The 288,358-nt window shown below is 41.8% G+C and overlaps 2 protein-coding genes and 1 long non-coding RNA gene across 3 annotated transcripts; 1 reads left to right on the top strand and 2 right to left on the bottom strand.

Moving 5' to 3' along the window:
* Nucleotides 1-42,942: 42,942 nt before the first annotated feature.
* Nucleotides 42,943-46,128, bottom strand: LOC309380804. Its single transcript, XR_014173153.1, has 2 exons — nt 43,298-46,128; nt 42,943-43,058 (listed from the first exon to the last, which is right to left on the bottom strand). It is a non-coding gene; the product is annotated as an uncharacterized lncRNA (long non-coding RNA).
* Nucleotides 46,129-52,189: 6,061 nt separating this feature from the next.
* SLC12A2 (solute carrier family 12 member 2) lies at nt 52,190-100,782 on the top strand. The gene is made up of 27 exons (XM_081930429.1): nt 52,190-53,484; nt 64,184-64,303; nt 67,568-67,643; nt 68,258-68,353; nt 70,446-70,585; nt 71,430-71,540; nt 73,290-73,398; nt 75,548-75,675; nt 75,761-75,845; nt 77,384-77,535; nt 80,069-80,176; nt 80,928-81,051; nt 81,662-81,763; nt 83,339-83,494; nt 85,591-85,690; nt 86,624-86,735; nt 87,862-88,002; nt 89,131-89,237; nt 89,941-90,020; nt 90,513-90,638; nt 91,577-91,624; nt 92,988-93,104; nt 93,221-93,332; nt 93,796-93,882; nt 96,348-96,483; nt 96,658-96,725; nt 98,097-100,782. The coding sequence occupies exons 1-27, from the start codon at nt 52,849-52,851 to the stop codon at nt 98,230-98,232; spliced, it is 3,513 nt and encodes a 1,170-aa protein (XP_081786555.1). The 5' UTR covers nt 52,190-52,848; the 3' UTR covers nt 98,233-100,782.
* An 11,255-nt stretch (nt 100,783-112,037) lies between these two features.
* Nucleotides 112,038-252,568, bottom strand: FBN2 (fibrillin 2). The gene is made up of 65 exons (XM_081930845.1): nt 251,699-252,568; nt 248,065-248,147; nt 244,683-244,781; nt 242,938-243,033; nt 238,042-238,137; nt 223,651-223,848; nt 212,439-212,564; nt 199,467-199,592; nt 197,813-197,965; nt 196,042-196,275; nt 194,724-194,861; nt 190,674-190,793; nt 188,705-188,830; nt 187,381-187,503; nt 186,928-187,050; nt 184,740-184,892; nt 183,544-183,597; nt 182,675-182,800; nt 181,720-181,845; nt 176,426-176,545; nt 174,692-174,829; nt 172,598-172,648; nt 171,798-171,923; nt 168,411-168,638; nt 166,423-166,548; nt 162,124-162,252; nt 161,297-161,422; nt 159,949-160,074; nt 159,451-159,573; nt 157,295-157,420; nt 156,025-156,150; nt 154,599-154,721; nt 151,417-151,539; nt 150,933-151,058; nt 150,353-150,475; nt 149,717-149,839; nt 148,552-148,713; nt 146,928-146,996; nt 145,630-145,755; nt 144,471-144,596; nt 143,160-143,312; nt 142,259-142,327; nt 141,775-141,900; nt 139,656-139,781; nt 139,183-139,308; nt 138,783-138,899; nt 137,295-137,423; nt 136,404-136,523; nt 134,090-134,215; nt 132,802-132,954; nt 130,498-130,563; nt 129,188-129,313; nt 128,946-129,065; nt 128,639-128,761; nt 126,822-126,953; nt 125,977-126,102; nt 124,556-124,762; nt 123,223-123,348; nt 122,592-122,714; nt 121,906-122,022; nt 121,151-121,279; nt 117,113-117,232; nt 116,375-116,606; nt 115,143-115,308; nt 112,038-113,704 (listed from the first exon to the last, which is right to left on the bottom strand). The coding sequence occupies exons 1-65, from the start codon at nt 251,926-251,928 to the stop codon at nt 113,339-113,341; spliced, it is 8,700 nt and encodes a 2,899-aa protein (XP_081786971.1). The 5' UTR covers nt 251,929-252,568; the 3' UTR covers nt 112,038-113,338.
* Between the last annotated feature and the right edge of the window lie 35,790 nt (nt 252,569-288,358).

The raw sequence follows: 288,358 nt of genomic DNA, 5'->3' as shown, positions 1-288,358 counted from the left end.
GCTGAGTGAAATTCACCCAGGCAGCTGTTCACTCAGATTAAATACACACCGGGGGGTGGGGTGGGGGCTTTTCATCTCAGGTCTGGTGGATATAACAAGGAAGTAGGCACATACACACCAAGTCCCACACTTTTAACCAAGCCCGTGTCCGAAAATGACTAATGGTAAACTTGGAAATACAGTGGTACCTCAGGTTACTACGCTTCAGGTTACATACACTTCAGGTTACAGACTCCGCTAACCCAGAAACAGTGCTTCAGGTTAAGAACTTTGCTTCAGGATGAGAACAGAAATTGTGCTCTGGCGGCGCAGCGGCAGCAGGAGGCCCCATTAGCTAAAGTGGTGCTTCAGGTTAAGAACAGTTTCAGGTTAAGTACGGACCTCCAGAACAAATTAAGTACTTAACCTGAGGTACCACTGTAGATTAAATGAAGAATGACAGTAAAAGAAGTAAGAACGTAAATAAGTACCGTATTTTTTGCTCTATAAGACTCACTTTTCCCCCCCCTAAAAAGTAAGGGGAAATGTGTGTACCTCTTATGGAGCGAACGCAGGCTGCACAGCTATCCCAGAAGCCAGAATAGCAAGAGGGATTGCTGCTTTCACTGCGCAGCAATCCCTCTTGCTGTTCTGGCTTCTGAGATTCAGAATGTTTTTTTCTTGTTTTCCTCCTCCAAAAACTAGGTGCGTCTTGTGGTCTGGTGCGTCTTATAGAGCGAAAAATACGGTAACTAAGAATGAAGGCAAGTGTTAACAGAATACAAGGACAGTAAGCATGGCACCATATGACTATTCCTCCAACTTTTTCTTGTCACTTTATCCACTCCAAGATGTACATCTATCTTAGGGCTGCCAAACATCTGGATTTTCCTGGACATTACTGGGATTTCAAAGGTGGAATTGACAGCCGGGGGGAATTTCCGAAAGTTGGCGATTTGTCCTGGATCTTAGGTGAGTCAAGCTCAACATTTTGGGGGGTTTCCTAAAAGAAGCTCAACAACTTTCAGAGTGTCCTGGTTTTTACTTTTTGAAATATGGCAAGCCTATCTATCTAATGAAACCCGAAGCTTTCCAACAAAGCCCCCATACACATCTTGCATGAAAACTGAGTGTACCTGACAACTTTCTAAGCTATAAATAGTCCTTGTCAAAATTTTGTGGATTGTGGGTGTAATAAAAATAGAGCTCAACCAAGTGAACAAAGGAGCATTTTTCCTTTAGGGACTGGCTTGACTTGCAGGTGCCCAGTAAAGGAAAATGCTTCACCTGACATCATGTTTGTGTCAGGTGATTGGCAGGTGAGTGACACTACTCACCTAATGAGGCCTGTGGAGGACATCCAGCTCCCCACATCTGCCCTATTGCAATGACTGAGAAAACCGGAAAGTCATGTACATAAGGTGATCCACGACTTGATCGTGGATGGAGGACTTGACTTGGTATGTGTAACAGAGACTTAGTTGGATGAAGCAGATGGGCCTGTTCTTGCTGTTGCTTGTCCACCAGGTTTCTCTTACGCACAGCAACCCAGGTGAGTGGGGGTTGCAGTGGTTTTTAGGAAGTCATTAGCTTACACCAGGCGTCCTATTGAGAAGACCCAGTTCTCTGAGTGCATGTTCTGGAAGTTGGGCAATAGAGGCAGTTCAGGAATTCCTTTTGGTGTACCGACCTCCCTGCTGCACCAAGGATTCCCTGCCCGAGCTGCTTCAGGTCATGGCAGATTTTCTCCTGGAGACACCTAGTTTGGTTGTCCTAGGGGATTTTAATATCCATGCTGACACGACCTTACAAGGGACCGCTCGGGACTTCGTGGAAAGCATGGCCTCCATGGGGCTGTCCCTGAATAAGTTTGGCCCAACTCATAGTTGCAGACATGCCTTAGACCTGGTGTTCACCTCTATGGATGTGGGTAATCTGACACTAAGTAAAAGTTAAAGAGTAGTAGTAGTTGTTGTTGTTAGGTTCAAAGTGACCCCACAAAATGCTATTTGAAGTTTGTAGCTACTCATCATGTCAACATATACTTAGCCCCAAACCCTTTCTCTCCACTTCATGTGAGTAAGGATTGTAGAGAGTATATTTTTATAGAAAAATCTGTTTTCATAATAGACACTCTTAACATAATCACAAACAGTATCAGGGATCAACAGGTTTACAACCCACTTTTACAAACCTGAAGTTTAAAAACACTTTCCCTGAATTGGAACTTTCCTTGTGATCCCTCCCCCACCCAAAAAACCTGTTTTCTTTCATTACAGCTATCAGTTTGTGCAAAACTTTCAAACCTGTTTTTTGGAGTCACTGGGATGCCAACTGCATGTGCAAATGTTTGCAGGTAAACTTCACCCTTATTTTATCAGGTGACCAGACCTAATGGGAACTCTCAATCAAGGAACTTTAGATGAGCATCTTTGCCTGTTCATGGAAACATCCTTTCAAAATGTCTTGTTGATGGTTGTCCTCAGCACTTCTGAGACACGGTGCTAGTGGCCTCTTTCAAAATAATCAATGAAAAGCTCTGGTTCTTGCAGTGAACTTGCAGTGTAAGAGTCAAGCTTGCCCTGTACACAGCCTACAGGATAGATTTCCCCTTAGCATTTGTGCCATCTGGAACCATTGCAGATCTGATAAACAATTGTGGTGTTGTTGTTTAGTCGTTTAGTTGTGTCCGACTCTTCGTGACCCCATGGACCACAGCATGCCAGGCACTCCTGTCTTCCACTGCCTCCCGCAGTTTGGTCAAACTCATGATGGTAGCTTCCAGAACAGTATCCAACCATCTCGTCCTCTGTCGTCCCCTTCTCCTTGTGCCCTCCATCTTTCCCAACATCAGGGTCTTTTCCAGATAAACAATTAGGGCCATTCAAAGGGAGATGCTTAATTAGGGTTGCCATATGTCCTTTTTCCAGGACAAGTCCTCTTTTTCATGGGTGAAGTCGACATAGCGGTTCATAGTTAAGACTCAGCAAATGTGTCCTCTTTTTTGCTCTTCAAAATATGGCAACCCTAGAAGCCAGAGACCACCTGGCTGTGAGTCCTGGAAGACTTGTTCTCTTCTCTGTGGGCTTTTTCCACCTGGCTGGGAGAGTGGGGCCCTGATTGACTCAAGCTACACAAGTCCTCTTTTTCATGGGTGAAGTCGACATAGCGGTTCATAGTTAAGACTCAGCAAATGTGTCCTCTTTTTTGCTCTTCAAAATATGGCAACCCTAGAAGCCAGAGACCACCTGGCTGTGAGTCCTGGAAGACTTGTTCTCTTCTCTGTGGGCTTTTTCCACCTGGCTGGGAGAGTGGGGCCCTGATTGACTCAAGCTACACAAACTGAGACTGCTGAACAGACTCTTGTTGTTTGGGGGTGATTATTGGGGGCTGTTCTATCTTTAGGTTTTTTTGAATTTTTCGTTTTAGATTTTTCTGTGAATTATGATTTTGTTTGTTTTTCTATCTTTTAAATGTTTTATTGTTTGTTTATGACTACTTTTGTTATGTTGTAGTTATGTATTTTTCACACCTTGAGCATGGGTTGAACAGTGGAAAGTCAACATAAAATCCTATGTCATAAAATTTTATGAACATATGTCATAAAATCCTGACTGCAGTTCCAGTGTTTATGTGCAGTTCTGGCACCACACAGGGGGGTGCATTGCCATTATAAGAGACCAAGGGTAAGTTCTGGCTCCTCTTTTTCTAGAAAAATAGCACTGAGAAGGAAGGTGCCCCAGCTGCTTAAAACTTAAGTCAATAGTTGTTACTTTAAAGGTAAAGGGTAAAGGGACCCCTGACCATTAGGTCCAGTCGTGACCAACTCTGGGGTTGTGGCACTCATCTCGCTTTATTGGCCGAGGGAGCCGACGTACAACTTCTGGGTCATGTGGCCAGCATGACTAAGCCGCTTCTGGCAAACCAAAGCAGTGCACGGAAACGCCGTTTACCTTCCCGCTGGAGCGGTACCTATTTATCTACTTGCACTTTGATATGCTTTCAAACTGCTAGGTTGGCAGGAGCAGGGACAGAGCAATGGGAGCTCACTCCATCACAGGGATTCAAACTGCCAACCTTCCAATTGGCAAGCCCAAGAGGCTCAGTGGTTTAGACCAAAGCGCAACCCACGCCCCTGACATCACATAGATCTTGCTTCCCTTCTTAGCCACACAGAGGCTCTATCATTGCCAATGGGACTACTCTGGAGCTGGCTGCTAGTTCAGTGCTATTGCATCTCTGGTAAGGCATAGATGGATGAAGTGTGACTTTGCCCTCAATGCAACATTAAGGAAAGTCATCTCCTTAAACTGTTTCAGCTCAGTCCAGCAGCTAAAGGCCCAGATCAGGTGATTCATTCTACCTCTGTAGCATAGCACGTGAGAAAACTCCAGTTCATGTTTGCTATTAGCTCACAGAACTTCGAATTCCGAAAACAAATATTTGATTCCACATACAGTGGTACCTCTCGTTACGAACTTAATTCTTTCCGGAGGTCGGTTCTTAACCTGAAACCATTCTTAACCTGAGGTACCACTTTTGCTAATGGGGCCTCCCAGTGCCGCCGCTGCACGATTTCTGTTCTCATCCTGAGGTAAAGTTCTTAACCCCAAGGTACTACTCCTGGGTTAGCGGAGTTTGTAACCCGAAGTGTTTGTAACCCGAGGCACCACTGTAATGATTACGGCAAATATTAAAATACAAGAAAAGCTCATTAGCAGTACATTTTTCATTGTTAAAAATCTAAACAAGATGAAGACAAAATTTAAACCAGTACTCGTAACAATTCTGAGAAAATGTTAATTTATAGCAAGGAAACACACAATGCTGGGGAGGTTTGGGAGAAATTGTGGAAATAGAACGAGATAGATTTGCTTACATAGGACCTACATCTCTAATTATTCAGTGCAAAAGACCACATTTAACAGAGTCATTCTACTAGGTTATGTAAACCTGAGTCGGTGGGGAGATCTCTGCAAATTGTTTATACGGCTTTTATTTGCAGTAGCTGAGAGGAGCACTGGATGAGTGAAGAACTGTTTTGTTTGTCCCAATTATCATTCACATTTATGTCACTTGAGTTGTCGCTAGCTTGCTGAAGCCAGACGAAGGCTGAATCATCCTGGCTATTATCCAGATTCTCCCATGCACAGTGCGAAAAATTAACCCGTTTCGAATGATGCACATCTGCACTGACCTTCCAGCACCTTTCATGTATTGTCCCAAGAGTTACTGTTTCTGACTTTGCATTAGCTGTATAATCTGAAATTGTTCTGGTGTTTGCAATGCCATATTTTTAGGTTATAATACAGAGCCATCATTTTTGCTTGGTTTACTAGAGTATTTTTTAAAAATAAAACTACCTTTCTTACAGTGTGGTCATTATCTGTATAAAAGAGAGAGGAAAAAAAGAGATAAAGAACCCATGTAGAAGGGGAAATAAAAGGGGGGGGGGACCCAACACTGTTTATTTTACAAGGTTATTCTTGTACTTCACCACATCTTAACCTATTACAGTATTTGTAAGAATGGATTCCAACTATCCTTGAATTTGTCCATGGCAAGTCTGTGTTTACATGCAAGTTGTTCATTTGTTGTGAGTTTGTATAAGTCTTCAATCCAATTGTAGAAGGAGCTGCATTTTTAATTATTCCAATTCATCAGTATCAGTCTTTTTGCTGTGGTCGGGGCACAGAGAGTCCACTCATATTGTCCTTTTGTAAGGTTCCATGTGCTGGGTATATAGTTCAAGAGGATATTTTGCTCTGTAACTGTAAGGTTGTTCTGTACAGTTCTGTTGATAGCTTCAGTTACCTTCTGCCAAAAATCTTTCAATATAGGACAATGAAAAAATATGTTGTGATTCAAGGATCCGCCCTGCCCCCCGCCCCCGCTTGGGGATAAGAAAGACATATGGACACCGTATATTGGGTTAATGGGCTAGAAAAGGCCACAACTTTATTGATTACAGCATGTGAGAGGTATTGGCTTAGGCATTGGAATAACAGCAAAGTTGACTCCACCCACTCCGTGAGGGGTGAGTCTAGCGGGGATTAATCACCAGTAGGGGGAGCCTGTTGATGCAAATACAATTGTAAGCTCTCCCCTGATGTCACAGGGGGTCGTGCCATGGCCCCCAGCCACACAGGATCCACGACCGCCGGATTCCTTTAACGGAATACCCATAAAGGGATGGCCACACCCTGCCCTTCCATACACCAACAACATATTCCAATGCCTAACCGCCAATACCAGAAAGTTGTGATGATTTGCTACGGGGTAGGCGAAAAACCAAGTGGCCGGTGCCAGTTTGCCAATTGGGTAAAAATTCCTACCAGGCCCCTTAGGCAACCAAGGCGACCAACCAGAGGTCTATAGCAAGGTCAAGCACGAAGCGCTGAACTAATGGGAAGGGTGGGTGGGTGATACGATGAAAACCCGGCAGCGCAATGAGGGGAAAGAGCTGCCGCGGCCGCATTTGAGCGGCTAAACCCACCAATTGGAAGACAGACCAGGGAGCGTGGCGCGGCAGCAATGACACAGGCAGGGGCCGGAACGCCCTCTGTAAAGCGCAGGAATGGCCCCTGATCACAACCCCTCCCCTCCGGGAGGAAGAGAGGCTTTTTAGAGAAGCATTATCCCTATTGCATCTCCAACAGTTAGATACCTTGGATAGCCCTTTCTTTAAACAAACATAATGGGGTCCAAATGGGACTGAACTGACTCAGCTGGTGGAATCTTAAGTCCCCCAAAAGGGTGTGGCAGTGGTGGGACAAGCTGAGACTTATACCTATTCCAAATCTGTTTCGGCTCAGTCATGTCACGTGACCTGGCAACCCAGTGGAAAATACACCAGCAAAAAAGGATGGTGTAAATCAAACTCTATTTGAAAAGCTTATTTTCTCTCTGTCAAGCTTAGGCAGTCTTAGCTGACAGCAGCCCTGCTCATGGGGGGAAAAAAGCAGGGGAAATGTAACTTACACCAACTTAAGTTGTATTTAAGTCAATGTAAGTTCAGCTGGCTTCCTATACAGTCGAACCTTGGTAGTCAAATGCCTTAGTTGTCGAACAAATTGGTTCCCAAACGTCACAAACCCAGAAGTGGGTGTTCTGGCTTAAGAACATTTTTGTTTTTGTTTTTTAAAATAATATTACTTTTATAGATTACAAAAAGGGAAAAGAAAAAAAAGAAAAGAAGACAAAGGAGAAAAAGCAAAAGAGAAAAAAACAATACAATACAGTATACAGACAATGCATAACACAACCTAAACCCAAAACTAAACACATTAAACTAAACTAAACAAAACCCACTCCCTAACCTTAACCCTAAATAAAACAAAGCAGCTACTTCATGGAGGCAAGACTGACCAGAGATGAGTTGCTGAGCTCATTAGGCCTGACACTCCTGTGCAGATCCTGCTTTTGCTAATAAAGAATTAACTCCAGCTTACTGTATATAAGCACAGGTTACAGTGATATAACTGAAGAAACCTAAAAAGTCCCATTATCTTTGCAATGCACAGCTACAAAACTGTTGCAATGCTGGTTGATTTATAGAAGATGTTCTATGTACGGTAATTGTACCGGCTTTTGTTAGTGAAATATTACCCTTTCCAAATACTTCATGTCTCTCTTACATTGAATACTGTATTTGTTCTCTTGACAAGTAAAAGGAAACACCTATAGGTTGAACAAGGCACTGTTGTGTTTGCCAGAAGGGCAGTGTCGGAGTTTTGACTTAGCATGAAACTGGGAGCCAGCCAAAGGCATGGGATCTAAAGCAAATTCTACCACTTCCTTCTTGAATACCCTTGAAGAAGTCACCAGCTTTCCCCTACTGGACACAGTTGTATAACCTGCCTATGACTCAACTTCTTCTTGTGAAAATATGCAACAACAAAAACAACAGGCACTTGCAAGAATATTTTGGAAGCTGGCTGCTTTGTAGAGACAGAAAAGCCTTTAACAAAACATCCCTTCTTGTTAGCAGGCAAAAGGGAAATGAGCCAAACGATGTCAATTTTGACACATGACCTTGTGCTTAAAGTGATGAGTTCTTTAAAAAATATTTTTATTGACAATTTTCGAGATAAAATGCAATAAGAAGAGATGAATTCTTTTTGAAAGTACTGGTAATTACAGGGAGCACATCATTTTAAAATCCAGCTTAGTAGGATTTAAAAGATGTTTGTCTCTTGAGCTTAACATCCATTTCCTTATTTTACCACCACTGGTATGGTGTTCTGCATTCTGTATTTCTAGCCTAAAGTTCAGATCCAGCTAGATATTACTAGGTCTAACCAATATGGAAGCATTGCAATCAGGAACTGCATTCTTACACTGATTATACTGGCAGATGCCTTAGGTGTGGGAAGCGTGGCTTTTCATTTACAGCTTGGCAAGCAAGTTTCTAAAATACCATAATCTCCTTTTTAATTACTGTATATTTACCAGATTTCCTCCTAGAATTGCAAAAGCCTCCAGCCCTTGTACCTCTTTTTGGCAGTCAAATTAAGGTGAGAAAATGGTGACGGTGATTTCACCTTTTACACTGGAGAATTAAATTTTCCATAGTGCCTTCTTTGCATATGTCACTGCTGGGACAAGCTTGTGCACATTTTACTGTGTAAGACGACACTGTGCTTCTTTCTAAGCAAACTTAATAGTCACACAATAGATTAAAGTGTGTTTAATAGTCTTTCCATGGGACGTGGGTGGCGCTGTGGGTTAAACCACAGAGCCTAGGACTTGCTGATCAGAAGGTTGGTGGTTCGAATCCCCGCAACGGGGTGAGCTCCCGTTGCTTGGTCCCTGCTCCCGCCAACCTAGCAGTTCGAAAGCACGTCAAAGTACAAGTAGATAAATAGGTACCACTCCGGCGGGAAGGTAAAAGGCATTTCCGTGTGCTGCTCTGGTTCACCAGAAGCGGCTTGGTCATGCTGGCCACATGACCTGGAAGCTGTACACCGGCTCCCTCAGCCAATAAAGCGAGATGAGCACCACAACCCCAGAGTCGGCCACGACTGGACCTAATGGTCAGGGGTCTCTTTACCTTTAATAGTCTTTCCATCTTCGCAGGAAGATCTGGGAATGATTGTGATAGGTGGGATTGCCTGCTAGGAGCAAGTAACAGAGAAATCCCTCAGCATTTCTCCAAATTACAGTTCCCAGCATTCTTTGGGGGAGCCTGATGTTTAAAGTGGAATAAAACTAATATTCACTGGTAGGGTAGACAAAGCATTAGAATGGCACATCTTTGGAACAATAAAGTTTGGTATTCCATATGTAGTATATTTTCAGTTGTGTGAATCTGATTCAAAGCGATTTAGGCTGTGCACACATTCCTATTTACTCTGGCTTCAGTGTACTCCCACTGCTGGTGTTTGAAGCCATGGACACATGACGGTAGCCACAAGCCATACCAATGCTGTAGTTTCTTGAGAACTACTTCTGTTTGATGTGTGTTCTCTGAAATCAGCTTCAATACAAATTGAAAACATAAGCCACATTTGCTTCAGAGTTGAGCAGAGGTGTGAACCTTTGAGCTATTGTGAGTACACAGATGACAGTGCTGTGCAGACTACAACTTCATGAGTAGGGGCTCAGGGGGGAGTTGCAAGTGCAGAGAAATCAAAGAGGAATATGCATCAGGTTAAGAAACCTCCACCCTTTCTTTGGTGTTTACAACAACGTGCAAATACACCTTGAAATGCAAAGTGAAAATCTGGACACAAAAGTTGTTGAGCTTTTTTTGGCAAAGAGCTTTCTTGTTGGTTGCCCAAAGTTATAAGGCTTGCTTTCCCCCCTTCTTTTTGCTACATCTAAAAAAGGGGAAGTTTTTGAGCTACCAAAATCTTCCGACATGGGTTGCTACATCGGAGCGTTTTCTGCCAGGGACACTGTTTTCAGCGGCCGAATCCCAGTTATTTCTGGCAGTCTTATGTCAGCCCTAATGTAGCCATAGATTTGCACTGTTAGAATACATGGCATTTTGGGTAACGGTAATTAGAGAAGTCAAAAAAGCCTTCTGCTCCTTTAACTAATAGACAACATACAATGAACTCCCACCAATTATTTTAACATTTAATATAATTATAAGCAGTCTACTGAGCAAAGTAAGAATGTTAATACAAAAGTCCAGTAGAAATCTACTGACAGAAAAGTATAGCTCACATAGTTTATTTATTAGCAGCTAGAAACTGTTAAATGTGCCTCACACCGTGATCTTAAATATAATTACCTGGAAGCAGCCCTGAACCTACTTCTAGAATCTAGATAAATGCATTTAGGACTTCAGCAGTACTATCCTATAATATCTACCCAGAAATACCACTGAGTTCAGTTGGCCAACAATTCTTGGCAAGAGACGGCAATTTACTACAGGAATATAGGGCTGCAGCCTAAACCACATAATTAGGAATAATTCAGAGTAAATGGTGTCAAAAAGATTGTTTACAAATGAATTCTTCCCTGCCCATTGGCATGACAGCTAAAGTTGGACTGAAAGGGTTTTAAATGTTCCCAGGGAATTCTTTTATTTATATATATAATAATTTTTATCAGTTTTCAATTACAATCCAATAATAGGCTCATTATAACAATACCAATTTATAATACAGTTATTAATACCAATCGTTCAAATACCAAATTATATAATTTAGATAAAGTTGCCCTGCATGCAAGATTGGATATTTTCTTTATTTCTGCATTCCAAAATCTTATTAATTTCCATTACAATCCAGTTATAATAATAATCCCTTATACAACAACTGCAATATTAATAATTTTTATTCGTGTTGACACATGAAATGATTTCTAAAGCTACAAGTGAGGAACTCAAACTATATCCTTGTTCTTCCTGTGTGTGGCAATTATTCTGTCTGTGGTGTTTCTTCCTGTCCTTGTAAGATGTTATGTCTTTCTTTCCCCCGGTTGTTGCTGTTATCTGTCATGCCTTGGGCGGAGCTGATGTCCCATCGCTAAAAATGTTCCTGTTAAGTTGTGGGTGAACATATCAGACGACACAGCGATTCTTCAAACAGCTCTTGTTTATTCACAGGCCAGAACAGAACTGAACTGAAGGGTTCAGCCAGCCTGCTTATATAGAGCTCCAGAACCACACAACTGTAACAACTTTCTGTAACTATCCAATCACTGAATGTCACTTTCAATCCCTTATTTGCATATGTGGACCTGAGTGAAAACTATCTATAGTATCCCCCTGCTGGCCCAGGGTGAGAACTTCAGTACATAACAGTTCCCATGGATTTCTGTCCCATGTGCTGGTTTCAGGGAGAATAAGCAGACTACCCCATGGCAAAACACTCCTAAACTGGCCACTCACTGAACATCATTACAAGAAAAATATCAGCGTTGGGCAAGGAAGGAACAGAAAAATTATAAAGGCATTCCCTCCCCCGTCACTGCCATTCAGTGAATGAGAGGTTCAAATTTTCTTTCACATTTCAAGCATCTAAAAAAAAATCTGCAATTATGGATTTACCAGTTTGCTTAAATGCTTGTTTACAATAACTCTCTGCAAAAGCTTTTTTGCTGACCTTTAAAGCCCTAAACGGCCTCGGTCCAGTATACCTGAAGGAACGTCTCCACCCCCATTATTCTGCCCGGACGCTGAGGTCCAGCGCCGAGGGCCTTCTGGCGGTTCCCTCATTGCGAGACGCAAAGCTACAGGGAACCAGGCAGAGGGCCTTCTTGGTAGTGGCGCCCGCCCTGTGGAACGCCCTTCCAGCAGATGTCAAAGCGACATACAACTACCTGACATTCAGAAGACATCTTAAGGCAGCCCTGTTCAGGGAAGTTTTTAACGTGTGATATTTTACTGTATTTTTGGTTTCTATGGAAACCGCCCAGAGTGGCTGGGGAGGCCCAGCCAGATGGGCGGGGTATAAATTATTATTATTATTATTATTATTATTATTATTATTATTATTATTATTATTATTCTTTTAGGTATGCATTATATAGAGAGTGCCTACAGATGATGCATTTATTTTGATGATCCACATACTACATAATAACATTCCAATACGGTGGAGCAGGCAAGTTATTGCAATTTTCCCAAAGGATACAGCCCAGGTTCCAGTTTACTAAAGTTAAGTACCAGCTTGGTTGGGTGTTTTAAAATTGCATTTGTTTCCAGTACAGGACGATGGCTTTACTTGTTTTTTGTTATGTACTGAAGTTTTTGTTTTAGTGCCTGAATGCTTTCGGTTGGAATAGCTAAAAATTATAAAACCATAGTATCTCTGTAGGGGAGGCGAGGTTTGTGAGAACAGAATGTATGTCAGCCCTTTCATATGTTAATACCTAAACAGAACGCTGGGAAATCTTTTCTTAACAGCTGTATGCAGATGAAGATAAAAGTGATGCATAGCAGAAGGGAGTGAAATATAGAGATCTGCCAATTACCGGTAGGTTTTCTACAGCCTTAGGATTGGCACTTAAATGGCATTGTGCAGTCATCTTATCCGGTGTGTGTTCCGTAAGGGTCAATACAACCTTGAATGTGAAGTGTGTATTGTTTTTCTTCTGCTCAAGCACCAAAGTAGAAATATCTTTCCAGGTCCAGGAACAGTGGAAAACCAGATGGGAAGGAAGACTTAACAATAATTGAGCTTATGAAGGGCAAGAGTCTATTTCACCCAGGTTAGCCTTTTCTCGTGACACTGTAGTACACCTCCTCGTTTCTGTAAAAATCGGGACTTTGCCTGTGCAAATAAGTTCCATTTCCTGAGAAGTAAATACAAGTGGTTCTGGAAAGCTATTTCAGTGCAAGAAGGGGGTCATGTTAGTTTACCACAGCAAAAGAAAACAGAATCTTATGGCATCTTTAATGTATTCATTCTGGCATACACTCTTGAGGACTAGAGACTACTTCATCAATGTTGACCTTAGTTGGAGTATACAGACACTCACACATGCATGTGTGTGTGTGTGTGTGTGTGTATAGACAGTAGGAACTAAGATATCTGAGGGACCCTGACTGCAGAAGGTGGACATCAGAGGAGGGTGTCCTACTCAGTTTTCTCCTGTCTTGTAAGATTCAGAGGATTAGGACATAGGACAAGGTCTTCTCTGTGATGGTAACCAGTTCTGGAACTCTCGTTCTGGAAGACAAGGCCCTTTAGATGCAATTAGGTGGCAGCTCAAAAATAAAATAGAAGGAAACACTCCAACATGAAACTTTAATACTCACTTTCTTCCTTTCTAAATAGTGAGGAAGAAGTAAACACCAGAGCACTGTGTGCTGTATACATTCGAAACAAACTACAAAAAGGGCTATTTCTTCTTTTCCACAGAAGTCCACACCGTTTCAGGGACACAGGTGGCGCTGTGGGTTAAAGCCTCAGAGCCTAGGACTTGCCGATCGAAAGGTCGGCGGTTCGAATCCCTGCGGCGGGGTGCGCTCCCGCTGCTCGGTCCCAGCGCCTGCCAACCTAGCAGTTCGAAAGCACCTCCGGGTGCAAGTAGATAAATAGGGACCGCTTTCTAGCGGGAAGGTAAACGGCGTTTCCGTGTGCAGCTCTGGCTCGCCAGAGCAGCGATGTCACGCTGGCCATGTGACCCGGAAGTGTCTCTGGACAGCGCTGGCCCCTGGCCTCTTGAGTGAGATGGGCGCACAACCCCAGAGTCTGTCAAGACTGGCCCGTACGGGCAGGGGTACCTTTACCTTTTTACCTTTACCACACCGTTTCCAAGTTCTACAAAACATCCTGGCAAATGAAAGTCCTGTTATAAAACAGGTTTTCCCAAACTTACTCAGATGTCTCCATCTCAGTAAACAAAACATAAAGTCCCAAGTCCAGCCCGGACTAATATCCTTTCTGGAAGGCCAACTCTTGGTGGCAAGAAACTGGGCTTGTGGGGGAAAGGCTACAAGATCACAACAAAATATTGGCAAGGTAATATGGAGGGGAAGAGGGGCAATCGCTCATTCAAACAGACACCCACCTTGCATTCCAATGGTAGCACCTGATTTACCGAAAAAAATAATTTTCTTATCATTCCTCAACCTATGCACATTCTCTAAAACCTGATTCATTAGTAGGCATTAATTGATTGATTGATTGATTGATTGGTTGGTTGGTTGGTTGGTTGATGTTTGTTGAGATATGAATACATATATCAATACACACACACACAGGACCTGATTTGACACTGATGTTATTGTGCTAAAACCACGCTCTCTGCTCAAGTCATTCCTCTGCGTTTCCTGGGCCTTGACAAATCTTATGTCTCTCTAGGAGCAATGAGCAATAAGCATGGTGGTCTCCATGCTTCTGGTGCTGGGCAGCATCTTGGCAAACCTGATTCGTTTCAGCTTTGGGGACTACAGCTGTGCAGAAATGACTTCTTGAAATTCTTCACCCTATTCTTTAACAGTGAAACTAAGGAGGCCATTTCACTGAATTTCTCCAGAGACAGGAGAAATTCTCCTGCAGTTTCTTGAGATGAGCTTACTGTTAATAGTGAGAGTAGCACAGCTTTCTTTCTTTCTTTCTTTCTTTCTTTCTTTCTTTCTTTCTTTCTTTCTTTCTTTCTTTCTTTCTTCCCTCCCTCCCTTCCTTCCTTCCTTCCTTCCTTCCTTCCTTCCTTCCACTGCAACCATAGCAACTGCAGTTGTGTTGACAGCCTGGCCACCATTTCTTCCTCAGTGCTATAGAACTAGCATCATTCCCAGTAGAGAATATTCTGAGACATTTCTGCAAACATTCATATTTCTCTTTTTTGTGTTATATAACACACACACACACACACATGGTGGAGACCATTTTGTACATATCCAATTGACACGCAACTGACACGTGCGTGACGTTCAGTCCCAGAAGAGGTTGGAACGGGGTAGGGTGGAAATGGAAAGGGCTGACACGTGAAATGACCCTGAATGCAAACCAAGAGTAAAAACTTTTAAAATTAGCATTTACTTAGTATCAAATAATCCCCCCCAAACAAAGGATATATCATAATACAGAACAGAAATAAAGTATCATCTCAAAAAAAAAAAAAATGATAGGAATGATTTTGGCTCTTTCTTGCAGCACAGATTATATTTTAATATATATACCCCCCCCCACTCACACATTTTTTCAATAGCATCTCTATGTCCTGGAAATGGAAGGTGTCTGTACCTTTCAGCGATGGTACCTTATTATATTAAATTCACACTACGGTAATTTGAAATTGCACTATGCTTTGACTATTACTCCACAACTATTTTTTTTTTCTATACAAGGCTATAAGTGGGTGAAATGTAACATATTTGTAGGGATTAACTACATTCTTGTTACTGCTTCTGAAAATGTACAAAATACATGGACTTTTAAAAAATGGGTGCATGGTATTTCACATAAAAATATAATGAATGAACTGGTCCAGTAGTACCATCTATAAAATGCTAAATCTGTGAAGGTTTTCAGTTACATTGTTATTTTTAATTAATGCAGCATATTAATTTCAGATTGTTGTGACCCAGACATGGATTTAATGGACCATCTTAGTTAGCTTTGATCTCTGAGCCATATAAACATATGGACAAAGAAGATGATGAAATCCAACCTCCCAAATCCATATTTATGCAGCTGAACAAATAAACAGAGATTAAAAGAAATGAACCTTCAACAATACCACCATGAAAAGCCTGTCATCTGTTGTTTCTATTATACATAACATTAGCCACAAAACATTTGATACGGTATTTAGCACATACACAAACTAATCCTATCAGAAAACCAGCCCTGGATCCAGTCTACTATATTTGTGCTTGGTGAGGACACAAGATGGAGCCTTTTCCGTTGTGGTTAGTAGACTCTAGAGCATGGGTAGGCAAACTAAGGCCCGGGGGCCAGATCCGGCCCAATAGCCTTCTCAATCCCACGGACGTTCTGGGAATCAGCATGTTTTTACATGAGTAGAATGTGTCCTTTTATTTAAAATGCATCTCTGGGTTATTTGTGGGGCATAGGAATTCATTCATTATCATTTTTTCAAAATATAGTCCGGCCCCCCACAAGGTCTGAGGGACAGTGGACTGGCCCCCTGCTGAAAAAGTTTGCTGAGCCCTGCTCTGGAGTCTCTTACCTGAGAGACCAGTCTGACCACCCCCCTTTTATTGACTTGGGGGTTGGACTCGATGGCCCTTGTGGTCTCTTCCAACTCTATGATTCTATGACTTTCTGACTATCAGTTAAAATCATGTTGTTTTATTGCGTCTTTGGTTTGGATTAGTTCTGTTTTCTTATGTTCTCCTGGTTTGCAGTTTTAATTATTCCTTCGATTTCATGTGGGTTTTTGTTTTTTAGTGTGGATCCCCCCCCCCCCCCGCTTTAGTATCTCTGTTTTAATACGCATATTCCTATGTATATTGTTTATTTTATTATGTCATAATCTGGTTTGGAGATTTTTCAGCAGAAAACTGCCTCAAAAATAAATATATAAATGCGAACACAACGCTTATTCAGAAGTAAATCTCACCAACTTCAGTTGGGCATAGTCGGAAGTATTACAAAACTGTATCATTGCCTTAATGAAAAGGTTCAGCTGGAAAATGTGGGGCTTAGTAGCAGCAGCTCAGACGTTTGATTGAACATTTTTTATTATATGATCCACCCTCCCCTGGAAACAGAATCACCAGGAAACTTATGGGCTGTACATGGCTATGAGCTGAGTGCCACATCTAGGATTCCTTCACACCAGAAACACAAAAGTAGTTTGAAAGACATTTAAAATGAAGTATTCTTCCCTGCTTTCCAATTAAAGAATACTTGCGTGTCAAGACCCCAGCGCACCCCCAAGGATAAATAAATACACACTGACACAGAAATTTAGTTTAAAGGGCAAACATTTAGGCCACAACTTTATTGATTACAGCAATGTGAGTGGTATTGGCTTAGGCATTGGCAATAACTATATCTGACTCCTGCCCGCCTTGCAGGAGGGGTAAACAACCAAATGAGGGAACTCCATCGATGGCAACCAACTGAAGCTCACCCTGGGGTTCCCGCTGGATCCTGGCATGGCCCTAGGCACTCAAGCGGACTTCAGACAAGATCCAGACCCGTGGATTCCCTTACCGAAATACCCTTGTACCTGGAGGGCCAGGTGATGGCCGCACCTCACTTCCCCCACACCACAATAAGCCAATGCCTAACCGCCTAACCTTACAAAAGTTGTGACGATTGCTAAGAGGTAGGCGAAAACCAAATGGCCAGTGCCAATTTGCCAAATGGAAAAAAATCCTACTTGGCCCCTGTTCCAAAACAGGCAACCAACCAAAGTCCAGAGCAAGGCCAAAGCAAGCACATAAAATACAGGGCGGGAGGGTGGGTAATCGGCAGCGCGAAACTAGGTGAGGCCCCAGTCAAGCGCCACCGCCTTTTATATGCCCCCACGATCACACCACCAATCTGATTGGCCAATAGGCTGTGGTGTGATCGTGGGGCCATCGCATGGGCCGGGCTCAATCCACCACCCCCTTAAGGTTAGTGGGGGGGTGCCTTGGGCCCATACGCAACGTGGACCCTCAGTTAGGAGGATCTGATTTGCATACATTTGCAAACTCATCCTGCTCGGTCAACAGTTTGAGGCTGACGTTGAAATGATAACCCAACTGGGAGAAGCTGAGCAAATCAGTTTGTTACACTGGCCTGTTGATCACTCTGCTGGATCTCACTGGTGCATAAAAAGGAAGGAAGGAAAGAAGGAAGGAAGGAAGGAAGGAAGGAAGGAAGGAAGGAAGGAAGGAAGGAAGGAAGGAAGGAAGGAAGGAATATACCAATAGAGGCTTGGGTTAACAACATGTTGAGCATAGCTCTATCAAAACACCTCACATACCATTGGCGAATAATCAAAGGAATCAGACACACACACACTTGTCGCAATTTCGTCTCTTTTTCTGTTTTATTGAAGAGCAGGATATTTTAATGTGATCATCGCAGATGTGTCTGTGGATGGGATATATTGACTGAAAACCAAAACCAAATAGGTAGTTAGGTGTCTATTGAGGGTATTTTGCAAGCTAACATGAGAGTGATGGGAGATTGAGGATTTTTGGTGATTGTTTAGTATGGTGTTATGGCAGTGGACAAAGCTGTAATGTAACTCTTAATTTTGTGGGGAATGTATTACAATTTGTTTTAATATTATTTTTTACATTTAAAAAACTGATGCATAATAAGGTCTGCAGATAAGATTTACTCAATGAGTTACTTATGTGAAGACATAAGTATGTTATGCAATAAATGTGATAATTTATCATCCTGATCCTTATTATTATTGCCTAAGTATCTGCCTGATGCAACAAAATATTGTTTAAACATGACATTGCATTGGCACTCCAATAGACACATCCCATCCAAGCAAACATTTTATTTGCTGGCATGTTAAATCATGGGATTGGCTCACAGGATAAGTTTCCGGAGTGTAAACCATAAACATTCCCAGAACTGGCAATGCAGTACTGTTGTAATTTATTTTCTTAAATTTTAGGAACATAGTAACCATAGAGCGGTTGAGGATTTATGTAATTATGCCCTTTCAATTAGGATGTACAACGTTGTGTCTTCAAATCTGGAAGCCATTCTAAAAGGTGATTTAATGCTGGCCGTGTAGAGATGAGGAATAGGAAGCCACTTAAAAAGTTGGCCTGGCTTGTCAGAATCTGCCCACTCGTTTCACAATCTGATTTGACTTTGCAAAAGGTGGGTGACGACATTGCTTTGGGGCTCCCCTAGGCAGAAATGGACTGAAGCAATTTGCTGCGACGGTGTTCCGAACGAAGCTCCTGTTTCTTACGGAACCCAGCTTCATTTGTGAAATATTTAAGGTTCTTTCGTGAATAGCCTATTTGTGTTCTCCAAGCTTACCTTCCACAAAAGGAATCCAGAGGTTAGACTACGTTCCCTAAGTCAGTAACAGGCATTTCTGAACTATAATTAACTTAAGTAGGCAGTGAGTGCCATTTACTTTAAATGTTAATGCAACTGAAAGAATACTCCTCTGGCAATGAAGTATTTTTCTTTTTTAGCATTTTAGGCACAATGAGGAACATTTTACAACAGGGCTTCGTTGTTAAAATATTCCACCGACATCCAGATTCTAGACTGAAAGCAGTGTATTCAAAATTGGGTGTTTTCACCTCATTTTATCCAAGAGGCAGGAAAGCAATCCTGAGAAATCTTTTCAGGAGGAGTCCTTTACACTTCACTTCGACTTCATTTGCTCCAGTCTCTCTGTTTCCACACTTAACTGGAAGACAGCAACATCTAGTTCAGCAGATGCTCTGATTCTGAGCTTGTTTTCTTGGAAGCAAACCCACTGGAACATATTTAAAAGTGTGTTCAGCACCACAACTTAAATGATGGACTCAGAAACCACATCAAGGTTAACGGACGGGCCATTTATCAATATTTGCTATATTGAGCTTCTCGGGCACACTACCTGGAACATCTGTGGAAACAGCTGCGTTCAGTACAAAGCTGGGTGGATTTATGAAGTACATCTTGTGATTCCTCTACTGGCTTCTTAGTTGTTGTTGTTGTAATAATAATAATGATAATAATAATAATAATATTTATACCCCACCCATCTGGCTGGGTGGTGCCCAACAGAATATTCAAAACACAATAAAACACCAGACATTAAAAACTTCCCTAAACAGGGCTGCCTTCAGAGGTCTTCTAGAAGTCAGATAATTGTTTATTTCCTTGATATCTAATGGGAGGGCGTTCCACAGGGCGGGCGCCTCTACCAAGAAGGCCCTCTGCCTGGTTCCCTGTAACCTCACTTCTCGCCGTGAGGGAACCGCCAGAAGTCCCTCGGAGCTGGACCTCAGTGTCCAGGCTGAATGATGGGGGTGGAGATGCTTCTTCAGGTATACAGTGGTACCTCAGGTTAAGAACTTAATTCGTTCTGGAGGTCCATTCTTAACATGAAACTGTTCTTAACCTGAGGTACCACTAATGGGGCCCCTCGCTGCTGCCGCGTGATTTCTGTTCTCATCCTGAAGCAAAGTTCTTAACCCGAGGTACTATTTCTGGCTTAGCGGAGTCTATAACTTGAAGCGTCTGTATCCTGAAGGCCCTCAGAGCTGGACCTCAGTGTCCAGGCTGAACAATGTCTGGGATATGTCTTATTTGACTCAGGATGGGTGTCACTTCCATAAATGAATGTTTTTCCCCCTCTCTCTTTGTTGCATCAGAGACTGCCACAACTAAGTAGCATGGAATTGGTCTGTTTCTCCCTCTGTTTTTGAAGGCTAACACTGATTCACATAGCGTGCAAAGTGATGCCACACATTGCTCAACTGACCCTGCTGAGCAATGACGAAGAGCTGAGGAGCACATGCAACTTGGTTTAGGGCAGCATAGTAGTACAGGCAGTAGAATGTCAACAGTCCTAAATAGGCGCAGTGTTACAACCAGCATGGACACAGTTAGGGATGGAAGAGAAATTGGATTCAGTCTGCATCTAAAAGCAAATATAATTCACTTTTCCAAACTGTGTGGGAACCAAAACACACCCTTTCTTCAAAATTCACACTTCTTTAGATTTTGCAACTCAGTTTTCCAGCTATGTATACAAAAGCGCATAAACTGGGATAAAGTGTGCATTAAAATGCAAATACTAGTGAAAATAAAATACAAAGACGCAGTATTAAGGGAAATTGCTTAGGAAAATATGCCTATTAGGAGAAATCTGCTCTAAAACACTGATGAATTTTCATAAGGACTTAAAATAAATATGCAAACCGATGCAAATTCAGAGGCTGGGTGGGCCTTGTTATGGCTGCAGGCTGGACTTTCTATGTGAAGTAGTAGTCCTTTTTGGACTTTATTAATTTTCCTGAACTGATTACCATAGTGGGCAAAAGGAAGACATGCTCCTCAAATCTGTCAAATAATCTAGAGCTTGGGTGATATTTTTTGGTAGTAATTTTTATTGCATTGTTTATTGCAACAGTACAACAAAGTGTTACTGGGTGACATTTTGTGTATGAATTATATTTATTTTGCCTCTTCCTAAAATAGGTGGCTCAGTTGCCTTACTGCATTATCTGAACATAGTTCCTTTGTAAGGACCTTCCATCAACTTCAGGCAAACTCAAAAACAGCTTTTTTTGGTCAACAGTCCCATATCGATCCAAGAATATATCTATAGGGCAAGCTCCTTGTCATGCAAGCATCTGCAAACTGCTGCAATACAACAAATTTAGTCATGTGTGATGCTGGCTGGCCAACCTCACGTATTACAAAATGCAACTTTTTCTGCATTGAGATGTAATTTGTATAATTTACAGTCACATTTCCTCCAGCTAAATTATTTAGTTCCTATTCAGGTATGTCAAAACGGACTCAGGGCACAGATTCAACAAAGCGCTTAAAAGAATGTGATATACGAAACCACACTTAACATCTGGTTTCGCTCCATTTTAAAAACTCGGCGAAGGTAGGAAGATTCCATGCTCTTGCAAACAGAAGGCTGTCCAAGACCAACAGACTATCACCACTTTGTCTCATTTTGCCGTGCTGCCAGAACAGCTACAATCTAATGAAATCATGCACGTAGTAAATATTCTCCTCCGAAACAAAACCTAAGTGTTGAAATATTTAAACCAACCAACATACATGTCTCTTTATGCAGGGACCTAATTCTTTCTTTTTCCTTTTTGCAAAAGGCCGCTTACAAATACTTCTGTCAGCCTCTGATCCACAGGCCCTTTATTTATGATAAACTTGCTCTGCTGGTTTCTGAACGAGTGAGCTATGAGTCAGTTTCCCACATGGCCGTGACCCAAATATGAACATTTTGGCACATCAAGCTTCAATTTCATTTATTTAGTTATATGGACAATTCCTGTACTGTTCTTCAGCCTGGGGCTCTCGGAGCATTCAACAATGATCTCATTCATATGTGAGCATATAAATTTTTTAAAAATAAATAAAAATCATAGGCTGATCCTCAGTCCCACCATGCTAACAGCTGCTATGCCATAGATAGCAGGCGCATAATGCAATCACAGTCCTGTGAACTCACACCAACAAAGCAAAACAATATTGGGAAAAACTAAGGTAGCTGTCGAACCAACTGGCATTCCTTCATTGCCCCTGTAAACACTGCCACTGTCCATCGGTTGAGATGCTCTGTCTGCAATACCTATGAACTGAAGGCGCACCAATCAATGCACAGAGGAGAAGGAAACACCATGAGGTCATCACAGTCAACCCATAGGGCTCCACGTGCAGTGCTAACAATAAGCTATAAAGAAGCCTTGGCAGTGGTTGTCCTGTTAGAGGCTCCCCATAGCGCCATGGCAGAGGGCAGAAATTGGCGACATTGGCCGCAAAGTTTGACCAGGTTGAAGGCCTCCTCAGTAGTGGCAACCTCCCTGTGGAATGCCCCGACATCAGATGCCAAGGAAAGAAACAACTATCTGACTTTTAGAAGACATCTGAAGGCAACCCTGTATTGGAATTTTTTTGACGTCTCATGTTTTACAGTTTACAAAAGTAAATTGTCAGGAGCCTGAATCCCTAGGCAGTTCAGAAAAACCACCACCAGCTGATAAACAGCTATTTGATGGGGAAATGCCTAGAACAGAGTTTCCCAAACAGGGGTCGCCAGCTGTTTTTGGACTACAGTTCCCACCATCCCTGACCACTAGTCCTGCTAGCTAGGAATGATGGGAGTTGTAGTCCAAAAACCCTGGCCTAGAACGACACAGGGAAGGAAAGACTGCCATTACAAGTACTATATACTAGCCATTTTCATAGTGTTCTCTTCGTTGTGGAAGTAACAATTTGTACTCACCTGACCCGATAGTCAGTGAATTAAAGATAAAGAGACCCCTGACCATTAGGTCCCGTCGTGACCGACTCTGGGGTTGCGGTGCTCATCTCGCTTTACTGGCCGAGGGAGCTGGTGTTTGTCTGCAGACAGCTTCTGGGTCATGTGGCCAGCATGACTAAGCCGCTTCTGGCAAACCAGAGCAGCACACAGAAATGCCATTTACCTTCCCGCTGGAGCAGTACCTATTTATCTACTTGCACTTTGTGCTTTCAAACTGCTAGGTTGGCAGGAGCAGGGACCGAACAACGGGAGCTCACCCCGTTGCGGGGATTCAAACTGCCGACCTTCGGATCGGCAAGCCCTAGGCTCTGTGGTTTAACCCACAGCACCACCCGCATCCCTTAGTCGGTGAATTAGTGGGGCACAAATTTCCTTTAATGGAAAATGTGGCGTATAGATTTTATGTTAAAGGTTTGTATAGCCAACTTCATTCATTTATTCATTCATTCGAGTATCAATCATATAGAAGGCACATCAATTGAGCACTGGGGAACAGGGCTGCACCTCTAGCCACCTACAAGTCGGCCTTGGCATTTGAAGTCTGTGTGTAAGCAGCTGCTCCTCTGCAGGCTTCCACATGACTGGTATTTTCCAAGAATCCTTTTGGGTGGCAACGAAAAGCCTCACTTCCCCACTCCGAGGATTATTAAGGCTTGTCAAGCATCTCCCGCCATCCTCCATTCTGGCTTGTCCTGTTTTGAGAATGCTTTTGAAGGCCACTGGCAAATCTCTCCTCCCACAATGAAAGGCTGGTTCTTCCAATGTGTGAAGAAAGAGCATGTGGGAGTTGTGTTTTGCTGTGTGTGTGGTTTGGCTTGGCCTCTGCAAGAATGCTGGCAGCTCTGATGAGGCAAGCTTCATATCTTGTGCTTGAACTAGATGAGAGGCCTAACAATGTCCTGTTTACACCCTCTTCTAGTATTCGGGGAGTGCTGATCTACATTGGACTACTGGAATGCGCTCTACGTGGGGCTACCTTTGAAGGTGAACTGGAAATTACATCTAATCCAGAATGCGGCACCTAGACTGGTGACGGGGAGTGGCTGCCGATACCACATAACACCTATATTGGCTCCCAGTATGTTTCCGAGCACAATTCAAAGTGCTTGGCCTTGACCGTTAAAGCCCTAAATGGCCTTGGCCCAACATACCTGAAGGAGCATCTCCACCCCCATCGTTCAGCCCGAACACTGAAAAGTAAAGTTACAGGGAACCAGGCAGAGGGCCTTCTTGGTAGTGGTGCCCGCCCTGTGGAACGCCCTCCCATCAGATATCAAGGAAATAAACAACTATCGGACTTTTAGAAGACATCTGAAGGCAACCCTGTTTAGGGACGTTTTTAATGTCTGAGGTTTCATTGTGTTTTGAATATTCTGTTGGGAACCACCCAGCCAGATGGGCGGGGTATAAATAAATAATAAATAATTATGTTTCTTCTTTCTGTCTGTTTCTCCTTTGTGGTCTAGCATCCTCTTCTCACGGTGGCCAACTAGATGCCCACGGGAAGACTGCAAGCAAGAACTGTACTCTCCTGTTGTGAATTCCAGCATCCGACATTCAGAGACATACAGTGGTACCTCGGGTTAAGTACTTAATTCGTTCCGGAGGTCCGTTCTCAACCTGAAACAGTTCTTAACCTGAAGCACCACTTTAGCTAATGGGGCCTCCTGCTGCCGCCGCACCGCCGGAGCCCGATTTCTGTTCTTATCCTGAAGCACTATATCTGGCTTAGTGGAGTGTGTAACCTGAAGCGTATGTAACCTGCAGCGTATGTAACCCAAGGTACCACTGTAATGCCTCCAATTATCTATTATGGATGTAGATTAAGAAATTGCACATTGCTCTCACTGAGACCCAAATGTCTTTATATTTGCCAAAGTCTTTTGAAGCTGGAGATACAATATCAGAAATGACACTGAACAAACGGAACAGCATGCCTTGGCACTACCATTCTGTAATATTAATACTGATACTCACTATACATGTCATGAATATTCCTTTATTATTTATATATTTTTCCTAGGGAACTCACTCCCCAATGAAATGTTTGGTACTCTTGAAAGATCCCCAGTGATTTTCTAATTTGCTGAAACAAGGGAATGGACACCTGAGCAAAACAAATGGGTTTAAACTGGCCTTATTTTATCAACCTGAGTCATCCATACTGAGGTTGAACTAAAATAGCTGGTAAACAGTAAGTAGCAATAATATACCACCGGCTCTTCAGTCAAGTCCACAAGTAACAGACATTTTTGAGAATCCTGCAACAGAAAACAAAGTATTACTCACCCATGACTGATGAATTCTTGCTACTATTTTCTAATAGCAGACTGCTTTGTCATCTCAAGCTTAAACTGCCTTCTATTAATCCTAGGCCTCCACTCAGTATTTCATATCTAAATCAGTCACTATTGCAGCTGCTTTAGGTGGCTGATGGCTAAATTTGTTCCTCAACATAACCAACAAGTGAATGTCAATGCCTTGGAAGGAGCTCAAGGGAAACTGAACAGCAACAGTCAATGGAATAGTCTCCGCGGTTTTTGAACTGATCTGGCATCCCCAAATTTTTGAAGGTTACCCACCAATACCCAGATATTTGGCAATGGAGAACAGAGGCAGGATGTATCTATAACTGCCTGGGTGTAAAGATTATGTCAATGACGCTCAAATGGTGGGTTGTGTGAGCCAAAGTATTCCAGCACGTAGATTGCAAGTGGAGAAGACATTCGCAACACATTTTATTTCTAGTTAAAAAATTGGAATCAACAGAAGAATCCAGCACAATTGCTGAAAGGACATACTCCCCACCTTAGACTCAGGAAAGTGGAAGAGGGGATTTCCACAAGTGCTATGCTTCTTGTTTTATTCAGACCTCACTTTTTCACATCTGGCTGATTCCACTTCAAATATGCTTTGTCTTCGTCCAATACCAAGCCTTGTTTCAGAAAATCCAAGACTTTCTATGGCTGCCTTCTATGAGGAAATCGTAAATCAGCAACAACTTTCTTTCTGACAGAACTGGATGAAATTTGCAGACATAGCAGACCTTTCTGAGAGGATGGTGCCTGCCAAATTTCAGACAGATAGGTACAGGTGATTTTATGCAAAAGGAGTCTTAAAAGTCTGAGAGAAATTGATTCACTAATCTCCCATGGGTTTGGAGGGGATTTGTATTAAAATGGCATGAGGTGTACCTATGTTAAGTATCCTTTCAGAAGGCTAAATGCAAGGGGAGTTGGTCTTAAACATTTTGCAGGAAAGGGATTCACCCCATTTTTGTGGGAGCGGATGGAAATAGAAGAGGTGTCCTTTTGTAAGTACCGGTAACCTTCTGAAAACTTCACCACCCACAACCCACTCCCCTCAAGCAAATGGGAGGGTAGGATTGCTCCTTCAGACTGCCTGACTCTATTGGCATCCTCTGAATCTTCAAGGCAGACCTGAAGACAGGGCCGGGCCAACCAGGAGGCAAGGTGAGGCAACCGCCTCAGGCTGCAGATTCCATGGGGACAGCAGATCAGGCCTTCAAGGAATGAATCACCTGCCGTTGCTGCCTTTGTAGCTGCAGTGTGCTCCTTGGAGGCCAGATCCGCACCTTCCTCGGCAGCTCCCCCACCCCAAATTTTTCCTCGACAGCAGCCTCTTGGTGAGTAAGAGCCCACCCTTGTTCCCAATTTAGATATTTATTTTCCCCCTTGTTTCTGAAGTACATCGTCACTTGCCCCTCTTCCCTGGCTGCGGGAGGTGCACTATTTTGTGGTTTGCCTCAGTTGCCAAAAGTTCTTTGGCCAGCCTTGCCTGAGGCTCTGGGAGAAGCCCAATGCATCTCACCTCATACAGAGCCTGAAGCAGCTTGCTTGGCTTCTGGAATCAGGACTTCATCTGAAGCAGACACACAACCCTAATTTCTACTAGCAGCAATCAGGAATGCAAATGAACATGCTACAAGCCTCACATGCTTTAACAATATTTGTGGTGTTGTTGTTCTTTTTAGTTTTTTCATATTTTTTTAACATTACAAATATCCATTCAAACAAAATAACACTGATATAAACTTGGGGTTCTCTGAACCCCCGGATTCCCCCCTCAGTTTTCAAAATGTACATTTTTTATCCTTACCACATTTAATTAGATTTATCTAACTTTAATGTAATCCTTTTTAAAAATCTTTTGGTTTTTGCAAATTAAAGTGTTATAAAAATCCTGCTAACATCTTTAAGTGTTTATAATGTTCTTTAATAACATATTTTTTCCATTCTGTGTTAAACTTGTTGTCCTCTTGGCATCTGATTCTTCCACCATTTTTGCCATTCCAGTGTATTCCATCGTTTTCATAATCCTCTCTTCTTTAGTTGGTTTTTTCTCTTCCTTCCATCCCTGGGCATAAAGCATTCTCTCAGCTGTCGTCATATACATAAACAGTCTTTTCATATCCTTTGGTAATGCTATTATACCTATTAAAAAGGCTTCTGGTTTTTTTAACAAAAGTTATCTTAAGCATTTTTTTCAATTTGTTATATATCATTTCCCACAATGCCTTTGCCTTTTTGCATGTCCACATGTGGTAGAATGCTTAACAATCTTTGAATGGAAGACGTACATTTTAGAGGCAAAAGGAAATGTATAGCTGCATGTGATTGACAGCAAGTCTCCTGGCTAATATCCTTCCCAGCCTTATATTACCTGAACTTGACACACTAAGGGGAGATTGTGGGGCCTATCATACAAAGTAGCCCCTCTGCTACTAAGTTACGGTGCATCTAATAGAATAAAGCGAGAGAGAAGTTGGGAATGTACAAGGAGGAAGGGTGGTTATTATTCAAAAAACACCCAAAAGGCTCCTTGTGGTGTACTTCCTTGCAAACTTCTGTCACACAGCAGAGCCTGAGAAGGTTGGCAAATAAATAAAAAAATCGAACACCCTTCAAGGAAGTGTGAGAAGATTAATTTTTGCATGTGCCAACCTTAAAAAACATCTTGGTAATTTGTGGAGAGTTCAGTAGCATAACTAAGAAGCAGGATCAGGATTTAATTGAGGAAATTGTGATTTAGAACGAAAGGAGGCTGGATTTATAAATAACAATCCCATATAATCTGATACATGCTTATCTTAACTACCTACACTTCCTAAGATTAAAAGATTAGGCTGCAAATAACGTAAGAATGGGATTTCTTACAAGACGTTTGCTAGGGTGCTACCTAGCCAACTTTCGGCATGTTTACGGTCCATTGATGTAGGAGAATGGGAGAAGCAAGTGCATAGGTTAAATGGGTCTTTCACCTCCTTGTAGCCATTGTGTGACTGAACAGAAGTATTCTAGTTTCATCTTGTCTGAGACTCTAAAACTCTCTTTTACTGGGAGAAATAACACTTGGTCAGGGAAGTAGCTCAGGGGGAAGGGCAAGCAAACTCTTTTGATGAGAGTGAGCAATCATTGTTTCTGTTTATAATCTCCACGCTTCATTCCAAAGTAGCTGGCAAGCTTGGGTCTCGATTTCAGTCCCACATGCAAAACTTTCCCCTTTATGCTCCACGTTAATTATTCTACCTTTGTTTGTTAATGATCTCATAAAGTCCCTAATGGAAACTGGAACTCCCACTTCAGCTGTAATAAAACATTAGAAGGTGGGGACAAAAATAAAATCCCCTTTTTTTGTCTCGAGTGTCAATATAAAAAGGGTGGTTAAAAAGTTTTATAAGTAACTAATCTGTTTGAAGTTAATCTTAAATGTGGACCCAGAGATGACAGCTTTTTCCAGTTGTTGGAGGAAGCTGAGGAAGAGGTACTTCCTAATATGTAGCAGGAGCCAAGCCCTTTTGGCCACCCCATATTTTTGGGTAGGGGCTTGGGCCACCTGATGTCCCCAAAGCATAGATCCAAATTTGGCGTGCTCCCAGAGACTAGTTCCTCCTCCTCCACTGACATCTAACATTCACAGATTCAGGCTTGATGAACACGATGGGCTCAATTTTTAAAAACAAAATTAAAACTGGCATCCTGAAATTCATGAGATGAAAAGTCCACATGAGCAGCAAATGTTAAAGAAAACTTGGAATGAAATATCTGAAATGCCTCTGAAGCACCATTTGCATGCATAACTGCATGGTGAACCCCAATAAAAGAAAAACACTAATCAATGTAAGATATATATTTTAATAACCTTGGTGAACAAGGTCTATGTACTACTCTGTTTAGAACAGTGTGTCAGATAGGTCTAGGAGCTCATAGGCAGAATATGGAGGCAATCAACATTCCCCTTTCTTATAGTGTGAATGCTTTTTGAATATTAATAGTATATTTCACATAAATCATTTTTTAAATGCTGGATTTTTTATTTTTAAAAAACTGGAACATTTGGTACTGAGGACTTTTTATACACATAAGTATTGGCCAATTTACATCTTTAAGAAAAATAAGGCAGCCCAGTGCCAACATGTAAAACTGGTCAGAAGTGCTGCACATTCTACAACTCTCACTGCGAACACTAAAGGTAGAAAAACCTGGAGGCTGGAACTATTTTCTCAGTACTGTGCTGTTCCTAATATTTAGAGCATGGCTGGGTTAATAAACACAGCCCAGAAGAGTGACTCATTGACAAGCCAAGAAAAGAGGTGATGAAATCAAGACACGTTTAATGAAAAACTTGACATGTGGCAGACTAAAAACACACACTATCTTGTTCATCTGAATATTGCATAAACCAAGGTCCCAACCAAAGAGTGACAACTTAAGTTGACAGAATATGTGCAGCTTGCAGACTTAACATATAGAATAAGAGAACAAGAAAAACATACGTTTAGAGAAGAATGGAAAATGTTTATTGAATATATGGGAAATAGCTTGCAGCATTAAGATAAATTCAACAATGTAAATAAGTTAGGGTGGATGTAATAATGGAACACTGAATGGTATAGTTTTGGTAAAATATGCTGGGATTTATAATATGTAAAATGAACCATGAAAAAGAGAAGGGAAGTCACTGATATCTTAAGGATGTAAAAAATGAGTACTGTTATACCTCGGGTTGAATGTGCTTCGGGATGAGCGCGTTCGAGTTGCGCTCCGCGGCAACCCGGAAGTAATGGAGTGCGTTACTTCTGGGTTTCGCCGCTTGCGCATGCACAGATGCTCAAAACACGACGCATGTGTATGCAGACATGCCGTCACTGTTACGTTCGCTTCTAGATGTGAACGGGGCTCCGGAACACACCCTGTTCGCATCTAGAGGTACCACTGTACTTTAAATTGTAAAACAGAAAATTCAAGAAAACTTTTCGATATAAATGAATATTGCATAAACATAGATGTTACTTGCAGCAAAGTTTCAAAACTTTTTTAAAAAATCACCAACATTTTCTTTGTCATTTGAACCTCTACAGTGGTACCTTGGGTTATGTACTTAATTTGTTCCGGAGGTCCGTTCTTAATCTGAAACTGTTCTTAACCTGAAGCACCACTTTAGCTAATGGGGCCTCCTGCTGCCGCTGCACCGCTGGAGCACAATTTCTGTTCTCATCCTGAAGCAAAGTTCTTAACCCGAGGTATTATTTCTGGGTTAGCAGAGTCTATAACCTGAAGCATATGTAACCTGAAGCATATATAACCCGAGGTACCACTATACATGTCATACAAAATATGAGTATCATGCACACTTTGGAAAAAAATTCAGGACATCATAGTTGAATGAATATCTTGGTGCAAAAGGCCACACTGTGCACCAACGTATTATATTACAGTATTCCTTATACCTAAAATGAGTCTCTAGCTTCTCAGTGGAGGCCATCATCCGGTGCAATGATATCTCTAGGTTCAGTGTTTTACCAGACTCAGGGAGGTGAATGCTATGTTTGCCTCCAGCTCCTGATGACCTCATCTTCGGGGGGGGGCAGGTTTTCACCTCTCTCCCAGTAGTCTTGCTGATTGAAACCTGTTTACGTCGCCCCATAAAACATAATGGGAACCTTTGTGAATCGGGTCTACTCCAGCATGTGCAGCTCTGCCCTGGATTCCGATTCTGGGTGATGCTACGGGTAAGGATGCTAGAGAACACAAAGCAAAGATGGGACGAAAAGGTGTCTGGTGTGTGGACAGTCTGTTTACAAGTGTGAAAACAAAGGTAAGAAGTGGGCCTTCTCAAAGCAAGTCACCAGCAACCAACTAAATAAAAGGTAGCGCCTGGACACTCAAGAGAAATTTGATTTTGGATTTGATTTTGATTTTTGGGCAAACCAGAATCTTATACATGAATTATGTTAACTTCTCTTAAACTGGTTCTGCACTATGGGCTTATCCACATACACAGGTCCATACTTTAAAGCCCCGTGTCCTGAGCTTTCTGAGCAAAAACCTACTCTTCAGCACTCAACTGGAGCAAATGGCAATTTGGGGATTTCTGTGGACTGCCATTTGCTCTGATGCAGCTTTAAAGAGCAGGTTTTCATGGGGAAAGCTCCAGAGCAAATAGAAACAAAAGCAGGGGTCCTCAGACATGGATAAGAATAATAAGAATAAATTTATTTATACCCCCACCCATCTAACTGGGTCTCCCCAGCCATTGTAGACGGCTCCCAACAGAATATTAAAAATGTGATACATCAAACAATAAAAACTTTCCTAAACAAGGTTGCCTTCAGATGTCTTCTAAAAGGCAGACAGTTGTTTATTTCCTTGACATCTGATGGGAGGGTATTCCACAGGGTGGGTGCCACTACTGAGAAGGCCCTCTGCCTGGTTCCCTGTAACTTTGCTTCTTGCAGTGAGGGAACCGCCAGAAGGCCCTTGGAGCTGGACCTCAGTGTACGGGCTGAACGATGGGGGTGGAGACGCTCCTTCAGGTATACTGGGTCGAGGCAGTTTCGGGCTGGAAAATGCAAAGGAAAGGTAAATGTGGATAAGCCCTACGTGGGCCCATCCACACTATTATTTTATTATGGGTGTATTCTGAAATGCACTTTTTATACAATAACAGTCCATTAAAGCCTGGATAGCTCAATTGGTTAGAGTGTGGTGCTGATAATGTGAAGGTTGCAGGTTTGATCCCTGTATGGGACAACTGTATATCCCTGCATTGCAGGGGGTAGGACTAAATAATTCTCATGGTCCCTTCCAACTCTACAATTTTATGGTCAGCGCTAGCTTTATTCTGCTTTAGTTCATTCTGCAACGCTTCCTCAGAGCTATCACACTGTTGCTGTCGGGAGGGGCTACAGCACAACAAAAGTGGGACAAAAACCAACCAGAACATTACTGGTGCAAAAAGTTATAGGATTTTGGCAGGGATATTCACCGATTGGAAATGTAACAGTGCAAGCACCTCAAAATCTTTGAAGGAACAAGCATTATCGAAAGTGGGATCGCACGTGGGTGGCCCAATAGCACTATGAGCACAAATCATCACAAACCCTGCTGCCTATAAAGCTTATGAGACTGGTCACTGCAGATTGCTGGATACGAAGCAAGATATCTGACCTGTAATGGCAGCTATGATGTTCTCATTTTCAAGAAACAGCTGGTGTTCCTTAGATCTCATTATGCGTTAAGGGTTTTCAAAAGCTGGCTACGGTGGCAGCCAAATATTTCAAAAGCAACAGGAGCATTTATAATAGGTACCTAATAAGTGCACAGTTGCTGGCTTAATTTAATTTAAGAAGGTACGATTTGTGTAATGAATACAATAGCTATGTGTAGCAGCAAACCAAAAGGCCTGAAGGTTGTAATTGCCCCCGTTCTTTAGAGATGTAAAATGGACCAAATACAAAAATAAAGCAGTCTGTTATTAGGAGAAGGCCTCTACTGATGAAAAACAAATTCTAGTCTTATTTTCTATCATCCAATTGTATAACAAACTGGGTCTCTTTAAGAATAAAATAATGGGTCATGCTACAAACCCTTGTGTCAATGGGATTGCTGCTGAAGGAACGATTTGAGGAGCACAGACTTTGTCCCTCTGGCAGAGGCAAGTACAATTTATTTTACAAAAAAAATATTCCACAATGCTGCAAAAGAAATCTTTTATTAGCTGATGGTTATGAAAAAGCCCCATTTACCAAACAAATAAACCTCATTTCAACTCCAGATAGATTCTCTGTGTTGTACCTGGATGTGAAAAACCTTTTGACTGTTGTGCTGAAATGAAGAGAGATCCACAGCCTTGGTGACCCAAAACTGAGAACACTCTGTTCCCACTTCCTAGTCAAGCAATTTTAGGGAATGTTGGAGCGTTCCAGCTGAGTCAGCTAAGAAGCTGGCTTTAGTAAATACCTGTTTCTTAAAACAAACAAACATTAGATTTCAAGGAAAACACTGAAAATATACTGCAGTGGTGCTGAAATGTTTTCCTCTCAAATGATAATAACTTGGTGTTGTTGACATTTTTCTTATTTGCACAGAAACTCCCAAGCATGCAGGAAGAAAAATCCCTATGTAGCCCTAAATGTCATTTCTGTAACATCAAGACTTGGACATTGAGACAATAGTATTATGACTTCTCCGAATCTCCCAAGGTGCTGTGTCTCTCCAATAAACAGATGGTGATACAGTACATAGCATCTCATCTCGCACTTAATGCCACAACCGAAGCAGTTTGGAGGACAGAAAACTGACCCTGATAGCAACAGGAAAAGGGTTTTCCTGAGCCACTGGTTCAAATCCCACAGCATCCCAAGCAGAAATAGATTTCAGGCTGAGGGAGTTGGTGTTAGTCCACAGACAGCTTTCCGGGTCATGTGGCCAGAATAACTAAACCAATTCTTGCGCAACGGAACACCATGACAGAAACCAGAGTGCACGGAAACACCGTTTACCTTCCCGCCACAGTGGTACCTATTTATCTACTTGCACTTTTGGCATGCTTTCGAACTGCTAGGTTGGCAGGAGCTGGGACCGAGCAACGGGAGCTCACTCTGTCACGGGGATTCGAACCACTGACCTTCTGATTGGCAAACCCAAGAGGCTCAGTGGTTTAGACCAGAGCGCCACCCGTGCCCCATAGTCGCCTTTGACTGGACTTAACCATCCAGGGGTCCTTTACCTTTTTTTCTTTTTACCAGTGGATGGGGAGATGTTTGCAAGTAGAACCCACAAGTGAAAGAAGGCTTTCTTTACCCAGAAAGGCTCAACAGCTTTTAGGGAGCCAATGATTCCTTATATGCAGTGCTAGTATCATTGCACTCAACAAATGGGGGAGGGAGCTTTTGCACACAACAGCTTCAAGCACATATGAGGCAGCCGTGAGACTGCCTGGTAACTCATTAGGAAAGAACGCATAGGACTTACAACACAATATTGCAGTGTGATGTGCCTGGGCAAAGTTCCATCGTCAGCCAGGACACTACATTCTCCCTTTATTTACTAATATTATGTTTTACACAACAGGCACTCAATATTATGTGGCCACTGAGGAGGCTCAGTCCTTTTTTAGCGGGGAGGTTGCCCCCTTAGAAAGTGTGCACAGGTGTTCCTGCGAACCCTGGGTTTCCTCTGAGCATGCCAATCCCTTCCTCCCTATTTTCCAGTTTCTGTTGTTTTGGCTAGAGTCCTGCTGGAACTCATCGTCTGAGTTCACCATTAGTGGGAGTGATGCTGGAAAAGGTAACAAATGAAGGCGAGATCAAACTAGCAACAAGAACCTTAAAAAAGAAAGAAAAGCTTGTGCAATGGGTAAGCGTTCTCACTCTGCAGAGCAACATCATAGCCTCGTTGCTGTAGAGCTGAAGCTTAACCCCTGGCCCTGGACTTCCGAAAAGATCTGGGAAGAACCAGACACTTAACCAGAGCATTGCTGAAACCAACAAGCTGGGGAGGTAATCATCTGTATTTTTAATTAAGATTTTATATTGTTCTGTGCAAACCACTTAGAAGTTTTTGTTGATTAAATGGGACAAAAGGCTTGCTAAATAAATAAAATCTGAGAAAAATGCCACAGATTCCCTTAAGACAGTAGACTGAGAGTGTGAAAAGTGAAAGCATGAGACACTTTTTATCGGAGGATATTCTGAAAGTTAGCTGTCAGTCAGGATCCAATACCTGATTGAAGACCGGGAGAAAACTCCTCAAAGCAACTTGTAGGAGGGCCGAAAAACACGAAGACCAAATACCTCGTTTTCAAAAGGCTTATAAAGCACCAGCCATGTGCTATGGTTTGTAAAATGCTTTAGATTTTTCCACTTTTGCAGAGTTAGGCAGACAGCAAACTCCACACACACCCTCCCCCCACCCGCTGGCAGATTTATTAAGCCTTTCATGAGCTGACATTTGGGGCTGTCGCGCTGCAGCTGGATTAGTGGGTCACAAGATAAGTATGCTTCCTCTCCACAGTCTATATTGCAACTGAAGGAAGAGCACACAAATCACCCCTCTTTAAGCAGGGCAAATCCACGAATCCTGCAACTGAGTTCAACGCACCAAGCCTGAAACATTTACATCTGTCCGAATCTACTGCGGACGTGAGCAATATTTCAGTGCACATGCGCTCAGCAGAGCAACCCTACATTATACGGAAGACGAGGAAGGCTGCTGTATCCTATACTTGCTCTGTCTGGCAGAGGAGAAGGAAACATGCACAACCAGAAAATCCCAAAATGGCAGAATGACATAGACACATCAACGCTATACCCGTTGGGCAGAGCCAGTGATTATATAACACAGAAGCACAGGGAGCCGATCCATGCAGAATATATGCCAAGGACATGTCCGTCACAATGCTACACACTACAGACATGGAAGACACACAAAGAGCCCAAAAGAAACTGTGGCCACAGCCAAGCAAACTCTTAGTGTGTTATAACAAAGCACAAGCAAGCATTCACCCCTAGGGTGGCTGGTTTGATCCCCCCCCTCCCCCAGACAAGAAAGAAGTTTACCTCCTACTCTAATGCAAGAAAGCATAAACACACACGTTCGCAAAATCCCATCTTTCAAATCTACACAGGTAGAACACCCTCCAGGTCCACATCAGCTGTTGTTCACTCAAAAGCCTGCAAGGGCGTAAGCAAGACTGGAGAATGGCTAGCATAGGCGGAGGGACACACAAATGAATGCTCACACTGTTGCAATTGGCACAAATGCCATCAAGAAGAAAATGCCTGATATTGCCATGAAAGAATCATGTGTGCAAGAGAAATGGATTAAGAGCACAGCCATCAAACGGAAGCATCTTCACTAAGTGCCTAGTGGACTGGGAATTCTACGGAATGAATTATCCCATAACCAATGGGGGGAGGAGACCAGAAGCCAGAATTGGGAAGGGTATATATAAGTCTTAAGGACAGCTCGTGTCGGCCAGAGCTGTGAAGGCGATGCATGCTCCATCTCCCAACTGGCCAAGAGAGACCTGAAGCCAGAGAGGAACAAAAAATGGTAAAAGGACAACTCAAGCCTGGCCCACCCCACCAGTGCAATGCAATCCAGTCACCAACCTGAGCTACAATTCACACAGGAGCGTATCGATGGCTGGGGATGAGAATGATGCACAGCAGGGGGGACAGGGAGGCTGCATGAAGTGGCACATAAGGCAGGTGACAACAGCACACCTGCCACTGGGGAATGACACAGTATAGCCTCCCCACTCTGTGTTTGGCTGGACAAGCCCTATAGATCTCACAGGGGACAATTACTCTTCTGAAAACAATGGGGGATATATGGAGAAAATTGCTGTTTTAGGTATCCATGGCCTAAGAATTTTAGAGCTTTAAGGGTCAATATAAAGACATCAGATCGGGCTTATAAAACACTCACTTCCTTCAAGACACGTGTTGTGTAATAGTTACGATTCGCTCCTGATAGGAGTCTTACTGCTAAATGTAAGGCCAGGGGTAGTCAACCCTTTTATACCTACCGCCCACTAATGCATCTTTCTTGATGGTAAAATTTCCTTACTGCCCAGCAGCGCTCAATGGAAGGATTTTGTTGTGCTGTAGAACCCCCTATCGCCCACCTAGAATCCTGAAACGCCCACTAGTGGGCCATAAGGACTAGGTTGACAACCCTTGTGTTAGGCGAACATGCTCATTTCTCATTGGGATATCACAAGCACGTTTAGTCTTATATCACATATAAAATGCTTAACATATTTCCTGGGAAGCATGTAACACCAGATGTCAACAGCATCTGGCGAAATGAAGGCTGTTGTTGTTTAGTTGTTTAGTCGTGTCCGACTCTTCATGATCCCATGGACCAGAGCACGCTAGGCACTTCTGTCTTCCACTGCCTCCCACACATTGGTCAAACTCATGCTGGTAGCTTCAAGAACACTATCCAACCATCTCGTCCTCTGTCGTCCCCTTCTCCTTGTGCCCTCCATCTTGTCCAACATCAGGGGCTTTTCCAGGGAGTCTTCTCTTCTCATGAGGTGGCCAAAGTATTGGAGCCTCAGCTTCACAATCTGTCCTTCCAGTGAGCACTCAGGCCTGATTTCCTTCAGAATGGATCGGTTTGATCTTCTTGCAGTCCATGGAACTCTCAAGATGAAGGCTAATGTACGACAAATAAAAAGATTTGTGGCCAGCAAAGCAAACTCGATTAAGATGGAACCTTTTGCTCAGTCAAAAATCCTGGCATAGCATTTGGTGCTATGACTAAAACCAAATCAAATTTTGGCATTAATTCCAGCAATTTTGGTCAATATATTTATTTTTTTTAATTACAGATTTATTTTGAAGGAATGTGCAGAAGTTATTGTGTGGCTTAGCTGTTCTTGGCTGACTCATTTGTATCTATAACCAGTGCTATTTTTCTAGAAAAAGAGGTGCCAGAATGCACCATGAACAACTCCCTTCTTCTCTTATAATGGCAATGGTGCCCACCTGAGAGGTTCTGGAACTGAGTTTCAGATGAAAAAAAAAGCCCTACCTATAAGCTGCCTCCTTGCCATCTGAAGATAAGGTAGGAAAACCAGCACAAAGAACTGAAAGAATCCATGGGGTTCAAAGCATGCAATGAAGAAGCCACACTGTTCATCAGGGATGCCATGGTTCTCATACCAATGATGGCTGCAGAAAGATTCCACACATTCACTGAATCAATGGCTAAGTACTTGAGGCAGGACATAAATGGACTTGACAAGACTAATTCTGTAACTGGAGCTTAAGACAACAGTAGCATTTGCAGAGGGAGAGCATATCCCTTCTGATATAAATATTGACATGGGGAATGTTGGTATGCCCTTCTTCAGACAAAGCAGGAGTAATAACCATGTGGCATCAACCGGGACTGTTAGCAGCAGCTGTTCCACCCACAATCTGGACTGTATTTTACCCTCGGCAGAGCAACGCAGCCTAAGATAGGTATGTTACGCTTCCTCCTTGTTCGGAGAACACTTGGGAGGCTATCACTAGTATTTTGTGCCATCCTCACATAGATTTAGTCAAGCTGATCCTATTGTCTCGGGGGCTTTTGGCGTCTCGTTTATACCCTTTTCTTAAGCTCAGCCAACACACTTATGAATCTTGTTTTGTTGGGTGATCTGGCCAAGGACTGACAACTAGTTTGGGGGATACAGCGCAGAGGTGACCTTTCTAGGCAACAAGTTGCCCACAAGGAGAGTGAATTTTGCATCCATCAGCAGCTTAGAATCCTTGCTTGCTGAAAGTTACCTGATACCCCAGGACAGGATTCTAGACTGCAGTGGGAGAAATCTAACTTGATATGCCCGTCGCTCCCTTCTCTAGCCAAGACCAGAACAGGGAGAAGAAAGTCAGTATCTACTATTTAGGTTTTCTGATTCAAGACAAATGGTACTTTGTGGATCCATCTAAGCATGTTTAACTAAGCATTCAAAAGATACAATGAGGATTGTGAAAATGTCAGCTGCAAACATCAAGTTCTAAAAACGTAGCCCTTTTTGAAGATTAACTTTTTCTTACTGTTAATGGTGGTCTTGATTTTAGACTGCTGCATGCAAGGAAAAACCAACAGTAACCCGAGCTGGAAGGCAGAATACCTAGTAGCAAGTATAAAAATCATACTAACTTGCTGAAACGAGCTTTCTCATCCCTGCATTCGGCCAGCAATGAAAATCGCTTAGAATTGTTTCAGCCAGAAGAGCTTAATTATGGAATGTGCCTGGCAAACTTTCAGAAATATGGTACCATTAAACAAGAAAAAGAAAAGCAAGTGTTGGTCTGTTTTAATACACAAATATACATAAGATGCCTCATGGTTATACAATATTTGTTTAGGAATTTGTCCAATATCCAGGGGGAAAGGTAACACCAGTAACAGGTTATAAGATAAGCCTTTCCCTCACACCATCACAATACAGTGCCTATGTATATTTATGGCGCACAAAAATGAAAAATAAGACATCAAAAGAGAGCAAACATTTTGAATGGAAATGAGTCTGTGAATTATTCTTTATAAAATAATTATAGAAGGGTAGGCCTGAAACAAGATGCTCCTGTTCATCATTCCATTCCCTGAGCCATACCCTTTGCCAAAATATTCCATTCCATTTCCCATCAAACTTGACTTTCTCTTCCCCATATCCCTAATAAGTCACTCTGTATTCATTTGCTTGTTTGGAGATTGGTGGTTTTTTTTTTTTTTAAAAAAAAAAAACCTCCCTTAGGGTCTCCCCCCCAAGAAACATTGTTTCTTCCATCTGCAAACCTTTAGATTCTTCCTGAACCTGCCGATATCTCCTTCTTGCATGTGGCCAGTGGCAGTTTGGTTACATAAAAAATGGCGCTCACACTCTGACCATTGGAAATAGAGGGAATAATTGTGCTCAATAGCAACCTTCCTGGAGTTAATACAAAAAATCCATGCAGGGAAATCTGAATTTCAAATGAGCCCTCAAAAAAGATCAGTGTTATCTGGAGTAGCGATGTATGCATAAAGCAAAAAATAAAGAAATAAAATGGCACAATACAGTGGTACCTCAGGTTAAGTACTTAATTCGTTCCGGAGGTCCGTACTTAACCTGAAACTGTTCTTAACCTGAAGCACCACTTTAGCTAATGGGGCCTCCTGCTGCTGCTGCGCCGCCGGAGCACGATTTCTGTTCTCATCCTAAAGCAAAGTTCTTAACCTGAAACACTATTTCTGGGTTAGCGGAGTCTGTAACCTGAAGCGTATGTAACCTGAAGCGTATGTAACCTGAGGTACCACTGTACAAGGGGGAGTCACATGAAACTTAGCTCAAAGTAATCATACACAGTTTGACTGTCAGTGCAACTTATTTAAATGAGAGGGATTTAAGTACTGTACATGCTTAACTGCTCCACTGACATAAATCAGACCGAAAAGTGCTCACTGATTTCAAGATATAAAGATCACAATCTGGCAGAGTCATTGATTTCAATTAGAACTAAGTGCTCATAAGTGAACTGGATTATGACTACAATCCTGTGAATGAAAAATGTTTTATCCTATGGCCCAGTTCAGATGTCACATTGCAATCTTAGCTTGGGATACCTTTCATTGTCTGCCTTATTCTTCATCTCCAGGTTTCTTTTACCCATGTTACCATGATGTCTGCAAATTATGCTTAACATAAACTTAAAAACCTTTATTTGAAAGCATGCAAGTCATGCTTCAGAGAAGAGCGCTAACAAAAACCGCCAGGTTCATGGCCATGCTGATTTCAATCCTACAGTTTGCCCTTGAGCACAGATTTTTTCTTTCACAAATTGCCAGTTGGCGGGGCAAATCGGATCAGGAGCGTGGCACAGGGGTAGGAGTTCTTAAACTCTCACTGTGGTCCCAATCCAGATCAGGGAGTCCAATTCTGCCCAATAAAAAGGGGCCTGTCCCCTCCCCCAATGCAAGCTGCAGAATGCAGGTCCTGAGTCATATGGGACCACAGCAGAGAGCAAAGGCTTAAAACCTTCTACAACCCCAACCACCTCACTCAACCTGGAGTTATGATCCACATCAGGGCCCACCGACATGCTGTGAATTTGTAAAAAGCTGGAAATGGAAGTGAGATTGGCAAAAGAGGAAGAGGGGAAGTAGGGTAAGAAGCTTAAGTCTGCAATACATTCCCAATCCTCCAAACTATGATTCGGATCATCATCTGACTTAAACCTATAACTTATACAATTGTGTATTACACACACACACACACACACACACACACACACACATTGTTTTATGTATGTGTGTGTGTGTGTGTGTGTGTGTATTGGATATTCAGCGCTTCAATTATTTTTAAGCTGTACATAAGCAATAATTAATACAACCAAGATATAGACACACCTAGCTTTATAATAATTGTATACAGTTACCCACCCACCTACCCTGTGACAAGCACACAAGTCCTATATCGTCAGTATGACATAAGATAATCAAATAAATCAGAAAACACCAGTCATTTCCTTAAACCATTCATTAGACACCACACCTACAGTTCTAAAGCGGTTATTCAAAATTATAGTGTACAGGTCTTCCAGTTCTTTGCCATTTCCTCTCTACAAAATATTAACTGCATAAATTTAGGCTAAATCATGTCTTGCTTCCACCGTTCTCATGGCCATTATACAGGTGTTGTAAATTTTATAATTCATTGTTTTACTGTCTCATGCTGCAGCAGAGGTAAGACTTTTATGCCGCTTAATGACAGCAGCAGGAATTCTGCATTTCTTTGCTTTCCTGATATTTACCTTCTCCTAATTGCATCACTTATGTGGCGTTAATAGCATTCCTGCTACTAAATTTTATGGTTTTACAAAGGACTGGTATAAATGACACCATTCTGAGACATTATCTCATTAATCCATTATCTGTATTAAGTATTATTCCGCATAGAAACAGGCTACCAGTTGAGACATTCTTTACACCTCAGTCTCTCATTCTTATCACAAATACTCTCTAGCTAGGTTGTCTAGTGATGCTGAATTTCTCCTCAATCAGCAGGCAAGCAATTACTAAAGCACAAGGTTATAAGGAAAACCTTCCTGATTGCAGGTCCAGCCAAGATTACTGCTTTCCTACATAAAACACTTGAGGGTTTAGAAATTAATTCTTCTTTACTTGTCCCTTATTTAATCAACTTTAGTTTGGGGTGGTGGGAGATGTTGAATTTCCGGTTTCTTCCAAAAGAGCATATTAAAGGAAATAAGGAGGTGGGGGATAACAGAAAGGCCATTGAATCTTGCTGTGAGCATACCCTTGTTGTGAGTGCTTTTTGGCATCTTTTTACCCAAACCTGAAGTGGCACCCATAAAAACTGCCATGTGAAACTCTGGCTATATGTGCAGTTCACGCACATGTCCATTTTTGGATCGAGGCCAAACGCTCTGGGAGCTATCCAACTAAGTCCTACTTAAAAGGATACCCTATGAAATCACTAGATCAAATCTGAGCTTGACTAATGTTGGATATCACCCTCTGGCTTTACTGCAAAGCAGTTCCTAACTCTGAATAGAATTATTTAGTGTATCTCTTGGGCAGGAGAAGATAAGACTGCTTTATATTTCAGACCCTATAAAATAATATGTTCCACCTTCTACAATTCTCAATTGTTCCATTCCCATTTATATTTATATTACATGTCATTACTTGTGTTATTCTTTATTTACACGATGAAATCCATAATCTATTACCATAAAATATCAGCTATGCTCTATTAGGAAAAGTATTTAATAAACAGTTTCAGTTAGATACATTAGGCATCAAAATATTATGACTAATTGTTACGGACTATTTTTTATGTACAGCTAAATGAATGCTCCATTTCACTTTCAGGGATACTTTTCCCAACACAATGTGCCTGATTACACATAGCATGAAGATAGTAATTTGATCACCCTGCAGTGTTAAGAGCTAAATCTTACTAAAACTAAAACAACAGCATAACGGTTTGGGCTATTGTGCTGAAAGATAATGGGAGTGGTTGGGAGGCCATGATGGCAGAAAGGATTTGGGGCATGTTCTCAGTTTCTATAGGGAGCATAGCTGTGCAAGAATCAGCCAAACAACTCCAATGTTGGAAACAGGGATTGAAAAGCTATCTGCCACATGGCTCCTGGAACCGAGGTTATGAGCACTAAAAGAGAATGGCTAGTCATCTCCCCCTCAGTTTAGCGGCACTTTCTATTATTATTATTATTAATTATTTTAACACATGAACTAATACACAATTCACACCAGTGACACAGTGTTAACGCCACATTTTTAATAGCAGTTCTTAATTAGACACCGCAAACATAAATGAGGCACAGCCCCTGCAATAGTGGCCCAAACCGCAAGTCATTTGAATAAGTAATACAGTGGTACCTCAGGTTACATATGGATCAGGTTACAGATGCTTCAGGTTACAGACTCTGCTAACCCAGAAATAGTGCTTCAGGTTAAGAACGTTGCTTCAGGATGAAAACAGAAATTACACAGTGGCAGCGCGGCGGCAGCAGGAGGCCCCATTAGCTAAGGTGGTGCTTCAGGTTAAGAACAGTTTCAGGTTAAGAACGGACCTCCAAACGAATTACGTACTTAACCCGAGGTACTACTGTATTTACAAATACGTGTGTGTTATGTAAAATATTGTGCTAGATTTGAACTTACATGTTTGGGGTGGGGAGGGGAGGCAAAGTAGCACTTAGGAGTTGGAAGGCAGCAGCCAGCGACCTTACTTTAGAGTTGGTTCTCCTCCTGTGCCCTCTGTGGAAATTTTAATCTTGAATCTCAAGTCAAAGTGATGGCACCAAGATTTCTCAAATCAGACAATTCCTAGTCACAAAGTGCGCCTGGCTGATTTTGAGCGCTGGCTGAGTCTTGCTGCTTTTGGAGTGGCAGTAATTATTTCAATTATGATACCCCAGGCAGCAGCCTAGTCCTTATGTATGATTGAACCTTACTGTCTACATTAAAACCTAAACCAGGAAGGGGAGACCTCAGGCATAGGGGCCAAATGCAGCCCTCCATAACTCTCTGTCTGGTCCCTGGGATTCTCCCTAGGCGTCACACATCCCTAGGCTTTACACCTTCCTTGAAGAAATCACAGAATCTTAGAGTTGTAAGGAACCCAAGGTTCATCTAGTCCAACCCCCTGCAATGCAGGAATCTCAGCTAAAGCATCCAACCTCTGTTTAAAAACCTCCAAGGAAGGAGAGTCCACCACCTCTCATGGGAGTCTGTTCCACTCCCAAACAGCTCTTACTGTCAGAAGGTTTCTCCAAACGTTTAGTCAGAATCTCCTTTCTTGTAAATTGAAATCATTGCTCATAGAATTGTAGAGTTGGAAGGGACCATAAGGGTCATCTAGTCCAACTGCCTGCAACGCAGGAATCTTTTTCCCCAACATGGAACTCGAACCCAGAACCCAGAGATTAAGAGTCTCACATTAAATGCTATTGCGTGTGTCGTCAAACTGTGACAATGCCTCTCGCTTGCCTGGATGAAGGGAAGAAAAGTGTGGAGTGCATTTGGGCAGAAACATCTGGCATTGCGCAGCTGGAATGCAATCTACTGTACAGAGGTAAGAGTCCTATCCACTGTTCTGCTCATTCTGCATGACCACATCCGCTTTCGCCTCTGGCCCTGCCCGTCCCTGGCCTGCGGGCCACAGCAGATTGCTCACCAGAGACTAGGGCTGCCAGGCTGAAAAAAGATCCCCATGCATTACCAAGCTTTATTTGGTAATGGAGTTGGAGAAAGCTACTGAAAAGCTTTGACACGAGAATAACTACTAATAGAATAATATATGTGATTGTTATTTATATTACCTGGCTGAATAATTACCAGATGAATAATTAACTCAAGCCAGTTTGTCCACAACATAAAAAAATAAAAGTGCAGCAACCCATGAAGCCAGAACAATATACGCAAACACCCACAGCAGCACGGCACGTGCAAACAAATGCAGAGGCATGTCACACAAAACTGCGCTAATAATAATAATAATTTATTATTTGTACCCCGCCCATCTGGCTGGGTTTCCCCAGCCACTCTGGGCAGCTTCCACAAAGACCAAAAATACACTAAGATGTCACACATTAAAAACTTCCCTGAACAGGGCTGCCTTCAGATGTCTTCTGAATGTCAGGTAGTTGTTTATCTCTTTGACATCTGGTGGGAGGGCGTTCCACAGGGCGGGCGCCACTACCGAGAAGGCCCTCTGCCTGGTTCCTTATAGCTTTGCTTCTCGCAATGAGGGAACCGCCAGAAGGCCCTCGGCGCTGGACCTCAGCGTCCGGGCAGAACGATGGGGGTAGAGATATGCAACACCACATCACATGCAAACACAAAGGAAACCCCAGGAGCATGCAAAGGGCAAAGAAATGATATGAAAGCATGCAGCAAGACATCTCCTCGCTCTGGGGATGGCCATTTTAATTTGGGGAAACAAGCTCCACATCAGAAGCCGCAGCCTGCCAAACTAGACACGGTTTCCACAACTTCAATCAAATGGCTTGTTTTAAATGGGAAGTCTGAAATGCCGCAAAAAATAACAGGTCTTCATAAAACAAGCTGAAAGGACACCCTTGTAAACTCCTTTAAACGCTGACCGAATCTGAACCACCAACAGGACCAAAGCATAAGATATGCTAGGGTGGGTAGGAGAGACGCAAAAATGGTTGCTGGCGTCGGGCACATGTACCTCTGTTCAACTTTTTACCTATTTCCTCAAACTTTTTTAGATTTAAGTGGACCCTGTTCTTCTTTCAATAACTCTTTATAGGTTGCCCATTTCCCCTCCATGTTCTTTTTCTTTACCAAGATGGCCTCTAATGGTGAGAACCACCACGGTGTTTTGGGTTCCAAGAGGCTTTTATATCTTTCCCATACCTTGTATAAGGGTTTTCAGATTATATGATTTAAGAATCTTCTGTGGACGTTTACCTTATTATAACATAGATACAAGTGCCAACTGTAACAGTTGTCCCATCCTTCAAGATCAAGTATATCTGTATAATTTAGTACCATCCATTCTTTAATCCAGCACAGACATGCTGCTTCAAAGTACAACTTGAGGTTCGGCATGGCAAAACCACCCCTCTGCTTTACCCCCGTTAGTAATTTATACATGTACCTCTGTTCAACTTTTTAACTATTAATCATCTTTCCTGAGAACTTATTTTGAAAAACGATCGTCAGATCATGCCCTTTACAAGACAGATTCTTCCCATGCTGAATTTCCTGTCTTTAATGGCTCGCTTTGCAGGTGCTACTAAGCCAAACAACAGTTTAGTCCAAACATGTGCGCTCCTGGAGGGGAGACTGCAGCTTTGCTCCCACCCCCACCAGTCCTGTTGCTGCAAGCTAAGTCATGGTTTGGCTTAGCAAGTCCCCATCTGTTCCAGGGCTTCTTGTTGTTGTCTGTCTCCCCCAGACAAACCAACAATCCTTGGCTACAACAATCCGTGGTGTCAAAGCACAAGTTCAGACAACAAACCATGGCTTGCAGCAGCAGGACCAAAGAAAGGAACATGCACACTCTTACATTTGCACCGGGTAATAGTACAATAAATAGGATTTTAATGCTTTATCGTATACAGTCTTATCTTGGTTTTCGAACAGCTTAGTTCTCGAACGGTTTGGCTCCCTAACATCGCAAACCCGGAAGTGACTGTTCCAGGTTGCGAACTATTTTTGGAAGCTGAATGTCCAATGGGGCTTCCGATTGGCTGCAGGAGGTTCCTGCAGCCAACCAGAAACCGCTCTTTGGTTTCTGAACGCTTCGGAAGTTGAATGGACTTCTGGAGCGGATTCCATTCGGTTTCCAAGGTACGACTGTATACCAATGGTGAATTCAGGTGATGACACCACCCCAAAATAAGGGAGTGTTTGCACATGCTTGTGACTCTGTACGGTAGGTAGATATGATTGGCAGAAATATAAATTGAATGTTTTAGGCAGTCAGTATCTTTTTTCCCCTTCTGGCTATAAAATGTTTCTTGATTTTTGAACTTCTCAACTTCCTCTGGCTGTTCAAATTCTGTTTTGACATGTTAATTTGTTTTAGTTATTTTACCTGTTTCGACTGTTATTGTAAACTGCTGCAAGGGCCGGAAGGCAGTCTAGAAATGTGCTTGTGAATCAATATTTAAATCTGTGAATGAAAATGTTTTAAAAAAGAGAAACATACAGAGCATTGACTTGCCAGCTAAGAAAAATAAAACTGGGGGGCTGGAAGTTGGGGGATTAGCTACTCAAGGTCCTAAGAAATAGGTGGGGAACTCCCAGTTCTGATCAGCCCCAGCCACATGGCCAATGGTCAGGGACCATGAACATCGTAGTTCTCAGCATTTATTTGGACAGACATGCTTGGCATCTCTGTCCTAGCAACTTATGGTAAGAACCTTAGAGGGAGGGAACCTTAGAGGGTATTATTACCAGTGTGGAGATACATGCTGCAGGTATAAATAATTCTCTTCCGTGCAATATGCAGGGATATTTCAGTTGAAAGGAAAGGGGGAAATGCACATTTCTCTTTTCCCATTCTGCAGGCCACTATGTATAGCTTTACAACACATAGGCTGGCAGCCATAGCACTATAGGAAAGCTGGGAAACGCTGGGTAGAGGAAAGAAAAAGGCATGGTTTTTTCCCTTTCCCTCTTGAACACCGTCCCCTGCCCTAAATAAGGCCACAAGACTCCAATTCTAGTCTAACTTGAACCCAGAACAGAGATACTCCTATTACAGGCTAGAACTACTCTGCAACATGTTGCTGTAGCTCCCGGTTGTAATAAGAAAATACTGAAATAGCCATCAACTTTAACTGCAGAACTGCTTCCATTAGTCTATAATTTAACCCATTAGTGCAGCATATGCTTTTTCTGAAAGAACAAGCTCCAAAATTTTAGGATGGAATAGGCTGTTCAGTTCCCTTGAACATAGTAGAGGCTGCTAAGCTTAAAAATAGAATTGTCATTCATTTTTAACCACTTTTATATTTTCAGTGGCCTAGCCTCATGGCTTAATCCCCATTGATTTCAAAGGGAACTCAGTGCAATTTAGTCCGGATTCAGCCCAATATTTAAAAATGCACACTGGGAAATGGCAACAGCAAGGGTAGTCACATCAAATAAGGCAGGCAGGCAGTGTAAAAAGAGAATATCAAGTTCATATTATGAATTCACTTTTTCAATGACTTTAGTAAGCTGAACCAGACTTGCGTATGACCTAAAGTTGGCAACTCACCAAGCTGCAAATAATTTTAAAATAGGATGAAACAAGACAAGGTGACTCACAATCTAGATAAATTTCAGATCACACATAATGAGAGTTCTGAGTGCCAAAATCAATGGAAGAAATCAACTCATGAAAACAGAAATGAAGGTAATATGAACTGGGGGGAAATGTGAAATTTTGTATGGTTTTCTGGATTTCACATGCTACTCTTTTTCAACAATTAAGCACATGTTTATTAGGTTTGTGGATTTGTAAACAACATCCTGGCATGGAAGATTCCCGTGCCACCATTAAACCTTAGGATGTACATACTTTTGAACTCACAATGGTACTGCCAGCATCCAGATCATATATATTAGAGAAGAAGGGAATGGGCATGAGGTCATAAAGCTTGAAGACAATGCACTTTAAATAAGCACACTGGAGCCTTAGTTAAATAAATAAGAATCCCTGCATAGACATGCACTAAAATTGAAAGGGTGGAGTGGGACAGGAAGCAGAATTGAGCCGAGAGCCAGTGTGGTGTGGTTAAGAGCGGTAGTCTCGTAATCTGGGAAACTGGGTTCGTGTCTCCGCTCCTCCACATGCAGCTGCTGGGTGACCTTGGGCCAGTCACACTTCTCTGAAATCTCTCAGCCCCACTCACCTCACAGAGTGTTTGTTGTCGGGGAGGAAGGGAAAGGAGAATGTTAGCCGCTTTGGGACTCCTTAAAGGGAGTGAAAGGCGGGATATCAAATCCAAACTCCTCTTCTTCTTCTAAGGAAATGGTTGGACAAATGAAAACCAACATGAGAAACGGACCTAAATATAGACATTATATATAAAGTGGCGAAGTCTACTGGTAAACTCATCCAGCCAAGAAAATACCTCTTGCCTTTTCCTGAAGGAGCAAATCTTGCTGTAGGCCAAATTTTGTGCCTTCAGGGAGCATTTTCCACATCCTCTTGTCTGCCAAGCAATCCCTGCACATTGTAGGGATTCTAGGTCATGTTCTATGATGCACTTTCAGTACAAAGGCGGCACTGCCCAGGCCTGTTTGACTACACCGCTGCCCTGTCAGGGAATTCACCCTAAAAACAGATCCAACTATCCAGTGGCTGCTTTATTGCTGGGTGATGATCAGAAGCCAAAGACAAGCTATTTGGCTGATGAGAATTAGAAGTGCTGGTGCTCTTTCATTTGTTTTGGCGAAAAAGAGTATCTGCCTTGTTCAGTGTCTGGGCAACCCAGCCAGATAAGGGGGTGCAAATAAAATTATTATTATTATTGAACTTCCGGGTTAGCGCGTCTGGCTAATGGCGGATTCCCTCCGAGCTCCGGAGGGAATCGGCTCAGCAGGGGATCGGGTCTTACCGTGCCGGCGACACGGGGACCCTCATAAACCACGCACACGGAGTGCGTGGACATGGTGACTCGGCGGGCACCGTAAGCGCCCCCCCGACTCGTGAAAGAGCCTTTTTAAAGGCTAAGGATCGGGTGCCAGGGAGCGGCGTGGTGCTGTGAGTCTTCTGCTACCCCTGCCGGGCGAAGCCGCATGCCATTCTTCAGTCAGCGCTGACTTCTTCCTGTTAAATTTGGACTTAAAAGCAAGAGCAACAACCCGTGAGTAACTTGAAAATTGGATTACAAATTTTTTGGTTTGGATTTGGCACGAACGGGGGAGACGAAAAAAAAGGAAGTCCGCCTCCTCCATATTGTTAACAGTGCAAGCAAGGATTTGTCAACTAAAATTGCGGGAAAAATTTGTGTGATTGGATAAAAGATATAAACCTCACGGATTTAAAAGAACTAAGTTAAGGTGCTGGAGGACAAGAGAGTATTTTGTTTGAAGTAAAATACCACCCTACTCAAGCCCGGGAGCAATCTGAGTTAAGAGCCTGCCGAGATATAGATATTTTTGACAGCTGTCAAATTTGCTGTCAAAGTTGAAAGGACTGAAATTGAAACTCTAATTGATTAAATCGCTACAAAATATCACAAATAAGGAAAGACTGATACAAACAAATCTGACTTTGGGATCGGAGAAGGAAAGATTACTAAGTAACCAGAACCCCTCTAGAGGGGACTTTCGGACATTGCAAGAATGGAACTAAAACAAGGAATACAGGAAATACGTGCTGACTTGAAAGAGCTGATCCTTTTTGTGGGAAAATTGTTACAGAAGAATGAGAAAGGCCATGTTTTGTCTACGAGCCCATCAGACCCGAAACTATCTGAAAATACACTAACTGACTTGGAAAGGGACTCGTTGCGCAAAACACAGGCAGCTGGACAAGGAAAAGAACTCAAGACTGAGGAGGAAAAAACACCTGCCAAACAAAAGGATTCAAAAGAAGTGAAGGCTGAGACACTGCATAAGAGAGAAAGACCTGTTAAAAAGAAATTTAAACTGACCAAGGTGAAAACAGGACTATTTGGGGCATATAGATTCAGGAAACAGCGTTGGAATACTGGGTATAAGCGAACAGGTCCAACTGAAAGAATCACTGCCAGCACTGAGAAAATAAGTCACCGATCCTGGGAGTTAAGCATGAGAGATTTTCAAAGAAATCAGCTGAAAGGAACTGTGAGAGACTTGCGCGCCTCGGACGTGAGATCGCCAGGCTAAAAAGATGGACTAAATGTACTTTGGTTAAGGATTGAAACCGGGGGGAGAAGGGTGGGAATTAACAGTCCGAAGGGGATCTTTTCTCTTCTTTTTTTTTTTTTTCCTTGTTTTTTCTTTTTAATTTTTATAGAACAAAGACTAGTATTATAAGAATGGGGAATCCGGGGGAGGGAAATGGTGGCAAATTTAGGAAAGGTATTTTCTTTCTTTTTTTAGATCCATGTTTATATTTCTGTCTATTCTTTCATTTTTATATAGAGGATTAAGGGATATATGTTAATGAAACGTCAAAAGCATAATAAAGTATAATTTTACAACTAAAATGTCAAAGCACAAACAAAGTATAGATTTTATAACTAAAATGAATTTAATTAAATTAGGGATAAGTAACTTTAACAAAATAAGGTACAGGATGTTCAGGGGAAAAACTTGCTAGAATAAATAAATTGGAGCTGGGAAACAATAGGAGGAGACGTGGGGAAGTCCTGAAAAGAAGCTATTGAAAATAAGTGTGAAGAGGAGAATATTTTTTCTTTTTTATTTTTTCTTTCTGCTGGTGTACTGCATGTTTATTTGATATATTTGATGTAACCTTTTTGGAAAACCAATAAAGATTATTTAAAAAAAAAATAAAATTATTATTATTATTATTATTATTAATCCAACTCACATTTACTTTGAGGTTTTCTACATTCAACTGGTATATACATTCTATGGAATAAGTAAATCTCAAAGTGGTCAATGGGCCTTAAGATGAGGATAGCAGCCTTGTATAATAATAATAATAATAATAATAATAATAATAATAATAATAATTCCAACCCATGTTTACTTAAGAGGTTTTTCTACAATCAATTGGTATATAAATTCTATGGAATATGTCAATCTCAATGCGGTCAATAGGCCTTAAATTGAGGATAGCAGCCTCGTAGAATAATTATTATTATTAACTTGACTTGTGTAACTAAGCGGAATATAAATAATACCTTAAATAAACTTTTGTGTGTGAGAGAATTTCAGAAAGCAGATATAATTTTAAATAGATCCAAAGCGTAAACCTTCTAAACCAGCTATTCTCTGCAACCACGTCGGCAGCCCTTTGGGCTCGCTGCAACGTGAGAACCCCTTGCAGGGCAGCGCAGCACTTGCAAGACTCCACTGCAGCCGGATGCTACGCGCGCTTCCTCGACACACGAACCCGCCCTGCTCCGCGACTGCAGCCGCCGCCGCCTTCACATCTCCTCGCGAGATTTTGGCCGGCCTTTCCCCGCGCGCTAAAGGGAAACCCTCCCGGGTCCGAAAAACTGTCATAGGCTCTCATTGCGCGGCAAGAGTACCCAGACGCCGCTCCAGTCAGCCTCCGGCGCGGCGGGCCTCGCGTTGTAAACCCTAGAGCTCGAAGGGGACCCGAGGGTCATCTAGTCCAACCCCCCTGCAATGCAGTGAGGCGGCGGCCGCTGCAGTGCGAAAGGCGGGCGGCGCCTCCCCTCGTCCTCCGAGCGGCGGCGGCGCCTGTCAGTGACAGCCGGGGAGAAGAGCGCGCGGCCCCGGCAGCCCCGAGGCGGCCGCCGGCGGCTCCTTTAAAAGCCGAGTTCCCCCACCACCGCCCTCAGAGCCGCGAGGCGATTGGCTGAGCGCGGCCCGCTCTTTCCTCTCGCGCGGCGGCCGAGGGGCCCGTTGGTGTCGCCTGGCGGCTGGGCTGCGCCTCGGAGCACCTCTGAGGAGGAGGAGGAGGAGGAGGCGACACCCGCCCGCCTCCACACGGAGCGCCCCCGCGCTCGCCCCTTCAGACGCCGCGCGAACCTGCGTGTGGGAAACGAGGGCGGCGGCGGCGGCGCCCCCTCCCGCCTTTCCCCCTCAGCGGCCGCCCGTTTTCGAGGCTTGTGACGTCGGCGGCTCCCTCAGGCAGCGGCTGGCGGGAGGGAGGGAGGGAGGAGTCGTGAGGGGACGGCGGCGGCGCTGGCGCTTCTTCTTCTTCCCGGAAGGCTGCGGCGAGGCTGTGTGGAAGCCTCGGCTCGAGGGGCCGCATCTTGTCGGGGGGAAGCGTGAGGCAGGCGGGAGCCGCTGCCGGCCAAGAGCATCACCGGCCTCATCATCACCTGGCGCGGAGGGCGGCGCGCGGGCGGGGAGGGGCCGCGGGGCGGTTGCCTCGCCGAGGAGGCGCGGCGTGTGGCGTTGCCTCCGGAGTGCGGCATATAGTGTCGCCCAGCAGCGGCGCGGCGCCGCTCGGTAGTTTAAAGCGCCCTCAGGAGTAGTAGCAGCAGCAGCAGAACCAGCCGCCTTCCCGCCCGGCTCCGCGTGAGGAGGAGCAGCAGCAGCAGCAGCCATGAAAGGGAAGCAGCAGCCGCCTCACACGCCGCCTCCGCCGAAAGACGACGCCGACGAAGCGCCTCGCTTCCCGGCCAGCGACGGCGATGCCGGCGGAACGGGCGCCCCTGCGGAGCCCGGCACCGCGCCGGCTCCCGCCTCGGCTGCCGGCGACGGGCTGGCTCTCCGACCGCTGGGTCCGACGCCGAGCCAGAGCCGCTTCCAGGTGGACCTGGTGGCCGAGAATGCGGGGCGAGCGGCCGCCGTGGGGGAAGAAGAGGCGGCGGCGGCCCCCAAGCCCCCCGGGGACGGGAAAGGCGGCGAGGAAGCCAAAGGCCGGTTCCGGGTGAACTTCGTGGACCCTTCGGCCGGCGACGACAGCTCGGGGGAGCCCGGCGGCGAAGGCGGCAACGTGAGCTTCCAGAACGGGGGCGACACGGTGCTGAGCGAGGGGAGCCTGCATTCCGGCGGCGGCTCCGGGGGCCACCATCACTACTACTACGACACCCACACCAACACCTACTACCTGCGCACCTTCGGACACAACACCATCGACGCCGTGCCCAGGATAGACTATTACCGCCACACGGCCTCCGGACTCGGGGAGAAGCTCATCCGGCCCAGCCTGGCGGAGCTGCACGACGAGCTGGACAAGGTGAGAGGGATGCGCAGCCAGCGGGCGAGCTCCGTGCGCGGCTGCGTTTGGCGGAGGATCGCGGGGCAGGCGCAAGAGGGGTGGGAGCAGGAGGGTGCCTTTTGCAGAAACGCCGAAAGCAGCTCTCGCAAGCCTGGGTTGCGGCGCCGTGCAGAACTGCAGAGGCATCATCATCATCTTCTTTGGCGATCCTTCGTAGCCGAGTAAGATTGTCTTCCATAAACACGGTTTTGACAGTGAGCAGAGGCATCATCACTTTCAGGAGTCGTAGATGCGACAGCAACCCGCGGGCTAACTTAATCCCCGTGTCGAAAAGATCTTTGACAGGCGGGTTTCGGTCTATGCCAGCCTTCGGTTCCCGAGATGTTGTTGGACTACAGTTCCCATCATCCCCAGCCAGCATAGTCGGTGGTCGGGGAGGATGGGAACTGTAGTTAAAGAGCATGTGGGAGGAAGAAACTGCCTTGCGCTTTACCAGTTTGCTATTTTGCTATGCTACACGCTCTGGAGTTGCAGCCTGCTGCGATTAGGCACACGTGCTTTATTTTTATATTTCTTTAAAGCAAGAGACGTCTGGTAGACCTTGCTATGCATGGGTAAAGGGGCTACATACAGGCTGATGCAATGCTCTGGTGCTGGTATAGACTAAACACCCCTATGGGCTGCCAAAACTAGCTGAGCTTAAGTAAGGAGTGCTAACCTTATGTCACTGTCCTTTGTACATGAACTTGGCCTTCTCAGGTACACGTGGAAAATACTGTACTTTATCTAATTCTTCCATCTGCTTTGTGTATGTGTTGTCTGCTGTCCCAAGTGCACATGGGAGCATGAAACATGTGCTTATATATTTACAAAAGTAACTGGAGCATTTGCAGCTGAATATCTGCAAATGAAAAAACATGGCAAACTACTTGCTGTTAATTTCCTAAGCGGTGATAACACCAACAAAGATGAGTATTTACCTCTTAAGAACGCCATCCCTCTTTCCTTCCTGTTTATTTTCAGCAGAAGTTTCTTGCACGGGGTCAGCTGGGGAGAACGTGAAGCAAGCCCCAACTAGGGATCAGTCAAAGGTCACCTTGAGATAGGCCAAAGGAAATTAATTTGTCTCTGCTTTTATAAACATAGCATCTGGGTACCACCATCACCCCTTATCTAAGTACTGGAATTATTCAGTGACACAAACTGTTTGCCATATTGCATAGATTAGGCTTAAAATAATTCAACTTTATTTTTTGTTCTCTTGTAAAGGCACTTGTTTACATCATGCTTCTCTTTATGGGCTGCTGCATTGTGCATACACTTGCATGTGTGATTGCCTCCTCGGTATCCTCAGGAATGATTTCAGCTTCTTTTTAACTGTCTTCATCCGTTGAGTATTAGTGCTTTATTAACTGTTCCTAGAATCCTAATGCTTCCTGTGGTGTTCACAACCTGGTTTTTAAAAGTAGGGACTAGGCTTTGTTTTAAAGGGTGTTTGTTACTGATTCTCACACAGGACAACTAAAGGTTCTATGTTAATTTTCTGACTTTTAACAGTAGATCAGAATTAAATACCCTCTTCAATTTTTTGTCACCGTGGGAAAAGGTAATCTAACATGAGAAACTTTGTTTTTAAGTTTTCTTAAGTGTGAAATACATTAGGAAATCTAGCAATAAGGTTTTTGTTTGTTTTTGTTTTGATTTCTTCAGACCTATGTCCTTTAGATAGAAAACAACCCCATTTTCTCACATGGTAGAAATGGTTAGTACATTTTAAAGAAGCATCTTAAACAAACAAACAAACATTTGAATATAATTAACTAAATCCCTACCACATGTTTCAATTTAAATGGCACATCTGTTATTTACTGCATATACCTATACCTACCTGCAGGTACATGGTGACATCACTCTTTAAAATGGGACTTCTGTTTCTTAAAGAGGCATACATACCTTCATCTGTCACTTATCTGTAAGAAATTTCCTATATTATGTTGAAAATCCCACAAAGAGAAGATTGTGATATTTTAACCCTGGTAATGTGTTCACTTTTCCCAGTAGAGTAAGTTGCATATTCAGTTGTTCTGTTGGAAACCTTCACTGACTAATAGGATGAATTGTAAACATATGAAAGCATGCTAAAGTATGGGCTTCAACCATTCACTACCTGACTTGACCACTTATTGCAAATTTTAAACAACAATAATTTAAAGAGGGGAAGATGCTTCTGATACATCCAGTTCGCTCCTTTAAATTTCAGTGAATAAACAGTGCAGTACCTTAGCAATATATTGCAAATATTTACTCCTGACTGTTTACAATATGTTGTAAGTTTAGTGTATGTAGATTTTTTAAAAAAAATAGAATTGAAATATTTTTTTTAAAATTGGATGGCTTGTTAAAGTAACCAGTTTAAAATGCTGCATGCTGCAAGACCTAGCAGCTGACTCAGTTGTGTTTTCAGTAGTGATTGTAGTGCCTGAACCCATATTCAACCTGGCATATGGCCCCATGGTTAGTAGGTAACCATTGATAAGGTTGTGAAAAATGAAAAGAATTAGTGTTGTGTGTAAGTAGAAGAGTCTTTGCAAAGGACAACCAGGCAGGACCCTTAGCAAATACAGTGGTACCTCAGGTTACATACACTTCAGGTTACAGACTCTGCTAACCCAGAAATAGTACCTCGGGTTAAGAACTTTGCTTCAGGAGGAGAACAGAAATCGTGCTCCGGCGACGCGGCGGCAGCAGGAGGCCCCATTATCTAAAGTGGTGCTTCAGGTTAAGAACAGTTTCAGGTTAAGAACGGATCTCTGGAACGAATTAAGTACTTAACCCGAGGTACCACTGTACATCCTTTCACAACTTTGAAGAAGTTCAGAAATGTAGCTTCATCTTTATTTTTTTTTAAAAAAATACTTGTGCATCTTGTGTACTGCTGAAAGATTATACTCGCATTGGCAGGTTACCTTTTCAAGCTGCTAAAATTATAGCACAGGGGTAGTCAACCTTTTTATACCTACCACACACTAATGCATCTTTCTGGATGGTAAAATTTGCTTACCACCCACCAGTGCTCGATGGAAGGAGGATTCAGCTTGTGCCGTAGAACCCCCTACCACCCACCTAGAATCGTGAAACCCCCCCTAGTGAGCAGTAGGGACCAGGTTGACAACCCCTGTATTGGTGGTCAGTTTGTATCTAACCCACAAACACCCTGTGATGACTCTGAAAACTGGCAAATGAGGTAGCTGCAAAAGGAAGCTGTATGGCACATGTTGGAGACCTCTTGAGGCAGTAGCCATTGTAACCTTTCCCATTGTGGCCTGGTTCACCTGTAACAGTAAATCAGGGTCAAAACAAATGATGGCTTACTGGGAGCTGGTGCACCAACCCCCTCCCAGCTTTTGCCACACCCAGAGGAAACCAGGGATAGGTGTAAACTAGGTCTTGTGGATTATTTCTCTCCAAGCCATGAAAACAAGCCAAGAACTCCGGGAGGAAGGGGATGGGTTTTAGTTGAGTAGTGTGCACCAGCGCACTTGCTTGTTCTGTGACTTACTCTTATATGTGAACCAGGGTAGTCTTTGCTTCCTTTTCCTTCTTTTCAAGGGATGGAAGGTGAGCAAGAAGTTATAGCAATCCTGAGGAGCCACTAACTGTATGTGCCAGTGTAATTTTGGTAGTTTGGAATAACTTGGGGTCTTTCATGAAAACAAAGAAATACTAGTAACTTTGGCCTGTACCTATGCATTCCTTCCATACGGGCATGGTTCATTTTTATCTCAATTTTCTAATATGGGAATAAAGTGCCTTACCATCATTAAAATGGAGCAGTAGTAAGACACCAGAAAGTAAAACATTAACTCACAGTGCTGATGAAAGAGGCTGGCTTGACTCATCACAGTGATAGTGTCATCCATGATATGCGTGGGAAAATTTCTATTTTACAAAAAAAAAAAAAAAAAATCAATTGCTTTTTACTGTGGAAAATTTTCTGTTTTATAAGTTCATGAATAAGAGTGAATGAATGTCAACTGCAAATAAATATTAGATATGTTTGACAGTTCAAGTATTTTTTCCCTTTGTTGACCAACAAAGAAACATGCTAAATTAGATGACTCTCTAGGGAGTCAGAAAATTTTCATACACACACACACACAAAATTCCCTGCAAATTATTGGAACTTGCCTTGGAAGTGCAATGTTATGACTGCTGTTCACTGCTATGTTGAACACTTCACCATCTAGGACAGGAAGGAGTTTTTGCCTCCCCCCACTCTTGTCCCATATTGCACCCTATTTAATTGCTTTAATGGAATTCGGTGGGAAGCACTGAGAACTGATCCCACTTCTAATGTGTTTAACCCTGCTAGAATCTTGTGCGTACCTTTTAAAGCAGTGAAAAGTAGTGTAGGGAATGTGCCTGCCCAATCTAGATAGGACCAACAGCACATTCCTACCATGGTTAGAAGAGATGCTGCAGCTCTACAGTGAATGATTGCTGTGCCTTCAGTTGTCAAGAGGGGAGGGACTAAGCTCAGTGGCAGAATGGCAAGCTTTGCTTGTAGAAGTTCCTAAGTTCAATCAGTTGTGTAGGACTGGGTAAGATCCCTGGTGCCAGTCAATGTGTAGATAATACTGAGGGTATATGGACCAATGGTCTGATTGTGAATGGGGCAGCTTTCAATGCTCTTATTCTGGTAATGCTTTGCCTACCGTTCCCAGCTCTTGCAGGCGAGGACAAAGATGCTGGATGACTTCAAATTAAGAGGCACAATTTGACACTTTGGCTGCTCGCCTGGGGGTAACTGCTTCTTAGTGAATATATCTCAAACTGCATGGCTGCCATAATGGTGCAAATGGGGCTTTATGCGGTTCCATAGTTAATTCCAATCAACTTGTGCAATCATAGTTGGGCTGAATGTTGATAGTAACATTCAGTACATATAATATAGCTTGTAATACATTTGCATTGATCTCCTAATAAACACTTTATGATCATATCTTTTCATATTGTTGAGTTTGGGATAGTAAGTAAAACACCTATTATCACAGTCTTTTGGACACAGAAGTTCCACACTTAATCCTAAAGTTGATAGATAAAACAAAGAGTAACAAAATGTGCATACAGTATTTTGCTAACGTTCCTATTGGCTCCATTATAATGGTAGAAGTAATTTCTCTGTTCAGCTAGAGACATAAAAGGCAATTATGTCATCTTGTGGTATGAGACCTATATTTCAGTAGTACTGTCTGCTGTCTCTGAGTCTCTTGAGGCTGCAGCCCAGTATGCACTGACATGGAAGTAAGTCCCATTGAACTCGGGTAGCCTTACCACTGGGTAGACATTTGTAGGATTGAGCTGGGCATGTAAATGCCTTCAAAAGCATTTTCAATAAATCGCTTGAGAGAGAGGCATATTTAACTGCATGATAAACAGCCAAACTATATAATTCTGTGGATCTAATCTAATGATGGCCTTTTCAGGGGACTCTTAATCTCCCTCCCACCCACCCTTTACAAACAGCCAGATTAGGAGCAATGTTTACTTTACTTTCCCCCACTATTTATTCATTTTACCTTTTAATGTTTATGAATGTGAGATCTCCTTGACCTTAAGATTCAAATCTTGGAGTAAGAATCTTTGGGCCATGGGGGTCATTTTCAAATAAACTTCTCTACTGGTTTTAAGGCGCTGTGTTCTTATGGCAAGGGAGATGGTGGAAGAGGATGGATCTTTTATTGATATAAAAATGAATTGCTGGGTGAAGTTGGCTGATATTTTTGAAATTTATTCATAACCTATGTGATGAGACAGAGGAGGTGGTCAATAGTGCTACCAAAAAAAATCCAACTTGGGAATGGAGATTTATTCCCCAGGCACAGTTTGGAATTAAGCTCTGGATGAATAGAATTGGTTTTATGAGTAGCTATTCCCATGTCTGAAAATTATTTATTTGTATGGAGGATATGTACCATATTGTAGGTTTTCTGTATTGGTGTGTTTGAAGTAATGCTTTTGAATGAAAAGTTTGGAAAACACCATAAGACATCAAACCTTAACTGTTATGGCTAAAAGTAGTTGCCATTAGGATCCTTTAAACTTTCATTCTGTTGAGACATTCACAGGCTGTCTCCTACTATATTCTTGAGTGGTGTTTGTAGAGCAGATGTATGGCAACAATCCTTGTGTAAAGAAGATCCTAGATGTATCTTCAAATTTGTACAATGTGAGTGTCTAAGCACAACAGACTTTTCAAAAGTACTGCAATAGATGCTCCTAAAGCAGCTAGGTCATAAAACAAATGGAGTAAAACAATCACAAAGGTGGCAAATTCCAACCACACTCATAGGAATTTATGTGTGTTCTCTTTAGTTATATGATTCTCTTCTCTTCCCACCCTGCACCTCTTATCATATTAAATGACTTTGAATGTTGTGTTGTGTGTAAGTGTAACTGGCTGTTTAACCCATTCCTTCATTGCTGTTTTGTCTGCACAGAGTAACCCCTCCTTCCAGATACTTTTCATCACATGCTCCTTTTTCTTCCTCAGCTGCTTTACATGATAAAAGAGAAGATTAGGGTGGAGGTGGAAAGTGGAATAATAGGAACAACATGAAATCTGTCCTTCTGTCTGGGAATGCAGAGAAAAACTTTCAGTTTGAGGATGGGAGAAAAATGTTTGATCTGCACTTAGGGCGAATGTTGTCATGATAACCTGGTTGAGAAGAGGAAGATTGGCCTGCAGAACTATGTGCAAATGAGGAGATGTTGAGGATTAATGCAAGGCCAAGAACTGAAATATTAACTTGATGGCTCATAAAGTCTTACAACTGACTACAAAGTTTTCCAGTAACTAATGTCTGAGAATTAACAAGTGGGAAATCTGTTTAAGGGGCTGTATTACTAAGCAAATTATAGCTAATGAAGCCCTGAGTACAGTAAACCAGTATCGGCACAGTTTGATTTGTCAAGCTGCTTGCTCAGGGAGGAAAGTCTGTAAAAGTACTATTCTTGGGTGAGATAGAGTTCAAGTTTGAACTAGAACTTTGGGGGGGCATGTAGTGCCATAGGAGGGACACTGGTGGCGCTGTGGGTAAAACCTCAGCACCTAGGACTTGCCGATCACATGGTCGGCGGTTCGAATCCCCGCGGCGGGGTGAGCTCCCGTCGTTCGGTCCCAGCTTCTGCCCACCTAGCAGTTCGACAGCACCCTTAAGTGCAAGTAGATAAATAGGTACTGCTTTATAGCGGGAAGGTAAACGGTGTTTCCATGTGCTGCGCTGGTCTGGCTTGCCAGAGCAGCTTCGTCACGCTGGCCACGTGACCTGAAAGTGTCTCCGGACAGCGCTGGCCCTCAGCCTCTTAAGTGAGATGGGCGCACAACCCTAGAGTCGGACACAACTGGCCCGTACAGGCAGGAGTACATTTACCTTTACCTTTGTAGTGCCATAAATTAGAACAAGAGCCCTTTCTACACCTATGGCCAAAAGTGTGAACAGAACTTAACAACTCTTTCAGAAATAAATATATTCCAGTGTGATTGACCATGATCCTTGGAAACTGACTTATGCCCAGGATACTTCTTAAGGAGCTTTTTCAAAGGTCCTGAGTGCTGGATAGCTCAGTTGGTGGATAAACTTATCTGCAGCTTTTTCTCTCACAGTACTATACTTAGCAGCCTTTTGTTCCTGGCGGCAGGAGATCCATCAGTAGACTTGAATTTTTTGTTTTCCTGTATTGAATGGGGCTCTAACCATTGTGTGGTAGCAGAGAAGATTCTATTGTGGTGCTTACTTGACGTTATATTAGAAATACTCGTGCATAGAAGAGCTGCATTTAGAGGAACAGAACTTGGATGTGACTATTCATCCTCTTATCTCTTTGCTTTAAATAATGAGCAACCAAATAGCATTTTTATGTTCAATGCATGCATTCTTAAAAGTAAAGGGACCCCTGACCATTAGGTCCAGTCGTGGCCGACTCTGGGGTTGCGGCGCTCATCTTGCTTTATTGGCCGAGGGAGCTGGCGTACAGCTTCCGGGTTCATGTGGCCAGAATGACTAAGCTGCTTCTGGCGAACCAGAGCAGTGTCCAGAAACACAGTTTACTTTCCTGCCAGAGTGGTACCTATTTATCTACTTGCACTTTGACGTGCTTTCGAACTGCTAGATTGGCAGGAGCTGGGACTGAACAACAGGAGCTCACCCCATTGCAGGGATTTGAACCTCCGACCTTCTGATTGGCAAGTCCTAGGCTCTGTGGTTTAACCCACAGCGCCACCTTGCATGCATTCTTACAATACTCTAAATTAGTCAAAAATAATTACTATTATAGGACAGGTATGGAGGAGGCTAAGTGATAAGAGCTTTTGCAACTTAACTCACTTAGCCACTATTTTGGGCCCCCTCTTACACGTCACCAGCACAGCAATATGTTTTGATTCACTGTGTTTGTATTATACATAAATAGGACAGAAAAGTAAGTGGTTGCATTTAGTAATTTTAACACTTAAGGTGTTGTTTTTTTAAATGTCACTTGATCTGTGGGAGGCAACCCTCTCCTCCATCTCCCCCCAAAAAGAGCACTCTGGCCGTAAATAACATGAAGAACCTGCTAAAAAAGTTCTGAACATATAATAACCAAGAAAAATATCCCATTTACAAGATAATAATGCAGAAACTAGGGGTGGTATTAAATTAAATTTTACTCAGAGTAGGCCGATTAAAAATAATGGCTCTAACCTTAAGTAAAACATAGTTGAATGCCAACCATTGTCGGTAATACATCATACAAGGTAATGTATGTTGTGAAATCTTGACATTTGTCACACCGCCACATACGTGCATAATGCCTCAGTGTTTTCATTCTGAGTACTGTTCTATTAAAAGGTATCCACTTACTTCAATATTCTATGCATTTATATTTACATAGGTAACACATACATAATGCAATGTTGTCTTTTATACATGTAACAATAATACTATGCTGATTTTATAGTTGATAATTCTTTTACTATGTCTATATAATTGTTCCATGAAAGTCTAAAACTTGGGTCAGGGTACTGTGCATAATTGTACATCAGTTACAACAAGAATTTTTTTAAATGTTAACATATCAAGAGTTGACTAAATCACAGCACAATCCTATGCATATCTAGTTTCACAAAATGGTAAGCCATGGGTTTCCCCCCCCTCAAACCATGAGTTAACCATGAGTTGCCCTGTAGATGATCAACAAACTGATTTGTTTTGTTTTCTAGTTGCTCTTGCACCATGCCTTTGTAGTTTGGTAAGCATCTGTGGTGGAGGGGTAAAAAAATCATGGTTAAGGAAAGATGTTGGACTCACAAAGAAGAGCAAGCCACAGGTGTTTTTCCTTTTTTTGAAACCCAAGCGTTGTAAGCCAACAACAAACCATGGTTAATCCTGGTAGAATCTACTTAGAGCACTAAGTCATGGTTTACTAAACAATGGTTTAGTGTTATGTGCTAACCAGGTCTGATACTAGAATGATTAGAACACATGTTGCCAAACATTAGCAGTTTTATTTTTGGGGGTTTTTTTTTTGCTAAAAGCCTGAATATTTTCTAGTTCTATAAAATTAAAATGTTCTGGCATTTTATTTTTCCATAATTTCATTTCACCAAGTAGTCCAAATCTTCCCATCGCTCCTAAATTTTAATTTGTTCTATCTAGATTCCATTTTGCTCTGTTAGAAGCTAGTAAGTATTATATCATCTGTGCTGTGGCACTAGTGAGTGACCTATGACATCCTGATTTTGTGTATTGTCATAAATAGTTCTTTTTAAATGTCATGCCATCAATTTTAACTGACTGCACAACTAGTTAAAATTTGGGGAGGAGGAATTTTCTATCCCAGGCCAGTTCTTTCAAGACTTACAAAGATTTTTCCTGGACTTACAAGCCCTTGCAATGAGGGTATAAAGATCATTTTCTGCCTTTTTGAATGATAGCATCAATTGGAATTTTTTTCTTTGGTATCTTGCTGAAGTATCTGAGGCCAGAACAGATGCCTTTTTCTACACTTATGGAACGTAGCCTAATGAGGGGGAATTCAGCCATTTTAACATTATGGTATGCTGTTGTATTAATGCAGTAACTTTCCATACTGGATAGAAATTACGTTTGGCTGATCAGTTGCTTTCATTTTTTCCCATTAATACATATTAATTAGCTTTATGCCATGTTTGGTATTACTTTTTGCTGGCCAAGCTTTAAATTTAACCTTGTGTGGAGGAAAATTACACAGTATTCCCTGAGCAACTCTCCCGTGGGATCCAATGATCCTCAAAAGCAGACATTGCTTCTGGTTCATTTCACTTTTACCCTCTTGGTGAAGTGTTACTCCTCCAAATCTAGAATCTGATAAAGTCCACAAAATACACAAGCACAGCTAAGTTTTTATATGCCAGTGCTTTTGAAAAATGTGATGATGTGAAGGCATCTTAATTCATCTTGTATGTGCTTCAAACCTTTACGTTTAATTAACCAACTTGACAGTTACCAAGATTGTGGATAAAAATAGCCTTTTTCATTAACTTGTTCCTTCAGCTTGCATGCAAATGCAATTCTGAAACATAGGTAATATTTAGATCAGTAGGATCTAAATGTACTTAGGATTGCAACTTTAAACAGAGGCTCAATAGGTTTCCGTTTCATCCAACCCACTCCTTCTGATTGTTGCTTAACTACAGGAACCATTTGAGGATGGATATGCAAATGGAGATGAAGGAACTCCTACAGGAGATGCCACTGCTACTTATACTGCTGAAAGTAAAGGGATTGTCAAGTTTGGTTGGATTAAAGGTGTATTGGTAAGTATAACTTTGGTAATGATAAACCCATCTGTTCTATTTTCTCAGCAACTGATGAAGCAACAATTGAATATGTCTACTTTCAAGATTATTATATTGCAGATTTTTTAAAAAAGAAAGAACAAAATAATAGATTAACGTGTAGTAGTTTCTGTTTTCTGTACAGTGGTGCCCCGCAAGACGAACGCCTCGCAAGACGGAAAACCCGGTAGACGAAAGGGTTTTCCGTTTTGGAGGCGCTTCGCAAAACGAATTTCCCTATGGGGTTGCTTCGCAAGACGAAAAAGTCTTGCGTCCCCCCCGCGGGTTTTTTCACTTTTTTCGCCCTTTTCCTAAACCGCTAAGCCGCTTATCAGCTGTTCCGCTGATAAGCCGTTTAACAGCTGATTGCTAGAAGCCTCTAGACAGCTGTAGCGCTAATCCGCTAAGCTGTCAATGGGCTTGCTTTGCAAGACGAAAAAACCGCTAGACGAAGAGAATCGCGGAACGGATTCTTTTCGTCTAGCGAGGCACCACTGTATCTGCTACTCTTGTTGTTTTTAAAAAAGAAATCTGTATCAAGATATATTTGCATTTGTCTCCCCCAGCTTTTTATTACTGTGCTGTAAAATGATTTAGGACATTCATGAATGGCCAAACACTTTCTCTCTTCCTGCTGTTCCTTAACTCAAAGATAAACTCTGGTTCATCTTTGAGTGTCTACCAAATTAAATTTCATTCCTTCAGACACTTTACTAAGAGGCAAATCCCATTTAACTTGGTGGACCTTGCTTCTGAGAAAATCTTATTAGGACTGGCTGTAAGGTGAAGAATAATGAAAAGGCATTCATGTTACTTAAGGCAGCCTTGCATTGCATGCAGGTCCCACTTACCGAACACTATGCATTCCCAGGAAATCGTTTGTTAAACGGGCGTTTGCATAAGGAACCGAAGATTTCTATTATTTCCTATGGGAACCTTTCTAATCCGTGACTTGTCTTATATCTCTCCTCTGCCCCCTCCATGGTTTCTGCCTGAAAATGGCTGGCGCTGTCCAGCAAACCACAAACATGAACGGAAGTGGGCAAACTCTGGCTTATCTGAATTAGCTGTGTGCGTAGTGAGGTTTGGGCTTATTTCTTTGTGTTTGGATAAGTGAATTTTTGCATAATAAGTGGGCGGATAGCAGGACCTGCGTGTATACAGTTTGCCTGGTAACTTTATTGCAAATGGACTAGCAGGGGAGGGGTGACTCTCCTCCATCTGTAGCCAGCATGGAAATGCAGACACAAGTCACTTTGCACAGTTAACTCAGGAAACACAAGGGAGGGAACATGGTGGCTCAAATTTCATCCTCCGTCCGATAACTATTGGACCAATGCCATGATGTCATACGGATACAGTAACTTGCACAGCTTATAACATTAACTTAGATTTTGTTTCTTCTGGTGGAGTGCCTGGGGAGAGCAGTCCTTTGGCCCAAATATGGGTGAGGAGAGAGCAGTATCCTGGCTCAAATAAGTAAACAAAAGGATTTCATCTATAAATTGGCTTCCCTGCAGTGTTCACTTAACGGGACATTCATCTCAGCTAGTAATTTTTCTTTGACTTATTGGAAGTCTAGGGAGGAATTCAGTGTCGTACCAAGGTGATTTGGGCAGGTTGAGCATTTTGGCTCACCCAACCTAGGGATTCCTGCTCCTTTCTCCCCATGCAACTCTGATCTTCCTCCTGCTCCCTGCTCCCCCAGCCTATTGTTACTGTTATTTATTAAATTTGTATACCACCCTATACCTGCAGGTGTATATTGCAAGGTGTACAAGCCCAATTTCCCTTGAAAGCCGAAGCCCTTCTTTAGGACTTCCACTGACAGAACTCATTAGTTGACTCCCGTCCCTAGAATATTGTGTTTTTGTTTTTTGTAAGAAGTCAGTGAATTAACTGAACCCAACCTTTTCCAAAAAAAAAAAAATATCATTCACAGGTTTATCAGACTTTATAGTTGTTTGAAAATAACTCAATGGAGAAACAATAAGATTTGTAAGATCACGATTTCTCTTACTATGGTGGTTCAAGCAAATTGCAAATTTTAACTTTAATTTAGTTGTTTCAAAGTTCTGCTAGTCTGCTAAGGACACAGTGAATACTAGAAGAATTTCTATCCTTCTTAACTTAGTGTTGTAAAACTGCAAATGACATGATTCCAGCTCTCCTGTTATAACTGACTGGATGGTGGAAATTAACACAGTTCAGTTTGTACAAACAAAGCAACCTTACATGGACAAAATCCCCTGTCTTCTGGAGGAATCTTGGCATGTCTGTAGTATATTTTATCTTGACATGGCAAAAAAGTATTTACTTTAAAGAATTGGAGTTTTTGTATTGTTTTCCAGTTTACAATTATACAGAGTATTAACTACCTATTTATTATTGTTGGTTATTATAATTGTTAGTCACTTTTCTCACTGAGTAACCCAAAACCACTTACTTTAAAAACTTTTTAAAAACAACCAAGTAAAATTCCTCAAAACACAGTATACAAGTAGAAGGGATCTCACTCCACAAAAAGATGCCACAACACTGCCTTTCAAATTAAGGGCCAGGAGAGAAAAGTATTTGCTTGGTGCCTAAATATAGATAAAGATGATACCAATTGTGCCTTCCTGGGGAGAGGACCCACCATCGCTATCAAAAAGTCCAATTCTTGTGTTTCCACCCTCCAAACCTCCTGTGGAAGGGATCACTTGAAGAAGGGCCTCAGATTTAGCTGCTGCTGCTGCTGCTGCTGCAGCAGCAGCAGCAGCAGCAGCGTTTGGGTCTTAAACACTTCTGCTTAAACATTAATAATTGTTTTATGTTAAGGAGAAGTATAATTTTCATAATGTAGTGACTTCAGTCACTGCGCTTTTAAAAATGGTCTGTTAAAGCAGGCCTGCACAACTTGCAAGACATCAAGTCAAATGGGCCCACCATATGGTGGCCCAGAGAAGAGATTGATAAACCCCTACCACTGCTATTGATCCAGAACTGGAAGAATTGAAGATAATAAATTGCCACAAAGCATGTCTGGTGTGCTGTTTGGCTTGAATCACAAGTTGTGCATGCCTCCCGGAAAGAATTCTTGAAAAGTTGAGGTGCTTGGTTGACTGCATAACAGCAGACTTTTGAAGTTGACCTTGTGAACTCGATTCTTAAAACTCTGTTGTAGCTTATTCAAAATGATACCTCTATAATAAATATTGGGACAGCATAACATGAACATTCTTTGCTCTTACGGTGTTCTAGGTACGATGCATGTTGAATATCTGGGGTGTGATGCTGTTCATTCGACTGTCCTGGATTGTAGGACAGGCTGGCATAGGTAAGTGTGCCCACCAAATAAAACATCTCTGTGTACTGTGTTAATCTTGATCAACTGTTAAAGATCGGTGACTTGTAGTGTTGGGTGAGAATATGATTGATGGAATGCTGCTGATTACCACTATGATATTCTTAACATGGAATATATGCTTCTTATCAGTTTCACTAAGAGGCTCAGTGTGTCTCCAGAGCAATGTTCTTTTCTTTGTTATTACAGTACAATACACTGATTAGGAGGAAATACATATTTGAAGGATTAGTCCTGCTCAGAGCATTACGTAGGCAACAAATAGTTTTTCATATTCCTCGATAGTAGTTGCTAGTTTCTGTGTGTCTTCAAAAGGTGAGGCATACTCTACCTGAAAAGGTACTCCTGAGGGCAGGAGAGGTGGTAGACATGCTTGTTCTTGATGTGAACAGGTGATGTCTTGCATATTGTAGGCACATGTTAAAACAAGCTTGTTTAAAACCAGCTCATGCATGCCTTAGGTTTAAGACATTTTTTGTTGTATTGATTTATTGAAACCAACAGCCAGTGTTTGTTAAACAATATTGTACATTTGTTTTGGGGGAAATGATAATTTCCGGTAAATAATCTTAGGAATCTTCTTACAGGACTTGCAGTCTTGGTCATTGCAATGGCAACTGTGGTAACTACAATCACAGGCTTGTCTACATCAGCAATAGCTACCAATGGCTTTGTGAGAGGAGGTAAAACAATGTTATACATGTACTTTCCTGTTTAGTTTTCTTCAAAGGGAGCCAAATCATGTGATATTTACTTTGCATATATGCATCAAATATTTTATATAATTGTGGAAGTACATCATAAGTGGCAAAAAACAATGTGATTGTGCTACTGTCTTTTTAAACTGTCAGCTCGCAATAGTGAACTTTGAAAAAGTGACTTGGGGTCATGAAGGTGAGGAGAGATAGGTAGGTCTCAAGTAGGGATGGAGAGTACAGCTGTTAAGACTTAGATAAAATAATTTGAAATAAGACAAATGGTGAGTAATGCATTAGAAATGGAGAGTAACTAGATCAGTAATGTGGAACCTGTGGCCCTCCAAACATCTTTGTACTCCCATTGCCCCACCCAACATGGTCTGGAGATAATGACAATTATAATCCAACATTTGGTGGGCTACAGGTTCCTCTTCCCTGACCTAGAACCACCTACACATTCACAAGTTAAGAGGCAAACAATGCAATCCAAGCTTTTGTTTTGAGAAAGAGGTACCATTTATTGTAGTGAGATTTACTTCCAGCTAATTACATTAAGGGTTGTAGTCCAAGTAATTAAAAGATGTTAAGAAAACCTAAACACTGAGCTTGCCTTTCTTAAGAGGCTAATTGCAGATTTGTATCTTGAAAATCAGCTTGGCCTTCTTCCCGGATGCTGAGCAATCTCAGTGATGCTATGGAAATGTGATTGTCTTAGGTACAGCAAGTCTGGTTTATATGTTTGTTACTGTCTGCAGTCGGATGCTCTGTTGATGCAACATGTTAATCATGACTTACACAATTGGACAATTTTCACCTGGGCGTGCTTTTCCACACAATTGGGCATATGAACAGTGCAGTCTTAAGGCAGTAGTGGAGCTTTCTATAGATATACTGAGGGACTTCTAATGGGGTTTGAGTGCTTTCATGTCAGTGGGCCTTTTCCCCTGGCAAAGTGGTGCTTTTAACAACTCCTTGGCTAGCCTTTGACAGCTTTAGCATTGCTCTTTATTATCTCCTGCGACAGGAGAGGTTAACTTGTGGCCCTCCAGATCTTGTTGGACTCTCAAGTGACTCCCATTAGTTGCAACCAGCATGACCCAGTGGTAGGGATGATGGGAATTAGAGTTCCACCATATCTGGAGGGCCATAGGTCATATGAGGACCTACACCAGTCATATGAGAATAATTTATGCAGCATAAAGGTAGAAATATAATGGCTTTATTTGAGAAGCTTGCTTCTTGAATAGAGTGTGCATTGGAACAGAAAATACAATTCATGAATAATTCTGAAGTGAATTTTCTTCACTGGTCTTATTTTTTGGGGGGTTGCTATTTGTGTTTCTTTTCTTCTCTTTTCTCTACTTCAAAGTGAATGTTAGCAATCTTCAGCTGCATAATCTGATTTTTTAAAAACAGGTTTTCTATATTTTTAATGACTCTGCAAGAAATAAATAATACACTTTGATAGACTTACAAGCTTGGTAGATAAGAGGAATGCTGTGGATGTAGTGTATCTTGATTTCAGTAATGTTTTTGATAATAACAAATAGTCAAGTACCATTCTATTCTGACTTAGTCAGACGCCACCTGGAGTACTGGGTTCTGGGCACCACAATATAAGAAGGATATTGACAAGCTAGAACATGTGCAGAGGAGGGTCTGGAAACCAAGTCTTATGAGGAATGGTTTAGCGAAATGGGTATGTTAAGCCTGGTAAAGAGGAGACAGATACGATAGCCATCTTCAAATATCTAAAGGGCTGTGTCATGGATGGAGCAATTTTCTGGAGTGTAGGACCCAAACCAATTGATTCAAATTACAAGAAAGGAGATTCTGACTAAACATCAGGAAGAATTTTCTGACAGTTGGATAACTTTAATTCTGTTATCTTACTGAAAGCTGTTACACATGTAGCTGAGGGCAACCTGATTACCAGCTGAAGTAGCAGCTAGGGGCATATCTACATTCTACAAACGTAGAGCTTTTAGCTGTACGTGTATAAAAACATAGTACATACCAGAGCTTGGTTACACATAGCCTTGAATCTTGCTCTAATTCTTCTTTATTCTCTCTGCAGGGGGAGCATATTATCTAATTTCCAGAAGCCTGGGTCCAGAATTTGGTGGTGCAATAGGCTTGATATTTGCATTTGCTAATGCTGTTGCTGTAGCCATGTATGTTGTTGGTTTCGCAGAGACCGTTGTAGAACTGCTTAAGGTAAACAACTTTTTTCCAGTTTTGTTTTTCACAATGATAGAAATTTTACCATCCCTTTCCTACAATATAACTATGGATTGGATTGATCTGTAATCGTTGTCAAATCCACTACACATGTGACGTAAAATCTATAATATTGAATGACTCATTTTTACACAGACATGTAAACAACCTTGGATTTGGTGCCCCCAGAGTTCTGGATGACAGGCAAAATACTTGTTGGGATCAGCCTTAGACCAAATGATTGTGACTTAGTTGCAGTAAAAATATATGCAGGATCCAACACTTGAAAATACTTCTGTAAGCCTATGGAGGGTTTAGTCCTATCGCTAAGCTTAATAGCGTTCTTTCCCCCCCTCTAATGCACAGCAAAGTATAAAACTTAGAGGAAACATGCTCAGTTGTTTGAAAGGAATTGGAGTTTATGGGGGGGGGTGTCTATTATGCCTGCAAGAGCCTATGAACGTGTTTAGATCCTGGTCTGCACCTTCATCTAAGGTGTTTGATTTTTAAAATAAATTGACTTAAGTTAGTAAGGTAAAACATAGGGCCATTAACAGAGTTGAACCATTAAAACGTGGTGTTTAGTTCTGGTTCATGTTTATTAGTATTTCTGTTTTTAAAAATCTGTATTTTTTTTGAAGTCGTGAATGTTTGACTTGATTTGTATGAAAAACAAACCCTACGAAAAGAATATAATAAATTCTTAAGAAGAACTTAATACTTAATATTTGCTAGGACTCAAAATCATATTTGATCACTGTTAGGGCAGAATTATTTCATAACAGGAAAGCGAACATATGGTGTCAACCTTGTCATAATTGTCTCTCTTTTCTTTCTGTAGGAACATAATTTAATTATGTTGGATCAAATGAATGACATCAGAATAATAGGAGCCATCACAATTGTTATTTTATTGGGCATCTCTGTGGCAGGAATGGAGTGGGAAGCTAAAGTAAGTAACAGTGATTTGAAACATCTACTGCCCTGAAAAGCTGAACACCTTTTGAAATCTGCAAAGCAAGTGAAGTAAACATCGACTTGAACTTACATTGGAATTAGAATTTGGAATCAGATTTCTGGCTGCAGAATATTGTTGCAGGAAATGAACTTATTTATGTTCATTATATTGTTGATTAACAAACTAGGAAAATAAACCAGTTCATAAATTTTGCACTTGGGCATGAATGAAAGCAGGCTGGTGCTGCTGAATGCATAGTTGAGCCAGTTGTGTGAGACTTTAGTGCTACATGCACAGTAACTATTTAGAAACTGAAATCTTATATTAGTAGAATTTTGCAGATTAAGTATATTGTTCAAGGAGGTGGACTTATCCTTGGTCAGTCTGGTTCATGATGTGCAGTAGTCCCATTATGTGGGTTTCCCTCATGCAGTCAAGTGTTCCCTTTGCGGCATCAAAAGGGGAAAGCAAAAAGTATACTGCAAAATAGAGAGACCACCCAAAAACTTAGTACAATACTGAAAGGTTACTCTGCTCGTATAGGTGATGCATTCAAACAGATCCAAGTACTCATGCAGAGACAGTTTTTAAGTGGCCCCAATGTGGTGTCTGCATTGTTAAAAGCATCCCTAACCTGCGTTTTAGGACTTTAGATGATACATAAATTGGGAATATGAAAAGCAAGCTTCAAGTGAAGCTTAATGAAAAGTTTTAATGTATTATCATTCTAGTTGCATAAGAAAAATATAATTGGGATTGTGAAGTGAGGGAGAGGTGTTTAAAAACAACAACAGAGGTCCTATATGCATATTCATGAACCTCACTTAAGTTGAAGAATCTTACAAGTAAATGAGTATTTCATTGTGGACTGAGGAGTCGGTCAAATGACAAGTAAAATATTGATCAAACAATGGTCACGTATTTTTAAAGCATTGACATGAAACAAGCTAATCACCAATCAGTTTGATACTTCATCTAATTACAAAAACAAGTTAGATATCTTTACAACTGTTATCACATTATCTTAAATAAATTCATTACCATTTTAGAAAAAAATACTTAATACACATATTGAAACATAACATTTAATACTCAGACTCCACATAAAAGTCACATTTCTGTAAATATTTCAATGGTTACATTAGGCATAGGCAAACTCGGCCCTCCAGATCTTTTGAGACTACAATTCCCATCATCCCTGACCACTGGTCCTATTAGGTAGGGATAATGGGAGTTGTAGTCCCAAAAGATCTGGAGGGCCAAGTTTGCCTATGCCTGGGTTACATTCTGTAAAGAGGTAAGTATTGCGTATGTTGTAGATGTACTGAAAGTTACATTTTGATTCTCTCCTTTCCCCAAAAAACCTGGGAAGGCATTCTCATTCTCTACCTTAACAACTCTGTGGGGCATGTTAGACTGAGTATGTATGACTGGCTCAGCTTCATGGCTGGCTGAGGATTTGAATCAGAGCATTCCCAGTCCTAACCTGAGAAGGTTTGCTGTGCTGCCCAGTCTGCGCCAGGCTATACACTACAGGGCTAGGAGGCAGGGTGATTTCACTGCTGCCCTTGCTTAACAAATGGTGCTGTAATGTAAGCTGCCATCTACTCCATGGTCTTCTTGGAACATGTGATCTTAGTTGACCAGTTAATTGCCCAAGCCTACTGTTTACGTCCAGTTGCGCATGGATTTAGCTTGGATAAAAATGTATTTTAATTATGTTGATGACTTCTAAAATTACAGGCACAAATTGTTCTGCTTGTGATCCTGCTAGTTGCTATTGTTGACTTCATCATAGGAACATTTATTTCATTTGAAAGCAAGAAGCCTAAAGGATTTTTTGGCTACCAAGGTAAGGGAGAATGACCAAATATTAATTTGCTGGAAATGTAGCTGCAATGGATATCTGAAACACATTGATATTTCAATTATGTTGCTAGTGGAAATATTTGCTTTAGCCAAAGCTATAAGACTATACTATATGTCTGAAGAATGAATGCCTTGGTTCGTACGTCTATTGCAGGCATAGGCAACCTCGGCCCTCCAGATGTTTTGGGACTACAACTCCCATGATCCCTAGCTGACCAGGACCAGGGGTCAGGGATCATGAGAACTGTAGTCTCAAAACATCTGGAGGGCCGAGGTTGCCTAAGCCTGGTCTATTGAGAGAGCAGGGATTTGGGTTCCATGTGATATTTCATCATGCAACTCAATATGCTCATAACAGTTAATGCGCAATTTCCTCTTGTTGGATTGTGTTGGAATCAATGAAGGCTGCACATCAATAGTGCTTAGGCAAGCAAGCGGCAATTGGCTGATTCTCCAAGGGCCACTTGCAGCGTTGGATGTGGCCAATGCACACTCCCTCGCATGAGCACACTTACCACCACAGAAAATGCACACATGTTACAGAGCCAGACACATGTTCAAATTCATTCAGACAGCTGCCTACCCCCAAAACTCAGTTGAGTAGCTGAAGACAGGTGGACCTTCTCCCCCATGGCAGTGCTGAGCTTAGGAGAAGAGGATCTGCAATGAGGAAGAAAGCTACCCACTTACCTTGCAAAGGAGACTCCTCTCCCTCTGGTTAACACCATTGCAAGAAGGTCTTAAGGCTTATGAAACAGGAAGGAACATTCCTTCCTGTTTCCTAAGACATTCATGCAGTGATGTTGCGCCACAGAGACAAGGGCTTCCTTTGTAAGGTAAGTAGAGGCAGAGGTGCCTGGTTTTTGGATGGCTGGCAAGCCCTCTGCAGCAAGGGATACATCAGCAGAATTTTTTTAAAAAAACTGAATTTTGGGGGGTCTGGGGGGGATGTGTACTAGGATAATATTTGGTAAGAAAAAACCTTTTGTGGTAACTGGATCTGAGCTGTGGGTTAGCCACCCCTGGCTAAAGGAAGCGCACCCAAAAGCATTAACTTCTATTTTATATTTTCCAAGAAGACTGAGCTATTTAAGTCAACACAACACACCTACCTATGTACTTTCTCTATGTACTTTTTCTGTATTCTAGAATCAAACTCACTTGGTCCACTCACTGCCTCTCGGTCTAATTTACCTCAAATATTTATTTGTGAGGAATAACATGAAAGAAAACGTTCTTTGTCGCTCTGACCTTCTAGGAGGAAAAATGGAACAGAAATGTGGTTAATAAAACAAAATGTTTTGGCTAACAAGAAGAGCTAAAGGGTTTTTTTAACAGATTTTCTCCTTTGGGGATTTAAGAGGAAGTTAAGACCTCTGCCTTAACTAGTACATGCTACTTAAGCAGTAAACACATCATAGAGACTATGAGTTCATGCACGGAGATCTTTCTTTGCTTGTCCCTAGCGTTTTCACCAAATCTTCCATGCCCCTGACAGGCAGCCAATTTTAGTAAGAGCTGGGGAGAGCAGCCTGCTGCACTGTGTGTTTAAAGTTGAGCCTGACTTTTCCGTAAGCTGAAAAACAGGTGAAGCCAAACAGCACAACATGCAAGGGCTGGCAGTAGCTAGCTGCTGGAAGCTGGACATTTATTAATTTAAAAGCTATTTTAAAATATAAATTGTGAGATGCTGGAGTATTGGAAAGAGGTTTCAGGATTTGTGGAGTTAGCCTAAGGAAGTTAAGAGTGGCACCTGCTAAGCCCCCTAGTGGTAGCTACTGTATAAAATAAGTACCATTTGCTTCCATCGTTTAGACTAGAAAGTCAGTCATCTCTCTTAGGCCTTCTCTAAACATTTGAGAGATTGTGCCCTGAGTCTTAAGATTTCATACCAGATTTTTTTAGTGATTGTGTAAATATCTACCTTTTATAAGAATATAATGATGTGATTATTTTTGGATAATGTTGCTTGCTATATAATTATCAGTGTTCAGTTTAAATGTGACACCTCTAATCTGAGGTGACTCCCTGTCATTTTACTTGCAGCTGATTAGGTGGAAGACTAAATATTATGGACATTATACAAACACAGGTTACTATAATAAACTTTTTGTAACGTTCCTCCCTAACAGCTGAAATCTTTTATGAGAATTTTGGACCAGATTTCCGCGAAGAAGAAACTTTCTTTTCAGTATTTGCTATATTTTTCCCAGCTGCAACAGGCATTCTAGCGGGTGCAAATATCTCAGGTGATCTTGCGGTGAGTGGTTTTTAGTTTTGTTGCTTGTTCAGCTAATTTGAACTGTTCCATAGATTCATAATATTAATGTTTTCCCCCCTCCCAGGATCCTCAATTAGCCATACCTAAAGGGACCTTGTTGGCCATCTTAATTACTACAGTGGTATACATGGGAATTGCAGTATCTGTAGGTAAATAACTAATTTTTACTTATTCATTCTTTGTAGACAACTTGATGTTTTTTATATTGCTGTGGTTCTATGTTGAAATTGATGTTTAGAGCTGAATTTTTATAGCACCTTCCATTATTTGGCTTTTATTCTTGTTACAAGGGGCTGGATTAATGATTTTATAGCATTTTGATGTTAAAGCAACATCAAAACATGCCAAAATCAGAATGGTTTGAGCTCTTCTCTTCTATCATGTTACAGAAACAACCACTTAACAATACAGTTAATTTACAGTGCCCGTATGTTCAGGTCAATCAATCATCAATTACTGTTTCTTATCCAGAGTGCAGTTGGGATCACAGATTGATGAGCATAAGTGTTTGTGTATATATATATATAGATGGGGAAGGGGAAAGAGGGCTTGGCAAGATATGTTGCCTGTGCATTCACTCACACCTGTAAAGGGGAACAACAACTAACCAGAACTCCAGTGACTGGGAAGGTAAACCAGCAACCAGGCATTTAGTGACAGCATTATAAAAATGGATTTTAGATTTTCAAAATGAAATATTGAAAGTATAAGAAAGCCAGTCCAAAGGTGAGGCAGTGAGGAAAATGTGGAATGTCATTTTATCCAGTAGTGTTGTTCTTTTGTTACTTGAAGTGATCAACAATAACTGCAAATTGAGCATAGACAGGCGTTCAGAGTTCAGAGATTACTTTTCCCAAAGACTGGTTGAATTCCAGCATTTTCACTTTTAACTTCTTTTGCTGTCATCTTGTTGGTGCAGGCTACCTAAAGCTTTTTCGAAAAGTGGTATATCAATGGACTTAAAACATTGTAAAAGTCCAATTAATTCTTTCTACTCATGGCATCATGGCAAATGTATATATTGTCTGCCTTCAAATGTAAAGAGGACTTGTGTTCCAGGGTTTCTTAGTATGGGAGAATCTATTTTGAGAATATAACTTCTAGCACTTTACGAAGTGTGGGAAGTCTTCAGCAAGCAAAGATGACAATCTTAAGATCTGAAAGAAAAAGAGAGAATCAGCTTAAATTCCTGAGACTGGCTTTGAATTTGTTACATTTCAAGCAATAGGAGCTATCTTGTGTACATATTTCTGCCGTGTCTTTTGGTATAAACTTATGGGGACTCAAATTATGATGAAAGTTGTTATTCTCAAGAGTTTGTGGGCTGAGTAAGATATTTATTACCCCCGTGCTTTTCGGCTCTTCTCTAACAACACAACACTATAGGTGAATGCATGGCAAAAAGTCCCCTTGTAGGCTTACTTTGAGGGAAAGTAGATACAGGACTGCAGCACCAACATTTATAATCCAAAAAGAATGAATGCCTTTATTGTTCACCTCTTTGTCAACAGTGCTATAGCTCTAAAATTCATTTTGTGACTAGCCGTACTTATTTTTACAATAACTTTGGAGGGCAGAAGTAACTTGATTGAAATTTCAATTTCCATTGGAATATACCAAGGAGAAATATAATGCAGCTTGCTTTAATTGCTTGGAAGGTCACTGCTTCTGTTTCCGTCTGCTCTAGGTGCTTGTGTTGTTCGAGATGCCACTGGGAGCCTTAATGACACATTTGTCGGTGAGCTGACAAACTGTACCACTGCAGCTTGTAAGCTTAACTTTGATTTCTCCTCATGTGAAAAAGAAGCGTGTCCTTATGGGCTAATGAACAACTTCCAGGTGAGCAGTGATTTCTAACCCTGAGATGTTCAACTGCAATTGGTTAAAATGTTTTATGCACTTTGTGCATGGCTTACAAAATACATGTAGATAAACCTTAATATACTGTAAATTAGGGAGGGATGAATCAGTCTTATTTCTCGTTGGTGTCAACCATGTTCATAATACCCGTTTCTATCCTGTTCACATTAAACAGTGAGGGTTTTTCTAAAGCACCTGTATAAAGATTGGTATTTAAGTACATATTTTATTGGAGTACATTTAATCTTAAAATAGGTATTTTCATGCATTTTGAGCTGATAACGGCATCACAACAATTGGAGAAGTGCAATATCAAGATAATTACATTCCAGTCTGTGAATTAGTTCAAGGTGTGCAAACTAAATCATTTGCAGAGCACATGAAATAGATTAAAAATAGTGTATCTCCCTCACTCCACTTTGTGTTTATGTGCATATGAGAAAGAGAATGTGTGACTAGTGGTCAAAAGTTTGAAATAGCGCATTCCCCCCCTCTAAATAGAGGTCTGAAGTTGCAATCTGTCTACAAGAATATGAATTTCACACATGTAAAGTTCATAATCTCTAGATAAAACTGCTAAGTAGGGTCTAGTATGGTTTCAAAATGGAGTGGGTTGAGATTCCTCCATTGCTGGGGTTGGACTAGATGATCCTTGCTCTACAACTCTAGGATTCCTCCTTCTTTTTTCAAAGTGTAAACTACCGTATTTTTCGCCCTATAGGATGCACTTTTCCCCCTCCAAAAATGAAGCCTGGAGAGCGAGAGAGGTCGGTGCGCACCAACCCCTCTCGCTCTCCAGGCTTCGCGGACCTCTCCGCAAGCAGCGGGAGCGCTCCCGTTGCTTGCGGAGAGTCGCCTGCATGCAGAAGCCTGCGCGCACTGAGCTCAGTGCGTCCAGGCTTCGCGTACCTCTCAGCAAGCAGCGGGAGCCAGCGCTGGGCTCCCACAGCTTGCAGAGAGCTTCCTGTTTGGGGGCTGGGGTCGGGGGAAGCTCGGGCCTCCCCCGCCCCAGCCCCGCGCCTGGGGGGGAAATAATTCCCCCCCCTTTAATTCCACCCCAAAAAATTAGGTGCGCCTTATGGGACGGTGCGTCCTATAGGGCGAAAAATGTGGTATTTTGTATATTTAGAAGCATTGTGGCTGGACGACAGGATTTTGGAATATTTTAGAATGCTTAGTGTAAACACTTAGTGTAAACACGTGTTCCCACTGTCATTTCTGGTCAAACAGAGACCAGAGATGCAGGCTTTTGAAACATATTAAAAATTGCAAAAAAAAGTTTGACAAAGGCAAAAGTAGGAGAGATAATCACTCTTTTAAATTCCCTTTAATTTACTTTGTTGTCAGATTGCATCTGGTCATATTGACTACTTCACCTCTGTTCTAGATAGTCTGAATTTGACTTCTCCTAAGATCAGTGAAAGTCATAGCCATGATAGTCTTTCATATACTTAAGTATAATAGCTCAGTTAAGATAAAGTACTTAGGCCTTAAAGGGCTTTCATCTACTTACTTGGCTGAATTAGGTAACGAGTTTACCTTCTGTGATTATGTCACTTTAAATCAAAAGCAGCTGAAGCAGTTATCAGTGACTACTCTAAAACATTAGTGGGTGCTTTGACAGAAAGATACTGCAAAGAAAGAGGCACTTTATTCAGGAGTAGTAGTGCCAGACTTTATTTAAAAACTGGTATTTGTTTAAAAGTCAAAAATCTGGGTTAGCTGCATAGCTGGAGCGTGCCAATCAGATTCTCAGTATTTTTAAAACAGAAGTTGGCTTTCTTCAAAGTTGTCAGTTGTGTGCAGAACAGCAGTACTGGTATTATCAGTATCTTGAAAATACACAGTTTCTTAGGAAAATAACCCCCAAACTTGCAGCATGTTAGTTCTGTAAAAGCACTCCAGTTCAGAGCAATGTACATAATCTACAAAGCATGGCTGCTATGCAGTTCCTAACCCTTTAATGTGAGGCTTGTGCAGAAACTTCATTGAAAGGGAGGAAGTTATGCAGTTGCTCTGATTATTGATCATATTTCCCCCCCCCCCCCCAAATAACTCATTGGCAGAAGAGATTTCTTCTTCAAAGCCAGTATTTAGCCTGTTGTACTACATTCACTATTTACGAAAAGTAGTAAACAATGACAGAGCTGCCAAAGTTAAGAAATAACTCGCAGATCATTGTTGCTTGCTTTTATTTTAAAGCATCTATGGTTTCTGGTTGCTGTCCAAAGATTTAAAAGCAACATGGTCCCTGCCTTAAGGATTAGAATACAGAACAATAAAAGATGAGGAAGGAACAAGAAATGAGCAAATTCAGACACTTAACTATCCGTAAAGCAATATTAGTTCTTTCTCTGAATGCTCTAATAGTTGTCATAGCGTTTGAAAATTGTGCATGCTGTTTCATATTAACACAACGTTGCAACAAATGTGTTAGTTTGAACTGCCCTTGTTTTTGGTTTTTGGTTTGTTTTTTTAAACTGCCCTTGTTAAAGTTACATTCTTATTCCAGGTAATGAGCATGGTATCAGGATTTGCCCCTCTGATATCAGCTGGTATATTTTCTGCCACCCTTTCTTCAGCATTAGCATCTCTCGTCAGCGCACCTAAAATCTTCCAGGTAAGAATCTTGAGTTGTTTGTAGCAAGCCTGATCAAACTTGAATTTTGGATATATTTTCGAACATTACTTTTCTAAATCCTAAGGACGTGATGTTTATTCACTGTTTCTCAATATACTGTTGGATTGGTCCCATAGCTAAGAAAAAAAATCAAGGCTTTCAAATATATTCTATTAACACACGTTTTTCAGTTATTTCCCCCAAATCACTGACTGTTTTTCGGATCTTAAGATGTGTAGGCACTCAGTTTCCATATTGAAACCAATTTGATTTAGGCTTGCATAAAGGTAACTAAATTGTAGCAAAGCTGACTTCCACTGTTCACCATCTAACTTTTCCCATGGTACCCAAGACCTCATTGAGTTAGTGATGTCTGCAGTTACTACAGGTAACTACAGTGTGGTGTAGTGGTTAAGAGCGGTAGACTCATAATCTGCGGAACCGGGTTCACGTCTCTGCTCCTCCACATGCAGCTGCTGGGTGACCTTGGGCTAGTCACACTTCAAAGAAAGTCTCTCAGCCCCACTCATCTCACAGAGTGTTTGTTGTGGGAGAGGAAGGGAAAGGAGATTGTTAGCCGCTTTGAGACTCCTTCGGGTAGTGATAAAGTGGGATATCAAATCCAAACTCTTCTTCTTCTTATGTTAATTACATTCTTCACATGCCATTGCGTTATTCAGATTTGATGCCTCAATTTATATCTATGTGACCATAGTTTGTTAACATCATCTTCTTTTTCTTCTTCTTCTAGGCTTTGTGTAAAGATAATATTTATCCTGGTTTCCTGATGTTTGCTAAAGGCTATGGGAAGAATAACGAGCCTTTACGAGGATATCTGCTGACCTTCTTGATCGCTCTTGGATTCATATTAATTGGTTGGTTAATACACCATTTTAAAAAGAGGGATATTTCTCTGTGGTATATGTTTATCTGGAGCACCTAATACACTCTATGTTGTCTAATCCCATGTAATAATTATCTGGTTCAGTATGAATAGAGGATACATAGCCTGTTTCATGGAGAGGGAATGTACCCCAAACCACTAATGTTGGTGGCTTCTGTTTGGGAAAACTAAGAACATAGGAGCCCTGCTGAATTACCCCTATTGTCCACCATTGTTTCCTAGAGTGGCCAACAAGCTACTATGAAAGGCTACAAGTAAAGCATGAAGGCAGTTAGCCCTGTCCTGCTGTTCTTCCCCATCAACTGGTGATCAGAGGCATAGTGCCTCTGATTCTGCAAGTAATATATAGGCATCATTAATAGTAGCCATTAGTAGCCTTATCTTAAATGAATATTTCCTAATCCCTCCCAATGGCGGCCATTGCCATATTTTCTGGAAATGAATTTCCATCGTTTAAGTCATCGCATAATCTTGGAGAGGGACTGCAGAGAGCCCACACTCCAAGCAGCAATTCTGTTCTTATCACAGCTATTTATTGTAAAATTTAATATAATTCTCCATTTCTTTTCTTTTTTTTACAGCTGAATTGAATGTAATCGCTCCCATTATTTCCAATTTCTTCTTGGCTTCCTATGCCTTAATTAATTTCTCTGTATTCCATGCTTCTCTTGCAAAGTCTCCAGGTATGAATTTTATATTGCTTCTCTTGATCATTTGAAATCAGTGACGGCAAAAGCATCTTTTTAAAATGCCTTTGATTTATAATTTAAGTAATTGCACAACATGTTGAACTTGATTTTTTTAAAAAGTGTAACTGTTTGGCTAACTAGATTGTGGATAGCAATCTGCATGAAAGCAACTTGAAATTTTACGATATGCACTATGGGTTGGTTTACCTGCAATGCTAAACCAAACTATTCCTTAGTGCAAAGACATGAGAACGAAGGTTCCTGGAGAGGAGATTGTGGCTGCTGTGCTCCTCCTCTGATCCTCCTTCCACTGCTGTGATCTTGGGTCTGTGGTTTGTCTGATTCAAAGTGGGTGTCTGAACTGAAATTCACTGATCTTTGAAAGTGATTGCATGTTCCAGGTAAATAATAGGAGAATAAGGATAGCAGTGCGCCACTGAAGAAGACTAAATATTGAATCATATCTGACCATTACATTTTTAATTCAGTTTTAATTCAGTTAGTTGAATGCAATTAGTGTACATTTTTAGTTTTAATTCAACTGAATTTAGTTCAGTTTTAATTGGCAGTGGCCTACACCTGATAAAGAAGTGCTTTCCTTACATTCCTTTGAACTGTTCATTTTATCTTACGGAATATTATCTGTATTTATACCATCTATAATTGAGTGTTTTCCCTTAACTTTGTTCCTTTCAACTTGCGTTTTTGCTAAGGGTAGTGAAACTTTTCCTTTGGTTGCTCCCTCCAGACAAACCACAAGCGGTAAGCCCCAGGGCAAATTTTGGTAGCTGCTCATGGTTTGTCTGGAGCAAGACAAACTATGAGACCAGTTTCAGACAACATGCTAAGTCAGGCTATCACTTAGCTCATGAAACAGTGCTAGAAACTGAGATATGAAAGCTAGGAGCTAAATGGCACCTTCAAGCTAGGTTATGGTCGCAGCAATGGAATGTCTAGGCACGCTTTTTTTATAACAATATAAAGCTGAAAGTGAACTTCAGCAAAAATCTTAGGTTCATTTTTCACATGGTCTAGTCCTCATCTGAAGACTGCAAAAAAACAAAAACCTAAGCCATGCTTCCCCTGCTTCCCCCCTAATATTTTTAAGAGGGTCTTAAGAGAGTGGCTGGAAGTGGGGAGGCAGAAAAAGGTCCTCCCTTCTTTAATCTGAAATCTTAGGCGCAGTACTGTGCCCAGAGCTCAGAAACTGCTTGCTCTAATGAAATTCCCTGTCGCAAAACCCACCTGGAACAAAGGGAGTTTCGAATGCTGTCATGAAAGCGTAGCAGTGGGAGGACCCGGAGGTGGCGCTCAGCAGCTGCGAGCTCTTCAAAGACACAGATTTAAGCCATGGTTTAGCTTAGTGTAATGTGCAGACCAAGGCTGTGTACCCCTTTTCATATGTTGCTCTATCTTGTTGGTATTTAATCATGTGCATATCATACACATAACCAGAATGTTGGGAACTTACATGTGTTTTTGCTATTAAAATGCTGGGGGTTGTGGACCCACACTGAAGGGGAAGCTTTCTGTTTGTACTCTTAATTTCTGTGTTTGCTTTTTGAATAGGCTGGCGTCCTGCTTTTAAGTACTACAACATGTGGGTGTCTCTAGTTGGAGCAATACTTTGCTGTATAGTGATGTTTGTCATTAACTGGTGGGCAGCACTCCTCACATATGTCATCGTTCTAGGACTCTACATTTATGTAACTTACAAGAAGCCAGGTGGGTGCATGTCTAGGAGACACTAGGCCAATGACTGGATTTATGGTTTGATTCAATGCTGTTTTTAAACATATTTAGTCTACTTCATATACAGTACATGATTCCCCTCTGTTTCCCTTTAGTGCTATTTAACAAAAGAAAATCGGCTAGTTAACCTTAGGTTCTGTAAATTGTATTAACTTTGTTTAAAAGGTGACAGGGAAAGTGGTACATATTCAGAAAGTGTTTGAGCTTGGTGGCCATTTTCCATAGGAAACCCCAAATATTTGTGTGGCAAAAGTGGGAAAGTACAGTGTCCTTGAAAGAAACACTTTGGCAAACTAGAAAAGGAATAGCATTCAGAAACCTGTTTTGATAGCTTAGTCTTTGTTCTGTGGATTCTAACATGAAAGACAGTATTGGTGGTTAGGATTGAGCTGGTGAGAAGGCCTTCTCTGAAGTGAGCAGTCAAGACTCTACCGACTCACCTACTTTTTCATTGCCATTGAATGTCAGCAAGGGAGGTGTGGGACAAAAGAGGGAAAAAACCCACCCTCATATGAATCCCACTATATTCATTTAACAGTTATTTAGGGTTGTTTTGAAGTTACAGTGCACAGAATGCACTTTCCAAGTTCAGCTTACGATGAATTTAGCCCTTAAAGTGCACCGCTCTGTCCAAGGAGTGTGTGGTGTTCTTCGCTGTGTGTCTGTCTCTGTGTGTAAGGGGAGGTTTGCATGTGTAATGGGAGCAAGGGAGGGGCAGAGAAATCCACAGTGCTATTGCATGTGTCCACCAATGATGGCTATCTCTAGAACAAGAGATACATTGAGTGCTTTACAAAAAGAAAAGAAAAAAGTTTTATTTCCCCAATTGGCTTGCATCTTTAAAATTAAAAAAGGAATAAGATCTTTCCAAAGGTTATTCTCGTCATTAAAATAAGGGAAGAAGCTAACGTAAAGCACTAGACAATATTGGAGGTTTCTGAAATTGCAAGTCTGTACTTCTTATCCAACCCCCATAGGCAACTCTGCATGTCTAGGAGGTTTTAGATGAATTAGTGTTGCTCTCAGAATTTGACCACAAAAAAGGTGGTTAGCCCATTCTGAGATAAACATTTTACATGGTTGAAGCTATAGGGTCACTTCAAAAAGTTGTCATGTGAATGCTGAATATTACATCTGAATTGGCCCCAGGCAAGTACAGTAATAAAAAATAGAGAACTTGAGTAAGTTGAAGGCTTATTGCAAATTCAGAATACAAACAGTTCCTTTAAAGTAGCCCCTATTTCCCAAGGCTAACAAATTTCCTCAATAGGGTTTATTTTCAAATATTGCTTGATGTCTTTGTGTGACTTCATAAACTTAATTTCAGTTTTTTAAAACTTTTATAATTGGATGGTGACCTGTCATTGCTTCTATGGGGGGAGGGGCACAAAAATTATTGTACATGCCAAGATCTCAAACATATATAGGAACAGAGAACTTCAGTATTAAAAGTTAATTATGTATGGGTTTTATGAAAGCTCTTATATGATGAACCTCAGGGCTTTGCTATAACTGTACAACGTTTTGACTTTACCCTTGAAGGTGCACTGCTCCATTGTCTCCCAAAACAGACGGATGCCAACAAGTGCTTCAGTAATAATTAACATTAATCAGATCCCTTTTCTAAGGCAAGAGGCACAGCTGTGACCAGAAGTAGTGTGAGAGAGTGTACAAAATTGATTGATAATTTTCTTGATCTCAAAAGGCTCTATTTTAAGATCTTGGGTCTTAACTTTGGTGCCTTCAAGGAAGCCTAATGAAGTTTGCCAAATGTCCATAATACATTATATTTGACTCTAAAGACACATTGTCACTAATTGCTAACAAAATACTTTAGGGGGCTTTATCTACCCTCTCCCATTTTAGGGAATAATATTTCCTCCTAAACACTGAAGCACTGAAACAACTAGTCTTAATCTAGATATCTTGGATGCTCCCTTCCAAACTGCTTGTGATTTTAGCTTAATTGCCAAGGTAGCAGTACAAATAGTGTCACTAAAATGTCACACTTCGCGTTCATTCTGAAATAAGACCTCTTCTGTCTTAACGAAAAACCATTCTTTTTACAGATGTAAATTGGGGGTCTTCAACTCAAGCCTTGACTTACCTAAATGCATTGCAGCATGCTGTTCGCCTTACTGGTGTGGAAGACCACGTGAAAAACTTCAGGTAAAATCAATAGATGTTTGACAATATGGCTGAGCTTTTGAGATACAAGTATAACTGTCAGTGAAACAGTGCAGACTGTTGAAATAACTTCTGAAAGTTATTTCAGAAGTTCTGAAAGTGAGAACCAATTTATAGCTCTTGTCTAGTAAGCATGGAAAGTGGTTTCACACAGCATTTAGTGTATTCTAATCTGCTTGCAAAGGGACGTGGGTGGCGCTGTGGGTTAAACCACAGAGCCTAGGACTTGCCGATCAGAAGGTCGGCAGTTTGAATCCCCACAACGGGGTGAGCTCCTGTTGCTCAGTCCCTGCTCCTGCCAACCTAGCAGTTCGAAAGCACCTCAAAGTGCAAGTAGTTAAATAGGTACTGCTCCGGCGGGAAGGTAAACAGTGTTCCCGTGTGCTGCTCTGGTTTGCCAGAAGCAGCTTAGTCATGCTGGCCACATGACTCGGAAGCTGTAAGCTGGCTCCCTCAGCCAATAAAGCAAGATGAGCGCTGCAACCCCAGAGTCGGCCACGACTGGACCTAATGGTCAGTGGTCTCTTTACCTTTACCTTTAATGTGCTTGCACTGTTGCAACAACTTTTCTGGAGGCATTCTTTGGAGTACTAACAGGGCAGAAAGAAGCTTGTCTGTAATGTTTGTTCCTTTGAGCTAATGTTATTCAGCATCAATATCATGGCACCATGAGCTAATTCCCCGATATTTTATGCAGCCAACATTTATTTTTTTCCCCATTTCATTTGTCTACCGCCCTTCATCCAAGGATCACAAGGCAATTTACGGCAAAAAAGGCAAAAAACCCACATAAGATAGAAACAGAAACAAAAGAAACAACATTGGTATTTAAGTATCTAGCTTATTAACATTTGTGATTGGGTTCCTGTGAAAAATGAATGTTCGCACCAATTTTTCTCTTTCATCTAAAACTAGGCCACAATGCCTTGTAATGAGTGGTGCTCCAAGCTCACGTCCGGCTTTGCTTCATCTAGTACATGCCTTCACCAAGAATGTAGGATTGATGATCTGCGGTCATATACATATGGTAAGTCTGTGAATAATTTTTTTCCTCTTACACCGTAGCACTTGGAAAACAATCTATATTTGTGTAATAAGTAGTATGCAAGCATACAGATAAAATGATGTGTCAAGAGGAAAAGCTGAGATTTGCTAGGTTATTGGGGTATGCTTTGGGGAAAGCTGTGCCTATAGAAGAGCGCTGGATTCATAAAAATACCAGTGAGAGCCAGTGTGGTTTTGTGGGTAAGAGTGGTTGTCTCGTAATCTGGGGAACCAGGTTCGATTCCCCGCTCCTCCACATGCAGCTGCTGGGTGACCTAGGGCTAGTCACACTTCTCTGAAGTCTCTCAACCCCACTCACCTCACAGAGTGTTTGTTGTGGGGGAAGAAGGGAAAGGAGAATGTTAGCCGCTTTGAGACTCCTTCGGGTAGTGATAAAGCGGGGACATCAAATCCAAACTCCTCTTCTTCTTCTACCATAATACAAGAAAATACTTGAAACATAGAAGTATTACGTTGGGATATTGTTGATAATGTATTGCCTGCATAATGTATTGGCCGAATATAAGCCACACTCCCCCTCCCAAAAAAAATTCTGACTGAAAAGTTCAAATGCGGCTTATATTTGGAGCCAAGCACCAGTACCAGCTTAGGGAGTGGGGTGCTGAGCATTGGTGCCCCTTTTTCAGCGTGGTAGTGCCAGGAGGCGGACCACACCTGCAAATTGAATTTTAAAGGTGCAGCTTATAGTCGGGCCAATACGGTATGTAAATGTATATATGTATCTGTGGAAGGTGGTGGGTGAATTGCACAAGTAATTGATAAGACGTAAATTGGTAGTGCCCTACAAATACCAAAACTTTAAAGTACTAAATAGGGTCTTTTCTACAGCAAGCAGCATGAAGATTTAAAATAAAGTGTATCCTCTAATTTGAAAGTAGCAGAATTGAATATTTTTAAAGTTCTGGTTCATTGTCAGGGTACTGATTCTGATACGTTATCTGGCAACTGGTCTAAGCGATAACATGTCATTTGAATTGGCCGCACTAAAAGAGCCCATCTATTAAGAAATCCTCACTTAAAGATGTCATCCAAAACTTGCTTCCGTGTCTTTGTAATTGTGTGCTCCCCTCCCCACACCTTTTTCGTAGGGCCCTCGCAGGCAGGCCATGAAGGAATTGTCAACAGACCTGGCCAGGTACCAACGGTGGCTTATTAAAAATAAAATGAAAGCCTTTTATGCTCCAGTACATGCAGAAGATCTGAGAGATGGTGCGCAATACCTAATGCAGGTAAATGGTAATATAAAGTGAGCAGTTCTGTGCTGCTTCGTGATCTGCTCTGAGCATTGTACACACCACAATTTTATAAATATATATTTCAATTTTGCAAAGTAACAAACTTGTCCAGTGGAGAAAGGTTGTCAGAAAGTGATCCAGTCCTGGGATTCTAAGTTTGAAAGCAACAAGGCTAAAACATTCCAGGCATTGGGAAGTTGTTTTAAAAAAGTGGAGACCCTGCCCTCTCTAATCCCCGTAGAAGAGCAGGGCTCTTGCATCCCAGTTCTCTGTTAACCTTTTCCCTGTTTCGTTGGAGATAATTCTAATGGTTTCTGACCCTCACAGTTCATGGGGTAGAGGTCTTTCATCCTCCCACTGCCATGGGGACCAAGGAGACATATTAATTGTTGGCATTCGTTTCTTCCCGTTGGGAAAGAATGAGAGGGAAACTTCTTTTTAAAAGAAATTGATTGGGGGAGCATGCTGCTCTAACTTTACTTCCTCCTCGCTAATGAGTTCATCAGGGCTTTGGGGAAAGCAGTTAAACCAGCTTCAGTTCCCCACCCCTTGCAGATGGTTTGCAACATGAATGCAGTTCTCTACTGGAAAGCAACATAATGGCTTTCACATCAGTAGCAGGCACATGCCCTGTCCAAGGAGATGGGAATACTGGGTTGGTAGCCAGAGAGTTTGATGGCCCAGATCCTAATAGTGTGGGTGCTGTAAGTCAGGAAAAATCACCAACAGTGAGGGTTTGTAATATTCACAAAGGCACGCAGGTTTTGAGTTAGTGCCCTATAGGGAAGAAGGGAACTGTCACCCAAAGAAAAGAATAGGACTATATTTGCTTGCAAAGCCAGTTTTCTTATCTAACCCATCCTGAGCCATTTATCTAATGGTAAAGACTACATTCAGATGTTGCCACAGCTGTCATAGGATCTCCAACAGGTCTAGATTATTACTATATTATTATATTACTAGATAGGGCAGGAAAATGATGAGCTCTCCTACTCATCTCCCCCTGCTACTTTCATCACTAGAATAGAAAGGAAATTCCCATTTTTCATGTAGCCTACTTTCTTTTTTTACAGACATAGATATAACCTCCCTAAGATTTAAGTAGAGTTTTTTTGTTGTTAGGCTGCAGGTTTGGGACGAATGAAACCAAACACGCTTGTTCTTGGATTTAAGAAAGATTGGCAATCGGCTGACATGAACGATGTCGACACCTACATCAATTTATTACAGTGAGTAGAAGGTTAACCATAAACCCGACTGTGAAGATACAGCTCTCGTAGTCCAGTACATGTACTGGTTGCCCTGATTCATGTATCATCCTTTTCAGACCCAGAATCCATTTTTAACCCAAACATGCATTTGGGGACTCATTTCTTTAATCTTTTAATATATATTTGCCTGGTAGTAGTGCTCTTATTGCGACCCAGGTTGAATCAGGCCACAACTCACTAATGAGTCCTAACCCACCACTTGATAGTGCCTAGTTTAGCACTATTTTCAGGAAAAATTGTAAGCAGCTATTCCATTTCAGCAAGGACAGAAGCATGCACCCATTTTCATGACCACCTTTTACAGCCCAAATCTGGATATGTTACAATCCCATAACATTCTTATTCCAGCTGGGATCACATTGCCATCAAAGCAAAATGGTGCCAAAAGAGATGTTGGTTTTGGCAATGGGCAGCCCATGAACAAAGGAAGAGACGGAAGATGGGGAGTTACTCTAAAAGGGATGCATGCCTGCCAGAATTATTCACATGCAGGCATCCACTGCCATCTTATCTTAAATTGGTTCATTAATCATTTTGTAGGAACAGTGTGGTCATTTCAGGAGCTTTTGAGACTCTTTCTGCCTGGTTTTGCTGATCGAAGTTAATCACTTGATATTTCGAAGCTTATATATTTTCCCAAAATGTGTTTATTCTATTACAGCGATGCCTTTGACATTCAGTATGGAGTAGTAGTTATCCGTCTGAGGGAAGGTCTGGATATTTCTCACCTTCAGGGGCAAGGTAACCCTTACTTAGCGCTGTCCATCATGAATTAATCTCTGGTCTTTGGGAGAAATTAGCAAATTATACCTGGGACAAAAGTATATTGAGTGTCCCATTCCTTCTGATTCTAGCCTCGCTTTGTGTTAAGTGCCTGATGAAGTAACAACTGATTACTTCAGTAAGTGCTCCATTAAAGTGTCGGGGGGGTGTTATTAAATAATTTCTAGTCGCCAGGTTAACATCATTCTTTTTCCCATTTATATGCAAGAACAAAATATACTTAAATCCAGTTACATGAACTTGGCTGAGCCCAAAGCACAGCTTTAGGTTTGTCAACATAGTGGTGGTGGTCTTGTGACGTATGGTGTTTAAAGTTTTGCAGAACTATAGTATATTTTCCCTTGTCCTTGCTTGAACTTCTTCCCGACCATTTCTCCTCATGAGTTGTCTCCCAGCTTGTAAACTAATTTGCAAAAATACTGAATAGTATATTTTTCATATTATTCACAGAAGACTTATTGTCGTCCCAAGAGAAATCACCAGTAACCAAAGACATTATAGTAAATGTGGACTATAGCAAGAAGACTGAGACAGTAACGTCCAAGCCTGTGAGTGAAAAAGCTCCTATTCATAAAGGTAACATTTTACTTAATGAATTTTTGTTGGCATCAGTTCAAAAATAGTAATAGTCCTCCTTTATAAACTTCAAAGTCAGATTTGCAGATTTGTCTTACATGGGTAGTTCATCATGTGTCACCACCAGATATTTTAAGCTTGTGGGAGCCTCACTTTAGCGGCTTGCTAGCAAGAGCTAGTGTTTTGGTCGCTAGCAAGAATATTGCCACACAACCAGGATGGCCCATTGAAAGACTATCTTACAACTTCATCTCCTTGGCAAGCCATTTTTTGAACCCCAGTATGTTTGTAAGAAGTGTGCAAGACAGCATATTGGAGCATTGAGGCACAACAGCATACACATCTTTACTAAGCTGATAGCCACGGGATCAGAGATTAGCCCTTTAGTAGTAAACATGTACAGAAATTTTGGTCATGGTATTTGAAAAATGTTATGTGTTTGACTTTTATTTTTCTAAACTTCCTAGAACTTCTTTTTACCATCAAGTGTTGCAAAGCTTTTGTTAAATAATTGCTCTTATAGATGCTTTAAGCACTTCACAGGTCATGTATCTTGTCTTGAGGAGAAGCTATGGGACTAACTATTGATATCATTCCCATCTCTTCCCCCACCCCAAATATTTGCTAGGGAAATAATGTTTCAGTTGCAGCAAGCATCTCTATTTTCTAACCCAAACCCTTTTGAGAGTGAAAAGGGATCTTAAATGGAAAAAAATGCTAATAGTGTAGCTACTTTTAATATGTGGTAGAACTTTGTGTGTGTCTTAAATAAAGTGGTATGTTAACATGCTAATCACTTACATTCATGAACACAGTTGCTTTGAATTCATTCATCGTTTGGCTTTTCATGCTGCATCCTAAAAAGAACGAAGAGTCCACATTTTTATTAATACTGCAAAATAACCTTTTAATCCTCCCCCCCTTTAAACCTTATCCAGAAGACGACGACGATGGCAAGACTCCAACGCAGCCACTTTTGAAAAAAGGCAGGCCATTTTTCCATATTTTGTTTTCAATCAATTTTTTTTCATGCTGTAAACATCAGTTTATAATTTCTCACGCTTTATTTCATGTATCATAACATTTTACATGTCTTCAGTAGAAGATAATAGTTTGTACTTGCTGGGCTCATGGGAACCTTGGTGGTTGGGTGGGTGGGTTTCTTGGACAAGATAAGTTTTTGGGATGGGGAAAGAATTGGAACGCAATGCTGTCTTAAATATTAGAGTTGTCATCAGCTACAGCCAGGTGAGAGAGTGCCCATAGATGACTTCTGGTGCATATATATAAAGTGATATCTTTAGTTAAATATTGCAAGGTATCCTCACTCTCTTAATGGAGAGCTCCTTTTCAAGGTTCCTGCCAGACAATAGTGTCTTCCTCCTGGGATACCAATACTTCGGAGGGGCTGAAAAAGGCCAAACTACTCTCCAACACCACCTTAATCTTCATTCCCTATTTTCCCAACCGACACATAATATTGTGTGATTCTTGGAGGCTACTGAGCATGTTCATTGGGCTATTTTAATTTTTGGTAGGGAGGTACCTCTTAATTTTTTTATTTAAAAAAACAAGTTTGTACTTCTTTATCCCTCCGGTATAACGAGCATGGTGACACCTCCTTCTTGTTTCTCAGTGGCTCCAGCCCCCTTGGCAATGAACCACTATTGAGACAAATGATTATATTCACTGCTGAATATAGCGGTTTGGGAGTTAAGCTGGTGCGGATGGAAAATCTGTCACTCTAGACTTTTTCTAAAAAGAGACAAATCAATGTACAGGAGCAAAGCTGTGATAACTTTTATTTGGGTGTTTAGGCAGGGATGCCATGTGTTTTCTGCCTTTCCTAGGACAGCTCCTGCGTCAGGTTTCATGAGGTTTGATTTAAGGCAGGCGTGGCTAACCTGTGGCCTTCCAGGTGTTGCTGGACTTTTCTAATCTTCCCTGCCTGTTGGCCATGCTGGCTGGGACTGGTAGGAGTTGATGTACTAACATCTGAAATGCCCTAGCTTAGCCACCCCTGGTTAAAGGTAGGGAGTGTCCTATCCCATCTCCAGTTGTATTACTTGATGGTTCTACAAATTCATAATTGTTTTCTCATACGCTAGCATTGCTTGCATAGCGGATCTTCCCCTCCTCTCTTCTCCTTTGCAGCCTCACATGCATCTTCAAAACCTACTCCAAAGGGTTGCGGGGGCCGGAGGGGAGAAGAAAGGGATGTCTTGTTGCACAAACAGAATGCCGCTCCCACAACATTGGAAGCAGAAGTAACCCATATTCTGCATTTGAGACAGGAATAAAGTTTTGCCTTTCTTGCTTCCTTTTAAATGCCACTTCTCTATTCTACAGATCCCAAAGGTCCGGCCTTGAACATGGCTGATCAAAAATTGCTTGATGCAAGTTCTCAGTTTCAGAAGAAACAAGGGAAAAATAATATTGACGTATGGTGGCTTTTTGATGATGGGGGTAAGATGGAAGTTCTTTTTAAAAATAATAATAATACTGCAACTAAGTAGTGTATAATTTCTGATACCGCCAAACCATAACACGGTACCAAAAGTGAGAATTCTTTATTCATGTAGGCTTGACACTGTTGATTCCGTATCTTCTGACAACCAAAAAAAAGTGGAAAGACTGCAGGATTAGAGTGTTCATTGGTGGAAAAATAAACAGAATAGATCACGACAGAAGAGCGTAAGTTTCATTAAGTACAATTATTTTATCATTTGGCAAGTATGAATTTGTTGATCATTAGTTAGGAGAAATCAGTACTCTTACTTACCAGACCTAATAATTAGCAATGATTTAAAAACTCAGTCTTATATTTAGCTATACAGCTTATTTTATTATTCCACTTTAAAATATTAGGGGTTTTTTTCCTCCTGTGTTTCTGTTGTGAAACTTATTAAATACTGAAGGTTCTTCAGGCAAATATTTTTAACTTGCTTATGAAAGCTTACAGTACAGTCATATGCCTCTCTACTGACAGAGTGGTATTTACTCCCAAGTGTAGGATTGCATCCGAACTTTTTAAATAATCTGGTGATCAGAATTAAAAATCAGCTGATAACCTTTGTAAGCATGCAAACCATTTTAGCTATCTTGACTGTACAGTTTTAATATATATATTTAACTATGTTTTAAAAATTGCTTTTAGAATGGCTACACTGCTCAGCAAATTTCGGATAGATTTCTCGGATATCATGGTTCTTGGTGATATAAATACAAAGCCAAAGAAAGAAAAGTAAGTTTTGGGGGGGGGTTGTCTCTGTGTGTGTGTGTGTGTGAGAGAGAGAGAGAGAGAGAAAGAGAGAGAGAATATTAATTTCCTATATTTTTCACAAAATATTATTGACAATTTACACTGGCATTTAGCTGCCACTAGCAGCTTGTGTGAGAAACATAATTAAGTTTATAAAAGTAAAAGCCACAACACTTTGTTAACTCATTTATTGTATTTTTAGGTATTTCCATCCTACCCTTCTATTGTTTATGCACTAGGATAGCTTATCAAGAAATACGTTAACTTTTTGATGATTTAAGTGGCATTTTCCCTTTGAGCTTAGAATTCTACCCTTGTCCTTTGTCTCCAGTTTTTTTTTCCTCCGCCCCCCCTTTTTTGTCTGTGCATCTTTTTTGATCTCTGATGGTATGTGATTTTATGTGTTGCCGTGAAAGGTTTTATAATATGTAAGATACGTTTGGTTTAAAGAGTTGCATTTCTCTTATGCTGTAATTTGAAGAAGAAACATAAATAGTAAAGAAAGTAAAAATGTAGGTGATGAAATAGAAATGAAGAAGCCTTTATAAATAATGAGCATACTAAAGGTTGTACAGCATTCGTGCTCACCAGAATTTTAAAGATTCAGATGGAACTCTTGCCTACCGTATTTTTCGCTCTATAAGACGCACTTTTTCCCCTCCAAAAACTAAGGGGAAATGTGTGTGCGTCTTATGGGGCGAATGCAGGCTCCTTGGCTTCAGCGATACTCTGGAGGCGTCACGTTGCTTTCGCTGAAGCCTGGAGAGCGAGAGGGGTCAGTGCACACCGATCCCTCTTGCTCTCCTGGCTTCGCATTGCTGGAGAGTTGCTGTGCAGCTTTCCCTCTCTGTGCAGCACCCCTTCAGCGAAGCGGGAGGAGAAATGGAAGGGGCTCCGTTTCTCCTGCCACTTCGCTGAAGGGGCGCTGCGCAGAGGGGGAGAGAATTATTTTTTTCTTGTTCTCCCCCTCTAAAACTAGGTGCATCCTATGGTCAGGTGTGTCCTATAGAGCGAAAAATACGATATTCTCCTTTCCTCAAAGCCACAGCAATATAAATACTAAGATTTTTCTTTTGCAAATTAAATGGCTTGAGCAATAGTAAAATGTTTCTGCACAAGCAGAGCATTTATTCATTCCGTTCATTAGTGTGAAGTGATTACTTTAGGGCACAATTCTCTGGACCCAGGGGCCACAGAATTTTGTGGATTTTCCCCTCGACAGGAGCAGGCCTCCTTGTTGCAGTTCCCTCTCCACCATTATTGGTACAGTGGAGAAGCAAAGCAGCATGTCTGGGTTCCCTGTACATGCCCCTAGAACAGCAGAAGAGGGATGCCAACCTTGGGGCTGACGTATTGATATTCCTACCTTCTTTGTAAGAGTTGATAAAGCAGCCTTTCAACACTTTGCAATTCAGCATCCATTCTCTTCAGTTTTCTTGAGCATCAGACTCTTAATCTTTGGCTTGTGGGTTCAAGTCCCAGGCTGGGCAAAAGATTCCCGCATGGGATTGGCAAGGCTCCCTTCTAACTCTAGAATTTTATGGCTCTATGAAAGCCCCAATAAAGTACCCATTTTATAAATCTGAAGAAAATGTTCCTTTTCCTCTTTTCAAATAGCGCCTCAACACACGGCAACTCAGACTGCTTTTATTCAGCTAGAAACTCAAGAATTTAAAAAGCAGCTTGCATGGAGTGAAAAAGTGAATGAAAGTTTTGCAATATGCTGATCTGTCTATCCTTATATGAATTGAGTTGTGGTGGTAAAAATGCAGCTTCGTAGGAACTCATTGTATTGGCTTTTTAAAAATTCACATAGGAAACTTGCACTACTTAAGAGATTGCTTTGCTAACATAAAGACATAACATGGCTGTTGCATAAGTGAGATGGCTTTGGATTCAGTGGCAGCACCTAGTAATGGAAGAGGAGGGAGGGCATTTTTTTGCCCCTTGTTGTGTCCTCCTTCCCAAATAACCAGAGGATTTTGGCCGCTTTCTCATTAAAAGCAAAAAAGCTATTATCCTTGTTAGTTGTGTATATGGCAATTTTGTCATCTTACACAGGCTCTAGACTTTTGCTTTTTAAACAGTAGCCCCCTGTTCTGCACGGGAAAATTCATTCTCTTGAAACTGAGCGGAGTTGTCACAGCATTTTATGATACTAGAAGGGGACCTGCTGTCCAAAGGTGGGGAGAATTTATCAAAAATTTAAAATCCAGTAGGAATGCCCAAGCAGCCTTGGTGTTTGCATAAAGCAAACATGGATCCCAGTCGGTGATTCTGTTGTGCAGCCTTTAAGTCTGTATTGTACAGTTTAGCTTGGAATAGAGAAGTCACATTTATCTTGTTCAATTAATGTAGCATCTTAGTTGCAGGTCTCATTGTACAAATATTTCAGTTAGGAGTCTGAGGACTGATTAACTCCAGCTGTATGTTAAAATAATCTTTAGCATTGCAGCTTTTGAAGAAATGATTGAGCCATTCCGACTTCATGAAGATGATAAAGAGCAAGATGTTGCAGATAAAATGAAAGAAGATGAACCTTGGAGAATCACGGATAATGAAATTGAGCTATACAAAACAAAGGTATTTTTTGTAACTCTCTTTCCACATAGGAATATTTAAACTTCCTATAGTACTCATTTTGAGCATTCATTCCTATAGTATTGATTTTGAGTTGCTACATTGGTAAATCTACTACTTGCTGATCTTTAAGAATTGCTGTTTGGGCTGTTTAAAATGTTCTCATTTTAATTGCAGAGCCAACGCCAGATTAGGTTAAACGAATTACTGAAAGAACATTCAAGCACAGCTAATCTAATTGTTATGTAAGTACTGCTTTCTGTGGTTCTTGGCATCAACACCACTATTTGGGAAAGGTTGTTAATAATTTTGGTGGCTACGGAAAGATTGGCTTGAGGATTGCGCAGAATGGAATTTCACAAACGGGACAGTTCTCCAAGTTATGATGCAGTGGTTGCGCTGCCTGATTACAACATAGCAACAGACTTTCTGTGAGGCAAATACCTAGCTAGGTTTTCACAAAAATGTCCCCGTGACAGTAATTCTGCTGTAATCATGATAAGTTAGACACCACAAAGTTCTCTTAATAAATGTACATATGAAGACCCTGAATTTCTAGGTTTCCCCCTAAAAAGTAGTTACATGGTAGATAAACAAGAGATGCTTGAAAACATTTATGAATGCCTCTGACTTTGGAGTTAAAGGGTCGTTGGTGCAGCAGAAATAAATGGCAGCCATGCTGATGTAGCCAGTGATAACCATTGTTAATCTTAGAGCAGACCCATTGAAACTGATGGACTCATCAGTAGTGGATTGAGTATGACTTAGTTGGATGTCACCCATTGTGTTTGAGAGCATAATGTTGGATTGAGCAGAAACTCCTCTTCTGCAAACCTAGATGTTTTTATTTCCTTTCCCCCTGCAGTTTACAGTATCACCACCTACACCAGGCATGGCCAAACCTGGCCCTCCAGATGTTTTGGGACTACAACTCCCATCATCCCTAGCTAACAGGACCAGTGGCCAGGGATAATGGGAATTGTAGTCCCAAAACATCTGGAGGGCCAAGTTTGGCCATGCCTGACCTACACTGTTCCAGAAGGTGCCCAAACCTCTGGAATATATTTTTGGAGGCAGAGTAGGCTGGAAAGAGGGAGAGGGAAACAAGCATTGGAAAGAGATAGCATATTGCTTCAGCTACAGCAGCAGATAATAGAATAATGGTAGTTTTTGAGGGTTATGGTATTTAGGATTTTGACATGCATGTAACCTACCTTGGGATTAGTAGCACTGAATGGTGGGATAGAATTCTTCAAATAATGAAACAATCTAATACTGTGCATGTTTGTCAGTATGGGTGTGTCTCACTCTCAGATAACTCCATCCAGGATTACAGCCTTGCCTTCAATGGTAGCAAAGTAGCATATCTGACAAATTTGGAAGATAATTCTCCAAACAACGAGTATTGTCCGTTAATGCTACTTCTGCTTCTAATAAGCATCATTTAGCAGCAAAAATCTTTTGGGTAACAACGGATCGTTTAAAAATTATCTTCTGTAATAAAATACAAACGCTGGCTGTCAATCTCAGTAATTTTGAGACATTTTGCATTAACTGATCCGGTTGTGCTGTTTACCTGACAAAATGCCCCGTTTTAATTCCTCTTTTGGTTATAGGAGCTTGCCAGTAGCACGAAAAAGTGCAGTATCAAGTGCACTATACATGGCGTGGATCGAAGCTCTTTCAAAGGACCTGCCACCAATTCTCCTTGTCCGTGGGAATCATCAGAGTGTTCTCACCTTCTATTCCTAAGCACTACTGCGCAGCATGTAGCTGTGAATAAATGGTACTTCAGTGCCTAAAGTGGGAGAGACTGAGATGTTTGATTAAAATATTAACATCACACACAGGCAAAAAGTGACTACTCTTTTTCACTGTTCCACTGACTTGAAAGCACACAAGGAAAGTCACTATACTCCTAAAGTTGTGAAAGCTTCAGTTTTCTTCTAATTCTTCTGTAATTTAATCTTGCTTAATGGGGGAAGATTTCTTGCTGGACTGAAGAATGAATAAACAGGTTTTTCTTTGCTACTTGAGCGGCAGCAATAAAAGTGTTTATTTTTGATCAGTGAAAGGATTATAGATTTATAAAAGCCTTTTAGCCTTGAGGTGCCTTCTGAAGTTAACCAAATTTCATCCATATACTCTATTTTGTAAATTTATAAAGAATGTCAGTCTGCCATTGGCTAAAACTTTAGATCAAACTTCTTTTAGTTTAGACTTCCATTTTAATAAAAATGCTGGTCTTCCATAAAGGTATTAGTTTTATTGTTGTATGTTTCCTATTGTTTGGAATGGTGTGTTTTGTTTTTAAAGATCTCTGTTGGATCTGAGACAAAGCTAAAAAGTGGAGCAAGTTGGCTGTAATTAAAAACAAAAAACCAAATTTGTTACGTTGATATCTAGGACTTTGTACTTTTCAATTTGTACCACTGAATAAAGCTAAAGTGTATTGACAGAGGGTCCTCTTAGATTTCATCATATATATATATTTCCTATTGGGCTACTTTGGCTGAAGGTTAGTGGACCAGTCCTCACTCTGTAGCTCCACTGTGAAGCTGCAGTTATGTTACATGATGATGTAAATGTCAGGCACGTTTATGATATGCCATCTAACAGGATACTTCAATCTTTCAAGGACCATCTAAATAAAGTTAACAGTTTGTTCACCTGATTAAGTGGACCACATTTTATTAGAGGTGTCCCAAGGGCAATTTATTCAGTTGTCAGAATCTATGTTTAGTCTTGTTAAATACTCAGGTTTGATCCTCTTGACCTTATGTTTTAATTTGTACGTGATGACCTTGTGTATTCAAGAACTGCCAATTTGTGTGCCCTCGGTTTGTGTGCGTGTGTGGTTTGACTGCTTTATATTTTTTTACTCGATGAATTGCTTACTGAAGAATCACTTGAGGTTTTATTCACTAGTTTGTAATAGTGCTTATGCCTATTATCTGTTAAGAGTTGCCTCAAACCCTTTCCCAGTCTCTTGGCATTAATACGGGGTAATATGGGCTAGAATGAACACCTGTAATTTGGATATTGAAGATAGAGAATATGAATACACAATATTTTTTACTGTGTAAGATCAGAATAAACGAACAAATTTATTTTGGTAGTCCCAGTTACTGAGACAAGGTGATTCTTGCAGATAGTGATTAGCATTCTAGTAAATTACGACTCTCATTGTCTTACCAATGTTGTTTGTGTTCACCCCTTTTCAGAAGTGCAATACAAGTTGGCAGCCAGGTAGAGTAAATCAATGCCAGTACCTAGTTTTCAAAGAAAATTTAAAGTCTTATAATAAGAACAGGATTTTTTTCTTCCTAAAAAGCATTCCCAATGTGTAATAGCATTGATAATTACAAGTTTGCAGTGCTTATTGGTGTGATGAGGGGCATAAAATTATTCATTTAATCTGAACTTTTATTTCCATTGTTTATGTATAGACAGTAGGGCATGAACTTAGTGCTGCTATCGTGAAAAAGTGCACTGGTACACTTATTCAAAATTTTGCTATTCAGGAAAACCATTGCTTGTTATCTGTAAAAGGAACCAAATGAAAAGTCTCTTTGTGTGCTGTGTAAAAAAAATCAAATTTATCTAAATATGCATATATGGATGGGAGCAAAATGTAGTCTGTAAATTAATAAAGGTTACTTCATACATGAGAATTCTCAGTACTTCACACACACATACCACACTAGACACCAAGACAACAATTGTACAATTTATTCTAACACTCCAGTAAACATAATTGCAGCTTGTTAGCAAGAGGCAATTTTATGATACATAGCCATTCCAATTTCTAGATAGTATGAATTGATCTTTTCTTTTTGGCGCCATGTTTCCTTAAGTTCCAATCAGTAATGACTTGAAATAATTGTTTTCCATTGACACTCAGCAATACCATTTCTGTAGCAGAAACTTTATTTTATGAAATTAGGAAGTGTTTAGAAAGTAGCTGGAAAAAAATCAATTATTTATTTGTTACGTTTGTATTAGGCTTTCCTTTTTACATCATTTGTTTTATATGCTTTTCTGTTTATTTAAAAATGAACTATGGTCTTAATTTAAGGATTGAGCTTGGTTGGTACTATTCCACAGTTTGAAAATGTCATGTCATATTTTGATAATATTGTACTGTAACTATCACACACAATGGGTTTTCTAATGTTTTAACAACTTGAGTATTGCAGTTACTACTCTGTATTGGGGAGGGATCACTGCAATAAATGGGAGTGAATTAACTGTGGTTGCCTAAATCAGCCTATTTTTATTAATAAATTCCTTTCCTCTGGTTTTCAATACTCTTTATTTGAGCCCCACCTAACATGTAACACTACAAGTTTTTGATATTTCATGCACAGTTTTAAAAAGTGTTTCTTTAACCTGTAGATGAAAAGAAGGTTAAGTAGCATGGCAAAACCACTATTAAAACGAATGTCCAGTTGTTGCATTCGACTGTCCAATAACGGTGGGGTGGAGCTATAGAAATAATCTCATCTTGCATGTTTATAAATATGAATTTAAAAAATAGATTGTCTTCATCCAGAGTTTCAAGGTAAAATATAGCTCCAGAGCTTAGGGTGAGGAAACATGTTGAGAGACAGCTCAAATACGCGAGTGGAGAAAAACTCCAGTTGGATACAATCGGACACTGGTGAGGGCTCATCATTGAACCTATTTAGTGACAATGAAGGCAGCAATGAAAGCATACTTTGCTTCCTCCATTGCATCCTCATTGTGCCACCCTGCAGAGCTTTTCCAGGTAGCGTGGGGTTTCTTACAGTCTAGACCAATGGGATGTGGGTAGAGCTGTGGTCTAAACCACTGAGCCTCGGGTTTGCGAATCGGAAAAGCAGCAGTTCGAATTCCTGCAATGGTGTGAGCTCCCATTGCTCTGTCCCAGCTCCTGCCGACCTAGCAGTTTGAAAGCACACCAGCGCAAGTAGATAAATAGGTACTGCTGCAGCAGGAATGTAAACAGCATTTCCATGCGCTCTGGCTTCCATCACGGTGTCCCGTTGCACCAGAAGCAGTTTAGGCATGCTGGCCACATGACCTGGAAAGCTGTCTGTGCACAAATGTTGGCTCCCTCTGATTGAAAAGCAAGATGAGCATCACAACTCCATAGTCGCCTTTGACTGGACTTAACCGTCCAGAGGTCTTTTACCTTACCTACAGTCTGGACCAAAGGAGTTGGTAGAACTGACAGCAGCTCACTATGACTTGTTTGCAAAGCAATTTGAGGACAAAATCACTTGCATCCACTGGGATCTTGACTTGGCTATTGCAGCAGATTAATCTCAAGGGGTGCCCAAAGCACTGTCTACAGTAATACCTCCACAAACGTCTGCCTTGTCTAGCATCCATTCCGGTGAACGTCTGCGGCAAACCTGGAAGTACCGGAACAGGTTACTTCCGGGTTTGCTGCTCACGCATGCGCTAAATTGTGCTTCACACATGCGCAAACGTGGCACTTTGCCCTGCGTCCTTTTCAGTTAGCAGCCAGGGCTCCGGAACGTATCCCGGCCGCAAAATGAGGTACGACTGTAGTCCTGCTGTATTGGATGAGTTTGTTAGTAAGGCTTGAGGATGTAGACAAAGGGCTTGGATCAGTCAGGGTGACCACTTTGCCTTGGACGCTTGCTCCTCTTGGCTGATTAAAAAACCAGCAGCGAGGAGGCAGCTGGCTGGGTCATGCAGGTGATTACTGCCTCCTTGTGAGAGCGGGTGGTTGGACCCTGCCTGCTTGAAGAAGGCAGTGGTAAAACACCTCAAGAAATTCTCCATGGATTCAGAATGCCTACGAATTACCAGCCAGCTCCTCCTTGGGCAAAGTTCTTGAGTGGGTGGTCGCAGACCTGAACAGGCACTCTTGGAAGAAACTGATTTTGTAGTTCCATTTCAATCAGAGTTTAGGCCTGGTTCACTACATTGGATGGATGGGAAGTTGCCCGATCTTGATGGGGTTATACTCCCTCTGAAGGAACAGGAGAACTTCTGGATCCTTTGCTGTGGCTTGAGACTCGGGTGGCCTCAGTGGCGCAGAGTTCCCAGCTGCACCCCTATCTGGGCAGGGATAGTTAATTTCTGTTGCCTATGCTCTGGTAACCTCTAGGTTAAATTACTGCAACATGTTATACATGGGGCTGCCTCTGAAGTTGGTTCAGAAACTTCAGCTGGGGCAGAATTTGGTGGCTAGGTTGCTCGCTGGAGCAAGATGGTTTGAGAATATCACACCAATCTTGCCAGACCGCAGTGGTTGCAAATCAGTTTCTGGGCCTGATTCAAAGTGCTGTTTTTGACCTATAAAGTCCAAAATGGCCCAGGATACCTTAAGGACCACCTCTCCCCATATGAACTGACCCAGACCCTGTGATCATCATCTGAGTCCTTTTTGTGCAGCTTCTGCGAGAGGAGGGTGGCAACACGAGAATGGGTCTTTTCTGTGTTGGCGCCCCGTTTGTCAAATGCTCTTCACGGGAACTCCACATTGAAGCTTCCACTGGGTTTAGGTATTTGAGGCTCACCTGGTGCCTTTATTACATATCTTTACACGCCAGGCAAAAACATTTCAACCAGGTGTTCAGCTGATTAACATTCTATGGCTTTTTAAATGTGTTTATGGGAGACTGGGTTTTTGGTTTGTTTTATTGTGTATTTTGTACTCCCATTTTGTATTTTTGTTGTTGTTGTTGTTGTGAACCGCCCTGGGATCTTTGGTTGAAGGATATACAAGTTTAATACAGAATAATAATAATAATAATTAGTAGTAGTATTCTGGATAAGCCAAGGGCATTTATAAGCCTAGTCCATGTCTTGGGTTGTGTAAAGTTAATCAGAAATTAGCCCCATTCAGGAACACACTCCCCGATTCCAAAACTTGGACACCTCAAGTCACTATCAGATGACCCTGGAGGAATATCACAGGTAGGACAAAAAGCAAATAGGCATCACTTCTTTGTTCCTAGGATTTACTAGCTGAAGGGGTACTTCCTAATGCAGGTGTCATTTCTACATATGGATTCTTACTGGTATTTCCCCAAATAAATTGTTTTAACATTCTGTTATGCCAATAACCATATTTTCAGGTAGCAATAAACCTTATAAGCTGTGAATGAAATGGGTGGTGGAGTTTTGCTTAAAATCCCCAAAGCTTTTTGCATTGGGTAAAACAGATTCTCTCAAGTGCTTATCTAGGCAAATTCTCTATGCTGTTAATAACTGATAAAGAGATTTAATCCGCTGTCTAATCTTTCATGTTACTAAACGGCTTAATTGCACTTTAAAGATTCAGCACCTATAGCCAATTTTGTATATATTTGTGTGTATATAAAGTTAGGATTTTTCCTCTTGTCCAGTGAGCACTTCTGGATACTGGCACTGGACCTCTTTCTCTACTTTAGATAACTGTATCTAATCTGTCTATTTATTTGCTTCTAGAAATACCAATCCAAATACATATCATGGGTAAGCGCGGTATTGTTCTCCAAATAATTTCCCAACCCCCTGTTTCCCATCCCCTTCTAACTATTTGCCAGGACATGAGAGGACCTGCCCTTTTAACCGCATGACAACTAAGGCTTCATGGGAATCTTTGCCAAGGGACTTAAATAACATTTTTAAGCCTCTCCACACTTTGTTTTGTTTACAACTGAAGACCACAAAACAAAGCCCCATTTAGAACTCGGTAATGGAGCATGCATTAAAATGCAAGCCAAATGAATATAGCCATTCATTTCACTACAGTTAGCAAAAAGGACAATATTTCAGATGAAACAGGAAGTTTGTTGAGCATCTATCAAATGGTCTCCACACCAATTAAGTAGATAAGATCGGTCTTATCTGTAGCTACAATAAAGAAAGCTGCTTTTAAAGATGACACCACCCGTAAGCCATGCTGGCTTAGCAAAAAGCTACAAGATGCTATTTGCAAACTGTAATTCTTGCTTTAATGTAATGCACCTATTCCCTTTGGAGGCAGAACAGCTGCATGGGAGAAAGATGGCTGGTCCCTTCCTCTTAGGAAATGACCTAATAGCAATTCTGAGGCCCAGTAGGTTTGGTAAAGAAAGTATAAATGGTTCTCTTGGCAAGTTGAAGGTTGATACTTGGTGGTGGGAACCTCTGGCACCTAGTGCAGTGTGAAAAGAAAGCAGCTGTTTGAAATAATTGGCTTTACTCCTAAGAAGCTGGTGTCTCTCAGGTGGTTAAAGGACACAGCTGAAACCTGACTGCATTATTGGAGAGAGAGAAAGGCAGCTGTGGCTCCCTTTTCCACACAAAAAGCAATTTCCTCTTCTCCTCACAAGGTGTGCCGGTTGAATGGGACAGAATGACTGTACTTAGGCCCTGTTTTTTTCCCCAGAGAAAAAGAAAATGGAAGAAAAAGGCAGTTCTTCTGTGTCCCTCTCTCCTGAGCAAGCAACTCTCCCTGCTTCTGAAGTGCAGGATAGGAGAGATTAATGGCCGCCCTGAGGCTGGTTTTTACCCCCTCAGGTAAAAGCAAAATGGAAGAGAGGTGTGGCAGTGTTGTTTTTCGTGAGCAAGCCACACCACTGATGAGGGGCAGGATTGGAGTGCGGCAAGGACTGGATGGCATCCTTGAGGTAAGAACAAAATGGAGATTGGTGGCAACTTCCAGGTTCCCTCGTCTCTTGAGGCCGCTCCTCCCTCTCTCAAAATAAAAAGTGGCGCTGCTACTCTCTGTTTGACAATGGGAAAAGAAAAGGGAATTATTTGGAAAGCGGCCGTCTTTTGTTGCAGTTAGCCTGCTTCCTGCAGCTACAACTTGTATGCAGGGTTTTTTTTGCAGCCGGAACCTTCCGGAACTCAGTTCCGGTACCACAACGGTGGGCACCATTGCCCTTCTAAGAGAACAAGGGAGGCAGGCATTCATTAGTGAGGTGTTTAATTTTGGGCAAGTTTCCTAAAAGATAGGTAAAAATCTTCACTTTTCGAGATTTTGCAAGCTCAACAACTTTGCCAGAAGAAGCTCGGTTGTCTCTGAAATTTGAAATGTGGCATAACCCTAACCCTATACTTTCCAAAATAACTGAAAAGGCACAAGGCTGGTGATAATTTTATTCCTTTTAGCCTCTGCCTTCCTCCTTATGTAGTTCTCCCTGTACCTACCATTATGAATGGCACAGGTGCAAAGAAACTGTATTGCCAGTACACTGCCCTCAGCATTAGAAAATAGAACCAGAGACGGGAGTAGTATGGAGTTAGGAGTGTGACAGAATAGCAGTAAAACATTATTAATTTGCAGGTCATGAGTGCCACCTTGTGGCCGGACAGAATATTCTAGAAGGGAATGGCTATTAAAGAAATCTAGTGGTGGTGGTGGTAGTAGTAGTAGTAGTAGTAGTAGTAGTAATAATAATTTATTTATACCCTGCCCATCTGGCTGAGTTTCCCAAGCCACTCTGGGCAGCCCCAACCGAGCGTTAAATATTAAAAACTTCCCTTCAGATGTCTTTTAAAAATAGGATAGCTGCTTATTTCCTTGGCATCTGATGGGAGCGCGTTCCACAGGGCGGGCGCCACCACTGAGAAGGCCCTAATCCGTTCTGGAGGTCCGGTTGTAAACCAAAACAGGTTGTAACCCAAGGTGCGCTTTTGCCAATGGGGCCTCAAAAAAATAATGATAATGGGTTGTAATCCAAAAAAAAAGGGGGTTGTAATCCAAAAAAAGGGATATACACTTCCGGGTTTGACGTGGTTGTGATCCAAAAAGGTTGCAAACCAAGGTACCACTCTATTTGGGGAGGGCAAATACAAATTATTGGGGGGGGGGCCTTGGTGCTCCTATTTGCTTTGCTGGGACTCTGAAGGAGGCAGAGGTGGGGTGGGGTGTCATGAACTGTTTTATTTGGAGGGGTGGGCACTGAGAAAGGGAGGCACTGCAAACTCCAAAGCCCCAGTCTCTGTTCATAAGCGCGCGCGCACACACACTTTCCTGTCTCCTTCCCTCATTTCACTTTCTGCTTCCTCACGCAAAACTCAAAATAACTGGGAAGAGCTTGAAAGGTACCGTGTTATTCCTATGTATGCAACTCGCTTGCCATCCCCGAAAAATATCCTATCCGAAAAATGAGCACCTCTTCCCCACCCCCCAAAGATGATCAACTCACAACTCTTCATAGCACCTGTTGAGTGTTTCTCTTGAAGTTGTGTCAACTCATTGTGCTTTGCAAGATGGGAGCAGCAAGAGAATTGAAAGTAGTTTTGCTGGCCACGTTTGGGGGGGGGTTAGAGTTGACACACGCACACAGTGTGGCTTGTTTATTTACTTATTTTGAAACAAAATGGACGGATATGTTTTCTAGAAGCAACGGTGCAATGAGTTTGCTTAAATTGACTGCCAAGGAAATAATTGAATGATATATTGCTGTATTGACTCTCTTAATATTAATTTGTTCAGTAGCTGTTATACCTCCCAACAACCTCGTGAATAAATGTAGGTATCAGGGATATAAAAAATATTAGTTTCATTTGTTTCAGTTTCCTGGGGTTTTTTTCCAGTTAATTGAAAGTGCATGTGATAAACAGTTACCTGTATATTTCTTAAAAGAAAACACTGGAAGAAAGATACAGGCAACTGTTTATCACATAGGATAAAACTTACAAAAACCCAGTAACTGAGATATATTCTTCTATCTCTTCGATAACAATAGGGCATAAAGGAAAACAAAGCCGTGCAGTATTCCTTTGATCAGTATGGAAAGAGGAAATGAGAACTGAAAAGAACATTTTTCCTTTCCCAAAAATGTTCTAAGCCAATGTCCTTCCTGTCACTGTAGCCTTATGAGGCTTTTCCCTCGGGTGGGAAAAATATTGCGCCTGGGAAAGGGAAGTGGGAGTCAACAGACGCTCAAGGAATAGTTTTGGAGAAAAGGCTTTTTATTTCTACCATCCATGAACTGGTAGAAGGAGCAAGTGTGATAAGTCACAAAAAGCATGCACAATCATGTGCACAAGCATATATACCCCTTCCAGTTCCCTCCTCCTTTCTCCTCCTTCTTCCAGAGTCCTGCCCCATGTTGAGGTTCCTGAGCATGTACAGAAAGCTGTCTTGGGACTATTGGACTCTTCCCAGGAAAGGGGAAATGAGAAGCCGAGGTGGTGGGTCGAGGAGTCCTGGTGGTTCAGCATGTCCAAGATGTTGCAACCAAATGAGATATGATTCGTTTCTCAGGCCTGAGTATTCTTGGCAATGACAGAGCCTATACATTAGCCTTTAAAAGTAACATTTTGCCTTTTGCCAGAGCATCTTGTGAGAAAAGCAGAGAAGAGCAGAGAAAAGCTGTTTTGGATTTTTAGAAGACAAAAGGAGTTTTGGACAGTTTTGAGGCCTGGGGTGATTATTGAAGCCTGGGGTGATTTCAGACAGGATTTGGGTATCCTGTCCCTTCATCACTAATCAAGATGGGAAGGAAGAAGAGCTGAAAGCCTATTATTTGTACATCAAAATCACTAATCCTATATAATTCCACATTGGGGTTTTCTTCGTCAGTAGCTGGGGTGTGTTTGGGATAATTATTGTCTGTTGCCAGGTTAATGGGTGTCTTACTGAAAGGCGAATGGCTATGCAGATGTGGCACATTCCTCAAGGTTAGGGGTGTCTGTCCACAAAAACAATTGGAATTGGCATGCCTTGTGTCTGCGTTGAAGTGAACAGACATTTAAATTGTGAAACTTAGATACACACAAATGTCTTCAAGTGCAACTACTACTACTTACTTTTATTAATATTTATACCCCGCCCATTTGACTGGGTTTCCCCAGCCACTCTAGGTGGCTCCCAACAGAATATTAAAAACACAATAAAACATCAAACATGAAAAACTTCCTGATACAGGGCTACCTTCAGATGTCTTATAAAAGTCAGATAGTTGTTTATTTCCTTGACATCTGATGGGAGGGCATTTCACAGGGCGGGTGCCACTACCGAGAAGGCCCTCTGCCTGGTTCCCTGTAACCTCACTTCTCGCCATGAGAGAACCACCAGAAGGCCCTTGGAGCTGGACCTTAGCTGAGCAATGGAGGTGGAGATGCTCCTTCAGATATACTGAGACGAGGCCATTTAGGGCATTAAAGGTCAGCACCAACACTTTGAATTGTGCTCGGAAATGTACTGGGAGCCAGTGTAGGTCTTTCAGGACCGGTGTTATGTGGTCTCGGTGGTCACTCCCAGTCACCAGTCTAGCTGCCGCATTCTGGATTCTAAATCCCAATTTGATCCCCACCATTCTCTCATATTATTCTGGGGAGGGAAATATGCCTGTTTTATACAGGGTGGTGATAGTAATCCGTTCGTTGCTATATTTTCTTCTACTATTTTTTCCCCATATGACGTTAATTGTCTCGTGGCTTCAGTTTTAATCTTAAGAGTTTATTAGAAATCCCCTTAGTGGGTATCCTAATAGTCACAGTATTTGAGGATTTCCCAATTGGGTTTGTATGTCATTAATGGTAAGCGGTGTTCCGTTTTTTGTAAAAATATTTCAGGTCCTATTATTGTTTTTCTTTCCACCCTTTTATGTTAAAGATTTTATATTTATTTGTAGGTTTTATATTTATTTGTAAAGATTGGGTAAAACTCTATTGGCATTATGAGTGATGTGCCTGGGACAAAGAGATTTGCCCATATTGTCCAAATTTTAAAAGTTGTGTAAGTAAATGGGTTTTTGAATCTGTGTAGGAAATTTAGTTTATCTTTTAAAAGAGGTATTACTTACATAAGAATACTGTCTACTTCCACATTCTGCAGCTTATTCCATTGGATTCCCTCATTACCAGACATTAGCTCTATCATATGGCTTAGCTGACACGCATTATAATAGCTATTTAAGTTTGGAAGTTCCCATCCGACAAAAGATGGGCGTTGATACAGCAGGGATTTTTTAACTGTGTGTTCTATCTGATTGAAACACAAATGTATTAATTTTTCTTTGCCAATTGGACATGTGGTCGGGTGGGATCCACACTGGCAGGGTTTGGAATAAAAATAATAACTTCGGAAAAATATCATTTTGGTTGTGGCCAGTTGGTCCATAATAGAAAGTTTCATTTCCGCCCAGCGCCGCCTATCTATGTTTATTGTTTTCCATACTTTGCCATAATTTGCCTGATATAACAAAGAGACTGCTCAGACAGTTTCCATATTCTATGACAGGTCTAGGTGTTTTTTTTATTATTTTATTACTTCTAGGCTGAGCCCCAGTTAAGTCATAAAGGAGATGGCAGAATAAGGAAGCGGAACTTGCTTAAAACATGAAAGGGGTATTTATTTTACCAACTGTTTTTGTGACAATTTCCAAGAGATTAGCTGTTTTCATTTGTCTTTAAGATGCCACAAGACTCTTTGCTGGTTTTTTTTGTGAAGATTTATTGGATAAGTGGATTTTGTGTGTGGAAGGAAAACTGCTTTTCTGTTGTAATTCGTTTGCAATGAAGGTGGAGTCAGTGCTTATAGAGGTGCTGGTGCATTCATCTGTTTGGGAGATATGCCCTCAATCTGTAAACCCTTCTGAATTCTCAGGGCCAAACTACACATTATGTTAGATAATCTGATGGGATGTGAGCTTGTTTTCAACAGCTGCAGTATGGCAGGCTCCAATCAGGACTGGGACTGCAGCACTGAGTAATGGTGGATTAAATCGTCCCTGCCTCTCCACACTGGGGACCTAGCTAAAATTGTGCCTCTAACCCAGGGGTCAGCAAACGTTTTCAGCAGGGGGCTGGTCCACGGTCCCTCAGACTTTGTGGGGGGCCAGACTATATTGGGGGAGGGAGGAAGTGAACGGATTCCTATGAACATTGGGAAGAATGGGGTGGGGGAAGGCAGGCATAATAAAATAAAATAGTGTGCATTAAAGCAGGGTGGGGAAGGACCAACAGACAAGCTCAGCCAACACCACTTCTCATCCTCCCGCCACCCCCCAACACACACACACAGACCCACAATCGCCCCACGGAGAAAAGGGCAGCAAGTTCAATATGCAGAGAATGGCGAAGGCAAAGGCAGGACGGTGGCTCCAGAGATGGGGGGGGGGGGGAGCTGGAAGAAGAGGCGAGGGGGGCACATAGTCCTCCCCACCCCACCCCCAGCTGCCTTCTTGGTTTGCCGTGTGCCTCATTCGCTGAAGGGCTGGCGGCGGTGGCGCAAAACAGGCTTCCTCCCTGCCTTAAGAGGGCACTGTGCTTACCTTCCCAGGGGCTGCCACTGCCACCAGCACCGCTCTTTCTTCTCGTGAAGTGGGTAGGCAAAGCAAGCTTGTCTGCTCCGCTCTCTGGTCCACAGGAGCGCCAGAGCGACAACGGTGGCGGGAGGAAGAGGCCAAGCGGCAGCGGCTCTGCTAATCAAATGCCGCTGAGGTAAACCAGGTGCGTTTGATTGGCAGAGCCGCTGCTGCTCGGCCTCTTCCTCCCATCGCCATCGCTGGGAGTCTTGGCTTCTTGGCGGGTTCTTAAATGGCCAGGCGGGCCACCTACAGGACCCAGGCAGGCCTGATCCGGCCCAGGGGCCATAGTTTGCCGACCCCTGCTCTAAGCTATTCAGCACAGGAGAGAAGGTCTTGCTGAATCATTGACTGACTACCTAATGATGACCAGGAAAGGGCAGGAGAATTGGCTGAAACAGGGAATTAAACTAACAAAACGGGACTGTAGCCAAGTGAGTTGTACTGAAGGGTATTCTCATTGAATTTGATGGAACTTGGCTGATTGTGTCCATTAATTTCAGTGGGTGTACTCTATGATGTTTAATTCATGATAAGAAAAGAAGCCTAGGTAGGAACGGCTTTGTAAAAGAATAGAAGGATCTCTTTTCCTCTGGAAAGAGCAGAACTGATGATGACGAAATACATTGACTCAAATGTTCTCAAGCGCAGCCTTCTGTCTTTTGTGGTCCTCCTCCTGCTGGCTTGTGGGCTTCCCAATGGTGTTTGGCTGATCACTGTGAGAATAGGATGTTGGAATCAATGGGCCTGTGGTGTGATGCAGCAGCGGTATACAGATACACAAGGGAGAAATGTAATTCTTCAAATGCAATATTCAAAACTATTGAACATTGGCTTTTTAAATAACATAGCACCAGGGACATTTCCTGCACAGCCCCACTAAAGGTGGGAATTGCGGGAAAAGCTGTTTTTTTGTGTGTTTTTTAGTAGGTCAAAAATACTTTGGGTGATGAGGAAAGAGATCTGGGTACTTTCATTATTTCCCTTCAGTTAGTAGGCATTTTTCTCCAAATGCCTGGACAAAGCAAGGCAGTTACCAGAAAATAGGTTTTATTGCAGGAAAGGTGGTGTTGTATTAGTACAAAGGCTTACAAAACAATACCCCCTTTTCTCAAAACAAAATTGTAATTTACAATGTTTTCTTACTTCCATAAAGAAAATACAAAGTGAATGCAAACAGTGTGTGTAACGTGTTGCTAATCTTTGGTCAGCACAGGTAGATGCCTGGAAAAAAAACCCAGATTTGGCATGTGCTTTGGGTTGTTTCAGATGTGAGGTCCTTTTACATTGCATATTACAGGTACCAGCACCATGGTGACATACACTTATTAAAACATAATGGCACAACATTTTTTTAAAAATACTAAAAGTAAACTAAATGCCAACTTGTTGTACAAAAGTAATTCTTATAAAATAGGCTATGATAAAATGAGGCATATTGTGTATAACTACAGTATTAATGAAAATTCTTAATTGGTTTCAAATATGCATTTTTTCTTTCTTTTTTCTGTGCAGCATGAATAGTGTACACATATGGCAGCCCTGAAGCAGCTCAGTCATATTTATTTCAGCATTAATCCAAGCCAGCACCATACAGAATGAGGCATCAGGTGTTCCCTTCTAAGAATATAAGGTTTGTTTTCAGCTGCCCACGGTAATGCAAGTATGTAGAGCACCTTGAGTTTGTGGTGAATGAGGTGTTGTGTGACATTGAGGTTATCAGGAGAAAATACAGTACGGTTTGGCCTGCAATTGGTACCACAAGCAGTCCAGGTATTTTGCTACAGTGGTTGAGTGCCACCTTCCATTATTAGTAATTTCTGAAATGGAATCTAGTCCTCAGGGCAGTAACATAAGCATTAGTATTGAGGCTTATGGTTTCTGAAATTCTGATCACAGTCACTGATGATAAGGCATGGCTTAAATACCCTACTTGGAGGGCGGAGGATGTTTTGACCCTCCGGAAATGTAATACAGTGCTCATTCGCCTTCATGATATTTTAAAGAACTGCCTTTATGCTTTGTGGGATGACTGACACAATAGTGAAAGGACACTATTTTTTTTGGGGGGGGGGAATCTTGGTTTCTCTTTTTTGAAAAGAAGAACCTCTTACCTGTAATAGTTCAAATTCATAAAATCTCAAGGAAAAACAGGTGTGTTTTCCTTTTTTTTGTGTTAACGTAGTTTGCTAAATTCTCATATATTACTGCATTAAAAATAAATAAAATCTCTATTTTTTTAATTTAGGAACTATAGCAAAATACCCAACGTGCTAGACTGCTAATAGGAAAAAAAGTAGCTCACATTTTGTGCCATATGCTGACCTCTTGAGCACCAGTATACTTTAAACTGAGGTTATATGGAAGTTACAGTAACCATGATTGGCATTGTAGTCAAAAGCTTTGGCCACGGTAAAGTCAAAGGGCCATTCTGCAGTCTTGGACAGGATGGAAGGACTCAGAGGTTTCTGTCCTCGGTAGTTTTTGGTACTTTTGAAAAAGTCATTGTCTCTCTTTAAAGCTCTCAGAAAGCGAAGTATGTTCAGATGTATAAGTGCATGAATGGAAGTGAATCATTCATGAAGTGGAGCTAAGGAGTGGAGGTTTTAGTAGAGTTCAATCCAGAGCCTCATTTTAAGAGCTTCTCCAAGCTCTCCTAGGAGGTAGTTGTCCTCGTTGCTTTCTTCCAGTTTCTTTAGCTCATTCTTTTTGTAGAGAGGAACGCTAGCAATTTCCAGTGCGTAAGTGCCAGCGATTGCCTTTTTCTTGGCAATCTGAAGGTAACTCAGCCCATCCTTCTGGTGTATCCGGAAGATGTTATTATGATTACCAAAGGAAATGAGATAGCGGATGTGGTTTGTCAGGGGCTGAATTGCAGGAATGAGCTCTAGGAGGTGTTCTTTATTGCTGAGCCCGGACACGTTGAATCTCATCTTCAACGGGTGGTCAATGTCCAAACTTTCCAAACTGATCTATAAACGAGAAGTGAAAATGAAAGTATAGGCAAACCCCATGATCTGTCTTGTTTATACCGTTCTTACAGCTGTTAATTGGTCCAATTTGCCAAGCTTGCTGATCACACTCAATTGTTCAGGGTTGTTAAAACGAAGGAGATTGCAAAGAGACCTCTCTGAACTGAGTGATTGAACTGCATTTGCCATTTTGCTGCCTAATGAAAACAAAACTGATATTGTAATGCCATTACACAAATCTCTGGTGCATTTGGGATTCTGTGTACAGTTCTGGTTGCCTTTACCGCAAAAAAGGATGGTGTGGAATTGGAAAAGGTTCAGAACAGGGTGACCAAAATAATCAAGGGGGAGAGCAGCTCCTCCATGAGGGTATGTTATAACATTTGGGACTTTTGTTAAGAGAGAAGGCAAGTAAGAGGTGCCATGACAGAGGTTTATAAAATTATGCATGGCATGGAGAAAGTGGCTAGGAAAGGGTTTTCATGAAGGACAAGGCTTTCAATGGCCCAGTTGCTGGAAACCGCATAAGGGGAGAGTGCCCTTGTGCTCAGCTCCTGTTTGCAGGTTTCCCACGGGTGTTTGGTTGACTACTGTGAGAACAGGACGCTGGTGTAGGTGGGCATTGGCCAGATCCACCAGGCTCTTCTTATGTTTTTACCACCTCTCTGGTTATTGCAAGTGAAATAGGCAGGCGCTGGCTTTATACCAGGAAGCTGCATTTCAAGAGACTGGCTATACAATTGGGACTTTTGCCACAGTTACAGCTTTGTATTTGACCTTTACAGACAAATACAAATAGGAGCATCTGTGCAATACAGAGATTAGTTTGAGTAAAGCTATACAATGTGGTAGAGCCTAAGAAATGTTCATGAACATTCTTGATCACAGCAGTTGACGGAATAGGGGAGGGTGGTCCCGTATGGAGCCCAAGGGCTGCATGCTGGCCTCAGAAACATTTGACACCCCCTGCCCAGCCCTTGTGCTGCCTTCCCAAAGCCAGGCTAAGTGTGGTGCTGGGATTTGGGAAGGAGGCATGAGGGCTCTGACAGGGTCTTAGATTGCTCCCCATTTCCTTCCATAGGCCTACTTAGTGCTGGCCCAGCTTTGGGAAGGAGGCAGGATGGCTCTAGGCCGCGGTCAGATTCTCACACCTCCTTCCCAAAGCCTGGTGCTTTTCTTAGCCACCTGTGAGAAGACAGCATTGGGGTTCACCCTGTGCACGCCAAACCAGTGTACAGCTCATGGATTCTGTGTCAAAGTACTCTTGTGGCTCACTTGGTGTGAAAAGTGGGGCCGCCCTCGGATAGGGTAATCAACAAATTCCAACCCTTCCCCCACTTTGACAGGAAAAAGCTAGCTACCTCAATTGGCCAAATCTATTCAACTTAGTTTAGGAACAGGAAGTGCGAACTAGTTTAACTCTACAGTTCTTGCTTACCTCATTCAGCTCAGTTTGATTGAGACTTCTTTTCTTCCTGCTGTCTTTTTTGGAGTAGCCATTAATCTTACACTCGTAACATGCTTCAGGAGACAAAGCATTCTCCTCATCCCCATCTAAGGGCAGATACTGGCCTTTATTAAACCCCATACCTGAGACACAGTGCCTGTTGGAAGAATATAGCAATTTTAATACTTGAAAATCTAAACCATCATGTCACATTTCCACTTCCTCAGTATGGAATCGTGGCAAACCATATGCTACTGAAAACATTCTTAAAAATTAAACATGCAGTCTTTGAAGAAAGGTGAAAATGGGTTACTCTGAGCTAAGACGCAGGGCATCTTTGCAGTATTATACCTGGCTATTTCTGTAGCAATCTTCTGGCAGTGGGAGAAGAGAAAATATTATCTCTAGGTTTGGGCACAATGCATTTAATCCTTGGTTAGTCCACGTTAGTTCACTGAGGAAGAAAACAGACTCTATCCAGGATATCAAAAGTACTACAAAACTGTTCTGTTGTATAAAGTGAAGAGAGTAGCCACACTTTTAATACTGTCTAATATGGGGCTTGGTGGTGGACAGGCCTTGGTGGGTGCTAAGAAAAGTTTGATAAGAAAAGCAGAATGGAGCCAGTTGACTTTATAACTGGTTGGCAGAATTGCTAGAAGGTCCCTGGCAGGAATCAGTATTAAGATTTAAGCAAAAACTGCTTGCTGGTGGGATGGACCAGGTGGACCATTGCTGCTTACCAGAGAAGTAGGGGTTGTGGAACCAATCCAACACTCCTACCAGTGCATTTGCACTCTGCTGACCTCTGCTGCGTTGCCTTCTTCATCCCAGTGAGAATCACTAAACAACCTGCTGGGAAGCTAGTGTTGTAGCTTTGCCCCGACTGGCAAGAAGTATCTGGATTTTAAGACTTGTTGGGAGTGATGTAGCTGGACACCTAGGCCTGTGTCTTTGTAAAGGAGCAGAAGACCTCAGTTGCCCTGTAGTGTCTCTTATGCTGACTGTATAAAGGCTGTCCTAATCTCCCAGTCACTTCAGAAAGGAAAGTGTGAAAGTTATGCTGCTGCTTCTCATATAATCAAACAGAAATAGTGCGTTGATAAAATACTAGATAACTAGAACACATTTGCTAACAATTTGGGCTACCTGGGCCTTCTAGAAGATTAGCATTATAATAAAACATAGGTGCTGGCTTGTGGGAATCACCAGCAAATACTCACCCTTGCCCAACTCTGTAATATCCAGGTGGGCAACCACAAAGATAACCGCCTTCTGTGTTGGAGCAACCGTAATTGCAGGGGTTCTTAGTGGATGAACATTCGTTTACATCATGGCATGCAGCTGAGAACTGATCAAAGGAAAATCCAGAGGGGCAGGCACATTTGTAGCTTCCAAGAGTGTTGTAGCATGAAGCTGAACCACAAATACTAGGATTTGAGCATTCATTTTCATCTGTGGGACAAATGACAACATTTTATTTTTTTAAAGGTATACAGAATTTATTAACAGGACAATAGTAGTAAAACAGTAATATAAACAGGTTCTGAATTTAAGATTTTAAAGATTGGAACAGGAAAGTGCTCTTGCCGTTTTAAATAACTACAAGATAAAACATACTTCAGTATAGTAGTCGGGTAAATATCTTACCAGCAGTGTGAGAGGGCAAACCCCATCTATTGTGCTTTCTTTGACTCTTCCCACCAGAATTATTGTTTTGCTCTCCCTCAGATGCATAGCCCCCTGAATGCAGACTGTAGCTAAAGGTGTCCTTTAGCAACACAGAGCAGTTTCCATTAGCCAGCTAGGCTTGACGCTGCAATCCTATAATCTATGCCTCATTAGTGCCACCTACTGATTTCTGCTGCCCTGCTGATTAGTTTCTTTGTCAGAGTTTTGAAAACTTAAATGTTGAATTTGAAATTTTGGAATGATCTGCTTGTGAAGTTTTGTTTTCTTACCCACACATTGATTCCACTGATAATGCTGAACATATCCTTGTGGGCAGCCACATCTGTAGCCACCAAGGATGTTTTGGCAGCCATGTTGACACCTGTGGTTTCCTTCACACTCGTCCACATCTGTAAAGAAAGAATGCAGTAGATATAAGAAGAAAAGGGAGAGTTACAATTCTATACACACTTACTTTACAATTTTCATCAACTCAGTGGGACTTATTTTTAAGCAACTATGCAATAGGATTGCGCCTTAACAAAATTTCTTCATAGAAAATTGGAGTTGGTAGTAACCCTTTTGACCAACCCTTTTACACCCTCCCTGGGAAGATTCCCAATCTTCTCCAAGAAATAGAGCCCCCTGGATTTTAAAGGATACCTGTTCCAATATCTCAATCAATCATTTATTATACAGTCACATAGCTGCTAAAGTTCCATTGTCTTATTGACTTATTCTTGCAGCTAGGAGGTGTTTACTGATACAACTAAAACTGATTGCTCCTCATTAAGTTGCCTTGGTAAACAGTCTATGACATTTTAATGGATATTTGAACATTTCATTCTTTTCTTACATTAGATATGCTCACTGCCTTCATAATTTCCTTAAGTGTTTAAAGTATGTACCACATTAATTGTCCTTTCTTATCTTTCTTAAAATGTTGTGACCAGAACAGGGCACAGTAATCCAGCTGCATTCTAAGTAGCACAGGGTAAAATAATATCTCCTGTGTTCCACTTAGCTGCAAAAGGCCCTTCAAATTCTAAATTGCATTTAGAGGCTTGGACCTGAAAGTGCCCTTCCATGAATAAGAAACCTCTTCTGCTTCAAGAAGGGCTGTTAGCAACTTAGTGGAAGAGCTTTGTGTGAGAAAAGTGCACTGAAATCCAGATACAGTGGTGCCTCGCAAGACGAAATTAATTCGTTCCGCAAGTCTCTTCGTCTTGCGAGTTTTTCGTCTTGCGATGCACGGTTTTCCATAGGAATGCATTGAAAATCAATTAATGCGTTCCTATGGAAACCGCCTTCCCCCGACCTCTTCTGGCGGGCAGCATTTTGAAATCGCCCGGGACAGCGGAGGACTTCTCCGCTGTCCGGGGCGATTTAAAAGCCCCTGGGAAGGCAGGCAGGGGGGACAAAGACTTTTGCCCCGCCGCCTGCCTTCAGAAGAGGTCCAGGACAGGCTTCGCGGACCTCTCCGCAAGGAGCGGGAGCGCTCCTTGTGGAGAGTTGCCAGCGCGCCCAGGCTTCGCGGCCCCGCCGCCGGGCTTCGGGACATCGTTCCAAAGCCGGGCGGCGGGGGGAGGCTTTCCCGCCCCGCCGCCCAGCTTCGGGACATCGTTCCGATGCCGGGCGGCGGGGGGAGGCTTTCCCGCCCCGCCGCCCGGCATCGGGACGATGCCCCGAAGCCGGGCGGCGGGGGAAGGCTTTCCCGCCCCGCCGCCCGGCTTCGGGGGGAGGCTTTCCCGCCCCGCCGCCCGGCCTCGGGGGAGGCTTTCCCGCCCCGCCGCTCGGCTTCGGGACATCGTTCCGATGCCGGGCGGCGGGGGAAGGCTTTCCCGCCCCGCCGCCCGGCATCGGGACGATGCCCCGATGCCGGGCGGCAGGGGAAGGCTTTCCCGCCCCGCCGCCCGGCTTCAGGACATCGTTCCGAAGCCGGGCGGCGGGGGAAGGCTTTCCCGCCCCGCCGCCCGGCTTCGGGGGGAGGCTTTCCCGCCCCGCCGCCCGGCCTCGGGGGAGGCTTTCCCGCCCCGCCGCTCGGCTTCGGGACATCGTTCCGATGCCGGGCGGCGGGGGAAGGCTTTCCCGCCCCGCCGCCCGGCATCGGGACGATGCCCCGATGCCGGGCGGCAGGGGAAGGCTTTCCCGCCCCGCCGCCCGGCTTCAGGACATCGTTCCGAAGCCGGGCGGCGGGGGGAGGCTTTCCCGCCCCGCCGCCCGGCATCGGGACGATGCCCCGAAGCCGGGCGGCGGGGGGAGGCGTTCCTGCCCCGATGCCGGGCGGCGGGGGGAGGCTTCAAAAGCCGTCCGGGGGCTTTTAAATCACCCCGGACAGTCCCGGGGCGATTTAAAAGCCCCCGGTTAGGCAGGCAGGGGGGGCAAAGACTTTTGCCCCCCGGCTGCCTTGGGAAGAGGTCCAGGACCTCTTCCCAAGGCGGCCGGGGGGCAAAAGTCTTTGCCCCCCCTGCCTGCCTTCAAAAGCCGTCCGGGATAGCGGGAAGCGCTTCCCTGCTATCCCGGACCGCTTTTAAAATGCTGGCGGTGGGGAGCAAAGCCTTTCGCCCCCGCCGGCCTTCCTGGACCTCTTCTGAAGTCCGGAGGGGGGGAAAAGGCTTTGCTCCCCACCGCCAGCATTTAAAAAAAGGTCCCCGAGATTTCCCTATGGGCTTTCGTCTTGCGATGCAAGCCCATAGGGAAAATCGTCTAGCGAAGCGTCGCAAAAACCGAAAAACCCTTTCGTCTTGCGGGTTTTTCGTCTTGCGAGGCATTCGTCTTGCGGGGCACCACTGTATGTTCTTCTGTTTATGCAAGTCTGTTTCCTATCTGCTGCTCCCACTTCCAAATTTTTAACTAGGTATGATTTAAATCTCTTACATGTGTGCATAGCAAGCACTAATGGCTGGAATGGGAACAGTTCCCCACTGGAAAACCACTTTAAATCCTCAAGCCTTGATTAACAAATCAAATCTTGCTTTCCAATGGGAAACTTTTTGTGGTACTGTCAGGGGTTCAGGGAGAGAGGCGCAGATGAGGGAGGAGACTGAGAGCGAGGGGGAAGGATCCCAGGGCGACGAGGAAGAGGATGACAATGACCCGAGGTTGTCCATGAGTCCCTCCAGTGAATCGGAGGATTCCCAAAAGGGAGCCCCCCTGGTCAGGCCAAGGGGAGCCAAAGGGGGAAGTAGTCAGGAGCAGGGAAGCGGCGGGGGAACCCCCAGTGGGAGTTGGAGATTGGGACCGGCTTCTCCGCCGGAACGGAGTGAAGGGGGTGGAGCTACCAGTGTGTCAGACGGAGCAGAGCAGGAAGCAGAGAGGGGAAGGAGATCGGGGAAAGACGTCCTGCCGGAAGGGGCGGAGAGTAGTACCGGGAGCAGTGTAACTGTCGAAAGGAAGGTCAGAAGCAGCGTACGCGCGCCAAGTTCAAATGTGGAGGCGCGCGGAAGTGAGGAGAGCCCGGGGGAGGAGCCTGGTCCCAAAGCACGAAGGAGGGGGGAACAGGCGTCAGAGGATTCAGCCTCTGGGGAATCCCGGAGGGAGGGAACCCAGGGGGGCAGAAAGACCCTGCGGAAAAGGAAGGAGAGGAAGAGGTGGTCCAGCACAAGCCTCTTAAACTGGTGTAGAGGCGGGAGTGATTCAGAGGGGACTTCAGCAGTCTAAGCCTAACAGACGTAGGGCCACGCGCCTCGGATGTGAAGCTAACAATGTTCTTCAATAAAAGCTTCTGTATATAAGCTGGACTGGACTTTGGTCTCTTGTGAGCTGGGACCTTGGGTGGCCCTGACAGGTACACACACTGCAATGCAGTCCCAGATACCTGATTATACAAAGCCTTCAGCTAGTGTCTGTACAGAAGTTAACTGGAAAGAGCCAATAACTGAAAGCATTTAACTCAGGTTCTTTGGACCCAACCCAGAATCTGAGATCTGGTGCATACATCTAATAGTGAGATTTAATCATTACTGAAAACACGGCAGTGGCAAACATATGAATAGATATCACAGTGATTGCTTTAAAATACTTGCTTTAAAATACTTGCTTAAAAATGTTTGCTTAGAAATATTCACCCAGCTACTTAGAACTAATAGAGCAAAAGGTATAACTAATGGAATACTTATGCTGCTGTCTCATTAGACTCAACTAGCTGCCTAAGCTAAGGCATTCAGATTTTGAATGTTGTGTTGCAATAAAGTCCCATAATAAACCTGTCTATGCTCTTATGAATTTATAGTATAAGCTCAGTATGTAATATTATGTAAATAGGGCTATGATCTTACACCTTCTGCAAATATACCATCTACAAATAACTTTTGATGTTCAGATTTTACCATCACAGTTTAATCCAGTTGAGTCTAGAGAGAAACCTCTTTGGCATTCACAGGAGAAACTTCCAGGAGTATTCTGACAGATTCCTTTTGATCCACAAAGTGAAGGCTGTGATCCACATTCATTGTTATCTAAAAAGTTATTCATTTTTATGAATCAGATTGAAAAAAGAGATCTAATACAAATATAGAAGTATATGGCAATGGATATATACATGCTTGAAACTTGCACATTTCTATAGCTATCAACATAGCACATGATGTTGACTAGGGGTTCAGAATATGATTAAGATTGTGGGAATTATTTGCACCCACAGTGCTACTTCCAGATGCAAACTAAATAGGGGGTTCTCTTTTGAAAATATTTCATTCTACATCATTAACTTAAATCCACAAGGTGTGTGCTAAAGGTCAAAGAAGATTATGGACATTTGATATGCCAATAAAAAATACTTTTGAATGTAGTTTTAAGCAACTGTAACTTCAAGTCAGCTTTTAATAATGCTTTACTCCTTTGTCTCTGTGTGGTTACATTTACGATGTAATATTCAGCAACTGCATAAAAATCCTCAGTGAGTGCTTTCATTTCTTCCGACATTTTTATCTACACCCCCCCCTTGAACTTCTAAGTAGTGCAGTGATGACAAATATCTTTATACAGTTGGGTTGTTGTTGTTGTTTAAAAAAATAAAAAAAAATCAGGCAATTAATGTGACTTGTTTTTATGAACGAAAATTCAATTTTTCCATTGAACTTACCAATACAAGCCGTATGATGTTGCGTGAAACCCGGTGGACATTTACATGTGAACCCTCCCAAGGTATTGACACAAAGGAACTGGCAGTTGTGCTGCTTAGTTTGACATTCATCAAGATCTAAAAGTGAAAAAGAGGTAAAATGTATTATGTTTAAAATGAAAGGTTATTTACTAACAAATTATCTATATCACAGTCAGAAAAATTATGATTTCCCCTTATTTCAATAGATCAGTTACAAGGCTCTTTTACATGCTTACCCCATGCTTGGCTTGAACAGTTGAAGTATAATTCTATAATTAAGAAGCAAAGCCAAGCTGGCTGCCTTTACCCAACTTGTCAAGACCCTACCTCTGTTTTAGTCAGTCTCAGATACAGCTGGACAGTTTTGTGCCTCTGTTCCATTTAGGGAACACTGCCCAAGCCTTTACTGCCTGCAGCAGAAGCATGTAAAGGCTCTTGCAATATACAATTGAACATACTAGGCCAAACTACACCTTTTTAATACAAAAAACAAGCAAAAGCCTTGGTCTAGCAGGCAACTTTTATTCAAAAGGAAAAGGAGCAGTGGGGAACGTACTCCCAGTCCAGACTGGGACCCCACACCCAATTCGCTGCCAAAAATTCAAGTATTACACAAGAAGGAATTAACGAATAAAAGCAACCCATCAAAGCACTCAGCCACTAACCTCTACAGGTTTTTCCATCTTCTTGCAGGATATAGCCACGCGGGCAAGAACACTGGTAACTTCCTTCACTGTTCTTGCAGATAAAGTTGCATGGTTTGGGAGACTGGGAGCATTCATCAAGATCTAAGTAGGATAATGAACCATTAGTAATTCGGTTTCTTGCTGGAAATAATATCTAAAGATACAAAGAAATGACTATTCCCCCTCATATAGGAAATATTGAAAAGAAAAACAGGTGTGTGCTAAGAACCACCTTGAACGCTATTTGGTGTGAAGATGGGATACACATTCAGTCAATAAATGCACACATCCGTAATATTACTGTATTTCAGCATAGCGCCAATATGACCTCTGCTTCCTTTCCTAACTCCCAGATATGGGTCTGATATGGAGTGGGATTGGTCTGCTTAGATGGCGATAGCAACCCTTGCGTCACACACTCACAGCTCATTTGTAAACCAGTTGTTACTGTTCCACAGCTTAAAGGGGGAAATTGCTACTTAGGGCTGTGTGGCCAGAAGTTTCCCCATTTTGTACTGCAAAGTGTTCATTCACTTATGTAATGGAGGAAGGCTATAAGGCTGTTTTAAAGTCAACCAAAAAGAATGAATTTGGTCGTGGTAAAACTTACCCACACAAGAAGTACCACTAATATCAGTGGTGTAGCCAACTTTACAAAAGCATCTGAAAGAGCCCATGGTGTTGATACATTGGCCATGCCTACATAGACTTGGCATGACTTTACACTCATCGATATCTGTGGAATAACAGGAAATATTTCAAAAATAACATTTCTTACTGTAGCATAAGAGACTAAGGATGCAATCCTGATGTGGAGCATGGTCTAATTTCCTCATTCTGCACACTACTGGCAGGGGTAAAGGAGGCTGGACAAACAGTATTTCATGCTAAGAAACAGAGGACTATTTAAAAAAAAAATCTCCCCCAATCCCATTTTACCTCCCATTTCCACCCCTCCCCCATTGTCTCCCTTAGAAGGATACATCCAATCCACTCTATTATGGTTGGAATGTCCCCTCAGGAACCATAAAACTGCACCTTTATTTGATTAAGAATATATTACACAATTTTTCAAACAAATTATTTATCTTTTGACGATACCTTATTGTCAAATTCTGAGTTCAGTGGTACCTTGGCTTAAGAACTTAATTCGTTCCGGAGGTCCATTCTTAACCTGAAACTGTTCTTAACCTGAGGTACCACTTTAGCTAATGGGGCCTCCCACTGCTGCTGCTGCGCTGCTGCTGTGCGATTTCTGTTCTCATCCTGAAGCAAAGTTCTTAACCTGAGGTACTATTTCTGGGTTAGTGGAGTCTGTAACCTGAGGTACCACTGTATTTACTTTCATTGCATTAAGTAGAATTTGTAGGCTTGTCACACAAATACCAAACCATTTGCCTAGCTACTTACCAATTTAACTTAACAGAATTCATATCTGCCCAGCATCAGTGAGCATAAATTGGCTGGAATGAATAAAATTTGAAAACTACAATAGTATATGGTAGGTGGCCCATTTTGCATGTCACATGGTTTATAGTTAAAATAAACTATGAGTAGCATGCCAGCAGGGCACATTGCAGATACCGCAGGCACTCCACTCCTCCCTTGTTCCTACTGCTCCTGCTCTGCTAGGAAAGGAGCCACAGTATGCTTTGCGATATTGTCCGAAAGTGGGATTGCCGTTTGTGTCCCTTGCACAAAAGAAACTAGATATCCATTCAGAGTGTTCCGCTAAGAGAAACTGCTGCGCAGTTGTGTTTAATTTACAACACTGTCAACATACGCCACAAAATCATTGAATTTTTGGTTTGCAGAAAGCTTTCTGTCTGTTATTTTTAACTTTACAGTTAGCCATCTGCTCCTGTTTCAGCATAAAATACTGTTCAGCAAATTAGGAAAAACCAAATAAGACCCATTTATCCCGCTTATCTATCAAACAGTACCTCTTCCATCGGTGGTGTACCCGGGACCATGTGGGCAAAGTTTCTTGTACTGGGTTGTTCCTGGGAGTGGGCAAACCTCGCACTGATTGCCCCAGCCTCTGCCTCCATCACAACAGCACTCTGATTTTGTGACAAGATTTCGGCTGCTAGAAGCCATCTGGCACATTGTCTGCAAGACTTCAGCAAAGCAGAAACCTTCACGGTTATCTGTGAAGTGAATGTGAAGTAGCAACATATGGATTAGAACAAGGTGCACATCCTTGTTTAAAGCATTTATTATCATATTCTACGGAACCATGTTATGCAATTAGCCAGCAAGTCCTTTTCCAAAATATCATACTTCATTCACAGAATACTACCTGAAAACCGACAAATGTATTTTATTAGAATTATAAACTGGTCCAATTTTTGTACCCTGATGTGGTTTTTCCATACATAATTTTAAATACCACTCACAAAATACTTTTTCATTTTAATACTACATACATGTCCATAAATTCTATAAGCCAAAATTCAAATATACTTTTAGTAGTAACAATACACTGATTTTTACCTTCCTTGTTTTTATGCATTTTATTCATGTAAAGATTTTAATACACAGTAAGGTTACAAGATGGCATTTATTTACCAAATTTGTAAGCAAAATGTGTAAGGTAGATATGTTGGAATCTAAATGTTAATTATGAAATTTAATAGCTTTATCGCCATCAAAGATCATTCTCTCAGAAAACTATGGGCATACTACATTAATCCGTGTCCTGAGCACTAACTCTTAGTATTTTGATGGGGGAAATCCAGTCTGTATCCTGAACAATTGAGCAATATATACAGTACAGTGGTACCTCGCAAGACGAAATTAATTCGTTATGCGAGTTTTTTCATTTTGTGAATTTTTCGTCTTGCGAAGCACAGATTCCCATAGGAATGCATTGAAAATCAAACTTGCAAGACATTTTCGTCTTGCGAAACAAGCCCATAGGGAAATTCGTCTTGCGAAGCAACTCAAAAAACGAAAAACTCTTTCGTCTTGCGAGTTTTTTGTCTTATGAGGCATTCGTCTTGCGAGGTACCACTGTATAGCTCTTGCAAAAGTACACCTCTCTCTTGACATATGACAGGATAGCTTGATAAAAGAGCAACCCTGAAAATGGAACATTGCATGCATGAAAGGTGTTAAATCACTACTTGATATAGTATCTCCAGCTTTCCTAATTTAATTAGTTTTCTCTCAAACCACCTGTCTGGTATTTTTTATTTTTTAGCAAACAGAGGAGGATAATCTTTTAATTTCCCTTCCTTGTAGATAAGACAGATACAAAAGATTTTGTTTCAGCCAACTACCACTTATATCCAAACTGGCAAAGATTTCTTAAACACTCTCTTCATTTGAACAGAAAATAATGGACTGTAGGTTTACTTGCCAATGCATTCAGTTCCAGATGAACTCGACTGGAAACCATCATTGCATTCACACCTGTAACTTCCAATAATGTTGACACAGTGGCCATTTTCACAGATACCTGGCTTGGTGCGGCATTCATTTTCATCTTTATCACAAATACAGAAACCAAAAATAAATATGTACAGAATCACAATGCAAGTTAAATGATACCAATACAATCAACAACTTAAGATCACTCAGTTGGGTTTCCCCTTCCTCCTCTAAGGAAAATGCTAACTGAGGCTGCCGAAGGACAATAATAATTTGAGACTGATAGTGTGGCTAGAAATTAGTCTGAGATCTAGGAGCCTGATTTCCTCTCTGTAATAATCCAATGCTATGGTGCTGAGGGTTCTCCTAGAAAACTGATAGGAAGCAAGAAACGTCAGAATTAATGCTGTAAAATCCCAGCTTACGCTCAGTATATATTAGGGACGGGGAGAAATTCAGTTCAGTTCACAATTTAATGGAAGCCTACATAATTCGTACTTCCCAAAGCAATGCAACTGTCCTTCAAAATTCACACTTCTCCCAATTTTGTGATGAAGCTTTCCAACCAAAAAATGAGCACACATTAGAAGTGTGCATCAAATCCATAGGTGAGTGAAAGGAGCATACAAAAAAATCCTAATATCAGGGACACTGCTTGAATAAATATGTACGTTAGGCAACACTGCATACAAAAATGTGTCTATTATGTGCACTAACAAAAGATCGGGAAAAGTCATAATATACATTAACTTTTATTCTTAACAGTCACAACAGGAATACTGAGTTAAATAGGCTCAAGTTTTTTTTCTTGAAGCACCCTATCTTAATACTTACCCATGCAACCTTCTCCATCTGGTCTGCGGGTCATTCCAGGAGGGCAGATGCACATGAAAGTTCCTATCAGATTTTTGCACATCATACCTCTTGATTCACAGTCGTGTAGACCTTCTGCACATTCATCAAGATCTTTAAAAAATAACCAAGGAATGTATATGCTTAGAACATCAATCTACTATTTGTTCTGGGGACAATATTCTGTCCTATACATATGCACCCCAAAGTAAACAGCATAGATTATAAGGGGACTTAAGTGAGTATACTTTCTTGCACAGATGGGGAAGGGTAATGTTCTCTGAAATGTCCATTCTATGCACAGGGCCAGCTAGACATACGAAACAAGGCGTCTCAAAATGTGGATGAGCCAGTCATGTTGGGAAGAGGGGTTCAATTAGTTAGGCACTGGGGAACGGTTTAGGGTAATTTTTGGAACATGTCATGCCTGTACAAAAGGGACTGACTCCACTTGAACCAGAATGCAAACCAGATAGTTGGGAGCTTAAAATAAAAGAAGTAGCAGAGCACCTTTAAAAATGATCACCAAGGAAAAATCAAAAAGAGCTGAAGAGTTTCCAGCTGAGGATAAATCATCCCTAAGGGATGAGGGTGAAAATGTTCATGATTGCCCAAACAGGAAAGAGGTAGGAAGTACCATTTGTACCCAGCTGAAAGGTAGATTTGCATGTCCAGTGTAGCATCACTGAGTTGGGCTTACTTGTGCCTCTAGCGGACAAAGGAAGGAGTAGGTTTTTCAGGAAATAGGCTAGCCTCAATTTTGCATATTTGCTGAGAATGAACTGGCCAGAACTGAAACTCAGAACAGTGTTAATCTACTTCCTATAACAAACAAACAACATAAAGTCCAGTTGAGCAACCAGAGGTGACAATCAGTGTCACAGGCCATAGAAGGGTGCGGCCCCAGTGATGCTACACTGGACAAAGAAATCTACCCATTTGCCAGTGTGGAATTGCTGGATTGGGACGTTGAGGCTTCTGACATCCTGGCTGTTACCAATCCCTGTTGTGATCCCCTGCTGCATCCAACCAGTGAAATAATAATAATTAAAAAGATCTCTGGACGTAAAAGCCCTGGGCAAGACACCATTTCTCTCTCTTCCAGAGTCAGTCACAGTGGGGAAGGAGGAGAAAGATTTGACAATACAGTGGTACCTCGGGTTACATATGCTTCAGGTTGCATACGCTTCAGGTTACAGACTCCGCTAACCCAGAAATAGTACTTCAGGTTAAGAACTTTGCTTCAGGATGAGAACAGAAATCGTGCTCCGGCGGCGCGGCAGCAGCAGGAGGCCCCATTAGCTAAAGTGGTGCTTCAGGTTAAGAACAGTTTCAGGTTAAGTACGGACCTCCGGAATGAATTAAGTATTTAACCCGAGGTACCACTGTACACACATGCATGTATACAGGATAGAGAAGACGAGGATTAAGAGGTTAAAGACTGAAGTAAGAAACAGTCAAGACTGAAGTGAGAAAAACTAAACCAGGATGAAGAAGTGAGAGGGACCAAAGGGAACATGACTGCTTTGTGGAGGCAGGAGCAAAAAACTGAGGAAGGGCAAGCCCATTTCCTGAAAAACCTATTCCTGCTTTTGTCCACTACAGGCGCAAGTAAGCCCAACAAAACTGGCAAGTGAAATTAAGGCAATGAAGGCACAAAGGGGTGCAAAGCAATTCAAAGTGGCCAAAGCACTGAAAGGTGCTTTCTTCTTGTCTGTGTTAAGTAAAATGTAGGTGATACATTTTGAAATAAAAAACATTTTCCTATGAAAGATCATTTAAAAAATAATAATCCATACCTTTACACATTTTTTGGTCCTCTCTTAATTCATAGCCCACTGGACAGGTGCATTCATAGAAACCATATGTGTTTATGCAGCGAAAGGCACACAGCAAAGGGTTTTGTATGCATTCATTTATGTCTGAACAAAATAGAAACAACATCAGTGTTATCCAGTCCTTAGAAATCTTCTTCCAAAAATAAAAAACAAACAAGCCACTTTTTCTTATTTTTACTTCCCTTTGGCGGTAAAGGGAATCGGAAAAAGATTCAAAGCAGTTTAGTTACCCAAATGTAGTCAGAAGATAAAACAAATTATAATTTACCTTCGCAGTTCATCATTGGCCCAGGCTCAAACCCGTCAAGGCAATTACATTCAAAGCTACCAATAACATTGGAACACGTGCCATTTCCACATGGATTACCAATTGAACATTCATCGGTATCTAGGGTGTAACAAGTAAAACAAACTTTTGAAAACTGGGGTGCAGGTCAAGTTCATGAAGTTTAAAAGATTACAACGCATGAAATAAACAGATTTTACGTATGGCTTTGAATCAGCACACACCTACACAACGCACTCCGGTGTAATCTAGCTTGTATCCCAAAGGGCATTCACAACGGAAGGATCCATCTGTGTTTATGCAGTGACCGTTGGAACAAATGCCTGGGCTCTCAAGGCATTCGTTGACATCTAGAAACAAGAAAGTGGCATAAAATCATTTGTACTGTTCTATTATCCATCTCGGGATTCCTTTAGTATAACAGATACACATTTTATTGGACAGTAATAGAATTCCCTTTACCCTCTAAATGAATAAAAAGGAAAGAATTATTTCTTATGCCAAAATTGTGGAGAAAATAAATGAATTATTATTAAGGACATTTGCTTTGCTTCTCTGATTAACAATTAGTTCACAGAGATAGGAGCAAAGTTATGGAAAACCTTCCCAGTGGAGATCTGCCAGACACCCTCTCTCCCTGTCTGTAGACAGTTGCTGAAAATGTTTTAAACTTCCAATGGTATATATTTTGTGATTTGTTGCTTTAAACAAATGATTTGGTCTTTTTTTTTTTAAGAAGAAACTTGATATACAAAAAATTGAGCTGCTGCCCATTTGGTGTTTTAGTACTGTTGTTTTTAGTACAGGCAGCGAACGTTTTAGGTGGGTCCGATAAGTGCGCAAATGCCCACACGTGCATTGTGTCAAACCCGGAAGTGACCTGAAAACGTCACAAAAAAGGGGCGGAGCGAGGCAGGGACGGAATAGCATGTTTGCAGGCTTTCTCAACAGTGTTTCAAATATATGCAATTTCATTTAAACCCGTGGTGCCTTGGAACATAACCCCTGGAGTTGCCAGTATTGTAGTGTTCTGCATTGTTTCAAATTTCTATTTGATAGTATTTTAATTTGTCGTAAGCCACTTTGGTTGCTCTAAACCAGTGATGGCCAAACTTGGCCCTCCAGCTGTTTTGGGACTACAACTCCCATCATCCCTAGCTAACAAGGACCAGTGGTCAGGGATGATGGGAACTGTAGTCCCAAAACAGCTGGAGGGCCAAGTTTGGCCATCACTGCTCTAAACAGAAGAACTGGATATAAATTACCATATTGACTAGTACATAGAGTTTAAATCCTGTGGTCTGCATCTACTACCCTAGGTCTATATTAACTTGTGCTGCCATGTGACCTTTCACCAATAAGAGAAAGTAAGGACATTTTCTGGAGTAAGATTTATGTTGTCTCCCTCTAATCAGGAATATTATTCGTATCTGAAAAATCAACACAACTTGCTTTCTAAAAGCCAGAGAATCCTGGAGTATAATTCATTAAAGAAATAAATAGTTTTAAAGTGATATCAAAGTAAAGCCAATACCTTCTCGTGTATCATCAATCCCAGGTATAGTCCCATGACCAAATGGACACAAATCCTGGAAGGCAACTGCACGAGAACATTTTTTGGAACAGCAGCACCACAAAGGGAATAAAAATGGCAATGATTATACAGCTGACTATGGCCAATTAAAGCAATAACAGGCACACACATATACATATATGCTTTTCACAAGTGCTACAAAAGGAGCCCCCCCATTTTTCTTCCATATCCGAATACTGCATAATATGTGCCACATCCATAAAGTAATCGGCAACTGTAGCTGTAATCAATATTCAGTTTTTAATATAAGCCAATAGCAAAACCCCAAAGACATCAATTGCTTTACTGGATTTTAACACATGTTTAGCCAGCTCCAGTTTCCTGTGATAATATTGGTTCCATATACGCTATACATTTAAAGCACATCTCCCCACTTGACCCAAAGATCCATTGCTCATTGTATAGTAATCCACAGTTAGTCAAACAGAGAAGGTAGAGGGCCTTCTCAGTAGTGGCGCCTGCCCTGTGGAACGCCCTCCCATCAGATGTCAAGGCAATGAGCAACTATCTGACTTTTATGAGACATCTGAAGGCAGCCCTGTTTTTAATGTTTAATGCTGTATTGTGTTTTTAATATTCAGTTGGCAGCTGCCCAGACTGGCTGGGGTATAAATAATAAATCAATAAATTTATATATTTTCTTCTTCTTCTTCTTCTTCTTCTTCTTCTTCTTCTTCTTCTTCTTCTTCTTCTTCTTCTTCCTGAAACCACTTACTTAGAGTAGCTCCACTGAACTATTGGAATTGGATCAGGGATCTGGTTGGACAAGTAGAGGCTCTATATGCCCATCTTTTTTTACCACTGCCTCTTGAAAACCAACTGGGGCTGGTCAATACCTGGTTTTCAACATCACGATATATCACCAGCTAAACATCACAATATCTCGATATACCGTATTTTTCGCTCTATAAGACGCACTAGACCATAAGACGCACCTAGTTTTTGAAGGAGGAAAACAAGAAAAAAAATATTCTGAATCTCAGAAGCCAGAACAGCAAGAGGGATCGCTGCGCAGTGAAAGCAGCAATCCCTCTTGCTGTTCTGGCTTCTGGGATAGCTGCGCAGCCTGCATTCACTCCATAAGACGCACACACATTTCCCCTTTCTTTTTAGGAGGGAAAAAGTGAGTCTTATAGAGCAAAAAATACGGTATATCTGCAGTGGCAGAGGGTCCTGCCAAACCTCCCTGCAGTGGCGGAGGGAGTGCTTCACTTCCCCGCAGCAGCAGAGGGCCTTGCTTTGCCTCCCCACAGTGGTGGAGGGCCTTAAAATGTAAGGAAGTAGTAGATTTAATAAAAATATTAAATAAACCTCCATATAACATATTTAATATGTTTTCAGCTAATTTAAGAGTGGTTTGAGTGATTTACTAGTCAAGTTGCATCTGCTTCCTCACTCAGAGGTCTAAGTGGAATCTGTGCATGCATAAGCCCCTCTGAGTTCAACTAAACTTCTACTTTCCTGGGAACTTTGATTGTCTAGCCATGGGCGTGGTCCCTCCTGGATTGTTAGCAGGCTCTGCATAATTAGCTGAGCTCTAGGTGCAAAGATACTGGTGAAACTGAAAGAGTTTGATGGTTTGTGTGAGGGCTGATCCTCATCTCTTACAGGTTAGGAGGGAGGAGGGAGAGAGCAAACAAAGCAAGAGTCTGGGTGCCTGCAAATTATCTGCAAAGTATCTCTAAGGTATGGGTACAGCTGTACCACCCCCTGGGAAGCCATTGAGTCTCCACCTTTTGTTCACCTGTATATTGCCTTGTTACAACACTTATCATGATGTAATTTCCAATACTGTTATTCAAATGTATGGCGATTTATTGCACAGGCCTAAAGTCAGCACAGAATTGATGCTTCTGAATTATGGTGCTGGAGGAGACTCTTGAGAGTCCCATGGACAGCAAAAAGATCAAACCTATCCATTCGTAAGGAAATCAGCCCTGAGTGCTCACTGAAAGGACAGATCCTGAAGCTGAGGCTCCAATACTTTGGCCACCTCATGAGAAGAGAAGACTCCCTGGAAAAGACCTTGGTGTTGGGAAAGATGGAGGGCACAAGGAGAAGGGGATGACAGAGGACGAGATGGTTGGACAGTGTTCTCGAAGCTACCAGCATGAGTGACAAAACTGTGGGAGGTAGTGGAAGACAGGAGTGCCTGGCATGCTCTGGTCCATGGGGTCATGAAGAGTCGGACATGACTAAACGACTATACAACAACAACAAAGCCAGCACATGTTCTTTCTTTACCTTTTTCTTCCTTAGGACAAAGTTCACAGGGATCACCCCATCCTTCTCCTGGCATCTTGCTGCAGCAGCACTTTGCTTTGGTGGTGTTAAATGCTTTCGGCACAGAGCACTTGCCATTCTCAAAGTTAGTGAAGCAGAAGCTTTGTCGCGTATCTAGGGGGGAAAGCAAATGCCACAGAATTACTTTAGACACTGGGTAGCTGGGTAAGTTAATCAAAATCAAAGGAATGGTTTCACTTCTCACTTGCGTGGGAATTCCTGCCTGAACCTCTATCAGCAGGAGGCATTATTATTTTGTAATGCCTTTTCCATGCACTGAAGCCCTTTCAGTCTGCTTATACTAGGCATTGGGAAACCTCTGATCCACCCACCCCTGAAAAATTACTTTTGTGGTGAAAATATTTGTATCCAAAAATGGCGTAGTTCAGTTTCTTCCCCACCCACCCCACCCCACATCATCCTTCATTCCCTCTCCATCCATCTACCCCATAACGTCTTTTAATTCTCATCTGTATCTCCTTCAAGAATTATTTGACAATTGAACAATCCCACACGTGTGCTAAGTCAGCCTGTGGATTTTTGTACAGCCAGCTTTCATCCATGTGGGGAAAACTCAAGACATTTAAAGCATGGCATCCAGTAGGCTCAGTGTAGTATTTTGTTTGTTGTTGAATTAATCTCAGTCTAATATTGCAGGTGGCTGTTTAAAAGTCATAGGGCTCTTGTCCATTGGGATGAATTGGGCAATTTGCTCCCTAAAAAAAGTTCAACAACTTAGGGTTGTCTGGAAAAAAATGGGAGAGTTCCTGCACCTCTTTTCTAGAAAAGAAAAAAAATAGCACCGGTGTTAGGCAAGGCAAGCTTTCAAATCCATTTTTGCCTGGTCTGGGCTTAGCATGGATTTGTGACTGAAGATGTAGATGGAACATCCATTACTTTAAATATTCATACTGTTTTTTAAATTGTATTTGTATTGCTTTTATTGCTGCAACTGGGCCCACAGCAACTGGTCGAGCCAAAGTTTGTCTTTCTGTTATGTTTTAAATTTCAAGCGTTGCACGTTCATTTTTGCATGGGTTAATGATTGTATTTTCTTTTTATTATCATATTAGCCATCCCGATAATTTTTTTAAGTGTAAAGGTGAGGTAGAACTCCTTTAAATAAATAAACGTGAGACAGCCCAACTTAGCCAAATTTTACTGAAATTTTACTGAGGTTTACTGAATGGCCCTCCCTTCTGAATATTTGAGCGGACTGTTAACAGCCTGCTGCAACCACTGTGCTTACCAAAACATCTCCTGCCATTATCAGATATCACAAAGCCTGTAGGACAGATGCACTGGAATCCTCCTGGCGTATTAGTGCAGGCTCCAAAGAGACAGATGTTGGGATCCTCGTTGCATTCATCAATGTCTGAAAAATCATTTATTTATTCATTTCATAGCATTTTTACACAACTTGATTGTAAATAAATAAAACGAAAATGTGATTACAACATCAATCCAAAATGGTATTCATCTTGTGTATTTTCCAGAGAGCTGATGGGAAATAGTGCATTAGGCAGAATTGATTTTTAAATGAGCAAACCAGTTTGTTCTGTTTTAAAACACCAATTGCTTTATAAAGTCTACTCTAAGGCTGTGCCAGTATATTTGGTCATCCCCTCCCCCAACAGTTTGGGGAAAGGCAAAAAAAAATTGCCCATAAAAAAGAAAGTGAGTATGAGAACTAGTGAAACAAGTATTTGAGGGGTGGGGCAGGGGTTTGTCTATTCCTGTTCCATTATAACGTAGTTGGGGGCTGTTGGCATCTTCTCTTCCTTAACCATGAGCTGCAGCCAAGAATCAACCTTGGCTACAACTCATGATTAATGGAAAGAGAGTGCTTAACTACAAGACCAAATTCAGAAAACACACTAAACCTGACTTTGACTTAGCTGCCGCATCATGCCATGCTAAGAGAAGAAACACAGTGTTTCCCATCTCCTTGCCAAAAGCCCACACATTTGCACTAAGACATTATTTCTCTTTGTCTTATGTGCTAGTGTAACCAGTGTCTTGCACATGACATTCACTGCAGCCCCAAAATGCTATGCTTTGAAAGGTTTCAAAGAAAATATGACTTGGATTGCTCTCAAGAAAAACAGTTAATATTGCTAGCAATAGCTGCCAAAAATATTTAAAAGCTGGCAAGAAAACAAATTAATAAATGCACTGTGTTACAAAAGTACAATCTCCAAAAAAATGTGTTGCTCAAGATAAAAGTCCAGCATATTTAAGCAAGATTTTGTTCCTTGATTTATGAAAACTACTGAAAGCACACATAAAGTTTTCCTTCCATCTTTATCTGGGCAAAAATTCCACTAACATCAGTTAGTTTGGCACAGAGAAGACATGGGGATTTACTTCCTGTGTGGTTAATTTGAAGATATTTAGGATTGGCTGTCTGGTACCAATATCTTTGTTTCTTAGTTTGATGAAACACATTGTGATTTGCATGGATCCACTTTCTCATTTGATAGCTGTGTGTTACTTTCCCCCCATATAATGAAAATCTAAAGCATCTAACGTTCTAAAAACATTGGTATATTATTTTGCATCAAAACAAAAATTCCTTAGATGTTGAAATAAACATCAAAGTGCTATGCAAATAACTCAATTACCTTTACATACTAGGTGTGCATTTGGTGTGGAATTTAGTTGCACATAACTATGAGTGTTAAGACTTAAAACAGAAACCATTTACTATATTTCTGAGTCTGGGTCCGTTCAGATGTGGATATTATTGAATTAGTTTTTCTGGTTATAATGCAAGCGCTTCTTGTCCCAGTTTCTAACATTCCTGTTCCACTGTATAACCTGCTTTGTTATTTTTGATTGCTATATTGCCAGGGCATGCTAAATTTCATTCCCACCAGTGGACATGGTGTAGCACAACCGTAGATGTGACCAGGCGTATCGCCATGAGTGATTCTGTTCCCTCATGATTCACACATGAAAATGGTGGGAAGGTACTGTATACTAGAATACTACTGCAAATTTGGTAACATGAGCTGTAGTGGCATAATCCATGAAAACTGGGGAAATTACAGCACAAATGCTCCTGTGATTTTCTAGGTTAAGTGGATTTTTCCCCTGAAAGCAATTAACACAGAAATGGCTTCTACAAAATTCCACTAGGTTTCCAGAACTGGAATTTACCTCGTGTGAAAGATCACATAAAATGAGAATGTTATCAGGTAAGGAAACTTTAGGGAAATAGAATAAAATGCTGTCTGAATGCAGCCTGTATTTTCAGACAAATTTTCAGCTAAGTTTTCTCTATGTACTCGCCAGGGCGTGGTGGTGTGTGGATTTGTTTGTTTGTTAAGCAAAGGTTTTACGAATCACAAACCAGCATATTTCCCCCCTGATTTCTGTTAATGAAATGCCATGACTTTGAGTTTGTTTCTCATCACAAGCACAAGAATGCCGTATCTTGAAAGTCGCTACATTTGTAAATGAGTGACACAATCTTTGCATGTTATTTCTACCACATCCAAAATACCTATTCTTTACTGTGTTAGTATTGAAGTTCAAAATAAAATATAATGCAACATTACCAATGCAGCTTTCGCTTTTTACTTCATAGCCTGGTGGGCAAATGCACCTAAAAGATCCTTCCAAGTTTTGACATGTACCAGGGAAGCATGAGCCAGCAAGCACCACACACTCATTAATATCTCAAAAGAATAGAAAAAAGACAAAATATGTTAGAGATTCTAGAAGGATTACCTACAGTCTGAGTATGCAATAAGAGAGAAGAATCTAGATCAAGATCATTGATCCTCCTTCTCACACTTTTGTCTGTCCTTTGCTGTGTTAAGTAACCCTGCTCCCATATGTAAATAACTACTACTACTACTATTAATAATAATAATAATAATAATAGATAATAATAAAATTTATAATACCACCCTTCACCCAAAGATCACAGATTTTACAATATAAAAACACAAAAATACATAACAAATGGAAACAATAGCACTCCCCCCCTAGCTCTTGCTGATGGGGAAAAGTTCCTTACTCACCCCTTTGCAATGAATTCTGCTGTTCAGTTTAGCATACAAGAGCCACATAAGGCCAATGTATCAACCAAAATTGGTTGAAGAACAGAGATTTCCCAAGAAGAGGGAGAGGATCTGTCTTACTTGTCTGATATAGGATTGTGTTTCAGCTGCAGTTCACAGCTATCCATAAATAGCTGCCGGAAGTGTTTTTGTTGGGCTTCTTTAACTTCTTTAGTTTTTTTTAATTGAAAGACACTAGGATATATGTGACTGAAAGACACTGTAACATGATTGTGCAAACGTATACCTCAAAAAGGAGCACAATTGTATGTTTAGCAAAAGTAAGTCACACTGTATTCAATGGGATGTAATCCCAGATAAGTGTGCACAGGATTGCTGTTCCATCAATGCACATTTACACTAGGTAGTTGCTTTCATACATACCAATACAGTTCTTGCCATCTGGAGTGAGTTCATAACCTTCATGACATAAACATTTGAAAGAACCAATTTCATTGAAACACCTCCCATTTCTGCACACCTGCCCAAAGAAGGAACTGCATTCATCAATATCTAAATGGTTAACAAAAAGCAACAAAATGGTTAACAAAACAAGGGCAACAAAAAGCCTTAATTCTATCATGAAATAATTGCAAGCTACAACACATTTTTAAAAGAAAAGCCCAACTAGCTTTTCAGGTACCTTTTAATTTGATTAACTTTCTAAAGAATTGCTTGAAGTAACTGATATTACAGTTTGAAGTCTGATTTATTCTGTTATATTTTACTCAAAGAAGACCAATTTATCCTAACTAGAACCCAATAAGGCAGACATGTATGTACAAAATATTTTTTTAAAAAATATGATCCCGTAGAGATTCCAAGATGGAATTTTGGAGGTAGCTCTTAGAAATATTAAATAACCAATACAATTTTTTGGAATTTTAAAATCATATTAATTTTTAATCACTTTTTAAAGGTTTCAATTTTGTAACAAATTTAAAATTTAAAGTAAATCCATCATGTGACATATCACATTAAAGCCCATGAAGTTCTGAAGAGACTGGTGTTTTTAGTTTTGACGTATCTCAGTTCTGGGCTGAGCTTTTATGTTTATTGTGTAGTCCGGCAAGGCCGAAATTGTCAATTTTTTAAAATCTCAAACTCTCATGAAACACCTCATAACGGGATGAGATAAAAAATTAAAATTTTAGATTCTAACTTAGTTTTGATCATTCAACAAGTGTACAAAATATAAAGAAAATAGGATGACATGAGTTTAAAATGTTGGATCACTTGATATGGAATGACCTACTAGCAGTCTTTTCCTATCCAGTTTAATTTTCTGCCACCACAAACAGCCACAGTGCTGCTGTTGGTGGCCCAGTGAGTAGAAACTGCAGTTCCACACCAACATAGCCCTAGGATGATGCTACATGACAACATAGTGTCATTCCAAGGGAGGATAGGAATACCAATAGCAACTCTGCTGCCACTTGCAGCAGCAGCAACTACATTTTAAATGAATGAATGAAAGGGAAAAAGCCACTGCTGCCCCTTCTTTCCCTGGGGATCTCCTTCGCTTACAACTGAAAACTGCATGATCCCTCTCCCAAATTCTCAAAATTCATCCCCTGCTGAGCATTCTGAAACCCTAATTTTCAGTGGAAAAGATGACTTCTTGCTCATATGTAATTCTGTCTTCCCAAAGTTGTGGTCCTGATCTAGTTCCTGCAGCTACTTGAAAGGTCAAAAAAGGTGTTTGAAGCTGAAATAGTATAATACTTTTTTTTCAAAATTAGTTCCACAACAGAGTACAGACCTTAAATAGATTTGTCTGTTAAAATTCAGAAATTTTCATTTTTTATTTGAACTTCTTGCACCAACCCTCTTCCTAAATGAAAAAGTGTAGTTTTCTTTTGATTCTCTTACCCATACAGTCATTATTATGTGTAAGCTCAAATCCTGGATAACATAGACAATTATATGAGCCAACTGTGTTTTTACACGTTCCATTTCCACAAGGATGTCTTTCACATTCATCAACATCTGCAGAGAAAAGGCATTAATACAAAGGAATTATTATTTGTAGAATCATCTCGGGAAACCTTAAACACTGGCTTATTTTCACCCTCCCCTTTTTATATTTCAAACTTTTGCAATGATATAATAAATGCAATCACCGCATTTATCTGACAACACATAACTTATATTCATCTGAAATAAATATAACAGTATCAACCCAACCATCACTCACCAAAATGTCAATTAATTAAGCTGTTCTAGATTTTCTAATTCACGTTTTTACATGGATAACATTCTCTCAACATACCCATACACATAGTTTGGTCATGGGATGCCTTAAAGCCATTTTGACAGATGCAATGGTAAGTTCCCTCTTTATCCACACATGTGCCATGACTACATACATTAGGAATTTCCTGGCATTCATTGCGATCTATAACAAAAATTACACAAAACACATGGTATACATTATTGATTTGTGGTTTTGTTATTGCTCATTCATTACTCACATTTTACAATCTGCTAATGATTACTGAAGGTGAACTCAAAATGTCCATTTCATAAAGAAAGTCGTAGCACAAAAAGCCTACTATTTGTCTGTTCGTGTTAAAGTCAGATACTGCTAGACATGACATGAAAGTCAGGGAAGCAACATAATTGTAAGTGTGCAAAGAAAAGAAAAAAAAGCAAATTCAGAACAGGAAAACTGCCAATCTTCTAGAGGGAATATCCATATAAAAGAAGACTTAAGCAAAATAGTGAATACAAGTTCTTTCTTACCAACACAGGCACCATTGGGTGAAAGTTTGAAACCTGAAGCACATTCGCAGCGGTAACTACCAGGGCTGTTAATACAATCTGCATTTCGTTGACAGAGATTGTCACCGTTGCTGCATTCATCAATATCTGCAAGATCAATAATTCTTAGTCAAATGTCAGTATAGGTGTCCTTCATCTCTTTGAGGTATTCAGATACTTTTTGTGCTCTACATTGCAGTGGGCATAATTCAGCTAATGTTAAAGCACTTTCAAATCCCACTTACTTCAATTAGAGAATTTTCAACACAATCTTAACATACCAACTGAAATCAATGGAACTTAAATGTGCTTATATCCCTTATCTTTGTGTTCATCCATTTGAAGTAGTGACCAGTACATTATTGAAGATGCCTTTGTTTAATATCCTCTAAGACAGTGTTTTTCAACCTTTTTTGGGCAAAGGCACACTTGTTTCATGAAAAAAATCACGAGGCACACCACCATTAGAAAATGTTAAAAAAATTAACTCTGTGCCTATATTGACTATATATAAAATAATTCTCTTGAATAGGAATCAAATAAACACAAAGAAAGTATTTTATAATTACTTTATTATGAAATAGTAAGTAAACAGAAATATGAAAAATTATAAAATACTTTATTTTTAAATCTTTTGAATTTTTCAAATTTTCCCACGGCACACCAGGCAACATCTCGCGGCACACTAGTGTGCCGCGGAACAGTGGTTGAAAAACACTGATCTAAGGAAGAGGAAAGATAGGATTCCTGCCAAACAGGTAGAAGAAGACTGACAGAAACTAAAAAGTAGAGGAGGAACCCAAGCACACTCTGTATCCCACAACCATTCCACTCCAGAACATTTTTCATCAGAGCATTTAACAAATTCTTCTGCTACAAACAGCAGAAATGTGGCACATTGTACACACAGAGCAAATGCTTTGAATAATGTTCCTGCCTCCCTTTCTCTAAGAAATCTGCCAGGAAGATAAATACAATCCTGTGAGACCAGACAATACATGGATTTAAAGAGAAATACTTATATTCATGGAACAAAGGGCAACTAATGATTATGGTTCAAACACTTTATGGAATTACTGATAATAGTTTCAAAACCTAGGTCAGGAATCAACTGATGCGCAGCTTTGCCTTTTCAAAGACAAATGTCTTCTACACCTTTTCATTAGTCACTTTTTTCTACACTTTTCTAATACCAGCTGCACTGGCTCCCAGTAGAGTACAGGATCAGATTTAAGATGCTGGTTTTAACTTTTAAAGCCCTTCACGGCCTAGGACCCTTGTACCTACGGGACCTGGTATGTCCCACGGAGGACCTTACGGTCTTCAAATAAAAACCTCTTGGAGATCCCGAGCCACTGGGAGGTTAGGCTGGCCTCAACCAGAGCCAGGGCTTTTTCGGCCGCGGCCCCGACTTAGTGGAACGCTCTGTCACAAGAGACTAGGGCCCTGCGGGACTTGACATCTTTCTGCAGGGCCTGCAAGACAGAGCCATTCCACCAGGCCTTTGGCCAAGGCACAGTCTGACCCCCTCCTTCTGTAATCCTCATAGAACTCTAACCGAATGGTTGCCATTAATTTGATTTTGAATTGATTTTAGAATGAATTGATTTTAGAATGTATTTCAATTAATTGACTGTGATTTTATGTAAACTGTGCTATTTTTACTGTTGTTAGCTGCTCTGAGCCCATCTTTGGCTGGGGAGGGTGGGATATAAATAAATTATTATTATTATTATTATTATTATTATTATTATTATTATTATTAAATATTATTATTAAAAATAACTGCTGCTCTATTTTGAAGATATATCCACATGACTCTAATTTACTGGAGCAGATCACAGACAGTTGCATAGTAGACATGTGCATGGTATGTTAGCTTGCACTTCCTCTCTGCTGGTCCATACAGCCAGGTTAGGCCATTGTGTAGGACTCAGTCAGTACAATCAGTTCCTCTTTGATCATGAGCCTGAACTGGAGGCAGGTGTGATTTCTAGGTGTATCCCCCCCCCCCATGAGCTGCAGTAAAGTAGGAGCGGAGACCGTTGCTGAAAAGGATCTTGCCATGAGGATAAACCATAGACAATACGATTTACATCACCTTCACAGACCAAGAGCAAATCATTGTAGCTGAATCCTGTTGGGCATTCGCAGCGGAAGCTGCCAATCTGGTTAATGCAAACACCATTGGCACAAATCCCTGGGATCTCTTTACATTCATCAATATCTAAAAGAAAACAAAACCAATATTCATTAGTCAAATGCAATAGCAAGCCCTGCTTTTTCTCATAGTTTCTCATAGTGCATGAAATAAGGAAAATAAAGCGGTAATAAAATATACCTAGAAATATAATACTGCAAATTGAATATAGCAATTCAATTTTAATTTTAATTAATGGTTTTTGTATAAAGGAAAAATCCATATAGGGGAATTTATACATAAAAAGCTGAAACTTCTTCCCTGTCATGTTAGTTTCTCACACATCTTATAAATAAATAAAAAGGGGTGGGTGGGAGGGAAAAACGCCTTTAGTTTTCAGATTCATGCTGCATTCATTAATCTGAACATAGCTTTAAAAACTCACCAACAGCTTTGCCAGTGTGGATGTCGAATGTGAAGCCAGGAATATTTCCACATATTGACTTGAATTCAACTTAAAAGGAAAGAAAGTGGGGTGGAATCAAGGAGGCTGAATAGAAAAATAACTCTTGGACAAACAATCCATTTTCAAAAAGCAGTAATCCATTTTATTGAATAAGAGGATCCCCTCCCACACACAATGCAGCCATAATCAAATACGTTATTTAATCCACGTATTAGCTTTAATGTTGATAGAACTTAGAAACTGAAAGACAGCACTGACGAAGAAAACCCCCAATGTGGAATTATATAGGATTAGTAATTTTGATGTACAAATAATGGACTTTGAGCTCTTCTCTCTTCCCATTTTGATCAGTGACAGGAAGGACATTGGATTAGAATACTTCTGGGGAAGGAAAAATGTTATTTTCAGTTCTTATTTCCTCTTTCCGTACTGATCAAAGGAATACTGCACTGCTTTGTTTTCCTATTGTTATCGAAGAGATAGACTAATATATCTCAGCTATTGGGTTTTCGTAAGTTTTATCCTATGTGATAAAAAAACAGTTGCCTGTATCTTTCTTCCAGTGTTTTCTTTTAAGAAAGCACTGAAAGAAATATACAGGTAACTGTTTATCACATGCACTTTCAACTAACTGGAAAAAAGCCAGGAAACTGAAACAAATGAAACTAATATTTTTAATATCCCTGATACCTACATTTATTCACTAGGTTGTTGGGAGGTATAACAGCTCAACAGCTTAAATTGACCGCCAAGGAAATAACTGAATAATATATTGCTGTATTGGTTCTCTAGGAATCTGGCCAGAAAGGGGTGCACATATCTTAATATTAATTTGGGCTCAACAGTCTTTACAACATCCCCTGTTAAGTCTAGTTTTTACCTGTTCCTGGAGTTGGACATGGTTCACAAGGTTTGTTCCAGGCTTTCCCAACATTATAGGTGCAGCAACACATTCTCTTGGTCACATTGAAAGGGAGTTCATTGTCGCAAGACGTTCCATTGTAGCTTCTATAGCAAAAGCTCTTTCTCATATCTGTACATGTAGAAATCGCATGCTTTTAAATGGGTATTTTAAAGTATGAAACATATAACAATTGGATCTTGAGCACTGGCTTTCTTTTTTCCTATACATCTGGTAGATACCTGCTTCAGCTGACTTTTTTTTTTGGAACACAGATTAACTGCAGCTGGATCTATTCTCTGTGTTTTATTCAAGAAGATTGGGGCAGATGCTAGATCTGCCCAACTACAATGGGGGAATTGGTTCATTTTTAGCTGGTTGCCATAAGGAAGCATTTTCACACCCCGGGAGCCGAGAGGCGGCTGCGACAGGCTGCAACCACCACCCACCCTGGGACTGGGTGAGCAGCCATTATAAGCATGCTTAATTGAAGTAGACATAATCAGGATTGAGTTATAAGATCCAGAAAGCATATTTAGTACACAATAAAAGTAACTTACACAGCTGTTTTATGGAATTGGGGGGTGGGGAGAATCTGTGGCAGACCTACCACCACATCCCTTGTCCTGACAGCTTGATATATCTAGGGCAGGATATGTGGGGAGCCCTTTTTCACCCCTCTTGTCTTTCTCCCTATTTATCTCCCATTGAAATCAATGAAATTAACTATGCAAGCTCTAGAATCAGCATAGTTCTTGGCCTTTTTTGAGCACATGTCATGGGCTTTAGATCCTGCAGATCCCAATGTCTGCAAGGCACCCACCCACCACCAGAACCCCACTAGGGATACATCTATACCCACAGAACTTTCAACTGGTGGACCAGAGGCTTTACCAGAGGCATAGATGCTATCCTACTGTCTAACCTCTCCACTAGTAAACTGGCACCTAAACACATTCAGAGACCCCACAGCCATCTTCTGACCAGATGTAGGAATGCAGCCTCAAGCTATGACTTAAGCTATTTCAATAACCATGCACATTTCCACAAATATTAGTTTAACTGACTATGACCAATCCAGATATTCCTCCGAGCCATTCCAACACCAATGGAGGCCTCACGTGAATGCTGTCCAGCTGTGAGCCTGGATTCTAGATCCTATGTGCTACTGAAGAAGCTGCATAGGAACAGCTGTTAAGTGTAAACTGGGCCTAAATTTTAGGAACTCATCTGGTCTCCAAACTCTTCTCAATATCATGGTAGGAAGTGGAAATATAAAAGGTAACATACCCATACAGTTGTGGCCTCCATTCACCTGCATGTATTCTGGAGGGCAAATGCATGTGTAGTTCCCCAAGGTGTTGTAGCATGTCCCAGGACCGCAGACGCCAGGATGTGCAACACACTCATCAATATCTGTGGGAGAGCAAGGAGACTCAATAAGTAATTAAGATACAACAAACAAGTACGCAATAAATAACAACATATAAGGCCAAACTGAATTGCCAAACAAGTATTTCTCCTTTGTGGACAAAGAGGTTAGGTAAGAGTTAAACAATGAATCCACCATCTTTGAATCCCGTGTTTGGGATTTTCCTCCTCTTTTGAAGTAGCTATGGGGCTCTCAGTCTGCATCAGGACTGCAGCGCATGGTAGGGGTTCACCCACCCTTGTACAGTGATACTTGGTTCTTGAACTTAATCCATTCCGGGAGTCTGTTTGACTACCAAAACCATTTGAAAACCGAGGTGTGATTTCCAATTGGCTGGAGGAGCTTCCTGCACTCAATCAGAAGCTGTGTAAGCTGCGTCAGACATTCGGCTTCCGAAAAATGTTCACAAACTGGAACACTTACTTCTGGGTTTGCAGCATTCGGGAGCCAATTTGTTCGGCAACTAAGCCGTTCAGGAACCAAGGGACCACTGTACTGCTTTCCCACTGAAAATATCACCCACCTGAAGCTGTTACTCAACCATGAAAAGCTTTGTTACAACAAGTAACATCTGAAGCTGTAATTCGTCTATGAAGATGTTACTTGCAGCAAAAAGCAGATGTGGGGCAAACAATATCTTGAGAAAGTATGTGGGATTCAAGTTATAGTCCTAATCCACTAAAGTCATTAGTTTAAAAAGAAAAGAGAAATCAAAATGGCCTGTATCATGACATCAAGTTTGACCCTAAATAGTACCAATTAGAAAGTAGTGTGCATATTCATTATTACCCTGGGAAATTGTCTTAATATAATGGATATAAAATACTAACTGAAAAACTTGATAACTGAATGTGTAAATGTAAGTTTCGAATCCTAAAAATCTACAACTTTAGATCTAGCATCTGCATTTTATCTGCATGCTTTCGGGTGAGGGGTGTGGGGAGAAATGTCTGCAGGGAAGAATATTGTTTGAGAAGAAATGGATGCTCCATTATGAGAAAAGATAAGAATTTTTACCTTCACAGATACGAGTTTCTTCACTGAGGTAGTACCCATGGGGACATTCACACTGGAAGCTGCCAAAGGTATTGATGCAGTTTCCACCTTGGCAGAGGCCAGGCAGCTCTTGGCATTCATCAATGTCTGTGTTAAGAGAGAAAGGCATGTTTTTTTGGCTGATGAAAGACTGTAGCAGACTACTTGCATAGATGGCTAGCAGAGAATGACTTTTGCCTGTTTTTGTTTATAAATCTGCTCAGCGTTTTATGAAAAAGATCTGATAAAAGTATGAGCCAGCCAAAGTACAATTAACTCCCACTAACTGCAGTATGAAGGATCGCAATATAAATTAAAGTCTTCCGAAAAAAGACAATGGGTCTTCAAATACTGTGCTCAATCATGACCAGGTTGCATCATATTTTATCACCTAGGAACATATGCCCTGTAATTATCACTTTTTGGTACATTGAATGCATGCTGAAAGCTTAAAAGATCAGCTGTAAAACAGTCTGAGTCATGCTTCCAATTAATTTTTTGATAGGGTGATACTAGACACAACTAACAGACTCAGAATGAGCCAAATGAATAAGATTAAGGCAGCTGATAAAGGAACACCACACATTACATTTTCCCTTTAGCAGTAAAGCTGCCAAAATCCAAAACAATTTAGGAACTCAAAGTTTATAAAGAAATTTGCAGATTGCTGGGAAGCTCTTAACAGATGGAAAAACTCAGGTGAACGTGAGGATCTGGATTGTTGCCATTAAGAAGTATTTATGCTTGAAATGGCCAGCACTTTAAAACAAAGCTGACAAAATGCATACATTTTAGTTTCTTCTATGTAACTAACAGATTTCACTACCTCCCCATTATAGACATCTTACAAAACTTGACTCTTGTTTAAGCCATAAAAAGCTATAGTGGTTATTTTAAAAGAATTAACTTCTTTAACAATGTTAATGACCGAAATCAAGACCCTGTTATACCACTCACTCAGCCTTCTCAGTGGAGCGGTCATGTTGAGTGACATATTGGGACACTGAATGTGTAAGTTTATGTCTAAAGTCAATGAATACAACAAACACCATTATATATATATACATTGTTGTTGTTGTTGATATTTTATTTTTTTTATTATTACCCCACCCAACTGACTGGGTTGCCTGGCAGCTTCCAATGTAATTAAAAACACAGTGAGACATTAAATAAAAGGGTTTAATGGTTCTTGTTTTTGTATTTGTTTAAAAACCAATAAAAATTTGTTGTAAAAAGAAAAGGAAGGAAGGACGGAAGAAAGGAAGGAAGGAAGGACTTACCTTCTAGAATAATAGTGATAGGATTTGGTCTGAAACCCTCACCCCCTGGACAGAGAGTATTATATTCACCTACAGAGAAAAGAACACAAGCAAGAATTAAAGAAAAGGCTGTGGGAAGATTAATACACAGATGGCTTCAGTTGTTGTTTTTCTTTTGCATAGTCCTGTTCACAGCTCATGAAATTAATCATCTTAATAGGAACTGTGTTTTGACTGTCAAGGCCCCTATTCTTGACCCCACAACAAATCACACAGATTTATAATAACTCTGTCTGGAAAGCAGCACATAGGGACCCCATTCAGTGTAGCGTCCTTTCGGACTCTTACAATCCATACATACTTTATGTCCATGCAGCTGTTTTCCCACCAAATCACAATATGGAAAACAAATATTTTCAATGTGTCCATACCATGTACCTGAAGTGAATACATTTGAAGGAAGATTATAATTACTAATAATTCTTTGGTGTCTTTTGCAGATGCTTTGGAACAACAGTTGTTCTAAACTCCCACTAAATACATGGCAAAACACTTTATATTAGTGTTCCTAAACATGCTTTCAATTTTACACACAGGAAAAAGGATACTTAGGTTAACAAGGTACTTAGGTTAAGGCCATCATGTGTTGTCACAAGCAAAGCTGGGATCCTTGATTCCTGCACTCAAGGCTTATGGATCACATCTGAGAACCTAGGCATGATTTTCCATTTAATGAGCACTCACACTTTACATTGTGGGTGCCCTTTGCAGGTTCGCGCGTGGTGCTACAGTTCCCAGGGAGCTTACTGGCAAACAGGGGCTGGCTTGCCTCTCCGTGTTACTTTTTGGAGGTTCACACCCAGCCTCAGTAATCAAGTTTCTTGCTGGGAGGTGGGGCCAGCCCCATTTATAAATAGGGGGTGGAGCCGACAATAGCTAGGCAGTCAGCTCTGGAGATTCACCCTCCCTACACTTCCATTGTTTCATGTTTCTTGTGTGCAGGTTAACATCTTCTTCCTGTTTAGCGGGTGGTCTTTGACTGGTTGCTGTTGAAGGACCGGGAAGAAATTTTCCTGCATTGGCAGGTTTTGTCTTCCCCGAAGCAATTCGTCACAACTTTGGCGGTTATGGTCTTGGGTGGAATCCTTTAGTCTTTTCTTCCCTATATTGGGGGGGGGCATGAAGTGGTGACTCACCCCCCTGTGGCGGTGATTCAAGGGTCCCCCTCTTAAAGGGGTTATATAATGGGTGTCCCTGGCCATACACTGAAAGGTCGTCAGTGAACTACCCTGCGTGCGGTGATATGGGCTAGGCTGCCTGCTACATTTACGTCTCAGAGAGCACCCCCATATCGCATTTACCCTGATGAGACCCAGTTCCCCCCGGCTGGGGGGCTGGGAGGGACACACGCCCAAGGCCTAAGCCAAGGTCTTCCTACATTCAGAAGTTTAATAAAGTTGTGGCCCAATTTTAATTCCATATAATGTTGTCAGTTTTTATTCCTTCCTTATGATCCCTGGGGGCTTGGGCTGTCGCCGCCTGGTCATGTATAAAACGCAACCACATGAAATGGTTTTCACTCCTTATGATATACTGTTAGTAGTTTTTCTTTTCGTCCTTGCGTCTAAGAGAGTCATTTCCTTACTGCTATTTACAGGCGGACAGGTCTCGCAGGGATTTCCCCAGGCCTTTCCCAGAGAGCAGCAGCAAGAGGAGCGACTGACTCCAACACCAATTTCCGTGTTGCAGGATAAACTTCCATCCCCTCTTGGTCCATATTTCAGGTAACAGTTGCCAACTCGATTATCTGTGGAGAATGAATGGAAAACAGTTGTGCCCACCAGCCACAGTCATGTGAAACATGCATCATGAATGCTTTCAGTAGTAAACCTCATAATCTTACATTAACTTCAGTAATTTTTCTCAGCTTTGACCTAAATGTGAAGCTACCACACCAGAAAAGTTCTTAAATGATCTAAGGGGGAAATGGGTAAAGCAAGTCATAACTGACTGCCAAGGGTCTGTCAGCGTAACAAGATCACAAAATAACAGAGTAAGACTTGGAAGAGGTCCAAAATGTCTTTTAGCTCAGCTCTCCTCGTCTCACCAGAAGGCAGGAACACTCAGACCCACTTCCTCAAAGATCACCTGATAGAATCTAATTCCTAGTTTGCCACGATGAGAGAAAAGTACACGGGAAATAGGTGTTTAGGGAGCAAGTAAGCACAAAGGACTCAGATAAATGAGCAAAACCGCAAGTCTCAGGGGAAAGCAATCGCCATTTTTGCAAGGGACATTGCCAATTGAAGAAATGTCCTTCCCTAATTCAAAGATGTTGGCCAGTTAGACTAGCATGAGAATGATCTTTGCATCATATAATCAATAGGGGATAATTAGGTGCATTGCCACACTACCCAATCTTGTCTTTTATTGAGGCAGTTCTTTTTTTGTAAATATTTTTTATTAATTTTCAATCCAATATATTGACGCAGTTCTTGGCATAGCAGAAAATAAGAGCCTGCTGAAGATCGTATGTAGAAATAAAACCTTACTGACCTTAATGGGACACGGTAAAGAAACAAAAAATTGTATTATATTTGTTATAAAATTATTAATTCATCATGAATCCATTTACAGTTGGGATTTTGAAATCAGCATCTATCCTGGTTTGGTTTTTTTTTGCACAGTTCATGTGATATGAGTGGGAAGTACATTTCTCCAGAATTTGTTCCACTGTATTTAAGTAATGAATCAATATTGTTTCATATGGAATCCTTTAACCTTTCTGCTTATTTATTTAATATTCTTACCAACACAACCAACTCCTGTTGGGTTCAGCTGGAAATCTGGAGGACAGTTGCACTCATATCTTCCAGGCGTGTTCACACAGAAACCATTAACACAGTTGATAGGATCTGCACACTCATCAATGTCTAAGGCAGCAAGAAGAAGAAAAAGAGGAAAATTTAAAATTTATGTTTAGCTATTGGGGGGACTATTGGGATGTTGCTTTTACTTTTATTGTGTATTTTGTGGTTTTATATCTTGATTTTATTCTGTGAACTGCCCTGAGACCCCCGGGTGTAGGGCAGTATTATTATTAATTAAGTATTATTATTATTAATAATAATCATCATCATCACTATTTTAATTCAAGAAAAGAGGCTAAAGGTTTGGCATTCTCATTTCATAATGAATGAATGAATGCCAGTTTTCATCAAACTTCTCCATCAATTGTTTGTACTTATCTGCACTTCCTAAAATGTATCTGTTTAACCACAAAGGGATATTTCTGAAATTCTCCTAAACCAATGAATACGTTTTTACACTTCCAGTTCACAGCCACCAACATTCTGGCTGCCATTAAAGAAAGCCAAAAATGTAAACATTTATTTAACAAAATCTCATTCTTCTACTACTACATTCTTCAAGTGTGATGTGTTTACCTGTACAATTTCCTCCAGTTCTATCCAGCTCATAGCCATCATCACAAATGCAGTGAAACATTCCTGGCAAGTTATTGCAAGTACCAAACACACAGATATTCTGGAAGGCGCATTCATCAATATCTGAAAGGATAGTATATATATATCAAAATTAGTTACCCACACATCAATATTGTACATATTCTGAATAATTTGTCATCGAATGCAAATGTGCATTTGAAAATGTAATCTGTGCTTGTGTGGTTTTATTGGGAGCGAACAAGCATGCAGTTGCGTACCCTCATCACATTCTACAATAAGAAACATTTGAATGCAGTAGTTTTCTACATGTTTTTTAGTAACTGATACAAGGAAGATGAGTCCAAATTTAGCTGCAAGGTTTTTGGTCAAAGGCCATGCAAAGTCTTTAAAAATTAAGGCAGCTTTTATCAGAGCTGGCACAGCATAGTAATTCTTGATTAGAAAAATGTATTTGCTATGCAAAGCTTGTGCTTGAATGTTCTTTTCAATGCTTCTTGTGGTTTCCCTCCTGGCATACAATCCAAACCCTGAAAATGCAAATGGAATAGTGGTGTGTTACCTTGGCAAGATCTGCTGTCTGAAGCTGGAGTGAAACCCATCTCACACTCACAACGATATCCACCAGGAATATTCAGGCATTGTCCATTTTCACATAGATTAATATTTTCTGCACATTCATCAATATCTGTTGAATATAATTAAGTTTGATGCTCAATGTAGCAAAAGGGATTTGGCCAGCAAATGTCCCTTATAAACATATCTAGATAATTTTGTTAAGTATTACTTGACATAAAGCAAAATTGGTGCTTCCACCTTAGTTGAAAATGAGCAGTGATATTACTGTTTGATATTTAAAGCCCATTAGTGGAAATGCTAGCTTTATCCATGATAGAGTAGCTTGGGTGTAAATGCTACAGGTATGCAGAAAACTAAGCACGGGGGGGCGGGGACCTGTTCTCAGTGTTGCTGGAGCTCTGAATTCTGCTTCTAAAGGAAACAAGCAGATAAAATGATTTCCTTAAACTCTCTTAAATCTCTCTTACCAGAACAAGTGAATCCATCTCCAGTAAATCCTTCCGCACAGGTACAGCGATATGATCCAGGAGCATTCACACACTGCGCATTTACACTACACTGGTGTGTTCCGTTAGAACATTCATCAAGATCTGCCAGAAAAACACACACAAAGGAACTAGAAAAAGGATGCACATGTTCACAGAAACAGGGATCTCCACAGGAGTAGCCTGCTTGCACAATTGGTTCAAAGAGTGTCAGAACTGGCTCTCAGCCATCATGGGTCACAGCTCAGTGAAGGAGCTGGTGCTCTGCATGCAAAAGTCCCCAGGTCCAAACCCAGCCATCTCCTGCTAAACGTATCAGGTAGTAAGTTATGGAAAAGACTTCTGCTAGAGAGCCACTTGCCAGACAAAATAAACAATTTAGGGCTGAGATGGATCAATGTCTGACTCAAAATGAAGGTAGCTTCAGAAACTGATCTGCCTATTGCTATGTTCAGCGTTAGTGGAACATTTTAAATACTTTACCAATTTTGTTTAAACACTTTTTCATTTATATTGCATGCCTCTGTTATAATGGTTATCATAATAAGAATATATATATGCCAATTCATTAATCCAAGGCATGACTTTATTGCTGTATGATTCTAGATGGCTGCCTAAGGCAGAACTATTTTTTCAACCATAAATGAAAGGGACTCTTCTCCTTCCAAACACCACATTGATGCATGTATGCTGGTGCTTACCAAGAGAAAGAAAGTGGACAAGTTCAGCACTCCTACAGGAGTGGGGAGGCTGGCAGGCATAGTACACAGGAGATGATGAAGGAGGCTCAACAGGTCACATGAGAAGGGCAGTATAGATGAGGAGAGCAGAGCACATAACCTCCAGGATCCATTATGGGTAGAGGAGTTTGGAGGGCTGTGGACAAGGGAGCCAAGGGGGCATAGGGTTACTAGGTCTAAATCTAGACCTTGCTAGGATATTTCAGCCAGATTTGGCTTCAGTTATCACTGCAACATTGTGACTTGGCAATTGTTAAGGGGCAAAGAGTGCCAAGAACCAGTGGGAGGGAGGGTAGGAATTAATCTCAAATATATTGTTTTGAACTAATTAACTCTGACTGCAAGCTGCAAGTTTAGCTTAAATTTGCCCAAAGCGGTAACTTCAAACTTGCTTTCTCATAACCTTTCAATGACATGAAACCATAAAATTATTTTGTTTCTTCCATTTCATTTATAAATATTACATTTTAAACATCAACTGGGTGGGTAAGTATTTAACTAATATTCTGCTCTATAAGTGATTGGATTTCACAATTGTCATCAAAGGCCATCTCTAACAATGTTATCAATCTCCTGTCAACAGTAAGAAATCATGAAAAGAAAATGGCTTTACTTTCTTTGTAGACTTCACAGAAAAATGTTCACAAACATGGAATTATAATAGACTGAGGCATTCTAGAAAGAAGGGAAATTTCTTATCAGAAATTTCTCTCTCTTAGGGAAGAAGGTAGTATTCTCAATACAGTGGTGCCTCAAGTTATAAACACCTCAGGTTACAAACGCTTCAGGTTACAAACTCCGCTAACCTGGAAGAGTTACCTCGAGTTGAGAACTTTGCCTCAGGATGAGAACAGAAATCGTGTGCTGGTGGTGCAGCGGCAGCAAGAGGCCCCATTAGCGAAAGCATGCCTCTAGTAAAGAACAGTTTCAGGATAAGAACGGACCTCCGGAATGAATTAAGTTCGTAACTCGAGGTACCACTGTACTTCAAAAGTGCCCCTCCTATCCAGTTAAGAAGCAGGGACAAGGTGTGGATTAAGTTGATTAAGGGACACCCTCTATGAAAATCACCAAAATAATCCTGAGGTGGGAGATTAGGGGGAGATTTTGCTTCAGGAGTTTCTCTACAAATTTGGATTTTGTTGGGACCACGAAGTTGTCTTTTAGGCCCATGGAATACTCCAGCACATATCCTATTCATATTGTCTTTCTCACACTATAGATCAGTGTGGTCTTGTTTCCACTGAGGCACTAACCACACGAGACAGACAATTACAGCATAATGGCAATGGGGCAGCCTATCTCCTGCTAGAACACTGTTTGCTTTCAACCTTGGATGATGAACAGCTTCCAGGGGAGGTCAGTGAGGAATTTCAGTTGGAATATATGGAATGTGGTTATTGAGTCTTATAGCTGGTAGATTCCCAAGTGGTACTGAGATGCTGGCAAGTCCCAAAAGGACTAATAGGACTTGGGAATTTCCATCCTCTCATTTGGCAGTTTGGACAGCTTTCTTTTACTTGTGGTTTCCACTGGCACCACCGAAGAACCTGGTGCCAGAAAATAGTGTGACAATCAAGCACCACTTATGGCTAGATTCATGCCGTGTTAATTACACATTCCTTCTGTTTCTGACATTAGAGGCTATAATAGAGTCTGCTAGGACAGTGGCTGATAAGAAGAACCTTTTCGGTCTACTCTTCAGATTCTTAGAAACCGATTCCAAAGAGGCAAGTCGGTCAGGAGGGTCAACATTGCAGAGATGGAGTTGGTGACTGATGAACACAACAACACTGAACATGCCTCCGTGTGGCTTCTCCATTTTTATCACAGGGATCTTTCGGGTTTCCTTCATGACATCTCTCACCCAAGTGCCCAATGGCACATCTATTATTGGAATCTGTAGTTGAACATAATATTCTCCAGGCGAGAATATTAACAAAACAATATATCACCTTGGCTCTAGCTAGGCTGGATGGTCCTACTGAAAGAACCTGGCAACTCAGCAAGGAGGAGAATGTATGGGAGGAGAAAGCAGGAGTGGAATATCCATATCAATAGTGTGGAAAGTTTTGGAGCTCTCATTCCCTAGACAATTTAGAATCCCATTCTTACCTAGGACAGCTAGGCAAGAAAGAGAAGGTGAGGAGTTAACAAAAAAGTGTTTTAAAATAAACTAAGAGCTCTATGGGAGACAGATACTCTCTTCCATGAAGGAGTCAACCAGCAAAACTGGCCCCATTTCTGACCCAAATAGGAAGAGAAGCCTGAAGAATCAAAAATGCCGCCTTCTGTTTCTGGGTGAAACATTTCCATAGCTACTTCAGCCATCCCCACTCCAGTCAACCTACCCAATGATTCTAAAAATAACCAAGTAACTTAGGCCTACCATCTTGTCAGCTGTATCAATTCATCTCTACTCACCAATACACTTAATTCCATTTCCAATCCATCCTTCTTTACAGCTACACCTGAAGCTTCCTGGGACATTGACACATGAGGCATGCAGGTCACAGTTATGGGCGCCAATCTCACATTCATCCACATCTAAGAGAAGTTGCACATTAAAAAGTTTAATTGAGAATAACAGATATCTTCATAAACTTGGAAACAGTGTCAATGTAATACATCCAGTATTTTTTTTTCACACTGATCTTATTAGGGCAGAATCTGATTTTAGGAATTATCTGTAATCCTTGGTTCATGGTTAATGAAGAGAGGGCATAACCAGGAGTCTTGGTTCAGATGACACAAGCCTTAGCATAGTGTAGTGCAGCAAAAAAAGGAGGAAAGTGGTTGTGATGTCCTCTCTAGGAGTCCACGTTTGCACAATCTTACTAAACCAAGGTTTGGCTTGACATATGTGAACCAGATAACTGTAATTCACAATGATATTCTAAAAGAATTCAGAATTATAATGGTTAAATCTTGTTCTTGTTGTTGTAATTAATTAAATTTCTGTACTGCACGTTAACCAAAGATCACAAGGTAGATTACAGTATAAAAACACAAAAATGTGTATCATAATAACAAACAAAAACAATAACCTCCCACCCCCCAATTGAAAAGGGCATAGATTGTTTAATTATCTAAAAGCCCTGATGCATACAGTACAATCCCATGCATGTTTCCTGAGCAGTAAGCTTCACTGTGTTGTTTGGGGCTTCCAGCTAAGTATGTATAGGTTTGCAGCCTTAAATACTTCAAAAATAATGGTTGCAATATGCCAAGCATTTCAATGGGACCTCGGCAGGAGCACAAAAGCAGTGGTACTTGATAAAATGGTACTAAAAGCTAAAAAAAATTTAAAAGCAGCATACTAAACTCAAAAGTAACTGCAGTTCTGAGTTTTGCTCTGCAGGACTGCTTCCCCACAATTAGATATGTGCATGTACAAAGAGGTAGGGGGAGCAGGTGGTGCTGTGGTCTAAACCACTGAGCCTCTTGGGCTTGCTGATTGGAAGGTCGGCGGTTCAAATCCCTGCGATGGGGTGAGCTCCCATTGCTCTGTCCCAGCTCCCGCCAACCTAGCAGTTCGAAAGCACACCAGTACAGGTAGATAAATAGGTACCGCTACAGCGGGAAGGTAAACAGTGTTTCCGTGTGTTCTGGTTTCTGTCATGGTGTTCTGTTGCGCCAGAAGCAGTTTAGTCATGCTGGCCAAATGACCTGGAAAACTTTTTGTGGACAAATGCTGGCTCCCTTGGCCTGAAAGCGAGATGAGCACCGCAACACCATAGTCACCTTTGACTGGACTTAACCATCCAGGGTTCCTTTAATGTTACCTTTACCTACAAAGAAGTATGCCACAACTATTTGATTCTCAAGGAAGCTGCGAAGTATATCATACCTGTACATCCTGTGGTTCCCTTCTTGACAGAGTAACCCAGCTGGCAATGACAAATGAAGGACCCCTTGGTGTTCTCACACTCTCCAAACATACAGATGTTGGAATTCAGGTCACACTCGTTCACATCTATAAGTTAATATAGCTTAGTTAGTAACTGAAAACTTGTTCTTTGTTAGTCAAGTCACTCAAAATAAATGATCTTATAAAATGAACGTACTAAATATACCAAGAATTATATATTATTTTTATCTTACATTTTTCAACTAGATCATATCATTGTATGAAGCAACAAGATAGGAACCAATGAGAAAATGAGACACCTCAGTGTAGCAAAAAGATATACATGAATAAAAGTATTACTGAAGCGTAAGACCTGATAGTTGCTAAAATTTAAATCGGTTTTCGGAAAATAAATCAGAATTATTTCAGCTATTTTTCTTTAAAAAGTCTATTACTTTTATTACATTTATTACATTTATTACATTAATATATTCTCCATCATCCATGAACTAGCCCTTAGTTTTCAAGATTCCCAAAGTGTGAATTGCCCTTCCTTGCAGACTTATGAATATTTATTAGGGAAGGTATAGATTCTGAATATGTCTGGTTGGGCCAGGAGGAAGTTTCTATTCTGCAAAAACACAACAGCTGAAATAGGAACAATGTGTGCCATATTTTAACTGGTGTGATATTCTGAATGGTATTCTCCAAGGAATTTAGTTTCCCCCCCCCCCCTTGGTTATCATCAAAGAGGATGACACCAGAGTTTAGCTCAGAAGTTAACTTCTGAGATTCTTAAAAGAGCACTTTCCAATCTCTTTTTCAGATCAGATCAGTAGAGAGCTGGAATATGTAAAATTTTCTCAGTGGCAATGCCAATTTCTATTATTGTTCTTTCAGTCCTGATGTGCTGTAGAACTTGTCAGGATGACTGTAAGAGAGGGGGAAGGAAAACCTTACTTCTTGTTCTGTGCTGCTTCTACTGCCACCTTTCCCCAGCTTTGAAGGTTAAAAAAAAGGAAACACTTTCCCCAGGACAGTCGGAAGGGAATCTAGGGCAGTTTACCACCACAAGATTCAACTACATTTTAGTTTATCAGTGTTTCTTTGGTGAGGTTTAAATCTTCTTCTGTGAAGTAGTCACAAGATCAAATCTTAAATTGTCACATTAGTGATGTTTTCCCTAAGGAACAGGTTTCTATTTTTGAGAATCAAAAATCACATTAACAATATATTTACAACTCTTGAAAGCTACCTCTAAATTACTTACCAATGCATATTTTCATGTCCATAGAAGCCATGAATCCATCATAACAAAGACATCGATATTCTCCTGGGATGTTGGTGCACTGCCCCCCATCACAGATATCTGGGTTGTTTTCACATTCATCAATGTCTATAGGAAAATTTTATCACTGTGAAATTCTCAACAGATAAATCTTCTGTAAACCATGCCATGCTAAGTTTGTTACTAGCCTGTTGCTATATATCTACATGGCTCTAATGGTGCTAACATATATACTACTGCTTAGCATTTATGTAGAATGTTAGACATTTCATTTACACAATGCCAGTTCATGTGTAATGGAAAAGCATGTGTTGATATTCCATGAGCAAGCCTTGGACTTTCCTGATCTCTCCTCCCCTTATGCACTCTGATTTCCTCCCTGATTTAACACCTGAATTGGTAAGGTAATATTTGTGTTTGCCCTCCAAGCCAGAATTGGGAATGAGCTTCCAACTGTGTTTTCCAATAACAATTTGGAGGGCAAGCACACATCTAAGTCTTCCAGCCAGGAGGGATTTAGAGCATGCAAGCAGAAAAACAAAGCTTGTGAGCCCAGGGCTCACTTGTGTGATGACAAATTGTGGTTGGCATGACATATGAACCAGGTCACCTATTCATTCAACACTGCAAGATAAGCCTATACAATCTTCTCCATACTATCACTTTTCTAAGGGCACCTATTAAGTCCTGATGTGCTGTAGAACTTGTCAGGAACTTGTTGTAGAACTTCAAGAGAAACTATCACTTTTCTAAGGGCACCTATTAAGTCCATTGCATGCCCAGGTGGAGACCCCCTGACCCCAGGCAACACCCAGGTGGAATAATGACTTGTGCCAACGTGTTATGGGATTAAAATTGGCCACAACTTTATTAAATTTTCAGATGTAGGAATACCTTGGCTTAGGCATTGGGCATTTATCCCTCCTAGTCCCCGGCCAGGGATCTGGGGCACATCAGGATTAACCAATCTGTCTGGGGATTAGGCTGGCTCTGGAATATCTATGTTTAAGCAGAGAACCTGCCCCCCATTTTACCGCAACACAGGGGAGTGCACTGACAACCTTTCAGTGTATGGCCAGTGACTCCCCTCAACACAACCCCTTTAACAAGGAACCCTGGGATTGCCACAGAAGGGAAGATAGACTGAAGCAGGCACATCCAACTCCCTAGAGACTGCAATCTACTCCCAGTGTAAAACAACTGGCAGTGATGTACCCATTGTCATTGGAGGGAGGGCAGGCCAAAGTTGCTGAACATTTTTTAGGGGAGAAAAATGTTGGTGACCTTTTTCGGGGGGAGGCATAAAACACTCGGAACCAACACCGCTATTAGCAAGCAGACGCAGCAATAAAGGAAAGCTTAGTAGAGCTAACGACTGCACATTTCATATAACAGATGGACAGAGCGAGCGCCACAGGGGGCAGAGACTTTCAACACAATGCTTTCTGCTACCGGCGATCAGAAGGGAGCCTGCAATCAACCACGATCAATAACGTTCACGCAGGGATAAACCAGTCGATCAGGATCGACTTGTTGGACATCGCTGGACTTAAGGATTCCGCACAAGGCCTGACTGAGAGCTCTCAGGTAGGCTCCATACCCTTTATGCTTAAAGAGTGGACCCTTATTTGGTCCACTCCCCTGGCTCCACCTCCCCAATCGTGATTGGTTATTTGAACTGAGGTTTGCAGTGGCGTAGCGTGGGTTGTCAGCACCCGGAGCAAGGCAAGTAATTTGCACCCCCTAACCTGTGGATTTGCGCCCCCTAACCCCCAGATGTTGCGCCCAGTGCGGCCGCCCCCCCTGCACCCCCCACGCTACGCCACTGGAGGTTTGGTGGGAACCTCAAGGTTAGCTACTTGGGGAAGTGGTCCAGGAGCACTTTGCCGGGAGTCACATAGGATCAGGGGTGCTGAGCACGGGCATGCAAAGGGCGCCCTCCGTTTGATGTGGAGAGCAGTCATTATCTCCACCTAGAAATAGCCAAGATTGCATTTGAACCAAATAGAGACCTTCTGGTTCACGGCTTGCTCTTCAAACCACTGCATCATACAGTAAGGAAATTCAAACACAATTCCAATGTTTTATGGATGCAGTTATGCAGAACAGAACTGAGACGCTACTCTTCATTCTTTTACCTGAACAAGTCCTCATATCTGGCATCAGAGCATATCCATCACTGCAGCTGCATTCATAGCTGCCTTCTGAATTAGTGCAGTGGGTGTCACAGCCTCCGTTCATGATCATGCATTCATCAATATCTAGGGAGGGAATATCGTGGACAGATTATTAGATCTATTTGGTACTTTGTTTAAAAGCATCCTACCTGTCCCTCATATTTTCCCCACTCTCTCCTTCCTATCAGCAGAAGACAGTAGGCACTACGTACCTAAGTGATTTTAGAATGAAATGACAACAGTGAATGAAATAAAGTTAACATAAAATAAGAATGCAAAATATAGCTCAGCAATAAAGAGTAATAATGGGGTGTTTTTTTTTAGAGTAGAGGGGCATGTCCACTGTTTGGATTCTGAAAGATGCTGTCACTGATTATTTAATTTACAGTTATGAAATTGAAGTTTGGAAAAAGAAACAAACTAGAAACATTGGTGCAGAAATAAAAATAAAATACTTGCCAATGCACCCTTGTCTGTCTGGAGTGGCCTGATACCCAGGATTGCATGAACACTGATACATCCCAATCATGTTCACGCATTTGCCATTTCTACAGAGGTTATCACTAAGAGAACATTCATTAATATCTGAAAAACAAGAATTACATTACTAGCTATTGGGAAGTTGAGAATATAGTTACAGGCTTAAAAGTGAACATTTTTTATGAAAGTGGGTTCTGATATGAAGTTTTAACTTTATTCTGAATGTTTCCATGTGTCAAAATAACACACAAATTTCAATAGTATACCCCCCTAAAAAGAGACACAAGGAGCTTCAAATCTGTATTAAACTTCAGTGTGGACAAAATGGATTTTGCTTAGCCTTTAGCTAATTTATAATAATAATTTATTATTTATACCCCGACCATCTGGCTGAATTTCCCCAGGCGCTGTGGGCAGCTTCCAATTGAGTGTTAAAAACAATACAGCATTAAATATTAAAAACTTCCCTAAGCAGGGCTGCATTCAGATGTCTTTTAAAGATAAGATAGCTACTTATTTCCTTCACATTTGAAGGGAGGGCGTTCCACAGGGCGGGCGCCTCTACCGAGAAGACCCTCTATCTGGTTCCCTGTAACCTCACTTCTCACAATGAGGGAACCGCCAGAAGGCCCTCAGCACTGGATCTCAGGCTGAACGATGGGGGTGGAGACGCTCCTTCAGGTATACAGGACTGAGGCTGTTTAGGGCTTTAAAGGTCAGCACCAACACTTTGAATTGTGCTCAGAAACGTACTAGGAGCCAATGCAGATCTCTCAGAACCGGTGTTATGTGGTCCCAGCGGCCACTCACCAGTTAGATTGGGGGACTTCTGTTGTCCTGGTCAGACAAGCTCACAGATTGCACAGCTTCCTTGATCTGAAGGACTGGGAGCTTTGCCAAATATGAAGGGCCTTCACAGTTCCCCATGGCATTTTTTAAAAAAACCAAAAAGCAAAAATCAGACTTGAAAAGCTCAGCTTGGCTGTGTTCATAACATGGACCAAAAACAGATGAAATAGACTGCTTGGATAAGGAGCCTGGTCTTACATTTTATAGCAACCAGTAAGAGTTTCCTTAACAGTTCAATATTAAATAATTTCTGTGAATAGACCTTTATGGTTAGGCTGATCTCTGGCTGCATGTGTGCAAAATCTCATTTTACATTTCAAGTCCAGGAACTTCAGAGGAAAATTAGACTTGATTTGCCATTCGTCAAAGCATTAGGAGCTAGACAAATTCATATTAAGAACCAAGTTATCATTATAGCTAGCAAAAATTACTAGCTATAGAACAAGGAACATTTCATTCAGAGACACCTGAAACTCACCCACACAATCTTCACGTGATGGAGACAATTCATGCCCAAGAGGACAGTCACACTGAAAGCTTCCTTCAGTATTCACACACGTGCCACCTCTACAGAGAAGAGGGTTGCGCTCACATTCATCTATATCTGAAAAGAAAATATAAGGGAAATATTGTTATAGGGACCATTTGAGATGAAGTAAGAGATTGTAAACATCTGGAAGTAATTAGGGACGTCTGACTCCGTGAGAAGGAGGCTGTTTCATAACAACAATGATACTTATATCCTTCAGATTTCATAATAAATAAAACATAAAATTGTATAGAATACAGGAAATTGGATGATTTATTCACCTGAGGGACTCCCAAATTCATAATTAGGTTAAAGAAATTCATGCAATTTGAAAACCTAGATCATGCAGAATTCTTTTATTTGAAATTTCTTACATATATTGCTATCAAATATTCAAAGAAAGTTTTCTTTCCTCGTTTATTATGAAAGACTCGTTTTAGCAAATGGTTGTAGGCAGCAAAACAAAGGAACTACTGTTGTTGCAACAACTGTGATGATGGGGATATATACTGTCATTTGCACAACTTTCTGATCATTTAACCACTACTAATCCAAAAACAAGTACAGAATGTTATGTCTAGTTTACGTGTTCAGGCATGAAAGGTTACCTTGTGCCCATAAAGGGACAGGATATTTATAATACTTCATATACATAATTGCTGGCTGTAAGCACAATCAGGTGGTATGAAAAATGGGCATATAGCTATGACCATGTCTTACACAAGCTTTGAAATGTATATGTAGTATGTGTACTAAAACCTTCATCGTTTACTTACCCATGCAGTTCTTCATCATCATAAATCCACTTTCATAGCCTTCAAAGCATTCACATTCAAAGCTGCCTGGAGTGTTGACACAGGTGCCACTTCCACAGAGGTCAGGTGAGATATGGCACTCATCAATGTCTAGTTTCAGGATAATTGGGGGAAAAAAGACAATCCATTTTTAAATCCATTTTTTCATTTAATAATTTGCAAAGAATACTGGAGATATTTAAAATCTGAAATATCAAAGTGTCAGGAATCCTAAATACAGTAGGAAGAAAGATCATGATATCTGAAAACGGAATTTGATAATTGAAGCGGTTGAGAAATAATTGAAGTGGTTGTGACAAGCAATTTGTACAACTTCCCATGGAAACTCTCCCTCCTCTAGTACGATTCTTTGAACACTTCTTCATAAAGTTGGCATGCTGTGATCTCAGGGCATTGCCTCCTGAGTGGAAAGCAATAGGTTAAGCTTCACAAATGGATGTCCAACTAGACTCTCCGCAGGCATGGATGAGATCCATCTACTCTAATTATTCTGAGTACTGTTCCATTCAGCTCCATGCTTAGATCACATCCTGGAATTGCTGATTTGAGCCACAGAAAGTGTAAAAAGGGAGAGTTCACCTTAGCTGCATACTGGGTATTGCCTCTGCCACGTTGCCATATGCTTCCAGAGCAATGGACTGGGTAGGAACAGGAGTCAACGGTGACCAGCAAGTCATCTGTTACAGAGGGAAGTCTGTTGCTTCTCTTTCCTGCTCTTTCCAGATGCAGGGAGGGAGCAGAAGAATTGACTTGGAAATTGACCCAAGCTCACGAGCTCCCAAGCCAGGGAAGCCCATGCAATTTGTGGGGTGACAGGGGCTCCCCAAACTGGCTGAAGAGGTGAGACAAAATTCTCAGGCGTAGTGTCCAAGTCTGGTAAAAAGGGCAAGCAGTTGAGCCTTTGAGATTTTTAAGGTCTTGCATTGGCAGAAGGTCTCACAGAGATTAGCCTTCAATGCTTCTTCCCTTTCTGTATAAGTTCAGCTTCAGCCTCTTTAAAGGTAAAGGTAAAGGGACCCCTGATTATTAGGTCCAGTCGTGACTGACTCTGGAGTTGTGGCACTCATCTCACTTTATTGGCCGAGGGAGCCGGCGTACAGCTTCCGGGTCATGTGGCCAGCATGACTAAGCTGCTTCTGGCGAACCAGAGCAGCACACGGAAACGCCGTTTACCTTCCCGCCGGAGCGGCACCTATTTATCTACTTGCACTTTGACGTGCTTTCGAACTGCTAGGTTGGCAGGAGCAGGGACCGAGCAACGGGAGCTCACCCCATCGTGGGGATTTGAACTGCCGACCTTCTGATCAGCAAGTCCTAGGCTCTGTGGTTTAATCCAGAGCGCCACCCACGTCCCCCTTCAGCCCCTTTACTAGAGATTATAGAGGAAACGATGTGGAAGGGATATGCTAGAAAGAATGGCAGGAAAAATTAAAAATAGTTTAAAAGTCTGCTGAAGAACTTTGAGAGCTTTATAAAAACAGTGTTTCCTGCCCATGAAGCAGAACTAGTTTGGGATGGCTGGGAGATTTCCCCTCAATTAGAAGACTGACCCTGCAGGTGGTGCTGCTCTAGAGGTAAAGAAAGCTCTCTTGACATTTGTGAGGGATACAATCTCCGGGTGATATTTTCCTTCCCAACTCTCAGAACTGCTTTAGACTTAAGACCTAAGCCGAGCAAGTGCATTTCCTATCAATGCAATCATTAGAAAAACAAGGAAATCACCAGCTATAGCAACATTAACATCTAGAAAGGCCTTGATTCACATGCCTTACCACCCACATTTTATATTACCCCAGCACATTTGACTTCCGCAGTTCCAGAACAAACTTCTTTTCACTGTTAATGGGCAGCCACCCACGGTGCGCACATCCATTCATCACAGTTGTAGAAAGTCTCAAGCAAAACCTCAACCTCAGATTTGCTCTGGTGTGAAAAGAATGGCTTTTGCTTATAGGACAATGCTAGATACTGATTTATTTGGACAGCTTGGGATCCGTTTGGGAGTCATCCTGCTAATACAGCAATTTCGATAAACTGCACCTGTTAGAATGTTCCCCAGTGTGCTGGATTGTTTTTAACACTTGATTGGAAGCCGCCCAGAGTGGCTGGGGAAACTCAGCCAGATGGGCGGGGTATAAATAAATTATTATTATTATTAAGATCAAGTTTTGAAGATACTGGATGTAAATCACCTGGAACACCATTGGTGGTAACAGTAGATACTGTTATTTTAAGCAATCATTCCAAGAACCCAACTGTCACCAGATTTCTTGCCCAAACTGTTATCTCTGCATAGCATTATAAAAAGATGAAAGATGCATTGCAAATTTAGTAAATCCAGGATAATAACGGGAATGGCTGGAATATCCTTGTTCAATCTTCAGAAGTTCAAGTCTTGAGACCCTGAAATATGGCACAGTCAGTGGGTCTTTGGACAGGTTGGTCCCAGCATTCTTGGACTGAGGTGTTCTAGGGGCTGAAATAAAAGCTATCTTGCACTGAAACTTGGGGCTTGATAGTTCTGAACATTAGTTGGAAGTATTTCAAAGTCTATATGAATAAATGCAAGGGCAAGCAGTGGTCTCATGAAACTCACTGAGGAAAGGAATGGCAAATAACGCCTTCCAACGCTAAGTTTATCCACCTCCTCTTTTTTACTGCGGTTGCTGCTCTTCATATACTTTTCCCTCTGGGCTCTATCAGTAGCATTTAATAATAATAATAATAATAATAATAATAATAATAATAATAATACAATACTATTTATACCCCATAGGGACACGGGTGGCGCTGTGGGTTAAACCACAGAGCCTAGGACTTGCCGATTAGAAGGTCGGCGGTTTGAATCCCCGCGACAGAATGAGCTCCCGTTGCTCTCTCCCTGCTCCTGCCAACCTAGCAGTTCAAAAGCACGTCAAAGTGCAAATAGATAAATAGGTACTGCTGAGGCAGGAAGGTAAACGGTGTTTCCGTGCGCTGCTCTGGTTCACCAGAAGCGGCTTAGTCATGCTGGCCACATGACCCGGAAGCTGTATGCCGGCTCCTTCGGCCAATAAAGCGAGATGAGCGCCGCAATCCCAGAGTCGGCCACGACAGGACCTAATTATCAGGGGTCCCTTTACCTTCACCTATTTATACCCCGCCCATCTGGCTGGATTTCCCCAGCCACTCTGGGTGGCTCCCAACATCATCACCATAAAGTGATAAAACATCAAACATTAAAAACTTCCCTAAATGGAGAGAAGGAGGTGGAAGAAGGAGCCTACCATTCCTTCTCCTTGCTGGCTCTCTTGGAGAGGGCAGATGAACAATGAGCAACACAGAGGAGGAGCCAGAATACTTCAGGGATTGGCCTTGTGCTCCTTAGAGTGGTGTTACCTTTGGCGGGTGCCTGATACCTATACTGCCGACTGTGCTGTTCTTTGGGAAGACCATGGCAGAAATGGTTTCCAGACTTTTTAAATGAAAAGAAGCCAAGGCTAATGGTGGAACAGTGGGGAAGACACTACTTAAACTTCTTCCTTTGGACATTTTTCTGCTGAAAATCACAAACACTGAACCCTTCCCCTCCATGTATAAAAGCAGTAAGGAGCATTTTTTTTGGGGGGGGGTATCTATGAAGAGTTGAGCAAGTGCACTTCCTGTCATTATTCCACTCAAACTTACAGCCCCTTGTGGCTTCTTTTAACTTTTTTTAATAAAAATATGAGAGAGCAGTTCCACATTGTGGGGTGCAAGGTTATGCTCCTGCTCTGCTCTGCAACTTCTGATAAATCTGAGGAGTTAATTTCATTACCTCACACTTTTTAAAACTACAGGAGTACCTTGGTTTATGAACTTAATCCGTTCCGGAAGTCCGTTCTTAAACCAAAGTGTTCTTAAACCAAGGCGTGCTTTCCCATAGCAGTGGGGGACTCAATTTAGAAATGGAACACACTCAACAGGAAGCAAAACATGTTCTGCTTCCAAGGCAAAGTTCACAAACCAAAACACCTACTTCCGGGTTTGCAGCGTTCTTAATCCAAGTTGTTCATAAACTAAGCTGTTCTTAAACCAAGGTACCATTGTATACTTCTTGCAAGGTCTTTGCAGGCTTTGGTTGTGTTGAGGAGCCCTCAACCACCCAGATTAATGGAAAGTTGCTACAGGATGCAAACTTGAATGCCATGCAAGCCACATTCCAGGAAGGGATGAGTGGACAGCTCAAACCTCCCTTTGAATGTACCAAAGTTTCTCTAAGGAGTCCTATCTCAAACTCACCTGTACAATTTCTTTCTTCCATGTCTAAAGCAAATCCACTGTTACATCTACATTTGAAGCTTCCAATTGTGTTTCTGCATTTGCCATTTGTGCACATGCCAGGGAACACTTTGCACTCATTTATATCTGCAAGAGGAAAACACATAAAATGAGTTCACATATTCTATGCAATTCAAGAGCTCACTTATCGAGCAAACAGTGACAACTCAAAATGTAGTGTTTTATCAAAGCAAACTAGAACAGCAGAATCTATTTTAGTAAATGCACCAGGTGTTCCACTTCTGCAACCGATCCTCTCAAATATATGTTAAAATTATACAAACAACGATTAACATTTTCAATCAGATGGTATGGTTCTCTGTGGCTGATACAGTCAATAGGAGAGAGAAAGTGAATAAAGAAAGAATTAGTCTCAAAACAGGTAATTAGTTGGTCAAATTACCAAGCAAGTGTGTGGAGGTCATTAGAAGAGGAGTATTAAATCATTCTTAAGAGAGGGATTGTGCATATCGAATAATAATGGACAAAGGAATATTTTGTCTTGCCAAATTATTTATTTTTAGGGCACACTCTATTGTTCAGATAGTGGTAAAGACCCAGAGCCACTGTAGAGCAAGGGCTTCATAATTACAGCCACAGTGGAGTCAAGGCAGTTAGAATAGCCTTCCTATACCCTGCTTTGACTTGTATAATGGCAAAACTAGGTAGTGCTTGGCAGATCTCTAGATAGTCTTCTCCTGACACCTGTCACAAGCCTGTGACATCGTGGAGGAATGAGGTGGAGAGGGGCTGATTAAGCTTTTTCTCCTCCAGCCACTTTCCTACTCTAACTCTCTTCTCCAAGCTAGCTTTCCATAGTTGGTGAAAGACATGGGTTTTCAAATAGAAAAATAGCCAGAGGGGAAAGCAGAATAAGCAGTACGCCTCCTCATTGCTTCCCTCAAACTCAATAGTCCTCTACAGCTGTTTTTCTTAGTAGAAAGTTGAGAGGCTGCTATACGCATCATCTGTGCTATGCAAAGTCTGGCTGCTTGAATAGCTTGCATCAGAGTGGGAGGGCTGGGTAGGGACATGGGAAGAAGAAGAAGAAGAAGAAGAAGAAGAAGAAGAAGAAGAAGAAGAAGAAGAAGAAGAAGAAGAAGAAGAAGAAGAAGAAGAAGTAGTAGTAGTAGTAGTAGTAGTAGTTTGGATTTGATATCCCGCTTTATCACTACCCTAAGGAGTCTCAAAGCGGCTAACATTCTCCTTTCTCTTCCTCCCTCACAACAAACACTCTGTGAGGTGAGTGAGGCTGAGAGACTTCAAGAAGTGTGACTAGCCCAAGGTCACCCAGCAGCTGCATGTGGAGGAGCGGGGAAGCAAACTCGGTTCATCAGATTACGAGTCCTCCGCTCTTAACCACTACACCACACTGGCTCTCAGCACCGCATTGGCTCTCAACAACATGCCACTCTCATTCCCTGTAATACCCTAGGTAGAGCCTGCATACATATTGCACAAGGAAGGAAAAGAAACAGGGCTCTCTTGAGCCCTATGGCTCAAGGGCAGTCCCTAATGTTTATGGCATGTCATCTACTGGACTGCAGACCTATACAGTGGAACCTTGGTTCTCGAACTTAATCCATTCCGGAAGTCCATTCAACTCCTGAAACCATTCAGAAACCAAGGCGTGGCTTCCGATTGGCTGCAGGAGCTTCCTGCACTCAAGCGGAAGTCATGTTGGATGTTCGGCTTCCGAAAAACGTTCTAAAACTGGAACATTTACTTACAGGTTTTCGGCATTTGGGAGCCGATTTGTTTGTCAACTAAGCCATTCGAGAACCAAGGTATGACTGTATTAGGTGGGCTATAAATCCAAGCGAAGAAATCGTAAATTATATATGCTTAGACGCATAAAATTATACAGAAAACATATTACAAGTTGGAGGAAAGTAAAATGTACAACTGATACTGCCCTTGATGGAATTCCACCACAAATGCTATTTTACCTTTATAAAAAGGCCTGCCTGTTAAAATATCTCCTCGGTTGGAGAAGCCTGGTCCTCTGGGACACAATATTTCATACTCTTTTGTCCCAGGCTTGGGACATTCCTCGCAGTCCAATCCCCAAGCGGCACCTACAGCACAGCAGCAGGTATCCATCCGGAACTTTCCAGGGACAAGTTGAACACATTCATCTTCATCCCACTTCAGATAGCACTGCTCCATTCGGATATCTACAAAAGAGATTGAAAACAATGCCAGATGTTGAAGTTCTGGAGCCCAATCCTAAAATAAGTACGTGGCTTATCATGAGCGCTCCAAATTCTGGCTTGGGCAAATATGGGACCAGCAACCTTGATCTCTGGTCTATGGAGCCCTGCTTAGGGAAGTTTTTAATGTTTGATCTTTTATCGTGTTTTTAATGTTCTTGTTGGGAGCCACCCAGAGTTGCTGGGAGAACCCAGCCAGTTGGCTGGGGTATGAATATATTATTATTATTATTATTATTATTATTATTATTATTACTGAAACATGGAAATCAGATTGTGATCATCTGAAACTAAATAAGAGCAATGTTTTTTTGGAATGGGATTGTTATATGAGGATCAACAATTTAATATACCAGGAACAAGATATTCAGAGGTGTTTAAACAGTGAGGTTTAAGCGCTGGAAATCCTTCTTGATTTGGGCTCTTTCAATTCACGTCTTTAATATGAGGAAAATACAAGAAGTAATCAAGGAGTAGTGGCTGGTACAGTGGTGGAGAATCATGAAGCTACCTGCCCCATACTGGCATCACTGCACCTTAGTTGGATGTGGCTGGGGCAGGGACGGGTGCTGGCAAAGTTGGGGCTGTGTGGACACGGCTGGAGTAGGAACATCAGATTGGCTCCACAGCCCCAAACTTGCCACTGCCTTGCCCTGCCCCACCCAACACTTTTCCAGCTAAAATGCAGTGACACCGGTGTGGAGAAGGTGGCTCTTTCTTGATCTCAATCTGTATTATGATAACACTGCCTTTTCCTGATATAGCGTGCAGTTCTTTCTGCTGGTTTGTGTGTGTTTATTTTTAATAAATAAATAAATAATGAAGCTGCTAAGAAAAGATACATAAATAGTACAGTATTACCTTGGTTTACAACCATAATAAGTTCCGGAGGTCCGTTTGTAAACCAAAACAGGTTGTAACCCAAGGCGCGCTTTCACCAATGGGGCCTCAAAAAACAATTGTTCGTAATAAAAAAAAAGGGTTGGACCCAAAAATAGTTTGCAAACCGGGACACGCACTTCCGGGTTTGATGTGTTTGTAATCCAAAACATATTCAAACCAAGACGTATGCAAACCGAGGTACCACTGTACTGGCATCTAACACAGCAAACACAGAGTTATTTTCACATACGCCAGGAAAGCACACATGGCTCCATGCTGGTATCTTCACCCCCACATCACCTTGGAGTGACGCCTCGATATGCCGCTTGCCCAATTGACCATTGTTTGCTGTGTTTGAACTACTACGTAAGCTTTTTGTTCTGAAGTGCCTCGGGGCAGACCTTCTCAACTGGCCATAATAAATGCCGGGTCCCCAAATCTGGATGCTGAACTTGAAAATAGTTTCCTTGGTTCTGTGGTTTATTCAAAAGGTGACTGTTCCTCACCTGGGTAATGAACAAGGTTGTGTAGAGGGGAATTCTTACCACGATGGGGAGGAGATGTGGAGCTGCTCCCTGGTGCAGAGCTTCCCCTTCTGCCCATCAAATGTGTGGAAGGGTAGAACTACTGCCAGTGAGTTCCCTGCAGGCAGCGGGCAGCAGTAAGCCCCTAAGTGGGGTGTTCGCTGAGTTCGCCTGTGATCCACTGGACTTTAAGGCAGCACTTCTGCTGTCACAAGATGGCATCAGGCCAGATTTGGGTTCGAAAACTTTTCCAGCTCCAGGCTGGCACAGCAAGTTGCCTGCTCTTTCCCCCTTCCCATCAGCCGATGTGAATCACAGCATTGCAGATGCAGTGGTTGCTGTGGTTTGGATTATGAAGTAAATTTTCACCCAGAAAGATGAACAATGTCCTGCTAATGAAGAAAAACTGGACTTATGGTAGCAAGTACACTGCCAGGCCTCTGCCCTACTGGGCAAGCCAATGCCTTTAGGCATTTTCCCCCAATAACTTGCCCAGAAATTGAGCTCATTTTTTGAAATTGCTACTATCTTTCTTGAGTGTGTTTTTACCCTGCTGTTTTCTTAAGAGTGAGAAATTCCTGAACTGTATGCTGGGTTGGTTTGGGTGATGGCAGAGCTTCGTTCCTAATTTTCATTCTCTTTTGGCTATAGTGTTTTAAAATGGATTCAATATGTCTACAGCTATTTCATAAAGTACTGGCATCTAACAAGTACATAACGAATGTGAAATTCCTAGAAGTAGATGGAAAGTACAATTGCAAATAAACCAGTAAAAACTTTTTTTTAAAAAACCAAAAAAATACACCACACCAAGCACATAAAAAGGCTTTCCAAGTATAGCCTTCAGATCTTACACACTTCTAATATGAAAAGTTAAGAGTATTTTAATCTAATGGACACATGTCATGGCATGATCTTTTTCTCTGGGTTTTTCTAACCAAAAAGATTGACAGTAGAATCCTATAAATGTTCATGCAGAAGTAAGCATTGCTGAATTCTATTAGATTCACACCCAAGGGTTTCAAGAGCCTAGGGGGACTTTCAGACTGCCACAATTTTCAGGTAGCATTCAATCACGTAACGGCAAATTCAGGTCTTGCAATCATGGTGGATTGGCAAGTCTTGCAAAAGATTGGACTTTTTGAGATAAGGAGTGTGATGGGGAAAATGCACTGGGAAATGTGGGATAACACTTGCTTTTACACGTCAAACAAATCAGGGTGAATGCTCAATAAACAAGTAATCTGGATGTCACTTGTCATTGTGGTATTTTATGCATTGTGACTTGTCATTCTTTTTACTGATTATAGCTTAGTAGTTCTTTATTGTAATTGTTATGTGTAAGCTGTTTAATTATTATTTGCTGATATTTAATTTTACTGTTTACTATTATGTTCTAATGCATTGTTGAACATTGCTTTATTTGATATAAGTTATCCATCTTAAAGTTCTATTCTGTTATGACTTTTTTGTATTGGATCAGATTGTTATTAGGTATGTGGTCTTTGCTATTTTGTTGTTTCTTCAGCTTGTAAACTGCCTTGTGTATCGCAATATAGAGAAGTCGTATACAAATTAAAAGTGAAATGAAATGGCTATTACAACTGGAGGTCACTAGGAGCACAAAAGGATTCAGGGCATGTGGACTCTTAGCACAAAACTAATGTGTGAACCAACCCTAAATCAACCATGCAGTGAAGGTTTTATGGTTGCTCACCTAAACACATTCTGCCTGTTCCATCCAATGTCAGGCCATCAGGACACTCGCAATGAAAAGATCCTCTGCTGTTGACACACCGTCCATTGGGGCACACTCCAGGGAAAACTTCACACTCATTTACATCTAGCATAAAGTATGAATAGGAAACTACAATTTATCCTGATTTTATTGAGACTAAATAAAATAAAATAATAATAAAAATCCTTCCAGTAGCACCTTAGAGACCAACTAAGTGAGTTATTGCTATGAGCTTTCGTGTGCATGCACACTTCTTCAGATACACTGAAACAGAAGTCACCAGACCCTTATATATAGTGAGAGGGTGGGGAGGGGTATTACTCAGAAGAGTGGTAGGAATGGGTGATTGGCTGATAAGTGTGGTAAACCTGTTATGACTGCAAAAAAGGAAAAAGCAAGGGGTGAGATGGCTAAAATAGCTTTATCATGTATAATGAGATAAGAATCCAATGTCTCTGTTTAATACTATCACATTGCTCCAATTAAGGAAATATAAGAATATGATAATATAAGAATTGGCATGCTGAATGGGATCAAGGAACTGTCCCACGCCCCATTTATCACATTCTTCAACCCCCTCAGCCTTTTCACTGACTCAGTGGTTGTTTAGAAATTGTATTTTTTAAAAAATAATGCACAAAAATGAGAAAGGATAAGGGATATGGAGCAGCTTGGAGTCATGGTTCCTTGACTTCAATAGGCGTTGTTGTTGTTGTTGTTAAGAATAAACAGGTTCAATAATTACATTTGTGGAAAAGAACAACAAAGAATAACTGTACCTTCACAGGAAACACCTTTGACTCTTGCAAATCCTCTGGGACATGCTGTGTCTGCAGTGAAGCAAAGATTCAAGACTTATTTACAGAAATATTGTGATTTAGTGGAATGTTAAGAAGGATGCTTGGTTATAAATAATTGGCCATCACTAAAATAGATCAGGATTTGATGATAAGAGAGATTAAGAGAAACAAATTAGTAGGAGAATTATTTTATTGTATTTAAATAAGTGGTTACAAAATTGGAAATAAGATGATAATTTGCTTGACAAAAACTTATTAATGATGTAAGTGGGAGCAGGAGATGTGAGGAAGTTCAAGGATGTTACGAAATTTTGTTAAAACAAAGCAATATTGTTTATTATCATGGCATTCTTTTTCCTAAAAACTCCAATAAATATTTATTAAAAAAAAAAGCAAAGATTTATTTCAGAACATGCTAGGTCAATGAGGCCAAGTTGCCGTGAAGGGGACCAGCAGCTATATTTCTTAACAGATTTGATAAAATTCAACCATTTTAGCCCATGAGTAAGTTTAAGCAGTGAAATATAAACAAGCTATATTAGGGATGGGAAACCTGTGGCCCTCCAGATGTGACTGAACACCCATCATGCTCCAGCCAACACAGCCAATGGGCAAAGTAAATGACAACTGTAGTTCAAACCCTACTCAGATGAGCCGGGGGGGGGGAGGGGTCTGAATCTAGGTATATCCTTCCACCCTCTTACAGGTGTTCCAAAGCCAAAAGAAAATAGCATCTGTTCGACATGGAACTCCTCATGCACACCTGTGCAAAAAGATGAGAGGACCTGAGCCTTAAAGTTTTTGGCTGTTTGAATTTCAGTGTCTTAACCCCTCTTCCTGATATACCAAAGACATAACATTCTTCCTATTTTCCAGGATGTCTAAGCAGAAATGAGCTTTACTTGAACTGACAGTAGAATGGGATTTAAATGAGTGAATGCACTCTGTTTGCCCTGCTTCAGTATGCTGCTACTTTCTTTAAATACTGGAAGATGATGTAATATAATAGTTTTTTTAAATCACATAATTAGGGAATGAATCACTGCAAAAATTCCTGGTTTGCATACAATGTGAAATGAGATGTTAACATCTGTTTGTGACTGACAGTTCAGAATTCTTAACCAGTGAACACTTTCTTTTATTTAACAATACTTACAAACATACATACATTACATTACACAGAGAATATATTATGGGCTGTACCCAGATTTCCCCTTCCACACATGGAAGGGATTCTAATCCTGCTGGAAGAAGAGGGAGAAGGTTTTCACCAATTTCTCCTTCTGCCTTCAACCTTGTACGTTTCTGAGCAAAATTCAAAGTGTTGGTGTTGACCTTTAAAGCCCTAAACAGCCTTGGCCCTGTATGACTGAAGAAGGGCCTCCACCTCCATCATCCACCCTGCACACCGAGGTTCAGCTCTGAGGGCCTTCTGGCAGCTCCCTCACTGTGAGACGTGAAGCTACAGGGAACCAGGCAGAGGGCCTTCTTGGCAGTGGCACCTGCCCTGTGGAACACCCTACCACCAGATGTCAAACAGATAAACAACTATTTGACTTTCAGAAGACTTCTGAAGGCAGCCCCATTCAGGGAAGTTTTTAATGGGTGATGTTTTATTGTGTTTTTAATATTTTGTTGGGAGCAAACTGGAGTGGCTGGGACAACACAGCCAGATGGGTGGCTTTTTTATTATTATTATTATTATTAATAATAATAATAATAATAACCACTTACACTGCCACCTCCCATGCTTTTCTGGAACCCTGCCCCCCCCTTGCAAACATCTGGAGTAGATTTTCAGGGGGCATAGGTGGCTACATAGGGGAAATATAGAAAAACCACCTCCTCTCCCTCCAGCAGAAACATTCCACTAGGAGAGTTCCATTCCTGGGAAGTCTGAATCCAGCCCAATTAAATATATTTGGTAACACCGTAAATGAGTTTAATAAGCAGACTTTTCTTTACTTAAAGGATGCATACAGTCAGCCAGTTTTAAAGCAATGTTCCACCACTGAAACAACTCGCATATTTCTGCCAAGTAGCTAGAGAACATTCCAAAGTAAAAAATCCTACCTAATTCGCAGCGCTCACAAGGGCTACCCCAAGCAGCTCCCAAAGTAGCACAGCATTCTGATTTTAGAGTGGCTCCATTGATGTTCACTTCACAACGATTGTCTTGAATGTTCAGCCAACACGTTCCTTTCAGACTGTCTGCAGTGAATCAAAACAAAACAGGATATTCATGATCCACCTGTGTCATGAGTGTTGGAAGTGAAAATGGCGACAGCCAGCCTGATCATTGGGATGCTTGCAGTAGTTTGTGCTCCAGTTGCCAGTTCATCAATGGTAAAAAGGTAAAGGACCCCGACAATTAAGTCCAGTCGCAGACGACTCTGGGGTTGCGGCGCTCATCGTGCTTTACAGGACGAGGGAGCCAGCGTTTGTCCGCAGACAGTTTTTCTGGGTCATGTGGCCAGCATGACTAAGCCGCTTCTGGTGAAACCAGAGCAGCGCACAGAAATGCCCACCGGAGTGGTACCTATTTATCTACTTGCACTTTTGGGTGTGCTTTCGAACTGATAGGTTGGCAGAAGCTAGGACAGAGCAACTGAAGCTCACCCCATTGAGGGAATTTGAACCACCGACCTCCTGATCGGCAAGCCCAAGAGGCTCAGTGGTTTAGACCACAGCACCACCCGCGTTCATCAATGGTAAAGACTGCCAACATTGCAGAGACAAACTACACACCTTTGTGTATTTGTTCTTATTTTGGGTCTTAGAGGTTTGGGGTTGGGTTTTTTTTTTTACAAAAAGCTTGCATGTCAGGGGAGGGCTTGTTGACTCTTCTCCTTGCAGGCCCATACACATTTACATACAATGGAACTTACCTCTGAATACTCATGAAAAGGCTCGCATTGTAAAATAATCATGATCTGTAACTTTCACTTAGCAACAGTGAAAAACAGAACCCCGTTTATAAACTGAGTTTATACCACTGAGATACAGGTATTAGCGGCAGTGTCATTCCACTAGATGCCAGTGTCATTCCACTAGCATGAAGCTCCCAGTTTGGGCAGGAGTCTGCAAGTGTTGCTTGCTGGCAGACAGCAGAAATCCCTGAAACAGTACATTCCTGGGGTGGGGAGGCGCTGAGCTGGTCCTGGATCTGTTGGATCCCACCACCATCACATGAAGGCATTAGACCTAAGATGTTAAGTCCCACTGGTCAGCAGACAGGTTGGATTGTACATACCACTACGAAAAATCATTCTTTGAGCCTTATTAGAAATATTAATGTAGACACAAAGGTGCAAGTTCCCAAAATGTCTGGAACAGAGTGGGAACCTGTGGACCTTCAAGTGCAGATGGACTCTAACTCCCATGGACCTTAAGCAGCATGGCCTGTCATCAGGAATGAGTTCTAGTCCAGCAACATCTGGAAGGCTAACGCTTCCCATCTCTGGCCTATAAAATGTATCAACAGTGAAGCGGATCTCTCTTGAAAGTTAGAGCCAGAAAAAATCTTTTCTCACCATATTCAGTATTTCATAAGTCCAGTATTTCAAGTCCAGCACATAAAATATTATTCTTGAAACTTTGTTTGATACAACTCTCATGGAGAAAATGAGAATCTTGATCTATTTTGATAAATTCTTTCTAGGGAGCAATACCTTGCTGTGTTACAAGTTGGATATTTCCAGATACCATTCTTCCTCTAAGGAATGTAGTCAACTGAATTTAACTCAGCACAATAGCCAAAGGAATTTGTGCTTTTGTTTAAACAGCAAAACAAACCAACAGACTCACCAATACAGATGAAACCCGTAGAGTCTAGTTTGCTGCCAGATGAACACTCACAGATGAAAGAACCAAGATTGTTCTTGCAGGCACCGTTGACACAAGGACTGCTTTCACATTCATTTATATCTATAATCCAGAAGGAAAAGACACTGTTAGATTCGCCATGTGTTTTTGGAAAATATTATGATGTATAAACCCTGCCATGAACCATGTTATGCCAGAATGTCTGGAAAATTTGTTCACTTTTTTTGTTTAAGCATTAAACTAAATTTCTATAATGCAGAGAATGTAGGGCAGAAGACAGCTTGCATACTTTGGGAAGTGTTAATTAACTGGCTGCTTCGCAGAAAGCTACAAACTTCCAAGAACTTGGACTGAAACTGTTTTCCAGAATAAATTATAATTGTCTTATGAGAAATCAAAGCCCATTTAATGGAAAGCAATCCACTCCTTGCCACAATGTACTGCGGCCAAACAAAGGCTGTATTGTTTCTGTCATTTTATGGCTCCATGAGGCTTTGGGAAAATTAAGAAAATACTGTCAGAAACTAAATATTACAATGCTGTCTGTGACTCCACAGATCTGGAAACTTCCTAAAAAGTAATGCTGCAACTATAATATACAAAATAGTATCTCCCTACCAGCCCATTTCCTAAACTTAACCTGCCCCTTCCCATGGCTCAACGTCAGGTTTTCCATGTGCTGTTTTTAAGTAGGTCCATATGTAGGTATGCAACCCAACCTAACAATATCAATCTTTTTTTAATTTTAAAAAAAGGAAAATTAGCTTGAACTCTACTTTTTTAATAACGAAAAAGTAAATTTTTTCAGGACGGCAATTCTCTAAAGAATAGTTTTGTGTGTATAAATGTATTCGCAGTTCACCTGAATCTTTTTTGATATGAGTTTTATATCATACGGTACTATTCCAAACAGAGAGTTCATGTTATGGTTCAGGAATGGAATACATTTTAGTACTTAATTACTTTCTCAAGGAGGGACTAAGAACTAAATCCAACCCACTAAACCTAAAATTAAAAAATAAGTGAAAAATTAAACACAAGAGCTAGTTAAATACTGGATAAATATGCCCTAGTAGGAAATAATAAATACACAGATTAGATATATAAAAAAATCCACTTTTACTTCCTTTGAATACGATATGCTACTCTGTTCTCCCATTCCCATCCCAAATCTGTATTTCTCCAGAAATACTCCTTTGCACCCCTTTTTAGATTCTCCAGACCAGAGTGCTAACAACAGTTCATTGCCTGAGAAGAGGCTGGGTTAGAACATCTGGGATACTCTGCTGATTACTGGCCAATATATATATAAATATACATATATAATGAGGGGGGGACATCTGGGATACTTGTATATCTAGATATTTCGGGTACTTGTTCACAGGGGAGACCCCAAAATTCCTAGGATAGGTCCAGACTGCATTACTTAATCAGAGGTTGGAAGCATTCCAAGTCCACAGTTTCACAGTGCAACTAAGACACAAAGCTAACTTCCCAAGATCCTCATCTATGTTTAAAACTAAAAACTAAAAACAATGGGCATTTCTTTGTAGTGACATTATTTGAAAGAAAATTTAAAATGACAGCCTTCAACATTAATAAGTTTTTGAGTTCATCTATTCTTTATACTCTTAATACTGAAAAACGTAGCCTAGCTATATTGTGAGTTGACCTTTCGTAAAAGTAACATATTTAGTTTGCTTAGTCATTTCTTCAGAGTCAAAGCCAAAGTTGGAAATGTCCCTTGTGATTACATTACAGTGATTTATACTTTGTTGTTTGTGTTCTGGATTCATGTTCAACTGTGTGAACACGTTTATAGCCAGAGCTGTGCTTTGAAGATAAATATCAAGATGAACAGATCCAGTTAGCATCTCCCTCTTGTATTATTTCAACCTTCAGCCTACAATAAAACTCTCCATGATACTAGGACATAAAACACACTCACGACCATTTGAGCGCCTATAAAAACATGCAGTGTGATCCTACGTGTATTTACTCAGAAGTAAGTCTCAGTATTTTCAATAGGGCTTGTTTCCAGGTAAAGTGTGTATAAGGATTACAGACTTAAGCTGTCATTGAGTTCCAAGTAACCCTATTGCGCTTTGATCAGGCTTCTTCAAAGTAAATGGTTTTAGAATTGTAGTCTGTTTTCAAAAATTATGGAAGCTCAGGGTTGAAGAATAACATTTGAACAGAACTGCAAGTCTAGTCCCTGCTGAATCATCTTAATTGTGCTTGGGGGAGGGGAAATGTCTGTGTTGCAAGTGCTTTTTGCAGACATATATCCTTATGATACAATTCAAACAACTTCACCATGATATTAAAAGGCTTACATCGGACGATTTAGTAAACGTTCATGGAACTAAACCTGAATTGACTCTGGCAGAAGTTAAGCATCTGTAGAGCACATTTACTTTAGTTAAACTGAGAGATAACTGAGTTTAGTTCAAGAAGCAAGTCGTTTCCTAAAAGGGGCAATTTAAATTCACTATGAAATCAAGACAAAATATTCCATAGCCAATCCAAGTGCAAGTCATGGCTGATTGTTTGATATCTGAATGCACCTGATTCTTTATAAATAAGGAAATGCTACTCAAATGCCCAGGGAAATTCAAGAGAATTATGTGGCGATTGAAATGAGTAGACACTGTACGTTCAAAAGAACACATAAGTTTTTAGACGTTATCAAATCCCGGATGCGGTCTGTATTAATCTATGCCTAAGCTGACCCAGGCTAACGGACAGAACAATCGAAAGGGAGCAAGAAAGGGAGACTCCCTGGGGGAAGACAGATAAAATTCAAAGCCCTGCTGAGTTACTTTATGGCAGAACAGATGGTAGGAATGTTTGGTGGTGGGAGGGGGTAATATTTCTTGGTCATTTTCCAGTCTTTCCCTCCCACCTATCCCAATAGAAGAAAAATCAGTAAGCCAGCTGAAGGGCTTGTATACTTTTATCCCCATCCAGGAGGTGGGAGTCATGGGGGTAGAGAATAGAAGGGTCTGGATTGAGCAAATTCAAGTTCCTGGAACAACCCTTTTCACTGTCACCACTGAGCACCAACTGCAAAGAATCATGCGCGGTCAAGCTTTCTGCATCTGCAATAGGCAGCCTACAACGGTGGACTTTCTTCCCTACCCCATGGGTCTCCCTCTCTGTTCATGGAGAGGAAGCTCCACTGTATCCTATGGGCCTGTGGAGCAGTGGTGTAGCCAAGTAATTTTAGACCCTGAACTGAATGACCTTACCTACAATGGGGGCTCTTTAAATGGCACATAAGTAGCATTTCTGTTTTCTCCCCAGCCCTCCCCACTCCGCATGCTTTGCAACCAGTTCTATAGGCATGATATGTTAGACCAGGGCAGCCCAACTTTTTATACCAAATGGGCCACAAGAGTACTTTAACATGGAACCCACGGGCCACACACTGCCTTGTCATTGTAATGTTAGACTGCTTTGCCTCTTTCATGTGACAAATGTTTTGTGTCACTGGGAAGGCGGTAATTCTGTTTTGATTTGCTATGGATGTTTGTATGTGATGCCAATAAAAGGTTTGATGATGATGACTGCCTTGTCATGCGGTGGGGTGGGGAACCAAAATTTAATATCCCTCCCGCCCTTTCGCTGCCTTCCCAAAGCCAGCTAAGCGAGGCGCAAGGCTCTAGCAGGATCCCTCCTACCTCCTTCCCAAAGCTGGGAAAGCTCTAACTAGGCTTTGCAAAGTAAATAAGAGGACTCTAGGACTCTGTCAAGAGTGTTCATGCCTCCTTTCCAAAGGCCAGCACCTTCTTACGCAGCTTTGGAAAGGAAGCGTGAGGGCTGCGAGGAGGGCAGAGGTATCAAATGTTGCCAAGGGCTGCATGCAGTCCTCGGGTGATGTGTTGGACAGCCCTGTGTTAGACTGGGAGGGTGCAGAAACCTAACTAAAAAACGTTGATTAAAGAATAAATAAAAATATTCTGAGTAAGTGCAGCTTTGCATTTTAAATCATGGAACCAACACAAAAGGAATAAAATTTGAGTTTTATCCTCCTGTCCTGATGCTTAATACATTTAGCTAGGATAAATGCCCACCTATAACCATGTACATCAGTGGTTCCCAAACTTGGGTCTCCAGCTGTTTTGGGACTACAACTCCAATCATCCTTAGCTAGCAAGTGGTTAGGGATGATGGGAATTGTAGTCCAAAAACATCTGGAGATCTAAATTTGGGAAACACTCATGTATATGCTCAAGAGAGCACCCCCTGACTATAATGAAAAAATAAGAAGCAACACAGGATGCTACAGTGACTATGAAAGCTGAACAGTCCTTGGCATCTGCTTGCTTACCCAGGTGATGACTTGGGGCCTGGCTGGCGTTAACTAAAGTTCAGCCCTAGCAACAATGCTGCCTGGGAAACTGCTGTCTTAGTGGCCCATTCTAGCTTTTCATCATCAAAATATTATGCACAGGAGTAGTGGTAATGAAGGGCCCATTCCAAGTTTAGTATTCATTCAGCAGCAATGAGACCTCCAATCATTCAGTCTACTTGGGAAGATGCAGCAAATTGCAACTATTCTATAGATTCTGGCCCAAAGGAATTCTCTACAGGTGTCTCTTAAGAACAATCGGCTGCTTGGCTGCTCTGTGCTAGTGCAACTTAATGTAGCTTAATGAGATGTGGAAGATATTCATATTCAGGAAATGAATTCATAACTAACAAAAAATAGTTATAGCCTATTTGACCAGTTTCCAAGCTTAAGAATAATTTAAAACAGGAACTAAAAAATGGAAGAAATGAAGCTTTGGTACCTTGCATTAAGTAAGACGACAGAATGTGGTAACTCAGGCTTATAACCAATGACTTTCTTTAAAATCTTAATTGGTTTTATGAGATAAAGAGTTATGAACTATGGAGTGCAAGAATATAAAACCAATCCATTCTGAAGGAAATCAGCCTTGAGTGCTCACTGGAAGGACAGATCCTGAAGCTGAGGCTCCAATACTTTGGCCACCTCATGAGAAGAGAAGACTCCCTGGAAAAGCCCCTGATGTTGGGAAAGATGGAGGGCACAAGGAGAAGGGGACGACAGAGGACGAGATGGTTGGACAGTGTTCTCGAAGCTACGAACATGAGTTTGACCAAACTGCAGGAGGCAGTGGAAGACAGGAGTGCCTGGCGTGCTCTGGTCCATGGGGTCACAAAGAGTCGGACACAACTAAATGACTAAACAACAACAACAAGTTATGAACTCAGGACTACATCCGTATTTTTCGCTGCAGAAACCTTACCTTCACATGTGTCAGTTTCACTGCTGAATATATACCCCTTTGGGCATGAACAGCTGTAGCTTCCAGGGGTATTTCGACACAAGCCATTGTCACATAGCAATCTGTTCACTAGACATTCATCGATGTCTGGAAAGGAAAAGTTGATCGTACCTATTAGTATGTACGACACGAATGGTGTTGCCCCTTCCCACTCACAATAGCAGAAGGAAAATTACCATTAGCGCTATTCCACAAATGCTTCCATCAGTGATACTTTTCTAGAATAAAGAGGTGCTGGAATTCATCATGAACACCTCCCTTGTTGTTCTCTTAGAATGGCAATGGTGCTACCTGAGAGGTGCCAGAACTGAGTTCCTGTGAGTTCCTGATGGAAAAAAGCCCTGGCTTCTATAAGCAGCAGCAGAAGCAGCTCACTTGGTATAGAGGACCTTCCTGGCAGGAAGGCTGGTTTTGCTTACTGGAAGGGAGAGGGGTGAAGTAGTACAGAGTTTGGTGTGCAAATGCACTGTGCAAATTGCCAGTTTAGCTCTGCCAGTACTGTACGTTTGCAATGTACCAACTTCTCTGCTTCTCTCCCCTTCCTCTCCTATTGAGCAACAGTGACCCACCTGCTAGAAAGTGGTCCCATTGCACCCACTGAGCAACAGTGAAAGAATTCATCCAGCTCTATATAGGAGCTAGCATGCTCCTTTTGCACAAAAGCCTGTGCAAGGGCAATTCTTTCTCTGGTTTCACTTTTCCCACACAAAACTCTAGTGAAAGACATAAAAGAGCTCTTCAATTAGCAGAACAGAAGACCAGGAAGGTTCTTTCTCGTTTGAGGCACCCAACACTCCCTCTATTGTGCAGGAAAGGCAGTGACCACAATACTTAGCTTTCAAGCACTATTCCTGCTGCTCTTAGACTCATAGGCAGCCACAGCAGAAATCGTATGAATACAGTTCAGATAACATACCAACACAATTTCTTCCTGAAATATCCGATTCATATCCGCTGTTACAATTACACCGATAGCTGCCACGCAGGTTTTCGCAAACCCCATTGGAGCAAATATCAGGATCTAAAGCACATTCGTTAATATCTGCAATAATAAAATAATTAAGGTTATTAATGTAGGTAGTTAATATTTTAAATGACAAACCATGCACAGTACTAACTTCCTACAGCAAAACCATTTAGTAAAAAGTGAAACCAACCATACTGAAGTTGCATAAAAGGTTAACACTTCAAATTAAACCAGAATTAAACATCAGCAGACAAAATAGAACATTGGTCTGTTTTGCCCCAAAATAAGGGAATATTAATCTGCTGCTGTATTTTCGTGTCCATTAGTATTTTCACCTGGTCTCAACTGTTTTTCAGTGTGGTTGCTTTAAATATGGCAACCTGCTTTGAGATTAGTGCTGGGCTAAAATATTTTAAATAATAAATAAACTCCTTATTATAGGACTGCAGCCTGAAGCTGCTTGGGAACTGCTTGGAGCATATGCACAGTTTTAAGGAATGAAAGTTGCTTCATTTTATTAAAATACTATGTATATTCTACTGCCAAGACAACATGTATAAATACATTCCATGCTTCTGCTGCAGCAAGAGAGAATTTTGCCATTGGTTCCAGTGGGAAAACAGCTTAGCCGTTCCTCAGAGTCTGGTGAACTTTAAAAAAAAAATTGGTGCCTCATACCTAAAACAACAGCATGTGGGAGGTTGAGGAACAAAATATTTTTGTCCGTTTATCTGATTTCATGCACATGATTTATTTATTTATTTTCATTTCCTTCCCTTTTTTATAGGTCACACCTGTAAAATGTTACGGAGCATTACCTCTTCCATCTACTGTAATTCCCACGCCACTGCTACACAGACCACGGAACTCAGCTTCTCATATGAAAACAAAAAAGGTAGAAAAACGTAAGAAAAATAGGTTAAGTATTACTATGTTTTAATACTATGTTACCTCAACTACTGCCGGTTCAAATTGGATGTTAATTAACATTAGCAAGCACTGTGGAAGGAAATAATAGTCCCGACTAGGGAAGAATGGCAAGCCAGTCCAGTTTGCTGGACTATGCTGAAATGGCAAAACTGGTCGGGTGACTCAGGAACCAAAAAGATCCTTTTAAAAAAGAATGGGAAAATTCGTAACTTACTTAGGAAACCATTGCAAGCAGATAAAAACGTTAGTTGGACTTTAAAAACCACTTGTGAAGAAACAAAAGTTATGGACAATTTAGAGAAATGAAAACTGTGGAGAATGTACGGATATGTAGTTTTAGAAAGATTATTATAAGGACCCATGTAGGGGACGGATGGGGGGGTCACAAGATCCAGGGAACCTCATAAATTGATATGTTAAAGGTTTTTTCTTTTAAAAAAATACTTTAAACTTGTTTTCATAAAAACCAATAAAAAAGATTTCAAAAAAACAACGAAAACATTTGCAAGTACTGTAAGGGTTTTTTTTATCGTTTATGTATTTATTAAATTTATATCCCACCCTTCCTCCCAAAGGAGCCCAGGGCAGCTGACAAGTGATAAAACAAAGAAAACATCTTTAAAACAATTCCAATACAGATGTAAAGTGGGAAAGAGCAAAACCTATTTATCTATTTGCACTTTGACGTGTTTCCGAACTGCTAGGTTGGCAGGAGCAGGGACCGAACAATGGGAGCTCACTCCGTCGCGGGGATTCGAACTGCTGACCTTCTGATCGGCAAGTCCTAGGCTCTGTGGTTTAACCCACAGCGCCACCCGCGTCCCAACAGCAGGGTAACATAACATGCTGCCAATATCCTGCTCCAGGGAGAAGCCAAGACGCCACATTTTGCATCAGCTGCAGCTACCAGACCAACCTCAAGGGATCACCAGTGCATGGGTGAAAATTATCAGGTTATCCTGGTCTAGAAATGGTTGTAGCTGTCTTACCAGCTGAAACTAGCAGACTGACTACTACTACTATTCCCTGTTCTCATGGACAATATATATTTTTCACAGTAATCAAAAGAAGAACACAACTTTACCTGAGTTCTTGGCAGGGCATGGGCGGCAAGGCTCTCCAAACCCATAGTCCAGATTGGCACAGCAACATTCAGATTTTGTCACTGCCCCAGGAAAAGGACGCACACATATTCCCTTTTTGATCCCACCATAGCATGTGCTGCGCATATGGGTATCTAAGAGGAGTCGGGCAGAACAATAGGTGAGTGTCTTACAACTGGAAATGGTATGAAGAAATACTCTTCACATAAAAAATGAACCCAAAACCTTTACATCTGCAATTGGTTAATTAATATTGACAAAACTTGGCTTCTGCAAAGTCCAATACCAACCAAATGTTGACATCTAACATAGGCTTATATCTGTATCTGGATATTCCGTTCATGCCCAAAGTTATTTCTAATATGTCTTACTTAACTTTATTTCCTGCAGGTTACTTTTGAGTTTGTTTGTATGAATGCATGTATGATTTAAGATTATTTACATTGCAATTCTATACATGTCTACTGAGTACGTGTGTATAGTACGGCAGTCTTAATGAAATTTTCTTTTCATACAGTCTGTTAAATATTTAACCTGCTTGTCAGCACTACTAAAAGCCCTAAGCAGAATGTTTAATAAAATACGCCAATTCTCAGACTATAAACACTTTTCAGCTGCCTACAGTTTCTGCCTACATCACTTAGATCGTTCAAAAGATCCTGCAGCTTAGCCAACAAGGAGGGTTTTGAAGCCAAAGAGAATTTACAGTAGATTTGTTAACAGTAGACGCACACTTTGAAATTCTGTTCAGAAGGACAAGAATGAGTAAGATTTTTTTTTATTATGTGCTATTTAAGATTTCTTCCCATTACTGCATGTCTAGAGTAATTATATCATCTTGTTAGGGAACTGAATTTCCTAAATGATTCCTGATTTTGCCTCTAGTGAAGAAATAGTCTAACAACTAATAGCGAGTTAGATTCTTTTAAGCACCAGCATTGTGTATTCCAAAAGAGAATTAAACATCCTAGACTAACAGACATTACTGCTAGTGCAGGGCCAGGGCTTAGTAGGTTTTAGTTTCTGCCCTGAAACTTGTACTTTCAGCAAGGCAAATTTCCCCAGCATCAACAAATCTATGGCAAATTGAGAGGTGGGGGGTGGGGAAATCCCCATATAACTTTGGGATTATTTTAAGAATTGAACAGGTTATTCATGCCAACTTTGAATTTAGCCCTTTGGGTCTGGCTCTGGAATTACACAGAGTCAGTATCATAAACACAATGCCAAACCTAAACATTCTCATTTTCATTGATTTATTCCAGACTGCCAATGAACAATTTGCATTTATTAAAGAGTTGGTAGTAGAGAACAGAGAAGATGAAAAACTATAGTGTACACTACTAATTCATTAGGCAGTGTTTATTTATACAGTCATACCTCGGGCTGCAGTAGCTTCAGGTTAAGTATTTTCGGGTTGCGCTCCACGGCGACCCGGAAGTAACGGAGCGCGTTACTTCCGGGTTTTGCCACTCACGCAGGCGCTCAAAATGACGTCATGCGCATGCGTGGAAGTGGTGAATCGCAACCCACGCAGTCGTGGGTTACGCTCTACTCAGGATGCGAACGGGGCTCCGGAACGGATTCCATTCGCATCCAGAGGTACCACTGTATTTAAAAGACTAAACGGACTATGAAACTACAATGTGCTATCTGTTTCAAGTATGTGACAAAATAGGTTTTAGAACACATGGTGCAGTTCATCTTTGTAAATATAAGAAGCGGGAAAGTAGGCATTTCTGCAAAAGCTATTTTCATGGCAGAAGAGCTAGCACAAGTGGAAGTCATGTAACAGCATGCACACGCACACACGCACACTCCAGGAGCAGCAGTGGTTGGTTCCGATACACAACCTGCACTGTGCCAAACTCCTGCTGCCTTTCCCCTCTCTTTTGGTAAGCGGAAAAGACACACAACATTCAGGAGACGAAAGAGCAATGCAGTCCCAGCCACAGGGCCCCAGTGGCCGTAATGCTGAATGGTATATGATATCCTAGTGTTGTGCAACACTTCTGCTAGCCCAAACTACCCACTGGGTCCAGCTGTTGCACTACGTTAACAATGGGGACCTCACTAGCAGAATGACTGTTGTACTAGCAGCTGCCACCATTGGCTCTCACCCATATTTGTTTAAACTTTATCACATTAAACTGTAAAAGTGTCTCTTACCTACACAAACACGACCATCAACTCCCACAGCTAGGCCTGGCGGACAATCACAACGAAATGAGCCCTCGGTGTTAATGCAGTGGCCATTCATGCAAATCCCTGGTTGATGACACTCATCAATATCTGGAAGAAAATGTATGTTTTACTGATTGGTAAATGAAACCACGATTTTCTTATAAAATTGTGTGATTGTGGCCTTCTAATGTCATTCACCAACTGCTTCCACCGAAGATTCATATGTGGATTAAATAAACAATCAATGAATAAACTCAGGGCAAAATTTGATCAAAGGACACAAAGCTCAAGACTGGCACAATTCAGTGGAAATTTTTCCTATGTCAGCAGAACTGAAATAAGTAGGAGAGAAACAACTATAGTTCTCTCTCTCTCTCTCTCTCTCTCTGTTTGTGTGTGTATAGAGTCAAGATTGCCATAATATGGTGTCTTACATACCAGTACAGTAGCGCCCATTAGGAGCCAGGACAAAGCCCGGTTTGCAGATGCATTTGAAACTTCCATCCTCATTTATACACATGCCATTCAAACACATGTTGGTAGTTGTGCATTCGTCATGATCTAGAAAAACGAATTAGTAGATATATTTAATCCTTGAAGAAACTACTCAAGATCTCTTTCAAGATTTGTCTCATTTAATGAGAATCTTTCTACCAGAAAAACAAATGGGTGAAATCACACAAAATAAATGGCAAATCTTTCTTTTAATCATTTTGTGCCAAACTTGGCTATAGCTTAAGAGAGTGGTCCAACTGGAAAGTGAAAACTTCAGTTCATCCACTTTAAACAAGTGGACATGGAGGGCATTCACAGTGCGCATCCTCTTAGCATTTTCTCAGGGTGCTAAAAATTATGGCTACTGTGTTCTGTATTAATTGAAGCATCCCACCCACCGTCAAAGGCGGCCCACCTATAAAGCATGGCAGTGCTGCTTAAATCAGAATTTAAAATTGGAATCTGAACCTGGTTTCATATCCTGGTTTGCAAACAACATTTAAATTCAGTTCAAAAGTTCAGGCGTCTCAGAAAACTGGTTTTAAATAGCCAGAATCTAAACACTGGTCAGACACATGGAAGGAGAAGAGGGGGGAAAACATAGAGCAAGGGCATGGCCCCATGATTCATTATTGGCCCAACGGTCTGCCTTGGTCTGAGGCACTTTGTAGGCTGCCTGATTCAGCTCGGGACCCATCCAAGGCTGCTGTGTTTTGTTTCCATTCACCACTGATAAATAAAAAATGCCTGAAACTTTTGTTCCTTTTCAAAAAAAAAAAAAAAAAAGGATAAAAATTGCAGAAATAGCTGCCCCTGCAGGATAGGTAAAGCCTATCAAATTACAGGCAAATGAAGTTTGGGGCTTTTGTGCTGAGCACCTTAAAATTTGTTGTTGTTTTCTTTTAAAAAAGGGGGGGGTGCAAATCCTTCTAAGGGCATGAATCCAGCCAAATTTTAGAAGGATAACTGCAAGAGCTTTTTTCAACATCGACCAGAGTGTGATTACATGTCAACCTATCTTGTAATTAACTGGCAAAGGCTAAATAAATAATAAAGTTATGTTAAAATTGAATTTGTTATTATAATAAAAACCCTGAAATGGTAGCTGAAATTTTAACAAGCCCACAGTATAGTCTCAGTATATAAATTGTTGATGTTTAACCTATGAATATACTTTATTCTGTGCCATATGGCAGGACGGCATGGAAATTTGCATGTTTTATCAGCATTAAAAGTAAGCAAACAAACGAAACAAGTAATCTCATACCAACACAGTTTTTCCCATCAGTAGTTAGTTCAAACCCAGCATTGCAAATGCACTGGAAACTTCCATCAGTGTTCACACATCGGCCGTTTTTACAAAGTACGCCGTTCTGGATACATTCATCAAGATCTGAGAGGGGTGGGGGAGAACAGAGAATAATAACAATATCAGTATCAACTAGTTTCAAGGAGAAAACAACAAACTGCTTCAGACCACTGGGCCAAACCTCAGGTTTACATACCCCTTACTTAATGAAAATCATATTTTTCAATTTTGCTGTTGGGAAGCAAACATGAAGCAGTTTGTCAGTATGTTTGAATTCTGTTTACAGATCCAGACTTGACACCAGCACTGTCCCACTACTTAGTGCAATGGAACTCATATAGCTAAATTTAGCTAGATTGTGTCTTGTACATTTAAGATGTGAACCCGTATATACCATATTTTTTGCTCCGTAAGACTCACTTTTTCCCTCCTAAAAAGTAAGGGGAAATGTGTGTGCGTCTTATGGAGCGAATGCAGGCTGCGCAGCTATCCCAGAAGCCAGAACAGCAAGAGGGATTGCTGCTTTCACTGCGCAGCAGTCCCTCTTGCTGTTCTGGCTTCTGAGATTCAGAATATTTTTTCCTTGTTTTCCTCCTCCAAAAATTAGGTGCGTCTTGTGGTCTGGTGCGTCTTATAGAGTGAAAAATGCGGTACCAGATATCAAGTATTTTATCTGTCCACAATCACTTGATTTTTCAAATGCAAGCAGATTTGACAAAATCTGTTCCTGTAATAACACTTCTTTTCTTTCTTTTTGTTAGCATCCGTTTGTCTCGAGAGACAATAGTGTGTGCCTCTGGGGGCGAAATGAACCACTGAACAATTACAGCGCCTGCTGTGGCTGCAGAGACTGGAGACTCATAACTGCTACTTCCTACATTGTTTTTGCTGTGTTAGTAGCACTTGCCATATTTTTCGCTCCATAGGGCACACTGGACCATAGGGCGCACCTAGTTTTTAGAGGGGAAAATCAAGGGGAAAAAATCTTATTCCCCCCGAGTCCCAAAGAGCAGCGTACAGGCGGCGCACAACCTCTCCCTGTCAGAGGGGTTGCGCACGGCTATGGCACAAGCCAAAACAGCGAGCGGGATGGATCTCGCTCGCTGTTTTGGCTTCCTCTTTAGCTGCGCACAACCTCTCCAGCCGGGAGAGGCTGCACGGGGCTAAAGAAGCCATAGCCCCGCGCAGCCTCTCCTTGCTGGAGGGGTTGCGCACGGCTATCCCTGAATCCTTCCGAGCGCAGCACAAGTTCCTGCTGCACTCCTCAGGCAAGACTCTCCTGGCTTCAGCGAAAGGAACCTGAAGCCTCCAGAACGCAGCGGGAACTCGCGCTGCGCTTCAAAGGCTTCAGGGGGCTATCCCTGAAGCCTGGAGAGCGAGAGGGGTCGGTGCGCACTGACGCCTCTTGCTCTCCAGGCTTCAGCGAAAGCAACGCGAAGCCTCCGGAGCGCGGAGGGAGCGCTCCCTCTGCACTTCGGAGGCTTCGCGTTGCTATTGCTGAAGCCAAGGAGCCTGCATTCGCTCCATAGGACACACACACATTTCCCCTTAATTTTTGGAGGGGAAAAAGTATGTCCTATAGAGTGAAAAATACGGTAACTCCGGGGCACAAGTGTGTATGGAGGTCCTGGGCTGCCCAAATGACAAGACCTCCCTGTCGGTCTCACTGATGTGGTCCAAAGGAAAGCACAGCAATACATTTGGCACCAGCTTGGCTGCAGCAGGTGCCTGAAGGAGGCATACAGGGCACCATCCAACCATTTTACAGACTCCATTCCAGATTTGTGTAGGGTTTGTAAATACTACATCACTGTCACCGTTTGCTGAAAAGGCGATTCAAAATCGTATTGATAATCTAAGGGGGGTGGGAGATCAAACTCAGGTCAAATATAAGCACGAGTAATTGCAGAAGTATTGGCCTTCTTACCAATGCAAGCCTGCTTTGTAGGTGTTCTCTGGAAACCTGTATGGCATTTGCAATAATAAGAGCCAGGTGTGTTCACACAGTCTCCATTAGTGCATGGATTTGATATGCACTCATCAACATCTGTTGATATCAGGAAAGAAGACAATCAGATTTCACGAGTTATACAAAAAAGCTCCTAACAAGTACAATCGCTGAACAGAGAAATAAATTTCACTTTCTTCAGCAGAAACTGATTCAACACACTAATCTAAAAAAAAATTACTTGTACCATGATTCTCAGTATACAGTCATTACCTAATACAGCCCACTCAGTCCATTTTCAAAAATATGCAGCATCTCATGCTTCTTAAATAAAATAAAAAAATCTAGGTAGAGAAAGAAAATAAAGCAATGAAGAAATATAAATATACACTTGTCACTAGATTAACAGGACTGAATCACAGAGTTATTGTTTCTCCGTCATTAATTTGCCTTTCTGTGTTTTGGAGATGTGCCTGTCTGCAGATTTTAGGATAGGTTTCAACACACTTGGATCATGTGGAAAAACAAAGTATCAGGATTGACAAACATATAGCAGTCAAATGCACTCACAAGACATGGCTCTTCACATGGAGGAGGCTGCCAAATGTAGCTTAACTACAGAAAAGCAACCATGTGAGCCTATTACTTGCTGAATATAATGCTACCCCTTGTTTCTGTTTATGGACATTTGCTTAAATCAACAACCATTCGTATTTATGATTTTGAATGAAGTGTTTTAGTTAACAGCCTGAGCATACACCTGGGAAGAGGTTTAGCAGCTGTTTATGGCACAGATTTTCATATGGCATAATAGTGAGCATGTTCAGTTAGCTTTCTTCCTTCCTACTTTTTGCAGCAGCAATTAGATCATGCACAATGTCTTCCTTAAAGTGGGAGAACTGTGTGAATACTGTAATGAGCAGTGATCAAATGATGGAGAAGAAGAGGAGGAAGAAGAAGAGTTTGGATTTGATATCCTGCCTTTCACTCCCTTTAAGGAGTCTCAAAGTGGCTAACATTCTCCTTTCCCTTCCTCCCCGACTACAAACACTCTGTGAGGTGAGTGGGACTGAGAGACTTCAGAGAAGTGTGACTAGCCAAAGGTCACCCAGCTGCATGTGGAGGAGCGGAGACATGAACCCGGTTCCCCAGATTACAAGTTTACCGCTCTTAACCACTACACCACACTGGCTCACAGTGGTGAAGCCCCCGTCCTCATCTATGCAGATAAACCTTATTACAGAGGTAAAATGGACAACAGTTTAAGAAACCCATTTCCATTTCACCTACGTTGTAGGAGCTTCTGGGACTCTATGAAGCTGGCAATACATTCTGAACCACTTGTGATTTTCATCTCTGTGGTGAAAAGGCAATAGTTTCTTGTCAGAGCATTCCCATTCTGCTCATTGTCTTTTTCCTTCAGCCTGTCCTTTCTTCCTGGGATCGCTTTCAAACTCTTGCTGTGTACAAAATGTGATGCTTCTTTGGCCTTTCTTTTTCTGGGTTAAGTCCTTAAGTTTTAGCTCTGTTGTTCCTTTCTGGAAACTTTACAGCGAGCTCCTGTTAGTTTGGCTAAAGCACTGGTTTTCTGAGCCGGCTGTAATGAGCAAATGGTAGCCTGTCCTCCAGCAGGAGCGGATCTAGAGGCTGCAGAGGGAAGCTGTTCCCTTCAGCACAAGACTATCCCCCAACCCATCACCCACAGTTTCAGAGGAGGCAACTCTCAGGATACAGAAACAGATTCACATGCGTGTTCCCAAAGCAAGCATGGAAACAGGGCTTCTCTTTGCAGGGTTTGTACAAAACCTCTCCAAATTTGTCTACCACGTTGCACTTCCAATTCCCAATTTACGTAGGGGTTATATTCCAAGGAACCTCAAGTTTATGTGAAAACATGTATATTTGAAACACCATTGAAAAATCATCGAAACAAACCGTTTCCACCATCCTGCCCCTGCCTCACCCTTTTCTGCCCTCTTTTGTGGCATTTTCAGTTCTGAGTTCAGTGTGATGTGCATGTGCGTAGTGGAGCACATATTGGACATGCCTAAAACGGTCACTGTCTCTCTTTTCTCTCCCCTGAAGACCTTGTGAAAGAGTTTGCACACCAAGCTGCTAATAAGTTTTCACTCAATGTAAATGAAATAACATATAAAGAGGATTCCAAGTTATTTGCCCACACCAGTGAAAAGTACGATATAAACATCAGAAATCTAGCCTGGCAGATTATGACAATATTCTATCTAATACTATAGACCAATTCCCCATTTCTCATGCAAAAACCCCAGCTTAATTTCACACCCCACTTACTTTTGAGCATGTAGTTGAGAAAGCTGCAGCAAAGCCATAAACATGAAGCAATATGAAGAGAACAGGATATATTAAAATAATCAAATGTAGCAGCCATTCAGCACTGACTTTTATAATTTTCTGTCTGAATTGTACACAGTAACTTGGGGATTCCTCCTCCCCCACAAACTTCCCTGTAGAATTTGATTATTTTTCTAAGTAAAAACATTTTGCACTCATGCACATCAAGCCAATCTGTCGCTGGATTATTTGTTTCCGCCCTCAGCAAGCACATAATGCCAATAATTTCATCAGAACAAAGCCCAAAAATTAAAGCGCTATTGATATTATTTCAACTAGGCCACAGGTCCTCATGAATGTGTTGCCTGTTATATCCTGTCTGTTAACTTCATATGAAAATAAAAGAACTTCTTAAAGGAATGGACTGTACTGAACTGTTAATATATTCATGGGTGGAAGATATTTATAAACAACAAACATAACACTCCTTCCGCCTTGGCATGGTTTCTTCGGAAAGAAAATGCTAAGTTTACAGAACGTATATTTTCTTTATGTCCTATGCAAATACATGTACTCTGTGTGATAAGCAAATCTTTTAAGCACAGCCAGCAGTTTGCTTTTTTCACTAAATTCATGTCTACAGGGAATATTTCTATTCAGATCAACTCGTTTAAATTTAGTAAACTCCCATATTATTGCTGGTGGTGGAAGGGAGTAAAGATAAGTGTACAATGGCTTTTCAATAAGGAAATTGCCTGACAATAGTAAAACTCTTACTTTTTGTTGGAAACCTTTCTGAAGAAACAGAATCTCCTTGCAAATGCCCCCCACATGAGAACACATTGTCTACTTAGTGCTATTTTGGCTTTTCTCTCATCTGCTCACTGTACCTCTCAAAGTAACCTATTATTGCTCAAATGGTTTTCCTTTGAACATTTTCCAGCTCTCTAAATGTCCCAGCTGCTCTCTTTAATGCCCTAGCTCTTGTGGGAGTTCATTACAAAGCACTTAGTAGTTTATTTTGTTTCACTGGGCAGTCCAGTTACTTGAAAACTAATATCCCAGTGAGTAGCCTTACAGATTAATACATACATTGTTAGAACTGTGGAAGTGGTTGCTAAACTGCTAGAACACACTAGGTAGCATCTTTAAACTGTTGCTTCCAAGTATGTTCTAATAATTCAGGAAGTACTGCCATATGATACAGCATCCCTAATATTAGATTGCTAAACTTCCAGAAAAGTGTTCTCTTATTAGTAGCTCATTTGATCATCTAGACATTACACAGAGTTCCTTGTTACTTCCCTCAATAGTTTCTCTCAACCCAGAGAGGCCTTGGTAGGCTGCCAATCTGACCAGAGGAAGGGCTGGAGAGCAGAGACTGCTTAAACTATTGGCCATTTTTTGTGTGTGCAGTCCAACCATGCTCGATACATTTTGTAGAAAGTAGAAGAAAACTAGTAAGCATTTGCATCAGTGTACATAAGTGTTTATAAGTTTTATATCAATATGGTAAAAATAAGTGACAATATAATTCTTCATAGTTGTCACATTAATCTACATTTCATTGCGATAAAGTCTCAAGAGCACATTGGGGGCCTTTTAATATTTCAGCATCTTTATAGAAGATATATTTCAGTATCCCTGTAGAAGAGGTATTTAATTTAAAGATGTTTACGGATCAGATGAAAAGCAGGCGAAATCTGAAGTTGCACTCACCAATACAGTCTCCATTTGCATCTTGTTTATACCCCATATTGCATTCGCATCGATAACTGGAAATCGTTGGGATGCAGCGTCCATTTAAACAAAGATTTGGATGGTGCTTACAAATATCTATTGTTTGATTGAGTATTGCTAAGGGGAGGAAAAACAGATCCAAGTTGTATTACAACATTAAAGTTAGGTCCAGGTGATCAAATGACTTTATTTTCCATAGTATATTTATTTTAACTTGCAATCAGCAGTGTTGACAGTGGTAGGGGATAATAATAATAATAATAATAATAAATAATAATAATAATAATAATAATAATAATAATAATAATAATAATAATAATAATTTATTATTTATACCCCGCCCATCTGGCTGAGCTTCCCCAGCCACTCTGGGCGGCTTCCCAAAAAATATTAAAATACTATAATACATCAAATATTAAAAACTTCCCTAAACAGGGCTGCCTTCAGATGTCTTCTGAAAGTCTGGTAGTTGTTATTCTCTTTGACATCTGGTGGGAGGGCGTTCCACAGGGCAGGCGCCACTACCAAGAAGGCCCTCTGCCTGGTTCCCTGTAACTTGGCTTCTCGCAGTGAGGGAACCGCCAGAAGGCCCTCGGTGCTGGACCTCAGTGTCCGGGTAGAACGATGGGGGTGGAGACGCTCCTTCAGATATACTGGACCAAGGTCATTTAGGGCTTTAAAGGTCAGCATCAGCACTTTGAATTATGCTCGGAAACATACTGGGAGCCAATGTAGGTCTTTCAAGACCGGTGTTATGTGGTCTCTGTGGCTGCTCCCAGTCACCAGTCTAGCTGCCGCGTTCTGGATTAGTTGTAGTTTCCAGGTCACCTTCAAAGGTAGCCCCACATAGAGCGCATTGCAGTAGTCCAAGCGGGAGATAACCAGAGCATGCACCACTCTGGCAAGGCAGTCTGCAGGCAGGTAGGGTCTCAGCCTGCGTACCAGATGGAGCTGGTAAACAGCTGCCCTGGACACAGAGTTGACCTGTGCCTCCATGAACAGCTGTGAGTCCAAAATGACTCCCAGGCTGCGCACCTGATCCTTCAGGGGCACAGTTACCCCATTCAGAACCAGGGAATCCTCCACACCTGCCCGCCTCCTGTCCCCCAAAATCAGTACTTCTGTCTTGTCAGGATTCAACCTCAATCTGTTAACCTCAATCTGTTAGCCGCCATCCAACCTCCAACCACCTCCAGGCACTCAACTACTATACATACACACACACACACACACACACACACACACACACACCCCAATTATCCACTGCATGGAAAAACAGTTAAATATGGCAACTTACTCAGCCCTGTAATGATGGGGCCATTTCCTGTGGGACCTTGGCCACCAGTCCCTACTCCAGCCCCACCCACACCTGGGGAAAAACCATTTCCTCCAGGAAGGGGGATGAATCCTGTTCCTCCTGGGCCATAGCCATTTCCATTTCCTCCAGGAAAGAACCCATTTCCTCCTGTACCACCAGGTCTGGAACCCCCTACGACAGGAATGCCATCTATGCACAGCCTGCGATATTCATCTACGAAAATGAAAAACAACACAGAGCGTTAATATCTCATCTTTTCACAAGGAGGTAGGAACATACACCAGTTCATCTATTTTGGAAAATAAGATAATCACTTAAAAACATACTACAGTGGTACCTCGGGTTAAGTACTTAATTCGTTCTGGAGGTCCGTTCTTAACCTGAAACTGTTCTTAACCTGAAGCACCACTTTAGCTAACGGGGCCTCCTGCTGCTACCATGCCGCCGAAGCACAATTTCCGTTCTCATCCTGAAGCAAAGTTCTTAACCTGAGGTAATATTTCTGGGTTAGCGGAGTCTGTAACCTGAAGCGTATGTAACCCGAGGTACCACTGTATTACTTATTAGAGATTTTGCCACCTCAATTAGCTTTGGGCACAGCTAATTTTTGCAAGGTTACTCCAAGAGTTATCATGACAGACTCTATTGTCAACTATTCAGAAGCTCAGAAATAGAGGATATTCTTTCTTCTACCTTGTTTTAAGACCCCCAAGGCTGACAGAAAGAAAAATACACGTCCCGCACAGATACAAAATTTGCTTCCAGAAAGGGCATAATTTATCAAGATAAACCATAATTTTTGCACAGTTTTAGATTATACCGTTTGTATTCATGTAAATATTCACAGCCATCTCCAAATGTGTACTCATGTGAGTAAATATGGAATTGGCCGCCATCACTAACCATTGTCTCCTAGTTCAGTAACATTAATTTGCCAAGTAAGCACTGGAGACAGCTGAGAACACTCATTTAGAATAATACACAAAACACCAGCCGACTCCAAGAGAATATATCTCTCCAAGTTATTTTATTGTTTGGAATAGGCGGAATACTATTTACATTAAGATTGTTTAGAAAACATTTAGGGATTCTAAAGGGAATAAAGTAAGGATGAGGATATGAGTGATATGGAGCCAGATCACTATGGAATGCAGGTGGTATGTGTTGGGATTAGCATGACCTAAAAAAGTTCAAAGGGAGGTAAAAGCAGGTCACAAAAGACATAAGGCATTTGGACCAGAAGACACTTCAATACAGCAAGGCAGATAATAAATATAAACATAGAAAACTAGTGTTTTCTTATGTTAAAAAGGCAGCTCTTTTAAGCGAATGCATTTTCCTGGAGGATTTCGGTTTTATTTCAGACGTTTTCTGCAAATTTGAATGTTTCTCTATTCAAACCTCTTCCTCCCAGGTTATTTAGAGAAATAAAACAAAATATGGGTGCCTTGTATCCTTCCAGTTCAATTTAATACAGCAGTTAAAAATATGCAGTACAAGGAGTCGTTATTTCTCTATATCAAAATGATCGCTTTAAATAATCACGGCTTTAAAGAAGTATTTTCAATAGTAATAGAAAGAGGCTGTCCCTTAACAGTAACTGATCAGAGAGAAGTGCAGGTTGGGAACTTCATATACTTTTGAAGCAAAATGCAATTATATATTCTTTCATATCTAAGCTTGATTTTCAAAATTGGTGCAATATTATTCCAGTGATCCTAACTAAAACTGGGCATATAAAAGCACTCACCAGAACCTCTAACAGGACACATTTCCGGTACGGATCCGAGTGCCCAACAACGTCCAGATTCACAGCAGCATTGCATTTTGGTAAATCTGCCAGGAAGTTCTTGTGCGCAGCGACCATTCACCAGACTGGAGAAACATGTACCTGCTCTTTGATCTGGATATGGATAATGAGAAAAATTGCTAACAGACTATTTATATAAAGTAATTTAAAACATTTTCTTAACCCTAGGGTAGCATTTAAATCAGGCATAGGCAAACTCAGCCCTCCAAATGTTTTGGGACTACAACTCCCATCATCCCTAGCTAACAGGATGAGTGGTCAGGGATGATGGGAGTTGTAGTCTCAAAACATCTGGAGGGCCGAGTTTGCCTATGCCTGATTTCAACAATTTGGGTAAACAAACGTGAATATTATCAGTGAAGTAGAACACATTATGCAATGCAGTTTATAGTTGTCACTTCTGTGCAGAGAGCCCATCTACAGCTGGCTGCTACAGTTGACAAATGACAACCATGCAGCCTAAAAGGCCATAAAACTCCCACATTCATGCTGTAAGACAGAGATAAACTAGAAGGTAGCATTCCTTGCTGTTAGCAGACCTTGCAACTTAGGTACCTTTTGGAATAACCACTTACACTTTCTAGAGTTCAAAGGCTATATTCATGTAGGAAATATTTACAGGATGAATGGAGATGAGAGAGAAAATAACAGACATCTTGTCTCAACAAGTTGGGAGAAAACAATAAACCAAAATAACCTCTAAAAGGTGGAGTCGAGTTAGACAGAGGGGCTACAATTGTGGGCTAGATTGTTAAACAAACAGTGCCCTCTGGTGGTTTAAAGTAACACATGCATTAACTAGAAACTTAAGAGAATGAAATGTATTTGCTTTTCTCCCCAAGTGGCTACCAGATGTCAGAAGCTTTTAGGCTTTGCCTGCTGACATACAAGCACAGAAATAAATCCATCTTCTTGACCACTTTTCCTCATGGGGTGTGAGAGGGTACTTAGGCCAAATGAAATAGCAATCTTTTCTGTTGGTGTATTCCAGCTTCATAGGAGTATCTTCTGTTGATGTATTCTAGCTTCATAGGAGTATCTTTCAAATATTGACTTTGTGGTTATAGACACCAATCCAAGGCAAACTTTACAATATTAAAGAAGAATCAAATTAATCTTAATAAGAAATCAATCTGAGTTGTCCCTTCAAGTTTAGTAGAGGCTGGATTAAGTAAATGATATAATTTTAGTTTCCTCATGTCTTGTTTTCCAAACATCACAAATAAAGTAAAGTACATATAGTTTGGAAATGACATAGTCTTAAACCATGGAAGTAGACTATAACCAAGCTGTATAAAATTATTGCTGTATTGTTGTATTTCTTATCCACCCTTTACCAGAAGGTCCCAGAGTCTTTTTTGCAAACACACCTCCATTTATTTATTTTAATGGTCAGTGCATATAAGGATCACAGCTCCTTCCTCGACAAATAGGGAGATTGTGGGATATGACCAGTGTTGTATGATGGCCGAAGACTAGCAAATTAAGTTCATAGACTAGAAACCTTTATGAACTGTCCAAGGAACAGTAGGTTGGAACTGGCCAGCAGTGAGCTTCGAGACTGTCCAAAGGGTCCATAAAATAATATACCTACCAATGCAATGAGAGCCATCTGTTGATGTCACAAAACCACGTGGACAGAGGCAAAAATAACTTCCCACAGTGTTGGAGCATTCACCAGCATCACATATTCCTGGAATGAGGCTGCACTCATTAATATCTGGAGACAGAAGCAGATGAAGAACACTTTTAAAATCTTTTTTCTTCCTTAGGAGTTCCTGGATGAGACTGATTCCTATATGCAGCAGTTCCTAGATGAGATTGATTAGCTAGATCTGCTACAATCTGTGTTCAGTCCTGATTTTGGAACTAAAACAACCTTGATCGCTCTGACCTTATCATGAGAGATGGGGGAGCGCAACCCTGTTACTTCTGCTCGATCTCTCAGCAGCTTTTGATACCAACCGACCATGGTATCCTCTTGGACTCACTTAGTGGGAAGGGTATCAGAGGCACAGTATTATGGTGCTTCCACTCTAATATTTAGGGTTGCATTCAGAGAGTAGCACTGGTTGAATACTCCTCAGCCCCCTGGCATTTGTGGCACAACTTAGGTTCAGGTACCCCAGGTTCCCAAATATTTATATCCCAGCTCATTTCCTGAATTAACCTGCAGGAACCTTCTTGCCCCTGCTCCTCACCGACTGGCAAGGCTAACCTTAAGGTAACAAGAACCCAAGCGTTTAGCATCATCAAGCCTTTAGTGTGGAATGTTCTGCCAACAGATGCAATAGGTGCCGTCTGTTTTAATATTTAAATGACCTCTGGAAACTTATCTATGCCATCACACTTATGCAGGCAATTAAGAAAATATCTACCTGTAAAAGCTGATCTCTGGTTTTAAATTTGTATGTGCTTTTTATTGCATAAAATATGTTTGTTGTAAACCACTTTTGATGTGTATTATGAATACAAATATTTGTACTGTGCTCTAACTACACCACCTGATCTGTTTAGAATATGGTCTGCACTAGAAAATATTGGACTTCTTTAGGTTCCCTGTGCCAATGTATCACACCTGCCACATTTGTGTATATATATTATGTTACCGAGCATGCTCAAACGCAATACAGCATGCTCAGTAATGACAACTGGAGTCAAATTTCACTGCATAACAGAAAACGCATACAATTTGATTCTAGTTGCCATTACTGAACATGCAGAGGATCATACACGGTGTAATGTGTATCAGGAAAAAGTACAATCATGTTTATAGCTTTTAAAAACACACACCAAACAAACCACTTCTTTCTCACAACTTCTCCAAAGCTGGAATGAATACAGCATGCCCAGTCTCTCCCATTGTAGCCATTGTAGCCACTACCCTGACCATCCTTGTTGTCATGAAAACAAAACAAAACACCACATTCTCAAAAAAACCAAAAACAACAAAGGCAGGAATTAAGTGATTTCATTACAAAGTGAAATGTAGGTGCTTACTATGTGACAGCCAAAAAAAGCAAAGCAGAATGTTTATATTTAAGTCTGCTTGTTCTAATAAGCATGTGCCCCAAGAATGAATTACTCCAAAGTGACCACAAGAGGGTATAGAATGTATCCCTTTATTTCCACCAGGATCAGCCAAATGTCTGCTAATGTACCCTAGGCTAGAAATGAAAACAGTACATTCACTTTCACTGCAATTCAGATCTCTACATCAAGGTTTTTTCGCCTATGTTACAGTCACCAAGCAGATCCCTGTATAAGCGAATGTTGTGAGAAGAAAAGGCAGTTTGTGTAGTAGAATTTGTGAGGTTCTCATGGAAAGTGGGGAGCGAGGGGGGGGATTATTTCTGGACCTTAAACGGGATTAATTCCCGAGAGCGTCTCATACACATAATCTTCCTGACAAGAGTGTTTCACAGCAGGGTCATTCCATGTTGCATTGTGTTGCATAGTGTCATTCTGATGCCAGACACACAGGAGGGGAAGTATATAATATAGTTCGTAAGTTATAACCTCATAGGGGTGACTAAACCATTTCGGAACGAATGTTTTGCTTTTGTTCCAAAGTACAGTGATACCTCGGGTTACATACACTTCAGGTTACATACGCTTCAGATTACAGACTCCGCTAACCCAGAAATAGTGCTTCAGGTTAAGAACTTTGCTTCAGGATGAGAACAGGAATCGTGCTCTGGCAGCGTGGCGGCAGCAGGAGGCCCCATTAGCTAAGGTGGTGCTTCAGGTTAAGAATAGTTTCAGGTTAAGTACGGACCTCCGGAACGAATTAAGTACTTAACCCAAGGTACTACTGTAGGGGGAATTGCTCATCCTTGCCTTCATTCTGCGTATGCCTCCCAGGGCCATGACTCTTAGATTTTCACTCTACACATAATTGCACAAAGCAAATCATTGCCTACAAGGCGTTATGTGCTACACCACCCCTCAGAAAACTGGACTTTTAAGAGTTTTCTCATGGAACCTCATTGTTCAGTCTTTATAAGTCCTGTCTTCAACTAGATTGTGTAAACACTGGTCCTGTTAGCTAGGGATGATGGGCGTTGTAGTCCCAAAACAGCTGGAGGGCCAAGTTTGGCCATGCCTGGTGTAAACTAATTCAGTCTTCCCAAGTCTATTAAGAGACTATGCCAGGACCATTCCCACTCTAGGTAGTTTCTCCTTCGTTGTCTCTTCTGTTGTGTTCCATTACCTCCACTCTCTGCTTGTCCCGTCCCCCCTTTGGTCACAGTCAAGAACCTAAAAGGGGCACTAAGCCTTGCTTACATGCTTTTATGTAGTTTTTCATATCCTGCATCATTTCTCCGATGAAAATAGGGACATCCCATTCCGTAATGATAATTTTACTATTTATAACCCACACATCTTACTGGGTTGCCCCAGCCACTCTGAGCAGCTTCCACCCTCAATAAAAACATAATAAAACATTAAACATTTAGACAAACACCTCCCGATACAGGATTGCCTTCAGACGGCTCAGGGGTCGGATAACTCCATACCCACCAACATTTCTTCAGGAACATCCTACCATACCTTCCAATGTTTCTCCAATGAAAATAGGGAGACCCTAAGGAAAAGTGGGATATTCCGGGATCAAATCAGAAACCAGGATGGCTTCTCTAAGCCAGAGACCTCCCTGGAAAATAGGGGTACTTGGACGGTCTGATTTTTCTATTTGTAACTTGACTGGGAAGGTTCAAGGAGGACCCCAGATTTCTTGCTTTAGGTACCTACAGGCTCAAAGGAACCTACAGGTGCATCTAGGGGTTGGCAAAACCAGCCCCTCTCCCTGGAGGGGGGCACCAAAATCACCTATCAGACTATGCAGCGTATGGTATATGGCCTGTTATTGCGTTGCCGCCTTCTAGACCTCTTGTGGAGGAGTTACACACAAAGAAGGGCCTCAGATTGTGATTGCAGGGTCAGTTCTTATTGGGATATGTGGTCCCCATTGATTCTATGGTGTATGCCTCACACTGTACTAAAGTGCGCAAAGCATTAGAATAGTACAGTGGTACCTCAGGTTACATACGCTTCAGGTTACAGACTCCACTAACCCAGAAATAGCGCTTTAGGTTAAGAACTTTACTTCAGGATGAGAACAGAAATCGTGCTCTGGCAGCACAGCGCCCCATTAGCTAAAGTGGTGCTTCAGGTTAAGAACAGTTTCAGGTTAAGAATGGACCTCCGGAACGAATTAAGTACTTAACCCGAGGTACCACTGTACATGCTGTTTCCTTTCTTGTCTTTCTCCGTGTACTTTATTTTCCTTTAAAAAGAGAATGTGTCTTTTTTTGTTCCCTCCTCTTAAAAAGAAAAGAAGACAAAAGGGAGGGGGACTATCAGCATATAACTGGTGAGAGATGGAGCTTAAAATGTTCATTGCTTTCAAACCACACTGTGAAACTTGACAATACTGCTATGCTCTTATACTAACCATATAGTTGTTCCTATAGTATCTCTAATATGATTCTCACAAAGCAAAGCAATGCCATTTTATAGTGACCTCTGGTACATGTAAATCTCTTTATGCAATCTATCACCAGTTAAAAGTTGCCAGCTTTCAGGTTTTGTAACAAACTTGGAGGCTGGCCCAGGTTTAAACTGGGATTCATTTTGTTCAAACTTAGGCCAAGTTTCCACAAACCTTGAACTGACTTATGTTTTCCATTTTGAAGCTATGCGAAACTCTGTAGGGTTTGTACGTCTCAATCTATAGCCAGATGATTCTGCCTCAGCTGCCTTTTAAGTTGGATAAAAAGAAAAACGAAGAACATTGTCCTCATAATGTTCTCATAAAAGGAGTCCAAATCCTTGAGCCTTTATCTATAGCTATGGAATTCCTCACTCGAAAGGTGTTCAGAAGTTGTCACTGGTGCAGAATGCAACAGTTGCTTTGTGCTAGGACACTGGCTTTCTATAGCATTCTGAGCCTATTCAAGGTGCTAGTTTTTTGTATTTAAGACACAAATTATGTATATTAAAGTGAACACAAAAATAAATAAAAGCTAAATAAATAAACCATGAGGTCAGTGTTAACAGAAAGCTTGATAAAAAAGGCATGTGTTTCATCTGTCATTTGATAATTTGAACAAAACAAGTTTAGTTCATTGTCTTGTTGTGTTGTGCGTGTGACAAAGGGGAACCACGCCAGGGTGAAGGCATCCTCCTTCGCTTGTCCCTGTGTTAATTTAAGTTTGTTGGCTAACTTTTCTAGTTGGGCGATTTCCCACCCATTTTGGTACCAGTAGCCCATGTTCGCCCCTGATAGGTACTTCCAGTGTCTAGTTATGATGCATACAAAACAATATGGCTAATCTGACCACACAACCCTGCCCCCAAACAAAAACAAACAAGCCACACTGCAATCAACTGAATGCAACCAACCAGGCTCCTGTCCCCCTAATCTCTTACAGTGCCAATAAAAATAAATAAATTTACAAATAAAGGACCTACCGGCGTGATGCTGACACAATACTCTACCCAGATGCTATACAATTAAACAAAAGAACGTTACCCTCCCATCTCTCTCCCTCCCCATCTCCCCCCCCCCCACAACTGCATTATGTCTACAATGATAGTGTCTCACACAAAACATAAATGAACTGACTAAGAGTAAAAAATTGAGATGTTATATGCACCCTACTTTTCCGTCTATAAAACACCCCCTTGTATAAGACACCCCCCCCCATTTTGGGGGACTGAACTTTAAGAAAATGGGGGGAGAGGGCCCAAAGTTGGTGAGCCTCTCCCCCCACAAAGCTGTGGGCAGGAAACACTCCCTAGATCATTTCCCGCGTGCAGAGGCATCGAGTGAATTTGCGCTCCGTCCATCCATCCAGTTTGCAAGAGCGCAACCTCCCCCAATGCTGTCGCGCACGGGAAACGATCCAGGGAGTGCTTCCCGTGCGCAGCGGCATCGGGGGGATTTGCGCTCCCGTCAAAGAGCTGGCTGGCGGCGCGGCGCTTCTCCCCTCCCCACCCTCGCCATGCCACTATCCATGTACTGGACGACCCCAGTTTTTTTACGTGATTTTTGAGTCAAAAAACCTCGTCCAATACACGGAAAAGTACGGTACTCCTCCTCGTTTATTTGTTTGCTCTAACACTAGAAAATCTTCAATAAAAACTAATTTTAAAAAGCAAGTTTAGGAACACGGGAACCTGCCTTATACTTAGGCCGTTTGTTCATCTGGCTCAATGCTGTCTACATTGAATGTCACCAATTCTCCAGAGTTTCAATAAGGCTTCTTTACCACCAGTCCTGGAGATTAAATCTTAGACCTTCTGGACATAAAAGCTCTACCACTGGGACTGCGTACACAACTCTAAGATTTTGTTTCTTGGAGAGTGTGCACAGTTCGTTTACAAACCACGCATCTCTCCTTCAAATGTTGCAGAGTTCTCTTGGAACACATAGTGGATGAGTATTAAGCCCGTCTGCTGCACATGACTTGGCCTTTAGGAGGTGAAAGAATGTTTAGCCATCATCACCATAAAATCTCCCGAGTCCTTTAAAATCAAGGACCAAGCCAGCACTGTTTTAAGCCAGTTCTGTCAAACAGTAAAGACAAACATCCAATTAAACACAAATACTGTCATACCTCGGGTTACAGATGCTTCAGGTTGTGTTTTTTCGGGTTGCGGACCGCCGAAACCTGGAAGTACCGGAATGGGTTACTTCCAGGTTTCGGAGGTTGCGCATGCGCAGAAGCGCTGAATTGCAACCCACGCATGCGCAGACGCAGGTCGCGAACGTGCATCCCGCACAGATCACGTTCGTAACCCGAGCGTCCACTGTACCTCTTAACTGAAAGAAGAAGAAAAACGAGGGTGAAAATGTTGTTAAGCGCTGGGCAAGGCGAGAGACAGGAGAAGTTATATTTTAAGCATTACACCTAGGACGGGACCGGACATGGCCATAAAATGGATAGCAAATTCCCACCTGTGGGACATTTTACTAAAAAGCCAGCCAGCCTGCCTGCCTGCCTGCCAAGCAAAACAACTTCCCTGCTTGTCAGCTAGAGGTCATCTCCTTTACTAAAATGACTTCAATGAACAGGATATAATAATTGGGAACTAACCTTGCCAGAAAAAAAAGTTTGAAGACATTTCTGAATAGTTGCATGTTCCCTTTTCATCATTTGCTGTATTAGAAGCATTTTAAATACCGTATTTTTTGCTCTATAAGACTCACTTTTTCCCCCCTAAAAAGTAAGGGGGAATGTGTGTGCGTCTTATGGAGTGAATGCAGGCTGCGCAGCTATCCCAGAAGCCAGAACAGCAAGAGGGATTGCTGCTTTCACTGCACAGCGATCCCTCTTGCTGTTCTGGCTTCTGAGATTCAGAATATTTTTTTTCTTGCTTTCCTCCTCCAAAAACTAGGTGCGTCTTATGGCCTGGTGTGTCTTATAGAGCGAAAAATACGATATATAAAATGTACTTACCATTTGTTGATGAGCTGTTTGTGTGTCTGTTCACACAAATCCATGAACCTGTTAACTTATACACTGGTATAGGAATACTTAATCTGAGGGTGTTTGTGCAGCCAAGTGGCTATTGCACTTTTGTTACTAGTAGTTTAAAAATCCCAGTACTGTCTTGCTTACTTAGGCGAATAAGCAAGAAGCAACACGTGCCAATATAAATTAATCTAATTTAACAAAATGTGGATAAAGAGTAAATATAGAGGAAAGTAAACTAGTGAAGGGTTGGGTAGGGAGTGGACAAGCCTATGGACTTTTCCCTGTCTCCCAAACATAGGGAGGGGAAAAACGTCTAATGAGGGCCAAAGACAAGTGACTTTCAGAAGCATTATAATACTTTTTATTATGTATACAAACTTAAGAAATGCTTTTAAAATGTAAAGTACCACAAACAAAAACTTTTTTTTATTTGTACTGGGTTTTCTAAAAAAGAAAAATGTGATACCCACAGAATTAAGGATTAAATGTGTATTTCCAGGAATACTGAGAAAATCACTAAGCCTTTATAGTTTCCCCTTAATACTAGACTACTACTACTAAACTAAAATCCTTCAGAAATAAAATGAAAGTCTTGTAAAGAGTATAAAAATTTAATTAACCTGTGGATCCATGAGACCAGAGTACAAGTTCTACTGAGTTACAGTAGGTTTTGTGCTCTTAAGTTATTTAAGCAATTTTGGTCAGCAAAGTACTGAGAATGTAATGTGAATACTTCTTCACATTCCTGCCAGGAAAAACGTTTCTTTTAAGCATGCTAAAGCACATCTGGTTCTTCAAGTCCAAAAGGTAAAAAAGAAACTGAAATTACATGACTCTTAGTTTATTTTCTTTTTTAAAAAAAGTAAAAATGGATAGTTAATGTCAAAGTCATACCATTCCTGTTAAAAACTGGCATCTTGCCTAGGTAAGGCCTGCAACACGTTTGCCCCTTTGCAATGTTTGATCTGGCTTTACATATATGAGAGGGGAAGGGAGTGAACTAAATACTTGCTGGTGAGATCACTTAAAAGAAAATCCAGATTAAAACAAGTATTCTTCTATTGACTGAGTTCTCATGCTCTCTCTTGCTCTTTGAGCCTTATAATAAGCCCAATTTTGTCAATACTCTCATATTTTGAAACGTTTCCTGCACTGAAGGAGCTCAACTTAACCCCTAAAATAATGTTTGCCTTCAAAAACCTAAAGCATCTTTTATTAATTTCAGGCGCCCTTTCACAAAGTGGTTTAAATAAATCAATAAAAATCTACTATCTGTTTTAGAAAGCTATTCTCTGTGCATTTGGATACCTCTCAAGATACTCATGACCAAATTTTGCACAATAGTTCTTGACGCCAACGAAGGGGTTTTCATCTATGTTTGGATTCAACTGAAAGCCATTTTGAATCAAGATGGCGGACTGCACCTTTCAAAACTACACTGATTTTAACCACTGATTTGAAAAGCACAGTGATATTTTGGTTTCGACAAACCTAGACAGCATCTTAAAAAGCAGAGACATCACCTTGCCAACAAAGGTCCGTATAGTTAAAGCTGGACCATAAAGAAGGCTGATCGCAGAAGAATTGATGCTTTTGAATTATGGTGCTGGAGGAGACTTTTGAGAGTCCCATGGACTGCAAGAAGATCAAACCTAGCCATTCTGAAGGAAATCAGCCCTGAGTGCTCACTGGAAGGACAGATCCTGAAGCTGAGGCTCCAATACTTTGGCCACCTCATGAGAAGAGAAGACTCCCTTGATATGACCCTGATGTTGGGAAAGATGGAGGGCACAAGGAGAAGGGGATGGCAGAGGACGAGATGGTTGGATAGTGTTCTCGAAGCTACCAGCATGAGTTTGACCAAACTGCGGGAGGCAGTGAAAGACAGGAGTGCCTGGTGTGCTCTGGTCCATGAGGTCACAAAGAGTCGGTCACGACTAAACGACTAAACAACAATTTTGGTTTCCTAGAATTTCCAAGCAATTCCAGGTATGAGGCTATGAGTGTACAATAAAACAGAAAAGACAAACAGCCCTTTGTTTTTAAGGAGGTTTCCCCATCCCATATGAAGCCCCTCTGGAAGAAGCCCGGATCCAACAGTTGCATTGCCTGCCAGTTCATTTCCAGGACCAATAACTGTAGAGATTCATGGATGATGACTGAATTACTTAACTATTTTTTCCACCCATAAGGCCATTTGCTTGTTGTTTTTCTGATTTGTTTTTGACCACTCACTTACTCAGAGTAGAACGCTATCATGAATTAGTTCAGCATGTACTCTATTCCCCAATAGCACATATCTCAAAAAATGTTTTAAAATAATTAGCCTTGCCTGACATATATAAGTTCACTAAGTTCTAAATACTCAGAAATAATTAATCATTCTATTGGTAAAGGTGCAAGTATAAAATTTATTTTAAAAGTATATTTATATAGGTCACTAAGCTTTTCATGGTTTGTGGCATTCAGATTTCTTTACATTAAAACATACAATAGCTTGTTTTTCTAACTGATTCATGCCAGGAATAGGTAATGTCTGCTACACTTTCAGCCCTGTCTGAAGGTTTATACCCACCCACACCCCTTCCAGTAAAACGTCATATATGTTAGGACTGTATGTCGAAAATGGCGGAATTTTCTAAAATTATTTAAAACAGCCGGGAAACCCTGGGCATATGCCAGCCAGTGTTGCTTCTTTGACAAATTTTCCCCAAAACAGCTTTAAAAATTCTTTCTTTTTTTTAGATTTGGGGGGGGGGGGCGCTCAATAACTTTGGCAAAAGATAAACAACTTTGGGGTTTAGATTTTCACTTCCCGAAATATGGCAACCCTAATATATGTATGTAAGGCTGTCATTATGCCGCTCCCACTAGAGCTGGTTTTGCATGAAGTCAGGATGAGGTGGGAAAGCAATATAGAAGGCAGTTTTCACAACAGGAGTGCCATGGCATGGGAGCCAGAAGGGAGGGAAGTTTGAGGAAAGCTGGGAGGAAGCAAAACGAGAGGAAATGCTGGTTTAAAACAATTGCAGAGGTTTGAGTAAAGTACCGCTATACAATGGAATATTTGAGGGCTCTGCATTCTTTATCTCTCTCACGTGAGGCAGCTGAGAAATGGAAGTGGGAGATGTTTGAATACAGTGAGAAGGGTAGACACTGGAAGCAAAAAATGTAGCTGATTCAAACAATGGCAGAAGTTTGAGTAAAGCAGGGATAGAGGTTCACTGAGAGAGGAAGTGTGGCAAGAGGGAATGAAGAGGAAATGGACATTTGAAATGAGAGCAGAGGTTTGAGTAAAGTAGAGGTGGAGAAAAAATGACAGGGGGAAAGTGGTGATTTTAAAACAAGTGGTAGAGTTCACTGAGTAGAGTGAACAAGGGGTGACACTGAGGGGAAAGTGGCAATTTAAAACAAGGTTTGACTATAGAAAGTTGGGAGTTCGGAAAGGCTCTGCTATGTTAGCTTTTTAGTACTAGCTTCTGCGTTTCATCCATCTCAGCTATTTTCTTTGCTAAAAGTGTTTTAAACAACAACAGCCCCTCAGTGTCACTGCATCCCTGCCTTACATAAACTTCTGCCATTGTTTTAAACCACATTTTTCATCTAAGTGTCTCTCCACCCCCACTTTACTCAAACTCTTTCATTGTTTGAGTACAGCAAAAAGGGAGGAAGACTGAAAGTAGGGGGGGTGGCTGTTTAAAACTCCCCCACTTCCATTCCTCCACTGCTTCATGTGAGAGAAATACAAGATACACAGCCCTCAAATGCTCCATAGCAGCTTCACAGAATATATTTCACTGTGGGTAGGTACTATGTGTTGTCTTCAACATCTTAATGATTGAGTGTAGTAATTTAGAAGATATATTAGTCCTAGTGCTGCAGTAATAAAACTGCAATAAAACTTTTGCAAAGCTAAGCAGGGTCCAGCACGGTTTCAAACTGGATGAGGAACCGTGAGTTGAGATTCCTGAAGTGCAGGGAATTGTAACTACATGACCCTTGGGGTCCTTTCCAACTCTATGATTCTACAATTTTATTAACACACAAGTACCCATATACGTGGGTGGCGCTGTGGGTTAAACCACAGAGCCTAGGACTTGCCGATCAGAAGGTTGGCGGTTCGAATCCCCGCGACAGGGTGAGCTCCTGTTGCTCGGTCCCTGCTCCTGCCAACCTAGCAGTTCAAAAGCACGTCAAAGTGCAAGTAGATAAATAGGTACCGCTCCAGCAGGAAGGTAAACGGCATTTCCATGTGCTGCTCTGGTTCGTCAGAAGCAGCTTAGTCATGCTGGACACATGACCTGGAAGCTGTACGCCGGCTCCCTCGGCCAATAAAGCAAGATGAGCGCTGCAACCTCAGAGTCATCTGTGACTGGACCTAATGGTCAGGGGTTCCTTTACCTTTACCCATATACGTACAACATCCACCACCTGAACTTAACATTTGGTAACTAAACAAATTGGTAGGCTTACTCTTAAGCTTGTCTATTCATCCTAATGACACAGCAACACTTTTCCAGCATGGTGTGTGTACAGAAAAGGGCTGCCGAATAGGAGAGGACGAAGCTTAGAAATGGGGATGGTCTGTGTACAAAAGAGTTGAGGAAAGGAGGAGGTAGAAAAAGGTGTTGAAGAAGGTGATAATGTTGTGTATTGGCAAAGCTGGAGGACCTAACAGGTGAGGGGAGAATGCATTAAAAGTGATGCGTGATCTGTGTGCAAGAAAGAGTTGAGAAAAGGGAGGAGGAGGAGGAGAAGGGTAGAAGGAAATAATAATAGCATTTCTTGCTACATGTTACATGTTTCAAAAACAAATAACTTGTGAATTCCACAATACAGCACAAAAGCCAAGGACATACTCACACTTGCTTTGCCTACGCAATATCTGTACTATGTACAGCTAAATTTAGAAACTAAAGCCGTTTTCACCTAATTTGTTTCAGTTGCTCTTGTGCAAGTAACAGTACATTTCCAAATTTTCACTTAGAGAAGATAAAGGATTTCTCATGGTGAAAATATACAACAGTTCTCTATTTATTGTTACAATTACCTTTATTATTTATTCCAAAACTGATTTATTTATGATATAGTTCCAAGCAAATATTTTCTCAGTGATAATAATAATAACAATATATTTATATCTTTATACCCCATCCATCTGGCTGGGTTTCCCCAGCCACTCTGGGTGGCTCCCAACAGAATATTAAAACCACAAAAAACATCAGACATTAAAAACTTCCCTAAACAAAATGTTTGTTTTCCTTCATTAAAAACTGGAGTTATATCCTCTGTTTTGCTAGCTTTTCTTCAAAGCTTAATCAATTGTATTCATAGTTACAATGTCTGTTATTTAGCAGGAATTGTAAAGGAGTACAATTTTAAAGAATGTTGCAGGCGAGAAAAAAGATTGGTCTTGCTACCTTGCTCCCTAACACTGTTCCCAAGAACTCAGATTTTCCTGTCAAAGTTCAGTCAAATGAGCAAATAAGTTAAAACATAATTAATCTACACATAATATACATGTGGTTCATCTGTTCATGATTAAATGGATTTTCTCTTCCACTGTTCCTCTCTCACTCAAACACCTGTGCAATCAGTTTACGTTCCCTCACTCTCTCATGGTCAGCACGATGGATCTTCTTAGGTCTTACAATTCATTTAATAGTAGAAGAGGTGAAAAAGGAGTTCTTAAGCCTAAGGGAGGGTTTGGAATATTTCCAGAAATGCTTATACAAGAGAACGAGAGAAGGGATTTAGAGTCTCTGTCCCATGATGCTGAGATTGCTTGACAGACTGAAGCAGGAAGGAAATGGAGGATGAAGTGTTTTGGCAAATTTCAAAAAACGGAGAGGGAATAGCTGGAAGAAGCAAAAATAAATAGGGTGCAAAGTGTACGTGGCAGGCGTTTTATGGGAGAAAATGAAAATTGGTGTTCCTATCAAGCATTCGACTGAATTCCTCTGTTAGGGTCCAGACTCTTAACCCCAAACTATGCCCCCCATGCTCTCAGTCCAATATATCATAAAACAACAGGCAGTGAGCACTATGTATGAGGTTTCGTTCCAATTTGTTACACTTACCTTCACATTTCTGAGTTGCTTCATTCTGTTTGTGACCAGCAGGGCATTTGCACTCATATGATCCAACTGTATTGATGCAATTTCCCCCTTGGCAGATTCCAGGTATTGCCTGACATTCATCAACATCTGCAAATAAAAATATGCGTTTTCAATATCCTAAATGAAAATAAACCTCATGTGAATGCTAATACAATGTACACGAATGTGTTTTCTTGCTGAGGGCAATGATAATGTGGAATCTCCATCTCCAGACGATGGGATTAGCTACCTCTATGCTCATCAGTATTCCACAAATCCTGAAACCTCAAAGGTCCCTGCGATCTAGTGCTTCTGGTCTCCCAAACTCGCCCACTCAGCCTGGCTGGACTGGCTGGAATTCAAATCAATCACCTGGTGAGAAAGCCTCACCAATCCCCAGCGGCCGGCCTGGGAAGTCCCCAAACTGTTGTCCCACGCATCGCTCCCTGGGGGATGGGAATCGTCTGCACTGGGCCACAAAAGCTGCCCACCCTATGACTGGGTAAGCAGCCATTTCTGGAGTGTTTTAAAAGTTTATTTTATTTTTATTTAAGAACTTCTGTAAATTCTGCATCCGCTGAGTATGGAGAAGCTACCATCTAATTTTAGATGGCCCCATTTTGCTTCTACACTATTAAATTTCCACATTACAAGGAATTATTCTGTTTAAAACCAACCAACGAACAAAAACAATTCAAGTTCCAGAAACCTGAAGACACATACATTGCAAACAATAAGAATTTGAAAGACTTTTCAATGTAGACATCTAGCTAAACATAGTTTATTATAACCATTGATTGCCAAACTTCAGTTGTAACTACATTTGCAGAAGTGTTTATACTTTGCTGCTGAAACTATGCTGAGTTTATTTAGAAATAAACAGCCTGCATAATGCATAGAATATAGATGATGTAAAGCCATGTGGACTCCTGCATGTCCTTCCTAGAATTGCCGTTTTTTAGTTTTTGGTTTACAATATAGGCTGTTCAAGACAAACAGCACTTATAATGAGGGTACATTAGAACAATCAATTTTCTTTCTAATAAAAAATGACATGCATTCAAGTAGTCTAGAACTTTGTTGTCTGAAAAAGCTCAATGACTCTGCAGACATTCTTCAATAGAGAGGCCATATTTTTGCCCTTTGTCTGGAGGGTAGGTGCAATGGTGACCAATCTTTCCACCCAGAACCCCATGACACAGGCACTTACGTTTCTTTTTCATCTCAGCAGTGCTAATTCAGCACATTTAAAAATCCTCAACACATCCCGCACCTATATACAGATTTTAGCATGTTTAAATGGCACATTAAGAATTTTGCAGACTGTTATCATTATTATTATTTATTGAATTTATATATCACCCTATACCCACAGGTTCACAGACTGTTGATGGTGCCTGTAAGAAACTGTATTTTTATGGGAGAAATCTAAATGTAACAAGATGGTGCTGTTTCAAACAAGTTAATTGTGTGAAAGGGGGAGACGACTTTTATTCCTAAATGACGGCAGATACAGACATACCTTGTGTTGCGTTAGGTTCATGTTGCATCTTTTTGGCTTGCGAACGCAGCAAACTCGGAAGTGTATACTTCCGGGTTTCGCCGTGCACTTTGCACATGAGCAGAAGCATTCTGCATGCTTCACACATGCACAGAAGCTCTCTATCACGCTCCGCGCTTGCACAGAATCGCCACTCTAGTTGTGGAATTTTTGGGGTGCGAACGGCACCCCAGAACGGATCGTGTCCGCAACTAGAGGTACCACTGTACACTGTATTGGGGTACCATTGGCAATTTGCCAGGAGGCAGATAAACTGATGAGCCGAAAATATTATTATGTAACGCATAAGGTTTCAGTTGTGACACTTGACAACAGAATTCAACTTTCATACATTTCAGTAGAAATTCCACTCAAATATATTGGTCTGTAGTTATAGGCCAATGAAATTTTGGAATTCCAATGAGAACCTGGTGACTGGTTGGAGGGTCTGACTGGAGAGAATAAAAGGGCAGACTCAGCATTTTTTAAGGGGCTTCGGAAGACTGTGAAGATGTGTGTTGAAGAAAAAGAGACATGTCTGAGAGTTTGGAATGGAAAGCTCTTGTTGCCAGGGGAAACAACCAGTGTCCATAGGGGGCTTAGGAAGTGAGGAAGGAAGAAGAAAGACCCAATGCTTTAATGCTGAAATCAATGAAAGCCGAAGCTAAGAAGGTCTGCAAGGACAGAGGAAGTCTCCCACCAAAGTCCTTTGGAAAAGCCAATGAGAGCAGTGGCAGACTTTGGGCTCTCAAATTTCATTGGTGCCCTGTGCAACGCAAATTCGGTACCCCCTGCCTCTTGTGCTCCGTTCTATAGAATTGTTGTGGTTCCCCTTGCAGTGCGGTGCCCAGTTCTGCCACATTGGTTGTGCCACCCTAAAACCACCTCTGATGTCACTATTATATTTCAGTATGTTAGCTTGAAAGAAAAAAACAGCAAGAAGACTTCAGGTGATCAGCCAGTGATTTAACAGAGCTGGGGCTTAGAAGGGTAATTGGCCAATGATCTAGTATAAGATGAACTAGAGCAAGCTTCTCTTTAAGACAACAATTACAAAATGACAATGGGTTGGGCAGGAGGAAGTGCTAAGGGGGAAATGTGTAATTTACTCTACCTCTTCGCCAAAATTTTCTCCTGTGGATTTTTTCAACCAATCTTCATCAGTTAATGGGAAAAGAATTTGTCTTCAAAAATTATCAAGGGGGAGAGGATATTTTGGTAAATTTCTCATGGGCAGGGTGAAGGAATTTGTTATGCTTATGTTACTTCTGAAGGGACCAAAGGGTAATTTGTGAGTGCCCTTTCTTTGATTCAACAAATCATCTCACTAATAGTCTACGCTATGGAGTTTCTGGGGTTCCTGTGTTTTAAAGCCCAGAGTAAGACGTCATAAGGCAACTCATCCCATGGGGCCTTTTCAGATTAGGAAACATGGAGTGGCAGGAAGGCAGCAGAGTGCAAGAGAAATCTTTACTGGAAGGCAAAATGCATATACCACCCTTGGCCACCTTGAAACAATAAGGTAAGCTCAAAAACGGAAAATTCTAAAGTGCTCTGAGAATAAGGCCAAAAAAAAGTGAAGGAGAGAAAACTTTTGAGACACTGGAGGGCAGATTTCAGCACTGCAATTATTCGCCCAAAGTTAAGTCCCACCAGACACGTGGTATTAGTAACCACGTCAGTATTCCCAATAGCCTCTTTCAGTTCTTAGCTGTAAGGTACAGGGTTTGACCTTTAGCCTTCTGCGTCAATGTGCACTCAATGCATGGAGGCATTCAGTATAAGTAGACCTTTTATCTGCCAATGTTGCTTATTCAAATGCAGCCAACTGTGTCAGCAGAGCAGTAGCTAATATTAACAATTTACAGATGTTGTAAGTAGCAAATTAATGTGCAAACAGCAATATATGAATTCTCTGGTGGCCACTACTTCTACAAAGAGTGTCTCTGTTTGACTCCTTCACAAGAGAATGTTTCACAGCTAAATGAGTTGCAGATATTAAATTATTAAATAATTAATTGCTCTACTAGCAGGAAACAAAAATAGGCTAAGTTTTCCTCTCTCCCTGCAGTGAAAACATTTTAGTATTTAAGAAACTTTATTAATCATTATCAGCTTTAGTTCGATTTATGGTAAAAAAAACAAGAAAGGGGGGGGAGACAGCAACTTGCATTATGTTAAACTGTTCTATGGAAAAGAAATCAGGAAGTGAAATATGAATGGAGCCTTGCTACATCAGCAACTGAAGGTAGAGAAGCTATTGATATTTACATATGTATATAAATTAGGTCTGAAATTTGGTTGGACACAGTCTTACACAGTGAGGTTCTGAACTAGCCAGATGAAAGCACATATCAAGTTGATTTCAGTGGTTTCATAGGCCACAGGTTAGAAGCTACATTGGTTTCCATCTCTGTAAATAGCTCTTATTATATTTTTCATGCCTCGCTTCATTTTTCATATGAAAAAGGGGTCATAGATCTTTTGGTTCAGCAGAATACTAAGATGAAATCAAAATAGTATTGTGACCATTTATAGGTGGGACACACCAACAGCAGGATAGTCTGTCAGATATGACATTATTCTGCCCACTTCCATGAATATTGTGGTTCCCACTATGCCATCCTATGGTCCAGCAAACCCCACTTCACCAGAATAAACCCGAGTCCTTTCCAGGGATATAGAAACATAGGTTTCAGACATGAGTATTTCCCACCTCTGCCTGGATGCCAGCATGTACTGATGAGAACTCAAAATTCCATGGCTACTGAACGTGTTTCTTCTGCACTAGGCTGTTAGTTGCTTTTTAAAATATTTGTTAACATCAGTGTTTCCCTAACATATGCTGATACCTCTGCTTCTTGTTCTCAGTGGCCTCATTTTGCCTACATTCTTGTCAACACTCACCACCTGAGCCTGCTATTAGAATGAGTGGTTCTAGCCAGTCATGTGGGCAGAAATATTCACAATCCTAGTGGCATAAGATGGACTTGTAAGGAAGTAAAGCTCGAGTCCAGTGAATACATATTTACAGTGCCCTTTTACTGTAGACAAGGCAGGACTAACATCTGTTGTTTTCATCCCAAATTGAGTGTTTCTATCATCTTACAATGTCTAACCAGATGTGTTCTTAGAGCGCTGTTTCACACCAGGGTAGTCTCTGCTGGAATTGCTTCTCATCTGTTTCTAAGTTGATTATAAATGTGTACTAATTACTACAGATATGTCAAACGGTCATCTCTTCCGGCTTGTCCTCTCCCCTAGACAGGTACAAGAGAGGAAACCAAATGTTTGGTTTAAAGCATACTTTAAACCAGCGGTTCTCAACCTGTAGGTCCCCAGATGTTGTTGGACTAGAACTCCCATCATCCCTGAGCTCTGGCCTTGCTAGCTAGAGGTGATGGGAGTTGTAGTTCAACAACACCTGGGGACCCACAGGTTGAGAAAGGCTGCTTTAAACCTTTCAACTTTAAAGCCCACTTTGTTGTTTATAGCTACATGTGTAGTCGGGCTTTTTGCTTTTTGTATTGAAGAGCAGCTTTGCCATACCACATCAGAAGCAGCCACTGAAACTAAGCAAAGCTTCCACTGCAAAGCAACATGCTCCTCAGCAGATAAAGTGATATCTGTCAGTGTAACTTTCTCCTCCTCCAGTTATCTTGTGGCTAAAAAAAAGGGCATGTCTCTCCTTCCTTGGAGGTTTTTAAGCAGAGGTTGGATGGCCATCTGTCACGTTTGATCTAGTTGTAATCTAGACTAGGTGACTCCCGGGGTCTCTTCCAACTCTACAATTCAATGTGTATATGTCTGTGTTCTCTAACTCTCTCTCCTCTCTTTCGTTCTCACACACCACTTATATCCTGCCTCTCCAGAATGAAGTGCTCAAGAAAGCTAATCAAAAAACAATCCATCTAAAAAATTCCAGTAGAATGCAAACAATCCAGTAATACCTAAATCCAATAATATAGAATGTAAACAGCTAAGACTAAATGCCTGTCTAAATAAACAGGTCTTCAACAGGCAGCTAAAGCCTAACATAGCTAGGGCTAGATAGATCTCCCAAGGCAGGGAGGTTCCACATCTCAGAAGCTTTCCTACCAGATGTGCCTCAGTTACAACCAGGACATGTAGGAAGGCCTCTTTGTATGACCTCATAGATTGGGGAGGGTCATCAAATAAGTTTATCCTCCCTTTTGGTTACAAGGCAGCTCACAATCTAAACTCTTCTAAAAGCCGCATGAAAACAAAACTCAAGCCAGCATCAAAGGCCAACAGCAGAACCATACACATCAGGGAAGGCCACAAGCCAACATGCAGAATCTCATTCAAGATCATCAGATTTCTTTAAAATTAGGAACATACATTCTTTTAAACTTAGGAACATACACTGCTTGGAAGAAGCTTGCAAAGGGAATCACACTTGCAAGGAAAATGAGCTTCTACCCTACACTTAAAACAGGGGGCCTATCAAAGTGATGAGCACAGGAAAGCTTGTGCGAAAGGGCCTGGGCAAATAAAGATCAGGATGCTGGCACAGGCCTAGATGGAAGAGGAACAGAAAACAGTGGTACCCTTAGAACCCTTTGTCCTACTGAGGACGATGGCTTGGACATGGCAGTTGTTTGCTACCACTGTTTCCACGGTGCCATTGTTCTAAACAGGAAAAACAAACCCACATAATCTCTCAAAGTAAAAAGCAGAAGATATGAGTTATGTGCCATCAAGCACACCAAGCAAGAGAAAGAACATCTGGACATGGACTTGAAATCTATATTTTCGAATTAAAAGTCAGGAGGTGTACAACAACAGAATTCTCTCAGTTGCTCAGTTCAATGGCAAATCAGGAAAACTGATAATGGCTGTCAAATAGTTCCATAAAATACCTTTATGGGATTGTTCTGAGGATGCACCAAATGTGATTTCAAGTGCTTCTTTCATTTGGTTGGAAGACATAGCAATTCCATCTGGATCTCAAATAGGGAATCTTTCCTGATTATGACTTGAAAATGGGATTCTCCATTATCTTCCCTAAGGGCCGTGGGTTTGAGCCCCACATTGGGCGAAAGATTTCTGCATTGCAGGCAGGTGGACTAGATGATCCTTGTGGTCCCTTACACTCTATAACTCCACAATTCTATGGTCTGAATAAAGGCCACACATAATCAGTTCCTGTGTTTCTCTGTTAGTTAGCAAAAGGAACACAGTACTGTGTGCAGGAAAGCAAATTCAATCCATGTTTGCAATTGGCCTTTGTGTCTGGCTTAATAAGAATTATGGATATTCAGCACTTTTCAGGATTCGTCCCTTGTCAAAAGTCTGATGTTATCTTTATGCCTTTGATATTTTGCTTCTCTCTGAAATGATTTGACAGTACAAGCTTCTCAGCAGCCAAGTTCCTAATTCATGTTGAGCGAAGCACATTCAGAACACCATAAGAAGCAATTGTGAAATTGCATAGTGTAAAAAAAGAAAATGGTTGTTTTAAATGCGCATTGTTCACAGGCAAAATACCCACACTGTTTTCAATTTCCACAGTGTAATTCTGCAACAATGTCAACTGTTCATTGCACAGTTTAAGGATATTTGTCATGCTCAGTTAACCGGCAGCCAAAGCCGTGAAATGCCAAAAAACATTCTCAAGGGCACTGAAGCTACAGAGCCAAGTGAATCCTTGACATACTTCTAATCATTTCTCTCCATAAACTACAGGAGTCATAAGCAACAGAGAAAAGATACTCATATAGTGAGCATACCCTTGAAAACCTCCAGGCCTGACACACAGTCTGTAAACTTCCACCCATTTCCTATAAAATGTACTTTAAGCATTTTATTGACTACTTGTAATCAGTAAACTGCTATCTCCTGCCCCAAAGGGGGGTGGGGAGCTACCTTCACATAGAGGAGTAACAAGCTTTCCTGGGTCCCAGCAGAAAGGCTTTCCCGACCAGGAACCAGGACTGAGACTAACAGTTCCTGAATCCCCCAAGTCTTTCTTTCCCTTCCTATGAAGAAAATCCCTGGGCACACGTGGGGACTCAGAGGCATTTGGGGAAATGGATGGGGAAAGTGTGAGGCTGCTTGGGGCCTGTGCTTCTCCTTCCAGGCAGCCCATCCACTTCAGCGGACACCAAGGGAAGTGTCCAGACGTGTCTTGGCAGCACACTGGGAACCCCAATCCTAGACGCAGCAGGAAGGCCAAACAAACTCTTCTATGAGTTCTGACAGTGCGTGCTACCATTAAGGAAGGCTGGACAGAGCAAAAGATGCAGTGCTAAAACCTTTAAAAAACACCACATACTTTGCTTCCCACGGTCAGCTTCTTTCACACACTTTTGTATACATGAATAAAAAATTTAAAAAGTGTCCGGCAGCACCTTAGAGACCAACTAAGTTTGTTCTGGGTAAGCGTGTTCTCCTTCATGGAGAGCACGTGTTGCGGTGGGGGCCGCCAGGACACTCCAAAGTTGGGGGCGGGCTAACTGATCGTTGGCCACTGATGCGATTGGGGCTTCCCTTGTTGTTGGGAAGAAGTTAATGTTGCCATTTATTGATTGACAGCCAGAAATAGTAAAACTCCTTGCACGAGGCTAGGGCTTCCTCTTTTAGCCCATGCATCAGATTGCCCGTCCCTCCCTCCCTAGAATAGGGTTGTTCGCTTTGACCTTGCTATGCCTGTCATGGGGTCGTCTACTTTGGAGCAGGGGCCTGGTAGGAATTTTGTCCATCTGGCTGATTGGCTGGGGCCATTTGGTTTTTGCCTACTGTGTAGCAAATCGTCACAACTTGTAAGGTTGCGGTTAGGCATTGGTTTATGGTTTGGTTGGTTGAGGGGCATGGATTGGCTGTGCTTGCCCCTCTAATGCTGCTGCTACAAGGGATTCCGTTAAAGGAATTGGGGGCTAACTATTGCTTGTCCACTCTGTCAAGGGGGCTCGGGCCATAGCAATGAGCTCCTGGTTGCATTTGGGGTGAGGGCAGGTTCCCTGCTCCGCGTAACCCCCAAGTGTATTCCCCCATTCTGACTTTCGCATCGTGCGGAATGTCAGTCTGTCCCCCATGGTGGGGGCAGATAGTCGCAACCAATGCCTAAGCAACCACTCACAAATTTGTATTTTAATAAAGTTGTGGCCAAAATTATTGCCAAAAATCTTAAACAAAAAATTCTGTGTGATGTGTGAGTTATTGGGGTGGACCTGGGGACCTCGACACGCAATAAGGTGCTACTGGACAATGCGTCAGACCAACATGGCTACCTACCTGAATCTAGTTTTGTATACAGTTACACCTCTTGTGCATGCCAGAATATAAGCTTGCATATCTTCTCTCAAAAAATATACCAATTTTCCTGCATAAAAAATTGTAGTTTTGTAAGATAGTAGCAAACAGCGATGTGTGTATTTCATGTCTGTGCTTCAATGTCTTTGAGAGTGTTCTGCTGGTTCAAAGAACACACGCAAAGCCTGAGGCCCATATGGCTGCATTACATAAAATAAAAACTGTTTACACTGTTGTGTTCCCACTGCAACATGAACAATTGTTCTGTTATTACACTATTTTCTTGGGTGCGAGGCCATGAACCCAATTCTTCTACCAGACCTATGAAAGTCTATTGAAACATTGTGTTTTTCTTTCGCGGCCTAAGCCTAAGCCTATGACACTTTCGGTGAGACTTTCCCAATCTAGTGTCTCCCAGATATTTTTTGAACTACAACTCCCATGATTCATCATTGGCCATGCTGGCTAGGGCAGATGGGAGTTATATGCCAATGACGTCTGGAGGGAATCAGGACGCAGAAGGCTGTTCTAAGGAGAAGGAAGGATATATTTACTACTTGTTACTACAGGAAGGGACGCGGGTGGCGCTATGGGTTAAACCACAGAGCCTAGGACTTGCCCATCAGAAGGTCGGCGGTTCGAATCCCCACGACGGGGTGAGCTCCCGTTGCTTGGTCCCTGCTCCTGCCAACCTAGCAGTTCAAAAGCACGTCAAAGTGCAAGTAAATAAATAGGTACCACTCTGGCAGGAAGGTAAACGGTGTTTCCGTGCGCTGCTCTGGTTCGCCAGAAGTGGCTTAGTCATGCTGGCCACATGACCCAGAAGCTGTACACTGGCTCCCTCGGCCAATAAAGCGAGATGAGCGCTGCAACCCCAGAGTCGTTCACGACTGGACCTAATGTCCAGGGGTCCCTTTACCTTTACTACAGGAAATTACTACTGGTTACTTTTTTTCTACTCATTCCACATTAGATTTGATCCAATGGAATAAAATTGGCACATATGTCTGACTGATGTAGAACGACCTATTGTTATATTAATTCACCTTAGAAAGCAAAAGATCACTGTATCAAACCACTGAGCAGAAATTATGTCACTTACTCATTTTGTACAAGGACAAATATGCTGCTTTGTTAAGGCTGCCAATTTTAGAACCAGTCCCTATAATGAGGATTTCTACTTGACTCTCAGATTTTAGTGTCAGCCCCGTAATTGCATTAATTACATACTCAGTGCCTATAGGGACAAAAACCTTTGAAGTACGTTTTCTTAATAACTATAATAACCCTCACAATTTTCAAGAAAGGGTACTTTAAAGTTTGCCTGGCCAAGGCCGGGAGTAAAAATGGACATTTCTCCTATATTTCACAATTCAGTATGTTGTGAACAACAGTTACAACTCTGGGGGGTGGGGAGGAGGGGAGTTGCTCTCACCCCTTTCTAGTAAACCCCACATTTCACTTTGGGAACCACTCATTCACTTGTTTTACCAAAATGCAGTTTGTTCTGAGGACTCAGGGGCCTTGATTATGTACAGGGGCAGCAAAAGTCATCAAAGGAGAGCACCACTCAGGACATGGTGGCACTGCTGCAGACTCGGGAGACATAGGGTAGGGCAGCAATGAGGTCAGGCCAGCAGGGCACACTAGCAGAAGTGCCAGATTAGGTGCCCAAACCACCCTGCTCTCTCTGCTGCCCTTACCTGCCCCCTCACTGTCCCATGGTGACAGTAGCTGCTGGGAGGCCGAGACTATTGTGGCCGCCCTCTCCACCAGCTGCTCCTGTTCAGGGGAAATGATAGACACTTAACAGACATGGTATATACGGTAGAACTTCGTGTTATGGACGGGATCCCTTCCGGAGGCCTGTCCATAACACAGAACTGATGCAAGCTGAAGCACCGCTTCTGTGCATGCGAGAGCGGCGAAACCCGGAAGTAGCCCGTTCTGGTTTTTCCGGGTTGCCATGGGGCGCAACACGAAAACATGTAACCTGAAGAGGACACAACATGAGGTATGACTGTATAATGGTTATCCCAAGAAAGGGGAAAGGCATCTATTGCAGTATATGAGACTCTATCTCAATGAGTAAATGGAATTGTTTTCACCCTTGTGTTTCATGCACAGTCTGTGGGTCTAATTCATTCTTCCACAAACACATTGGTTTCATTATTATGTCAATGCAGCCTAACAAGTATCTTGACACTTACAGAAATGCTTTATATTTTGGATATACTCTCACTTTCTCTCTCTCTGTATATATATATATATATATGAGAAAGGAGGGAAGAAACATCTGGCTTCAATCAATTGCTCAGATCTACTCTACAGTAGGAAAACATTTAAATTGCAGTAACTAATGTAACACAAATGGCTTACCTTGACATGCGCCAGTGCGGATGTTGGGGATGAAACCACGGCGGCAGGGCTGAGGCTGAGCAGGGCACATCTCACAAGGATGGCCCCATGCACGTCCAATGGTTGCGCAACAAAGCGTCTTCGTGCAAACAATGCCAGTCAGCTGGCCTTGACACATCTGGTTGCTGACCTGAGTGAAACAAGGGCCTGTTCTGTAATCTGGAAATTGAGAGGAAACATTTTAATGCCTGAGGAGTGCCTCCACCTCCACATCTATAAACAGAGCAACTTTTCAGTTTACTTCACTTATCTGATGCAGTAATATGTTCCGTTTGAAAGCTTGCAACATATTGAACCATTTCTTCTCTGAAGGGCCGTGGCATGCTGTGACTTTTTTAAAATAAAAAATGAACAAATTCGCTATATCCCACTAGGGATTTAAATTCCTTGAACTCAGTGTACCTTGTCTATATTTTCAGTTAAAAGGAGGGATTGTTAAAGATATCTATCAAACACTATCCACACATGAATGACAGGGCAGGTGTCGTGCAGCTTGCACAAATTTTGATCAGAGTGCTGCTTTGATATCATGACCTGGCAGGACACCGAGAAAAGGGAAGAGGATCCCAGTGAGGGTGTAGCCACTGGGACAAGCTGAAGATGGGGAATGGGAGGCCGGGGCTGGGGAGGTCTCCTCAATGAACAGCAGAGGATGTTGAAGAGACAGCCAGCAGTTCACAGGGGCCAGAGAAAACAGACATGACACCAGAACCAGAGGTGTCCCCTTCTCCATGAACATGACAGGCTCTGAGGCTCCAGGAACAGTGGGGAATATACCTTAAGAGGCTGAGGTAGATGAGAGGACACAGCCCAGTTTACTAGTTGATCAGGTGAAGATCAGGTGACTTGTTAGGTCTGGGAGGTTTGTGGTCACTCACCTTGATTGAGCTCAGAGCAGGTGATGATCACATGCTTTGTTAAGGAGAGAGGTGGCCTCTTCTCCCTTGCAAATTGCCCTGATCAAAGGACAATTTGCACCTGGAGGTGGACAGGAGGGAAGGTGTGCTTAACATTCCCCCAATCATGGTGGAAACTAACTAAAATTCTTTCTCTTACACACTCAAACACACACACGTTTACCCTGCTAGAGTTCTCAACATGTGCCAATTTCGGGACACCCTGATGCTACAGTAAAGGCAACTGCTGGAGAAGATTCATGGGAAAACAATTGTCATACTTTCTTGCGCATTCTCCAGCACCAAGTGTTCCTTCCCAAAGTTGCCTTGCAATGAAGAAAGGAGTACAACAATGTCATTACACACAGCTATAATGCAACAAAGCCAAAAATTGCCCCTTCATTTCAGCAAAAGAAATGGCAAGCCTGCAGGTTACATTAAAGTTTTGTATTCAGTCGCTTAATGTCCAAGCCTCTTGCAATATAGGCCACTATTAAAAAAATAACCTGTTTTGTATAACAAAACACCACCCTTTATCCAGAGAACACAGAGCAGTTTAAAGTATAAAATACAAAATACATGATAACACACACACACCCCGACCAATAACCCCACCGCAGCACCCAAAGGCTTGCGTGATGGGCAAGACATGGTGGATAAGGATGCTGAAACCAGCAACAGACAAGCCCTGGTTGAAATACATAAAATACATAAAACAAGTCAGAGAGGATTCAATGAACTGTTTGGAAAACAGGTCGTACAAGGACAGGCTAAATGTCTAAGGAAAAAATGAATATAGCTAAGATTCAAATAAAAGTACCATCCTAAATATATCAAATAAGAGTATGCATTTCTTTACCTGGGTAACTAAAGGAGGGGTTTTAAAAGCTGGTTTCAAATGTAGCAAATTTATGCCCAGACTGGAAAAGGTTCCTTATAAAAACAGATGCCCATGCTCTTGCAGCTTTCCATCTGGACTCTGCCACCCACACCAGGATTCGATTTAGTTCAGTGTGGCATAGTACCCCTGCTATAAACCTTTTGGTGAGATGCTTGATCTCCCTACTGGAAACGTATTCATGCTGGCGCAGGGACAGCCAACATGCTTGTGTAGCTTGCCATTTCGTACCGCAATGGTGAGCAAAGATAGGACATTATCACAAGGCTGTCGGCCTGTTTTGCATGTTCATGATATCTGCCCAATTGCAGTGTTTGTGTCAGTCTGAATAACTTTTGCTTTGTTCCGCAGGCTGCCGCCTATGTCTACTAAATATTGGAAGTCCAGCAGGGATTCTTATTACATCTTTATTCTATGCTCTATGAGTCCGAATAGCTTCTTTCACACAGAAGAACAAATTGTGCATGTAAAAGTTGACGGAACCGTCGCCCCTAACTTCTGGACTTTAAGCAGAAATCAGTAGTTACCATATTTTTCGCCCTATAGGACACACCGTCCCATAAGGCGCACCTAGTTTTTTGGGGGGGAAATAAAGGGGGGGAAATTATTTTTTCCCCCCAGGCGCGGGGCTGGGGCGGGGGAAGCCTGAGCTTCCCCCGACCCAAGCCCCCAAACAGGCAGCTCTCTGCAAGCCGTGGGAGCCCAGCGCTGGCTCCCGCTGCTTGCGGAGAGGTCCGCGAAGCCTGGACGCGCTGAGCTCAGGACGCGCGGGCTTCAGCACGCAGGCAACTCTCCGCAAGCAGCGGGAGCGCTCCCGCTGCTTGCGGAGAGGTCCGCGAAGCCTGCATTCGCCCCATAGGATGCACACACATTTCCCCTTCATTTTTGGAGGGGAAAAAGTGCATCCTATATGGCGAAAAATACGGTACTTCATTTTGTTTGGGCTATACACCCTGCTCATCTTCCTCCTATCGCAATTATTTCACTAGTTACAGAGCAATTCAAAGCCCCCTTGCGACGGATGTGTAGGTGTATGTTGGATTAGCCCTAGGTGTCCCTCTGTCTTTCCCGCCAGCTTCCCCCTGCCCGCTACCTGCAAAGTAGTGTCAATGCCACTCTGCTAGAGCAGAGCACCTTCATGAAGCCAGGCAAAGTTCTGCCAACAGGATCTCTACTGGGTGGCAGCCAGCAAAAAGTACAGCAGGAGGGCTTTCCCGGAAGAAGCTGATCAGGGCTGAGATCTGTTAGATTCTAAGCCTGCCCCACTGCCATCATATAATGGAATTGGCACTGCCTGCCTTCTGCCCTGGCTTTTGGAATGGCAGAGCTGCAGTGGTAGTTCCATCACGCCATTAAGGTACTGCTGAGCTAGGAGGGAGTATGGATTGTTCCTTTGCAGTGGTTCCCAAACTTGGGACTCCATCTGTTTTTGGACTTCAATTCCGATCATCCCTGACCACTGGTCTTGCTAGCTAGGGGTGATGGGGCCTGTAGTCCAAAAACAGCTGGAGACCCAAGCTTGGGAAACCATGGTTTAGAGCATGGGTAGGCAAACTAAGGTCCAGGGCCTGGATCCAGCCCAAACACCTTCTCAATCCAGCCTGTGGACGGCCTGGGAATCAGCATGTTTTTTACATGAGTAGAATGTGTCCTTTTATTTAAAATGCATCTCTGGGTTATTGTGGGGCCTGCCTGGTGTTTTTACATGAGTAGAATGTGTGCTTTTATTTAAAACACATCTCTGTGTTATTTGTGGGGCATAGGAATTCATTCATTTTTTATTTCAAAATATATTCCAGCTCCCCACAAGGTCTGAGGGACAGTGGACTGGCCCCCTGCTGGAAAAGTTTGCTGACCCCTGGTTTAGAGGAAGACTTGCATCAGCCAATGCCTATAGGATTTTTAATATTTTCATGCCACTTTTCCTTTGGGATGGGATGCTCAAAGACGTTTACACGAAGTTCAGTAGAAGACTGTCCATCAAGGTGCTAACTTGGCTCCCTGGGCTTTAACGAAAGTATCCATATCATGCTATGATCAAGCCATGCTATGGATCAGCTCTACTCCAAGGGATAACCACTTTCTAAGGAATGCCTGATACTACAGTGGGATGCTTTTAATTTTCCTTTTAGAACTACCTTCCAAGTCATTAATTTCTACGTTAAGGCTGAGGGATTTCATAAGTCCCAACACATGGTGATGTATTCATGATGGTATCCTGGACACGTCACCAGTGTATCAGGCCTACGAGTCCACAATTACATGGATCTGAAATATTTCCGTAGACACATATCCCCGGTGGCATTTCAAACCAACCTATGCAAGGCTGATAAAATGATTTATTGCCATGGTGCATAGGAAAACAACCTGGCACATTGCTGAAGGCATTCCACGCTTAGGCTGACGACACTTTTTTCCCTTACACCTAATTAAATTAAACGTAAAATTAACATAAACAAAAATTAACTTCATATTTTCCTTGTGCGCAGACAAGTGTCATGTTAGGAGTTTCACAATTTGTTTTTGCCCCGCTGTTGCTATGGGAACAATTCTATCAAAAGGCACTGATGGAACACATGTTACAAATTATACTTTGCTTAGCAAATCTTATGCCTTGATGAGAGTAAGTAACCTACTTTTCACATGTAGTAGCTACGTTTTTCTCTGTCTCTGAAAACTGTCATCTCCAGGTATGGAATGACAGGACATGGAGAATGACAAAATAGCTATAATAAAACAATTATCCATCTCTCTGTATGTACACACATATACTTATGGTACTTTTTCAGCATCTTTGATTTGTATTTTAAAACAACAGCCAGATCCTAAGACTGGATGTAACAAAAGTGACACCAATGCAATGTCACAAAACTTACGCTAAGCTCCAAAATGCACAAGCTAGGAAGTAAGCCTCATTGAGCACAGCTGAATTAACTTCTGAGTAAACCCAAATAAGATTGTGCTGCAGATCTTATATCAGCAATGTCAGGCTGGCATGGCACTAATGCAAATATTTGGGATCAGCAGATAACAGCATTTCCATAGTTTGTTCACCCCCACAAGGCCCCCTTCCATTCTTAGGCTCCGCACAATTATAATCCCATGCACCGGGAGAGCAAGACTAGCACTCAAGTATTGCTCAGATATTGCTTGCAACAATGAATAATTACAACAGAATAAAATATACTAAAATACCAAAAAACTACACAAAATTAAAAAACCATTTTAAAGCAGAGCTAGATATCATGAGTAAAAAGTGCCCATGCTTCATGGGGTAAGATGGTGCAGTCACTGAAAAGGTCCCAGCTTTTGGCATCATCAACCATGCCTCTACTCTAGGTGGGGCAAGAGATGGGTCTCCATTCTAGGTAGGGGACAGAGAGCCCAATACTTAGTGAAGCAATCATAGTATCACTTAAGCAAACACCCTGATTTAGCCCTCATTCCACTAACCCACAAATCAGACTTTTAGAGGGTTCAAGTAAATCATGCCTTTGTGTTCCCAATACGTGTTTCATTTCTGTATATAATTCTTCAAAATATAAGCATCTGCCAATATGCTTTATGTTCTGGCCTACTGTTGTACAAAACAGACTATTAAAACGTCAAACTGTGCAGATGCTGCAAATAAATACATTAATGATCATCTCAGACATTTTATTCCAATAGTTTAATGGTCATTAATGAAAAACCTATTCTTTTTAAAATAATGCATCACAGCCAAAACAAAGAGGTTGCCATGAGGCTTTAGCTGTTTACATTAGATAGTCATGTACTGATTTAGACAAGATAAAAATAAAAAGCATTTTTACAATGTTATCTAGCAAGCTGGGAATAATACAGTGCATGTGGGAAATGAGAGCCAGTCTCTTCAGTTGGGGTAGGATAATAAAAGTGGTCATTTTCCCTAGAAAATTAACTATGCTTAGAATAAGATAAGTCTCACAAATGAAAGATCAAATGCTTTTCTTCAATCCTCTACTCAAATCATGCTGGGACTGATGTATGCTACCACTGCACCATTTCATATTTTCTAATTGTGTGCTTTCTCTTCCATCTAGGCTGAGTAGATATGGAATTTGACAGGCGTTCCACTGCCATAGTAGCAGAACATCTCTGAATCCAGGGTTGAGATTGCTAACTTAATCTAGCTGCTCCCAATACTCACAGGGAGTGGCCGCCGAGACCATATAACACCAGTCCTGAAAGACCTACATCGGCTCCCAGTACGTTTCTGAGCACAATTCAAAGTGTTCGTGCTGACCTTTCAAGCCCTAAACGGCCTCGGCCCAGTATACCTGAAGGAGTATCTCCACCTCTATCGTTCAGCCCAGACATTGAGATCCAGGACTGAGGGTCTTCTTGTGGTTCCCTCGCTGCAAGAAGTGAGGTTACAGGGAACCAGGCAGAGGGCCTTCTCAGCAGTGGCACCTGCCCTGTGGAACGCCCTCCCTTCAGATGTCAAGGAAATAAACAACTATCTGACTTTTAAAAGACATCTAAAGGCAGCTCTGTTTAGAGAAGTTTTTAATGTTTAATGCTGTATTGTGTTTTTTAATATTGTGTTGGAAGCCACTCAGAGTGGCTGGGGAAACAGAGTAATAATAATAATAATAATTGCTTGAGCTCCCACATACATGCTAAGTAGCAACCTTGACTTCACTTTAATGCTTGTGTAAAACAAAGAACATAGGAAGCTGCCTTATAAGAAGTCAGATCACTGATCCATCTAGGTTGGTATTGTCTGCACTGATGGGCAGCAGCTCTCCAGACTGGGGACATTCAAAGCCCTACTGGAGATGCCAGAAACTGAACCTTGGATGTTGTACCAGCCCTCCCCCTTCACCCCTTCAGTTCTGGAGAAGGTGCTTTGAAAGCAAAACAACCCAGGTTCAATTCCACTGTCTGAAATGCTGAAGAGCTGCTGCCAGCCAGTGTAGGAAACAGTGAGGCAGGTGGACCAACAGGAGCAACCAGTGTGAGGGGGGGAAGCAATAGAAACCACACTCCAACACAGACTTTGCACACAGGGGAACTGCAGAGTCAGCAAGTAACAAAAAACACTTAATAATAATAATAATAACAGATTTTATTTATACCCCGCCTTCCCCAGCCAAGGCCGGGCTCAGGGCGGCTAACAAGCAATACTAAAAACAAGTTGAATGAATACAACTTAAAATGCAACATTGAAACATTAAAATGCAGCCTCATCACAGGAGGAGAAAGGAAAAAAGAAAGGGGGGGGTCAAATTGAATCCAAGCCAAAGGCCAGGCGGAACAACTCTGTCTTACAGGCCCTGCGGAAAGAAAGAAAAATCCTGCAGGGCCCTGGTCTCATGAGGCAGAGCGTTCCACCAGGCCGGAGCCAGAGTTGAAAAAGCCCTGGCTCTGGTTGAGGCTAATCTAACTTCCTTGGGGCCCGGGACCTCTAGGGTGTTGTTATTTATGGACCTTAAGGTCCTCCATGAGGCATACCAGGAGAGGCAGTCCCGTAGGTATGAGGGTCCTAAGCCGTGAAGGGCTTTAAAGGTCAAAACCAGCACCTTAAATCTGACCCTGTACAACACCGGGAGCCAGTGCAGCTGGAAAAGCACTGGGTGAATATGCTCCCATGGCAGAGACCCCGTGAGGAGCCTCGCTGCAGCATTCTGCACCCGCTGGAGTTTCCAGGACAGCTTCAAGGGCAGCCCCGTTTAGAGCGAATTACAGTAGTCAAGCCTGGAGGTGACCATCGCATGGATCACTGTGGCCAGGTCGGGGCGGGAAAGGTAAGGGACCAACTGCTTGATGCGGCAAAGGTGGGAAAATGTCGCCTTGGCTGTTGCTGTAACCTGCACCTCCATGGAAAGGGCGGCGTCACGGATTACACCCAAACTCTTAACGGAAGGCAATGGCACTAATTGGGGCCCCGCAATTGAGCAGTGCAGCAGTAGAGGAAAATCTTGAAGGGCTGGGGTTTGGCTTTGTTTTCAAAACAAGTGTGCTACAAATGCACAAAGGAAATTAAAAACATAAATTTTTTTGCCTTACTACTTATGGGCATAGCCTTCATACACAGCAGTTATTAAGGAGAATTTAAATATGGATATTAAAATGGACCCTACAATGCACCGTTTGAATAGAGCAATCAGTCAGTAATAGCAGGGCAGTCAAATGGAATATTGGATTCATACAGGATAAGCCGTAACAGCATTTCAGGCTTGCAGTCCGTTCCAGCACAGAAGAGAGTTATTTCCCATAAAAACAAGGCATGCCCAACCTATGCATGTCAGATTTTTAGACTGGAAAATTTCTCTCTCATTATTACTTTTGATTATTTTCAGATGTTTTTTGGTTTAGAGGGAAGCCTTTCCCCCCAACTTTCCATGTACTGCTTTCATTGTGCTAGCTGATCATTGCTAGTGCAAACAGACAAGCGGGATCGCCACAGGTGGCACAGCGACTATGGCACATAGCCAGCAGCTGCAGCCAAGCCACTTCCCAAACTGGGAGGGAAGATAATGGACTTTCCCCAAACTGGGAGGGAAAGGTAACCCAGAAAAGGAGGAGAATGGAGGATAGAAATCAACGCCAAAGCAAACAAAGAACAGACTTGTTTCTTCTCAGGGATAGTTTATATGGAAGGCAAGACGTTTGGAAGCCTCCGTGTACATAGAAAGCTACTGGGAACAGATTCAGCTCCAAAGAAAGTGTGCAGTTCCAGTGCAACACCAGGCCAAATGCACCACCACAAACCTAGCCACAGAATGACCACTGCCCACATTAAATGGGGGGCACCCTTTGCATGGTCGCCGGCAGCCCACTGAACCCTATGCGGCACCATTAACACAGGCTTGGCTTCGCCTTCCCCAGGTGGGATACCTGGAGGTCTCCGCCTACCTTAGCCAGTTGCTTAATTCCGCCTGGGGAGGCGTTGCCAAGGTGCTCAGGCCAGGTAGGGGGAGGGACCACCCAATAGGGGGAGGATCTTACCTGGGAATCATCAGTTGGCTCCAGAGCTTCTCCCACCCTACCGACCCTCGTTAAGACTTCTTTTGCAAGTTAACCTTTTCTCCACAGGTACGCAGGCGCTGCTACATCAAGGTCACTGTTGAAGGGTCGGAAAGGAATTCTCCTGCATTGGCAGGTTTGCTTTTGCCGTAGCAAAACGTCATAACTTGGGCGGTATCAGGCCTTAGGCGGAATCCTTTAGTCTATCTTCCCTAAATTGGGGGTGGGCGTGTAGCGGTGGTGACTCACACCACCCTTCTCTTTGCGGCGGCGATACCAGGGTTCCCCATTAAAGGGGTTGTCTTGATGGGAGGCTTTGGCCGTACGCCAAGAGATTGTCATTGCTCTCCCCTGCGACGGCAACATAACGGGGGCGGGCTCTCTCTGCTTGAACATATGTTCTCCAGAGCCAGCCCATCCCCCCACCCCCTCTGGATAACCCTGATGTTCCCCAGATCCCCGGCGAGGAACTGGGAGGGATAAATGCCCAATGCCTGAGCCAAGGTCTACCCACATCTGAAACATAACAAAGTTGTGACCAATTTTAATCCCATAGCACATTGTCTTGAGTCGTTATTCCACACGGGGGCAGCCCAGGGTTTGGGGGGACGCTGCCTGTCCATGCAATGGCAATAAGAATCCCTCTAAATCTCCCCAGAAGGGCATGCAGCTTTACAAGCCCCCCGAGGCCCAAGCAGCACACTCAGTTTGTACCTGGTACCCCCAGAGTTGTCTTGTGGCAACATAGGCAATTGCAAGATCTGTTAGTCTTTGAGGTGCCACAAATTGCTTAATTGTTTTGGTCAAGATGGGCTGGTTTTGTTGATTTTTGGAATATGAGGTATGGAAATGTTAAGGCTCAAAAGAAACCTGTTTCTGTAAAAATAAAATAAAATATGAAGATATAAAAAGTTGCCTTAAATGTCAAGGGAAAGGAAAAAATATAGAATTGCAGCTGTAATTGACTAAGTATGAGAAGAAGCTAAAAAAAGAAAATGAGCAATTAGTTAATCGGAGTGAGGGGTTGTTGAAGAAATTTTAAAAAAGGGATGCAGAAAAGGGGAGGTAAGGGGAAGTCTGGGAAGTAAGGTTTATGAAAAAGAGGTTTTGAAATTATACATGTTTATATGTTTTGTTTGTCTATGTATTGTGTGTTGTTTTGTTTTTTTAATTTGTGTTGGAAAATCAATAAAAATTATTATAATAATAATAATAATAATAAAGTTGCCTTGATGTTTTTTAAGCTGTCCTGCCAATGAAGAACTAGATATACGTCATTTAAATAATGAAATGCAAGTTATCATCATATGAAAATGGCCATAAATGCACAAAAGTAGCACAATGGCATATTATGTTGCAACTAGGAGTGAGGGAGAAAGTCTGTTCACACATAAAGATGAATCTACCTAATTTGCTTTTCCTGAAACCACCGGTATATGAGAACTAAAACGCAGGCATGATGTCAAATCCACACTCTGACACTCTGAATGTTGCAATGCAGTTCTCCAACCAAGTAATCTGTACAAAAATGCATGTGCTAAGTAAAGTTTTCATAACGATGCATGTCTTAGTGAAAATAATGTACAAAAATGCATTATACTAAGGAAAACTGCACTAAAATGTACAAATTATGAGAAATTCACAGTAAAATGCTGGTGAATTTTCATAAGGGGAAAAAAATCACAAATTGATTTAGCAATGTGGTGATCTGAACTTATGACTGGAAAAGAGAGAAACAAATACTGAAATTGACAAGATTTTCTCATCCCTAGTTGTAACCTGGAAAGTTCTATCCTTATCTCTTTGTAGGCTGTGTATAAGGCTGGGGTGCCTCCTTGTAATTATTTACTTTTCTTTTAGGCACATATACACACACACACATATAAGAAAAGAATGTAACAATGTAATTACGACTATTTACCTATCCTACCCAACTTTAAATATGCTACTGGATAGATAGACAGACAGACAGATAGATATAATACAGATGTGAATATATACATTCCAGTAAATACTGCTGAATAAATAGTATTACGTACTATAGTGTTATGTGCTGCAAGAATCTTTAAGGCATGAATTTACTTCTAACATAATTAAAAACTTTTTACTTTTTATATAATTTAAACATAAATTCATCTCACAACTTGTGAAAATTTTCATGACTATTACAATCCTTCTCTATTCTCCAAATTCAAGTCTAAAACTATTATTATTATTATTATTATTATTATTATTATTATTATTATTATCATCATTAAGATATCCAAAGCATACAAAATATTATTAAGCCAAAATAGCGGTGTTTGCCTGCTTGCACAATGGAAATCCACTTTGCAGAGTTAGACTTCTGGTTTCTCTTAACCCTCCTCAGCCTCATGCTTACCTTCAAAATTTGGCCCAGAAGGTTCTCCAAGCCGCTGAAGCAAATTTTGGAGGGATAAAAATGCCTGCTCATGTTAGAGTTCACCCATAATTCACAGTACAGTAATACGGATCTTTGTCTTTATTTGTTTGGTTATCATTATATCATCTAGTCAAAAGGGTTGAATAGCTCTACCAAATTTTTTTTGGGGGGGGGCGCTAAAGATGGAAGAATTAATCAAAAAACGCCTTCTCCCTTTTGCTAGCCTTCTACGAATGAGAGGAGCCCTTCCCTTCACTGATGGTTATTTTATTATTCTGGTAAATATCAGTTGTATCTGATCAAGTCATATTCAGAAGAGCCCCCCTGAAAAAAATGGGCTTGTTAAAAAATTACTATCTTGAAACCACTGATTCCTGAAGGAGCGTCTCCACCCCCATCATTCTGCCAGGACACTGAGGTCCAGCGTCGAGGGCCTTCTGGCCTTTCCCTCTCTGCGAGAAGCAAAGCTACAGGGAACCAGGCAGAGGGCCTTCTCGGTAGTGGCGCCCGCCCTGTGGAACACCCTTCCACCAGATGTCAAAGAGAACAACAACTACTAGACTTTTAGAAGACATCTGAAGGCAGCCCTGTTTAGGGAAGCTTTTAATGTTTAATAGGTTATTGTATTTTAGTGTTCTGTTGGAAGCCGCCCAGAATGGCTGGGGAAACCCAGCCAGATGGGCGGGGTATAAATTATTATTATTATTATTATTATTATTATTATTATTATTATTATTATTATTTCAATGGGTTTATTCTGGGTATGAATTATCTGCCCTTGGACTTTATGGTAATACATGGGTAAGAAATCTAATTACTAAATATAATAAAATACCACCCTCAAAATAAACACAACCCAACATTTTTATTAATTCATATGACTACTGAAATCACACGATCTTCATAAAATTCATATTGCATAGGGGGAAAAATATTCTGCAGTTCACAAAGAACATTCTTCTAGATTATCTGCGTATCTTCAAAAACCAAGAAGCAGAGCTGGCCACAGAAAGTGTTTCCAATAAAGGATACAAAATAATAGATAGGAAAGTGTGGCTGGGAGGGTCCAAAAGAGGTTGTGCTTTCTTGCAGCCCAGCAGCAAACCTTCAAGTTAAATATACTGTAATCATGCCAGTGATTAGTTACTGCTCAGTCTCCTGTCTCCAGCCCGGAAATTAGTCTGCTAGAAACCCAGATAGCTGAACAAGCGGTCACGCTTTATCATACCACGGAGTTTGAGAGGCCAATCTGAAGGAAAGCTACATGTGTTCCATATTAGGGAGAAAATACCTAATTTAAATTACCTTAATTTACAGAACTATAAAATCTCTGTATTTAAAGTACAATAACATAAATATTAGCACGATAAATTCTTTAAGGCTGCAACCCTAAACACAATTACTAGGAAGAAAGCCCCACTGTACACAGTAGTTTACATCTGAGTAAACATGCGTAGGATTACACTGCACAAATATTAACACAGTTTACCCAAGAAATCTGCGGAAACTTTAGCTATAAACTTCTAAGACTTCAAATTAAGGACTATCACTAAAATTTCAAGCTACAAAGCAGGTAAATTACCAGCACTGTTTTGCTATTTTATCATTAGGCACTTGCTGCCTCAGTACATTAAACAACAGTGATCTCTACTCTACAAATTGTGCTGGTTATGCATTATTACTAAAGGTAAAGGGCCCATGGATGGTTAATTCCAGTCAAAGGAGACTATGGGGCCGAGGGAGCCGGCATTTGTCCACAGACAGCTTTCCAGGTCATGCAACCAGCATGGCTAAACCGCTTCTGGAGCAACGGGACACCAGGACAGAAGCCAGAGCTCACAGAAATGCTGTTTACCTTCCCGCAACAACGGTACCTATTTAACTACTTGCACTGGTGTGCTTTCGAACTGCTAGGTTGGCAGGAGCTGGGACAGAGCAACAGGAGCTCACCCCATCGCACGAATTCGAATCGCTGACCTTCCAATCAGCAAGCCCAAGAGGTTCAGTGGTTTAGACCACAGCGCCACCCGCATCCCCCTTGTGGCATGGAGCCTCTGACAAGAACCTGAGGAAGTACAGGCTGTGGCATCAAGATCCGTAGTTCCAACTCAAAAACATATTTGGCCTGAATTTATGGAGCAAATGAGGCTGTGTTGTGAGGGCAAGAGAAGTTTAGCTAACAGGTCAATATAAAGCTATAGCCACCCCACTATAAACAGTTCCCACGGGGTAGGGGTGAGGGACTAGAAGAGGCCTAGCTAATCAAATAATCATCAAGTGAATGCTATATTTAAATCAGACAAAACAAAAGGGTTTGCTGCTGAAATATTGAAAGTTAAGAAAGATCTATTACAAAGTAAGACTAAATTACTTTCCAAAATGTAGATTGTTACTGGTTTGGGAACTGCTGGAGGAGGAGGTTAAATCTGTGATGATTCAGTGGTCTAAAGATTTCGGTTATAATATTCAGATGGCATCCTGGGGAAAGCTTTGGAGAAAGGACTTAAAATTTACTTTAGAAGAAAATTTTATGAAGATGTTCTACCGATGGTATATTACACCAAGCAAGCTGGAGAAAATGTATAAAACCAGCTCAAATCTTCACTGCAGATGTAAAGAATCAGAGGGAACAATGTACCACATGTGGTGGAAATGTAAAAAGATTAAAAACTTTTGGGAAATTATCTATAATGAACTTTAAAAAATGTTCAAACTAACTTTCATCAAAAAGCCGGAAGCCTTCTTGTTAGGTATTATTGCTGCAGATATACTGAAAGAATTAAGAAAGATATTTATGTATGCCACTACTGCGGCGAGAATGTTAATAGCTAGATGGTGGAAGGGAGATAAAACACCAACTAAATTGGAATGGCAGGCGAAGTTATTTGAATATGTAGAATTGGCAAAGATGACAGGGAAAATTAGGAATCAAAGAAACCAAGAGTTTAACAAAGAATGGGATTTATAAATTATATTTAAAAGAAAATTGTTCTCAGATGAAATCTCTGACATGTTTTGAATAACTTCTGCAATGTTATATGCTACCAAGAATATGGACAATTACCAATAAGCTAAAAAAATATGAAAACATGAAGTCACCAAGGTAATGATGGACCCACATTGATTTCATGTACATTTCCCTCCCTGAAGTTTTTAGTTCTTACCTCTTTCACATTGTGGGCCTGTGAATCCATACACACATGCGCAGCGATTGGGTCCTATGCAGCGACCACCATTCTGGCATCCATTTTCACAGACAGCTGTGTTTTGAAATAGAAAAGGGGGGAACCCATAATTACGTACTTGGTCATATTGAAAATATCCCTTTGAAGTTCTACAGAACAAATTAATAAAATGGATGCTTTTCACCATCATTATGCCCAACATGGTAATTAAGTGAAACCTGCAATAAGTCTTTAGAATAGCTTTAATAAGAAATTACCTGCTTTTATGCTCGAGATAGCGCTTGCTATAATACAACGGAGTAAGTGAGGTTTGCGGCAGAGTGTTGGGAAGAGGTCAGAAAATATGAACAGATTCTAGGAAAAGGATCTATACTAGGCTGAAATTCTATACCAAAGGGTGGGGGACAGACCCAGACCCTGAGAGCATCCTAGGAGATATCCCATGAGTTTTTATAGTTTGGTACATACTTTTCTAGATGTATGATGAACAATGAGGTATACACACATATACAAATTCAATGGGTGCAGATAGGAGGAACCTGTTTTTCAAGGCTGAATAAAAGATAAAGGAATACATCCTAATACCAGAAATACAATCATTGAGCCTGTTGGGGGTTATGAAAGAATGGGAGGTGGAACCCAATATACCAGGGGTTGGCAAGGTTTGCTGATCATGGGCCAGTTCACTCCCACAGAGATCATCTGTGGGCCGGACTGGTGCAGTGCGACACCGGAAGTTGCTTCTGCGCATGCCCAGATGTTGAAAATCGTACCTGCGCAGAAGCGATTTTCTGTGTCTGGACATGCGCAGACGTGATTTTCTGTATCTATGCATGCGCAGAAGCAGTTTCCGGTGCCGCTTGGCAAGTTGCCATGCCGGTTTAGCGCAGCGCGCGCGGGGGGGAACTCACCGAGCGGGCGGCTCAGTTTGGGGGTGGCTTGTTGGCCCGCACGTCGCCGACTCCTGCAATATACCAATCATAAAACTGCACAGAGAAGGTCATATGGACTGCATTATATTAAAAATACAGTGGACCTTTTGGATACGAAATTAATTCGTTCCGGGGGTCTGTGCGCACCCCAAAAAATCCGTATCCAGAGGTGCGCTTCTGCACACGCACGCGGTGCGATAGAATGCTTCTGCACATGCGAAACCCAGAAAAATACTTCAGGGTTTTTCGCTTTCGCAACCTGAAGTTTACATTACTAGAGAGTAACGTAACCCAAGGGTCTACAGTACACGGTTTCCAAACCAAAAAAAAGAGAGTTCATAATATCTAGAGAAGGGCAGGAAACCTATAGCCCTTCAAATGTTGTTGGACTCCAACATCCATCAGCCTCAGCTATCAAGGCCTGTGGTTAGGTATGATGGAAGCTGTAGTCACAGATTTTTCCACTTCAAGATAAAAATCTAGAATCCAGATACCATTTTCCTTACAATGGAGGAATAGTTCAACGACTGCTTGAGCAAACTGCAGCCTACCATTTCTTGCAAAAACAAAACTGTAAAACATTGCAAAGAATATTATCACTGATAATTATGTGTGAAATAATATTGCAAAACCATCTGAAACAAGTATTTCTATCATACGGCAATCAAAGCTTCAATTTGCTGGCCTGTTAAGTGAAAACAGGATCAGTTCTCCCAAAGAAACATTTCCTTTTATACCCCTAGGATTTCTGAATGGGCCTCTAAGCAAACAAGCATTTACATACAGCAGAAACCATTCCCCTCCTCTCCATATCGAGACACCCCAGGGGACATGACATTTGTCTGCAGTGCCATGATGTCTGGGAACAGAGGGACGAAAAGCACATATGTAGATAGCAGGAGGTGGCAAAGAATATGCAAACAGAAGGAATGAAGGAAAAGTTTGTGTTGACAAGATCAGAGTAAGTGTAACTTGCTGGTAGGATATAAGGAGGGGCAGTATAATTAGGCTAACGTGCTGTGAAAATAACGCTGATGGCTTAAAATCCGTTCTGCATTTTTCAAGGCTCACTTATGAATCTGAGCATCTAGATTGCATTAACAAACCCCATTTCACACAAAAAAGCTACATATAAATGTACCGTTTCTAAGAAGAGAGCAAGAAACTATACTGCAACATCCTCCAATCTGGTACTTTCCAAATGTTACAGAACTAGAACTTGTGTCACCCCTGACCACGGGTCATGCTGGCTGGGGCTAATGGAGATTGTAGTCTAAAACATCTGGAGGTCATCAGGTTGGGAAAGGCTACCATACTGTGTGCCTTGCCTCATCGACACAGGAAGACGCTGTAACTTTGCCCTCATAATTTCCTAGATTGAGGCCAATGGTAACTAGTGGGGGGAAATGTTATAAAGACAAGAGAATGCGTCAGCCGATGAGTGAACGTACATAGTTTAGAATTATCAGCAGAAGAACAGACTTGAGTGCTATTATGTCAGTGTATTCTGTACCCCACCCTGGGATCTATTGCAATGAAAGATGGATTATAAGTGTGCTAAAAGAAAGAAAGAAAAGGAAGGATGGATGGAAGGTATTGAAAGTTCAGAATAAGTAGGCAGAGCAGTTCAAAATGGCCAGACATTTTGAGCCACAGTTGCCCCTTTCATGAGGCAGTTCTGTATGCTGTGAAAAATGCAAGTTTTGAGTAGGGAGGAATATTTATGTTTTCTTTACAGTTTTGTTCTTTTAAGTGTCTGTTAAAAGAAACACACACAAGTCTCACTTTACGAGCATTCGCATATCAAGTTCAAGATTTCCATTCATTCCTATGGGAACACTTTGAATGCAGGATTTGTCCACATTCTTCTCCCTAACTCTCCATGTCCCCCCACTGTAAAAAAAATAAAAATTGCTGCAGCCAATTGGTAAAAGAGAGGCAAAGGGGTAAAATGGATTTATCCAATCTCTCCAGCTCTCCGATTTGTCTGATTTTTCCTGCTCTCTAATTGGTCTAATCTCACTCCACATTCCCTTTCTTCGTGGTTTCTGTCTGAAAATGTCAGCCACCAACCATCAAAGCACAAAAAACCCCAAGGAAATAAGGAAGTTGGCTGTTCAGGTATGTGACTCTACAGCATGTATAGCAAGGTTTTGACAGTCCATTTGTGTTCGAAATACTTGGGTTTCTTTATTTGCCTTCTTACTCTGGAAAAAAAACCAGTTTGTACAAGAACTTAAAACCCATTATTGCATTGAGCTCCATCTGCGAGTTTCCCTTTCGTTGGACTGCAGTTAAAGAGATACTCTAAAATGAAATAATCCAGAGTTGTTTCACAAGTGCATATTGCAGTGCAATCTATAAAGTGCTAAAAGTATCTATGTCTGCAATAGCTCCATTTTTACCTAGCAGATTGCAACCATAAGAGGTTTCAGTGTCTTAACAACTTCCTCAAGCAACAGCTAAAAGTGATTTGGTCTCAATGTTTTTAGGCAGGTTTCCAACCCAGCCCCTATAGCGTATGGTCAGGTTTTGAAAGCATTCAGCTTTCCTGTGCCAAAACAACACAGAAGTAGGGAGTGAATAAATCATTCATATACTGGGGGGGGGGGAGGCGGGGAGGGAAATGAAAGGGAGGGGAGAACTTTGAAGTGTGCTAGAACTATCCCCTTATATCACAAGGGGAAACACATAAAAATGTACTGTTGTCGCAAGACATTCTACTCCTTATCAAGGCTTATTAAACCAAATTACCTTTCACTCATCTATGCGCAGAATGACAACACTTCTGTGTTGTTATAAAAATATGTAGCAAGTAAATTATGATGCCATGTGAAATAACATTGTTTTTTTTAAAAAAATCTCAAGTACAGTGCATTTAAATAATGTTTGCATAGTGATAATGGATAAGAATAATATTTGTCTAATTTTCATGTGAACTACAATTCAGTGCACACAAGCTGGACCTGCAACAAAATGGTGCAGTGTGTGGCGTGCTCCTGTCTGCTGATCCACTCAGCCAAGCATGCCCTCCTCCAGGATATGGAGAAAGGGAGAAAGGGAGAAAGAGAGAGAGAGCTTTTTTATTCTCCGCCCTCCCCACTACGCCAGCAAACAGTCAGAATTCCGAAGCCAAAGAGAATATTCATGGGGCTTTTGGGAGTTGTCCCCCCTTTAAGAGGTCCTCTAATATTTATTGTACTTCTGCAAACCTTGGGAACTACCAGGTCTTCTGATATCCCCTTCTCGTGCATGGATGGGGTGGTTCTGGCTACAGAAACACAAGCACACAAAGACTTGAGCATGTTATCAGCTTATAGGTTACGGCCCAAATCTTCAAGTGTGGCTAAAATAACTGCACCGTTTATTGCCAGCTCAGATCTTGATTCTCACTGATATAAAATGCCAGAGCCAAAAGAACCGCTGAAAAAGGAGACAGAGCTAGTAGAAGGCAATAAATGTTTGAAATTTAAGGAGCAAGCAAGGGTATGCAATGTAAGAGCAAATAATATAGGGAAGGAAGGAAGAAGCAACACACATAGAAACACAGAAAGATAGCAAGGGTAGGAAAGGGAATTCTATTCTACAATTATCTACCCTTCTCTTCCTAAGCTCCATTCTGTCTGTCTCTATATGGACAATAAAGACTACTCGAAGTGTATGGAGACATAATACCAAACAATGGTTTGGTATTAGCATGCATGAGCAGTCAGGTTTGATGTTGCAAACTCCATCCTCCCTCTCTCATACTCTTGCACACTGCAATTTCTAAACGGCGTTCTTGGCAAATGATTTTGCTATTGCATCAAAAACGTGGCAATCTATAGTCTGAGTAAACTGTAGTTTGCTCCTAAACCAGAATGAAACCATGACCTGGGATCTTGGTTTAAAGGCAAATTATGGTTTTCCTACAGTCCAGAAGGAAGCCAAAGTATCTACTTACGTTGTCCACAGTAAGTACCAATATATCCCTTCTGGCACTGGCATTGGTCTTCTAGACAGGAACCACCATTCATGCATCTGATACTGCACTGTTGTACTGCAGCAAAACACAAACAATTTGAAATTATGGCAGGTAGCTTTAAAAAATGCACAACCACCAATCAAGCATGCAGTGATATTTCAAGGCTGCCCAAATACTTGCGATAGGTATTAATTTAAAGCAGAAAATAGGAAATAACCACATAAGAATATGTAACATATTTCAGCACCTCATTAACTGGAAAGACTTTGCTGTAATCTTAAAAGCGATCTAAGGCACGTTATTTTAAGCTACAGGCATGGAGCTAAAGGCTGGTGAATTCCAATGCATGTGTAACTAATTCCTTCATTTGCTGCTACCCTGTCAGAAAAATGGGGAAGTCTCTCACCTCTTCACTTATACACACTTGCCTCCCCACTTTCTCACATTAAGATATCTGTGTCCCCCCTCCCACCATGCATCCTTGTTCATGACACTTCTTTTTTTCTGTCCACCCTTCTCTCTTCTTGTGCTGTTGGGGTGAAACTACTCTGCCAAAAACAGAGAATAGGCATGGTGCTCTGAATTTTGCAGTAAAAAAACCAACAATCCAACTATAACTTTTGCCTTTAGACTGCCATACTCAATATATTTTTCCTTCCTCTAATTTCACTATGATATTATCCTTTTCTTAAATCTCTGCACTTTCCCCTTTAGATTCATGTTGTCACTTTGAAGCTCCTTTGTCTTTATCTCTTTTATCCTTTATCTCAAAGGTCTTTACCATTCCTACAATTAGTTTCTTTTCTTTCATTTTCTTATATCAACCTCGTCCCATCCATCCATTCATTCTCTGACCTCAAGGTCTTTTGTTCATTATTCTAGGTGCACAGAATAATCGACATGAATTAATATATTACTACCTTCCTAAATTTTCTTTATTAAAACAGAGGTTGCAATCCTATACCCATTGAACTCAGTAGGACATGCTTCTTGGTAATACTGCATGCATAAAACTGCACTGCTGATAACTTGCTCTTCAGGAGATAAGGTAATTCAAAATACAATACCAATTTTAAAAATAAAATAAAATAAAATAAGAACTACATACATAAAAAGACCCCAAGCAGAGAACTGAAGTAGCTGAATGGCAAAAACTAAATTACCGTAATTTTTGCTCTATAAGACTCACTTTTTCCCTCCTAAAAAGTAAGGGGAAATGTGTGTGCGTCTTATGGAGTGAATGCAGGCTGCGCAGCTATCCCAGAAGCCAGAACAGCAAGAGGGATCGCTGCTTTCGCTGTGCAGCAATCCCTCTTGCTGTTGTGGCTTCTGAGATTCAGAATATTTTTTTTCTTGTTTACCTCCTCCAAAAACTAGGTGCGTCTTGTGGTCTGGTGCGTCTTATGGAGCGAAAAATACGGGTACATTTCCTACAAATGCGTTCTTAAATAAAGGTGTTTTCACTGTTCACTAAAAGGCAAGTAGGGACAGAAACCGTTGGACCTCCCCTGGGAGGGCATTTGAGACACAGTCATAAAAAGTGATGAGCAGGAATCTTCTTTATGCAAAGCAGCACCTTTCATGCAAAAGAGGGTTGGGAAGATGAGACAGGTAACTCTCCCATGCACTTGGTATTTATCTATCCTTAAACACTACCCTAGTGTAAAATGTTGCAAAACACTTTTTCTCCCTAACTTTAAAAATGGAGACTTTAGAGGCCTTACTTGATTTTGTTCCACAGGTTGGCGATATCTGACCACTGGAACAAGTGCACATGTTGGGGCGAGAACAAAATCCATCACCACAGCTATTTCTACAAATTGCTGAGGAAGAAAATAATGAATCAAAATGCTTGTACATCTTAAATTGCTTAAGAAACCCTGGCAAACAAGATAAATTATTTGCTTAAATGTGTCCAATTCCCCACACCCCCCCCAAAAAAACATAAGCAACTGTGTATATGCTGAAACAATGTTACTTTTGTTTTGGGTTTTGTGTTTGTTATGCTAGCTTTCACTTTTACTAAAAACAGGGCTGTAAATCTGTTATGATGCGCTTAAGATTTTAGAGGGTGGTACAAAACATTACTTCTCTAAGAAGTGAGATTTGTGTGCTAAATACAGGTAAAAGTCAATCTGGAAATCAGAAAATTCTAAAATTATGGAGTGACATTTTACTTTTGCGTGTAAGGGCTGAGAGACAAAACAGATGTGACCTTAAGCGTGTAAATGCATTTAAGACACCTGTTTTTGCTATCAAGATAATAGCCACAAATGAGGGTAGGATGAGTTGGATCAGGACCATGGCACTGGGTGTGGGGAGGAATGGGAGACAGGGCTAAATTCTTTCCTTTAACGCTGTGGTCCCAATGAACCAGTGGCAAAAACTGGTGCCAATGGAAGTTTCCTTCTTGGGTTATTTGCATCTTTTTGAAATGGGAGGGGAATCATTGCAACCATGATGTGGTCCACTTATTCCACAGAACCAGACCTCCTACCTTCCCCATGGCTGTTATTTTGATAATAAAAAGCAGGCGAATTAAATTCATCCATATATTTAACAGCAGGATTGTTTTATCCCCCATAAGCCTAAACTATGGCTTTCTAGTTGGCAACAGTATCTTCAAAAACAATGCTAACAGCTGACTTTTTCCTAGCCAAAGAATACATAGAACTAGTCAGAGACTTTGAAGTTCCTTTGCTGTAAAGATACATGATTACCTCCAGACAAGTGATTATTTTTGAGATACGGTTCATTCAAACATTTTCTAGGAACATTAATTTTAACTATCTCTCTGACCTCGTTTTAGAGACAATGGAATATTTTCTAGCTTAATTGACACATTTAAAAGATGAGCAGATGGAACTTCCCACACCTGTTTTAGCGCTGCAAGGAATAAATAACTTTGCACAGCTAAAGTGCAATACAAATGATACGTAATAAAATTAGTATTTTCACAGCTCCAGCATATCCATGTTTACTCAGAGGAAAATCCAGTGTTCAGCTTACTTCTAGGGTTGCTACCTTGTTTGAGATAGCAATACTTGCATAGAACTGTTATCTTGTTTGAGCTTTTAATGATGATTATTGAAATAGGACAGAACAAAGCATTCCACATGAATATAACAAACCTGCTATATAACTCATACAGTAGGTTTTCAGAGGACTGATGGAGAATACTCTGGCTGAACACATCTATACTCTAAGCACTGCATCTATATTAACGCTTTTCAATGTCCTAGCAGCATATTCTGAGTGAATTTTCCCATCTGAAACTAACTAGATATTCACATGTGCCTTTGAAGCCCTTTGTGCTGTTTTGTGTACAGTGTTAATAGTGGATGTTGTTAATATGGGATATAACACAAAATAGAAAATGCATGTATATCGTAGCCAAGATATGTAATACAAATGTAAAACCTAACAATTTAAGCCAAAGCTATTTCAAGCATCATGTGTGAAAATGTTCTGAAGATTGGCCTGCAATATAAATGAAACTTTGTCCAAAAATGCCATAACTGAGAACAGAAATAAAATAAAGGTCACCTTTCCGCCACTTGAGAAAGTAGAATAAATAGTTAAAACACAGATCTGTTCTCTTACTTTTATTATTTCTGGGTTAAGAAACTTTAAGGTATGCCTTTATGGTGCAGTTAATGTTAAGGCCAACTAGACACCTGGGTCAGAATGTGAACAGAATTCCTTCATAACTAAGTTTAAAATTTCAAACCCCAATTCAGGTCTTCTTAGTCACTTGATTTGTTGAATGGTGCATTAGGATATGAGTTAGAATGGATTATCAGGATTACACTAACAAAAGAAATTTATTGCCCCTTCAACAGCCCTTTGAGTTCAATAGAAGGAACTCTTGGTTCCGGATCTATACTTTTTGGGAAGCATTGTAGCAGTGCTGGTAACTATTGCTGCATTAGTAATGGGCTTGAGGATTAGACCTCAGCATCTATGTAAAGTTATGTATTGTGCCCTTGCAACAGCTTTGGAGATGTAGCACCTGACTTTATAAACTGTTACTGTGTCACAGTGCAAGAGCTCAGGCCATAAACTACACTAACAGATCATAGAATCATAGAATTGTAGAGTTGGAAGAAACCACGAGAATCATCTATTCCAACCCTTGGCAATGCAATGGGGCAATGCAAGAATCTTTGTCCCAATGTGGGGTTCAAACCCCTGACCCTGAGATTAAGAGCCTCATGTTCTACTAGACTGAACTATCCTTCAATACTAGCCTGAGAAGTAAGCCACACTGAGTTCAATGGAATTTACTCCCAGGGAAGTTTACAGCAGGCTACCCTCCCATACAAATTCCTGGGAGTGAGGCGCACGGAACACAGTGGGCCCCACTGAACACATCGTTTTACTTTTGATTAAACTTGCATTGCATTGTGCTCTTAACTTATAAAACCCCAACTGCCTGAACCTCTTCTCTCTAAATCCCAGAGATAGTGGATGTTGATAATATTAGTCAGTGGGGAAATAAAAGCCCTCTAGTCTGCATATGCCCAAATGAACTTTAACATTTTTCACATGTTCCAGGGCTGAACTCTGACCTTAGCCACAGGATGTAGGCTCGCTCCTGGTGAGTCCAAACCACAGTTTAACTGATTTACATGCTTTTGTCAAGTCTTATCAGTTGTCACATAGCTCAGCACAATAAAGAGCTTTGCCAAATAAACAATCATGTTGTTGTTAAATATATATTTAAGAAAATCTAATCTAGATCTCTTGTAGCACAGCCCCGAACTAACAAAAACAACCAACAGCCTTATGTGAAATATTATTCCTAGCTAACTCAGCTACATTTTCTCTCTGTTGATAAAGTACAACCTACTTTGCTTAGTATTTGACTATTTCTGTTTTAAGTGTTCATTGCTGGATTTCTGAATCTGTAAAAGGGCATTTTTAAAATCAATAGGTTTGTGAGTTAGTGTCTAGTTCTTAAAAGCATAATGGAAGCCTAAACTTAGCAACCAGAGTAGATTAATTCCTTACTTCCTTTTTAAAAGGGTAATTAATTAAAATTCAAAGATGTCTTTTGGATGGATTATTACTCAGAGGTTGTAAAATCTGAAGCCAAACACTTACGAACAATACACTGATTTCCCCCCGGGAGTGTTTTCCATCCAGGACAACAGTAGGAGTGGAATCTGGAGCCACACACATTTGGCCTGTTATATGCAAACAAGTGTGTACACAAAAAATATAGGTCAATGGAAACAGATTTTAGGTCTGCATGATAAAAATGCATTGGCCTCAGAAACAACATGCAAGCTTTTTTTCTTTTTCTTTTTCTTTTTCTTTTTACAGAACCCTCACATTTCTTAATAAAAAAAGCATTTCACTGAATCCCTCCCTCCAAGAGCTAAGAGCCCAACTTTTTAGCAAAAAGAGACAATGACTAAGTAATAAGTATTTAGTAAGGTACCATTTTTAAACAGTTCTGAACAATGGGACCAAATGCATGCTCTACTGTAACTACTTTACAAGCAGTAAATAATTCACACCAAACATATCTAAAACAGCCTTTTCATCTTAACACCAAGAGTTACATTTTATATGAAAATCAGATTTTTCTAGAGGTATATTAGAAAGATTTGAAAGTGGAAAGAAATGATCATGCATTTTATAACTTAGCATTTTAAAGCCTCCCTCAACCAATCTGAAAAAACATGTTTCTTTAGCAGATTTTAATTGAAATCACCCTTCAGCACTGTTATAGCAAAGACCATTAAAAACTTGATCATGAAACTGAAGCAATATTTGCCACATTTGGTATTGCTATTAGTGTCGTATTTACACATGCTTTCTTTTGCAAAAGCCAGATGTTTTTTACACCACTCTCAAGAAACATATGGAAACTTTCCAAGGTGGACCAAAATTTAAAATTAACATTCAAATCAAGCCAATCAGTAGACATTAAGAAGAAAAGCAACAATTACAGAAGGGGGAAAGGACAGAAGTAAATGGAATTTACTGCTAGTATTTGGATTGAAAGTTTGAAAGGGAATGCACAGATGTGTGATGGGACTGATTAGGAAAACAAGCTGTATAGAGAGGTGGCTATTGGGATACAACTGCATCTTAACAAAACAGCCTGGTAGAGACAAGATCAAAAGAAATGTGGCTGTCCATTAGAGCTAGCTGCAAACCAGTGGTTCCTATGTATTGCCTTCTTGGTAGGTTTTCTACAAGACAACTTCAAAGATAAAGGCGTAATCATAGGAGCCAACTCCTAGGGGCTGAGGGGTCTCCAGCCTCCTTGCCATAAAATATTTGAGGGGGCCAGGCCCCCCAAAAGTTGATGGGAATTCCCATTCAAATAGTGTGTGGGCACTGCATCATCATGTGATCAATAATGTGGGGTGGGGCTTACCTGCCCCCCCAATATGTTATTCAAGTTGGCACCCCCTGGGAGTAATGGTGTCTATTTCATGGGGACCTTTGGAGAAGTCAAATAGAAAAATAAGGCAAATCCATTTCATCTTCAAAACTGTAGCCTTCTATGAAAGAGAACCCTCAATTGCTCTATAGCGGTGTGCTTCAAGAGAGCACATTAGGACTAGTTCTGGGTGTGGGGACCAGACAGCAGGAGGGTGAAGGGAAATATTAAAGAATGGGTCCAGGTCCAAGACTTGATGCCACCCACAGGCAACTATCAATTGCTTAGGGGATGTGGCTAAGTTCTTACAGGACATAAGGCTAGTAAGTGACAATAACAGTGGCAGAGTTAATATTGAAATCCGGGAAGAAAGATTAAAGGGTATTTGAGGTAAAGGAGAACTTGGTGGGAGGTTGATTGGGATCTGATGCCAAGGGAGAATTATGGGTTGAAGGAGGCTGTTCATGGGAGACAAGCGTTGATGGGACAGTTATCAGGAAGTGGCGGCAGGATAAAGTGATGTTTTCACTTGGAACACTGCATGAAAAACTGGATTATCAGAAACAAGACTTACAGATGGTGCGAGACCAGATAAAGAGGATAAATGAGCTAGAAGATAGGGACTGGGAATGTGGATAATTTACCTTTGAGTTGCGCGGAAGTACTTGAAGGAGAGCAGAAGAGGAATGTTGCAGGAGTGGCTGCATATTATGGGGTAGGGAAGGAATTCATTGGGGCTGGAGCACTGGAAATCAGGAAGTTGCAGGAAATGAGCACAGGACAAGAGGAAAGAACTACAGAACTACAGAAGTGCTTTTAGGGGTTGTCAGCAGGAGTAGCCAAAGGTTTCATGGAAGCAGAATAAAGGTGAGCTGAAGGTTTCATCAAAGCACAAAAAAAGGTGGCATTTCAGAATTTTTGCCTGTGGATCACCCAGAAGTTGCCGAGATGGTGTGCATGCACATATTTGATGGGGGGCGCAGAATAGCAGGTTGCAGCTGGTTGCATCCATGCATAACCTGCTGCTAAGGCGATACAAGGAGTACGACAAGGCTGTATATTGTCTCCCTGTTTATTTAACTTATATGCAGAATTCATCATGCGAAAGGCGGGGCTGGATGAATCCCTAGCCGGAATTAAGATTGCCGGAAGAAATATCAACAACCTCAGATATGCAGATGACACAACCTTGATGGCAGAAAGTGAGGAGGAATTAAAGAACCCTTTTAATGAGGGTGAAAGAGGAGAGCGCAAAATATGGTTTGAAGCTCAACATCAAATAAACAAAGATCATGGCCACTGGTCCCATCACCTCCTGGCAAATAGAAGGGGAAGAAATGGAGGCAGTGAGAGATTTTACTTCTTGGGCTCCATGATCACTGCAGATGGTGACAGCAGCCATGAAATTAAAAGACGCCTGCTTCTTGGGAGAAAAGCAATGACAAACCTAGACAGCATCTTAAAAAGCAGAGACATCACCTTGCCAACAAAGGTCCGTATAGTTAAAGCTGTGGTTTTCCCAGTAGTGATTTATGGAAGTGGGAACTGGACCAGAAAAGAAGGCTGATCGCCAGAGAATTGATGCCTTTGAATTATGGTGCTGGAGGAGACTCTTGAGAGTCCCATGGACTGCAAGAAGATCAAACCTATCCATTCTGAAGGAAATCAGCCCTGAGTGCTCACTGGAAGGACAGATCCTGAAGCTGAGGCTCCAATACTTTGGCCACCTCATGAGAAGACAAGACTCCCTGGAAAAGACCCTGAGGCTGGGAAAGATGGAGGGCACAAGGAGAAGGGGACGACAGAGGACGAGGTGGTTGGACAGTGTTCTTGAAGCTTCCAGCATGAGTTTGACCAAACTGCGGGAGGCAGTGGAAGACAGGAGTGCCTGGCATGCTCTGGTCCATGGGGTCACGAGGAGTCGGACACGACTAAATGACTAAACAACAACAACAAGGCAATACACGCCTGGCCTAGTTCTCACAAACAGCATCGGATCGAGGAGATAAACCTTTTGCCTGCACTGTACCACTTCAGACTGCAGGTGGAGGCCCCCAGGTGACCTGCTCTTTGGGGCGGGGCTAATCATGACACACCTACGACTGGAGCATCAAGGAGCATCAAGCTAGGCTAGGATCCTTTTCCCCCTGACACCTAGCGGGCCCCCGTGTCCACAGAGACTGCTCCATTCCGTTCCCACGAAGACCATGCACCCCACCCCCGCTTGCCGCCTGAAAGTGGTACGATCCGGGCACGCGGCTTCTATAAATGCCGCCTCGCCGCCGCTGTTTGTGAGAGGCAGGCCTACCTGCGCGGCGCGAGGCAACGCGGCTTCCCTACCCCCTGAGCGCGTCCTGCTGGCCTCTCCGGCGGACTCGGTTGGTGGCGGCGGCGCCTTCCAGGCTCCTCGAGGCTGGGTAGCTGGTGCCGCCGCCCCCCTGGCCGCCTGTTGCTCCATCCGCCGGGCGGACCTGCTGCTTGCCTTGCGCGGCTGCTCCCTGCGCCCAGAGCGCCACACAGCCCAGCCAGAGGAAATAAGGCTGCAGGCGGAGCTCCCGCCGCCTCGCCATGGTCGCGGGCGCGAAAATCCTGAGGTGCCTCAGAGAGGAGCCCCGACCTCCGGCTCGCCCCTGACTCGGGAGCTCTTCTCCCTTCCTGAGGAGAAGAGGCGTTATTCCTCCGGGCCGCGCGCTCTCTCCCCTCCACCTCAGCGCGACGCTCTGCTGCTGCGGGTCGGGGCGGCCAGGGGGGCGGCGGCGGCGGCTGCTCCTTCTCTCGCTCCGCGCTGCATCCTCCTCCCTTTTCCCGCCTCTCCGCTGCTCGCCTTCCCGAGCGAAACGATTAAAAGCCGTCGGGGAAAGAAGGGAGAGAGATGAGGTCCGGCTCTTCCCGAGCGAGGGGGAAAGCGGGAGAACAATCGAAGGGTGTGCGCGCCCTCAGAGGAGCTTTGCGGAGAGCGAGCTCGAAATTGCCCGCCTCGAGGAACAGCAATAAGGATAACGAGCCGCTACTGACAGGGGCCGGCAGCAGCTTTCCACCCTGGAAGGCGAAAAAGGTGGAGCGTTTCCTCTTTAGAAGAAGCTCGCTGCTGTTGCTGCTGCCGACTCGGGGGAAGGCGAGGCGGCGGCTCTTGCCCGGTGCGCCGCGAGAAGAATGAGGGGCGAGGGAGGGAGGCAGGGCGGCACTACCGCCCGCTCGTCGGTGGGGAGCAGCAGCGCCGCGCCAAGCACGTGGGAGAGGAGCGCGCCCGTGGAGGGAAGGGAGGCTGAGGGAAGGGGGCGCCCGGAGGGGAGGCGGGAGAGGGAGGGGCCGCGGCACTTGTGAAAGGGGGCTGGAGGGAGAGGGGGAGGAGCTTCGTTGGAAGCCGCGGGGAGGGAGGGAGGGAGGGGCTGAGGCCGGGAATTAGGAGGGGGCGCCGAGGGGAAAGTCTGTCAGAGGAAGAGGAGCCGTTGGGCTCCAGTCAGTCAGGCACACAACCTTCTTGCCCGTTCTCAAGCAGTCCGTTCATCCACGCCCCGGCCCCCTGGCCTCGTAGTTTTTCCTTGCACCAACAAAATCACCTCAAGAAAGTTCAGGGGAGTTTCTCACCCGCCGCCGGTAGCGGCCAAATTTCCCTCAGTTGGAGTCTCCGGGATAGGGTTGTCATGCGTCCGGGTTGTCCCGGACACATACGGAATACTGCTGCACCGGAGGAATCCGGACGTATGGCATTCCCTATCGGCACGCCGATTTTCTCCGCTCAAAAACGGCATTATTTTAATTTTTGCGATTTCGCCCAAAAAAGCTGAGCGACTCTGGGGAAAACTTTTTTTTAAAGAAGCTAAGCAACCCTACTCTGGGAACCTGCGAAGGAAAAGGCGGCAGCGTCGTCCTTTGCGCCTCTGGAATGGCTGCCTCGCCGCGAGCGAGAGGGGAAAGATGTGGCTTGGAGGCTGCCTGGGGTCTCCGGAGAGAGCTGGCGGGGGACTGTCTGGCACGCACGAGGGGATCCCTTCACGAGCCTCCGGGATCCTGACAGGCACACGAGGCGACGCCCCTCGTAAAAGGAACCAGATGGGGACTTGAACGCGATCCAGAGCCCACGGATGTCAACGAGAGCGCTGATTTCTATCGGCTTTGATCAGCTGGAGGGCAGAAAAGCGAGGATCCCGCGCAGGGCTCCAGAAATGCCTACAACCTCGTTGAGCTCAATCCTGGCTGGTGGCAAATGTCCTTATAGACCAGCGTTTCCCAAACTTGGGGCTCCAGCTGTTTGTGGACCACAACTCCCATCATCCCTAGCTAGCAGGACCAGTGGTCAGGGATGATGGGGGTTGTAATGTCTGGAAACAGCTGGAAACCCAAGTTTGGGAAACACTGTTAGAAACTGTCCTGGGACTACGAAGGAAACTCAGCCGTAACCCAGGGGTAAGAATCTGACCACCTGTGACTTTTCCACCAAACTTCAGTTTCAGTAGAGCAATATGGAATCCTGGTTTCTCTCACTGACAACAGATATGTTTCTCTTGCAGCAAACTACAGCAGCAGAACAATTGAACACAGGAAGCTAATAACTGAAAATTGCTACCGCAAAAGGCATCCTCATGCAGTCTAGTCTTTTGTTTCTTGTACTGCAAGGATAATATTGTAGATTTAACACCAACACAAGGACGCGGGTGGCACTGTGGGTTAAACCACAGAGCCTAGGACTTGCCGATCAGAAGGTCGGCGGTTCGAATCCCCACGACGGGGTGAGCTCCCATTGCTCGATCCCTGCTCCTGCCAACCTAGCAATTCGAAAGCACGTCAAAGTGCAAGTAGATAAATGGCGGGAAGGTAAATGGCGTTTCCATGCACTGCTCTGGTTCGCCAGAAGCGACTTAGTCATGCTGGCCACATGACCCGGAAGCTGTACGCCGGCTCCCTTGGCCAATAAAGCGAGATGAGCGCTGCAACCCCAGAGTTGTCTGCGACTGGACCTAATGGTTAGGGGTCCCTTTACCTTTACCTTTAATACCAACACTGGAATACTGGGAATTCACAAGACGTTTGGACCAAGTGAAATGATCGCTAACAACACACGAGAAAGTAAAGGTTTGCTGCAAAGTCATATTGCTCCAACTCTAGCTATCATCATGATTTTATTATCATCAATATCAAATGCATATCACAAAACAATCCTAGGTATTAAATCAGGCTTTGCCAACCTGGTATGGCCAGATGTTTTGGGTGACAAATGCCACTGGACCTCAAATTCATCTTCCTATGCTTCCTATGAGGGATGGTGAGCTCCAGTGCTATTTTGGGAGGAAAAGAGGTTCCAGAGCTCACCATGAATTTCTCCCTTGTTCTTTTAGAATGGCAATGGCACCCACCTGAGAGGTGCCGGAGCTGAACTCATGTGACCTCCAGCTGAAAAAAAGCCCTGGTGGGCTCTACCATGGTTAGCTCTACTAACCAAGTCTTATTTAAAGCCAGCAAGAAAATAGCTAGCTGCTTTCTCCAAATTCTTATGTTTGCTTCGTAATTCCATTCCAAAGTAAATCATCATCATCATCATCAAACCTTTATTGGCTTCACTTACAAACATTCAGAATAAATAGGCCAATGCGATCCCATCACCATTTCAACAGTACAATCATTTGCCAAAGGGAAGAAGAGGCAAGCAATCTATTTCATCTCTGTGGGTCTCCAGCAAGGGCAGGGTCCTGTAGCGTACTTTGGCAGCAAAAAAAAATCAAATAGAGGAACTTAGCTACTGTCTTGGTGAGCTCCTGGTCTCTCTCTTGTAATAAGAAGTGTATAACCTCTGTCTCTGGTTTCCACATTGGGATACATAGATGGTCTAAGAATTGTTGATGGAGATTATCATACATTTTGCATTTAAGGGCCATGTGAGCTAGAATTTACACCAGGTGGGCATCACATGAGCAGATCCTATCTCCTTCAGCCATACCTGCAAACCTACCCCAAAGGAGGTTAGAAGGATTACAATTGAACCTAGCCAGCGAAAAAGCCCTTCTTTCTTGCGGGTTAAACAGAAATTGTAAATAATTAAGGTTACATTCCTGCACCCAAGAGAGTCAAAAATAAAAAGGGGAATATGTTTTTTCTGCAGCTGAGATTAGTTCCTGGTGATCCAAAGTAAATCTGTTAGACAAGCGCTTGAAATACAGAGAAGGTGGTGGATGCTGACCCCTTTAGCTTTCATGCTTAGCTACTGCCTTTTCTTCTCCTTAGCTACTGTCTTTACAAGGCTACAGGGACCAAATTTCACACTGACACATAAATTCTGATATGCCATCATCACTCCACCATATATTTAACTACAGGAAAGAAGCTGTACCTGGCTGGCATAAATACAGAGTTTCCGGCTCCCATGTCAAATGTAAGCACTCCTTATAAAAGAAATCTAGACCAGCCTTTGCCAAAATAATGCCCTCTGGCCTTCTGTCTGTGGCGTTGTAATCCAAAACATCTGGAGGGCACCAGGTTGGCCAAGGCCAATTTTGACAATGTAAGCAAACTCAAGTGGGAAAGGCATATATGCACTTTACCTGGAGCTTTCAGAATAACCCGATGCAATATCAAGATAAAAAAGCTTATAGCAGTTAAATAAGCAGGGGGAAAGTAAGCAATATTTTTTAGGCCATCTCTGCAGTCTTGCAATCACAGAGTTCTGCAGGGAATTGACATTTACCATTGTGTTTTCAAAAGAGAAAATACATAGTTTGCACTATGGGGAAAGGCCACGGGAGGATAGAACACCTTTTTCATCTTTGGAAGCCCATCCATACACAGTGCTCTCTGTCATTATGATGACTTCAGAAACCTCCATCAAAAAGATAACTTTAGCCACCAGTGGGGCTGGATTAACTATTATGTCAAGAACATCTAGTCAAAGAGAGCCCTTTTGTAGTGTAATTATATGACAGCATGTCTTGAGTGGCGAGCAAGTCAAACATGCTTTTTTTCGTAGTGGAACACTTTAAAATTCCCATAGTTCAGACAAGCTACAAGATGACTGTTTCCTTTTCACATTGTTCAACCCAAGACAGCTCCATGTAATTTCTCTAGCAATGGTCACTGTTCCATGACAATTGGCCCTGACTCTGGAAAGTAGAGGCCTAGAGGTTAGTTTACACAACCAAGATCCAATGTTGTTATCTCAGGGTTCTTATCCAAGAAGTTGTTAGTATGAGATAACAGCCCATGTCTATGGGAATAATTACAATGTTCTCTCTGTCATTGTTTCTTGGCCATTTTTACAAGCCGACATGCCTCTCTTGTTTTCTGTCACCAGTGAATGTGTTCTTTGCAAATTATAAGTTGCCGTATGCAAGTCTCAAATCTTCCTTCAAAACTTCATACAAATGCATAGAATCTGCTGGGGCCTCCCAGCTTTATAATAATGGCTTTGAGCTTCAAATAGTTCCCAATAGCCTGGCCTTGCTCCCATTTTGCTAAAGCTACGGCGAGCCTATACCGCTTTGATCTTTCAGTACTTATTCAGGAAAGTACAGTGGGAACAAAACACATCCATCTGTTATTCAAACTCACTTCATATTTAAAACATTTGAAATAGTATATGTTAAAATAGAACAATGAAATGTTAAGTCGAGCCTTATGTAATCATCAGGGTCATGTACCTTTTCAAGTTATTGACACTGGAAGGTTCATTCTAGTGATATATGACAAATGCTCATTTGTATAACCCTCAGCAAGTCTAACTTAGCCTTAAAGAAAGTACTGTGCATTTTTCTTAAAAGTTCACATATAGCTAAGCCAAAATGTTGACGAGATCCACTTTTGATTCAGATATTGGATGCAGGGATGCCTGTAAAATCCAGCTTCTTTTTTCCCATTGTCCATGGGGAAGGGAGAAATAACTACAGTAATTTTCTAGGGTTATGCTTGGCTCTGTGATTCCTAAGCACCCAACAGCTGGCTTCTAGGTGCTTGGGAACCCCATGCAAGGTATTTTGAAGTATATTGGGTCATCCACCTGTCAATCGTGTTGTCATAATGATGTCACGTGATTACAATATGAGTGGCCCCGCCCACCTGTCAAATTTGGCCCCGCAGGTGGATCCTGATAAGGTTGTGACTGGTGGAGTTCCCCCATCCCTGCTCTAAGGATATTTATGGGAGCTCGCTAATTATTTCAAAGAAAACAAACACCAGGGACTGGTGTTGAGTAGATATGTCAAAATGGTACAGTTTGTAAACTACCAACCATGGGTCAAGTGATGTTTTATTTTGTTTGCAATGGAGACCAGCAAGCAACTAATACTATAATTAGTTTTACATATCTACTATGACAGCCTGGCTGACCCTGAAAATACATGTTCCCTTAGATTTTATTTTATTATTTTATTTATTTTATTTTATTTGCCAATCCTTCCAATCCTGTATCCCATCTCCTACTATGCCTATCTCTAATAAAAGAGATAGAAGAAAAGGGGAGGGGTAATTTTGTCTTCTTTCCTGCCTGCCTTCTCCTTTGAATCTCCAACCATATTTGTTTCTGGAATCTATTGAAAAGCAGGATAAAATTAGCAAATTACTATATTGCAGAATATAGTATTGGATTGTAGCCAACTAAATTCTTCCCAGAGTAGACCCTTGAAAGCAATTGGCCTAAGTTAGTAATGTCTATCAATTTCAGTGTGTATGAAGTGTCCCTCCTTTAATCTACAACTGTATTAAATGAAAAAATGCCCCAAGGGATGTGTTAAAAACCAATGGCATTATACAGATGAAATGAAAATAAAACAGAAGAGCAAATTAATATAAGCAATGGACAGCCAAGCAAACCAAAATACTGGCACAACAGACAACCAACAAGAACAGATACACACAGAGAGAAAGATAGTATCAGCAGGAAAAATAGAGGTAATATTGAGTCAGGAAAGTGCCAACTAATGGAACTTCAACTCTGAAAACTGGAGACGTTACAATCAAAAAGGTGGAAGTGTCTCAAAAACATTAACCAAAAAAATCACAAAATGCTGAATGCAAGATTTGCAGGGAAAGAAAAATGTAAAAGTAGTCTGGGAAATCGAAGTCTGGGTTGGCAAGACAAAGATGACAGACAGTTGCCAATACCACATGGACTACCACAAATAACAGAAGAGAGAGACCGTAGTAACCTCAACAAGTAGGTTTATTGAAATGAGGCTGAAACTATATCCCTTGAGATATTTGACTGAAGGTTTTAAGAAGGAGTAATGACTTACAAAACATTTGTTCACTGTTCATTACAAGAGATTCTCTTTATCTGAGGCTAAGATTAGGATTTTTCATATAAACACATTTTTTGTAATGGTGGTCATTCATTCTCTCTGTGTGTATGAGTGTGAATGTGTGTGAGTGAACAACCAAATCAAGAATTTTCAGCAATCGTTGAGGTTGATTATGCATTTGATTAATAATATTTCACAGCAGATCCATATTAAGAAGAGTTACAGAGGGGGCAGTTTTAGTAAGCTTGTTGGCAGGACGCTCTTCTCCCAGCAGTGCTTATAGTAGCTGTAAGATTTAAAACCATTTTGAGTTTTTTTCTACAAACAAGCGGTATATATATATATATATATATATATATATATATATATATATATATATATATATAAAATCAACCCCAAAAGAACATGCACAGCTTTAGCAGCCCTTCAATTTATTCATAGGTGTAATGTGCAACTGGAGTGTGGTTGGTTTCAGAGTGAGACTTGCACCGCTTCTGCTCTGGCCTTATTCTAGTTTACCTCACAGCCTGTTTGTTGTCATTTAGTCGTGTCCGACTCTTTGTGACCCCATGGACCAGAGCACACCAGGCACTCCTGTCTTCCACTGCCTCCCGCAGTTTGGTCAAACTCATGCTGGTAGCTTCAAGAACACTATCCAACCATCTCGTCCTCTGTCGTCCCCTTCTCCTTGTGCCCTCCATCTTTCCCAACATCAGGGTCTTTTCCAGGGAGTCTTCTCTTCTCATGAGGTGGCCAAAGTATCGGAGCCTCACAGCCTGTAGCTCCCCAGAATACCAAGGAGCCACTCAGGCTCCGCAACAGCAGAGGAGATGCTCAGGATCAATCATGTCAACCACCTGTTCCCTAGCAAGACCAGAGAGTTGACAGGATCATCAGCTTTCTCCGCGGGAAACCCAGCCAGAGCATTCAGGGTCATATACGTTTCCATAGGTTTCCAAGGGTGGGTCGTACAAATGGGCCCATCAACATTACAGGGGGAAATTGTTTCTGGTATGCATAATCTACATTTCTGAAAACACGTTTCAGAAAACACGTTTAGCTACTTCACTTAAGGCATGAGACAGACCAGGGTGGGGGGCCACCAGGTGGGGGGGCTACCAGGTGGCGCATTGGAAGATGGCTGACAATAACATCTCTCCAACCCACACAAGGTAATTAAGAGGCTGCTATGGGAAGTATGCAGTCTTCCCGACCCCCCAAGGAGATGGGGGGGGACTGCCTTGCCAGCGGTGTCCATAATGCACCCCCGGATTCGAAAGAAGGGGTGCCGGTCACTTGGCACCAGCCCTCGGTGAAGTCGGCTCTTCCTGACGCTGTCTCCAATCAGCGCGTGCTGGTTCGCTTTCGCTCGAAAATATAATTGGAAATAAATAATTGGAAAGAAGCTAAAGCACATACATCAGGCAAAGTTCGGGAGATAAGACTGCTGATTAAAGGATCTCTGGGACCGGAGCGACGGGCGGGACAAATAAATCAAGTGATGAAGCGCCATTAAGAGACTGGTATGTTTGGAGTGAAGAAGGGAGATGGAGGAAAAAACTTTTCTTTTCTTTGCCCTATGTGAGTATTAATAACCCTCCACCCCAAAGAAAGAAGAATCGTTGCATTTTATTAACCACAAGCAGGAATTCAAGAACTGTGTGGGGTGAATAAATGATCAAAGAGAGGATTGGTAAATATTGGAGAACGGAGGAAAATTCTATGACGCAGTTTTAAATGGCGTCTCCCAAGACAGGCTTGTCTAAGAAAGACGGGGGGAGGAGGACCAGGATCATTGGAATGTGAATGATGATTGGAATGCGATCTTAACCTGGCAGAGCCCTCTATGAGATATTTGGCAAGCCTGGGAAAATTAAAGGGCAGATCGAGGATAAATTTTTGAAGGAGGTGTGGAATGGCGGCTGTCCCTATGAGATATGACTTTTGGAGTGTGTAAAACCCACACAGACGATGTTTGTTTCCAACCCGCTTGTGAAGATTATCAGAGATCGCAAAGAAAGGAATATATGACAACAACAAGAAGATGAAGAAAGTAATAAAGAGACTATCTGGACAGAACTGGATAGAACTGTTTAATTAAAGCAGTAATAGAAGTGATGTTTGGACCCTCGTTCGGAGCTTGATGTATGGGTACCCCCAACAAAATTTTAAAATCTGGCTGTATAATTTGCAACTAATGTGATTTGGAAATAATGTGATTTGATTGGCCTGTTAATAAAAATTATGTTTTTTTTAAAAAAGAGACAGACCAGGGTGACAGACTCCTTCCTCCACACACCCCTTAAATCTGTTATCGATCCATCCATCCCCCCAGTCATCCAGAGAGGATTTTGTGGGGAGACAAGAGAAGAGGAGAGAAGGGAAAATCTCAACATGCTCGTGCAAATACTTTGTTGAATACTGTTCAAGAGTATTTATTCTTTAAGATGTGAAGGCAAAAAAAAACATCTAACTATGCACCATAGGAACACCATACATTCAATGTAAATGTGTAAAATATACCGTACTTGGTATGAGGCTCATGCAAATCCCGTAACTTTACATTTGATATTAATTGCATTTGCAAAGTTTAAACTGTAGCAGACACTGTGAGCCTTTCTGCAGGTTCAAAGTGTTTCCTAACTATAGTTAAGCCAATGTGTGATACTCCCACAAGTTTCTGTCCGATGCCAAGAGTTCAATATCCCATGACTGGCTTCTTCGCAGTCACTGCGTTGTCTGTGTTCATCTGATTCCACCAAAAGCCTCAAGCAAATGTGTTGAAGCTTCCTCAGGAACGGCTGGTAGCATTTGTTTTTAAAAACAAGGCCATATTCCATTTTTAATCATTGGACCCTTTAGCATGCTCAATCCTAGTGCTTTTATTAGCTAACACAAATCAAGGCTTGTAATCACATATTGGAACTGTGCAGTTCTGTGAATTTTCAGGAGGGAAGGATGTTAATTTCACACAGATGTGCTGTTGCATTCCTCTAGTTTTCAGTCTGAAAAGGAAATGCTAGTTATTCGCTTCTTGCAGACCAGGGGTAAATGTCTCCCATACTGTGTGTGTGTGTGTGTGTGTGTGTGTGTGTGTGTAGCATCTGAATAAAATTTTCATCATATTATTTATTTTCCTATTTTATTTATATACATATTTATACATTATTTTTATTTTTTGCAGCTGCCACTGGAGCAAACCCGAACGGGGACTGGACTAGATTCCCTAACAATGCACTCCTCTTGTCTGCTCATCAAAACCTCCCATTGGCTTACTTCTAACTCAACAAATATACAACAAACAAACTGCACTTTACATTAACTTTTTCCTGAAGTCTGAATGTTTTCTTTAGCAGTCTCCTTAGTGCTACGACATAAGATAATCTTTCAAAGGATCTTGACAGCTTTAATGTGTCCACTGGATATCACGAGGTCTTTCCATCACTAGGAAAAACTGGTTCCAGGGCTGTCAATGTGCAAAATGGGGCTCAATTGTGTGTGCATTCAGGTCTGGTAGTTCCATAAGGGCTGGAGGCACCTGATGAGGTCCCTTTAGAAATTTGAAGTGAGATCACTGACCCTTGGGCGCTTAGGACTTGAGGCCTACCTAGGGTCCCTTGCACCTTTGGCAAGGAGCTGTATCAGCACCCCTCTCAGGAAAAACAAAACCCACTCTATTGCAAGAACTTCATTAGAAGGTGCTACATTTTACAGGAACCAAGTTTTTGACGCATCTGAAGTGAGGGCAAGGTGAGGAGCAGCGCTTTTTTCAGGGGGTACACAGGGGTGCTTTTGTCCATTTACTACATTTATTTTTCCTGATTTGAACTATAAAATGGTGATTTCCTTGAGTCAAAACGTAAAGGGACACCTGACAGTTAAGTCCAGTCGCGAATGACTCTGGGGTTGCGACGCAATTCTTGCTTTACAGGCCAAGGGAGCTGGTGTTTGTCCGCTTCTGAAGACATTTTTTCCAGGTCATGTGGCCAGCATGACTAAGCTGTTTCTGGCAAAACCAGAGCAGCGCACGGAAACGCCGTTTACCTTCCCACCGGAGCGGTACCTATTTATCTACTTGCACTTTTTCGTGTGCTTTCAAACTGCTAGGTTGGCAGGAGCTGGTACCAAACAACGGGAGCTCACCCCGTCGCGGGGCCTCAAACCGCTGACCTTCCAATCAGCAAATCCAAGCAGCACAGTGGTTTAAACCACAGAGCCACCTGCGTCTCTGAGTCAAAATGAGAGTACCCTGAAACATTTTTTAAAGAAAAAAATCACTGGTGAGGAGGAAGGGTGGAAAAAATTGCACACCTTTGTGCCACATTGCAATAAGGACGGGAAGCTTCCCCATGTTTGATCTTGCAATGACAGCGGCTGCATGTTGCCACACAGAGATGGAGGCTGGTTTCACCAACCACTAGGTATGCCTCTGTTTGGATATGATATGGCATTCATCCAATGAAAAGGCATCTCTCCCAGTGTTGGTGAGAAGGTAGAATGACTCTTCTCAGAAGGTGGCTGTCTTCTGTAATTTCTTTAAGCACTTGATCCTGAAGCTGAGGCTCCAATACTTTGGCCACCTCATGAGAAGAGAAGACTCCCTGGAAAAGACCCTGATGTTGGGAAAGATGGAGGGCACAAGGAGAAGGGGACAGCAGAGGACAAGATGCTTGGACAGTGTTCTCGAAGCTACCAGCATGAGTTTGACCAAACTGCGGGAGGCAGTGGAAGACAGGAGTGCCTGGTGTGCTCTGGTCCATGGGGTCACGAAGAGTAGGACACAACTAAACAACAACAACAAACGAAAATAATAATGGGGGTGGGAATCTAATGTCCAATCTATCAGTTTTTATTAGAAGAATCTAAGTGACGGATTGACTAAATACTGAAGCCCTAATTGATACTGGCCCAAGATGACATAGGCAACAGCTTTCTGGGGAAATAGACTGTCAAAATAAGCCAAATTACAGCACAATCTTATACATGTCTACTCAGAAGTAAGCCCCACTGAGTTCGGTGGGGCTTATTCTCAGGTATGTATACATAGGATTGGAGCCATGTGCGGATTACAGCCATAGTCGCTGAACATTCATAAGTGCTTTTTCCGGATAGAAGGAAGGACGTTTGAGACAATTCCTGGAAAATCCCTCCTGGATCTTAGGCTCTAACTGAAAGAAGACTGTATAATTTTATATTTTAATGTATTTACTCATTCAGATAGAGCCTACCTAAAAACAAGAGCCTGCTTCTGCCCTGCAAATGGATATTTATAAGAGACTAATTTAGTCCTACATTTCTGGCTAGAATTTCCCCCCAAACAATATGCCAAGTGTGTTGTACATTGGACAGTGCCTTAAGGCATCATTTAAGCAGTGAATAATGCAAGTTACGTGTTTGCGACCAGGACAGTGTAGCGAGACATAGTTTGTGTCTCCTCAAAGGAGCAAAATGAGAATCCACACAGAAATAGGCTTACAAAGCAAACCATTGCACAAAATCATGAAATCCTAGACACATTTACATGCAAGTAAGTCCCAACAATGCTTTCTTCTGAGCAGATATGTATGTACAGCACTCCTTTGAACAAAAAAATAATACTTTAAGGTGTGTTATTAAGTTTGTGGATAAACTGAGCTTCCTTCGATCAAATTCAAATACAAGTTGTTTCACTTCCACTTTTATTATAGTCACTGGAAAAATACACAGAGAAAGTGAAAGAGAAGAAAATATATTTTATTTTATTAGCTGCATGTCTTGACTGCAGACGGATGTGTGTAAAAAGTCAACATTTCATCAGTATGCTTCATTTATTTTTGCTTCCTCCCATGACCTAATCACAGTACACATCAAATATAGTTCACATTCATGTGAAATCTTTTAAACCAGCAGTTCCCAAACTCTCCTCTCCTGTGGACCACTTGAAAACTGCCTAGGGTCTTGGTGGACCACTTAATCATTTTTCTGCCCGTTGTGGCAATTGTAACGTGCTGTGCCAGATGCTGTATGATTTTAAATTGTATTTTGTTGCTTAGAATTATTTTATATCTGAATTTCATATAATTCAAACTGTAATACAATAAAATGCAGAATAAGAAATAAAAGAAGTACAGTGGTACCTCAGGTTAAGTGCTTAATTCGTTCTGGAGGTCCATTCTTAACCTGAAACTGTTCTTAACCTGAAGCACCACTTTACCTAATGGGGCCTCCCGCTGCTGCCGCACGATTTCTGTTCTCATCCTGAAGCAAAGTTCTTAACCTGAAGCACTATTTCTGGGTTAGCGGAGTCTGTAACCTGAAGCGTATGTAACCTGAGGTACCACTGTAATAATAATAATAATAAATTAATACTCACAAGGGCACAAAGGGGTACTTATTGAACTTGTCATCAAACGAGACATGGCTCTTGGGTTAGCCCCCTTCATTCGTTTCCAAGGAGAAGGGGCAACAGGGCTACATTGCTTGCCCATCTCAGTATCCCACATGTCCAGGGAATCAGCAGTTCAGTCCTGCTGTCCCCCTTCCTATGAGTAGGTTTCACACATGGAGAATGAGCAATGGGATTTCCGAAGCAAAAAAAGTTCTGAAGTCAAAAGGAATGTTGGGGCTATAGCTCAGTGGTAGAACATAAGCTTTGCATCCTAGAAGTCCAAGGTTCAGTCGCTGGTATCTCCAGGTGAAGCTGAGAAGGTCTCCTGCCTATCAGGTGATTTGACACTTGTCAAAGTAACCACCAGGATTGAGGACCTCAAGATCTAGACAGCCAACCTAATTCTGTTTCCCTTTATTGTTGTTTAGTCGTTTAGTCGTGTCTGACTCTTCGTGACCCCATCGACCAGAGCACGCCAGGCACTCCTGTCTTCCACTGACTCCCACAGTTTGGTCAAGCTGATGCTGGTAGCTTCGAGAACACTGTCCCACCATCTTGTCCTCTGCTGTCCGCTTCTCCTTGTGCCCTCCTTCTTTCCCAACATCAGGGTCTTTTCCAGGGAGTCTTCTCTTCTCACGAGGTGGCCAAAGTATTGGAGCTTCAGCATCTGTCCTTCCAGTGAGCACTCAGGGTTGATTTCCTTAGGAATGGATCGGTTTGATCTTCTTGCAGTCCATGGGACTCTCAAGAGTCTCCCCCCGGAACATAATTCAAAAGCATCAATTCTTCGGCGATCAGCCTTCTTTTCTGGTCCAGCTCTCATTTCCATACATCACTACTGGGAAAACCATAGCTTTAACTATACGGACCTTTGTTGGCAAGGTGATGTCTCTGCTTTTTAAGATACTGTCCAGGTTTGTCATTGCTTTTCTCCCAAGAAGCAGGCGTCTTTTAATTTCGTGGCTGCTGTCACCATCTGCAGTGATCATGAAGGCAAGAAGTAAAATCTCTCACTGCCTCCATTTCTTCCCCTTCTATTTGCCAGGAGGTGATGGGACCAGTGGCCATGATCTTCGTTTTTTTGATGTTGAGTTTCAAACCATATTTTGCGCTCTCCTCTTTCACCCTCATTAAAAGGTTCTTTAATTCCTCCTCACTTTCTGACATCAAGGTTGTGTCATCTGCATATCTGAGGTTGTTGATATTTCTTCCGGCAATCTTTTACTCCTGAGCTATGAGGACTAAAGTTGCTCCTACCCCAAGGTATTTCTAATAAAGGGGCATGAAGAAGGCTCTTAAGCTGAGTAGAACAGTCCAGGGAGGCTCCAAAAAACCATGAAAGGAGCATGGCCCACACATTAAAAAAAAAATATTTAGGCTCAAAGCAAGGAGGAAAAATAATCCTTTCCCACAAATCAGAATAACATTTCATCAGACATAGATAGGAAACTTGGAAGGGTTTCTACTGAGGGGCCAGGCGAACCCCATTTGGCTGCTCCTCTTCGTGAACAGTTTCCATTCAAGTTGGTCATTTAAGAACCCTGAACTGTTGTTGTTTTTTAATTAAAAAAATTTCTTCCCTCCCTATCTCTCTTTTTAAACTGTAAGCTTGATGGTAGAGACCGTCTAGTTTCTTATCAGTGTTATGTAAGCTGTTCTGCAAGCCTTTTTGGCTGAAGAGTGGGGTAAAGCGCTTCAAGTGAATTAACTAAACTTTTCTCAACATTAGCACAACCACATCCACTGCACATAAAACAGCTTGCCACCATATGACCGTGTGGAGTAGAACAAACCTAAAGGCTTGCAGCCAAAGCTCTGCATTAGGAAAGAGGTTTGCCTGTTCCAGTGACTTTTCAAATAAATGATTCTCCCGTTCTACTCCCATAAACGGCGATTCAGACTCCCCACCAATTATAGTAAGGCTTATTCCCCCACCCCAAAAAAGCACATTGTTTGTTCAAAATTGCAGGAATGGCATTAGCAATACTATAGTATCAAGGAAGACCGCACTATCATTGGCCAGAAGAAGAAGAAAATCAGTACAAATGTTTAAGATCCAGGTTATTAAAAGGCAAGTTGGGACGTATGTTGTTTTTTTCTCATATTTTTCTTGCTCATTATAGTTATTATATAGGTGCCTTCAGTTATATGTTCTGAGAAAGCCTTACTTACTACATTTTCCAGATAAAACAAAACCTTGGCAGAACTAAACTTTTAGACCAGTTCCCAGTTTCCATGATATATCGTTTCAGTTTGTGCAGTATCTTGCTTCCATACTTCTTACATTAAAATTCTTTGAATTCTACATCTGTGAGTTTGAATCAGATCATAATTCAAGTGAAAAATATTCAGAATTCTTCTTTCACTTAAACACTAAAACTGATCTTATTCACAGGATCCATGTAGATGAACTTCTTGCATGCACACGCACATACATTTAAGCACAGTACAAATTGCCACGTTTTCCATACAGTATCACATTCTCTACTGCTAATATTACACATCTTCCAGAAATAATATTCCTGACAATATTGGAGCGCCTTTTAATAGTAATGAAACAGCAGCTGATGCCATGGCAATAGAGGAGTAGGTACTCATCTGAGTCATGATGTTATTTGTAAAGATCAGGATCTCAAGAATAGGCTCATCTGACACTGGACTGGAAACTAATTCGACCATTGTCTACATTGCTTATTGTTGTCAACTGCAAGTATAGGAGATCTGCTCAAAAGTTCCATCAGTGGAACTTTATTTGAGTGAAAGCACATGGTTCTGTCCACAGTGCTAGTGGTGGTGATAATTTTATATTTGCTTGTTTACTGCTTGTTTTTCAGTTGTTTCCGTTTCTCTGCTTACTACTTTTTCTGTGTGCCACTATTTGTCCCCCTGTAGGCTTCCAAAGTCTTTCATAATAGTCTGGTTTTCCAGGATCACTGCCATCAATATATATTTCTCTCCTTTAATGTTTCCCCACCCCGCCCCTCGCATCTGGATTTCAAAATGTCCTTCATCTGGATTTCAACATTTTATTAGGTTTGAATCACTCTAACTCATTCATTCTGTCTTGCTGACCTTTAATTCCAATAGGTCCAGGAGAATTCTGCCGCCATTTTGGGTGGAGGGGTAGGGGCCTTCATCTACCAGATAGCCTCCATTTTGGATGTGAAGAGGTCACATTCCTTAGCTCCTACAGTGTGCCCCCTCCAAGCACCCCTCCTCCTCATCTGTGCAGCTATCTCCTTTTATTGCAGGCAAAGTCTTAAGAAAACCCCAATATTAACTGGAGTGGCTGTGGAACATTAGCCCTGAGCACTTGACATTATCCTGGGCAAGCTCCCAACCTCCAACACCACTTTCAAAAGTCCAAATCTGTCCACAGGACCAAAAAGGTTGGGAATCCCTGCTGTTTTTTGTTATTTTTTGTTAATGCAGACCTCTGCAACAGATGAACATTAGAGGGGTAATCTGGAAAGAGTATTCTAGATCCACAAACTGTCACTTATGGCATACTGGATTTGTTTGTGCAGAAGCTACCAGCTCTCTGTGTTTCAAGGTGAAATGAAGTGTGTAGGGACTATTCTCTTCATGTCTTTTTTGGAGCAATGGAAGTGTTTGCTTGTTTACTCTTACATCTTTAGCCCACTTTTCCTCCCAAAGGCACCCCAGGGCAGGATTCACAGGACATGAATTGGCTGCAAGTAGGGCTTTAAGGGGGATGCAGGTGGCGCTGTGGGTTAAACCACAGAGCCTAGGGCTTGCCAATCAGAAGGTCGGCGGTTCAAATCCTCGCGATGGGGTGAGCTCCCGTTGCTTGGTCCCTGCTCCTGCCAACCTAGCAGTTCAAAAGCATGTCAAAGTGCAAGTAGATAAATAGATACCGCTCCAGCGGGAAGGTAAAAGGCATTTCCATAATCTGCTCTGGTTCACCAGAAGCAGCTTAGTCATGCTGGACACATGACCCGGAAGCTGTACGCCGGCCAATAAAGCGAGATGAGCGCCACAATGCCAGAGTCGGCCACAACTGGACCTAATGGTCAGGGGTCCTTTAGGGCTTTAAGGGGTGGAAAGGGATTCAAAATTTATAGTAATTTCTTCCAGTGGCAGGAGGACCAGTGTGGATGTAGAAAAGTACCAGTAGTAGCAGGAATGTGGGAAGGTTCACAGAAGAACCTTGTCAGCTGAGAATGGGAAGGTCTATAGTCCCGTGGGCAAGTGCATCCCAGGTTCCAGGTTCAATCCCTGTGGTTTCCAGTTAAAATGACCAGCACATGATGCGGAAGACCTCTAAGAGAAAGTCTGGAAAGCTGCTATAAGTCAGACAAGACTATAGTGGCCTAGAAATATTATCATTATTATCATTATTATTATTAATACTCTGCCCATCTGGCTGGGTCTTCCCAGCCACTCTGGGCGGCTCCCGACAGAATATTAAAAACACAATAAAACATCAAACATTAAAAACTTCCCTAAACAGAGCTGCCTTCAGATGTCTTCTAAAAGTGAGATAGTTGTTTATTTCCTTGACATCTGGTGGGAGGGTGTTCCACAGGGCAGGCGCCACATCTGAGAAGGCCCTCTGCCTGGTTCCCTGTAACCTCACTTCTCACAGTGAGGAACCGCCAGAAGGCCCTTGGAGCTGGACCTCAGTGTGTGGGCTGAACGATGGGGGTGGAGACACTCCTTCAGGTATACTGGGCTGAGGCCGTTTAGGGCTTTAAAGGTCAGCACCAACACTTTGAATTGTGCTCAGAAACGTACTGGGAGCCAATGTAGGTCTTTCAGGACCAGTGTTATGTGGTCTTGGCGGCCACTCCCAGTCACCAGTCTGGCTGCCGCATTCTGGATTAGTTGTAGTTTCCAGGTCACCTTCAAAGGTAGCCCCACGTAGAGCGCATTGCAGTAGTCCAAGCGGGAGCATGCACCACTCTGGTGAGATAGTCTGCGGGTAGGTCTGATCTGGTAAAAGGCAGCTTCCCATGTTCCCATGTTTATCAGATGTCAAAGCGATAAACATCTACCTGACATTCAGAAGACATCTGAAAGCAGCCCTGTTCAGGGAAGTTTTTAATATGTGATATTTTAGTGTATCTTTCATCTTTGTTGGAAGCCGCCCAGAGTGGCTGGGGAAACCCAACCAGATGGGCGGGGTACAAATAATAAATTTATTATTATTATTATTATTATTATTATTATTATTATTATTATTATTGGAAATGTCAGGGCACTCCCAAGGCCAAGTGCTCAAGTGCAACGGTAGTCTATGGTTGTGAAGATATCACACGGGGTTGTTGGCATCTTCGTTGAGGAACTTGCCTCGCACTTTCCTTCCAAAGCAAATGGATAATTATCAGGGTGCATGGGTGAACAGAATTGTGTCAGGGGAACTGCTCTTATCAGTTTCTCTGGCTTATCAGCCCAGGTAGTATTACAGCCATTTTCTCCACAGTGGTTTGGATAGCTAGCATGCTGGTCCGTGCTCCTTCAACAAGACTGTGGCCTGTTTAATCTAATTCTGGTGCTTGCCTATTTATTTCCTTCCCCGTGCAATGAATGCCCACAGTACAGTGGTACCTCAGGTTACATACGCTTCAGGTTACAGACTCTGCTAACCCAGAAGTAGTGCTTCAGGTTAAGAACTTTGCTTCAGGATGAGAACAGAAATTGTGCTCCGGCAGCACGGCAGCAGTGGGAGGCCCCATTAGCTAAAGTGGTGCTTCAGGTTAAGAACAGTTTCAGGTTAAGAACAGACCTCCGGAACGAATTAAGTACTTAACCCGAGGTACCACTGTACAGGCAACAGTGCCTCTGTTATACCACCTCCGGCACTCTTTACAACTATTATCTGTTTCCAGTCAGGTCACACAAAGCAGTCAATGGGACCGTTAAAGGTCATTCTAGGAATAGGCTGTTTTCCCAGGAATGTTTTGATTACCGTCCATGAAAACGACAAGTCCCTCAGGACAAAAGTTAACTGCAAAATCTTTATTTGTAGAAAGAGCTTCTAAATATGAAACCTTTGGAATTTCGTATTTCTGGAGCATTCCTATTTTGGCTTCTCTGCATCTTATGTTCTTTCTTCAGTACCTCCTTTAAAAAACAATAACTGCTTTTTGCTATTTCTGTAGATGAGTTATTTCAAGAAGAAGAAGAAAAGACAGTATTTGGGGAGGAAGGAAGGGATAACAGATCTACCCAATAATATTCACTTCTCAGTCACTTATATCGTACTGATATCACTTAGCACTTTTTGCATACTCTTGCTGTTTCCCTAAACAAAAACAGAAGCAATGCTACAGTTGATGAATGTGAACAAGGCCACCCCCACTTTAATTTCCAAACATGTGTTCGACATTTTTATTCTATAGCGAAGAGGAAGCACTCTAGCTTCTTGCGCGATGACACATAATTGCATACAATTCCTCTTGCCAGCGTTGGAATAAGCGCCACACCTTCCCACACAGTAGCCTCCAATGCAGCCCCTGACTACCAAAGGGCAAGTGAGAGGTCAAGGAGGAAGCAGACAGGAGGTCAGTGGTGGCAGCATGGATGGTAGCAATCTTGCACCAGTCTGAGCTGCCACAGTAGTAACTGCCTCTGGCAAGAGTGAGGAAACACACCACACAATATGACAAACACAGAGAGGAAGGTGTGTGCTAGGGCTCTGCATATCCCCTGCAATCTGGTTCAGAGTCCCATTTGCATGTTTTCATATTAAATTTCTATACCACTCCTCATCCGAGGATCACAGGGCGGTTTACAATAATTGGGGCTTTAAAGCCAAATTAAGCATGTTACTGGTTTGAGGAGATGGAGAAGAAAGGGACACACAGAGAGACTCTTGTCTGCATTGGCTACTTCACTCCTTACCCCACCTTCCAGATCCCACGCTCAAACTCTGATTAAACATGTGCAAAGCAGGAGGAAGGACAGATAATAATCTCTGCCTATACCTCCTTCCTTCCCTCTGGCCGCATGTTTAATTGGGTTCAAACTCCTGGGCTGGATCTAAACACAGGGGAAAAACACACACTATAAATAAGTCAGAAATTAAATCGTCATAAGAAAAAAAACCCACAGAGACTAGGGCTTGCTGATCAGAAGATCGGCGGTTCGAATCCCTGCGACCGGGTGAGCTCCCATTGCTCTGTCCCTGCTCCTGCCAACCTAGCAGTTCAAAAGCATGTCAAAGTGCAAGTACCAGTAGATAAATAGGTACCGCTTCAGCGGAAAGGTAAACGGTGTTTCCGTGCGCTGCTCTGGTTTGCCAGAAGCGGCTTAGTCATGCTGGCCACATGACCCGGAAGCTGTACACCGGCTCCCTCGGCCAATAAAGCGAGATGAGAGCTGCTACCCCAGAGTCGTCCGCAACTGGACCTAACGGTCAGGGGTACCTTTACCTTAAGAAAAAAAACCTATGTAAAAATGTTATAGAAAGGTTTTTGTGCTCTCTGGTGCCGATGTTTATAACACATTCAAATCGTTGTATTTTCACTAATATAGCTGAGTCCCTTGTTAAACATGCTGTTGCCTGAGCAGCCCGGTTCGCTCCAGGTGGACATGACACAGCCTGGAGGTGATCCAGGGCTCCCTTTACCAGCTCTGGGTAAATCCCAGAGATGGGCTCAGTTGGGTTCAGGACAAGAGATTTGTGCAAAGGTTGTATATTTGTACAATTGTGCATTTGAGAGGTGGGACACTGTTTTCAGCAACAGTCCCATGGTGAGCATAGCATGTAGCTCCACTGTAAGCCAGTGGTTCTTTCATATACTTTTCAAAGTTGGGAAGCAGAAAACAGAGGAAGGAGAGAGAATGAGGATTTGGTCAACTGATGTGTTTGCCAGAGAGAGAATGGGGTGTGGGGATGTAGCTGTGAAGAGAAGGCTTGACGTAGTCGAAAGGAAGGCACCTCTTCCTCAACAGAAAGCGAGAGAGAAGGAAGGAAGATCACAGAAAAGTTCATGTACAGCGAAACTCTGGGCAGGGGTCTCTGAGATCCAAAACGATTACGAGTTACTGAGACAAAACACAACTCTTTTTATGCCCCAAATCAGGCATAGGCAAACTTGGCCCTCCAGATGTTTTGGGACTACAAATCCCATCATCCCTGACCACTGGTCCTGTTGGTTAGGGATGATGGGAGTTGTAGTCCCAAAACATCTGGAGGGTCGAGTTTGCCTATGCAAAAGGTTAAAGGTTAAAACAAAAGCAAAGATTAACAATCCCATTTTCCTGTCTCGTCAAAATCAGGATGGATTAAGAGGGTAAAGGTATTAGCCCTTTCTGGGCTAACAAAAGGAAGGTAAAAATTAACAGTAGCTGGGAGCACACCAGTCAGTTTTGTATAAGTTGGGGCCTTAATTTTCGAATTTAACAAGCAATTCCAAGAGGAGCAGAGGAAGCAAAAGGGATTAAGTTGGAAAAAACAGACCACTGGGATGCTGACTGTGTGTGTCGTTCCAGAGCCAGAAAAAAATCAGGGTTGTTTTCTGTATATGGTCCCTGATCGCTGGGTGGATTGGGGCAAGTAATATTCTAATAAATAAAAGTAATCTTTTATCACATAGGAAAAAATGGGAGAATAAAATGGGATTATCTCTTGTACAATGCCTTTAGAGGAAGGTCATAAGTATGTAATACAGTGGAACCTCAAGTTGTGGACATAATCCGTGATGGAGGCACTTTCGTAACCTGGAGTGCTGCGTCTGCGCATGTGCATGACGTGATTTGGTGCTTCTGCGTATGCACAAAGCGCAATTTAGCACTTCTGCGCATGGGCAAGCGGCGAAACCCAGAAGTAACCCTTTCCAGTACGTCCGGGTTTCCTGCGGTACACAACCTGAAAACGCGTAACCCGAAGTGTCTGTAACCCAAGGTACCACTGTAATAATAATAGTAAAGTATAGCCGCTATAATATACAAAGTATTAGAGAGGCTGAAATGTGTGTCCTCATTAGCTGACATCAGTGGCATCGCAAGGGGGGCGGGGAGGCGGTGCGCCCGGGGTGCCATGTCTGGAGGGGTGACAATGCACCCCGCGGGGTGCTCGCCCCACCGCTCCTGGGTGCAGCGGCATGAGCAGCCATCCCGCCACCGCACATCGCAACGCCACACATGTGCTGTACATAGCAGTTTGCCGCCAGCGCTGCTCAAGCGCCGTACAGAGGGCAGTGGGATCCCTCCGTTGCCGCTACAGCTGCGAGCAGAGGATCCCTCCACCGTCTGTATGGCGCTCGGGCAATGCTACACATGTGCCCTACGTAGCGATGCCATGCATGCGTCGTACGTAGTGGTGCAACGCGTGTGCAGCCAGCTGTTTGCCCCGCCCCGGGTGTCAGTTAGCCTTCGTTCACCCCTGGCTGACATGACTGTCAATACTGTCTGTTTCAAGAATGTACACAAGCATCTCACATGGGAGCCTAAGTATTCATGATTTCATAATGTGACTTCGCATAGTAATGTTTTACCATTCCAGCTTGACTTGCTGATTAACTGTATTAAAAAAAAATGATTTCCAAATTTTCCTTGCTGTTATAAATTCCCATGATCAACAGTTCATGAACCTATTTTTTTCCCCAACCAATAGGTAGTCAAATATATATTTTCCCTTCTCTTACTGAGCACAATTTCTTCTCTTTAGCCCTTCATGCTTTGTGTTATACCTAGATGTCTGAGACAATATGCAGTCCACATTAAGATAAGACAAAAGTCCAGCTGTACAAAATTAAACTTTTCTATGCTACATTTCCAGTCAGTAGGGAATGAGAGGCCCCAAAATGTAAGAGATTTGATCAACATATATGGAACCAGAATATTTTCAGACTGTTAAAATAAACAATGCGGCAAACAATACATAACCATCTCTGTTAAATTTTACACCCTTTTTAGTTGGATAGCTCCCCAGATGTCAAATATAAATCCCATCCAAACAGTGAGTCAGAAATATACAGAATTTTCATCTCATGCACTGCTTGAAACACTGCTTATTTCAGAAATAAAACATTAACCTGAAGCCTGATCCTGAATGGAATAACCTTGACTCAGCAATTGATTGCAGATGCAGGATTTGTGTTCCACACCTGGGGTCCCCCATTCACTCCAGAACTACTCACACAAAAAGGAGAAAGGTTTCAAAATCAGAACTGCCCCATCTATTTAAGAGAAAGAAGATTTTGATGTGGAACTGTGGAGTTCTGTCATGTGTGGATGAAGTGCACAGAAAACTCTTGATCAGCGATCTTATGTTAAAGAATTTCCTATTGGCTCAGTAGAACTTGCTTCCATGTGATGCATTCATTAGGGTGGTGAATAAAGTTCTCTTAACAGCAGTTGGGATCCCCAACAGAAAAAGAAAAATATATATGCCAGAATCAGGTGGACATCCATTTTTTATCCCTTCCCTCACAGGTCATGTGAAAGTGCATCGCAGACTAGAAATTATGCAAATGGTGGAGAAACAGGAGAAAGCTCGTTTAATAAAGCTTTTTCATAATTATGGGCAATAAGCTGATGTTTTGCTGCTAAGCAAAACTTCCAGGTTCTAGTTTGGTATTGCTATTCCATCATTACTACAGTGGACGCTAGGGTTGCGAACGTGATCCGTGCAGGATGCACATTCGCAACCCACAGCATTCACAATCTGGAGTGGCGCATCTGCGCATGCGTGGGTTGCAATTTGGCACTTCTGCGCATGCACAACTGCCGAAACCCGGAAGTAACCTGTTCTGGTACTTCTGGGTTTCGGCGGTCCATAACCCAAAAAAAAAAAAACAACCTGAAGCAGCTGTAACCCAAGTTATGACTGTACCAGCAAGTATTGCCAGGAAAACTAACACACAAGAACATTTTTTTGGTAATTTTGTTTTAATACACTGCCCATAGAAAGGAGTTGTTCTGGATGAGTAAATACAAAAAGACACGGGCGTCAAATTTAAAACAAAAGACATCAATGGATCCATCTGTCTTGCTGAAGGAACTGGGTATGTTTAGCTTGGAAAAGTGGAGACTGAGAGGAGATATGATAGCCATCTTCAAATATCTTAAGGGCTGTCACGTGGAGGAGGGAGCAAGCTTGAACCAATGGCTTCAAGTTGCAAGAAGATTCCAACTAAATATTTGGAAAAAACATTCTGACGGTAAGAGCTGTTCGGCAGTGGAACAGTCTCCCTCGGGAGGTTGTGGACTCTCCTTCCTTGAGGGTTTTCAAGCAGAGGTTGTATGGCCTTCTATCATGGATGCTTTAGCTGAGATTCCTGCATCGCAGGGGGTTGGACTAAATGACCCTTAGGGTCCCTTTCCAACTCTAAAATTCTATGGTTCAATAGTTCTGGAGAGAACGGAATCTTTGGACTCAATCCAATGTTTCTTCCAATAGCAGTTAATAGGGTGGTGCAGAGTTGCTGACCTGCCTTCTGAACACTGATAAATGCTGCCAGTTCCTGAGAGAGGAGGGCAGGAGGTTAGAGGGAGTAAGAGTTCAGTGGCAGAAGCATTGAATTAGCTCCACAGCGACCCATTTCTTCATAGCACACCTGGCACATTGCATGGATGGCCATCAGATCTCCCCTGTTATTCCAGGAAGTTGGCTGACCTGCCCAACAACTTAACCGAGAGATGCTATGCCAGATGATGGCCCCCAGGTGTCGTTGGACGACAACTCTCATCAGCCATTGCCAGTGACCCAGAATGATGGGAGTTGTAGTAAAGAAACATCTGGAGGACACCATGTTGGCTACTAGTGCTAGGTGTTTGCGGTTGTCCGTTAGATCAGCTTTGTGCCGGCTCCAATATGTTAAAAAGTAAAAATAAATTAGCAAAGCCACTGTTTGCAGATGGAATTGTGCATTTTCCAAGTTAAAGAAAGGGCCAGGGAAAACTTGCGTATCGGGTAAAGGATCATGTCTACAAGGGCAAATAAATAATGCTAATATCAAACTGATCGCCGAAGAATTGATGCTTTTGAATTATGGTGCTGGAGGAGACTCTTGAGTGTCCCATGAAGATCAAACCTATCCATTCTGAAGGAAATCAGCCCTGAGTGCTCACTGGAAGGACAGATCCTGAAGCTGAGGCTCCAATACTTTGGCCACCTCATGAGAAGAGAAGACTCCCTGGAAAAGACCCTGATGTTGGGAAAGATGGAGGGCACAAGGAGAAGGGGACGACAGAGGACGAGATGGTTGGACAGTGTTCTCGAAGCTACTAGCATGAGTTTGACCAAACTGCAGGAGGCCGTGGAAGACAGGAGTGCCTGGCGTGCTCTGGTCCATGGGGTCACGAAGAGTCGGAGACGACTAAACAACAACAACAACATCAAACTAAGGGTGCTGATCACAGCCATTGTAAGTCTAGACACAGAGGTAACACTTAGCAGTCAATGGTATTTTATTTGTCCTCTTAAGTTATCAGCAGCTTAGTTAGTTATGAAGTCTATTAATCGGCCAAAAGTATGTGGCAGTGCCCCAAAGCAGGTGTTTCACTGGCAGTGATGGCCCACATTTAGTCTCCCCCTGCCCCCAGACTGGAATGAGTGAAGTCTGGTTTTCATCTCCATCTATAGACAGTTATTTCTGAGTGTTCCAGCCAAGTGAGTAAATTAGCTACCTGGAAAACATTATTTTTAAAGACATCCTCCAGTCTAGCAAACGGATTCTATCCTTTTAATTATCATAATGTAGCATATTAATTGCATCATCTGGAAGGTGACTTTGTAAAAAATTGGTTTTTTTTTTTAAAAAAAGACCCTTCTTTACAGTTTGCTTTTTTTGTTTTTGTAATGTTAGTCTCTGTTTCTGTCCCAGCATGATGCTGGCACCAAAGCTATGTTTGAAAGAAGCAGACATTCCTAATGTGTACTGCCAAAAATAATGGAAAGCTTGATACAATGGAATAGTACCTGAAATGCTTAAAAAGCCATAAAGTTTAACGTTGCACAGCTAACCTACCGGATGCCAACTACTGAATGCAGCTGTTGAGACAAACGTAAAGAATGTCGGGTTCTGCCTCCCCTTCTTTTAAAATAATTTGCAGCATACTGTAAACATCTGCCTTTAAGGCTCACTTGTTTATTATGTCAATAGCAATAGTTTGCCATGCAAGGTTTTTTTTTTTTAAAAAAAGGCTTCTAATCAACTACAGGATAGCAAAGTCAATGCAAAATGCTTTCCATAAATAATTTGGCAAGAACGAATGCTAGATGATGCCTAACTCCTTTAATGTGCTAAAGTAATACTGCTGAATAGGATTTGTGATTTTGACATATGGTTTGTTTGTTTTAATTTTTCAGCTGGAAAAGACGGCAAAAGTATAACTAGTACATTTCTCCATTGCTTTCATAGTCAGCCACCCCAGTCTAGAGATCTGTGTCACCTAGAAAAATACATTATTAATCAGTGCTTTTTTCTGGGGGGGGGGGACACGCAGGGGTACGAATACCCCTAAACATTTTGTGAATCTTTGTACTTTGGTCCATTTACTTTTCCTGATTTGAACTATAAAATGGTGATTTTCTGGAGACAAAAGGAGAGTACCCTAAACATTTTTTTAGAAAAAAGCACTGTAATCAAATTATTATTATTATTATTATTATTATTATTATTATTATTATTACTATTACTATTATATTAATTATTATTATTATTATTATTATCCACCTTTCACCCTAATGTCCCAGATTAAAGGTAAAGGTAAAGGGACCCCTGACCATTAGGTCCAGTCGTGGCCGACTCTGGGGTTGCGGCGCTCATCTCGCTTTATTGGCCAAGGGAGCAGGCATACAGCTTCCGGGTCATATGGCCAGCATGACTAAGCCGCTTCTGGCGAACCAGAGCAGCGCACGGAAACGCCATCTACCTTCCCACCAGAGCGGTACCTATTTATCTACTTGCACTTTGATATGCTTTTGAACTGCTAGGTTTGCAGGAGGAGGGACTGAGCGACGGGAGCTCACCCTGTTGTGGGGATTTGAACCGCCGACCTTCTGATCAGCAAGCCCTAGGCTCTGTGGTTTAACCCACAGTGCCACCTGCGTCCCAATGTCCCAGATTAGGCTACAACAATTTAAAAACAATGTTAAAAACAGTTTAAAACAACTTGCAATTACAGAGTTAAGGTGGGTCCAAAAAAATACACATCTCAGGTGTCACAAGTGAGGGTAAATATATGTGTCTTCAGTCACAGTAGCTCAGTGGTAGGAAATCTGCCCAGGTTCAGTCCCCAGCATCTCCAGATAGGGCAGAGATAGACATCTGCTTGAGTCCCTGGAGAGCTTTTGCCAGTCAGGGTAGACGATTCTTATCAAGATAGACCAATGGTCTGATTCAGCATCTTCCTATGCTGCTAGTGGAGAGCGGTTATTAAGGTCCGCTTGCACAAGGGATCACCATATCACTTATGCAGGTCATTTCTTCCCTGCCAATCATCTGTGGTGTGGTGTAGTGGTTAAGAGTGGTAGACTCGTAATCTGGTGAAACGGGTTCGCGTCTCCACTCCTCCACATGCAGCTGCTGGGTGATCTTGGGCTAGTCACATTTCTTTAAAGTCTCTCAGCCTCATTCACCTCACAGAGTGTTTGTTGTGGGGGAGGAAGGGAAAGGAGAATGTTAGCCACTTTTAGACTCCTTCAGGTAGTGATAAAGCGGAATATCAAATCCAAAAACTTTTCTGTTCCCTGCTAGTTTAAGAGCCAAATTAGATAGCAGAATTAGAATCTTCTACATTTTAAAAAAGGCAGTTATATTTTCCTAATACCAAGATGATGCTGGTGTTTGCTCTTCACTGCAGGTCATGGTCAGTGAAGAGAGAGCATAACCATGAGGCTGGGTTTGGATGGTGTTGGGTATCAAACCTTGGCGGGATATCAAATCCAAACTCCTCCTCCTCTTCTAATAACTAATCTTAAAAAGTTATACAGTGAGAACTGTTTTTCAGGGACTTTCTTTCTTAGAAGGTGTTTGACACTTGGTACTAATGGAACTTGACTGTTCAGAACGAGCAAGCGTTCACAAGTATGAAAAGAAAGACTAAACATGCCAGGTCTCTAGAGTTCTCAAAAGCATTCCTGCAGGTTTTCCCATCATAGATATGGCCTTTAAAGGCTACATGAAGTTGGGCATAGTCTAAAGGTTTTGTTGGCACTCACTGGAATTACTACATTGTTCACATGTGGCTTCACCATTAACAGGTCATTTGATTATAGACGGTTCAGTGCAATAAACTATGAATGATGTCAAGTTGCAACTGTGGGCAGGAAATGGAAGGCAAAGGATGCAACTTTCAGGAGATTTGTATGAGCTTGTGTATTTTTAAAATGGTTTATCGTCATTTTATTTAGAAAGCATGTAAAATTATTAAATGCTGTCTCAATGTCATCAAAAAGAAGAGTTTGGATTTGATATCCTGCTTTATCACTACCCTAAGGAGTCTCAAGGTGGCTAACAACCTCCTTTCCCTTCCTCCCCCACAACAAACACTCTGAGGTAAGGCTGAGAAACGTCAGAGAAGTGTGACTAGCCCAAGGTCACCCAGCAGCTGCATGTGGAGGAGCGGGGAATCAAACCCGGTTCACCAGATTACGAGTCCACCGCTCTTAGCCACTACACCACAATGGCTCTCAGTGTGCGCTGCTCGCAGGCTTACATTACATTCTCTTTCCAAGCTTCTAAAGAGTGTCCTACCATTATGTAACCCAACTACGTATCTGGACCCGCTTCAGTCTGGATTTGGGCCTTTATCGAAAGAGGGACAGAAGAAATGCAACACTGTTACTGTAAATTGATTTCTCGTTGGCTTTTGGTACCATTGACAATGGTATTCTCCTGGACCAACTGCTCAGGGTGGGTATTAGAGGCAAACTCCTCAGTTTTACAGAACCCCTCACCAAATATTTGGAAGAAGCCAAGGGTTGGCGCCAAGTTCACATGCAGAACAAGCACTGCAAATCAGTGATGCAAGAAAATATCCCTGTCCATTCAGATAAAATTACCACACCTCCAACAGACAATGGAGATAGGTGATCATTCGAGTAACCCTGAGATTTTGCTTTCAATTACTATTCATTATGCGGCAAACTATATATTTAAGGAGAGAGCCAAACAATCGCTTTTTCACAAGCATGTACTAACGCCAACTGTGTGGTATGTACTGATTATGGCAGTGGAAGTATACTATATTGGTCTCTCATATCTAAAATTATATCAAAAAGAGCTTCAGGAGGGATAATCAATCAAGAGCTCCAAACGGTAGAACAATGATTCCTGTCAGTCCTCAAAAGGGGATACTAAAATGTTCATAACTAAAGACTAATCCGCAATACAATCAAGTCTGAATTCTTAGATTTAGGTTGATTAGTCCCACTGAGCTTGGCTCATATCCAAGCCCTCCTGTTTATCCAGTTCATGGGTTGGGTTGAAAGGTTTGCAAATGGTATTCCTGTTCATATTTCATTACCAACAATGGGCAGCAAGAGCTTCTCCTTCCCTCTTCCCTCCCTTGTTAGTCACGCCATTTGGCAATGCTGCTTGCTTAATTGCCTGTGTTTTCTATTACCATGCTTTCTCTTGAAAATGTCTAATATGTGCTGAAGGAACTACGTGGCAAGGCGGATTCATGTGTTTTCCATTGTTGTGAAGAAAGTTGAGAATGAAAAATGCAATTTTGGTCAGTCACAAGAAAACAAAATGACAAAAAAAATCAACTCCTATCCTAGTGCAAAACTAAATTGTAATAAATCTTTACTCTCAAGTATTAAATTCGCAAATCTTTGCTGTATTTATAAAGGTGCCATAGACACAGTTCCTATAATTATTGCTATTATTACTACTACTAGTCTGCTATTCAGTTAACTACATTCAAGGCAGCTTATAAAGGCGTTCAAAAATACAATTAATCTATGTGTGACGCAAAATAACAGTAAAAATAATAGTTGTAAGCATAAAGAGTCCATTATCCCTCTCTTCCTAAGCAGACTATGTATGGTTCTTTCATTATGGTTGAGGAAAATATGTTCACAATGTATTGACCTTCACCATACTGTTCCTTCTTTTAAAGGGGAAAGTGGTTAAAGTACCAAACCAGTAAAAGATTTTGCCTTGTATTGCCTATCCAGTTTCATCTGCCAGAAGTCCTACAGCAATTACCTTTTCCGGCAAACTAACCCCAACCTGTTACCTGGGATGACATTCCACAAATTTCACCCATTTATTTGACAACTTGTGGTACAGCCACAGAGAAGGGACTAAGGCGGCTTTTGGGATGGGCACCAAAGAAATTTGCAGAACCTAAAATTGCAATGGCAAAGGGTGTGTGTGAGAGAGACATTCTTTACGAGGGTTTTTAAACTATAGTGAATTAGTGACCAGTTTCACTGCAGAATTTAGAAATGCCAGTGAGTCTCCCCTCCCAGATCCAAATTACGGAGGAGTGGAATGATCTAGTGCTACGCTTAGTGCAAAATGAGAGAATATGCTCTTTCAAGTTGCAGCTCTGCCGAGAACAGTGAAGTGAAAGTAATCAATCATTTTTCCAGCTGACTAACCTTCCTGCCTTGCATAATTTGGCCCTTTCTCTTTCCATGTACCTTCTTGAAGCTCCACAGTAAAAGTGTTATCTTGAGGAATACTCTTAGAAGCCTACTTTTGAGAACCAATGCATTTTTAATGGGGCATTAAAGTCAATTTCTTGGGAAACTTTTCTACTAATATAAATCAAGTGAGATTATTAGTTACCTTTTTGATAAGTCTATATAAAAAGACAGCCTTTGTCTCTAGTGTCTATGTAAATGCAGTTTATTATATGTTTTAATGAAGAAGGCTGTTGATGGAATGAAGCGTGGCTCCTCTGTTACACCACTGACCTTAGGCCAGCACTTGCAATTTGAGATGAAAACTGCCCTGTGTTCTATAGAAAATGCAAATTTTCTGGACGTATTTACCTTGGACTGGAAGACCCTTTTCAAATCTCCACTCAGCCATGAAGCTCACTGGGTGGCCGCAGGAAAGGCAGTATAACCTAGCTCACAAGCGATTGTGAGGATAAAATGGAATAATGCCAAGCACACCATTCTGCGTTCTTTGGAGCAAGATGCAAAATACAATAAATTCAACGCTGTTAATTTTTTGCCAGTGTTACCCACACAAAGGTCTATCAGGCAACTGCCATTGTGACTGTGAAAACAAAAACAACGCAGGGTACACCCATCAATTGCTACAGTTTGCCATTGTTAACTTAAAAGCAAATGATTTAAGGTGGAGAATATTTCATACACAAGATTACATTTTAGATAAGCAAACAGAACACATCCCTTTTGCCAAGGAGAACTATAGCCTATGGGAATAACAATAACAATAATAATTTATTATTTATACCTTGCCCATCTGGTTGGGTTTCCCCAGCTACTCTGGGCAGCTTCCAACAAAATATTAAAATACAATAGTGCGTCAAACATTAAAAGCTTCCCTAAACAGGGCTGCTTCCATATGTCTTCTAAAAGTCTAGTAGTTGTTTATCTCTTTGACATCTGATGGGAGGGCGTTGCACAGGGCAGGTGCCACTACCGAGAAGGCCCTCTGCCTGGTTCCCAGTAACCTTGCTTCTCGCTGTGAGGGAACTGCCAGAAGGCTCTCAGAGCTGGACCTCAGCGTCTGGGCTGGACAATGGGGGTGGAGACACTCCTTCAGGTATACAGGACTGAGGCCGTTAAGGGCTTTAAAGGTCAGCACCAACACTTTGCTCATTTCTTTATTAACTGCTTCCATAATGCCCGCCCCCACATTAATTTGAAAATTAGTGGAAACTTTGTGTTCTAATTCCTCCATGGTTTTCATGATCAAGCCATGATCAAGATGAAATTGTGCTCGGAAACGTATTGGGAGCCAATGAAGATCTTTCAAGACCAGTGTTATGTGTTCTCGGCAGCCGCTCCAAGTTACAAGTCTAGCTGCCGCATTCTGGATTAATTGCAGTTTCCGGGTCACCTTCAAAGGTAGCTCCACGTACAGTGCATTGCAATAGTCCAAGCAGGAGATAACCAGAGCATGCGCCACTCTGATGAGACAGTCTGCGGGCAGGTAGGGTCTCAGGCTGCATACCAGATGGAGCTGGTAGAAAGCTGCCTTGGACACAGAATTAACCTGCGTTAACAGGCCTGCTTGGTGGGAATACAGAAGAGGGCCTTCTTGTTGGCTGCTCCCAGAACTTGTAATAGAATTAAAATTATACACATAATTTTAATGTGTATCAGTGTCCAATGGCATTTTAATGGTTGGTTTTTCTATGTTTTTTTAAGAGGTTCTTCTTTTTCTGTAGGCAGCCTTGAGTCCTGTCAAAGGCGGGATATAAATATAGAAGAAGAAGAAGAAGAAGAAGAAGAAGAAGAAGAAGAAGAAGAAGAAGAAGAAGAAGAAGAAGAAGAATGGAACCACCTGAAAGCTGTAGTCTTTGATGGTCCCTAATCCCAGATGTCTGGAGGATGCTGTGGTTAGTCAGTGGCAAGGGAAAACCATTCTTCATATTCACATATGTACTCCATTACTACTTGCCTCCAGTATACAAAACTGGGTTCTGGCTCAAATTAAACCCTGCGAGGGAGCAGAGAATAACCAGAATGCTTACTGCACTTGTCATCTTCTTTACAACAGGATCCTAAGCACAGTCACTTGTAGACAAGTCCCATTGATTGCAGTGGAATTTATGCCCTAGCAAATGTGCTATTTTCAAGCTTTCTATTCTGGAGATGATGCAGAAAGTAAGCGTCTCGAAGTCAAAAATGTTTTGGCTCCAGGACGAAGTATGAAGGCACATGATGTAGCTACTTTGCTGAGCCTAAACAAGTCTGCATTTGGTCAGTGTATGGATGGGAGACTGCCTTGGGAATCCCATGTATGCTGCCTTGAGTTCTGTAATTGGGGTGGAGGGAATCTATGAGATAAACATCATGAACAAAAAAACAGGCTTGAAAGCCTCCAGCATTTTTCATCCACCCATTTAGATACTTAGTGCAGTTCAAAATGATGTACAATGCATGCTAAAAGTAATATAGCCTCCAGATTCAAAGACAGATGAAATTAAGAGAGATAATTCTATTTTATTTTAAAAATGTATTCCCTGGCTTGTGAATGGTGGGGTATTATTTCGTTCTTGTTTCTGAGGTCAAGACTTTGTTCCAGAAATGCATTCCTTTTTCTCCATTATCTGCCTTATCTTCCTTTTTTATTTTTTGGGTCAGAACTTACTGTGAATTATCAGTGGACTGTTCTTATTTTTTGTTAATACTTGTTTTTTAAGCCTATTTTTCATGTGACTGTTTCATTAGGACTTGTAACTGAGTTCACCTTAAGAAAACTTCACCATGCTGTGAGCCACTTTGAAAAGCTGCCGATGATGAGATTGACAACAAAACCAGCAAAATTATTTTTATTTTTAAAACAACCTAGTGAGTACAGTCATGGCTTTTTTTTATTTGCTAATAGCCACCACTCTCCTGAAATCAGAGGCTGCTCTTTACCTCTTTCATTGGGCACTATAAGATAATATTTTAGTTTTCTGCTTTGACTGTATACTCTATATTTGACTATTAGTTCTACAGGATTACTGAATTCTTAGGATCACGCGAGTCCTTCCTTGCCTCCCTCCAATATCTTTTTAAGGGATATGTGGTTTTTTTAGCAGCAATAGGCACCCTATTAGTAGACTCTTTATGCTCATGCATAATGGCCTCAGTCCAGTATACTCGAAGGAGCGTCTCCACCCGCATTGTTCAGCCCAGACACTGAGGTCCAGCTCCAAGGGCCTTCTGGCTGTTCCCTCACAGCAAGAAGTGAGGTTACAGGGAACCAGGCAGAGGGACTTCTCGGTAGTGGCACCCGCCCTACAGAATGCCCTCCCATCAGATGTCAAGGAAAGAAACAACTATCTGACTTTTAGAAGGCATCTGAAGGCAGCCCTGTTTAGGGAAGTTTTTAATGTTTGATGTTTTATCGTGTTTTTAATATTTTGTTGGGAGCTGCCCAGAGGGGCTGGGGAGACAAAGCCAGATGGGCGGTGTATAAATTATTATTATTTATTATTACTATTACTATTACTATTATTATTATTATTATAGCATTGCTATGCAGCAGCAGTGAAGGAGGGTTCATGACAGAATCAACTTTCTGCTGAAAGAAAACTAACTTCTATGAAGCGGTGCTCTATGCTGCATCCAAATACGAGTCCTACTCAGAGTAAACACACTGAAATTAATGGGTCTAAGTTAGCCATGTCTATGGATTTCAATAGGTCTACTCTAAGTAGGGCTAGCATAGGATGCAACCCGTAGGCTTTTAAATACTTCTCCATCGTAAATCTGTCTTGGCTGCCAGCCACATGCCCTCTTAGCTTTTAAAGCATAACTACTACCACACAGATCCAGCTGCATTTGTCACCAAATCTTGCTAGATAAAAATATGGCTTAAACTTAAACTTCCTTTATGCTGTGAAGCCTTAGAAAGCAGCTGTTGCTACCAAAGGGCCACCTCACCATCATTAAGATAAAGGTAAAGGGACCCCTGACCATTAGGTCCAGTCGTGGCTGACTCTGGGGTTGCGGCGCTCATCTTGCTTTATTGGCCGAGGGAGCCGGTGTACAGCTTCCAGGTCATGTGGCCAGCATGACTAAGCCGCTTCTGGTGAACCAGAGCAGCGCACGGAAATGCCATTTACCTTCCCGCCGGAACGATACCTATTTACTTGCACTGGCGTGCTTTCGAACCGCTAGGTTGGCAGGAGCAGGGACTGAGCAACGGGAGCTCACCCCGTCGCGGGGATTCGAACCGCCAACCTTCTGATCAGCAAGTCCTAGGCTCTGTGGTTTAACCCACAGTGCCACCCGCGTCCCTATATTCATCATTAGCCACAGTTTATTCTTCACTTGGCCTCTTGACACCTCCTCTAGTTTTTCTCCTTGCATGATACTAGCCCAAGCATCCCCAAACTCGGCGCTCCAGATGTTTTGGGACTACAATGCCCATCATCCCTGACCACTGTGGTCCTGTTAGCTAGGGACGATGGGAGCTGTACTAGCTGTACTAGCTCACTGATAATGGCCCACATTCCACAACATGGTGCAAATCAGAGCAGGTAAGCAGATTTGCACAGTTAGAATTGTACACCAAAGTGCCACAGTCACAGAAGTAAAGGAAAACATGGAATATATCGAGTGTACAATTCGAAAGATCTTCGTTCTTAGCCTACATGTTTTTCTCCTTTCAGTCTTGTATTAAAAAATAAATCTAAAATTCACTTGCAACATAAAAGCAGCAATGACATCTGCATTAGCTCCACAGTGAAAAAATCAGACCCCTTCACTCCGTTGTATGTATGTTCCTGTAAGGAACAAACTGAGCTTGCAGAGGAGATGGCTGGGAGAAGCACTGCTGCAGCGCGCTGGCAGGCGGCCATCTAAAAAACTGTTTACGGCTGCGTATGTTGGAACAGCCTTTACCTTGCTCCAGACAATGGGCCAGGGCTGGCAAAGACTCAGCTAAAGATTTAGAGAACCCCAGCCAGCTCTCAGAACAGTCTGAATCACATTTCCATCGACGTGAATGGGTTAAATCAGTTTAATCCAAGTAATGCTGAAGAACTCACTTAGGCTACAAGCAACTCTCCTTGTTTTTGGAGAGATTTAAGAGGAGACAGGCCCAACAGGAGTTTCATTTCATTTTGCTTCTTCATATCACTGATCTTCTCGTCGTCCAATATTTAGAAGACAACCACAGTCTGTTGGTAATGGGCCATCAAATTAGATCCAGGATAGCAAATGGATGCTTCTAGACGAAGAATTTTGCACATAAGATACCTGCTGTCTGCATTGTGCCTCTGCCAGTCCTGGTGCTGATTGCTGATAGTCAAAACAATCTAATAGGATCAACGTAAGTGGCATAAATAGGGACACGGGTGGCGCTGTGGGTTTAACCACAGAGCCTAGGACTTGCCGATCGGAAGGTCGACGGTTCGAATCCCCGTGACGGGGTGAGCTCCAGTTGCTCAGTCCCAGTTCCTGCCAACCTAGCAGTTCGAAAGCACGTGAAGTGCAAGTAGATAAATAGGTACCACTCCAGTGGGAAGGTAAACGGTGTTTCTGTGCGCTGCTCTGGTTCTCCAGAAGCGGCTTAGTCATGCTGGCCACATGACCTGGAAGCTGTACACCCGCTCCCTCGGCCAATAAAGCGAGATGAGCACTGTAACCCCAGAGTCGGTCACGACTGGACCTAATGGTCAGGGGTCCCTTTATCCTTTACCTTTAAGTGGCATAAATACAATGATAATCATTTCAGAATTCTGAATTCGCTTCAGTAGCTCTTTTGTAAGCTGTGCTCCCAACCCAACCCTCATCCCTTAGTGCTTCGACGCTGGGGTAAGCTGCCATACAAGAGTATC

The sequence above is a fragment of the Podarcis melisellensis genome (assembly GCF_964234715.1).
Source record: "Podarcis melisellensis genome assembly, chromosome: 11".
In the NCBI taxonomy this organism is placed as follows: domain Eukaryota; kingdom Metazoa; phylum Chordata; class Lepidosauria; order Squamata; family Lacertidae; genus Podarcis; species Podarcis melisellensis.
Note: the sequence above shows the minus strand (reverse complement) of the source record. Positions and strands in the feature narration are given on the sequence as shown.

Coding starts and splice junctions, on each gene's coding strand:
- SLC12A2 (XM_081930429.1), top strand. CDS start 52,849: ATGAAAGGGAAGCAGCAGCCGCCTCACACGCCGCCTCCGCCGAAAGAC. Junction 64,304..67,567: donor GTTGGATTAAAGGTGTATTG/GTAAGTATAACT, acceptor ACGGTGTTCTAG/GTACGATGCATGTTGAATAT. Junction 71,541..73,289: donor GAATGGAGTGGGAAGCTAAA/GTAAGTAACAGT, acceptor CTAAAATTACAG/GCACAAATTGTTCTGCTTGT.
- FBN2 (XM_081930845.1), bottom strand. CDS start 251,928: ATGGCGAGGCGGCGGGAGCTCCGCCTGCAGCCTTATTTCCTCTGGCTG. Junction 145,756..146,927: donor TATCACTATTATTCTAGAAG/GTAAGTCCTTCC, acceptor CTCTTAACACAG/ACATTGATGAATGCCAAGAG. Junction 122,715..123,222: donor TAGTGGTACTTCTTGTGTGG/GTAAGTTTTACC, acceptor TATCCTACTTAG/ATCTTGATGAATGCTCCCAG.